Source organism: Anthonomus grandis, chromosome 1 (assembly GCF_022605725.1).
Source record: "Anthonomus grandis grandis chromosome 1, icAntGran1.3, whole genome shotgun sequence".
Classification (NCBI taxonomy): Eukaryota; Metazoa; Arthropoda; class Insecta; order Coleoptera; family Curculionidae; genus Anthonomus; species Anthonomus grandis.
The window spans coordinates 39,304,349-39,532,140 of NC_065546.1; the positions used below are offsets into that span (position 1 = coordinate 39,304,349).

General features: G+C 31.1%; 1 protein-coding gene and 1 long non-coding RNA gene across 4 annotated transcripts; one reads left to right on the forward strand and one right to left on the reverse strand.

Moving 5' to 3' along the window:
* Nucleotides 1-12,063: 12,063 nt before the first annotated feature.
* On the forward strand, nt 12,064-216,519 carry LOC126750254 (angiopoietin-2). Of its 3 annotated transcripts, XM_050459820.1 has the most exons (11): nt 37,649-37,883; nt 38,121-38,285; nt 71,251-71,304; nt 159,117-159,843; nt 159,895-160,156; nt 160,211-160,482; nt 176,819-176,950; nt 185,764-185,951; nt 206,054-206,197; nt 212,423-212,547; nt 215,512-216,519. In XM_050459820.1, the coding sequence occupies exons 4-11, from the start codon at nt 159,214-159,216 to the stop codon at nt 215,601-215,603; spliced, it is 1,845 nt and encodes a 614-aa protein (XP_050315777.1). In that variant the 5' UTR covers nt 37,649-37,883; nt 38,121-38,285; nt 71,251-71,304; nt 159,117-159,213; the 3' UTR covers nt 215,604-216,519. The 3 variants fall into 3 exon arrangements, with proteins under 3 accessions (XP_050315771.1, XP_050315777.1, XP_050315785.1); XM_050459814.1 differs by lacking the exons at nt 37,649-37,883; nt 38,121-38,285 and adding an exon at nt 12,064-12,502; XM_050459828.1 differs by lacking the exon at nt 37,649-37,883 and having other exon boundaries at nt 38,114-38,285.
* On the reverse strand, nt 134,833-136,317 carry LOC126750351 (uncharacterized). Its single transcript, XR_007665693.1, has 2 exons — nt 136,214-136,317; nt 134,833-136,151 (listed from the first exon to the last, which is right to left on the reverse strand). It is a non-coding gene; the product is annotated as an uncharacterized LOC126750351 (long non-coding RNA).
* Nucleotides 216,520-227,792: the final 11,273 nt, after the last annotated feature.

The window sequence follows — 227,792 nt, forward strand, 5'->3', positions numbered from 1 at the left end:
TGCTGATGGTCAGAACGTTACAGTAAACGGTGAGCGATACAGAAATATGATAACCAACTTTTTTGTGCCTCAATTGGAAGCCGTTGCAGGCGTTGTAGAAATGTGGTTTCAGCAGAACGGTGCCACGTGCTTACAGCGCGTCAAACAATTTACTACAAGAGACATTCGAGCAACGAATAATTTCAAGGAATCGACCTGTAAACTGGCCAGCTTGTTCGTGCGACTTGACGCCATTAGATTATTTTCTTTGGGGCTATGTTAAGTCGCATGTCTGCTCTGATAAACCCGAAACACTTGAGCACTTGGAAGCCGACATACGACGCGTGATTGCCGAAATACAGCCTGCAGTACTGGAAAGAGTGTGTGAAAATTGGACCTCTAGATTACGCCACGTACGCGCCAGCCGTGGGGGTCACATGCCTAAAATCATTTTTAAATATTAATGCCAAAAAAAATTCTTTAATATAAAAGCAAATTCGTTCATATCAATAAAATATTTTGTGTTTAATTTCAATTTAAAGTTCTCTGCCTCTAAAAAAACACCCTTTATTATAACTATTTTTATGTGCTTTAAAGCCCTTTGTTAAATTCATCTTAAAATAAAAAATATAAAAGTCAAATTTGCTTTCTTTTTTAATTCAAATTTGTTTTCATACCTGGTGCTAATTTATAATTATTGGTAAGTATCTATGTCCAAATATCTTCAAAATTCAGACTTAAATGTTCTAACTAAGCAATTTCTTAAGAACTAAATTAAAATCAAATATTTTGATTGTCAACAACGTCAATAGAGCTGTCAACAGAATTTCCGTTTGTCCATTAGGCAACACGCATTTCTCTATATTTGTGTTCATGATTTACAACTGCATGCCTAAAAAATTCAAGAAATTCTGCCAGCAGACCATGAACAGCAGAGAAAGGATTCTACCAACGGATCCGTGAGCAAGCTTTGAAAATTATTTTGACAAACAAAATAATTTTCAGTGATAAGGTCCATTTTCACCTCGATAAGCTCATTAATAGGCAAACTGTAGCATTTAGAGGTTAGAAAATGGACGAATGATTTATCAGAAAGCAATGCATCTACAACGTAACTACATGGTGTTCTATGGTAGGAATCTTTGGTGTGACACTCAAATTACGAGCCAGTTTTACCACAAACCAAAACTTTTTATTTTTATTCTCGACACGTGTTTCGCTAACGATGTTAGCATCTTCAGAAGAAGATTAAAACTATTTCTATAAAACAGAGAGTCAGACTGTGTAAAGGAGTTTTAATCTTCTTCCGAAGACGCTAACATTGTTAGCGAAACACGTGTCAAGAGTAAAAATAAAGAGTTTTGGTTCGTGGTAAAATTGTCTCGTAATTTGTATGGTGTCCATTATGATCTGGAGGAATAATTGGACGGTTTTTCTTTGAAAACGGAAAAGGTAAGTCAGTAACGGTGAATCGCGAATATTATCATGCTTTATTGAAATACAATTTTAAAAAATAAGTGCATTAATTCATTCTATCAATAAAATTTTTAAGAAATGGTACAGGGTGCGGCATAATTGTCTCCCTGTTTTTAAAGCTTAATAAAAGAAATGTTATTTGAAATACAAAAATTTATTTTTTTTATTTTAAAAGTACAACTAAAACATTTTTGTCCTATGGGGTTTTGAACAGAATATCTGGCAAGTGCCCTCCAGCATTATCGAAGCACTGGTGCAAGCATTTTTTGGGGTATTCTGCGAATTTCCAGGCGGATTGCATCCTTTAGTTGTCTAATAGTCGTTGGACGATGTTTGAAGATTTCAGCTTTTAGGTAACTCCACAGAAAGAAGTCGCAGGGCGTTAGGTCGGGCGAGCGTGCAGGCCAAGAAATATCGCCTCTCAGGGAGAGCAAACGTCCGGGAAACACTTCTATCAATACTTGCATTGAAGCATGAGATGTGTGAGGTGTTGCCCCATCTTGCTGAAACCAGGCATCTTGCACATTTCAGACCCTATTTCAGACACGGCGCACCAAACTGTCACTTTCTCACTATGTAGAGGCTTCTCTTGTATCTCTCTCGGATTATCAGCGGCCCAATACCGAAAGTTTTGCTTGTTTACCCAGCCAGACAAGTAAAAATGCGCCTCGTCACTAAAAAAAACTGCACGCAGAAGCATAATTTCACATGCAGCACGTCGATTGTTCCAATCACGTTCTGATAATTCCTGTGCCAGAACCATCTTGTATGGATGAAAACGAAGATCCTTGTGAAGAATTCTTCGCACAGTGCGGTCAGATAAACGAAGGGCAGCTGTGTGTCTCCGTGCAGAACGTCTAGGTGACCGTAAAAATGAGCGTCTCACAGTCTCGATGTTTTCGGGTGTCCGAGCTGTCCGTGGCCGTACACCTCCTTTTTTGATAACAGATCCAGTTTCTCTGAAGTTCTTGACCCACAACACAATTGATTTTCGGTCCGGGACTCCTTCATTTCGCGGAATTTGGAACCTTATCCGGAACGCTCGTTGCGCAGCAATAACTGACCGATTTTCGCGGAGGTACACTTCCACGGCGAATGCGCGCTGTGCGTTGGTCCACATGATGCTTCAGACTAAAACATGTTTAAACAAAACTGTTTCCCATACGGCTCTTAGTGGCGGTACCCCCACTATTCTGCGACGCAGCACGGCATTACGAGGGAAGGTTAAAAATAGGGAGACAGTTATGCCGCACCCTGTACTATTTAATCTTCCTTTATATTTACATAAAATAAAACAGTACTATATCCGTTTAGAAGGACAGACATATACATCCATTTTTTAAATTTTAGAAACCTTAGATTGGGTATTTTTACTATAATAAAAAAGATTGGAAATAAAAATTTAAATTATTAAAAAAACAAATAATGTAATTAATCGGTTTTTTAAATGAAAAAAAAATCATAATATTAAAGAAATTATTATTAATTAAACTTGTTTTTAATAAAAGCTTGAAAAAATTCTTATACACAAAATCGAAAAAATTATAAACATTTAATTTTTTAAGAGAATTTAAATCTTCGGCTATCTTGTTAAAAATTATAAATTTTAAAAAGGCTTCAAAATTAATTTTTAATGCGTTTTTAATTTTAACAATTTTTGCATTTCTAAATTCTTTTTCACAAATTCTTATTTAACTTTTCTTGTAATAATTTTAAAATTTTAATACTTAGACTCTTTTTAATTAATACATTTTTTGAAAGTTTTGCGTTTTATGGCTTTATAAATTACTAAAATAAAAAAAATGTATACCGAGTAGTGCGTCGCCGAGCGGAACATAGGAAAACCCATGTAAATTTTAAGGGGGTCAATTATTGGCTTCCCTGTACATTTTATAGAAAAAATGTAAGGTAACTTTTTGAAGAGACCAATCTGGCAAACCCTCGTGCAAAGTTTCAAAAAATTTTAATAAGCGAATCTTGAATTATTCAACTAAATGTAATTGTAAAATGACCAAATTTTCGAATCAGGTAAAACCAAGCGGGCACCAGTAAAATGAAAATTGTCACTGACGTGAGGAAAAGTGTCAATAAATCAGTGACAGTCGATATTTGAAAACAAGTATGAATTATTCAATCGGCGAAAAAATAGATATAGATATTTAATATAACTTCATCGTTATATTAAATAAAAGTTTAGATAAAAAAGTAATGTTAACGTGTCTTACTTTGAATGTATGGTTGATGAGATTGATAAAACGAAAAAAAAAACATTTCTTGTATTTGGCTGTACGTCAGATTTGACAAAGCCTTATAACAAATTGTTTGCTGGTGGCTGGTGTCTGGCTTTACCTGAACCGAAAATTTGGTAATTTTGCAATTACATTTAGTTGAATAATTTAAGATTCGCTTATTAACATTTTTGTTAAGTTATCTTAATTTTTTTCTGTAAAATGTACAGGGAAGCCTATGTTCCGCTCGGCGACGCACCACCTGGTATAAAAAATTAATTCATACTATTATTATAATTTGTAAAAATTACTAATGTTTGTGACTTATACTTATTTTATTCTTAATAAGAATAAAATAGTACTTTATCAGCTTAGGACGATAGCCTTACATTTTTTAAATTTAAAAGAACATAGATGATGTACGCATTATGACAAATTATTGAAAAAAAATATAACTTACCTAATTAATTTTTAAATGAAAAAATATAAAAAAGATATAACCTGTAGAAACCAGATAATATAAAGAGATAAAAGATATAAAAATAAATAAAAAATGGCAAAAACGGATAACATAAAAACGAGTATGAACAGACATTTGATTTAATAGAATTTAAACTAAAGATAAAATTGTAAATATAAAATATAATCACAGGTAATTTATTGAACTAAATTAAGCCTTTACATAATGCTGAATTGCATCTATCTACTGGTACTACGGTGTCTCGTTTCGTAATTATGAACATATCATAAAAAATTACGTTTTACTTGACATATAAACAAATAAACATTATACGTTGACTTATATACATTATCTACTTAGTACATTTAATATAGAATTGACAAGTGTCTAATGATTAGATTCTAATATTAGTCGCATGGCTCTATTTTGAATTATTTTCAGTAGGTAAATTCTGTATTGGGATAGTAGACTATATGAACAATACTGTTAATGAGAAAGTGGTTTTTAAAAAGAAGCAGATTTATTACATTGAGATTTTTTTCCTACTCCTAATATTTATATTTTTTCTCAGTATGAATGTGTTGCAAATGTGAATCAAATTTACAGTAATGACCATATTACGTTTTTTTTATTTAAGGAGTTTTTGATTTCTTAGCGAAAACACAAAATTTTGATTTTTCCGCATTTATGCTTTATAATTAGCTTATTTTTACAAAGTTTATTAATCAAGTTATAAGGTTAATTTGTATTTCTTTTAATAATAAAGTAAAGTAGTAAATTTTTGCTTACTATATAAACCATTGCATCATCTGCGAATAAGACAACTCTAAACTTTTTAAATACTTTCACCATATCATAATTATATTAATAGACTCGAACATACTATCTTTAAACATAACATGCGGGACTATTATCAAAGTACGACGTAAACCAGTTTTAACCATATTTCCAGTTTACTTATTAAAATTTGTCTATCAATAGTTTCAAATACTCTTTTAAAACCTAGGAACATTGCTAAAATAATGTTATCACAGTCAATAGCTTTGAGAAAATCATTACAAATATTAACAATTATAGACTCGCAAGAGTGATTCTCACGAAACCCTGAATGGTTAGGAACTAATATTGCATTTGTGTCATAAGAGTCAAGAAGTTGCTCCTTTACGCAGGACTCAAGGAGCTTCTCATAGATAAGTATCGTGTTAGTTGGTCGGAACTCATTGCACTGTTTGCTGTTTTGCACTTTTAGGAATAATAGTAGACAGTTTCCTCTATTCAGAAGAAATACTATTAGTTAGTGAGGCAATAACAATTTCTAAGAGTCGTTCACCAACAACATAAACGTGAATTTTCTTTCTAACACAGAGAACTTTCTTTGATATGCCGCTTTCACAGGCTGACATGGTACACTACCGCTCAAAAGTATTTGCCCACCATGTATTCTTTTTAATATTTTAAATTAGATACAAAAATCTTATCTTTATACCTATATTTAGATTGTATCTCTTTTGTAAATTGCATATATGCTTAAACAGCATACCTATCAACTATGGTTGGTTGAAAAATACTTTATAAATATAAATACTTTATACTTTCGTATAATGGACATTAAACTGTCAACAAAAATATCGAACCGTTCGTGTAAATTATTATTAATATAATTCTGATACATTATACTAATAGGGAATTTAAACAAAATATTAGTCCTAGCGGGATTTACATAAAATAATCTAAAATGCCTAGAGTTTATTCTTGGTACCCGAAAATTTAATCCAGCCAAAAGGATGGGACGTTATGAATAAGGTTATATAAGAATTTTATGGAATGAATTTCTCTTCTTTTGCTAAGGGTATAATATTAAATTTATTTAAGTATAATTGACTATCCAAACCTCTGGCCGGAAAGACATCTTCCTTTCTAAACCAGAGATACTTAAAACTTGCGCTGAATGCGCTCAATATCATCTATCAGGTTATTAGAGATCCATATTCTATTTTTGAGCGTATGTAAGTGAAAAAAAGTACTTTTAAAGTATTAATATTTTCAAAGTGCCAACAGTTTCGATAAACAAAACCCAACAATTTGGCAGAGTCAGAAACTATTTTTGCTATATGCTTAGCGAAACTTAATTTTGCATCATAAGTAATTCCCAGATTAATCACCTCATTCACTCTGGCCAACACAACATTATTTGCTCTATAGTCAAAATTGATTGGCAACAGTTTTCTAGAAAATGAGAGAATAGAGCATTTATTAACTTTTAAATATAGTCTATTGACAATACACCAATTCTCTACTTTGTTAAGATTTACCTAAAGGAATTCGCAATCGTCTTCAGTATCTATTTTTGTGAACAATTTTATATCATCCGCAAACAGTAAACTCTGACAAGACAGTAAATTGGCAAGATCGTTTATAAATAATAAAAAGAGAAGCGGGCTCAATTTAGATCCTTGCGGAACTCCCGAGCACAGTTCATATATAGAAGACTTAAAGCCTTCATATTCAACAAACTGTTTACGATCTCGTAAGTAAGATTTTATCAAAGCAACTAAATCCATAGAAAAACCAAAAAATGTTAGCTTATGAAGAAGTACAAAGTGGTCAATTTGGTCAAAAGCTTTGCAGAAATCAAGGTATATTACATCAACCTGACCTCTATTATCCAAATGCTGACACAGATACTCATTTAGGTAAGCCAGGTTTACTGTACAGGAGCGATTTTTATTGAAACCAAATTGAATAGGTGCTATGTCTAATTTGACATGGGCATATATTCTATTATAATGAACTATTTCAAAAAGTTTGGAGAAATTACATAAGATTGATATAGCTCTGTAATTTTGAATGTCATTCTTTGGTCCCTTTTTGAGTATCGGGGATATTCTTGCAGTCTTCCATTTATCGGGAAATACCGTTAAAGACAAGATAAGATTAAATATGTGGGCAATAGGCCCTGATAAAGCGCGAATACAATCTTTAACAACAAGACTTTGTACTCCATCGGTACCGGAGGTCAACTTACTTTTTAGTTTATTAGAGGCGGTGACAATTTTATCTTCCGAAAAATTATAAGAGCAATTTAGAGAATTATTAATAGTCTGGCTCGATTTAATACCAACATTAATACTAGATGGGTCCGACTCAATATATACGCTTTGAAAGAAAGTTCCAAATGCATCAACAATTTGCTGTGGATCTTTTATTGTACGATCCTGAAACAGCATTACTCCGGGAAATTCCTTTCTTGTTCTGCACATAGTTCCAAAAATCGGAGGAGTCTACATTAATTTGAGTTTCAGCTGTTCGAGAAAATTCTAAAAAAGCAATCCTAATTTGTTCTTTAATATTGCTTCGAACTATTTTAAATTGACTTTCATAATAATGAGTTCTGTATTTCTTGAGTTTTTTTCGAATTAAATTCTTTAGTTTGATATTTTTTATGATATCAGAATTAAGCCAGACTGGACATTTATATTTTTTAACGATTTTAAGTGGAACTGCTCTATGAAATATTTCATTAAGTGTACTGTAAAAGCTGTCGCAAGATACATTAGGATCAAAAGAGGCAAACACCTCCTGCCAGTCAGCAGCTTCAATTAAGCTATATAACATGGGATAATTAGCACGTCTAAAATTGAAACAATTCTGTACCAGTAAATTGTGAGTAAAATTATTAGTCTGAGGTAATTTAAAAAAATCCCTTAAAATTCATAATTAATGAGGGATGATAAGAATCACATTCAACAAAAGAAAAACTACTCAAATGAACTTCACACTCAGACAAATTGGTTATTACTAAATCCAGAATTCTAACATTGATATTAAAGACGTCGTTACATTGTACGAATTCCATTATAATCATAAAAGCCAAAGTTGATCTCACAATAGAGTCATGCTGGTGATTAAGAAAATTGGGGATATTAAAATCACCCATTATAATTATTTTCTTGTCACACAAATATTGCATTGTTTCAAAGTAATCATACACCATATCATAAACCCATTTGCTACTAGCAGGAGGTATATAGACAATAAATACAAAGCACGTAAAATGGTCAAAGGACAATTGCGCACCTACAATCTCGATAGAATATCAATTTGAAGCAAATCAGATAAATTTAGAAGTAACATTTTAAACTCGCGTTTAACAGCTAACAATACACCTCCACCCTTCGACAATCCAGTTCTGTCTAGACTTCGGTCATATCGGTGTACATCGTAAATGATCGGAAACAGTTTAGAGTTCGCGACATTATTTTGTAAATTCGTCTCTGTCAAGCCGATATTGTCCATTTCCGCTAAGCAAACTTTATTGTAAAACGGAATCACTTTTGAATTTAAACCGCAAACATTTTGATAATAAAAATCTATAGCGTCGGGATGGGAAATCAGGTGTAGCTGTTCAGATGAATCTACGAGTGGTTTCTGGAACCCCTTTAGGCGAAAATTTTTATCTTTTTGTTGAATTGTGTTTGAGAAGCGACGAGATGGATGTTGCATATACCTCCACTTCTTTACATATACTTCCTTAGGCCAATTCTCAGCTTTAGTAATTACGCTGAGATATTCGTTAGGTACAACGATCTTAAAGGAATTCGATGTTCCACTTGTTCTGAGCTTAACAACTGTGATAAAGGCATCTTCTGCCCCAGACATTATATCTTTAAGATGTGCTTTTAAAATATCATCTGATACAGTGTAATTTAGGTTGGATACATGAAGAGCAGTTGTTGGTTTTGCCGCAGTGAGCAAAGAATTAACAATAACAATATTATCAGGCTCAGCACAACCCACAACTATATCCTTGGTGGAGGGTAAAATATTATGTTTATGCCAATGAAAGGATCGTTGAAAACTGTGGGTTGTTTCGGAGGATCTGCAGTAGGAGATTTAATTAGAATAGAGGGAATTCTTCGAAAAGAGGGTTACAAAACAATTTTAAGTGACAATGTACTTCCTTCTGGTACTCAAATAATTGGGGAAAACTTCATCTTTCAACATGACAATGACCCCAAGCACACGTCGAAATTGTGCAAGCAATATTTAGGTCAATTACAAATGCAACATCTTCTGAAAGTTATTGAGGATCATCCAAGAAGAGTGGCACAAGATACCTCAGGAAACTTTGGACAAATTAATTAGAACACTACCGAAACTCTGTGAAGCTGTTATTAAAAATCGAGGCGGACATGTAGATGAATCCAAAATTTGATTTTCTTAAATTTAATTATTTGAAAAATGTATTGTTTATATTCATTTTGTTATAAATAAACCGCTTCATAAGAATAACTGATGGGTTTATTATTTTTAGTTATAACTTTAAAACAGTCATATGTGGGCAAATACTTTTGAGCGGTAGTGTATTTACATTTCTGTGTTGAACAGCAATTTTAACAAAAGACATAATATTATTGCGAATTGGCATTGATGGATTACTCTGTCATTCAAATTGATATCCGACGGTTTGAAGTTTTTAATGAAACCAAGCTGATTGAAGGAGGCAGTTCCAGGAGGGTGTTCATGTCTGAACACTGCAATGAAGCCGTTTTAGTTCGTAAAAATCTCTTAATTATAAAAATTGTCTCAGCAATAATGAAAACGGCTAATTAATTTAGTTTCGCTAGGAAGCGATATTTATCGAATCAAGTGAATCTTGTGATCAGACTAATATATGAATCACATTTTTCTCCCGTAAATAAAATTGGTGTTTTAGCTGTTGTGTTGCATACAGTCCAGACTGAAAACATTATATTCAAATTCAAATTTAAAATAAATTTATTTATCAATAAAATTACAAACATAATTATCAATCTACAATAAATAAACCATTATGATAAATAGGACCATGCCTCGATTATGAAACCGTTAGCACAGGTGCAAACCTGTGTAGCAAGGCCCTTTATTTAAAAAAGAATAATAAATAAAAACAAAGAATAATAATAACTATTAACCTGGCCAATACAAGTACTTTTCTTAATATAAATTCAATTTTTGTTTTTTTCTTTTAGCAGTAAAAGAAATACCAGAAGAAGGTAGGTAGACGCGCAAGGGGTGCAAAGGAAAATGTGGCATGTAACAAATGCTACTTGTAAATAAATTTTAGATGGCGGCGAGGCGGATACCAAAGCCCTATAAAAAAATGTATACAGCTATTTTCATGGATACATTTTAATCGTATTTATTTGAAATTAAATTAAGCATTCCAGTGCTGTTTTTCAAGGAGATAATTTTGAATATATTTTTTAAATACTTCTATTGAAAATTGTTTAACATGCTCAGGCAATTTATTTCAAAGTTGAGAGGCTACAAAAATAAAAGATTTTTGAAAATTTGTGTTTCTATGCTGTGGGACTCTAAATAAATTTATAAATCTAGTGTTATACATATGAAGATGATTTTTAAAATTATTTACTGAATATAGAGGCTCTCCAGTTTTTAAAATGTTATAAATAAAGGTGTACATATGGCATTTTCTAGGATTTTTCATATTTAAAATAAAATTGTTATTTAAATAGGGAGTAATATGATTCCTAAATGGTATTTTCAATGCGAATTGCATAAAGCAGTTTTGGAGTTTTTGTACAGAGTAAGCAGTTATTTCAGTTAAGGAATCAGAATACAAAACATCACAGTAATCGAGCAAGTGAGAACTAGTGAATTACATAAATAATATTTAATATTAGATGTTTTAAGCGTAGATTAGTTTTTTTAGGCGTATATATGCAATTTCAAGTTTATTTTTGATATGAGTTTGAAATGTAATACCACTGTCAAAATACACGCCCAGATTTTTGACCTCATTGACTACTGGTAGCTGAACATTTCGAATCTGTGCATGAAAATTGGAAGAAACCTCAAAAGTAGTTTTGCCACAACCCAATATTATTGTATAAGATTTGAAAGCATTTAATTTTAAGTTGTGATCCTGTGAAAAGTGGTCAATACTTTTTAAATCCTGATTAAACTGAAATTCAGCTATAGGAAGATTTTGACGTCAAAACTAAAGATATAGTTGGGAATTATCCGCATATTGCTATAATGTTGAGTGTTTTACATAAGATATCATGTCAGAAACATATAAAGAAAAGAGCAATGGGCCCAAAATGGAACCTTGCGCGTATCTACACCTGTAGATACAATGTGGTAACTTGATTTTTCAGTGCAAAATTCCTTATGAAGAACTACGCAATGAGCTCTGCAAGCTTCTTCTTTGATTATCTCCAATTTAAAGTTAATTAGCTCAGGTGTATGCTTTTTACTTGGGTTTTTTGATTTTTCCACAATTCTTTAGAATTCTTTTTATTAGAATTTATGAAATCTTTAAAAAGTCTCCTTTTCCACTTTGATTTTATTAAGTTTTCTTTGTATTTGTCGTAGATGTTTTTATATCTACTGATTATAGTTCTTTTTTATTTATATTTTTTGCTGACATATTTCTGTTTTTAAATAATTTTAACTCTTGAGCACATTTCATCTATAATGACTATAATATCCATGATAAAAGTGCTAATATATTTACGTCAGAGATATCATTATTCCAGTTAACTGCGAGCAGTCTTTCATCTAATTTATCACAGTTATAATTTCGACTGGTCTTTTCCGTTATTCGATCCTAGGAGTATCTTATAGTTTATCATCAGTGTCTATATAATTAATTAGTGTTTGACTTCTAGGAACAATTTGTGTTAGTGTTTTAACAATTTGTATAAACTATATTTCTGGGTATAAGTACTACTAAAACTAAAAAACAAAATAAAAGACTTAAAGCTATCTAAGGTACTATAACACAATTCATATCCCAAAAAAAGAAAACATATTTTCGACATGCAATTCTAAGACGTTCACACCGACGTTTTCAGTCCCTCTCTGGTACCACAACATTCGCGAACCACCGAACGTCTGGTCTCGACGATACCGCGGCGAGTACCACAAGAGCCGTTTAGTATCACATTAACGTTCATTCAATTCGGCGGAACCGTCTAAGAATCAAAAGTGACAGGTGCTGTAGTACTACCGTACCGTACCGTATTTACGCATAATTTTTAGCTTTTTTAAATAATTTTTTCCGAAAAAAATTGGATTTGTTTTTTGTTAATGTAATTTTACCTTAACTTTTTTTAAGTACTGAACAACATCGTCTTAAAATAAGAAAAAAGGATTCTTACGTGAGGGTTGGAATCATGAGGTATCATTGGATAGTGCCTCTCGCGTTACTCGTGAGTACCGTGAGTGAGTTAGCGGTGGGCGTGTCATCGCGTTTACCGCGCACGAGTGCTGCGCAACTCGCCGCTCAAAATAAGACTGTGAGGAGTAGTGCTGTAAATAGGACTAATGTGAGGCCCGGCTTTAAGACCAGGTAAGGATTGATCAAAAATGACTATGTGGTGCATTTCTGCATTGCTTTTAATAAAATACATTTATTTAGAATGAGCTATTGCAAATTATTGATAAATATATGGGCCAAACATTAAAATTTTCTATTTTATTATTTTTTAATTGAGTATTTGTAAAAAATTAAGAAAAGCTGAAATTTGCAAAAAATTTATTAAAAAAAAATTCTTTTAAGTTTGTTAAGTAATTTAATAAGGACTTTTAATAACTAAAGATATTTTGTATCCTATTTAATTATGCCGAACTCAATTGCTTTCAGAATAGTTACGTACTGGAAAATTGAGTATTAAATGTTTATTAGTATTATGTTTTACTTTGATAAGTTTAAAAGTAAATTGTGGAAGAAGTGAACTGAATTATGTTAATATAAAAACTAAGGTTTAATTTAAATATATAACAATAATAAAAATAATAAACGATGCGGCTTAAGACCGGGTAAGGATGAAACATTTTGATGTTGGTTCATATATTTCATTTAATAAAAGAAATAAAATATGTGCACGTTCATATTAAATATAAACAAAAAATTCACAGCTGACTGAATTTTATATTTCATTATTTTTTATGAATTTTATATTTATCGTCTGCATTTAATTAAAAAAAAAAAATTTGGTTATTTTAATGCAGAAAGCAAAAAATGAACCAAACATCTTTTCATATTAATTTGTATACTACCTTAACATTTTTTTAAATAAACAATTATAAGTAATTGACAAATACACGAAAATATTAGACCTGAACAAGTATTCATTTTCAAAATATTAATTGGTAAAAGTGAATTGTTTATTTTATTTATTTTTAAAATTTTAGTCTTTATTATAGGCTGTACTAGTTAAGAATTTGTAGATAATGTAGAAAACCCAACTTTAAAACGAGTACGCCGAAACAACCAGTCATTTAAATTATTTTAATAAAAAAAAAGGCAAAAAATTGGGTCAAATACCTTTCAATAATAATTTTATACTGCATTTAAAAAATACTTAATTTTCAATAAACTTCTGATAAATACCACAAAATAATTAAGCTGGCTATATATTAGTTTTAAGAATATTAGTAGGTACAAGCAAATTTCTAATATTATCTTAATTATAAGTGTAAAAGCCAAATTACAAAATAAAAATAGATGATTTAATTTATTTGAATAGATAAAATAAATAATAAAAAGTGTAAAAATGAAAATAAAAATAATAAGAAATATACAATATTCATTTCAGTTATGCCAAAGATGCTTGCGGTGTAACAATGCACTGAAACATTTAATTTCATTTGCGTAATTCTATTCTACTCTTACTATTTTATTATATATATTAATTTTATTTAAGACATAAAATTATAAATACTGCCTACAAAAAGCTAATTAGATAATAAAATATATATTTGAGAAATAACAATAACAGAAACAGATCCCAGTAATTGAGTAAACATATATACAAAAAAAAACATTATTCATAATCTAGACAGTAAAAGAAAAATTTAAAAAGTAATATCGAAAAAGAAAGTAGAAATTGAATTTTCATTGTTATATTGCCATCTCAGTCATAGATATATCAAAAATGATGGCAAAAATATATGTTTTTCTATATTATTGTGTAAATTATACTAGAAAGTCACTATTTTCTGGACCGTAATAGCTAAATACAGAGGTGATACAAAAACAGATTAAAAAGTACAATTTTATTTATATCTTTATATTTCCATTTTAGTTTAAGATATCGTAACGAAGTGCAGTGAAAAAAGTTAAGTTAATTTACTATAAGAATAATAAGGTTATCTAAAAAATTAAATAGTAAATAAGAAAATTGCCGAAAACTTAAAATAATATAAAACATTTTTTTTATTATAGAAGAATATAAATGGAATTTTAATTTTAAATACATTTGTTTCTGTTCTTATCAAAGATTTTTAATTACCTCACTTTATTTTAAAATATTCATTAAAAACGATGTGGATTTAAGGATGACATAGAAGCAGCTTTTTGATATGGTTAGTTAGTTAAATTATTAATAAATATAGGAAAATATTAGAGCTAGCCAAACATTTTAAAATATTAGTTAATACAAGTGAATTTTTCATTTTAGTTATTTTTATAACTTTATTCTTTTGTTTTTATTTTTTTTAGTGTCTGTATTAGTTAAGCCTTAATAAATAATAAAATAAAAGTCAAATAATAAAAGAAAAACACGCCATTTTAATATAAGAATTAGAAAGTAAGAAGAGCAATGAGTGATAAAAAATATTATTAAAATTTTAAACATATATCACATTTACTTTAGTTATACCAAAGATTATTGCTTCTTGTGTATTAATATCATGCATTTAATTTTAATTGTGACAATTTTCTTTTAGTACTACATTTATGACTATGAGACTTTAAATAATTTATCAAAAAGCCATAAAATAACTAAAAAAGAGAAAAACTAAGAAAGATTTTGTATAATGTAGAAAACTATGCAAGAAAATCCCAATTTTTAGGTAAAATTTTTGTTATTGTATTACCACCTCTGTCATATATACCATAAAAATGGGTAATAAAAAGATGTTTTTTTCGATGTTGTTGTGTAAATTATACCAAAATAATCGATATATAAATTGTACCTAAAATATCATAAGGAAATTTAGTGAGAAGCTTAAATTAATTTAACATAAGAATAATAATATATAAAGAAAATTGTGCGATTAACATGAGTTATGATTAATATTATTATCTCAATAAGTAACTAAAATAACATCATTTTTTTAAATATAGAAATTATATTTATTTAAATTGTATTTTTTACTAAGTAATAATTAAAAATTTCTAATAACGAAATTATAAATTTATCTAATTTTGTTAATAGATATTTACTAAAAATTATATTTATTAATATAAAAGTTAATCAAATAAAAATCAAAAAGAAAAATAAAAGTAGATGAATATATCTGATTATTTCATGTCCTTCTATAGAATGAAAAGCATAAACAAAAAAATGCATTTAATTTATCAAAAATAGTTAAATAAAAATTGAATGATCACCAAATAAAAAATAATTATTTCTCGAAATTCACACATTCAGATGATATTATCGTAAAAAATGTTTCCTAGGTTCCATTTCATGTTTCACTTCAATTATGTTTTTTTCTGTAAGACTTTAAAGGATACTGTTTGCGTTCAGTTAATAATAAATTAGTTAAATCGAACCTTACACTCTCTTACCATTCGTGCTCTCTGAAAGAATGGATTTTAATTGAAAAAAAAAATGTAAACGAATTTGTGAATGAATGCCCATTTGAATTATCCTAATTGTGCATAACTTTAATGAATACGATGTACTTTTAATTTGTATTATTGATTAATTGAATCGAACTTTTCACTCTTTCACCACTCCTACTCATCCTAAGGGTAACTTTTATTTGGAAAAACCACGTAAGTAAGTATAATAAATGTTAGAACAAGAACAACTGTATTGACCTTACTAATTCCTCTTGCAAAATTTCCATAACAAATTTGTTCTTTCCAATACATTTCTACTATAATCAAAATAATTAATATTCCATATGCAGAGATTGCGGGACTTCTCGTTCAACCATGTCCATTCTTCGTGTAACTAAAGACTCTTAACCGTGACTGCGTATATTTTATTGGCTTTGGCACATGTTAAAATTCGCACATCATAAGGTCGCGTGTTATGCCTAATTATTTCCTAATAAATCGTGAGGTTTTGGTACATTAATATAACAGATTAGGAAATTATTAAATTGTGGGTGATAAATTGCTGGATTTGTTACGGGAGAGTGAAGGAAAATTGGGATTGTTTTATACATTGTAAGGATTGGCACAATAAAACTATGGTTTTGTATTAGTGATTTATTATATATATTTAAGATTTTTAAATTTGTTTTATGGGAAAAAAAATTCTTGAGATACAAGATCAAGTCTACTTATTAAATATACAGTAACAAATATTTCTATATATCTTTTTTGCACAAATTCTATTTTTAATGCATACATTAGGCTTTTTATGAATAACTTTAATCAATGTGACTATCACGGAATTAGTTATTTAATATTTTTTTCTATTAAGTGTAAATAAAAGATAATAAAAAAGCAATTCTAAAGGTTTACACAGTATTTTAAAACAATATTTTCCAACTATATTTTATCTCTTTTGTATATAACTTTAATGGGTATGACTATTATTTTGTTATTATATAGCCATAAAATGAATGTTTCTTTTCAATATTCATTCACAGAAATTCACTAAATCATCAATAATCACTTCAAATTCCACCTAGTCTATATGTTTGATCGATGAACTAATTATACAATTTAGGTGTGTTTTGCTGCTGTTATACTTTAACAGTTTCGCCATCGTAAATAATTGACGGCCTAAAAAAATAATAAACATAAAACTCACATTTTTTCACAAGTTTCATTTCATAAATTATGTATAACCTCACAATTTCTATAAATAAAAACGTAATACAATTATAAGATTATGCGAATAATTTCTCTTATTTAAATAAATTTGCGGATATTATTAATTAGAGTTACTCGACTGTGGTTAATTACCTCCAGCCCCGCAAAAAATAAATAAAACAAAATAGCACCCGGGTTAAGTCATAATTTCCAAAATACCAATTGAATTGTATAATAATAGCAGTTAATTTAAAATTATTACAGGCTAAAGCATTAAATAAAAAATCGCATTTTAGTCCTTTCACTTATAAACTCAATACTAGAACTTGCCGACACAAATCTATACTAACCGCATTCGAGGAAAATAATGTACAAAGTACGTATATACATTGTATGTAGGTAGAAAAAGATAAAAAAATTAATTAAAATTTGTATAATTTTCCATGCTTTTACTTTAGTTTTTAATTTAGAGAAGAATAAATGAACTCTGGCAATATTTTTATTTAGTTTTGTATAATCAAATAGCTTAAATAAGTAAATAGAACTCATATAATTTAAAAGTATGTACCAGAATGTAATTTTATCCATCACAATATTTTAATTAATTATTTCTTTAAATGTTCTTTCTTTTATCCTGCTCTACTAATAATCTAATAATTTATATATTAAAGAATTATTTTTCATTAAATAATAGTATCATCAAGTAAGTTATGCACATTGATTCTTATTTCTCCATTTAAAGAAAACAAGTTTAAATCATTTGTTAATTACAAATACTTAGAGTACTGTAAAAGTTAGAAAACTAGAAAAATAGAAACCTAGTTGAATGAATTGAATTGAATTGTCGAAACAATGGGCTGCTAAGGCAGTTGTGCATATAGGGCTCCTGATGGACCCGTCATGCCCCACCGGGGTTTACCAGAGCCCAACGGCCTTAGAGAAACCGATATGGCTCTCTGGTCTGAAGGACTTAAAGTCACTCAGTACACTAAAAGTGTTACCCAAGTATTTGAACCTGGCGCGCGTGAGTGCTGGGAACTCCCCGACTACATGGTCAACGGTTTCATCCTCCTCACAGCACCATCGGCATTCCAGGTTGTCCGCAATACCGATAGTGTGGAGATGGCTTCTTAAGTGCCAGTGACCGGTTAAAAGACCTGTCACTAGCCTGTACGCAGTCCTCATTGCCTCGAATTGCACAACGAGGTCCAGAGGCGAAAGGCTCAGCAGAGTCTCAAGTGCTCTAATTGGCGCCGTCCGCATGGAACCCGTTATGCTGAGACATGCAAGACGTTGGACTCTGTCCAGTTGAGCACGAATTTTCGCTTTCTACGTACATGGCCACCAAACGATAGCCCCGTATGTGAGAAGAGGTCTCACAATGCGCGAGTAGATCCAGTGGAGGATCTTAGGAGACAGACCCCAGGTATGGCCGAAAGCCCGCTTGCAGGCACATAACGCGCAGGTGGCCTTCTTCATTCTGGTGTCTGCATGATCGTGCCAGGAGAGTTTGGGATCTAACTTAATTCCCAGAAATCGAACTGTCCTGGATTAATGCAGCTGCACGCCACCTAGAGATATAATAGGGGCGTGCCAAAGTTACGTCTCCTCGTGAATAGTAGGAGCTCTTTTTTTTTGGGGTTAATCCTGAGACCCCCCGAGAGGCACCGTATGTCCACCATACGCAGGACTCTCATCATAGGGCTCCGCATTGAGATGGCGTCTCTCCCTGGGCAAAGGATTACTAGATCATTAGCGTAGGCCTGTGTGTATAGGCCAGCATTGTTTAAAAGATCTATCAGGCTGTCGACCACAAGGCACCACAAGGTAGGAGACAATACTCCTCCCTGCAGGCAGCCCCTAACCGCCAACGTTTCGACAATCTCGTTGTTGAGCTGGGCAGATACATGACGTTTCGAGAGCATGGCCTCTATTAAGCTAACCAAACAGGGTTCTGAGCCGCGGCTCTCGAGTGCTTGGTAGATTAATGCGAAAGTGTTGTTGTCAAACGCTTCTTCAATGTCTAGAAACGCACCCAGACAGGCCTTGCCACTAGCCAGAGCACCCTCCACCTTTCTCACAAGGTGGTGTAGTGCCAGATCCGTGGATTTGCCCGCCTGATATAGAAACCTAGTTGGAATTTCTTTTATAAAAGCTGCTGAGTAAAGTAGAATAAGAAAAGAGAATTTAGTTTTTCAAGAAATATTTAATTTTTATAAAGCATATTTCAAATATCCTTAAAAGGTTTTTAGTACTTACCACCTTAGAATTTTCACCTATTTATCTCATTTTTAGAAAACTAAAAATTAGTACAATAATTCGTAAATTGATAAAAATATCCATTTAAGTATTACACAAATTATGCATTTAAAACAGAATAATATCTAAGTGAATGACGAATAAGTGAACTATTTGGATATCTCAATAGTTATTTATTTGATATTTCTTGAAAGCTGCTAGTAGTCTTTGTAAAACCTACTTTATTTGCTTTCTTTTGGAACTAGCCTATAGGAACCTAAAAAAATTATAAATAAAAATTAGCTTATCCAAATGCAAAAAAATATATATTAAAAATAAAAATTTATTATTTAAAGTATTCTAGATTGGTTTTTAATAATTACAATTATTTTAAGATACCTTCCTTTTATAATGGTGTTTTAAAAAATATCTAAAAAATTATATAGTAAGTACTAATTTCAACATAGCTTATTCTTTAGTAAACGATAGTCGCATCCATTAAATTTATACACAATATGCATAATTTATGCATTTAAACTAGAAATGTGTTAAAAAATTTACGTGTGAATTTTCCTAAAATGTTCCTAAAAATAATTTTCATTAAATTAATTCTTATTTAAAATCATTTAAAGGTATACTAAAAATTAATAAAATAATTGCATACGTGATAGTATTTTTCACTAAAGTTATGCACAATAACTACATATATTAAATGCATTAAATATATTCATTTAGAATATCAAAAATATTCTTAGACTTGTAATATCTGCTAGAAGTGTAACGTAAAAAATTAATATTTCACCTTAACCAGTATGCTCAATAGGTTATTAACAATAATCTCTTTAAATTACCTTTTGTTTAAACTCATTTATAAAAAATACTAAGCATTATTATAATAATTAGCTAAATATTAGTCATAGCCATTAATATTTTGAATAATAAATATAATTTAAGTACTAAAACTTAATTGGCCTTTCTTTTAAACTAGTTTATAATCTAAAAATTTTATAAGCTTACGCAAGAAGTCCAAATATAGTGGGTTAAAATGAAATTTTATAAACGTACATACTCTAAAATGGCTTTAAATGATCATGATTATTTTAACTTATATTCCTTTTATATGGATCTATGAAGTAATAAATTAAGTAACAATTTCTTCATGGTTTATTATTCAGTAAACAACGATAGTCTCTCCAAAAAAATAAGCACTTAAAATACGAATGAACATTTTAAATAATATGCATTAAATAAGTAATAGTATATGCATATTATTTAAAATGTTCAGGTAGTTTAATAATAAAAAACTAATAATTTATTTTGAGAAAACGTATTTTGTGCCATTTGGCTGTTATACTGATTTATTGCATATTTTTAATAAATGAAATATTTCTCTTCCATATAAACAAATCAAAACTAAATCTACTAAAAAAATCAATGATTTAGATGTGGTACACGTTCCACTTTAGAAACGAACTATTTCTTGGCAAGTTTAAGGAATTAAAAAAATATTTTGACTTTTCATATTTAAAATTAATGTAGGGGAGACCGGGGACAATTGAAACAGGGAACGGATGAAACAGTCGCCATTTTTTTTAGACGCCAAGGTAAAAACTCGTGTACGCAGCCTCACAACGTTTGACTAATTCCACATTTCTACTCGACAGTGTGAAACCAGAGACAACCAATTTGGTTGTCTCTGGTGAAACTAGCAGTTGAGCAAATTGGGTGTGTTTGCGCTTGGCTCTCTTATTTTATGTCAACAAAGTAATTTTTATGTTTCATCTAAAAAGTACACCACTTTTTTGTTTTTAATCAATTTTTTTATGTTTTTGCTTAGGTTTAGCAGCCTAAACTTGTTAGTTTTAATTAAAGAGTTTAAAGAAAAATAATATTTTGCCAAGAAAAACCTGAAAAGGACAATTGAAATAAGATGTAAATAATTTTACGGGGACAGTTGAAACATAATTTATAGAAGGCTTTTGGTATTATTTCTGCGTAAACTGATTAACTGATTATAACAAACTCTCTGAGGGCTATTATTTTGTTATAGAGTACCACGTTAAAGGCTCAGGAAAAGAAATAGAGGTACCAAATCCAACTTGGCTTACGAAAATGCGTATAGGGAGGTTATTAAAAATTGGAGCATCCGTAAGGTCTGCGGCAGATTTGTTTGAACTGAAACATGTTACATTAGGCAGATTTATTAAGAAAAAGAAAAAATCTATTGAACAAGGGTCCACTGAAACTATAACAATGGGATATAGGTGCGTACGACAAGTATTTAACGTTGAGCAGGAAAAATCCATTGTTAAATACATAATAAAGGCATCTCAAATTTTATACGGTCTATACGGTAATGAGGCCGTTACCAAAAGCTCTTCCTCGGAAAACTACAGGGAAACGCAAAAGTAGAAAATCCGCCATTTATACGGACACACCAGAAAAAGATACTATTCAACAAGAATATGAAGCAAAAAAAAAAGAAGAAAGTGAAAAAAAATTGGTGATCCAAAAATACCAGTGTCTGTCATAACTGCATGTCAGAATAAATATTCTACTTTGCTAATTTATCTTTATTTCAGCATTAGGATAATTATTACGTTGTTTAAAACTTTTGAATAAAAAATTTGGCTTTATTTAAGTGTAAAAATTATATGTATCAATGTTTTTTTCTTCGTATTTCTAAATTGAATGTTATTTCAGTATTAAAATAAATATTTTGTTTATTCTTAGTGGTGTTTCAACTGTCCCTGGTATGTGTTTAAACTGTCCCCGTCTCCGGGGACGAAACAATATACAATATATATCTTACAGGCATTATATATAATAAGTAGAATAACCTGATTTAAAATATACAAGGAATTAATAAATATCCTTGTACAAATTTTTTAGCTGTAAATATGATTTTCTCTAAGAGGAAAAAATAAATATTTAGAAATTGTTTCAATTGTCCCCGGTCTCCCCTACATGGCACTAGTACAGCTACACCTTAGTATGAGGTAGTACTTTGAAGACTCATGTAAGACCATTGAAAAAAGTCAAAGTCAAAAAGTAGCTGTATTTGTAACTAACAAAATAATGTTATGTAAAAAGCCTTATCTCTTAATCCTTAATTTCTATATTAATTTATAAGTCTATCTATCTTATAAATCTATCTTAATTTATAAGTTAGTCAATACGCAAAGCACGTTTATTATTCTTTTAGTTTTAGGTTGCATATAAAATAATAGAGTGTAAACTTAATTTAAAGTAATATAGGACATACAATGATTTAATCAAATAAAATAAAAAACATTTGAATAAAACTCTAAAAAAAAAGCATCATACATGCATTTAAACCTATTAACTAATTGAGAGAGTCGTTAAAATATTCCTGCAAGGAATAATATGATTTTGTTAATAATAGTTTCTTTAATGTTTTTCGAAATTTCCTCACACAATGTTGTTTTCTTAATGAGAGTTTTTTCCGTTATAAATTATGGACTTTCACTTGCTCAGACCTCGGTATAGATAAAGATAGAAAAAAAATCTGTCTTGTATTATATGGCTGAGTAAAATACAGTTATTCTCTGAATTTTTTGTGAACAAGGCCCACAGACTACACGACTGTCAAATTTTAGCATATCGCAGGTAGTGCCCGTTTTTGTAATAAGAATACTGAGTAAAACAAATATTCTGCACAAGACCTCCAGGATGGAATAATGAAGATGTGATTCCATTAGAGAGAAATATACAAGTTTTTCTAGTTTTAGTAAAGTACTAAGTAAGTTTTCTGTTCAACTGAATTATGTGGTTTTCAAATTTTAACCTCTTAACTTCATATCCCGAATAAAGTTGTCTTAGTGCTATGCGTCAAAATTTAACTATCCCAAGTTAGTTCGTTCGTAAGTTTGTTTTATTTATTTCTTATCCGAATTTGTTCGGGCTACAGAATAAATGTTTAGGCGCTAAACCGAATTATTGCGTGCGCTTGATACCATCATTTCCAAGAATTTTATTATGTCTTTCTATTGGTCCTCGGTGTCACATGATCCTGATTTTATCGTCGTGGTTTACTCGTTTGTTAGATTTTAGTTTAGTATTGGTTTTTTCATAGAACGGGTGTTAAAATGTCGTCGAGCGATTCTTACGTTGAAAATTATAGTTTGGACGAGTCGGGGTCAAGTAAGGAAGAAAAAGTTAATAGTTCGTCTTCTGATGAAGAGTCAAATGTAAGTGATACGCAGCCTCTAATAAATGCTCGCCAGTGGACTGTTCAAAGTATAATAGTCCTGCAGCATGCCCTCCAAGATTTCAATTTACTGGCCAATCGTGTTTGACCTTTTTTCAAGTTGTTTTTTGATAATGAGCTTGTTAGCAGAATTGTTTTGGAAACAAACCGGTATGCCAGTCAGACTCGGAGAATTTTTCGGCTTCTAAGAACCAGAGATGAATGGAAACCAGCAACTTATGATGAAATAAGAGTGTTTTTTACAATAAATATCATGCAGTCTCTCATAAAAAAACCGGATTTATCGCTCTACTGGTCCAAGAAATCTATAATAGCCACTCCCATGTTTGCTAAGGTAACAATTTTTGCATTTTTCTATTATCGAAAACTATGATGCTAATACACATCCGTGTCCATATTGAATAAAATTTGGGATATTTTTACCTACCTAAATGAAAAAATAAGACACTATATTCATTAGAAAGGAACTTTACCATAGACGAGAGCTTATTATTGTATAAAGGCAGATTAGGATAGTTCCAGTATATTCCAAACAAACGAGCCAGATTTGGAATAAAAAATTACATGTTGTGCGAATCTTCTAGTGGTTACATTTGGGACTCACATTTGGGATACACAGGGAAGGGCACAAAATTTGACGAGTCATACGATAATTTACCTAGTTCTACTAAAATTGTAATGACTCTTATAAAGCCTTTACTCATGAAGGGACATTGCCTTACTAGAGATAATTTTTATACTTTAATGAGACGACATCTTGATAGCGTCAAAAACAGATACTTATGGTGTAATAGGAAGGATCTACCACAAGACATGAAAAAAAAACTGAAGAAAAAAAATTAAGCTATAGCATTTCAAAGGGGGACAGTGCTAGTCATAAAATAGAAGGATAAAAGGGAAGTACCTGTTTTATCTACAATTCACAATTGCGCAATGGTCATCAAGAAAAAGCAAGGAAAAGAAGTTCAAAAACCTGTAGCAATAGATGACTATAATGAAAAATGGGTGGAGTTGACAAAGTTGACCAGCATTTAGCCGACCAATTACTCCAAAACGTGGTAAAAAATATTATTACAAAAAAATATTTTTTCACCTCTTTGAACATGCTTTATGGAATAGTTTCGTGTTGTATAAAAAAAGGTGGACTCAAAACGCATCTCCAATTTAGAATGGATTTCATATCTAAAATGTTGGAAAATTACTGTTCAGTTGAAACTCATTGTAAAGGACGTCCCTCAGCACTTTCCAATCCCCTAAGAATCACAGAACGTCATTTTCCTGATTATATACCTGCTACAGATAAAAAGCAAAATCCAACACGAGTGTGTCAAGTATGCAGCCGTAAAAAAGATGCAAATGGCAAAAAAATACGAAAAGAATCAAGATATTGGTGTGCAGATTGTGAAGTTGGCTAATGTGTGGTACTATGCTTCAAACTATATCATACTAAGACAGACTTTTGGAAAAATTGTATTTTATTATTTTTGTAACTAATTTTTCCCAATTTTTTAGTCAACATTATACGCAAATCCTAATAAAGTGTGCCAATGAATGAATTACATGTTTATTTTATTTCAAAAATTACTTTTAGTGAATCGGCATCTTTTTGTATTTTTGTGATTGATTTTGTTTGTAAAAGTAATAAAATACAAATTCAAAAAGTATCAATTTTGTTTTTATTTATCCTAAATTAACTGTGTTATAATTTACTGCCAAATTTGTATTTATATGACACCTCATTTACATTTTTTATTTTTACCCGAAAAAACTCGGGATAATACTAGCACTAAATTTTCTGGTAAAAAAGTGATTAAAAAAAACTGCTTATAAAATTAATCCAAAATTTATTTTAAGCCATAAAAAAAAAGATTTTTTTAACAGGGTTTGTATTTTTAATTTGATTAGTTAAGCGGTTAAGGAATCACCAATGTACAGATCCGGGAACTTCGCAGTACATGAATGTAAAAATGTCTTATTGCTGAAAGATATTTCACCTAAGTGGCACTTAAAGTTCAGAATATTAGTTTTAAAAATATTGAGCACGAGACTATTGGAATTACACCACTGCTTCAGACACTACATATCGCGAACAATTGCACATTTCACTTCTTGAAGATCCCTGTCAGGTCAAAGTATTGTTGTATCATCTGCAAAAAACGTTTAGTCTCCACTAATGTTCAATCGAAGCAAATCGTTAATGTACATTAAGAATAGCACCCAATAGGGACCCAAGACTGATCCCTGTAGGACACCAAAAAGAAATAGCCAATTCAGAGGAAAATCAATTATTAAAGAAAATTATCTGCTTACGATTTGATATGTAAGAGCAAAACCACTTCAGAGCGATTCCTCATAAATTTCCAGGTTACGTAACATGGTTGGATGGTGCACGCAACCGAAAGCTTTCGACAAATCACAGAATATCGAAGCTGCACTGTCACCTGTATTGAGCTTGAGATACAGCTCCCTAAGAATACAAACATTGCATCACCTGTATTTCTAGATTTAAAAAAATCAACATTGATGCGGATCAAGCAGTTGCAGTATGCCTGTTAAGAAAAGAAACGGCTCTTACCTTAATCAGCTTCTCCACTATCTTTCCTAGCACAAGAAGCAATGCTATAAGACGAAAATTGCAAGATTTATTTAGATCACCTTTCTTGTGAATTGGAATAATGTTAGCCCTCTTAAGACAAGGAGAAAATAGGCCATTTGTAAAAAACTCATTCACTACATGAGCTAAACAAACTAACGCCGGTGTAGGTAGAGTTTTAATAACACTTTATGGCAACCTGTACCATCCCGACGAGGTTTTGCCCTTTATTTCTTTGAATATGGATTTAATTTCCCCAGCATCAGTGGGTAAAAAGAAAAAAGTTTTTGGTATGAATTAGAAAATGCTTAGGTGGCACGGTATATGGGAAGTTAGATGCCATGGAGCGATAGTATGCATTTAGATGATCAGCTTCTATGCAGCACCTTGCTGCAGTGAAAACAGCTTAGTAGTAGTTGTTATTTTTAATAGAAAACAAGTATTTTGCTTCCAGTGGCTACTACTACGGTAGTAAAAATACTATAGATTTAATTTAATTTTTAACCTTTATATTTTGTGGGTATTTTGTGTATTACGTTGTCAATTTATTCGCGTAAATTTAATTGCCTACTCAATGGTTGTATTATATATAGAGCATATTGAAATTTTCCTCAAAGGCTCTTGAAAATAATGAAACAATTTTATATTTAAGATCGCTTAAAAATATATCATATATGAACAAAACAAATTAGATAAATAATAATATTATCTTTAAAAGTTATGCCCCCTAAGTATAATTATTTAGTAAATAAGATGATAGAAGATAATAGTAAATTTTATATTGTAACGAAATTCGTGAACTTATTTTTATTGTCAACATCAAAAATACTAACTCACTAACTCACCTTGACTGTCTTAATTATTTCCAAGGTAAAAACTGAATAAACAATTAAAACTGTCACGAAGCGCGTCCTTTTTAAAGCCCGATGGAACAGTTTAGAAATATTTAGAATTATCTTCATTATTTTTGCCGAAAGAGACCAACACTGACAGGCAAGGCAAGCAAGTATACAAATTCTAGAAAATTAAAACTACAGGGATTTACAATAATATAACCTAAATAACATAAATTAAGGCCAAAATGGGGCCCTCAAACAAGATGAACTACTTCAAAAAATAAACTAGACACTATAGATAAAAAAATAATAAACCAAACGTAAGTAGAACCCTAAATAAAATTTCCGACTTCCAAGCAACTTTAACTACAGAATATTAATAAATTAGTATAAAAACTAGGAGAATAATTAACGTATTTACATTTTCATAATAAGTTAAAATATCTGTGGAAAGTGTGGGAAATAAGAAGTAAATTGTGTTTTCAAGAATTGTTTATTTTTAATAGAGGAAATTTAAATCTCTTTAAAAGATGATTTAGAATTACCTTTTATTTAAACTGATTTATAAAAAAACAAAGAAATCTTATTAGTTTTATAAAGTAATGCACCAAAAGAGTAATTTATGCGATAAATTAAGAATATAACTGCCAATAAGTAAAAAAGTGAATGCCATAAATTGTAGAAATTATGATCTTATATAAAAAGTTTGTTTGGGTATTTTAGAGAATAAATTTTATTTTCTCTACGGAGCATATTTAAACATTTTAAAGGCTTTTAATAGTAGGGTAGGGCGGGTCTAGTTGAGTCACGGGCTAGTTGATCCACGCACATATATGACAAAAACCTAACACTTTTTAAGGAATCCAAGTGAACACGAAGCTACCTACGTAGACCCGGACGTATTTGTTTATCTCTTGAATTTAGTTGATCGCCCGCAGTTAAAGCGGAGGTAGAATCTATCGTCAATTTTCTATTTTTGCACGCGAAAGTAAAAAATCGATATTGAATGTGTTTTTGGTCCTACTTCGTTATTTTAAAGTTGTGGACTTCAAAGTAAGTACAATATTTGTTCATAACCGTGTTATTTTAATAATATTTAGTTAAAAAATAACAGTTCTAAATACGTGTGTGGGGTTAGTTGAGCCAAAATTAACGGGGCAAGTTGAGACATGGCTCAACTTACCCCCTTTCATGTATTTGTTTTATTTTATGTATAAAATAATATTTTTGCTATATTCCTGTTTTATTTTGAGATGCGTACTTACAGGAGGACGATCGCACGTGGATAGGCGACAAAAGGGCAGCTATTTAATGCAGCAAAAGCAGTTAAGGGAAAAAGTATTAGAACTGCAGCAACTAAGTTTGGAATTGATCGAACGACACTGGGCCGATGTATAAAAAAATTAGAGTGGAGATGGACCAGACGAAGTAACAATGGGATATGTTGCATCTCGTCAAGTTTTTTCTTTAGAGCAAGAAGAAATTCTTAAAGATTACTTGCTCAAATTGGCATCCATTTTTTATGGTCTATCGCCAATTGATGTTAGACGCCTAGCCTTCGAATGTGCAACAAGATATAACTTAAACGTTCCTTAACATTGGAAGATAAATAAAATGGCAGAAAAGGACTGGTTGACCGCTTATTTAAAGAAAAACCCTCAGCTGTCAATAAGAAAACCAGAACCGACAAGCTTAGATAGAGCAACCTCGTTCAATAAACATAATGTTAATATGTTTTTCGAAAAACTTGCCAACGTTATGGACAAATATAAATTTTTGCCATCAAGAATTTGGAACACAGACGAAACGGGCGTGTCTACAGTAACAATACCTTCAAAAATAGTAGCAGCGAAGGGAAAAATAAACATAGGTGCTGTTACTTCAGGACAGCGTGGAACTAATGTAACCCTAATTACCGCCGTATCAGCAATAGGGAATACAATACCACCCATGTTTGTCTTTCCCAGAAAAAAATTTAAACCCTATTTTATTTCAAACGGTCCTCCAGAATGCATCGGTGCAGGAAATGCAAGTGGTTGGGTGACTGATTTAGAATTTTATGATTTTATGAAGCATTTCGTTAAACATACAAGTCCTACTAAAGAGTCTCCTGTTTTACTTTTACTGGACAATCATTCATCACATTTATCAATTGAGACCGTAGAATATGCAAAGAACAACGAAGTGGTAATGCTTTCATTCCCACCACACTGCACCCACAAACTTCAGCCACTGGACGTTTCAGTCTTCGGGCCTTTCAAGAAGTATTTGGCTTCTGTCCAGGATGCATGGCTTCGTAACAACCCCGGACAGACAATTAGCATATACGAAATACCAAAAATTGTTGCCACAGCTTTGCCATTAGGAGGTACAATTTCCAATATAATAAATGGATTTTCAAAAACGGGTATATATCCCTGTAATCGTGATATATTTTCTGATACAGATTTCGCGCCATCATATGTGACTGATCGTCCAGTTTCCGAATCTATATCTCAGCCGCCGTCGACAGAAAATAACAGCATTTCTGCCAGCACTTCCCAAACCATAGCTCCAGAAACACCTAATGACAACGCCATACCATCTACATCTACTGGAGTTTTTTCACCTGAAAGCTTGCGGCCTTTGCCTAAGGCAGGACCAAGAAAAACACAAAACCAGAGAAAGAAGAGAGCTTGCGCGATTTTGACAGACACGCCAGAAAAAGAAGCACTTGCTGAAGAACAAAGCAAAAGGAAAATGAAAAGTTCTGGTAAAGTAAACAAAAAGAAGAAAGAAGCTGCTAAAAAAACAGATGTGTCCTACTCAGGTAATACACTATTGAAAACTAAAGAACGACGGTCCAATATTACTTCTTCACATTCAGACGATGGAAAGACTCTAGGAGCCGTTGCTCGAGAAAAAGAAAACAAGTTATCCAATAACATAAAACAGCATAAAATAAATTAGAAATCTTTTTCCCCATTACCATCATCTGAGTCTGAAGATGATGAATGTTTATGTCTGATGTGCCTAGCAGCATTTGCAGATAGTGTTCCGGGTGAAGAATGGATACAGTGTTCCAATTGCAAAAAATGGACTCATTTAAGGTGCACTCCGGGTATATATTATATGTGTATAAACTGCGACAGCAATTAGTTTTTAATTTCCAAAATGTTTAATTTAGTTTTGGTAATAAATTTCTTGAGTATTTCTAAAATTAGATTTGTATTTTTCATCAGAAAACTGACAACCAGCCATTATGCTAGTTTAGTTTGTGTGGTTCAACTGGCCCCATGTGTCGGTTCAAGTTGCCCCATATGTGGGGTAAGTTGAGTCAACTGTACCCAGCCATATTGCAGTCATTTTTACCTAAATAAAACAATATTTCGTCAAACTTATTAATTGCTTTTTAAAACAAATATATACATCAATAATCCCTAGAATGTTTAATTATTTATATTAAATAATAACAACATGACCCTTCATTTTTCCAAATCCGGCTCAACTAGCCCCACCCTACCCTACTTTTAAATCTTCTTTAATTTACCTTACTTTTAAACTAGTTTATGAGAAATATAAAAAAATTATATATAATATTTATCACATGCATTAAAGTTATGCATAATAATCATCTATGATGTATTCAAAATATGCATTGTATTTATTGAAAATACTATGAACTCCTATAATAATTAATGGCTGAAAAAAATAAATAAAAACAGCTTATTGCAACATTTTAAATAATTTTTGCATTACGCCCTATAGTATGTTTTTAAGGTTTCCAAATAAATTTCATAAGAAATTTTAGCTTCTTGTCATATAAAAAAAGGCGTGTGACAAATGTTACAGTATTTTCTTTATTACATTGTTCTACTTTAAGTTTCTTTCTGGTAATAAACGACCAAATTACGAAATGTCCAAACTTTTTTCACACTATAATTAGGACATATTTCATCTCGATGTCGCGGTAAGAATAACAGGCGTATACGTACGTGATGACAGATAACTCTTGTGCCGAAAATCTTATGATTTAGTGCGAAATTTTATAACGTGATAAAGTGAAATTTTGTGACAACCGTTAAATTTTTTTTTTGGAAATTTTAGACCGTTTCATAATAGAGATCTTTTATAGGTAATTTATCTACATGACAGGTAATGTATTATATGAAAGTACAAAGGCATGAATATATAACAACCAGATAGAAAATATTACAAGGTTTTTCGATATGTATTTAATTATTACCGAAAAAGTTACAAATTAGTTCAGTCTTTTACCATGTTAACAAGGAAGGTCAACTAATATTTAAGAGAAACATTCTGTTTCATTAAAAACTATTAATGGCCTATTTTTGATTATCCAATTATTTATTAATATTCCATAAAGATATTTTATAATAACAATGGGATTACCAAACATGATAGAATTGCATTATTATAAAACCCCGATTGAAATATAGAGTTATGTTGGTTTTACTAATGAATATTGTCTTGCGCCTTTAATGAAAGAGAATTATGTAACTTATATTGCAATTGTTCGTAAATATTAGTTTAAATTGAATATCTGGCCAATTATTATATTGTTCTGGACAGTAAGCAAATTGTTTGCATTTTTTGCAGCATATTTAATTGGGTAATTTTTTTAATTGTTCTAAAAATTAAAGTTTCCGGTACAGGTACTCTGGAAATCAAGTTTGTCATATAATAAATATACCCTGTTAAATAGATTTTTAAAATTATTTTTATCTTATATTTACTTTTCAAACAATCTATTCCAATTGAATATTTCAATTTCTAATTGATCCGATGGTTTAAAATTTTTGCGAAATAATTTTTTTTTAAGAAGTAGTGCCAAATTAAAAAAATAATGATATTCATAAATCTTAAATTAATTCATATTAAAATTGTATTTTCTGAATAACTTCATAAATTATTTTTAAGTTTTATTTATTTTTTACGAATAACTTTGATTATTACTTTAAAATTAATTTTTTTTTATTTTTAACATATAAATCTTTTTAATATTTTAGTCGATAAAGAAAATACTTAAATTCTTTTATATTAATTTTATTCATAAGATTTTTTTAATTTTTATTAAAACTAATAAGCAGATCTAAAATGAAAATAAATTAAAAATATTTAAAATATATAATAATCTGACTGTGTTTTTTCAAATTAAAATACACACCTTTTAAATTTTGGATTATACTTATGTTTTAAGCCTTATTATTAAGTTTCCTACGAATTTTCTAAATTTTATTTTATCCAATTAAGAAAGTCCTAAAGTCAAAAAAAAATTTAAGTAAGTAAAAATTAAAATACATATTTGTTATAACACATTTATACATTTTATCTGCAAATGCATAATTTGCTTACTATTTTATTACATTTTTTTGTATTAATTTTTTTCTTATAAATATTTAAAAGCTCCAAATTTAAAAGAAAATAAAAAATATTTCAGTCTGAATAATTAAAATATACATTTTGTTCAACACTGATTTATTTATTTTCTAATTTTTTATTCTATTTAAATTTGTTATTAGCTTTATGCACTTGATATATAAAAAATACTATGTATCTGTATTTTTATTGACATTTGGGAAATATCTTGCTTTTGTAAGTAGCTTTTTGGAAAAAATAAAGAAATATATTATTATATAAAAAGTTTTCTCTTATTTTCTTCTTTTTATAAATTTTTTTTTTAAATTTGTTAACATTAATAAACAATTATTATAAGATCAAACGAAAAATAAAAATATTTAAGAAATTGGTAAAAAAAATTACTTAAATTAAAATTTTATTTCTGAGTTCATACTATTTTTTATTTTTATTTAATTCAAATTACTTTTTCTTAAATTTTTGCGCAATTATTAAAAAATTAAAAATTCATCAGAAAATCTTGCTTAATGCTTAAGAATTAAATTAACTAATAAGAAATATGTAACAAAAAGTAATAATTAAAATATTTCAAAATAAAAATCATATTTCTTAAACCATCATCGTAAGTCCGGTGGCGATTATCAACTTATATGTGTATCTGAAACTTGGATTCAGGATGGTGTACGGGATCGGGAACTTTTTGAAAATAACTATTTAGTGTATCGTAAGGACCGAAATCTCGAGGCTCTTGGAGTCAAAAGAGGAGGTGGAGTTCCTGTTGCTGTTAGACATGACTTGGCATCTGTCAGGGTTGATTTGAAGGACTTGGAGGTCATACTACCATCTATGGATATTGTGGGTTGCAGGGTATCTGTAAACAAGACAAGTGTTTATATTTTTGTTATATATATACCACCAAACTCACCTTTAGAAAATTACTTGTCTCTCTTTGATTATCATTCATCATTCCTCTTTTAGGGCAATTCAGAACCAAAATATTTTGTTGTTGGGGGATTTTAATATGAGGTTTATACAGGATAATGTTTATGATTGTAACACTAAACTTGCTGGCCTAAGGGATTTTATGGCGTTTTTGAATCTCTCTCAATTTAACAATGCCCTTAACTGCAACAATAATTTGCTTGATCTAGTTCTCTCCAACTTCCAGTGTTCTGTGGATAGGGACGACCAACTCCTTGTCACTGAGGATGCATATCACCCTGCTATTAATATCTCGTTGAATCTTGTCAAATTCGAGAGTATTACAGATTTCCCCTCCAACAATGAGAGTCCTAAGTATAATTTTCGGAGGGCTAATTTTCCCTATCTTTACCAGCTTATCTCTGATGTGGATTGGACTTTTATATATACCCAGTCAGATGTTAATGAGGCAGTTAAAACCTTTTATGATAAAATCCATGAAATTTTTTGTCTAGCTGTTCCTCGTTTTCGACCCTCTAATAGTAAATACTCATATCCTGTGTGGTACACTCATGAAATTAGGAAATTATTAAAATTAAAGTCTAGGCTACATAGGAGATGGCTTCATACACGGTGCTCTGCTGCTTATGAGGATTTTAAAGCTGCTAGGAGGGTAGTAAAAACAAAAATGAATCTTGCTTATCGCGAGTATATATCCAGGACTGAGTCAGCTATTCGGAGTGATCCAAAGCAATTCTGGAGGTTTATTCACCTTAAACGAAACAACTCTCGCATTCCAGGTTCTATGAGCCATAAAGATACCACTGTTGTGGGTCCTAAAAGTATTGTAAATGCTTTTTCTGATTTTTTCAGGAGTGTTTATGTTGAGTCCTCTATTGCTCAGCCCAAAGAATCTGATACATATGGTTCAGACAACATTTTGGTCCAATCTTTTGTTGAGGCACATGTAAGAAAAGCTTTACAGAAGTTAAAAAACAAAGAAACTGCAGGTCCTGACCAAATACCTTCATTTCTTTTGCGAGACTGTGCATCGGCCCTGGCTGTACCACTCTTACAAATCTTCAACTTATCACTCAAGACCAATACATTTCCGGAAGAGTGGAAAAAGGCTAAAATATGTCCAGTGTTTAAGAGTGGCGACCATGGCAGAATAGAGAACTACAGACCGGTGTCAATTCTCTCTAATTTTTCGAAGGCCTTTGAGATATGTGTGCATGATAAATTGTCTCCTCAAATTAAGCACATAATTACAGAAAAGCAGCATGGTTTCTTTCAAAAAAGATCTACTGTCACTAATATGGCTTGTTTCTTGGAAACAGTATATCTAGCTATAAATCAGAAAAGCCAGTTGGATGTGCTGTACACAGACTTCTCGAAGGTTTTTGATCGGCTGGATCACGGTTTGCTGGCACGGAAGCTGCCTTTGGCTGGATTTCATCCTTGTCGGGTGGAGTTCTTCATCTCATATTTGACTGGCAGGCTTCAGTATGTTGAATTTAATGGTTTTGGGTCTGAGTATTACATGGCTTCAAGTGGTGCGCCCCAAGGCAGTAACCTCGCCCCAATGCTGTTCGATCTATTTATTAAAGATTTACTTGATTGTATGGAGAGTTTTTGTCTTTTATTCGCTGATGATCTGAAGTTGTTTCGTATTATTCGTACTATACTTGACTACCTGAAGCTACAAAAGGACATGAATAGGGTCTTTGAATGGTGTGAAAGAAATACCCCTAAACTGTGACAAATGTAAAAAAATCACAATTTCCATTCTTCATGAAGAGATTTTATTCCCATATATATTGAGTGGTTCTCAGTTGCTAGACTGTTATTCAGTGAAGGATTTGGGCATTGAAGTAGATAAGAAGCTCACATTCAACCAGCATGTAGCACAGGTCACTAGTTCAGCCTTAAAATCCCTCGGATTTATAGTAAGGTCCACTTCTCAATTTAAGAATATATCCAGCTTGACTGTATTGTACAATTCATTAGTAAAGTCTAAATTAATGTATGGATCTATGTTGTGGTTCCCCATCTATGATGTTCATGTTAACAGACTGGAGTATGTACAGCGCAGATTCTTAAAGTATTAGCAGATTCTTTAAGTATACCTGCTGAATAGATTCAACTATTTGTCACTAAAGCAAAATACTATTCTCTCTAGTCAGATATTTTTATATAAACTTTGCAATAATAAAATTAATTGTTCTGAGCTCTTAAAGAGGCTACCTCTATTTGTTCCTCCTGCCAATACAAGGAGGCACCATATATTTTATCCCGCTCTTAACTTAACGAATCTTTTTTCATAATATTTATAAATGATATATTTAAATGTTTTAAACACTCGGAGTTTTTGCTTTATGCAGATGATCTTAAATTCTTTAGACCTATAAAATCACACGAAGACTGCCAGCTCCTGCAGGAGGATATAGAAAGCTTTGTTGAATACTGTCGGATCAATTGCCTTTTTTTAAATATTGAAAAATGTCAGTTTATTTCATTTACTAAAAATAAATTAAAAATTCAATTTAATTATAATATAAATAATGTTGATCTTAAAAGGACCCAAGAGGTGAAGGATTTGGGAATCATTTTTGACGAGAAGTTACTTTTTGATAAACATATTAATACCTTAGTGTTAAGTGCGTATAAAATGTTAGGGTTTATTAATAGGCAGGCTAAAATTTTGAAATCCTCTAGATCCTATATTTTTTTGTATTATGCATTTGTTTATAGCAAGCTTAATTTTGGGTGTGTTGTTTGGAATCCGATTTACTCAATTTATAAAAATAGATTGGAATCTGTGCAGAACAAATTTTTAAAGTGTCTTTATTATAGGGATAATTTAAATATTGTTACTAATGACTTACGTGATATAAGAAAACATTTTGGTATACTTACTCTTGACAACAGAAGAAAAATTTCAGACCTTTTATTTTTGCATAAACTGTTGAATAATAGAGTGGATTGTCCATGTTTGATGCAGGGGTTGAGATTTAATATTCCATCACGGCAATTAAGACTTAGTGATCTTTTTAATTTACCTTTCAGAAATACTAACAGTTGTCAGTCATCTCCACTGTGCAGAATGATGAGATTATCAAATTTTTATAATAACATAGATCTCTTTTTTGAAACCCAAAAAAACCTGAGAGGTATATTAAAGAGAGAGCTACTATAATTCGTATCCCAGACTTTGTGTTTTTTGTGTAAGAATTAGTATTTAAAAATTAGTATTTAAAATTTAATAGTCCTTTTCCGGTTTCGCAATTGTTAAGGGTATTTAACTTTAGTGTCTGCAAGTTTATATTGTTTCTATATTTATAAGTGGATACTGTAGTGGGTTTACCTGTTTGTATCCTTAAGAAAATAAATAAATAAATAAATAAATAAATCTGTCCAGCAAAGCTCCACTGTGCCGTGCTTGTACATGGTATAATCAGATGAATGCTATAGATGTCGACATCTTTAGCAGCACTGAATATGTTTTTTAAAAAAAGATGTTTTCTTCTCTTAATTTGAATGATACCTGATTATTTTTCTGTGATTGTTATCATTTGGTTAGTGTGTCTTATATTCTTACAATTATGCTATTGTTTTAATTTTTAAATTTTGTTATCACTCTATATTGCATCTTGTATTATTTTTTTTGTACTACTTATTTAAGGTGCTTATAACTTGTACTGTTTTAATTTTAATTATTTCGATTGTCTTGTAATTGGACATTTTCCTGTTGGACAATAAACTATTTGAATTTGAATTTGAAAATCGTATTTCTGAATGCATATTTTTCTAAAATATTTATTAATTTTTTTTCTATTATTTATTTATACATATACGTTATGCTATTTAAAATCTTTAATAAAATTATGCACAAGGTATACACAAATTATTGTTATTTTTATATTCGATTTATTTTTATTAATTTTTGAAAAATTTATTGCTTTTTGTAGGTAGCATTTGGTGATAAATAAAAAATAATGCTATTATATTTAAAGCTTAAATTTCCTACTATTTTCTTAACTTTTTTTATTAAAATTGTTACTTTAATTTTTGTTAAAAAGAATAAATATTTTCAAAATCAAAATAAAATTAAAATATTGAAGAAAGTTATTTTAATTATTAATTTATTATATCTGAAATTAAAATTTACTTTTCTTAGACCGTTATCGTTTTTTTTTTGGAATGAATAATTTTTAAAATAAAATTTTTATATATAAAGATAATTCATTAACTTTTATTAAATATTTTTTTTTGCTATTAAATATAAAAACTTTTGAAGTTTAGAACAAAATTAATTTAATTTTTTAAATATCACGTTCACTGCCAAGCAAAATTTGCAATTATTTCACTAGCGCCACAAAAGTAGGGGCCAAGAAAAAAAAAGTTCTCCTGAAGCCACTTTGTCTAGTCAAAGACTTTTAGTTATTATCACGTCACCTGCAGTTAGTTTTTTTGTAGATGTCATTTTTATGTCAAAAGTGACGAAAATGTCACGCGGTCTAATAGACCGAGGCCGCACAGCGATTTTGCGCAATCCTAACAAGTCAGCACGGGGAGTCTGCTGTCTTTCTAATTACATTTCAATTAGTAAACGCTTCAGACGGAATAGGTGGGTTTTGCTGATATTTTTGTTTGTACTTTGCGTTTCTATAATATCCAGGAAACGTGCTTTGACGCAAAAAGAGTTACAAGACGAAATGGATCGAACTATGGAAAACATATCAGATGAATCTTCTCAATCAGAGGATAATGGTAAGAGAAACTTATCGTGTATAGTCGTGCTGCTTTTTTTGTTTTTTTTTTCGTAGTGGGTAGATTAGGTTATTATGATATAGGCATATATTTTATACCTTTATTTTTTGCTTTCTTTACAAATCAATTATGATGTCTAAAACATGTTTTAAATTTAAGCTAGTAAACCTAAACTGAGTTAACTTCTGAAAATAACTGGACTGCGAAGGTGTATAACCTTTTATAGATTTTTTTTAGACGATAGTGTCGCAGATAGTAACTATGAATCCAGTGATGATGACAAATCTGGAAGTTCCGATATAAATTCTACCAGCTCCCCCGTGCCTGCTCAATACACAGATACAAATAACAGTTTAGCTGATAACGTCACCTCAGATAATATGATACGGAGAATTCCAACAGGTAAACAACCAGTTTTATTACCCTTTACAAAACAAACTGGCACTGAACTTCATCTTGATGAGCTTCTGTGCAAAGAACCTCTTGAAATGTTCTTTTTTTCACTGGTTGATGATCCTATTTTCCAATACATTGCTGACCAAACGAATCTTTATGCCACACAAGTTTTTACAAGTGAGGCAGATGTAAGTAGTAAATCTAAGTTACATAACTGGTTATTCACAAATAAAAATGAAATGAAGAAAGTTTTTGGCTTGCTCTCCTATAAATATGGGTATTGTAAAAATGCCTAATATACAAGTCTATTGGAGCCGAGAAGATATGTATAAAAACTCTGTGGCTCCCAAAGTTATGACACGTAATAGATTTGAGCTGTTACTACGTATGTTGCACTTTGCAGCTAATCAGGATAATCCAGAAAATGACGGACTCCATAAGATTCAACCTTTGATTGGCAAAATAGTTACTAATTTTAAATCATCATATGAACCTTCCGAAACTTGCTGCATTGATGAGTCTCTTATTCCATTTAGGGGGAGATTGATAATGCGATAATACATAAAAAACAAACGCCATAAGTATGGCGTAAGTAAAGTATTTAAGTTGTGCAGCAAAGGAGGTTATACCTACAACTTTAAAATTTATGCAGGAAAAAACTTAGACCAAGATCGTACTACTCCTACATCTGTAGTTATGAGTCTTTTTGAATCCATATTAGATTCAAGCCGAACTCTCGTAATAGATAACTAGTATACAAGTGTAGTTTTGGCAAAAAGACTTATGGATAGACAAACATATTTGATAGGGACATTGCAAAAAAACAGACGAGGCCTTCCAAAAGATCTGGTAAACAAAAAACTTAAATCTGGAGAAATAGCCGCTCGCGAAAACCAGGATGGTGTCACAGTAATTTCATGGAATAATAAGCGTAACGTTTTAGTTCCTTCTACAAAACATAGCAACACAACAGTAGACTCGACAAACTGCAGACAAAAAACTGTAAAGAAGCCATTGCAGCATATAATGCAGGAAAGTCATCGGTCAATATATCTGATCAAATGACAATGGTCAATGCATGGATTATGTATAAGGAAAGTGTGGATGCCACAATTCCCTTACTTCAGTTTCGAAAAGCTCTGCAGGATCCTTTAGAGCAACCGGATGCAGAGATTACTCCAAAAAGAAAACGCCAAAATTACGAAATGAGCAAAAGTGACTATAAGAAACGAAGACCTTGTAGCAAATGCTATGAAAAACTAAGAACCGAAAAAGGATGGAAAGAGGCACGAAAACTCACTAGAGTACGTTTTTATTGTAAAGGTTGCGATGGTGAACCGTTTTTCTGCTTGGACTGCTTCAATAAAGTTCATAGATATGAAAATCCATAGATAGGATTTTTTTTATTACGTTTGTTTAAACATTATTATGTAAACTACTGGTTTTTGTTTAAGAATATTTCAAAAATAAACAATATATTATGTAAAATATTCTTATTTCTGTAACCTACCATATCTAGAAATAAAATATGCAAAATAATAAAAATCATCTTCAGAGTTCGGCACATTTTTAAAAAACTAATATGTTCCAACTGTTGTCAGACGCCAACTCGGTCTATTACCAGCCCTAAACCAATGTAAAATAAAACAGTTGGCGAAGGAGGATTGAATATTTAGCTCGGTCCTATAGACCGCATTGGCGAGGGTGGCAAAATTTCTTTTCGGTCTTATAGACTATGGTGGCGAACAAAACTAATTCGTTTTTGGTCTTATAGACCGAGTTGGCAGCGAACGTGATATATGCGAATCTAAAGATATTTCAATTTATTAATTTATATTATTATATTAATTACATTTTGTTCAACTTATTTCTTTTTGGAATTATTCTTAAGCCTTAAGCTTTTTATTATTTTAAAAAATTATATCAAAATAATTTTTTATATCAATTTTATTAACATATTTCAAATTCAATCCAAAATCAAAATATTTAAGTTATGTATTTTTATTTAAAAAATACAAACTAAATTTACATTCTTTTAACTACGACTTTTTTTAATTTAATTTTTTTTTAAATACTGTTTTGATTTGTAAAATTTATATTGATTTTTTTTAAAAGCTGAGATTTTTTATTATTCAGTGTCTGTTTTTGTTTAAACATATTTAAAAGACTTATTAACTAAGTTAAAAAATTTAATATTTTAAACGAATATCAATAAAAAGTCAAAATTTGAACGAAAATTTAGATATTAAAATCAAATTAAAATTTAATTTTTCATTTCGTTCTGAAATTTTATTTGTTTTAAGAAAAATGAACTTTGTTTAAATATTTCAATTTATAATTAATTTCAAAGGCATACCCTTTTTTAAGTTTCTTTAATCTTTTTTCTTTAACAAAATTATTTTAAAATATTAAGAAAGTATATATTTTTTCTAAAATTCCTATAAAAATCTTCATATGCTTTTTTTAAATTCCTTTTTTATACAAAATATTCTTTTAAAAAAAAATGTTAAGAAAAAATTAACTTTCAATTAAATTAAGGAAACCATTTCCTTTGCCAATGCCATGGCAACTTGTCGTACTTACTTTTAAAAAAACGACAAGAATAAAACAAAATTCAGAGCGACCTTGAAAAAATTTTGTAAGGCCGACCACTGCAGGTGGTACCAATATAATACCAGTTATCTCTTACAAAAATCAACTGCTTAAATCTCGATCATAAATTTATAATGAAATTATTGTACTTTTAAATACAAATACAAGCAAATTATTATCTCATCTAGGATATTGACGTGAATAACCTAAAAGCCTTAAGGCGATTGTAAAAAAAAATTATATCATACATGGCAATTACATCGTTTCCATTTAATAATAATTATTAATAATATTGTTACTTAACAGTTGGAAATTGTACCGGGGCATGTGTATGAGCCCACAGTCATTTAACATAACATGCTTACAATCAATTTATGACACTTTGGTATTTTGATCATTTCAGATTCGTAATTAGCGGTATTATATTATTGCATGTTAAATTACACAGTCGCTAGTAAACTAGACATTCACTAATATACAGGCCAGTTTAATGAAAAACTGCTAATCAAGTCAAAAATCTTAGAGCATTTCTGGAATTTTCTAAAGAAGTAAAGTTCTGGTGACCTCAGTTTGTAAGCTAGGCTTATTTTTTTTGTTGGATATAAGTTGGATTAAAAAAAACACTTGAGACGATTGATTTACATGTTTTGATCTATAATTTGACCTTTTTTTAGTTACATACATATATATTTCCCAGTACTAATTTCCATAGTAAATTTCCCACAGTAAGTCCTTTCTAGGTCACACCAGTCCAATATTACCATACAAAATAATAATTATTACAGAGATTAATCAATAATCAATAATAGAAACCCACGAGTGGTGCAATTATTCTAAACTGTAACAGCTGCAATAATAATAATAATAATATTAATAATAATAATAATAACAAAACAACTGTCGAGCGGTTCTCCAGCTGAGATCACTTTTCCTGTCCGCAAAAAGCGGTTTTCGAACGGCCAACCTCGATTTGCATGCGGTACGACCTTGGAAGGAACGCGATTAAATAATGTCTAATTATTCACTTTAATGTGTTTTATAGGTTCTGTCGCTCTATATAAGGTGATCAGTAGGAAATAGGATCATATAATATAAAAATACATAAAAAAGAAGAGCATCATGCTGATGGTGAAGAAAAAGATAACAGAAAACAAAAGGACACAACAAGATAAATAAGACTTTAACTCCATAAAAAACATTAACAACATTAGCAGAAAGAATAAGATATAATAAAAATATTTTTAAAAGAGTTAATGGATAAGTAGTGGGATTCAAATTGATTTACGCAATAAGCAAGACAAAAAGGAAGAAAAAAAAGTAGACTTAATTAGGATCATAAAACATACTAAACAATAAAATGCCAGAGCTAATGAAAACATTTTTATAAAAATAAATAAACAAGTAAACGAATTAATGGAGTGGCAATAAGAAACATATAAAAAGGTTTAATACATTAAAAACAGGAAAACAAAAAAAATTATGTTATACTTATACCATTGACTGAACTATAAATTAATTGATCAATAGCTTTGCTAATATCTACTCTTCTGATTATTGACCTTTAAAATAAAGGATAAAGTGAACCTGCAATTTTACTAATTATCATGATAAACTCCTCCATCCAGTTACGAATAGGCATAATTTCTATAAGACTAAAACTTTATTGGTTTTAGATTCCTAATTTACTATGAATTTGGCTGTTTTAATCCTATTTGGCGTCATCTGCAAACATGTACTTTGACTTATCTGATTTAGACTGAAAATACTGAGTAATGTAATAAATATTGAGTGTAATACTTTTCTTATTCCTAATTATAGATTAGTTAATAATTATGATACTTTTACAAAATATTTTTCATTAAAAGTCAAAAGTAATAAAAACATGTAAAGAAACAATGATAAAGAAAACTGTTAATAAGAAAGACATGAAATAACGATGAAAACAAAATGCTATTATGAAGAGGTCTGATTTTTTTTAATTGCCTATTTAAAACGATTAAGTCAAACTAAAAAATACTTAATGATTTTAACTATGGATAAATAAACTCCTTACTTGAGTTTGATATTGAGGCTTAAAAACTGTGAAAATATTTTCTTTGAACATCTCAATTTTTAACATTATTAGGTACAATGTGATTTTAATAATTAAATTAGGCTGCAAAAATATGTATAACTTATTTGTGATTTTCATAAAACGTTTCAGCTTGAGAAAGAGTACATCCTCTGATCACTTCTTTGAAATCTTCTTTAGTTTCATTTGATTCTTTTAAAAGTAGATTTTGTAAAATGAAAATGATAGAAAATCTTGTAGAGTCGGGCTTTAGGAGGAAGTTCAGAACCACTATAAATCTAGTTAATCTATTCAATGAATGAAGAGTGAATAAAGGCAAAAAGGAAATAACAAGATATTTTAATTCGATACTCTTGACACCGAACTATTATTAGCGAAGCTACATTACTTTGGTTCCGCTTACAACGCAGTAAAATTATTTAGCTCATATCAGAAAGATAACAGAAGGATATAGCAATAGCTCATAACAGAAAGCATCGTGTAGTTATAGATGCAAATTTTAAATCCAAAAAATCAAATTATAATCCTGCTTCTAACGGTTTCTCAAAGTTCTATTTTGGGGACATTACTATTTTCTGTATGTGTTGCATATATAAATTTTTGTATAAATCATTCTACCTTACAACGATACACGGATGATTCACAATTGTATATACTTTATTTTTACGTCAAAATATACATTTCTGAAATAGAAAAGCAATTTAATCATTTAAATCATCGCTGATTTTCTTCCCAATTTCCATTTTATAACATAACATACTTATTCTATCCTTTTTTGAGTACTGTTATGTGTTATGAAATGTAAATGAGGATTATGTCTATTTGATATAAGCGTTTTAGCATTCTTATCTTCGCATGCATTTTTCTTACCAAAGTCCTTTTAGAAATCATGTTTCTCCATATCTAGATTATTATATGATCCTTTATAAGTGTGAAAAATTGCAGAAAGTGTACTTTTATTTAAAAAGCAAAATACTAGATTAGCGAATTTATTTAAGAGTACGACGTCAATTTTTTGGAAATTAAAAACATTGAAATAAACGCTAGAAATAATTAAGAAATTGTCATTTAATGAATTCAACATATTAGTAAACATAAATATATATATATTTTAATATATAAATATTGATGTATATAAAAGAGCCAATTCTCTACATAACCTTTTTCTTATTTATTTAAATTAATCAAGCAAATTTTAGTTTTTTAGTTTTAGTTTCTTAAGAGCTGCGCTACACAAGTAAATTTTTGCCCTCTGCAAACTGTTTTTTTTATGTTTGAAGCATGGTCCTATTTTTCATATACATATTTAGAAACATTTCCTAACTAAATATATTAATTATTGTTACTGAATTATAGTTATATAATACAAAAATTGGTTTAAGTTTGATATGAATTTCTTCCTGGTATTTAAAGCCATTTCTTCCATGCAGATGAAAATAAACATATTTTTGCAGGAAATTTTGATTACCTCTTCCACTTATTAATAACTTTAAAAATATCAATATTTTGTTGTAAAAAAATCGTAAATTTAATTGCCAACTTAAATAACAAACAAAAACAGCTTCGAACATTCTTAACAGCCAATCTGGTCAAACAGGTGGTATCAAACTTATTAAATTTAAATTTAAAAATGTGTTGATGAAGGACTTTTTTAAATTGTCTTTCTGTAATAGAAAAGCAATTTAATTAGGATTTAGATAATATACATTACTTTACCCATTATGCTAATTTAAAAATAAAAACATTTAAATTATCGCTGATTTTCTTTTCTGATATATTCTCGAAACAAGTAGCACAGAATCAAACTTAAATTAGTATGTATAAAATTGTATATTTACAACAATTTTTTACACTCAGTTACACATTGTGAAGTATTTAGCGTCATATTTATACTACCTAATATATTTTAAGTCAACTTAGATTAAGTACCCAATCTTGTATATAAACACTCAGCGCAAGCATGCTATCTACTATTCTGCATTAGGAAAAAGTGCTTTTCTTAAACGGGTGCAATCTTCTAAATATTTGTTGTCATCTATGTCAAATATTTTTGAGAAGGTCATTTATACAAGACTTGTCGATTTTATTAACCAACAAAATATTCTTGCTGAGAAAAATTTGATTGGAGTAAACCAATTCACTCAGCTAGCAATTTTTAAGGTCATTAAGTACATGAAATATAAATAAGAACAAGAAGATAGCAGGTTTTTTTCTTTGATCTGTTGGAAATGCTGAGAGTTATGGCCTTCGGAATCTGTACTCTCTCTCGAAATCATACTCGAAATAAAAATAATTTATTTGGAAACTATTTAACAAATCTTGACCAATTTTTCGAGGACAAAACGAATAAGTAGAAACAAATCAAAACGTAAAAGAATATTTTTAAAACGTTAAACTAAACAAAAAAATATATTACATATAAATGAAATAAAATCTTCCGAAAAAGTGGAATACACTAAATATGTTTATATATGTAATGTAAAAGCAAAAGTAAAATATCAGTAAACGTTGTTAATATTTTTGGCTAAATTTAACCTTTTTTTATAATATTTTTACAATACTTTTTAAAAAAATTATCAAATTATTATCAAGATGGGTAAAACTATGTTTGACCAATAACTCGGCTTCTAATGTTTTTATATCCAGTCTGTTTTTCCATGCCAAACCCATTAAATTAAAAATTCTCTCACCCATAGCATTTGCATGAAGAAGGGAAAAACCTAGTAGCAATTTTTAAAATTCAGTAATAACACTTTGTTTTTTGCCGAAGTTTACGGAAGCGTTATCTGCGTAATAGGCTGTAATGTTTAAAATATTTAAGCCAGCTTCTGTCGACACATAACAATAACTTCCAACTTTTCTGAAATCGCCGAATAAAATTTCAACAATTTATACATACACCAACGTCCTTTTTAAGATATCTCAAGAGATTTAAAATATTTCAAGAGGAAATCTTTTATTTAAGATTATCTTTACTTGACGCACCAGTTGGTATGCAGAGTGGCTAAGTCAAATCTAAATTGGGTAAGTCATTTTATATAAAATGTTCGGATTTCTTAGCCAAAAACCTTTGTAACAAGTTTTGTTGCTTTGGTGCTACCGCAAGAATATTGTTCGGGAATTTTTGAATCTTGAAAAATCGTTTATACTTACCTTATTTTAATCATTTATATTTTTCCCACACAGTCACTTGATAGATAACTATGAGCATATTTCATAAAGTAAAAACCAAAAGCACATTCTGATTGAGCGTTCAAATCTAAGTATAAATTATTAAAAAAAAAAAAATCAATTTTTGTTTCGTGTAAGCCTTCAGTCGAATTTTTCTTGTGTTTTTTTCATTGTCAGGTATTTAATTATAAAAGACAAAAAGTTTAATGACTGTAAAATAGATAATATTTTTTATAATTTTAAAAAAGCTGACCTCAGATTGTTATATGACAGTTTTCTTAGAGTTGATTGGAGTGATTTGGAAGCGGTTAAAAATGTTAATACTGCTATGAGCATTTTCTATCTGAAGATTTATTCTTGTCTTGATATGTATGTTCCGAAAACTGCAAAAAGAGCTCGTACCTACCCGCCCTGGTTTTCTTTTGAAATAGTAAGACACATAAAACAAAAACATAAATTTTGGATAAAATTTAGACGCTTTCATTTTCAACAAGATTTAATAAATTTTCGAGAATTGCGTTCTAGAATAAAAAGAAATGTTGAGCTGTCATACAAACAATACTGTGCGAGACTTGAGAATGATTTAAACTCGCAGCCTAATAACTTTTGGAAGTTAATTCGGAGTTCACAAAAAAATAACTCCCTGCCCCAAAATATGTTTGATCAACAAGGAACTTTGTTATCGGATCCGCAGAGTATTACTGATGCATTTGCAGCTTTCTTTCGGAGCTCATACACGACTTTTGATTCACCTCAAGCCTCTAACTCTAATAATATTCAGACACCGTACCCGTAGTGCATAACCATAACTAGATTTACTGAAAACGAGGTATTAAGTGCTTTAAAAACTATAAAACCCACACCGATAGTTGGACCTGACAAAATACCCGCATTTCTTTTATCAGACTGTAGACATGTTTTTGCAAAACCATTAACAATTCTTTTTAACTTGGCCCTTAAACAAGAATGTTTTCCTGATCTTTGGAAGTCGTCTAAAATTGTTCCCATACATAAAAAGAATGACAAAAACATGGTTGAAAATTACCGGCCTATCACAATAATAAATAACTTCTCCAAATGTTTTGAGCGCGCACTTCATTCTGCTTTATATCCTAAAGTGGGGAGTCTTATAAATACTCGACAACATGGATTCATGAAAGGTAGATCTACCACTACAAATTTGATTTCTCTTACAGAATATATCACCGAATCAATAAATGCAAACTCTTAAGTCGATGTCATTTATACAGACTTTTCAAAAGCATTTGACCGACTAGACCACAACATTCTCATTAATAATTTCGACCTATATTATGGATTTTCTTCTTCTTTGTCAAATCTTTTACAGTCCTATCTTACCGAGCGACCACAACACGTGGAATGTTTTGGTCGTGGTTCGGTGCAGATAGTTGCCACTTCCGGAGTCCCACAGGGCTCAATTCTGGGACCACTTCTTTTCAACTCATTCATTAATACAATATCTGACCAACTTGATGTTAATAGCCTGCTGTACGCAGATGACATAAAACTATATATTAGAATTGACTCTATTTTGGATTGTGAGCAGCTACAAAATAATTTAAGTCTTTTGAATACATGGTGTAAAAATAATAATCTACCCCTTAATGCGGCTAAATGTAATGTTGTCTCATTTGGCTTAAAGAAAAAACTTCATTACTTACAACTATACCATAGATGATGTTATTCTGCCTAGATCAACTGAATTTAGAGATTTAGGGGTGATCTTTGACAGCTCTTTCTCTTTTCAACTGCATATTTTAGATATTGTCAAGCGCAGTTATAGAATGTTGGGATATATCATCAGGAACTCGCAAAATTTTAATAATGTTCTTAGTCTAAAAATCCTGTACTTTTCTTATGTCAGATCAATATTGGAATATGCATCCCAAGTTTGGACACCATATTATACAAATCATATTCATGAACTTGAAAATATTCAACGAAAATTTCTCAAATATCTTTGGTACAAGAGTGACGGAGTGTACCCAGAAATTGGTTTCCCACATCAGCGTTTATTGGAAAGATTTTCGTTTGCTTTGCTGGAGGATCGGAGAAAATCCGCTGATTTGCAATTTTTATTTAAGTTGGTAAATAATATTATTGATTCACCAGATCTATTGCAACAACTAAATTTTCATGTGCCTCGCATATCAGCAAGGAATACATCAACTTTTTACCTATCAAGACCTAGAACCAACATTTGTAAATTTTCTCCTCTGCGCAGAGCATGTAACATACATGACTCTGTTCTGGATCAGTGTGACATCTTTAATTGCAGTTTGTCGGAAGTTAAAAGAGTACACTTTTCCTAGATGTTTTACTTTTAATTTACTTTGTCTATATTTCTTTTAATACCATTTGCTTGTAATTATTGATAATATTGTATTCTTTTTAATTTTCTTAAGATACCTATGTTTTGTAATTTATTGTTGTAATTTTCCCACTCATTAATTGGAATTTATTCTGTGGAGTGGTGTAAATAAATAAATAAATAAATAAATAAATAAATAAATACCGTTTTCTCCGCCGTGATTTATTGTAATATGCAATTTACTAATCGTACATTTAACTTATGAATCACATTTTCCCCTAACAATCCCAGAATAAGTTTGGCTTGACTCATTATTAAACTTTACATTCCATTTAGTTTTTTTTGTTACTGATAAGAATATTATATATAACAGTCGGGATTTCGAAAGGGATTTAGCTGTGTTACCGCTCTTACTGACGTCACCGATGAGGTTGTCGCCAGTTTGGACAATGATTTTAACACTGCTTGATTACTCTAAAGCAATTGATAGGCTAAATCACGAACTTTTGATTAATATTTTACATTATTTTGGTTTTAATACTACAGTTACTAAATTAATTTTATCGTTATCACTTTTTATATTATTGGTCCTTTATTGTACAGCATTTTTACGTCGGCTTTTATGGATAAATTGCAATTCTGTAAATACGACCTTTACGCGAACGACTCACAATTATATTTGTCATTTAATGCTAGTAATGTTGAAAGAACTAATTTTTATTTGAATGCTGACATTGCTCTAGTAAATAGAGTCTCGACGGATCACTCTCTTAAATTAAATCCAAGCAAGAGCGTGGCAATGTTATTTTGTAGTGATAATAGCAGAAGGGCGGTTTTGGATTATGTCCAACTAATTCTTAATGGAGAACTTATCCCTTTGCATGTTTCAACTAAAAATCTAGGCCTACTGATAGACGTTAGTCTAAAGTTCATAGATCACATTAAAAGTTGTCTTAAGAAAGGATTTTCAATGCTAAAAAAACTTTACAAGCATAGATCTTATTTGTCAAAAGAAACAAAAAAAATTTTATGCGACTTATTAATTCTATCCTATTTTAATTATGCAGAAACAGTATATGGACCATTTTTAGACTGCACTGACTCTGCAAAAATTCGAAAATTACAGAACTCGTGCATAAGGTTTATTTGTGGAATTAGATATAGGGAAAGGGTATCACATAAATTAGTTGATCTTAAGTGGCTTAATATGTTAAATCACCGAGAGTTGCATTTCATATGTTTTTTTACAAAATAATGAAATTTAAACGTACTGACGTTTACAATATAAATATTCGCAGACATGACCTTTTGTCTATACCTTTACATAAGAAAGAAATTTGTAAAAATTCATTCTTACAATATTGTGTCCAAAATTAATAAATACAAAATTTGGGATTTTTCCAAATCTACATCGGCTTTTAAAAAATCAATAAAAATGGTTCTTTCATTTAAACAAAATAATATTTAGTGTATTAATTTATGTTATTTCTTGTTAATACTGACATCTCTGGTAAATTTGTAGCCCTGGTTCTGCTCTCTTTTATGTCAGGATTCCTTATTCGTATCTGGCGCGCGTTTGGAAATATAAATTTTTATATGTATTTTTTTCTACTATAAGAGTCTACAACAGAAATATAGTCAATATACCTGTCCCTATCGTTCCCCCTTTCCTGCCTTTTATTAGTAAATATTAAGTAAGGTAGGATAATTTAGATCTTTTTCTTTTTGGTTACTCATGTATGTAGGGTATGCATGCTATTCGTACAGTTTATAATGCGGTTCGCAATTTTTTTTTTAATTATAAGTACAATATCCAAGGTAGTTCCTTATTCTGAGGGTAGCTGAAACATGACCTTTATTTCCTCTTTACAATTACATGCTGAATTAATACACACTGATGGATTATTATTATTATTATTATTATTATTATTATTATTATTATTATTATTATTATTATTATTATTATTATTATTATTAGGTCGAACCTTTTCTTGATTTGAATTATTTGTCTCAAACAGCAGAATTTTTCTTCATCATCTTCGTCAACACGTCACCCCTGTTAGAAAAATCCATATTATCAACCTCAAGAAAATAGTTATGAGCTAATAGAAAGAACGTGGAAAAAATCCCGTATGTATTTTTACTTTCCGAAAAGCGGGAGATTTGTTTAAGGTCGCGGGAATCGGAAGTTCAAGTAAAAAAGCGGAAGCCTCCCGCCTAAATCCGGAGGGTTGGAAACCCTATCTGGCATATTGACAGACTAGTCTATTGTATCAATATGCTGATATTTCCTGCTTGAAATCAGATTATGAGGTTAAGTTAATATCGGATGGGTGTTCTCGGGCGGTGGTAATTATGCAGGTCTGGTGTCAGATAAGCTGCGAAACAACTTATTTTTGTTCTTTATCAGAAAATAAAAACAAATAATGGTTTCTTGGGGTCACTACCGTTTTAACATTTTATTCCAGTTAAGCAAATCAAGACCCTCAGTTAAAAGTTTTTAACAGCTTCTGTGCTTTCTTATGACACATCAGTAAGGTTCTGATTGTAAAATTTTGTAAGTTGATATATTTTTTTTGTCCAGTCAATATAAGTAATCAATTGTTTAGACATTTTTGGGACTCAAGTAAATAAATCATTCAGTCACTGGTATATATATTGGTCAAAAGGGACAATATATATATTTACCTAAAATATGCAATTTTAGTCTAATATCTCAACAACTACAAGAACAATTGGAAATTTTAGCATACCTCATCATAACTCTACCTGTTTTAAAGACGATTAGTGGGTATGTCACAATTTGCCACTTGTTCATATTAGAAATAAAACCACAAAATCAACATTCAGTAAGTACTATTTTATAATTGATTTATTATTTTTATTATGTGATTGGCTGATAAAGGATTAGTATTAATTATTACTGGGCTTCAGTTAGCCTTTTTTAGACCAAATTATTCTAAACGTTGGTAACATCAAATTTTGTTTGATGGTAGTTTCCACAACCAGTGTTGTAAGACTTTTCGTTGTATATATGCTGTATCCAGCCCTACTGCTTTTTGCATACTCAGGGGATTATGTTTTTCAGGGAATTTTACTGGGATGACTTTAGTCTGCACATTCTACATTCCTTGCAATTCAATTTGTAGAACTTTGTATGTAAGCTGTTCTCTGACTTTTTCTGTGTTATATAAATAGAGATGACAAGGTCTATAATAAAACATTGTTTTGCTTTTTCATCTTTCAGTACCAGATCGAATTTGATAACTTTCATTTTTCTGTCTGTATAAATTTTCGCATACCATATAATTGTTAAGGCTGGGCTGTTGACTACATTGTCGTGGATGTGGTTCGCATTTGTACAACTTGTTTTTTACTTTGATGTTATAGTGTTCACCGATGTTCCAATGTAGTTGATTTTCCACTTTGTAAGGTCAGTGAAGGTATATTTTGGCCATTATAGGGCAACCGGATATTAAATAATATGTTGCCACACTGCAAACCCAGCAAAATATACATTTTAGGTCATTGCCAGTTTTCAGGATTTTCACCCATATCCGCTGCTTGAGCTTGGTGTTGAGAAGAATCAGTGATTCAGCTTCTGCTTTAATATTTGATTTTACAAACCACATCCATGTCTAACTCTGATTGACGATTTCTTTGTGTGCTTCCATCGGTATTTGGCCGCATAAAGGTTTGATTTTCTATTTTGTTAATAGTTTTTCCGTTATTCCTTTCTTCATCCTCTGTTTTATGTTTTTGACTCTATTTGTATAAAATTCATTCGTGAGTCTTAAATAAGAGCCAACCTGTTTTTGTCTTTCTCTCTCAGTTTTAGTAATTCGAGCGTACCCCTTTGGCAATGCTATAGATGGTTTCGAGATTTGTCATAACTCTGCCCCCTTCTTGTCCTGGGTCTTACTTAACGTATTCGCAAGGAGTAGTTCGCCATGTAAGGTCTTTTTTATTATGTCGATGCTGTAGTTTAGAGGCGCGACGAGGAAATAAGTAATCTTATATTTTGCGGTCAGTTTTGAATATTGCTCTTATGCGTCTGTAATATTCTTTCTTTAATTTAGCTTTTATTAATCGGTGTTATATTCCTTGATACGTAGATATTTGTACATAACCAGATAGTTCAGTGATCTAATGTTATCTGTCTTATTCAGTTCAATGTGTTCCTTTAATGTGTAGTTTCCTTTCTCGCTCTTTGCGCATTTTGCCAGCGCTTTACGATCTTGAGTAGTTCCCTTAATTTGTAGTTTTTGTAATTTTTAACGTTTGTTTTTGTAATTTTTAGCTGTGATCTTTAGGTCACCACAGTAGAGTAGATGATTCATTGTTATTTTTGCATTTGCATCAAAAGAAGAAAAAAGTACTTGTTTAAATTTCCACGTGTTCTTTAAAGCATATTCCAGATTCTCATACTTCTGTGTCTTTCTTCTTACTCACTCTCAGTCTAGATAATATTATGAGAAAGTGAGATTGCTATATGGATGATCATACCTAGTTTTTCCTTCTTCTTTATATCCATAATATACAGTTTGTTATAGTCAACCATCCTATCTGTCATTATAGGCCTATCCCAATATAGTACGCAATCCGCCAAATCCAGTACTGTTTGTGGCTCATATACACATCAAAATGGTCTAAGGAACACTTAGAAAAATAGTTTTTTTCGCCTTATAAATTTTTATATATTTGTATTTTCATACGGAATAGATACTACCTTTAATATTAAGATACCAACGAAGTAAAATAAATATTTGGGTACAAAAAATCATGCCAGAACCACAGCATAAAGAAACCAGCAGTCGCACTTCAATAAAAATACATTGGCTTGAATAAGCGAATTCGGTGCATGTGTACTAACGCAGGCGAGGCATTTTTGCTTATAGTAGGGATGCCGCTGACACTCGCTACGGTCCACGCGGCTTTTGCCTTGGCTAGAGCCGGACTTAAACATTTTTTTAGATGTTATTATCTTGTAAAATAAAAATACCTACATAGTACAAATATTGATTTTTTAATATAAATAAAGTTCATACATTAACAAAATATTTAAACAAAAATAAACATCGCATTTCTACATCTAACAACGACGATATAGAAGAATACGTGCAGGAAGTTAATTAGGTATGTACCATAAATTTAAGAGACCATTCTTTGAGTAATTTTAAAACAAAAAGTTCATATAAACATATTTCCAGAAATTCTTCGTTCTCAATATACAGGGTGTTAAAATTTAACAACAACTAAAATATATGCCACTGACTTTTGTGCAATTTTTATTATGTTCTGTGGATTATACAAATAAAACTTTTCTGCCTCTTGAATTTTTTTCATATCTTGCTTAGTTAATAATAAATTCCAAATGAAACTTTTCCCCAAATTCCTTGAGTGATCCAGGGATATGCAATTAAGTGGACTTTTTTTTTCTCGAAAAATAAGCGAGATACGAAAAAGTTGTATCTGTATTTGAGTAAATCAAATAACATATTAAAAATGGCATAAAATTGAGGTGCCCCAATTTTTTTGCCACAAATATTTCTTCAGGTCCCGTTCGAGATTACACTGGACCTAATAAATTTAATCATGTTAGGGGTAAATTAGCTCCTTAATGTTATAAATAACACCGCCAGAGAACTTGCGGACCTATGTTCATATGAACTTTTTGTCTTAAAATTACTCAAACAATCGCCTGTTAAATAATTTATGGTACATACTTAATTAACACCCTGTATAGTAACGCTTTTAGATTAACATCTGACTACATAGTAGTTTAAGGATAACTAATTATACAAATAAAGTAATATTTCAAAACAAATAGAAACTCTTAGGCCAATAAATAAAGACAAATAGTTGGCAACAATTCAAAACAATTCTAACATCTGCGAATTTTTGTTATATTATTAAGTACCAACTAAAGTAAAAGTATACAATTTTGCAACTCTTTTAAATATGGCAACACTGTTAAAATGGCAGAAATATAAATAATGTCCTTAAAAATCAAAAAAAATAAATATTACATTGCTGCAACTTTAATTGATGCTTAATTATGTTATTTAAGCCATACAGCCAAATTTGCAGCTATTAAAAACTTTGGCAAAGTCAATTATTTTGGTTCATTAATAATTTTTGACATACCCGTCTTTTAATACAAAAGTTTTTATAAAAAACGCTACGCTTTGTAAAAATGCTATTAAAATAGTCACTAAGTACGGCGCTGAACTAGGCGATACACCTATGAACACAGTTCGATAAACAGTGAGCTCGGCATCCGGAGAACATGGCTGCGGCATGGCTAAGGATGCTATTAGTTCGCTTACATTTTCGAGCGGAGTGAGACTGCTGGTTTCTTTATGCTGTGCCAGAACAGCGTTTTTTGCTACTTGCACATTTTGTCGAAATAACGCAGATTATAATTTTTAAATTCTAACGCAATATCGCATTTTTTGTGGTTCCAACCGAACAATTGTGATTTAGTTTTTATTCAATAAAAATGGAAAGACGACATTTAACTCGAGAGGAAATGCTAAGAGCAGTCGGAATGCTTGAGGCAGGAACAAGTCAAAGAGACGTTGCAAGAGCTTCGGATACATTTCTCAGTGTAATTAACCGTTTGTGGACAAGATATAGAGAAACAAATGATGTTAGAGAACGGCATCAAGGCCCGTCGCGCGTTACCACACCTGCCCAAGACCGTTTTATAACTTTGCAAACTCAAAGAAATCCCACGGTAACAGCCTCTGTTTTGGTTCAGCAGCTCTCACGAGTGCATAACGTCGAGGTTTCAGGTCGAACTATTAGAAACCGTTTGCATGAGAGAGGACTTCATGCCAGAAGATCCTTAAGGGTTCCTCGGTTAACTTTAGGAAATCGAGGTGCAAGATTAACGTGGTGCCAAGAACATGTTAATTGGAATCAAGAAAGATGGGCCACAGTTCTTTTTACGGATGAGTCTCGATTTTCATTTTATCCTGATTCTGGTAGAATTCGTGTCTGGAGAGAGGAAGGAAATGAAAGTCGTTTGCGTCATGCCCGGGAAGTAGTAAGGCAACGTGGTGGATCACTAATGTTTTGGGGTGGCATTAGACTTGACGGAAAAACGAACCTCATTTTTGTGGAAAATACAATGACTGGAATAAGTTATAGGGATAATATACTACTGCTGTAATTGTTCCATATTTACGCGAAATGGGCCTAAATTCATTGTTGCAACAAGATAATGCCCCACCACATCGAGCACGGCTTGTACGAATCGCTATTGAGGAAAATCAAATCAATCTTCTACCCTGGCCCTCTACCTCACCGGACCTTAATCCAATTGATCATGTTTGGGATTGGTTAAAAAGGCAACTTTTTCAACGATTTGACTTTTTTCAAAGCGCTCTGGAGCTTCGTCTTGCTGTGACACATGTTTGGGAGGAGTTGCCCCAAGAATTAATTAATAATTTAATTTTAAGTATGACTAGGCGATGCCAAAGTGTTATTAATAATAGAGGTGGACCATCTGGCTACTAGTTTACTTTGTATTTGGTAAATTTTTATTTTTATAATTTTTTTTTAATAAACGGTAATAAATGGGATTTTGTTCTTTATTTTTATTTGAGCCCTAAATTATGATTAAATTATAATCTACAAAGAAAAGTTAATAATTATATTGTTATTTTATTCGAATAATGTAAAGAAATTGCAATAATTATCTGTTTTCCAATCTTCTCAAAAATATTAACATATTTGTATGTATTCCCTAGACCATTTTGATGTGTGTATATATAATATGGTAAAGTGTCTTTTTTCAGGAGACCCTTCTTGATGGCAAAAGTTGTTGGTGCACTATTTTGGCCAACTGATTATGTCAGTATTATTTATAATTAATAATATTAGTTTTTTTTTTGTTTAATATATTAAACTTTTTATTCTTAAAAATTAATAACAAAAATATAAAAAAAGTGAAAATATGTTATCGCCAAAAATCAGGAAATATAAAAATCATAATAGCACTTTCTTTCATTCATACAATTTTACAATAAAATTGTTTACGATTCAATGGAAAGCAGTTTTACACGATGATTTGTATGCATATGGCATATTGCAATGTGCTTAAATAACTGCTGATAATGTTTAGTTTTTTTATCCCGTTTTTTTTAAGAAATTAGAGAAAGTCCACAATATAAGAAAAACATATTTTTTTCTTAGCAGCAAATAAGAAAAATTGATCACTTTGATACAATAAGACTTTCGAATCAATGTTATTTCCTAGTTTAATTTATGCTGTGGGCATAACCGAATACATAACCGATTTGACCTCCCGTGGTTATTTTCTATTAAGTGTCAATATATCAAAAAACATAACTCACCTCTCACCAGAACGATTAGCGATGTTTTTAGGTATGTAAATAACAATTTTCGATATTAGGAAATTAATTTCGGTAATTGTTAATAAAATGCTGATTTATTTATTAATTGGTAAGATTCTATTTAGAGAAAATATAAATTTAACTCAATTTAAAAAAAAAAATTAACCCGATTTTATCTCACTTGATTATGCCTTAGTCATTAGAATAAAAAAATATCTAAATAAAAAAAATGCATGTTTCGTCCGTACTATACACTGCCATACTAACGGTGATTCAATAAATAAGCCACTTAGAAAAACAATAGACTGATTAATAAATAATTCATCAGATAAAGTTAATAGATTTGTTCGTTTTTTTTATAATCCTCATCTGGCCCGTAAAAATCTGCATACAGAAATGTGAAAAAAATATGTTAAGGTCAACGTTACCGATACATGTTATTAACCGGTTAATTGTTTCGGAGTTTTAAATGTTAAATTTTCTTATTTAAATCGCATAACTGCATTTGCCTAGCCTATAGTTACTATTTTTTTCGTTTAAAAACATTTGATTAAGGGAAATTATTGGTTAAATGTCAGTAATAATAAGAGTAAGACTAGTTGTGTAAATGATTGCCCTAGATTGTAAAAAATGAATTAATATGTGGTTAGAGTGGTTCGTGGTTAATGTAAGATAAGCGAATTGCCGGGTTTGCTAGCCCTGATAATCAGTGAATAACACTTCAGAGAAAAGTTAAGACTTAAATGTTTTTTATGCAGAAATAGCAAATCTTCAAGTTCTGCAAAGATCAGGCTATGGACAACATGCTAAACTCTATAACTTATCTTAATTAGATCTAAAGTTATAAAAATAAACTATAACACAGGAATAGAAAAATCGTAAGCAGATAAAGGTGAAAAGGAGATTTGTGCAACAGTTCCATAAGCAGAAAAACGTATATTTTTTAGTATTGATTTGTTAATTATGAATCAGCTTACTTTGAGATTTAACTAACTTGCGAATTAAAAGAGAAAAAACACAGTTGATTCAAGTTTTTTAGCATTGCGTTAGTAAATCCCTAAATTTTTTAAAGGATGTCATACATGCAAATAAGTAATAATATTTTTGTTTATAACCTAATTTCTATCTTTTTTGCTATTTTATTTAATCCTTCTTGACCCAAGGTTAGTACTTAGTCCTTAAGCTAATCCAAAGTTGCCAGTTGAGTTCTCATTCCTAACCTTACACAATTTTTCACAATTGAAGATTTGAAGGTGGAATTTTAATTTATGCGCGTATATTGCATCTTATTTTTTTATGCTTTTAAATAGACTTTTTTTTGTTTCGAAACAGTCAAAGTATTTTTTATTTTTTCAGGTATTTCAAAAAACTTAAATTTTAAAAATAGAACGTTTTCAATAATTATTGTTGTATTGATTTTTTTATTTATATTTTTCTATCTTATCAAAAAAAAAATTCCAGGTTTTTTATATCATTGTTTTTGGACAATTATTTGTAAGGATAATTTGTTATATTTTTTTATGCATGTGAAGACTTTTTCTTGATCTCAAACAAAGCTACTTTTTTCCTTTTTAATAGTTATTTTTGTATTTTTACCCAATCGCTTAGTTTTTATAGCGCAGGAGGCATAGATAAATAAGACATAAATAAATAATGAATGCACAAACCAGAAAAAAAGACAATTTTTTAGGGTCTCTTAACCGAGAATTAACACTTTGGATTAGCTTACATAATGTCAACTAAAACCATAACCTAATATTTGGAAGAAATTTAGTTCAAGCTTTCTTAATACTTCCGCGTCATTCTTAACCCAGTCAACACGTGGTCGTTCTTTTTCCTGTCCTATTCTTGGGATTCTTTTCCTAAACCCTTTCCTACCCCTTGCCGTTCGATATAACGTGCCTTTAAGAATTAAATTGAGTGAAAGTATCAAGCTCACTTCCGCGTCATCCTTCACTAAGTCAACACGTGGTCGTTCTTTCCTTTTCTATCCTTTGGAACGCTTTCCTAGGCCCTTTCCTGCCCTTTGCTAATGGTCGATGAACCTATTCACGCTAGTAACCAGGCCGGATGCATCGTGGGAGAAGCGTCATCGTGCATTTCGGTATTAATAATTGTGAAAATTTATCGATTCGGGGAACAGGGTACATACCCAACGGTTTTCCCGAATCTCCAAATCGTGCTGGCAAATAGCCTCGTAGCAGAGCCATTAAACTAGCAAGTCCAAGCTTTCTTAACTTTTAGACTTATGATTTGCAGCTAACCAAGGACTTTTCTAAGCTAATTCAACGATTTTAGTTCCATATTATGATCTTTTCTCCTGTAACCGTATTTGATCTTTAACAATTTATTTATTTAATAGTTTGGGCTTCCAATTAGAAAGATCAATAACATTAATACTTATTTTTTTAAGATTTATTTAATACAGCAAACCACAAACCGCGATATTAAGTTACAGGTTTGCTTAACCGCGGACTAAATAAAGTCTTAACTCAAGGCTAAGGTGATTACTATAATTTATGTTTATAATAATCTTTTGTAAAAGTTGGGGTTGATGTAACTCTAGCTCCCAAGTGAGAGTCATTACAGAAAGTATCTTAAAAATAGCTTGATTTTTTAGGATAAATTGGGTTAATTAAGGTGTTATTTTAAATCTAAATTTGGAAACCGTGTAAGCACTTTTTTATTCTAAATAAACATAAACAATTTTAATTCAAAGATTATAAGCCTAACTAATTAACCTTATTGAGAAATTACTCCCCAAAAGCTACTGATGATATTGCAGGAAAAACTAACCTTAAGCCAACTTTAGATAAACTTGTTTATCCCATATCATCTACTGGTATTGTCTACTAGTATATACATTATTAAAAAGATAATTAAAGTACATATAAAAAATCCTATTAGCTTTGCGTCGGCTTTATTACTAGAATTGCTAAATATTTTAAGAAAGACAAGATCAATTAAAGTTCCTCTACTAGACAAATCAACTTAGTATATCCAATAATAACTTATAAGACCCATGGCGAAGGAATCTTAAAATATTTTGATCCAAGTTGTATTACATGCTGCTCAAATGATGTAAGATTAGTTACAGGTTTTCTGTCTTTCAAATGTAAAATCGAAAATTGGATATTTTTGAAACGTAGAGAAGTCTTTGATCTAACCGCTTTTTAAAATGTTCATAATTCACTGCATCCGACTTTAAAACCTGGCTTTAGTTTATTTACCCGTTCAGTCCATTAATATCTAACCGTGATATAATTATGTAGATCAGACAATGTAATCATATATCACAGATGAGGGCTTAGTGTGCTTCAGTGATATTTGTTAATATTTATTTTTGTTTTTATTGGATTGGAATATATTATATTATGTATTTATTTGTATTTATTAATTAATAAAAGTTATTATAATAAGATGAATTATTCTATTCACTTCGATTCGATCTTTGATTGGTACGTATGGACGTAATTCAAAGTAAATTTCGTCTACACCATGATGTAAATGTTAAATATATGGCAAGAATTTTTCTTATCCAATGGTGACAACAATATTCATAGGCCTTTCACGAATATATTTTAAACAACTGTCCTTATTTCCATGATTTTTGGTTTTTCAACTTCGAATTGCAGATATCATATCATAAATATAAATAATGCTTTCTAACATTGAACAGATTGATATCATGTGGATAGAAACCCACATTATTTACATAGAAAAAAAGACGAATCCTACTCAACGACCATCCTAGTTTCATTTATATTTTACATTTTTGGGTATATTTAATCAAATCAAATGTTATGATTTTTGGACCTAATAATGATTTTCTTAAAAATAATTTAAATATCTTATTAAATGATGTTACTATTCCCAAGATGGATTGTGCAAAAAATTTAGGCATTGTCCTGGATACTGAGTTGAGGTTTTCGTGAATATGTTAAATTGTTAATTCAGAAGTCATTTTAATCATTGAATATTTTATATAATAGTCGTCAGGCTCTTAGTTTTCATTTGAAAAAAATGCTCTGGTCCTGTCCAACTTCAACTACTGTGATTTTATTTATGGTTCTTGCTAAGACATTGCAGATAAAAATCGTATTCAGAAAGTTCAAAATGCTTGCTCACGGCTAATATTTGGATTACGAAAATACGATCACATTTCACACACATTTAAAGAGCTTAACTGGTTGAGGATGGAGAGGCGCAGAGAGTTACACTTGAGCAATTTTTTAGTTTTATTAAACCATTCTCTTCCCTCCACTTTACGGAATAAATGTGTTCCTCGTTTAAACGTTCACACAAGGTGATCCGATTTCCGGAGAGGATGACACTTCCTCGTCATTCGACTGCAATGTTTCAACGTTCTTTTACGTATAATGCCATTAAACTCTGCAATAACCTACCAACTGAATTGTCAACTTTAGATCAGAAGTCATTTAAATCAAAGTTTAAGAAATATCTTTTACATTTAACCTTCAACCCGTAATTTAGACTTTTAATTATTTCTTTTATTTTTGGCAATTTTTTATATTTAGCTATTTAATATTTATTCAAATTATATATATATTGTTCTTTATTTGGGTATTTAATTAATACAATTAAATTTATTATTATTATTATTATTATTATTATTATTATTATTTATGATTTCTTTTAAAGTTGGCCATTGCAGACTCCAAGAATAAAAGTGATCTCAGTGATAAAAATCAAGATATTCCTGGGATTATATCTCATATAGTACAAGACATATTTAAAGATGTCTCATTTATATCTAAATAACATACCAATATCCTAAAACCAGTAAAAGATGTCTTTAATCTGTCCAATATGTTATTTCTTTAAGATATCTGCTATAAACATTATAAGATTTAATAAATACATAGTTTCATTCTCGCAATTAAGACAATTCGTAAAAAATCATTATTTTTTAAATTGTTCAGAATAGTTGCTCATCACTGATGTAATTTTTAACCGTTTTTTCATGCTTACTAATTGACAAGTGAAACAGCCACATCCGCCAATAAGATACATACATTCTGATGTTCAAACTTAATCTAACCTAACCTATGTTTTTTTTATTTCTCGCTTTCGCATGCTCTGACTGTTTAGAATCTTGTTTTTGTGACTTATTAAGAATTATTTGACATTTAAGTGTATTATATATTAGTGTATTTTTGTAATTTAACTTTATCCAATTTGAAGTACGATTTTAGTGAATTGTGAACTTCAAAGGTTTAAGTAAAAATGAATGAAGTTATTTGCAGAATTATACCATGCAGGCTAAAAGGGATAAAGGGCAAAATCAAACCAGTAAAGACAATTCTAGCTCTGATTCTGAGGATTGTGCCACCGTCACAATCCTCAGAATACACAAAATATTGATGGAATGAGTGTTAAGCATTTGGGGAAAAGTAGCAACTTTTTAATTCATACTCAAATTTAGTTCCTTTAAATTTTGATGCGAAAATACTACAAATTTTAATAATGTAATAAGTTTCTATATTTTAATCGAGATAACTTTATTTACAGTGACCGCCTAAAGTTCCGCATAAATTCGATAAAAATTAGAGACATGATTTTTTGAGAAAACGCTCGGACCCGTCGATTTTTATTTTAAGTTGCGCATTATTTCACATAAATTTTTGTATACAGGGTGGAACAAAAAAAAAAGATTCATTGACGTCATCGGTCATTTTGTTAAATAGAATGCTATATTTTTAATTGAATTTATGAAATATATATGAAATAAGTTTCGTGAAACACACCTTATCTCAAAATCAACTGTTTCAGGAATATTTACATTTAATCAACAAGTAAGCAAGTAAGTACGTCTATTTACAAATTAGGATAAAATCTTTTTTTTTGTTTCACCCTGTATATAAAAATGTATGTGAAATAATGCACAACGTAAAATAAAAATCGACGGGTCCGAGCGTTTTCTCAAAAAATCATGTCTCTAATTTTTATGGAATTTATGCGGAACTTTAGGCGGTCACTGTATATTATCTATTTTGTAGGTAACTAAATTTTCTTTAGTAGGAGGCTCATAGTTCTATGACTGTATATCAAAAATCGCCAAACTAACAATTACAAATGAGCAAGCTCTTTATAATTCGAAAGTGAGAAAGAAAAATAAGAGGCATTAGAAGCCTTAACATAATATTAGCAAAGACAGATAAAGAATAAGAGATAGCAATTCCATTATGGTTGACAAGAGTATATGATCGGAATAGGTTTAATGCCAAAACAAACAAAAAATATTTTTAGCTATATTTGGCAAAAAAAGTTAAACAGCTATAATATAACGTAAAAAAAAATTAAGAAGTTCCTTATTTAGTTTGTATCTTTATAGCATATAGTTTAATCTGATAATAATGTACTTCCTTTTTACATGGAATAATAAAAAAAATTGTAGTTTATGTAACATCCGTACCCCTTTAAGACGTCTTAAAGTCTTTTTTCCGGAAATACCCGGCGTCTTAAAGATCTCTCACATGTTTTGGATAAGATAACTTTTAGACTTTTTTAAGCTATCTTTATGCTGTAAGAGATTTAAATTAATTTACACGTATACAATAAATTGTAAAATTTGGAGTAAAGTACACTGATAAAGATGATAGCTCCTTCAGTCTAAGTTAACCTTAGGACCTAAACTTCTCAAACCAGGGTTACTCTCATCAACCTCTGATTAATAAAAATATTAAATGAAGCGTCAGTTATATTTCCGTTACAATTACATAACATATTATAGTATGTTTTGCCCATATTAACGAAAATTACTATTATTTAACCATCAATTCTAAACGTTATACAATTCGGCCCGTTTGAATGGCATAGTTAACAACGGGCCGAAATATGTTATAAAAATAATACCATAGAAAAAAAAATTAAATATCACCGTGGTTACGCAAAGTTAAACGCTCGGTGTTGTATGTGATTTTTAACACCTTTCTCTAAATGAGGCCGCAAAGATCGTATCAAAATAGAGTTGAAATACGGTTTCGAGTTGGTAACAATAGATGTTTTTTTTTGAAAATATTGTTCTCGGTTAATTTGTCAGGCTGTTAAATTGTTAAGGTTTCAAGCCGATTAAAGATAACGTCTTAAGTTTGTTGTTTAAGGAATTTGCACTTTCATTGTAAGAGCTTAAGCTTTAAATATTCATATCAATCAGGACTTTGCTAGCCTCCTGGATTTATTTCTCGCGACTCGTACAATATTATTAGTATATTCCAAACACCCTAAAATGCTCTTCAGGTAGCAACCATTGATTCCGATAAAAGTTGCATCAAGACAGTCAACAACAAAAATGCTGCTTTTCGCAAATAGCGCCAAGCACTGTAAGTCGTTATACCTTTGGTATCTTGAGAGTTGCGTGCAAGCACACGATCGATCCTGCAAAGAAAACTTCTTAATTTTTTAGCAAAGATCATTCTAGTCTTTAGTAAATGAAGTTGATAAAAGTTTCTATAAATCCAAGGTTCCACCATTGACTTGGCAAGATGGTTTGATTGCAATGACTGCAATGGAAAAGGCAGAAGGTGAGCCAGATGATCACACTACACTACTATAGTCTTCTGGTACAGAGATCTTGAAAAAGTTCTCGAAGGTTTGAACACTAACATAAGCCCTGATCGAATACCGCCAATAGTATAAAAAAGTGTGCGGTCGTGTTAACATTAACCTTATGCAAACTATTTTCTCTTTTATATAGAAAAGGTACCTTCCCTGGATACTTGAAACTTGCGCGGGTAGAACTGATATTCTAAAAAAGACGGTGTCCCTTAATATTGTATACTCATCTATTCATTATCACTGTCAAAAATGAACTCATCATCTGAGGAATATCATAGTTATACATAATTTCTTATTAATTTTACTTATTTTATTTACTGATTTAACTTTATTCAATTTAAATTTATTCTTAGCCTGTTTCTCTTAATTTCATTTTTTTCTGACGTATCAGTTGTAATCATGCATTTGCCACACTTTCTTGCCTTACCAGATTCTTTTCTTTTACGGCTTTGGAAAAAGAGCGTAGGATTTTGGGGTTAAACAAAAGTGCTTATATTAAAAAACCTCATAAACCAACTGTAGCTTAAAACTGACTACAGTTGGTTTATTAGGTGAGCTAATGTGAAGCTGATGCCTGATTATTCTTCTCAAGACTAGAAATATTTTTCGCCGAACTATTACATGAGCTATCGCTATTGTCCTTCGAAGTAAATATTAGACTAGCATTTTCGTAATGACTAGAAGTTATTGTCACTGGCGTATTCTTTAAATGCCTTGGCAAGTTGAGGGCAAATTATTATCAATTTGTTTTAATTCCACTTGTTCTTTATTTTCTATGTCACCCGTTTCGCTATTGAAGTTATCACCATATGTAACGTAAGCTGATCGAAAGTCATCTTCTTTGAAGATACCTTTATCAAAAGGTACAATACCGGTTTATTTAAATCAGATTTTATATTTTTGTTTGTTGCAACCCAATCCCAACATTCCAAACCAATAACCGGAAGATCGAAAATAGATGGAGTTTGTCCAGGATGCGTAAAAAGTCCCGAATTTATACATTGATTAAATAACCGGAGGACATTAAGTACCGAAAACGGTCCTATCAAGCGGCTGTAATTTATAGGACGTGTAAGGTGGCGAGGTTAGTGTTTGGAAATGTTAATTTTCTTTTATTTTTAATGAATATATATTTGTGTAATAAATTTAACATATTAGGATAAATACGGTTTTGTAAATCAGTCTCTTATTTCTATATTTAAACGCTCAGCGCATTCTGTAAGACACAACATCACGTCGACGATGTACGCGAAGACAGAGAGTACTAAAAGCAATAGCTGCTTGAACATACATATAAAATAGCACTATCGAATGTTGGGATTTTTAACTTATATAATGCAATGCACAAATAAAGTTCAAAATTACACTTAATACAATAAAGTACTATGTACGACTCTACAATTAAAGGTGCTTGTGCTAAATTGACAATATCAGCGACAGGACCTCAGCGACAGGAATGGAAAACCACATGTAAGTGCTTTTTAATTTTTTTTTTCATTGTGCGTTTGATTCCTGTCGTTTTCTAAAATTATATAAATATACAGTCCAGTTTTTTCATCGAATTAAATTCACAATTCAGCGACAGTTAGAATTGCGATTTCATCAGCTCGACAATACTCAATTCCAAGCAACGACAACTGGGAATCTTGATTGTCCATTATTAGCAAAATTTTGTTTATCACTAAACAGTTTCTATTTTTTTGTAAGAGTTTCAGCATCTTTAGAAAATTATTTTCTGTCATCCAGCCGCTAGGATGGACTAATCCTAAAGTTTTAGTGCCCAAAACCTCCTTCATCATCCCTTCTTCATCATAGCGTTGTCTGGGAAAGATCCATACTGGCAGAAAAGCAATTTCTGCAGCAGAAATAATTACAACTTGTAGTATAAGTTTACCTCTGTCTCGAGATGTGACTTGGCCTTGATGTTCACTCTTTCTTCCGATAATTTTAAAAACTTGTTGAACTGTCATTATACCAGTCTGTAATAAAGTTACATTTTCAACTATGACAATTTAAATGTACCTGTAGTAAAACCTTATCTCATCCAAATTAAAAATCTGCATTGGTTCAAATGAGTAACTGCCAAATTATTTTCTATTGGCTATAACTCTTCAAAAAGGCCAAGTTCGGCCAGTTTATCCTGAAAGATCTTCAGATTGGTAGATTTGAAGCTGGTCATTCGTGCCAAAGTTGTCACCTCAGATTTTCTAATCGATAGTTTAAGATTACACTTAAGAAAACATAGAAACAAATTTCTTCCCGTTATTTTTTCTGCTTTTCAAATTTCATGGATACGGATTGAGTTCTGAACGGCATATTCGTAGGCAAATCATCGTGTTGCATTGGGTATTAATCCGTAAACATTGCAGAACACTTTAATAAATAGGGTTCCAAGGCATCCTCCATATTTGATGAAAAGTCTTGATATTTTCGGCAATTTGGGCTAAATTCAACATTATTTATTCCCAATTCTCTGGTTTTTTTTTACATAACCGACAAGGGAAGACTTCGTGATGCCATATTCTTTAGCATTATCTCTATGAAATATATTAATTAAATTATAATATAGACATATTAATTACGCCAATTACTGCCTGTTTCATACAATCTAGGTTAATTTCTCGATTTGTATATTCACGGCATTTTGAATCTAGAAATATAAAAGAATCAAAATTTACTGCAGAGATTTTGAACAGTGTCCAAGGTAAAAAGTGTACATTAAAAAAAATTAAAATTAAATATAAATCCAGTTAATATATTCAAATTCAAATTGAAAAAGTAGCTTTATTGCCTCAAACAGAGTTACTGACAAAGCCTTATTAAATCATTAGTAATTAAAACAGAAAGCAAATACAGGGTGTTTCAGAACTATGGGATCAAACTTCTGGGTGTTGTTCAGTGCAACAGAAAAATCCATTTGAGTATAGGAACCCATGTCGGGAAATGCGTCACTACGCCACTACGGCCTTAAGACGCGTTAAAATTTATAAAAAACATTAGTTACCTAAATAGGATCTGCTGCATTTATTTTTACGTTTTGTACATGATACCATAGCAACAAATGTTAAAAAATTTTATAGTTTACAATTTTTAAACATTTATTGCTAATGGAAAACTTTACCAATCAAGAATTGGCGGATATGCATTTGGCATACGGAGCAAAAAACTGCAATGTACGAGCAGCATCGCGGTTGTATCATGAACGTTATCCCGAATGACAGCATCCTGGATACAAAAAGTTTATTGCGGTTCATCGGCGGTTCGCTGAGACGGGCATGTTTAAGACCAAGATGCATGATACTGGTGTTGCTCGAACCGTAAGAACGGTCGAATTTGAAGAAGAGGTGCTTCAGCGAGTTACCGATGAACCATCAAATAGCACACGTGACGTCGCTAAGAATATGAATTCGAGTAACGCTTCTGTCTGGCGGGTACTACACGAGCAACAACTCCATCCTTACCACTTCCAGAAAGTTCAAGGTATGACTGCAGCCGATTATCATCCTAGAGTTCAATTTTGTCGATGGCTTCTGAATCACATCATTGCACAACCAAATTTTTTACGATATGTTTTATGGACCGATGAAGCCTCTTTCACAAGAGACGGTATTTTTAATAGTAGGAATAGCCAGAAATAGCCAGGTTTGGAACGAAGAAAATCCTTATGCAATTTTTCCAAGAAAATATCAGAATCGTTGGTCTGTCAACGTATGGGCAGGCATTGTTGATGATTATTTAATTGGGCCATACCTTCTACCGGAACGGTTAACAGGACCTATTTATCTGCGTTTCTTGGAGGAAGTTCTCCCAGAGCTCCTTGAAAATGTTCCACTAAACGTTAGACAGCAAATGTGGTTTCAGCATGATGGAGTGCCGGCTCACTTTGCTGTACAAGTACGCGAGTATTTGGCTCAGCGGTTTGGGCACCGTTGGATTGCCAGAGGTGGAGCAGTTTCTTGGCCTCCTAGGTCACCCGATTTAACGTCGCTCGATTTTTTCTTGTAGGGACATGTAAAGTCTTTAGTCTACGAAACTCCAGTACAATCAGAGCTAGACTTAATTGGACGAATAACAGCAGTATTTGAAATCATTCAAAACGAGGATCAAATTTTTAGTGTAGTCCGCCGAAATGATGTGCGGCGTTTAAATCGGTGTATTGAGGTTGGAGGAAGACATTTTGAACAATTGTTGTGATGGTATCATATACAAAAGGTAAAAATAAATGCATCAGATCCTATTTAGGTAATTCATATTTTTTCAATATTTAAACGCGTCTTAGGGCCGTAGTGGCGTAGTGACACATTTCCGGACATGGATTCCTATACTTAAATGGATTCTACTGTTACACTGAACAACCCCTAAAAGTTTGATCCCATAGTTCTGAAACACCCTGTAGAGTTACAATAATTTTTTGTTGAAATCACACATACATCAGTAAAAAACTCGTATAATGTATGATAAGCTTGATAACTAATAATCTAACAATGGTTTTTGAATGTAATATAAGAGTTAAGTTTTCTTATATGAAAAGGAAGGTAATTGGATTTTTTTTTACTTGCTAAATGTGGAATGGGCAACCGAAGGGTCTATGTAAGACGAGGTCCAAATGAACGGCCTCCTATAATTTCGGGCTGGTGCTTTTTGAATACCATAGTTACAACAAAGGGTCAGGATTCTATTTTGCACAAGGAGATGCCGACAAGATACCCGACTTAAACCCTCACTCCCAAAGGGCTCTAATTACTGTTTTTTGCAGAACAAATAGTGTATTAAAGAGAAAGTGGGCTCATGATCTCCAGAAACAAATCCCATAGCGAAGATGTGACTTCACAAGAGCATGATAAACATTTTTTGCAATGTAAACATCTAAGTTCCTAAAAATTATTCCAAGGCCACAGCACCCTGATGACACCCTACTGCACACCATAATTATGTGTTTATGGAATTTGAGTCTGCAATCAATTGTTAGTCCCCAAAACCTGCAACACTGTGGTCTTGAGATCGGCTTCTCATTGATAGTAACAGAATTCATTGAAACAAAGTCGATTTGTATTGCACCATTCCCTAATCTTAAGAAAGTTAGCATTCAAAGAGATTTTCAGTTAGTTAATGTTAAGTTTTGCATGCTAAATGATGATGGTGTCATCTGCAAACATAGTAACCCTACCTTTTATGGGAAGCAAAGTAAGGTCGTTAACATAAAGAAGAAACAATAACGGCTCCAGTACAGAACCCTAAGAAACCCCTGTAGTAGTTTGTAGTTTTTCAGAGCAATGACCACCAAAATTAACTCTTTAAACACGCCCCGATAGATAGGAGGTGCACCAATCTAAAGAAGACCCTCTAAAACCATATCTCTCCATCTTCCACAACATGAATGAACATGAACGAAATTCTATTCATCTAATTAAATCCATGAAACAACGACATAACATCAATAAACAAGGCTTAACTACAATAATAAAATCTAAATACCAGACAATCAAATATACATCATTAAACTTTATAGTTATTCGCAGATTATTAGACGGCAAGTGACAAAATTCGAGAAATCACATTTTTATTTTCTTATTTTTTACAATACAAACAAATCGACGTTTGCTCATTGCCGCTCGACGCGTACTGACGTAGAAAATAAATTCAGTTATTTTTAAGTCGGAAATTTGAACGTGTCAAAAATCTCTCTGTGTCCAGAGTCTCCCCGCCTTCCCCTATTGTCCAAATGATTTAGCCCTAGCATTCTCCAAGGTAGTAGAGATGGTCAATCAAGATCATTAGCGACCGTCAGTATGATTTTCGAAAAGGGCCTGCCTTTGGATCGATCGAATTAACTGACTGGCGATCTGTTGGCCCATGTCAGGCATGTTTAGACCAAGGCTATCGAGAAATATGGCAAACCCCGTGTAATAGCTCTGGATATTTTAATAATGTTGGTTGAATCTGCCATGCAAACCTCTTCTGAAACGTTATATCTTTTTTCATAACTTCTGAATTTTAACATTCTTCAAGCTAACCTCAGGTTAAAAATCTTATTAATAAATCACAAATTCATCTCATAAATTTCAGTTATATAGGATAGCAAAAAGCAGCAGTAAATTTTATAAAGGTTTGAATTATTTAAGCATGTCTCAAAACTATGTTGGAAACGCCTTAAAAATACTTTAATGTAGGTTTTCCTAATTAAGTTGAGTTACTGAAGTTACTTAGACACACGCTTTTGAAGCCATTGTATATATTTATTTGAAATGAGATTACGTTAGTTTAAATTGTGGATACTATTTTGGGTTGTATCCTCTGTATGATCACCAATTAGTAAATTAATAAAATAAAGGTATACAAAAATATACTTAAGAAAATATTTTTAGGTTAGTTTTGCCCTGACTAACGATACTGAAAATGTAATAACACCAGGTGCTACTTATATGGTTCCAAAAAAAATTATTTCAAAATCCCTAAGTAGCTTATAACAATGGGCGGGTTTTTGTTTACATCGCTCCAATCGATTCTATTCTTAATTTTAGCTACCCACACGGCGAATTTTTAATTACGAAAGAAAGTGAAATTAGGAAATGATCTTCCGCTATAGTATTCCATCCACCTTATATTAAAAATATAAGACAAAAAATTGTCATCAAATGTCTTACGCGACCTTGTTTACAGTTACAACTTAATTAATGCGCGTATAATATAATTAGTTTCTCACGTGTATCAATTCATGTAAAAAGCGGTTTAATTAATTTCTAAAAGTAGATCAATGTTTCTATTTTGTTTGATGATCTTGGTTCTGCCGATGGAATTTTGATTTAGCAGCAATTAACGTGATTGCATTTCGATTTATTGTTTGTTTTTTTTTTTATTTTTTAGGGGAACATCAAAAACCATTCTTGCTGATCAACAGACCAATGAAAGTACCAATAGGTAGGTATTAATTAATGTAATTAATATACAAATAATGTCCTGATTTTACAATATAATATATATTTATGAAGCTTCTCATAACGCTAGATTCGTTCGAGGCCAAAGAAGATAAAATATTGTCTCCCAAAACTTTATTTTAGTAAATACTTTAAATTTATGGTTTGTGCAGCTTTTTTAAGTATTATTTTATTTTTTTCAAATATTTACCTTAAAAGTTTAATTTTAACTTGTTTTAATTTTTTAAATTTATTGTCTTATTAGAATTTATATGGGGTTAACAGTACAGTTATTGGCACTTTAAGAGATACTTTATTTTCCGTATAAAATAATAAATAGTTTTATATTGGGTTTTTTAAATATCTATCATAAATAAATATGTATTGGGAATATATTTAATTAAATAAATCGTAAAAGTATGATTAATATAAGATTAGAAAGCAATTTTTATCAAAATATAAATATGTATGTGCAAACATTGTGTTATTGGCACTATAAAAAATATCGTTGGCACCTCAGGACATAGTGATTGGCACTTGATGTACGGTTTGAGATTTCAATGAAAACTAGGTATACATACCTACATGGGTTTACTTTATTTTTATTTAAATTTTAATATTGAAACCGAAAAGTGCAAATTTATAAAATCACAAATTTAATATTATTGTGTTACAGCTAATTATATAATAAATTCCACTTAGACATATAGTTTTGGTATATTACAACAGTCTTATTACAGCTTACTGGTTTTTATTATTACACTCTTTAATACAGCCATTACATATATATTTGTTTACTATCGGGTGCATATTGTTATGTTTTCTTATACAATGAGGGTGAAATTGTCTAACACAAATAGCACATTTTATACCAGCCTTTGCTTCCGTTATATTAAAAGTGCAGATATAACAAAGACCGACAGACACTTTTTTATTCTCAGGAAAATCATTTTTTTCATTTTCAACAAAAACACTTGCATCGTCTTTTTCACTTTGAAATAAGTTCCTCACATGTCCTGGTTTGTTATTTGGGGTATTTAATAGAATATTCGAGATAACATTTATTTTATTTAATACAGGTTTCACAACCTGAGGTTTAAAATTGTCACTCGTTTCTGCTGCATTATTTATGATATTTGACTTGGGTTTTTTTGAAAGGTTTCCTGTTTTATTTTTAGGATTTGTTTTTTTTTTTAATTTTTCTTCTATGTAGCCTTTTCAAGTCTTATTTTTTGTCTGTTTTCTTTAGCTTCTTCTTCCGATTTTTTTTTATTTAATTTTTTAAGTTAAATTTTTTTCCATTCTTCCGAAGTCAGCACAAAAGGTAGTTTTTCAGAGTTTCTCTTTCCCTTTCTTTCAGGTGTTTCCGGCCACATAAAATATTTCTTTATTTTTGGAGTTTCTTTTTCAATCGGTGTGGTAACTTGTTTTCCAACTTCACTTTGTTTTATAGATGCTTGATTGATATCTATATTTATTTCCAACTCATTATCAGTTGTGTTTAGTTCTTGAGAAAAAATCGATTTTTCCATTAAAACGTTAGATGGAGACGCAGAAAATATAATTGGAATATCCTCCAAGCTAAACACCTCGACGTTATCATTATGTTCATTTAAATTACTCGCATGATTTTCATTTATTTCTATAGGACTTGTCATTCTAACTTCTATGCTGTCTTTATTTTCATCTGTCTTCTCTAATTCTCTGTAATCCTGAATTTCATTAGATTCTTCCAGTTGCATTTCTTCGGGAACTTCTCTTGATTCTAGTGATACTGCAGTAATATGATCTGGCATAAACACTTTGTATATATTGTAGAGGGCACATAAATTTTTATCTTCTGGAGGATTATTTAAATTTTGCAAAAAAGCTATTTTTTGATCCCCAATAATTTCTTTGAATTTTAAAAAGGAAAGGTTATTTTTTTCATACATTTTGGGCGATTCTTCTTATGACTTTTTGACTTTCCCAAGCATTTAGAATAATCTATGGCTGAAGGATCCCAGGGATAAATGCTGCAAGCTCGAAACCCTTGAATCACTACTTCTGGCTTTACCTTCAAAATTGCTTCATTTAAAATAGGAGCGATTTTATTTTTAGTAAGAGATATTGAAGGATTTTCGCTTCTCCAAGCTAAAACTCCTTTTCTCCATAGATCTTTCAATGGTTTAAATGCAGAAACATCTGCAGGTTGGAGAATCCTGGTTGAGTTTGGATACAAAGCTACTAAAATAATTTGTAACCTTGTGCAAAGGTCACTAACTTTGTATGTTAGATGAGTAGTATGTCCATCTACAAATAAAATGATAGGGAATTTTAAGTTTTTTTTTACAAGGTTACTGTAGAAAACATTGGCAATATACTCATAAAAGAGCTCAGCTTTCATCCAACCATTGGGAGAGCAGCCTATTCCCCATTCACTTGGAATATTAGTAGTAATGTCAGCTGGCAATCTTTTGTAAGGAAATACCATCATGGGAGTAGTGGTTTCACCTGCAGCCGAAAAAGTGAACAAAACTGTTACCGTTGACTTTGCTTGACCTCGATCTACTTCATAAACTTTTCGTGTACTAATGGGAGCTAAAACGTTTTTTGTTTTCGGACACAATTGAAAATTTGTCTCGTCAGAGTTAAAAACCCTTTAGGGATCGTTCAATAGATCCATCACATTTATTTCTTTAAAATATCTTAGCAAACCAGCCCCTTATATCCTGTTCGCTCACTATAGCACTGGCGGTAGTAACTGGTTCAGGTTGTCTTTCAGTTAAAACTGGATGACGCTTTAAAAAACTTTTGTACCAACCGTCACCTGGATAATTATCCTTACAAGGGTTTGGCCTAGGATTTTTTTCCAAAAATGCTTTGACACTGGCCTGAAGGTCCTCCTTTCGCTGAGGAAAACCTTTTCGAACACTTTCTGTTACCCATTTAACTAGGACATTCTCTTCTTCCTTTGTCAATACTGCAGAAGGGCCATGACCAGTTTTACAAATTTTTTTACTTAACCGGAACTGTAGGGTGGCACGTGGTATACCAAATTTTTTAGCAGCTGTTTTTTTTGGTAACCCATTTTTAATTTCTTCTAGAGCTTTTTGCAGGTTTTCTTCATTATAACTTTTGCTATATTTTAGGTCCTCTCTTACTTTAGGCATTTTCTATAAAAAAAATACCTAAGTAAGTGAATGAGTATCAGAATATTATTATATATAGTGAGTGCCGCAAGTAGACAATTCACTTCTATAACTTTTTTTGTTTTAAAATTAACAAATTATGATATTTGGTTTGTCTCTGAAAATTACTTTAATGTTATTAGTTCCCATTAATAAATAAGGGCCAGTATGCTTTTGCCCATTTTTAAAAAATATTTAAAAAAAAATAGAACCTTACCTGTTAGTTCCGGTTAAATAGTAAGTTATAGAAAAGTACTGAATACCTAGCTACCTATATCTAATTTAGTTATATTTGCCAACCTCGATAGTTATTAGCACCCAAAAATACAATAATTGGCATAGTGCCAACAACTGTATTTGGTTTATTTTACTTTATTATGATTTAAATTAAATGTAAATAATTTAGAAAAATGATCATTAAACACAAAATATATAATAAAGTACAAATCTTAAAAATTTAGTTATTGACACTAGGTGCCAATAACTATCATTTAATCAAATCTTCTATACAGTAATTGGCATCCTAGTAAATAAACGAAAAACGCGGGAAAAATGAGTGCATCATGCATTTTTTAGCACAATAATGTCTGTTTAATTCATATAACTCACATTTACCTTTTTAGTTGTATTACACCTCCTTAAATATCTTATCACAAAGGTGCCAATCACTAAGACTTTAACAATATTTAGCTCAATATCTTAAACACCACAAGACATTCAAAGATGTATTTGAACTGTCAAGCCTGACGTGTGGAAATTACCACTGGGAAATAAACAATGTTGCTAGATTATATTAAGATTTGAAGGATTTAAAGATTTTTATTTATAATCTTAATAAAACACTATTTGTGAAATGGGTGCCAATAACTACCGGAGTGCCAACAACTGTGCCTGTTACCCTGTAACCTTTACTGGAGGATAGTAAAGTGAATTATGAAATTATATGACCATTTATATTGTAACGGACTCAAGGGCACACTTATTCTAGGAATGCACTTTAATGTCCAGAACACATTCTTTTTATCAAATTATATTTAATTTATAATTTTTTTTAGACTCATAAGTTTTTTTTTAATTCATATTTATGCTTTTAAAAAATGGGCTTTAATAAGTGTTTAATACTTTTTTCAAATTTACCTTAAAAATTTCAATTTTACTTATGATTACACGTGATTTGATTCACATTTTATATATTTTTTTATTTCCTAATTTTTTTTATTTATATAATACAATATTTTTTTATGTAGGTACATAAATTTAATTTTTATCAATGTTTAGTTAAGTTTATGTTTTACGTATAATTTTTGACTTTTAAGAAATTTTTGGCATGTTCAACTTTTTTGAAGTTGTCCTTTTTCTTTCAATAATTTTGTCTATTTTCTATTTATCAAAATTTAATATTTTTTTCAGTAAGACGTTTAAAAATAAAAAAAATATATATATAAAATAAAAAACAGAAAATACAAATTATTTAAATTGTAGATTCAAGATGTGATTTTAATTGAAAAAAAAAGAAATAATTACGGGACTATGCAAATTAAAAAAGAATCAAAGTTTTAATAACCACTTTTAGAAAAAAGTTAACAACGATAAAAAGCTTACAAAATTAGCAAACCAAAATTATGAGATGTATTTATAAAAAAATATTTGATTTGAGTCTAAAAAAAAATAAATAAGGCAAGAAAAATAGTCTAATTATCTAGAAATGTACGCTTTATTTATTAATAAAGAAAAACAGTTTGTCCGGACTTTAAGAGAAATACATAATAAAGTTTTATTTTAGTTATAAAATGTAGTTCTCTATTTATTTAATTTTGGGAAAAATCTAAGTAATAAAAATAAAATAAAGTATTTAAAATGACAAAAATTAATAAAACAACTGTTATTCATATATTTTTTTAACAATAAACAAGAACATACAAAAAAAAACGATAACAAAATCGAACAACTTATAGAGAACGTTAAATAAAAAAGTCAAGAAATTATTTAAAAATTTAAAAGAAAAAAAATAAAGGCCTCTAAAGTAAGGAATTTAAAAATGCTTTACTAACTACTTTTACTAATTTCTATTATAAATTACAAGGTTATGATTTAGGATCTTTAGGACTTTTGAATCATATTATTTCTATGGCAGCTGCTACTGTTGAGTGTTTCTTTTACGTGCAATAAAAAGATTTTTTTTAATAATTTCTTTATTTTTCTCTATTTTTCTTTCTCGTATTATTGTCCTATAATTTCATAATAAACAGCATATTTTAATCAAATCCTTAATAATTGTAGTTTAAAGGAGAAATGAGAGGAGTTTAAAAATTAAATATTTTTAGAAATAAGAATAAAATTAATCCAAGTTTCCTAAAAAATGTTGACCAATTAAACAATATTTATAATATATATATAAATATTTTACTGAAATAGGATAAAATAATGATGATTTGCTAAATTTTTATAATAATTTATTACATAACATGACTTTTTAATTTACTTATGTTGAGGAAGAATTAATTATGTTTTAAACATTACACTTCTCTTTTTTTGCTGTTTTTTTATAATACTATGTATAACACACATCATAAGTAGATGTATTGAGAAGTCATACTTTCCAAAAACTGGAAAACCACTAACGTTTTGCCTCTGGCTAATGTTTTAAACCTTACTGAATTAAGTCAACGAAGATCAATATCAATCTTCAGATAACCACTTATGTTTCATATTTTGCCACCTATATTATATATTGTCAACCACTTATAATTTATATTATTTCTTCTAAACAGTCAGGACTCAAAGCCCAATATAGTTGTTTGATGGCAATGTGTAATAAAGAGGACGATTATATTGCTTCTCAAGATTCTGGAAACGCAACTGTCTTGATACTATTATTCTATACATATATTGAAATTATTAATTTATTATTTGATATTATTATTCCAAAGCATATATGATGGATTATAAAATATTTTTTACGATTACGATTTTAAAATACATAGTCTTTAAGGAAGCTTCATTATTTTTAATTAGTTTATTTTTGCTAGACAGAAAACAGCGAGTTTGCCTTGATAAAAAAAAATCAAAATTTCAGACTGTCAAATCGGGAGTATTTCAGGGACTTATAACATATATATCTTTAATATTGTACGTGCGTTAAAATATAGTAAATATCATTTAATGCAGACGATATTCAAATTTATTCGTCATTTATACCTAGCTTCTCAGGAAAGCTTTTTGGCAGATTCCTCTTGATGAGTCCTCTAAGGAAAAAACAGCGTTTGCGGTGATGATATTCTTACTATTAGCAGCGATTTTGAGTCTCATATTAATCTCTTATGTGAAATTAAGCAAAAATTGCACGAGGCTGGACTTACGGTCAATTTAGAAAAATGTGATTTCTTTAAAATTCTTAGGTTATATCGTGGGTTCGAATTCTCTTAGGACTGATCCAGATAAGGTCTCCGCTATGGTTAATTATCCTCGTCCAAAGGCGACTACGAAAATTAAGCTTTTTGTAGGACTTTGCTCCTGGTATCGCCGTTTTATCAAAGATTTTTCTACTTTGATGTCTCCTATTATTGATCTACTTAAAGGACGGAAAAAGGGTCAATCAATTATATGGACTGATGCCTCAGAGGCTTCCTTTATCAAAATAAAGCAGTTGCTAGTTTCGTCACCAATCCTTTCACAACCAGATTTTTCAAAAAGATTTGTTATTCAGAGTGATGCCAGTGATACAGGCTTAGGAGGAGTATTGACTCAGATGATAGATGGGGAAGAAAAGGTTATTGCTTATACAAGCAGGTCTCTCACTAAAACTGAGAGAAATTATTCTGTTGTTAAGCGAGAGTGCTTGGCTGTCCTTTTTAATATTGAAAAGTTTCGTCCGTATATTGAAGGAGTCGAATTTACAGTTATCACCGATCACTATAGCTTGTTGTGGTTAAGTTCGTTAAAGAATCCCAGTGGTAAATTAGCCCGTTGGTCTATCCGTATAAGACAACATACTTTTGATTTGGTTCATAGGAAAGGTTCTCAGAATGTTATCCCAGATGCATTGTCTCGATTACGTAACTCTCAAGAAATAGAGGATGATCATAACTCTTTAAGTAATGAAATGGTGATTGGAGAGGTTGATATAGACAGAATAGATATTTATTTTGATAATTTGCGTCGAAAGATTGTCGCTCAGCCAGAAAATTATCCCCAATGGAAGGTTGAAAAAGACTATGTTTTTAAGTTTATTGCAAATCGACGAAGGTAAACCTTCCTGAATGGAAAATGTTTGTACCAAAACCACAAAGGACTGAGTTAATAAATCCTTGTGATAGTCTCCCTGAATGTAGACACTTTGGTATTTTAAAAACCCTAAATCGAATCCAGGAATACTATTATTGCAAAAATGCGCCAGGATGTTATGAAATTCGTTAAAAATTGTTTGGTTTGTGGTGCTCAAAAGACTAGTAATACTGCTACCATGGGTTTGATGGGTAAGGAGAAAAATGTTTCATATCCATTTCAGGTTATTGCTGTAGATCTTATGGGACCTTTTCCCAGATCTAAGAAAGGGAATAAGTGGATTTTTGTGGTTTCCTGTTGATTTTCAAAATATACTATGATTTTTCCTTTGCGAAGTTCTAAATCACAGTATATTGAACAAATATTGGAAGATAGAGTATTTTCAGTACATGGTTCTCCATCTTTACTAATTTGCGATAATGGCAGTCAGTTTACATCTAAAACTTTTGCAAATCTTAGTAGAATGTATAATTTCAATATCAGATTTAATCCTTTTTATTCACCACAATGTAACTTTGTTGAAAGAACTAATCGTACAATTGGAACTGCTGTACGTACTTATATAGATTTACATGATAATTAGGACAAACATATACCAAGAATCCAACAAGCAATAAATACTTCAAAGCATGAAGTAATTGGCTTTACCCCATTTTTAGTTTATGGGAGGCATATTCCTTTATCAGGAAATTATTATAAAAATGTTAATTTGGATATTCAGATTGATCAGGAAATTCGCCCAGGAGATACTTATACTAGATACAAGAAATACTTATGCTGAAAACCTGAAAGGTTTGAAAGAGATATTTACAGAGGTAAAAAATAAACTTCATACTGCCTATGAGAGAAACTCTAAAGCTTACAACCTGCGTAAGAGAGATGTCTCATTTAATGTAGGTGATCATGTTTGGCGTAAGAATAAAGCGCTGTTGATAAGTTTTATCTAGCGCTGTTGATAAGTTTACTTCTAAACTAGTTCCCAAGTATGTACACAGTATTGTCCGCAAAAAGTTGTCAAATCTGGTTTATATCTTGTCTAATGAAGATGGTTCTAAGACCGGTAAATGGCATATTAAAGACTTAAAGCCTTTTAATAATGGTCTTGATGATGATTCCCAATCTTTGGAGTAGTTGTATTTGGAAATAATATAGAATATTGCTATCTTCACTTAGATTCCTGCTTCTAGTATTGATATCATTCCGAAATTCCTACCATTTGCTATTTTTTTTTGATGTTATAATCTGGTCATTTGGGCCATATTTTATTTTTTGGGTATAACCTGTTAGTGGTTATGTACAGTTTGTCATAAACTTGACATTTTAATTTTTATAGCCAAGGGCTATGTTTTAATGGTTGTTATAAACTGTATATGGTTATACACCATACGTTATTTAGAAGGCCACCAATTGATGGTTGTCATATTCCATAAATGAGTATACACTTTATGTCAGTTTTGACTATTTTTTCTTGGCCATATTTTGTGGGTTGTTATAACCTAGTGGTGGTTATAAACCCATTGTCAACTTTGACTGTTTGAGGTTATATTTTTAGCCTATATACCTTGTTGGGGTCAGTGAACCTGACAGAGGATGAACATTATTGTTCAGTATGTTCATTATTGGATTTTGTCCAATTTTTATTATCACAGGATGCTGTGATGAAAAACCAATAGTAGGTTTGTTTTTTTGTTGGTGTGGTCTCGACCATGGTCGGATTATTAGAGGACTATACGAAGGTATCCTTCCTCACCTCAAATTAATTTGGATATTTATGTGGGTGAGTCAAATGAAAAACAAATCCTATCAAAACTTTAGATTATGACTGTATATGCAGTAAGATATATTCTAGTGCCGTTCAGAAATGGATCAACAGAATCAACATGAATAATAATTTAAGGACATTACTGAAATTATTGGAAAATCATTTATTAAAAATAAATCCTAGCAAATTAAGAGCCATTCTATTCTGCAATACGCAGAACACTATACAACAATATAATAAGAACTCATTTAATAATCTAGGCTTATAAATAATGGATTATAAATTAAAATTCACAAAACATATTACTATTTGTTTAAAAAAGCTATATTTGAAACGGCTGAAACTCATTTATTCACATAGATATTATCTATCGCAAAAAAACTAAAGCTATGCTCTGTGAAACACTCGTTTTATCATTTCGTTTGTCGATCATGTAAATGAGCTTTTTGGATTGCCTGGACATAGGAGTTCAAGGAAAAAATAATATCTCACAAATTGTCCGAAGTAAGGTGGCTGAGTGGATGACGCACTTTTGACAGTATTTTTTTCATTAAATTATTAAATTTAAATGTTTTCCATATCTTCACCCTAAAACTAAATTACTCACCGATATCCATAACATCAATATCCGAAAATTAAACCTTTTAACTATTACCTCATACAACCGAAACTTCTAAGAAGATCCTCTCACTATGCTATATTATTTATATCTGAACTTTCTTATCTTCTGATTTTTTCTTTACTCTGAATTTAAATTAATTTAGAAATAAAATTATAATACAATAATATGCAGTTTTACATAGTATAAAGCGTACTTATTTTTTGGTCCGTGTCTGTCAAATCGATAGGGTTAGTAAAAAAAAAAAATAATTATTTTCTAATATTTACTACCATATTAAATTAATAAAGTGTAATTATCTATCTATTAGACCAATGATTTATAAAAAAAATATAAATTTAAAATAATATTAACGAATAACAAATCGAGAACTTAACACGTAACATATTTTTTTCCTTTGTAAATGACTTTTTTTGTATCTTTCTCCCTTTTTTCAATAAGTTAAAAAAATTATGGAAAATTAAACCTTGTTAAAATAAACCATTTGCTTTTTTTAATTCTTTTGATTTATTATTGCTTTTAGTTTGAATGGTAATTTACTAAAACCTACCTGTCCAGTGTAGTATAATAGCCTGTAATATTTTTGTTGTCTACTCTGCTAGTTATATTAATATTTAGTTGGGCCTAAAATAGGATGCTATGTTTGTGGTTTTAAGTTGAAGATTGTCCTAATAGTGTGTTTGTTTTTTAATTTTATTTATCCAACCTATAAAACAAATATTTTATAGATTGTTTATAAAATATATGTGTATGTCGAAAAAGTTCTGTTAAAGAAAATCGTGGATTTCAATTAAAAATGAGTTTAAAAACTATTCTCTTCTGAGCAATTTCCAGTGAACTTAAGTGCTATTTGAGCAACGATTGTATTAAAGAAAAATAACGATTTTTAAATGTTTAGTAAATAGAATTTTGTTAGATTTCTTAAAAACGTACATTAATGAACTTAATTTTGTAATCAGATGATCTGTATGTACACTCTATTTCAACCGTGAGTCGATCGTGACTCTGAGGTATTTTGCGGTAAAAGAAATTGTTGATTGGTTGGATTACTCAGTAAAATGCAAAAGTGCAAAAAGAACATAAACTGTCTTTTATGGATTTATGGTCAGTAAATTTTCATCCGTCCATGTTGTTAATCCATGTTTGCAGAATTTTCAACTTCTCCCCAGATTTTCTTTTAAACAAATAACTCCGTATCGTTTTATGTATGTATATGATAAATAGGACCGGGTCCAGTACTGTGCCCTGAGGAATTCTCTGCAAACTGTCAATTTTAGCTGTCAAAATTCCCAATTGATTTCGTCCAGTAAACCGTTTTAAATATTTTTGGACAAATTCCAGTTTCAAATATTTAGTTTATTAAGGATATAATAGGCTTTAATATATTGTTTATAGAATGCTTAAAAATGTTTGCTGTTATTTGCTTTATAGCTGTTTACTTATATTGCTCCTGGAGCAGAAATATTTTTAAGAAGTGTAGCTATTTCTTGCTCTGTAACTGGTTGTAAGAAAAGACTGCAAGGATTGTATTTTTCTACAAACTTATAATATGAACGAATTTGTAAATTTTCCTAACGACATAGGATGCTTATGGCTAACGACATAAGCATACTATGTCGTTAGCCATCTTTTTGCCAAGCGTTGTGTAATGCTTATTATATACTTCAGTAATTTTGTCTGGTTCATCCGTGGAATTTGTTGGTCTGCATTAACAGTAATTAAATCTTAAAATTTATTATTAGTGTATTCATTCATCGTTCTATAAATGGTTTTAGAACTGTTTTTGACATCTATAATTTTAATGAGTGTGTTAGTTGTACGCTGTGTTTGATTAATAAATAAAACACACTACTTGTATTCAGCGTATCATAAATTTAAAAATTGCTGCCATAGGCCATCATTAGGGCTTAATACATTATAAAAGATACATAAAAATTAAACAAACATCTCTTGTTATTTTATATTTGTTTTTTTTTCCGTTGTACTTTGTTCAAGAATTTTTTTTTACGTTTTTGTTATATTATTTACTATATAGTTTGCATCATTACACTGGGAATGGATAATGTTGGATAATGATCACCTATTTTAGACTCTCTCTCAATCATCTTCTCTTCAATTTTTCTTGTAATTTTTAAACAAAAAAATGGAGAGAAAATCAAAATCAATAGAATAATTTAAATTAAATTAAAAAAGAAACTGTTAGAGTGCTAAGATTTTTCAATGTATTAAATTTTAGAAATAGTTAATTTTGCCTTAAATGGTTTTTTTTAATTAAATTATTGGCTTAAATTTTTCAAAAAAAAAGAAGGAAATTAAGTAAATGAACTTAATAACATTTTATAAAGCATTTAAAAAACCATAAAAAACAAACAAAAATGTACCTAATAAATTAGTTCCAAAGGAAATGTATATTGTTTTTCTCTAGCCGAATGCATAGATATATAGGGTGTTCTAAATTTAATACAAGGGAAATAAATTCGGTGCTTAAAAAGTGACTTAATTTAAAGTTTAGTTTCAAAAAATTAGAAAGTTCGATTCTTTTCAGAAATACCCGAAAAAAAGAATGACATGGAAGAAGAGCCAATATTGTAATAACTAAGAATTAATATTCAGGTAAAGATTAAAAAACAAAATGTGAAGAAATCGTTATTTATTGACATGATCATCCATCTCATAGTCAAAACTCTTATAAAATTATAATAAACTGGTATATTTTGAGCAACAATAAAAGACATATTAGTATATATATATAGACATAAAAGTATATATGTAGGTATATATACATGTTTGGCATAAGAATAATAAAATAATTTTTTTTATATCTTATTAGTGTTTATTTTATTTTGACGTTAGGTAGATACAGGGTGTATTTTTTAGGAAAAATGTACGATCCAGAAAATGAAAAAGATGCTGCAGTTTTATTGCAATTTTTGGAATCAACCTCCGACATTGAACTTAGTGAGGAGGAATGAAAGTGTAATAATTTATATAAATTTGAAAAATTCAACCCAGTGCGCAAAATATCGTTCGCCTGGGTGCTGACAAAGAAGGGCCCACTACAGTGGAAATACCGGAGTTGCACTGGGATGACGTGGATGACTTGCCCCTGTCAATTTTTTGCTGGTCCCCCTACATCACAACAGTACGAATTGAGCAAAATTTTCACGTCGAAAGAATCTATAAAATGGACTAAAGATGATTTTTTGCCCCCCGACTTTGTATGGAAAGAAGAAACGGATATCAATCAATACGTCTGTTGAGTCTGAGGTTCAAGATCCATTACAATATTTTGGTAAATATATAGACGATGTTCAATTTCAAGAAATGGCTGAATTTACCAACATGTACGCTTTCCAAAATGATAAAACTAGATTCAAAACTACAACTTGAAAATGAAAGAATAAGCTGATGAATAAGCAAGTTTTAAATTTATTAAAATTGAAAAGTCGAAATTCGTCAGGAAGTGAGTTAATCAAGCTGATTGCATTATAAGAAAAAGATCTAGTATAGAGAGCAGTTCGAAATTGTGGCATTGAAAACTTTAACTTATATCTTATATTGACAGAGTGAGCAGAACGTCTTGTTTTAAAAATGGTACGCAAGATATTAAAATTTCGATCTTGATTAGATAAAAGTTTATATGTAAAATTACTTAAGTGATGTTTCCAAATATTATCCATTCTTAACCATTTTAAATCGATTATTTTTTGAGAGATGTGATCGCGTTTTTTAAGATCAAAAATTAGACGAGCGCAAGCATTTTGCATTACTTGAAGCATATTTTTGTGAAGCGAGTCAAGGCATGGAAAATAGATAAAATCACAATAATTAAAATTTGAAAGAACAAGAGATTCGGTTAACATTTTTCTAAGTTTAAAATTTAAAAAGTGTCTATTTGTAAACAGAATCTTTAGCCTCGAGAAAGCCTTACGTCTTAACATCTCCACATGAGAACTAAAACGTAATTGGGAATCAATAATAATACCAAGATTACGGGCTACCTCTACAAAGGGCAGTTTGTTGTTATTTACGCAAATATTCATATTTAATTTGACTATTTCTACCGCGTTCTTGTTACCAAAGACCATAAGGTTTGATTTTTTTGAATTTAAGTTAAGGTTATGTTCAAACGAGATCTTACTTAGCAATTCTAAGTCTTCATTTAAGTGAGCAGATGCAGCGTTAAGCTCATTGGGATGAAAAGAAATGTAAAGCTGCGTGTCATCAGCATAAGCCATTACATGACAGTTTTTTAAGGACAATAAAATATCAGCAGTGTAAATTATGAAAAGCAAGGGTCCCAAAATAGACCCTTGTGGAACACCAGATAAAATATCCAGCTTGCTAGAAGACTCATTATGGTACCGAACTTTTTGATATCTATTGGATAAATATGATTTAATCAGCCACTTATTTTTTTTGTAGTATATCCTCATTACATTCTTTACTAATACGTTTCTAATGCAAGAAAGCTCTTTTAATAAATCAAACTTATATCGGAAACATTTATAGATATATCAATTAAAACCACAAAAAACGATAAGAAATCATTCTGTCTCTAATGAAAGAGTCATATAATAAATGGACATTCATTAAACATGAGAAATAGCCCATTGACAGTATACTAAAAAGCAAGGTTGCGTATACACATTTTATAATTAATAGTTATTTTATTAGGAAGTCATAGTAATTTTTATTATTAGTTGTCTTAATAGTACTATAAGCCGCGTGTAGGAAATCGTATTTACTCACAAACCATTATGTAACCCTTTTATCTTGTAGTACCCAAAACAGGTGCCCAGATGCGAGAAAGGTGAAGTCCAAATTAGTATATCTTCGTTTCTTTTTTCCACGGACCACACAGAAGGACCGCCGACACGCACATACGGCTTTTCTTCTTTTTTCAACGTGTTAATTTGCACTCGGAGAAGACAAGGTTTGCCCGCGAAGAACGTATAAATATTCATTCGGTACTGGAGAAAGATTATATTTTATCAGATGAGTCTTAATATGTAATATGCAGTTTGCCGCAAGATGAAATGTATATATTTAACTCATTTTTTTGTGTTTCTTATACCCTTTTTTTTGCATCGGAATTTGATTAGTTTATATTTTATAATGAGGGTAAAATTATCCATTTTCAATTGTTGTAATATGACAAGAAGTTTGGACTTGATTTTTAATTTATTTTAGTTTCGCTAAGATTTCTTTAATATTCAAGATTTTTTGCTTTTTTTTATTATAAACATATCAAAAATAGTCTAGGAGACAAGAAAAGTAAGCCAATTTATTTTTAGACAAAAAAAAAGTGTTTCCAAGATATTTTTTTTTAAATTTCATCATAATATGACGTTATTCTTGTTGATATTAAATAAATGATTTAACGTGTTCGGGGCGTATTTGATAAACTTAAAAATATATTTAGTACAATAGCCAGTGTGGTAAAAATTTGTTTTAATTTGTGTGTGCAACATTGTCAATAGGCAAAGACAATATTTCGATCCCGAAATACAGTCACGAGCTTTTGGTATGATACAGAAAGGTATGGACATCGGTGATATCGAAGAAGCTGTAATTTGTTCTAGGAGCACAACTGGTGATATGAGAGAAACATATACTGATCCAATTAGAGTAACAGAATCCATACATAATAGGTTTATTTTTCTTTAACCCATTTGACCCTGAAACTTTATTTTTCCGAATTTGTATATTTTTTTCTTAAAAACGGTCAATAGAATGTCCCATAAGTCGAGAAAAAATCATGATTTTTTTTTCAATTTCCAGTTTGGAAAAAACGGCGGTCCTTTTAAAAGGACGGTAGGAATAAAGGGCTACTATTAGAAAAATAAGTAAAGACTTAAAAATATGTTTATATATCTTACAAAATGCTTAGCAAAATACTTAAAACTTAAACTTAAAAACTAATTTGTATGATGTGTTCACTATATGATGTAATCACTGTTTTGTGGACTAAAACAGTTTTTTGGGTGAAGACCAACTTCACATTTTTGGCACACAAAATTTGCTTTTTTGTGGCACACAGCACATTTCCGCTGACTCTCGTGATATGTAACCAAATGATCTAGTCTATCGTAACGTGAGAATTGGAATGCAGTTTTTGGCAATTTCGAAGGTCCTCTCTTAGTTGTTGTCCTGTACGTTTCCAGCAGCTGTGTCCCTAGGTCCCTTCTAAACTGAAGTTGGTCACGAGTACCACCATTATTCCTATGGAGTTGCCATGAGTTTTGTGAGGCCATGTCTACACAGTGGGAAAATAACGGAAAATACTACTTTTTACCTCGTACTGAAACTCTATATTGGCTTATGTTTTGGTCTACACCTCCCATATTTTCGTTGTATGCCTTGATCAATTGAGGCTGATCTATATAAACATGCTTTTTTTCAGCCTGTGAAAATCGTTTGACCTTATTTACTGGCAAAACTGAACATGCATTGGTGGCTAAAGTAACAACGCTGTTGTCATTCCATTTGCATAATGCGATTTCATTATCGGCAACACCCCATTCAAATGTACCTCGTGTCTTTTTCTTCAGAACTGCCGCATTGCTAAATGGAGATTGTGGGATCCGGTTTTCACGTATAGTACCAGTTGCCTTAATGTTCCTCAATTTTAGCTCTTTTAGAAGTGACAAAGATGTGAAAAAATTGTCAAAAAATATGTGAAAAGGCTGGTAAGGCATTTTCTGTAAAACATCTGCATATTGGAGAACCACTGACGCTCCCAAACCCAGATGTTTATATTAGTCCGGAATTGTTGTCGACGCACCTTGGTAGGGATCAAAATAAACAATGTAACCAAGGCGTAGGGTACCTACCCAAAATTTATACCCCCACCTTATAGGCTTGCCTCGAATAAATTGTTTACCGCTATGTCTCCCAAAATATGGTATCATGGTCTCATCAAGGCTGTGATTCTCTTCAACTGGGGCATAATCAAAATTTTTTTTATTTAGGCTCTTGAAAAGAGGACGCAGTTTAGATTACTTGTCTTTTTTATCAAGGGAAGTTTTATCACTGCAGTGAAGATTACTCATTATGAATTGAAATCTATCTCTGGAAATAGCGGCTAATATAAGTTTATTCTGGGTATCGTTGCAATTTTGCCAATACATATGTCGCCTTGGAACAGTTGCATATCCACTGACAAGTAACACCCCTATGAAGCAGTACATCTCTCGTCTGCAGTAACGTTACCGGGGCGTTTTTTTTGCTGTGCATAAATATTGGTAAAATTGACAATTTCTCCTACTATATATAAGTTCTCATCAAAGAACAGCTCGAAAATATTTCCAGGGGAACGATTGCTTTGTGCAGTTTGAACTGATTGCCATTGCATAAACGTAGACTCTAAATCTTTATTGAGAATATAGTCAAACGTCTTTAGTCTTTATGTGTTTAGGTCGCCTTCCAACGAAAGTGGACAGTGGTAGATCGTCATCACTGTCCCAGTCGTCTTCACCTTCTACGTCAAATTCAATTTCCGCCGGGGCCCTTAGTTGCACTCCGGGTAAATTATTTGGTACTACATCGTCTTCAGCCCCAGAATCTTCATCGGTATCGCAGTTTTCGTTGGCATTTTCGGGTGGAAAAATTATAATGCCTGTAGGAATGTCCGACGTAGAGTCATTCTCCAATTCCTCTAAGATTTCTGCCATGGTTAGTGGCTTTTTCCAATACCTGTAAAAAACCACATAGTAGTATATAATCTTACCATCCTTTTAAAAGGACTCGTTAAATTGAACGCTCCTGGATTGATCAAGAAGTGTGAAACATAATCACAAATATATAAAAAGGTCAGTATGTTATGTTATTTGTTAAAAACAATCAAAACAAGAACGAAAAAATAAACGAGTTTTAACATATCTTACCCTGAGTTACTCATTAAAAAATCACTAGAAACACAGCGCGTTTTATTGATCACTATCGATCCAAAAAAACAAAATCCTAACGATCGCAATTGACCTTGTTTAAGATGTTAACTAAATATAATGTGACACTGGCGACATCTTTGTACCGTCAGCTGAATCAGAAAAATACAGGTTTCTTTTTGAAATCCTTTTAAAAGGACGGTAGGCGTAAATGGGGCATTGCAAAGCCCCGGTATTTCTGCAATTCAGCTAGGAAGTAAGCTTCAAAACGGTCATGGCGCTAGTGTCACTGTTCAAACAATAAGGAATAGCTTTTATGAAATCTTGATGTCAGAAGTTGCAAGAGCGTAAATAGACATGCGTTCTGTTTATCAATGAATCAAGAACTGGCTTACGTCCTCAGTTTTTTTTAAAAAGGCTGAGGATGTAGCGAACACCTGGCTATGATTTTGCTTACAAACCATTCCAACCAAATGTTATTGAGATCCAAGGCGTAATTTAATAGTTGGGGCTAGAGTTTTAATAGGTTTTCGGACTCATCTGAAGGGCTTTTATCAGAAAACGAATAGAAAGATCAAATTCTGGAACCCATTGTTCACCTAAATGATGCAGATAAATATGATTTCGTAAAAATGTTAGGTAAAAATTTAAACATCAAAACGCACTTCTACAAGAACCGCTAGAACCTTTTCGGAGCAGCATAATATTAATAGCCACGGCCTGTGAAATCCTTTGACTTTGCAAAAGCAATAGCTATAAATTGAGCAAAACGATATTAATAATTTAATTAGGAGTACACAGCACACGTTGTAATACAAAATTATCGACACATTGATGCTTTATAGTCAGAGTCGGATCATTGAGACGTTGCTTACATCCCAAATTCGATTCAAATTTAAGTCAAGTCCTGGTCTTCAGACGTCAGTTGTGAAGTATTTAACTCTAAATTCGTATATAGAATATATAATTTGAACCTTTCGGTATATAAATCATGCTTCAAGTTCATTTAAGGTTGAACTCGAAAAGTTCATCCATTTTCCCAAATATGCTAGTCATACGTTTTTATAAAAGGTTAAAACACAAAACAGAAAATCTACAGCATCACAAATACATTTAATAAAACGACGAAGGTTACATGTTTCGCCCGATGTAAGATAATGTAACCCGAAGATAGGAAATTTAAGAAAAACTTACCATAACATACACAAAACACCTAACATGTAAATAAACAAAGCTTACAATAAACTTACTATGTACAAAGAACTTAACTAAACAATCAAATAATTGAATACATTCCAGAAATGTTATAATTTGTTTCTAAACCTAACAATCAAACAAATTCTTTTTACTTTTTATAAAAACAAATGACCACCATCTTTGGGAAAATTAATGAATTTTTCGAGTTAAATAATGTTAATCAAGCTTTACTCATACGCCTCTACCAGAAAAACCCTATTTAATAATAATGTTTATTTATTTAGCATATTGCTACATACAAGTACAATAATATATATTATATTTTTTTAAAACATATTTACAATATCTTGATAAAACTAGTAAATATAAAAAGTAAAAATAAAAGTAGGCGAATAAGTAATAAAAGAGTAAAATACAACGTTAAACTACACAAATATTAAAATTAGATATACCCTCCTAACAACCGTTTAAATTCTCTTATATAGCTACATTCCTTAATATTATTTGGTAACTGATTAATTTCGATTAACAATTTATAAATAATAGAATTCATCATTACGCTAGAATAGCATCTATAATAATAATAATAATATGTTTATTTAGCATATTTGTTACATACATGGTAATAAGGCAAGATTCGAGAAACTACAAACTCACAATTAACAATATAAAACCTAAAACTAGTGTGCTAAAAGTGTAAAAAGATTAAATTAATATAAAATTAAAACTATACTTAGAAGTGTAAAAATAAAAATTAAAGGACAAAGCAAGACAATTTAAACATAAAATATATGCACAGTCTTTTCAATGTTTTTCTAAACATAATTAGGGTTTTACAGTTCTTTATATTAATGGGTAGTTCATTAAAATATTCAAGACCTTTGTGTAGAATAGTGTTCGTCATTCTGTTTGAAGTATGTTTACACCCGTCAATACAAAATCCTTATGTTGTCTGGTAGCATAGTTATGCAGATCACTAAAGACTGTAATTTTTTCACAAATATAGTTTGGAAGCAATTAATTTTTTAATTTAAAAATAAACATATAGGTACTAAATAGTATTTTTTGTTTTACTGCTAAGATATTTAGTACATTTAACATATTATCTACCAGTGTATATCTAGAAATTTTGAGGGTTTAGATAAGGCTGCTTTTCATTCCGATCTTAACGCAGTAGATTGGGGTGAGGTGTTTAGTTTGACGGAACTAGATGATAGAAGTACAGTGTTTTACGCATACTCTTACGCAACTTTTTGATAGGCATGCACCTTTCACCATGGTTAGAGTAACAAAGCCGAAAGCACCTTGGCTTACAAACACTTTAAAAGAAATGGAAAAATACAGAAATTTACTGGTTTCAAAATATAAAAAAACTAAACAGGCTGGTGGTTGGAAAGCTTATAAAAATGTTCGTAACATGTTTACATATGCAATGAGAAATGAAAAGAAGGCTTATATTAATTTTTTGCATGGTTTGGACAATCTTAATATTTATAGTAAAGCAAAGAGCAATTCTACTTCAAACCTACCGGACAGCTTAAAAAATCCGGAAGCAATTAACCAGTTTTTTGTCGAATTGGTGCATCAGTTGTCTACACCAGTTACAGGAGAGACCATTTGGGAATATCTGGGTGGCAAAGTCACAGATCAAAGGTTTGATTTAGAACTGGTTGATACTGGTAGCGTATCTGAAGCTATTTCGAAAATAAAATCAAATGCAAGTAGCATTGATAGTTTGTCATTAGAGATGGTTAAGATGTGCTGTCCCAGTATTATACCGGTGTTAACTCACCTTTTTAATACTTGCATCGAGAAAGGTGAATTTTCCTCTTTATGGAAAAAGGTAATAGTGTTACCACTACCTAAGATCTCTAACCCGAATGATTGTTCTGATTTACGACAAATCAGCCTACTGTCTGTATTGTCCAAGATTTTTGAGAAGATTATATACAAGCAGGTGACTAAATACATTGATAAAAATAATTTGCTATCGGAATCGCAATCAGGATTTCGTCGTAGTTTTAGTACTGCCTCGGAGTCTAGGATGATATTATTGATGCTTACGATAAGGGCGAGACAACAACTTTAGTTTTGTTCGATTTCAGCAAAGCCTTCGACACTCTTCATCATAATTTGCTTTTGGCGAAGCTCTTTTCTTATGGTTTCTTACCGAAAGCTGTGCGTTTTTTTAGTAATTAACTGGCGAATAGATCACAGATAACAAGGGTGGGTAACTCATTCTCTGCGCCAGCCGATTTAACAAGAGGTGTTTTCCAAGGATCCATTCTAGGCCCTTTACTTTTTATACTTTATATAAATGACCTAAAAAATTAAATTCGAAGCTGTCGTATGGCTCAATACTACACAATTACACAAATTTATATATGGTTTACCAAGGATAATGTTTTTTAATCCATGGAATCATTGGGTCGGTGCTTGGATGCAGTGCATAATTATTCAAAACAAAATGGTTTAAAATTAAATCCTAAAAAATCGGGTGTCATCTATATTGGCCCCTTGGCATCATGGTGTCGGATGAACTGTGATCTCATGAAAGACGGTGAAAACGTTTTGAATTTAAGAGAACATAAAAACTTAGGTATTGTTTTTGACACAAATTTAAGATTTAAAATATTTAAAACGCAGGTATCTAAAGTAATTCAAAGAGCATATATGTCTCTGAGAAACTTTAAGCTCTCTTAAGTGTTACTCTAAAGAAGCAACTTTGTGATGCTTTCGTCTTATCGCATTGTAATTAGTATAATTTTGTATATGGACCATGTCTTGATGTTTACAGTAGGTACAAACTGCAAAAAATACAAAATTCTTGCTTTCGCTTTGTTTATGGGTTAAGAAGACGGGATCACGTAACTTGTAAGCTGAAAGAATTAAACTGGCTCAATGTGCAAAAATGAGAAAAACTTTATTATTGTTGTTTCTTGTTTAAACTTTTAAAAAACAATTATCCAGTCTACTTACGTAATAAACTTAAACCAGGAATCTCTAGACATAACCGAACAACACGCACGGTTGATATACCCCGTCACAGCACTGCAATTTTTCAAAGGTCTTTTTCTTTCTGTGCATCAAAGCTAATAAATACATATAATATCAGTGACTATGTTAACAAGTCTTTTCAAAGCTTCAAAAATAGATTAAAAACAGTATTGGTTGAAAGTCAATAATAAAATAGAGTACTTAATGACTGTGTTCCACTTAGGAGCAATTTGAATTTTATTTTATCAATTTATTTGTTTATGGATAGTTCTTCTACTTTTATTTTATTTATTGTATTATTGTAGAATGTATAATTTATTTATTTTTAAGTATTTGTATTGTTAAGTCAAGTCGGTCATGCGCTAGGTATGTTTTTTTCCTTTTTTTAAGTCTAAATTTTTGTTCGTTTTTTTGTATATTAAGTTAGTTAAATATTTTCTGTATGTTTTATTTGTTTTTTTAAAAGTAGTTATAATAATAACGTAATTTTATGTGTATTCGGTTAAGTTAACAGCATTCGCTGCCCTTCGCCGAGTATAAAATAAAGGCCTAATTTATTTATTTTATTTACATTTTAGTATTATTCTCATGGCTCTGTTCTGTACGATTTGAAGTCTATTGACCCTATAATCCGGAATACCAAACAAAAGTGTAGAACAAAAATCCAAATGCGGCAAAATAATACTATTATAAATTAGCAATTTTGCGTGTTATTCTGTCAATATTAGAATCAAAATTCAAATGTGGATCTAGAATATTACCCAAATATTTAATTTCATTCTGGTAGGATATTGTTTCATTATTTATCTCTATTTTTATTACATTCAAATTTACTTGGGTTAACCTAATTTTACTCCCAAACAGAGAAAATTTTGTTTTAGCTGCATTAATACTCAAGGTATTATTACACAGCCTTTTGTATATATTATCCAAATCAAAGTTTGGATCTTCTTGCATTTTTTCAATATCCTTTCCCACAACATACAGCATAATATCATCTGCCAATAATGCTGAGTAGTTACTTCTACTAATAATATTGACAATATCATTAATATACATAAGGAACAGAATTGGACCCAACACAGTACCTTGGGGAACACCATGATTAATATCTTCAGCAACAGATAAATTATTTTTTAATTTTACCACTTGTTTCCAGTTATGCAAATACGATTTAAACCAACTTAACTGTACCACCTATCCCCATTTTTTCGATTTTAAGAAGCAAAATATTGCGATTAACCATCTCAAACGCTCTGCTAAAATCCAAGAAAATTGCCAAAACAAAATTACCCTTATCTATTTCTCTATTAAAATTATCACAGATGTTAACTATCACAGTTTCGCAAGAATAATGAGGTCTAAACCCTGACTGATTTGTTGTTAAAATATTATTTTTATCGCAGTAAGTTTGAAGTTGGGTTTTTACAGTTAATTCTAAAAGTTTTTCGTAAACTGGTACAGTATTAATAGGCCTAAACTCACTCGCCAGCTTTGTGCCTGAGAACTTAGGAACCGGTAAGACTGTTGAGACCTTCCAATTTTCGGGGAATTCACCATACTGAAGCGATGTATTAATTATATCTACCCACAACTTCAAACACATCAAGAAGCACTTTTCAAGAGATACCACTTTCTCCTCCTTTAAAATTTTCCATATTTTTTAACAGAGATCTTGTATCACTTATAGTCGTATTTTCAAATTTATCCCATATATTATATCTTAATATATTTTGAACTGTATTATTTAACCCTGAAAATTCGGGTAAAATATCTATAATTTGATCTATACTATTAATAAAATAAAATAAAAGAAATAATAAAATATTTAAATATTTTTCTAAAATAAATTAATAAAATATTTATTAAATTTATCTGCTATATCAAACTCATTAGTAAATATTTGCCCCTCAAATACAACCGCATTTGGTAAAATGAAATTTTTACCCGGTAGAAGTGATTTAAGATTTTTCCAAAGCATAGATGAATTATTTCTATTGTTATCGATAACTTCTCGAAAATATTTATCTTTTTCTATTCTTATTTTATTAACTATTGGGTTTCTATCTCTTTTATAGCTATTCCATAGATCTGGAGTGCCCTCATGAATTGCGCTTACATATAATTTGTCCCTATCTTCCATTAACTGTAAAATATCATAAGTTATCCATTTTTTATTTTTATATTTTAGGCTAACAGATATTTTTAACTTTGGACACATTAAATTTAAACTATTTTTTAGATCTAAAATAAAAGAATTTGCCAATATATTTAAATCTGTTAAATTATTGTTCCATGACCTGTTAGACAAGATATTTTGTAATGTTTGAGAATTATAGTGTTATCTCAGGTTATCTGTTATTAGTATTATCTCAAGGAAGAATTACTGAAGATATGGTTTATTCAACAATGCTTACATTTTCACCTTACTCCAGATTTCGTTTCTTTGCGATGCAGAACAAGGACCAATGCAGGTAGAAAAGCCTTAGAAAGAAGAAATCAAAGACCACTACAGAATGTAAAATTAAAGTTTTTATTTTTCAAACTTAACAATGTATTACATTATGCAGAATTTATTTCTTTGGATTGTAAATTCAGACATAAAGTAATAACTTTTGGCTTTCCTACTCTTAATAGACTACACAAGAAACTTAGTAATCTTAAAAACAAATATATAACTTCACTTAGACTCGATGATATCCACGAATATCTCAGAAGTAATTTCAGTCATGTTTTTCACGCTAGATTTATGAACCTTAGTGGTGTTTATTTTTCCGAAGTTGATTTAAAATTTCTCAACAATAACTTAAAATTTTATCTACTACTAATAATCTACTAGAACCGTCCGACGTGTTAGGGAACATTCTAATCTTTAATAAACTTAAAAAAAGTCTTAGATATGACCATGAACTCTAAAGCACCTCTATTGTATGGGCTGCCAAACGTCCATAAAACTAGCATGCCAATTAGACCTGTAGTTTCCTTTGTTGACTCCCCTTGTTACCAGTTATCATCTTGGCTTAATAACGTTCTTAGAAATGTTTCAAAGTTTAAAGCGCCATATTCTATAACAAATTCGGTGAATTTTGCCAAGAACATTTAGAATGTTCAGATACAGCTCAGCTTATATCGCTAGACATAAAAAAACTTATTTCCAAGCATTCCACCGGCTGATTGTGTGGTCTTAATCAAAAAGCTTCTCAGGGAAACCTTGCCTCACTTAAAGAGTTCAAATAGGGCGACAAAACAGCAAATAAAATCTTTAAACAAAAGAAATAAAACCCACAAATTTTTTATACGAAATATATAACTATTTTAAACAAAATATACGAAACATATATTTAAAATATATCGAACCTTAACGGTGACCTAAAACAAATCAGGAAAAGTAATTTGCCATATCTGTTTCAAAGCCATACGTTACACCCGACCTGACAAAACGGAATAAGGAAAGTGATCTGAACGCGTTCTAGATCGTGCGTGATCGTGACTTTTTTTCGTTCCAGTGACACACCCTTTACCAAGACCATAACTGACGTATAGGCAAAATTATAATTTCATAAAAACCGATAAAATACAGTAGCATAAATGCTGAAACGTAGATCCACTTTCGATTTCAGATGAATCTAGGGCTTCCTAGTTTGATACACTTAGATATAACGTTTATGTAACTGCCCACTCTATCAACATTTGCATGTAGAGAACCGATTTTATTCGTAACAGTCGAATTTTAAGTGTCACTTTACGATTTTTTCCCACATTCTTAAGATAACGTACGAGTAATTTTAGGCCCATTACTATTAAATTAAGTGATTGAATTTAGCTTTAATTGCGCTTTTATAGCAGTAATATTACTTTTCAGACACTTTAATCTATGAATAAGGTTTGTATTGATTACCTTCATGTTGTAATAATGATCATATGTAATTAATTAAAGGGAAAGTTTGAAGAATATGAATCCCGTTATAAACATTATCGTGAACCTAACATGCTTTATTAGGTACTACAATAGAGGATTTTCAAAAACAGTTAGGTTTATGTTTCATCAAAATAATTATTGATAAATTTGGTTTTATCTTTTTTTATATTAATAAGATTTAACTTTCTTTCTATTCCTTAGTGTTGAATGAAGAGAAAATGTAGTAAACTTAAGATGCCTAGTAAAACTCATTTTATTCCAAAAAAAAAAACGTCGCTTTGGTTTTTATTTAGGAAAAACATTGGACGTATGTTGCTTTTTTGAATAGCTCTGAAGATGATCTAAATAAACATTGAAACATCGGCATTTTGTCTGGTTATTTGAGATCCTATAATTATTAAGCTAATTTTTCGAAATGTAGAACTTATAATTTTTGCACTTATTCTTGCCCACTGATTTTTAGCATTTAAAAAACTTACATAACAATTAAATCATATAATTTTTTAATTTGGCATCCTGTATACAACCAACTATATATATATCATTAAATTATTGCATAAATTTCTTTATAAATATGCATTAACAAACTTATGTCAACAACCTGCTTTTAATATACATACGTGAACTGTCCTGCCTATATACCAGTTTGCGCATAAATAATAAAATTAAATTTTTGGCAGGCGTTTCATTGGCCTGAATTGCCGTTAAAAGGGCATAAACAGATTTTTTTATTTATTGTTATACGCTCGTTTGTGAGATGTTTTATGGCGTTTTCAGTGCTACGGTTTATTAAGTTGACTGGTTATTTATGGATTTAACGACTCATAAATAAATATTTTTTCCTAAATATAAAATAGTTGCTTTTTGTTTAAATATTGTGTATCATTTATCTTATATATATGTATATTTTTTTTTAATTTGACTGGCTCTAATATTTTTTATGTTTTTTTAGAATGAATTCTTATATATATTCTATTTTCTTAGTTTGGTGTCGTAGTTTTAAAATCTGTAATTGTTGGATATTGTTTTTTTATTAATATTATTGCAGATTAAAATGTATGTTGAAATTTCGCTTTTCAATCAAATTTTCCAAAATTAAAAAAATCGACTTTAATTTATTCTTCTTATATAATGTTATCCTTTGAATAAGAATTGATTATTTTCCTTTATTATTAATTAAAATGGTATTATCTGTAGCAATTTAAATTCACATTTTAATAATATTCTGTAATTAATTTTTCAAAGCAATTTTCAGAATTAATTCAAATGTTATAATCTCTATTATTTCGAATATTGATTTTTATGTTTGTCCTGGGTTTTATTTCTTTTAATGTAATTTTGATCTTTTTGCCTTTTGTTTTTTTATCACCATTACAGAATAAAATTGATATTCTCCAAGATTTAAATATTCATGTTAATTATTCTTAGAGATTAAAATGTATATTTTTTAAATATTTTATTCATGTTCTTTGATATTTTAATTTCCGCATTATAAACATTATTTTTTCCCACTTATATTAATGTGCTTATTTTTGATTACTACTTAATGAAATTTTTATTTTTTACTAAATATAGACTTGCCACTATACAAACTAAGTTTATTAAAACACAGCCATTTAAATAGACTGACTAGTTCATAATTTAAATGTACTTGCATCGTTTGTAAGTTTTTGCCTATAATATACAATATTTTGTAAACAGAACAATATTTAATTTTTCACCTTCGCCAGATCATTAATATAAAACAATTGTAAAAGCGGCCTTAAAACTGTTCCTTTTTTGTTATTACTTTACTCCATATTTAACACTTACAGACTCAGACGAACCACCCTTAAACGAAACAAACTCTTTCGCTTAAATAAAATTTAAAACATTATGTCCAATCCCCAATTGCTCTAATTTGTTTAATAATATATCGCGATCTACTATTTTAAATGCTTTCCTTAAACATTATATTAGCTGACGGCCCTGAAAAAATCATCATAAATATGCATTTAACAACAGATTCGTAGGAGTATCAGATCAGTTAATAACAACAATAATTATAGTCTGAATAAGCAATATCGACTAATATTTGTTGTAATTTATTTGAATCATAATTTTTAAAGGACCTCTGAAAGCTTATTATTTTATTTTTTGAGGTAGTATAATTGATAGAAGTGAATGGTCACTTATTTTGGATGTAAGGTGGATTTATGTTTGTGTATGTATGATTGAAGATCCTTATTATAAGTTACGTTGTAATCAATTATTGTTTAGTGTCTGGCGACTATTCTTGTAGATGTTTTCACTTATTCATAAAATCCATTTGTATACAGGGTGTCTCATTTTTTATAGGGACAATATTGCTATCTCCTATACTATAAAAGATACGAGGGCGGTTAAATTAGAAAAAAGTTGCGGCATTTTATTCTGATTAAAAAAGTGTATTTAGATTTTTTATGCGACGTTTCGTTTTTTAGATATCATCATCAACTTTTTTTTTTAAATACGGACCTGTATTTTTTATTTTATATTTGAAAAGAATTTTCATTTTCCTTTTCAACAATGTATAACTTAAATGTCTGTCTCGACGTTTCAGTATAAAAATAGCAGTTTTCAAGCTTTTTTCTTTAATACGGACCTGATTAGTATTTACAAAATTAAAATACGGCAGATTTGGGTTGAGTTGGGTTAGCTACTAATATTATTCACTAACATCAATTGCGGCTGATATTTTTTTATGTGGTTAGGAAAAAAATTACGATATGTGATTTGTTCGATATTAATATTCGATAACGAAAATCTATTTTCAAAGCTGCATGGAGAGCCACCTTTAATGAAAATGGAACCGTGCTTGCCGAATGGTTCAAACTTTATAACAATGTCAGATTTATTACGGCTGTGACTTATTTAGGTAGGCCATGAAAACCAAAATATGTCGTAGCTACGACAATAATTATTATTATTAATTACAACAAAATTATTAAAATATTACTTTGATATTTTAACGTTTTGCCGTAAGTTAGTTTCTTAAATTAGTTTAAAAGCTTTGGTTGTTTCCTTAGCAATTTCTTAGTTCAATATTAACAAAATAAATACAAGTTGTAAAATGGTACGGTATAGTGATAGTGAAAAAAAGGACATGTACGATGTTTTAATAAGATGTTATCGAAAGGTTGATGATGCAGTAAGGGAGTATGCTAGATTATATCCAAACAGAACTGCTCCAGCGCGAAAAACTTTTTATTTGGTTTCAAGAAACCTCACCAAATTTGGATGTGTATCAAAAAAACGGGGAAAATACCGTGCCAAGAATACACACAACGATGTTAATGTTTTAGCTCAAATTCATTTTTATCCAGATTCTTCATTTAGAATTATAGGTTCTGAATATGGGATACATCCTTCAGCGGTCGGAAAAATTTTAAAGAAACATAGGTATCATGACTACAAGTTCCAACCGGTTCTGAAACTGCATCCAGGTGATTCAGAACGCAGACTTGTTTTCTGCCGTTGGTATTAAGAGATGTTAAATGCAGACCCGATGTTCTCTACGACCATTTTATGGACCGACGAAAATACATTCACTAATAGTGGCATTTTTAACCGAAAAAATAAGCATTTCTATGCGCAAAATAACCCACATTTAGTAGAAGAAACTAAGCCTCAAAATGGATTTAGTCTTAATATGTGGTGCGGAATCATCGGTAATAGGCTAATAGGTCCCAAAATTATTGATGGAAATTTAAATGGTGAAAGGTACGTTAACCTATTGACGGAAGTTATGGATGAAATTCCATTGGAAACATTAAGAAGTATTCAGTGGTTTACAGGATGGCTGTGCCGCTCACAATTCCGCTGTTGCCCAAGATTTTCTCGACACAAATTTTCCTAATTGCTGGGTAGGAACAAACGGTTCTGTAAGGTGGCCTCCTCGTTCCCCATGCCTTAATCCTCTGGATTACTTCTTATGGGGATTTTAAAAAAATAAAGTCAATTATACATGAAATAAATAATATGGAGGTGTTAACGACGGTTAAAGAACTAAACATGTTTGTAGGAATACATATCATCATGGGTAATCTACATTACCCAAGAATTAAGTTATACTGGGACCATAAATTACAAATTCCACTGATTTCCAATAATTTGACCAGGTTTTATAAATTGCGACAACATATTCACTTCGTGAATATTCACGAAAAACCGGACAACAGTGACAGATTTTGAAAGGTGCGTCCATTACATGATGCAATTAGGAGAAGATGCCTTTCCCTTCCATTGGAATTAAAAGAAACATACCAAATTTTCGATTTTTTTTTCTTACCCACAAGAAAAAGGGCACTGTAGTCTTAAAATTTTATGTTTGATATTGAAGATAAATAGGTAAATATGCATTCAAAAGGTATTTTAATTTTGTAAATACAATCAGGTCCGTATTTAAAAAAAAGTTGATGATGATATCTAAAAAACGAAACGTCGCATAGAAAATCTAAATACACTTTTTTAATCAGAATAAAATGCCGCAACTTTTTTCTGATTTAACCGCCCTCGTATCTTTTATAGTATAGGAGATAGCAATACTGTCCCTATGAAAAAAGAGACACCCTATATATTATGTTGGAAAGTGTTTCCATAAAAAGAATTTCAAAGTGAAAATTCAAATAACTTACTATATTAGTTATACCTTTAAAGTTACTAATTTGACCCAAATAATAATTCAAGAAGTCAATCAATTTACTATCAACTTTTTGAGATGGATGATATAACACAGAACACATATATTTCAAACTAGATAATAAGATTTTAAGAGAAAAGAACCACACATCATTTTCACACTTTTAACGGTTCAAACCATATATTTAATATTACACCTTATTAGGGCGATTACAAGCCATGTTCTGCTATTATTGGATTGGTAGCGCATTGCTCTAACTTATACCCCTCAATATTTATTTCAGATGGTGTATGTGATTTACTCTGAGAACATTGAAATGCTAGAATTAGTAAACGACAACTTTGTTTAAGTTCAACATGTGCACAGGGGCAAGGGAAGGGGTTTTCTTTTACAAACATATTCATCGATTACCTCTTTAAAAAAAAAATTATTAACATTCTTATTCCTAAAACCCCTTCTAAAAAATTTGAAATGGCAATACCGCAGGCAAAAGCTGATGTCACCTTGCGAAATGTCATCTTGACAAACGGGTTTGTGTTTACATTCGGCATTTGTGAAGTTCTGTGTGTTTTCTTTAGTTTTTGGTTGAAAAAGGAAAAAGATTGATTCACTTTAGTGTTCTTGTGAATTGTTACGATAGTACAAACTTGTGCCATTTGTTCCGCACCATGGAAAAAAGGCGACTTAAGCCGATCTTTAAACAAGTAAATACCGATATCAAGCAACAACCGTCGTCATAAACGTAGAATAATAAAACGAATTGAATGAATAATAAATTAAGAAATCTATACTAATTATAAAATATTTAATTGCCATAAAAATACTTTTTATTAGATAAGTACCTTTACCCTAATAAAATACGTTAAAAAAACGCATAAAGAGTTCATAAACGGTAATATTATTTATAATTTAAAGCATAATCTATTAATAACAAATGTTGATAACGTAAATATGTTTTGGCGACGTCACTGGTGGATAAATAACTTGTGTTGGTGGAATCAACAATGCGATTAAGCGGCGTTGCGATGTTGTTGCCTTTTTTTCTAATCTACATTCATTAACTTTGAATTTTGACTTCTTTATAGAGTATCTTATCATATTTTATGAAAAAAAAATTATTCATATTTTATTAAAGAGGAACTTTTTCTGCTGTCAAAACAAGTGACAAATTTTTATGATATTATAAAGCGTGTTTTTTTTTGCCATTTCTATATAAGCATTTGGCATCGTTGCATCAGAGATGTTGCAAGCAAACAAACTGCTCATAGTTCCATGGCAATGCTAATTCTAGCCTTCCAATGTTCTAAGGATTTACTCAAAAATATTATTTTGGGACTCCAGTCATCAATTAATAAAATAATATTTAATCTCTAATTGCTATGTGATGTACATATTTACACCTTTATATTTCCTTAATTCTTTTATAGGATTTCCACTTGTTTAAGTCCCAACTGTTATTATACTTATTCAGGTATCTGTAAGAAATAAAAAAATTCAAATTCTTATTTTCTTTCTAAGCAGTTAACCTGAAAATAATTTAAAAAAAAAAACGAAATTCAACTGCCTGGAAGGAAGAGAGTTTACAGTTTTTTAATTACCTAAAAAAGATCAATGAGCAATTAAAAGTTTCAGTTTTTTAATTACTTGAAACAAATTAAAGAATCTAAACTTCTTCAGCTATCCTAAAGAAAAAAAAATAAAAACATAGTTCTTTAACCGCGTAAAGACAATCAACAAATAGTTTATTGATTACCTTTAAAATATCGAATAGCTTACCCAATAACACAGTAAGAAGTAAGACTGTAGTAAGGGAAATTTGTTGATTCTAATTAATTTAATTAAATTTGATTTTTGATCGTCTTTCTATTGAATTGATTACTAATTTGTCATAGTGTAACTTGCTACTAAAATCTCATCTATTTCTAAACACTTAGCCGTAAGATATATCTACTACAATATTGTAATATATCTTAATTGTATGGGGTGCTATAACCCTTACACTACCCGATGTCACAATTGTGACTTCCTTATTTACTAGTGTTATAAGGATCAAAAAATGTTTAATCTGGGTCGAGAACCGTGCGACATAATTGTGAATAGTGCATTTTATAGGTATGCATGCGCAAATCGTTTATTTTGCCGAGAGTGCATTTTTGTCATAACCTGAAAAGTTTCAGATTATTTTTAACAATGGCTCGTGCAGGTAAGTTATTATTTATTTATAGAATTTAGGGGAAAAAAGAAGTGCTTAATATTAAATAGGTATAATAAACTTCAATTAAGTGTATTGTTTTTAGAGATTGAAAATATCTTTAAAATTGTTGATTCCAAGAATGGTTTTGTTATGAATATTACAATTGTGAGCCACAAGAGTTAACGTGGTTTGGTTTTAATTAAGTTGGATACATTAATTCTTTGTTACAGGAAGAAGTAAGGAAATTATTGATTTGGACCATCTAAGGGATGACGAGGAGGCATTGTTCCAACTTCTAGATGAAGTTGGGTCGGATTTAGAGTCCAAGGATGAAGAAGATAAGTGTGAAATTCACGAAAAGATCCCAATTGTAGCACCCAATGAAGCTGATAGCTCTTCAGATTCAGAAGATGATTTACCCCTCATACATTTCCAAACTCTCCAGTGGAAGCATGGAAACTTTAGAAGCAAGGATTTTCCTGTAAAAGAGGACTATACTCCATCCATCATAAAAACTCCAAACGAATATTTTGCTTTCATTTCACTTCCCAGTATTTCTTGGAACAAAATACAAAAGAAAACAACTTTACCTCTCAAGAAATAAAGAAATTTTTCGGAATGAATGCTTTGATGGGATGTATTCATCTTCCAAGGATACATATGTATTGGAATGGAAAATATAAGTTCCCATTAATTGATGGGGTCATGACCCGACAAAGGCTTTACATGATACGTGTAAATTTACATGTCGTTGACAATCTTAGCGTATCAGAAGAGGAACAAAAAAAGAATAGATTGTGGAGAATACAGCCGGTAATTGGTTTGGTTCGCAATATATTTAAAGCCATTGAAAGAAAAGAAAAGACAGCTTTTTCTATTGACGAACAAATGATTCCTTTTTTGGGAAGATGTCCAGTTCGAAAATTTGTTAAAAATAAACCAAGAGCATTGTGACTGAAGAATTCCATTCTTACGACATCCGACGGACTGGTATTGGATTTTAAAATCTACCAGGGCAATACTACCCTACTAAAAGATAGGGATTTAGGCTTGGGACCCTTAGTAATATTGGGTCTAGCAGAAACATTACTTCAAAATAGTTACCTGTGTTTTGACAGATACTTTTCAACGATTGCTTTGATGAACAAATTGACGAGTTTGAATATAGATGCAACTGCTACAATTATGTCCAATAGAGTGAAAGGGTTTGATTTTATAAAAGACAGTTTAATGAATAGGGGAGAGTCAGAAGAAGTTGTTAGAACCGATAATAAACTTTGCATTACAAAGTGGAAAGATAATAAATCTGTTTTAATGATATCCACAGCTTTTGGAAGACAGCCGGAAACTGAGGTGCAAAGATAGAATAAAAGAGAAAAAAACGTTCAGGCATAGCATGCCCAGCTGTTGTTAAATCATACAACGAAAATATGGGTGGTGTAGATGTTTGCGACCAAATGATGGAATACTATCGATCTTTCTTTCGAACGCGGAAATGGACTCTTAAAGCCATCCTACATTTGTTCGACTTAACAATAGTAAACAGCTGGATGGAGTATCGAAGAGATTGTTATAGTTAAAACCTTCGAAGCAAAGATATTATGGATCTTTTGGAATTTAGAAGCGTGTATTGGAGGAAACAGAATGCCAAGAAAATATAGAGGAACAGACTAGCGTTGAAGAAAATAAAATAAAAAAGAGAAGACTGCCTTCCAGTTTGCCCTGTGCAGACAAACGCTTTGATGGTTTTGAACACTGGCCAAAGAATGAAGAAATGAAGAACCCAGTTAAATGCAGGTTAGAAGGGTGCAAAAGTCGGTCCAGAATGCGTTGCCTAAAATGTAATGTTTTTCTTTGTTTTAACAAAGATAAAAACTGTTTTATTTCATTCCATTCAAAGTATTAAATTTTGTGCCACAATTGTGCTTTCCTAATGTTAGCTCCCTAGACACACAATTGTGTACTCCCTAAATCCCTCCCTTAACCCTTTCGAATATTTTTTAAAATAATTTTCCGTACCTTTTGACCCAACTGTATCGGCGTAAAATAAATATAAACCCCAAACTCCCAATTTTTTTTTATTTCGGTACTGTAAGGGCTATAGTACAATAAAACGTAGTTCTAAAATTCTATACTTACAATTTAAGCTAAAATTATCAAGAAATTAATAGACAAATCAAACATTAGATATAAAGGCATTGCCAAAAATGCGTTGAATTAAACTAAAAACAGATACAATTAAACAAAAGGTATGATAAAATATGACAAAACAGAGTTAGACTAAGCTAGAGAAAAAGAAAAAATGGAAAACTTAGTGTAACAAGACTTACAATTGTCAATTGGATTAAAAAGGTCATACGAGTATAGCATATATCTAAATTAAAACCATGCATATACCTAAATCATATCCATGCATATACCTAAATTAAAATTGATTCGGTTGTTCTCTTGCATAAATTAAAATGTTGTATGTTTTTAATATTGGAGGGCAGTGTTTTATATGTTCTAATTGCCCTAGATATTGGTAAGCTTCCGATTGTTTACTTACGTCTTGTTACTTTTTAATATCTAATTTAAAATGTTTTTTTAACATAAATAAAAGGAATAAACTCATACTTTTAGTCCTGAAAGTGCATAAAACCAAAATTAACCAGGAAAAAAAATTACGAAGAAGAAAAAATGTATTCGATCTCGCGAACTCGGTTCACTTGCTTATGTACAACCTAAAGCCAATTAAGTCGCTTTTTTACGCGGGATTTATTTTTTGTAAAAGTTGTTTTAATAAGAGTTATTAGCGTATAATAAGAGGTTTAAGAAAACCATCGAACGGCGGCTTCTTTTGTCCTTAATAATGACGGTATAAATTTTAAGTTAACTCGAGGTCTACAGCTCACCAGCCAACTGAATAAGTGAGAAAATGCCGCGATGAAAAATTCAAATTTTCGAGCCGGGCCGCGTGAAAACTGCCACATAATTAGTTAAAATATCAGCTGTGCAAATATCCATATAACGTTACATAATTATTTGAAAGGTCATATATAAACATTGAGAAACACCATCAGGGGTAAATGTTCTCTTACTAGATTCCACATTATTGAAATAAATTCATTTTCAATGCTAATTTATTAACTGTTTTCTGTAGTACTTTTTTATCGCCCTCATAATAATATTATATCATGTGGAACTGATCTATGACCGGTGACTGTTATTTAAGTTTTTCTTATGTATGTGGTTTCGACCTTGAAAGAATCGAATGTGTATGGTTGCTATATAAGACATTTTTATTACCTGGTTAGTCAATTATTGTTATAAGATATTAAAGGTTTTCTTAATATTCAAGGCGTTCTAAAAAACTGTAGATCATTCTGAAATAGATATAGAATATATTTACCTTAAAAGCTCAGTTTAGGTGAATAATTTAATACTACAGCAATTCTACTTCCTAGAAGGTAATATTATTTTAATTTCCCGGAATAGTAATATTCATCTATGTTATAGAGTAAACTGATATTTATCTCACAGCAAATGGGCTCTAAGAAGTTAAAAAAACTTGGAAAGAAGATAGATCCATTTGTAATTAAAGAATTTGAACTGACTGGAAAAAATAAGAGAAGAATTATTATTCACGTCAAATTATCCAATGGTTTAAAAAAACTAAATGCCTTTTAAAGAAACTAATAAAAAGAAATTAAGAATGAATACTAATTTTTTTATGTTACTGGAAGAAATTAACAAACAATTCAAAGCTATTTTGCTACCTAAACGTCAAAAAATAAAAGTTAAAGTCGCTTAACTGCCTAAAAAAAATTAAGAAAAAAAAGAAATTAAAGTAGAATTTAAAATTTTTTAACTGCCTGAAAAAAATAGAAGAAAAATTAATACTTCTTTAATTATTTGGAATAGTCAATCACACCCTCCACCTAAAAAATATGAATGAAGAATATGAAGTTCTTCAACTGAACAGTCGACATAAAAAAATGATGCAAAGTGCTTAAAAACTCTTGATCAGGTTGATAATGCGTTTAGGGGCGAAACACATACAGCGTTAACACACACAGCGTTACCAATTAATTATTTATCGTAATATAAGCTCGACACTTTAACCAAACTTTTTTGTAGGACTTCCTTAAAAAAATCAGAAAAAAATTTAACTTGTTTAATTGCCTGGAATAAATCAATAAAGTATTTGAGGCTTTTTAACTGACTGTTGAAATCATAGAAGAATTTAAAGTAATTGACTGTAAGAAATCGAAGAATAATTTAATATTTTTCATCTTACTAGCAAGAAAGCAAAGTAAAATTTAAACTTTTTCATTTGCCTGAAAGAAACAAAGCAAGAATTTAAGAATTATTATTTCTCTAATTGTTTCAAAACAATTACACTCTTTTAACTGCCTGAAATAAATAAAGGGAAAATAAGAAATACCTAGAAAAAATCAGAAAAAAATTAAATTTGTTCAACTGCCTGTTAAAAATCAAAAAAAATTGTAAGTTCTTTAACTGTCTTGAAGACATCAAAATATGTTCACAAATTTTTATTTCCTTAACTGTTTGGAAAAAATTAATTGTTTCTTTAATTGCTTGTAAGAAATAAGCGAAAAATAAAGATTTGCTGAAAAAATTCAGAATTTGTGACTCTTTAATTGACAGTTCAAAAGATAATTTAATGTTCTTCTACTGGCTAGAATAGGTGAAAATAGAATTTACCCTTTTTTATTCGCCTGGTAGAAATCAAAGTCAATTGCCTAAAAGAAATCAATAAAAAATTGAAGACTCTTTAACTGCCAGGTAAATGATATAAATTAGCCATAAACTGCCAGGTAAATTAATCAGGTTTCGCTAATAAAGCATCATCAGACCTACAATAAACAGAAAAACACACGTAACTACAATAAAACTTTACACTAAAACAAAATCAAATATTAAAAATTATTTAAAAGTACCTTATAGCTAGATGACAAATAAAATTTAAATCTGAGAATACCCACATATTTTGTAATAAAAACAATAACACGGCACAAAAATTGAACAAAACATATAAAATCGTTGATCTCGGTGAAACACCAGACCGTTAACCACTCGGCCAGCCCTGCTTATGAATATTAGAGTCAAAGGCATATATGCGTATCGTGAGCAGAAACAAGAGGTTAGATAAGATTATTAAAGATAAGTCCTGGCTCAAAGGTGAAAACATCATTAACGCATGTTAAAATTGGACTCTTTTTGGCTTTGGTGACTTCCATTTTCTCCAAGAGATCCAACTTTCTACCCTTAGGGCACTCGTGAACAATGGAAACATTTTCAGGGACGGAAAAACTATGACCCGTTGATAATAAATGGTTGGCAAATGCTGACTTAGTTTCTGTGGTGTTGGTGTCCCTGAACTTATTAACGAGGCTTAGGTGTTCCTGTACCCTTATGGATACTCTCCTTCCTGATTGTCCCACATAAACAGCAGGGCAATCCTTACAATTAAGACAATATACACCCGATTTAGATAGAGGAAGACTTTTATCCAACGTCTTTATACTAGGTTCTTTCTTAGCGAGTTAGTCGTTTTGAAAGCTATGGAAAGGCTGAAAGGCTTAAAAAAGTTTGCAAGTTGTTGAGGAATGCCGCCGAAATAACTAAGGCATCTAAAATTATTATTGTTGGTGATGTTGTTCGGTGGGTGGACGATGTGATAGGACAGTTTATATTTATTATAAAATTTGTAATATAATTTGTTCAAGCTGTAACGTGAGAAATTATTGTTTACAGCAATTATTTTTTTAAATATTATGTTCTTTTTGAAAAGCGTCTTTGGACAGAGGTAATTTAAATAAACGGTAGAACATTGAATTAAAGGCTGCATATTTGTGTTGATAAGGGGAATTGGAGTTAAATTGGATTATACTATCTATTGCAGAAGGTTTGCGATATACTTCAAAAGAAATACTGTTATTATTTCGGTATAAAAGAAGATCTAAAAAGGGTAATTTTCCGCTTGTCTCTCTTTCCAGCGTAAAAGAGATTGATTATGAAGGGAGTTAATAAATGACAAGAAATCCAATAAATCATTCTCGTCACCAACCCTCAACACGCACACATCGTCCATGTACCTTTTATAAGCTCTCAAAAAGCCCGCAAAACGACTTTTCATGATTTTCTCCTCCAAGTGACTCATGAAGACCTCGCTCAAAAATTGGGAAAGACAAGAACCCATGGCGAGAACAGATTTTTGCCTAAAGAATTGATCATTAAATTTGAAGAAATTTTGTTCCAAAACTAATGATAAAAGGTGGATAAGATTATCTACCACCAGTTTCGGCAAAGTACTATTATTGTTTAGCAGGTTTTCAACCAATGTTAAACAATCTGACGAGGGTATGCTAGGGAACAAGTTCTTTATATCTAAGGAAAGCAAAATAACATTGTTTGGAACATCTATTTGCTTTAGATAATTGGCAAATTCAATTGAGTTTTTATTGAAGAATTCGTTCCGAAAACCAGTTACTTCTCTTAAAGTATTGTTAAGCCAAGACGATAATTTGTAGCAAGAAGAATTTACGACGGAAACTACTGGTCTTATCGGGTTCCCCTCCTTATGAATCTTAGGTAAGCCATAGAGCACAGGAGTACGTGGGTTCATAGGGTATAGATTAGATTTAGTGGTGTTAAAATATTCCAGAGTTATAAGACATCGATCTAGAGAATTCTTAAGTTTTGAGAAAAAACTAATCGTTGGATTCCTAGTAATAGCCATGAAGTCGTCAGTTGATAGAAATTTCGTCACTTTAGCCACATAGTCGAGTCTATTCATGACTACCAAACAAGAGCCTTTGTCTGCTCTGGAAATTAGAAGATCATGCTTTTCAATTTTGTTTTTAACAGAATTAAGATGTTGTTTGTTGTAATTATTAGGGACAGAGTTATGTCTCTCAGAGTTAAGAAAATTATATATTTTTGATCCTAAAATGTTTTTATTAGGAATATTAACAGACTGAATGAGGCTCTCAGCCTCCACTGCTATTGCTCTTACCCAGCTCCCGCTTCTGCTCTATATGGTCAGGACTCTTTGGTCTTTGTGAAATTCTTAAGTTGTACAATTTCTTACTAAGCCTACGGTATATATTGGCACCAAAATCTTCTACATCTTCTCTCAATTTTGAATCCAAGGATAGAAACTCCGCAAAGGACAACGTTAACGTTAATGTAAAATATAAGTACTTGAGTTTAGAGTTGACTCTGTTAAGTGCTTTGTAATCTTGTCTTATTTCCTCCTTAATTCCTATCCGTCTTCTCATGTTTAAAGCTCTCTGTGAAGATGGAATGTGTGAGCCGCATCTGATGTTAACGAACTTCAGCGTTAAACATGATTTTAGGCAACTTTGTAGGAACCAAATTTTCAGTAAATGTGGGTATTCTCAGATTTAAATTTTATTTCTCAGTACTTAGCAGGTCATCTAGCTATAAGGTAATTTTAACTAATTTTTAATATTTGATTTTGTTTTAGTGTAAGGTTTTATTGTAGTTACGTGTGTTTTTCTGTTTATTGTAGGTCTGATGATGCTTTATTAGCGAAACATGTTACCTGATTAATTAAAAAGATATTTTGAGACTGAGACTTAGAGTTTTTATTTTTTCTCTTATACTAGTTACATACAAAAAACTAGTATCAAAAAAGTATATAAAATATACAAACTACAAAATATTGCTACAAGGAGAAAGCATTACAAAAAAACTTAAGAAGCACGAAAAACTAAATATTAAAATGTGATAAAAACTATCCTATAAATGGTAAAGATAAAAAAGTTTAAAATTGTAAATACAATTCCAAGATTAAAATTAAAAGCTAATATAAAATGGTAAAGTTAAAATTATAAATATAAAATAGTAAAGATAGAATTATAAGCTTAAAATGAAAGTTAAAATTTTATGTATACAATGGCTACAAAATATTACAACAACACTGACGAAGACAAGAATGAAATAAATTTCACAATATTTCAACATTTATTCAAAACAAATCCTCTCAGGTATAAAAAAGATAATTGAAAGTTCTTCAACTGACTGTAAGAATAATTTAATATTTATCAATTGCTTTTGCTACAAAGTAGAATTTGAAATTCTTTAATTGCTAGAAAAAAGTTATTATGAAAAAAATCAAAGCCCTCCAACTACTAGAAAGAAAATCAATGAAGAATTCGAAGCTCTTCAACTGCTTGGTAGACATAAAAAAATAATTTAACTAATTGTTAGAAATCGAAGAATAATTAGGGGAAAGGTCCCTATATTGGACCACCTAACAAAATACCTCTGTTTCAGTCTGTTCTGTTCAAATTGTAACAAAAAAAATGTACATAACTTTAGGCCTGTTATAAATGTATAGAGCTTACAAAACAGGCTAAAACCTGTTCCTATAGTTAGCAAAAAAACAAATCAAAATAGAGTCATTGGTCTAATTTAGGATACTGCTTTCCTATTTTAAACCGGGTGTTCCCTAGATGGGACCATGTCTATGTTTTTATATTTTTAATGAAAAAACGTTTATTAAACTATTCAAATACAGTACAAAACTAAATGTAATTCTGAGATTAATTTACTAATATACATATAAGCCTAAAGTATTGGGTATATAAAAGAAAAAAATCAGTCACTGTCAGACTCGCAATTTATACATTCATAGAACTCAGTATTGCGACCAGTGGTGCACTTTAAGTGTGCCCACTTCTTGCACAAAACACAGCGTATCCACTCTTCCCCTGGACCAGATAGCAAAAAGGGAGATAGGCAAACGAGGCCAAGGCACTCTTCGTCTTTCGATTCCGATTCACTTGATGACTTTTGCGGCAAACGGCGTTTTCCCTTATCAGATTTAGATGCAGAGGACTGTCCCTTGAAGGTCGGCTTTGAAGAAGAAAATACCTTTTTAGCGGTTTGAGGAGGTGCCACTTTCTTATGTTGTTTTTCTTCAGGGGCATCCTTGTAGGGTATACTAGTTATTATTGTCGTAGAACTGGAAGCTGCTGTGCGCGATTTTCGCTTTAAAATTGGTAGAGGAGATATTTCAGAAATAGATTTTCTTTTTTGGGGCGATGGCGATGGCTTGGAGCATGCGAGTTCTACCGATATATCTGAGGATGTGGAGGCATGTTGGGAAAGGCTGTTGATGTTAGTAGGACATTTCGTTTACTGAAGAGGTAATGTTGTCTTTTGGCGCATTTATAGGCTCGATGTTCACATTGGAAAGGCAAACGAAATCACTGTCATCAAACACATTTTGATCTAAAGACCGTATGCCGCATTTCGCAAGTCCGCTTATAGCATTTCCCACTGATGCAGCTTTTGCATATGCTCCTCCCAGTAATCTTGATACCTGAAATTGCGTATTATTTTGGGTAGGGTGCGCAAGAAGCCATTTATCTGCTGCTTGATTGCAATATGAACTAAGGGGCTTAAAGAATGAGATGTCACAGGGTTGCAACCTGTGGGTAGTGTGTGCTGGTAGTGACAACATGATGATTCCACTATCTCTTGCTAAAATTATGGCTTCTAAATTGTTTGTATGGGTGGTATGTCCATCCATTATCAAAAGTACTTTCTTATTTTTAGATTTCGCAAAATTAATGAAATGCCTTAGCCATTTTGCGAATAATTCACTCGTTATCCACCCCAATTCTGAGCAAGCAAATTCTGTCATCAGTGGGATGCAGCGTATGTACATACCAGCAGCATTAATGCAGCAAACACATGTCATGTTTACTTCACGTTCTTCGCTTGTAAGAGATCCTATTTGATGCTTACCCTTCTGTCCATAAAACAATAATACCACTTTTTGCCCGCTTGTCCATTTTTAGACCTGTGCGGAATTCCATTCGCTTCGGCGACATCGTATGCGAGTTTCCTTAAATCACTACGAGTGATTCCAATCAGACTTCTCTCAAGCTCTAGAACATGCTTTACTATCTCTTTCTCAATTTCTGGTGGAAGATCTGCGGCTCGTCCAAATTTTTTTTCACTTCCATGAACATGTTTGTTTTTGTCGTCAATTCTGCGTTTTAAAGTTGCCTTCGGTATTTTATACCTTCTAGCTATTTCGTTTCAACCTATACCTCCATTTTGATGGGCAATTAAGGCTTGTTTCATATCTTCCTCGTTCCATTTTCCATATTTTCCATGTTGTGACATATTTACCTTGAAGAAAAAAAAAGTTGCTTAATTTGGACCGATCCAAAATAAGAATTATTAAGTGGTTCAATTTAGATTATTAAGTGGTTCAATTTAGGATACTATAACCTCACTTTAAAATAGTCGTTTTTAAAACGGTTTTGTTGTGAAAAACAGGTAAACTATTAGGCGAAATAATAGGTGACAACATGTTTAAAATGTGTACATAGGCAAATGACAAAGTTACTTACCAGTAAAAAAATAAAGCCCTAAGAAGCTAACAGCAAAATTACATTAGCCAGCACGAAAACATAACACATGTTATTTTCCGAATTATCCGAACTATACAGATCTCTTGTTTCGGGCTGCGGCTAGCAAATATTTAAGCTATATCTAATGGCCAACAAATGGCGCCTGGCACAGTTTTTATTCGAATAAAGGCGATGGTCCAATTTAAGAGCCGGTCCAAAATAGGGACCTTTCCCCTAATTATTTTTCAACTAATTAGCAAAAAATTAAAGTAAAATTTAAACTTTTTCAATTGCCTGGAAGAAATTAAGAAAGATATTAGACTTGTTTAACTGCCATAAAGAAACAAAGCAAGACTTTAAGAAATATTATTTCTTTAATTATTTAAAAGAAATTACACTCTTTTAACTACCTGAAAGAAATAAAGGGAAAATTAGAAATACCAAAGAAAAAATTTAAACTTGTTCAACTTCCTAATAAAAATCAAAGAAAAATTTAGTTCGTTAACTATCTTGAAGAAATCAAGAAAGAATTCAAAGTTGGAATGGACTCCCTAACATATAACCATTTTATTGAGAGAGAAAGAATGAATATTGGGTGGAACCGTTGTGTCGTTTTATTAAACGGTGTTTTAAGTGTTGCCGTTATGGACACATGGCATATTAAGTGTAAAGGCAGTAAAACATGTGCAAAATGTAGTGGTGATCATGACGTTAAGGAGTGTAATGAAAATGTTGTTAAATGTGTTAATTGTGTTATGTCTAATCAAAGATATGGCCTTAATTTGGATGTTGGTCATACTGTATGGAAGTTGAACAAGTGTGAATCGTATAAAAAGGTTGAAGACAAACAAAGGAACAGGTACAACATACAGGGTGTCATTGAAATGGTGTAAAAAAATTCGGGGGGTGATAGTACTCCTAAAAATTTAAAAAAAAGTTCCTATAACTATAGGGTGGAAAATGCATATTAAGGGAGTTAGGGGCACTGAAAGGGTAAATTTAAAAAACGGTTTTTTGAAATTGTAGGCTTAAAAAACGAGATAAAATTTCGAAAAAAAATCCTCTGCCATAAATTTTGACCCAAAATCAAATGGTGATACTGAAAAATAATTTGGAAAATCGGAAAGGGTAGTTTTTGCAAGGGTAGGGGGTTAATTCGTGAATAACTTTTTTTAGGTTATTTTTTTCGCAACGTGGGTTCATTTTTTAAAAACTACATACTTTTTCCTACAAAAAAGGTACTCTTGTTGCACATCGCCCAGAACGATGGTTTTCGAGAAAATTGAAGGCAAAAAGTTTGCTCTGATGGGTTGCTAACTGGTTAAACAACATAAACCTATGAAAGTTATGGGGTTTCAAAAGTAAACACGTAGTTATTAAATAATTAATTGAAAAATCTAAATTTTATGATTTTTAAAACATCTTATTGCTTTAAAAAACGAAATAAACCAATTACCAAAATTCCTTATTAAAATAATGCATTTCTTAATTCATTCATAGTAAATGTTCAAAGTGACCACCATTCATTTCAATGCAGACATCTGCTCTTCTTCTCCATGATCTGCGTACCCTGTGGAATATCCCTGGGGTTGTACGAATTTAATTGGAACAGTCGATAATGCGTTGACGTAGTTGCTCTTCAGTATTAATCGGCACTGAGTAAACCAAAGTTTTCAAGTGGCCCCAGAAGTAGAAATCTAATGGATTAAGATCTGGTGATCTTGCTGGCCAAGCTTGTGGACCACCACGTCCTATCCAACGCCTCTCAAAAACTTGGTTTAAATGATTCCTCACCGCTAGCGGAAAATGAGCTGGTGCACCATCATGCATAAAATACGTGATCTGCCTCTGTGCTATGGGAACTTCCTCCAAAAGTGCTGGTAGATCATGTATTAGAAAATTAAGGTAACTTTGACCATTTAGCCTAAAATGTTTATTATTGCATACCTTCAACAGCTACGTTTACCCCGCGAGTACCAAATATTCAGTACGCGGACTAAAACCTCTACATATTCTCAAACCTATTAAGTCACAATTTGGAATAATTTACGTGTAAACTTGTCAACTCGCGCACGTTGAGTTTGAGAATAGGGGATTGGGTCCGCGTATTGAATATTTGGTACTCGCGGTGTAAACTAGGCTAATGAATCAAATAAGTATGCATTTAATAAGGAATTTTGGTAATTGGTTTATTTCGTTTTTTAAAAGCAATACGATGTTTTAAAAATTATGAAATTTAGATTTTTCAATTAATTATTTAATAACTACTTGTTTACTTTTGAAACCCCATAACTTTCATAAGTTTATGTTGTTTAACCAGTTAGCAACCCATCAGAGCAAACTTTTTGCCTTCAATTTTCTCGAAAACCATCGTTCTGGGCGATGTGCAACAAGAGTACCTTTTTTGTAGGAAAAAGTATGTAGTTTTTAAAAAATGAACCCACGTTGCGAAGAAAATAACCTAAAAAAAGTTATTCACGAATTAACCCCCTACCCTTGCAAAAACTACCCTTTCCGATTTTCCAAATTATTTTTCAGTATCACCATTTGATTTTGGGTCAAAATTTATGGCAGAGGATTTTTTTTCGAAATTTTATCTCGTTTTTTAAACCTACAATTTCAAAAAACCGTTTTTTAAATTTACCCTTTCAGTGCCCCTAACTCCCTTAATATGCATTTTCCACCCTATAGTTATAGGAACTTTTTTTTAAATTTTTAGGAGTACTATCACCCCCCGAATTTTTTTACACCATTTCAATGACACCCTGTATAGCAATTAGATAAAACTATTGTATTTAATGCAAACATGATTTATTTTAACTTTCAAGGGTACACTAACGACAAGGATCACATTAATCTTTTAATTAACGATTGGTAACCAAAGATCATTCTTTTAAGCGGGACTTACGTAACTCCCGATATTGAGTCATGTGAGCTGGTCATAGATCGGTATAAATTAGAGCAATGTACAAGTAATAACAGGAGAACAAGAGGGGTCTTAGCATTAATTAGGCGTGATATTAAATATAGAATTAGAAAAGTTGTATATGTTGAAAGTTATGTCTGGTTACTGTCTTTTGAAATGTCTGTGTCTCGTGATAAGTATTTGTGTTCTGTTTTATATCATCCACCTAATAAAGATGATGCGAAATTTTTGGAATTTTTTGATCAATACCTAGATGAAGTTAGTGACTTTAATGGAACAAATGTAATTGTTGGTGGAATATAGAACTTGTATCATATCAAAGATCATTTAAGAACTATAATTCTGTAAAATTACAAGAAGAACTTCTTGCATTTGAGTGGAATAACAGTATCTCTGATGTAAATAGATTGGCTAATTCTTTTGTGCATGACATAAAGAGTATTTTAGATAAAATGTGTCTGAGGACTAAATGTTTACAAATATTAAAATATAGGGATAAAAAATGGATAACCGAGGAGATAAGAGAACTTATGCATGAAAGAGGTAATTTATATAAGAGGGCGATAATTGAAAAAAGTGAAAATACTTGGAATCAATATATGGCTAAAAGAAATTTTACAGTTAACAAAATCAGAGTAGAGAAGGAAAATTATTTTTTTGAATGTATAGATTTTAATAAAAAGAACCCGAAAGAACTATGGAGGAATTTGAAAACACTGTTGCCGAGTAAAAATAGCACACTACCGGAATAAATTAATTTTAATTTAGAAATACTCCAAGATGAAGAAGTTATATCCCACAGATTTAATAAATATTTTGTTGAGAGTGTGGAGGATATTATAAATAATATACCACAAAGCGGAAACAGATTAAATATTATTGTATGTCCCCCCGTGTTTAACATTTTTTCTAAATTCAAACCTGTCTCTATGTTAAAAATGAAAAATACTCTAAAAAACTTAAAAAATGTCGGTGGTGGTGAATCTGGTATATCAAAACATGTCCTCTGTGATGTCTCTCTTGTGGTTGGTAATAGATTGTTAGATATTATTAATACTTCTTTGTCTAACGGCGTTCGTTTTCCCAGATGATTGGAAACTATCTACTGTTATTCCTGTTCCCAAAGTACAAAACACAAATTTGCATAATGAATTTAGACCCATTAACACGGTACCTGTCTATGAAAAGCTCCTTGAGAGTTGTGTTAAGGAACAACTTGTTGAGTTTTGTGATAAAGGCAAAATAATTGTTCCTGGACAGTCGGGATTTCGTGAGCATCATTCTTGTGAATCCGTTGTCGTTAATAAGTATTTGTGATGATTTTCTCAAAGCTATCGACTGTGATAATCTTGTTTTAGCGGTATTTTTAGATTTTAAGAGAGCCTTTGAAACGACAGATAGACAAAGTTTAATTACCAAACTACAGCAATAAGGAATTAGGGATAATGCTTTGAGTTGGTTTAAGTCGTATGTGTCCAACAGAGTCCAACGTGTAATGTTTAAAAATAGTATATCTCAGTGTGTTTTTGTTAATTATGGTGTGCCTCAAGGAACTGTTTTAGGACCATTGTTATTTCTACTGTACATGATATGGTAAAAGTTTTTGAAAAGTGTAGAGTGGTATTATTTGCAAATGATACAATAGTGTATATTATAGGCAAAAACTTACAGCAAATGCAAATCGATCTAAAAAATGAATTGAATAGTTTATTTGTCTGGCTTTGCACTAACAAATTGTGTTTAAATACAGTTAAATCGAAGTTTTGCATATTTGTCAAAAAGTCACGACTTAATCAAATAGACATGGATAGTGTGAGCATTACTGTAAATGGGAATAGCATTCTTTATGAGAGTGAAATTAAGTATTTGGGTACTATTCTAGATGCCAATTTAAACTTTTGTGCACATACAGACTACGTCATGCGAAAATTTTCCAAAAAAGTTCGATTTATCACGATGGGAAGAAACCTCTCCATGAGCACAAAGTTGGTTTTGTTTAATAGCAGTGGACTTCCGCATTTGTAGTATTGCTCCACGTTGTTGTTTAATCTGCCACAATATAAAATACACTAGTTAAAAATAATACAGAAAAGAGCTATGAAACGGATTTTAAAATGCGATCGATATACACCAATTAAATGTATGTTAAGTGTCCTAAATATGATGTCTGTGACTGAACGTATAAAGTTTAATGTCTATTTGTTTATATTTAAATTGAAACATCGGTTGTTACCAGCTATATCTGTGATAAGTTAAAATCGTTTGAGGATGTACACACATACAATACTAGACATCCTCAAGATTTCGCCATAGTGGATAGGTGTAACACCATTTGTTTTATACCATTTGTGTTGTCCTGGGTTAGGTTTTATTTATACCAATAATTGTTGTGTACGTTTTCTTTTATTCCGCTGATCACCACTCTATTATACCTAATATAGCCCTGTATGTAATGAACTTTTATTGGTTTATTATTATTATTGTAGTTTATTTTCTTTGTAGACTTTAGTACTGTATTATATTAAAATTATAATTATTGTAATGTATGTAGCTATGATGCTAAATAAATTTCTTTATTATTATTATTATTATTATTAATATTATTATTCACAGAAATAAAGATAAAGAAAAAATTCAAACTTGTCAATTGCTTGTTAAAAAATAAAAAAGAATTTAAAGTTTCAAGTTCCTGGAAGAAATCTCTCAATTTTTTTAATAAACTTATACTCCTGTAGCTGCCTGGAAATAATTATAAAAGAAATAAGACTTGCTGGAAAAAATCAAGAAAAAATTCAATTCGATTTTATCTGTCTAGAACAAATCCATTCAGAATTTGAGACTCTTTAATTGGCTGTTCAAAAGATAATTTAGTTATATATTCTACTGGCTAGAATAAGACAAAATGAAATCTACCCTTTTTTATTCACCTGCTAGGAATCAAAGAGTATTTTGAAGTCCTTAAAAAACTAATGGATGAATACAAAGTTCTGCAACTGTCTGAAAAAAAAACATTTTTTCAATTATTTGAAAGAAATTAAATGAATCAATAAGAAATTGAAGACTCTTTAGCTGCCTGGTAAACATAAAAAAATAAGTTCTTTAACTGACGAAAAATCGAAAAATCGAAGAATAATTTAATATTTTTTAACTGCCTAAAAAAATTGGATTTAAAGTTTTTCAATTGCCAGAAAGAAGTTATAGAAAAGATCGAAGCTAGGAAGAAATCAATGAAAAATTCGAAGCTCTTCAACTGCTTGGTAGACATAAAAAATAATTTAAAGTTCTTCAACTAATTGTTAGAAATCGAAGAATAATAAGTAGAATTTAAGCTTTTTGAATTATCTAGTAGAAATTAAAAATGAATTTAAAATTCTTCAACTGCTTGGATGGAATGAAAGAAAAATAAATACTTTTTTAACTGTTTTGAACAAAATCAATGTTCTTGAACTGCCTAAGAGCAATCAAGAAAAATTCAAACTTGTTCAATTGCCTACAAGAAATGAATAAAGAATTTAAGATTCTTCAGCTGAGAGGTAAAAATCAAAATATAATTGATAGTTCTTCAACTAATTGAAAGAATTTATAGAGGGGTTAAGAAATAAAAAGTTCGACAACTATTTGGAAAAAATCAAGCCACTTTTTTGATTTTGCCACAGATTCCATTTATATAGCCACGAAGAAAACAAACAATATAAATTTTTTAATTAATATCTAAATTATCTTAATCAATAAAACCTATTGCAAAATATAACTATAATTAAAAATCGTCCTAAGAAGAAAAAGCTGCAGAGAAGCAAATCAATTTCCATGACAGGCTGTGCCTATTTATCTGTAGTAATTCTATTAACAAAATGTCACATATCAAAAAGATAAAAATAAATAAAAATTAGTTAACATTCATCGATGTTAATGCGGTTGATAATGAAAAATCTACGTCTGCTTAAGTAGACGGGCGATTTAATATGGTTTGTAATCTGACATCGCGATCGACAATTTCGTTTGACAAATGTTGACGGAGCCCCGATATTCTAATAAGATGGTCCATAAATGTGAGATTAGCGAAATAAATTGTAATTTGTTTCGAGATTAAAAGCGTGATTATAGCAGATATGCAAGAAAAAAAAAACAGGTGACTATAGAACTAAATGTTGTCATTTATTTAGATTATTTATTCGGTCCTAGAATAAGTTACGAGAGTACGGTATATTATATGAACCACACCCGGCATAAGAAAAATAAAAACTGTAGCGGCAATTGGAATTATGTAATCGGACCGCTTGTTAAAGTGCAATACTTATTTATATTGCATTAAATAATGTAGACATGTTAACCGTAAGAACGGTTATATTTATGTGTAAGTGCGTTCGGTTCTGGCCTTTTTTTTAATATATCATGATTTGCATAAAATCGAGAGTATTTAATATAAAGATGCAGTTTATTAGATTTTATAGGAAAGAAAAGTGCTGCTAATTGTATTGCTGATTTCCTTATATATGAATAAAAACTATTAAATTATGACTGGCACAGCTTATTTGTATAACCTAATTGTTTATAGTGTACAACCCTTATAAGGAAGGGTTTCCTTCTTAAATTTTATTTTGTGGAGAAAATACTTCCTTTTTAGAAAGTATCTTATATCCTTGAAAATCAGCCCTGTCAGTTTATTAATGAGAAAGGACTTGGTAATTTTAATAAGAGTCTTAACTTTGTACTAGCTTTAAACTACAGAAGCAACCTGGAGGTGATTATTGTAGGTATTGATAATAAAATATTTTTCAAATAAATTTGCTAGAGAAACGATCCGCAACCAAATATCAAGGAATCTTACCAAAATGGAAAAAACTTCAAGTTCTAAAATTATTAAACGACTGAGATAAAAAGATTGTTTCTATTTAAAAAATGACAAAAGAATCACGGTTGCTATTTTAAACTATAAAATAGACTTATAAAATAATATTTTAAACGAGTTGATTACAGTATTGAAAATCGGCCATATAAAAAGATTTTTAAGAACCCTTTATCAAAAATGATCGCGTAGGTTAAGATAGCATTATTTAATGATAATTGCAAAAACCTTGTCTACTCTTAAGATAACTTCAGGTTACAATTTTTGAACCCAACAACTCCAAAATTATATTACTTACCAAAAATCCATAAGCTTGACAATAAAGTGTGACTAATTATCTTTACTATAAGATCTTCAACTAACAACATTTCATAGTATTTGGTAAACCAATTTGAGACATTAAGATTACCTCATGAATATTTTTAAGTCAACTACACTCAACAGTTTACTATTTTAAAAGTCAATAATTTAGTTTTAAGTAAAGATGATGAAAAGCAAAGGCTATTATAAGCTTCTTCTAGAATTAAATAAAATTACCGTACGGAGAATACTGATAAAAATAAAAAGTCTTTTAAATCAAGAAATGTGTTTTGTTACGCCAAAGGCGTGTGTAAATTTCATATAAATATTTTAAATCATAAAAAAGTGATGATTCAAAAACATGTTTACTTAAAACTTTAACACCCTATATTTCGAAACGATTTCCTGTATGTATAGTAGAGCCGCATAGGGCATTTCGCGTGCCAAACTGTGATGAAAGCAAACAACCTATATAGGTTAGATGGTATTAAGTTACTGATTACGAAAATCGATGTTGCCCCCCCCTACCCCGCGTCAGTCACCGCCAACCCCTCTTGAAAGGGTAAAATTTTTAAATCGCTGTATCTCGAAAACTAATAATGCTAGCGGTCCACTTTTTTTACTGTTATATTCACAAGTACTTGTAGAAAGAAAAAGGTCATTAGAAATATTTTCATATCTCAAAAACTAGAGGAGCTATATTCAAATTTGTATGTTTTTTTGTTGGAAATATTAGTTTTTTTCAAAAATTTTTTTAATATTTCATCCTACAAAAAAAACTTTCAACTATTTTATTATGCAAATTTATAGGATTACGTTAACCCTTCCCCTCAAAAAAAAAATAAAATCAATCATAAAACTAAAAAAAATATATTCACACACTAGATTTAACAAAATACTTAGTATAATGTACCGACCTTTTTATAGAAATTTCGTTTATTTATGATTTAGGATAGTAAAAATATAATAATTAATACATATTTTCCCCTCCATCCAGGTTTGAGTCACTTCCACTCCCTCCTAAGGGGTAAACTTTTTAAATCTCGTAAACTATTGATGTTAGCGATTTAATTTTTTTGTGGTTGAATTAGAAACCAAGAAACCTAACTCCCCTTTAATCCAAACTAATACCACCTCCCTCCGACTCTTTTTTTTTAATAAAAAAAACACATTTATTTATTACTTTAATAAGTACAGATTGGTATAATAAATTGCACATAAAAAACTAAAAATTACTTTACAGGTAAAAAAAAATTATTCATCATCAGAACTCTCATTTTTAAAAGAGTAGTTCTCACAGAGTTCGTCCACACACATAAAACTCTCCGTGCATTGATGTTTATTTTGAATACACTTGCACTGTTTTGTGGTGCATCTATTTTTTTTGCAGGCACATGAGATAAAATTTAAAATTTCATTTGGCGCAACATTTGGTAGATCAGAGAGAACTGTAGAAACACATTCTCTTCTTTTCGCCAGCCATACTCGGTTGGTTCTAATTCTACATGAGTTTTTTTATGGGCATTTATCCAAATATATGCCTGTAATCGGGCTCTTCGTAAAGCTGGTAATAGTGAACTTTGGGTTGGAGGGAGCTGCTCACTTTCCAGCTGCTGTTTGTGCTGCTGATGTGAAAAATGTAATGTGTTTAGGGAAAATGAAACTACTATGAGTTATTTGTACGGTGCCTAGATTTTCTAATAATTATTTTTCTTTGATCATATTTTTATTATGAAATTAAAAATAGAGACCTGCTCGTATTCGCGAAATACGAGCTTTTTTCTTTGTTCTTACTTGCAAAAAAAATTCAAGTTGGGGCTGGGAGTTGGGGGTTGGAGCGAGGGGTGGGGTTAAAAAAGGTTTTTAATTTGTTAGCCATTATATAATTAGGCAGGTATAATATATTGTTTGTGCCACCTTTATGTAACACCCCTTTTACCGACCAACAGCGCAAATTTATATTTTTAAAATTTTTAGGGGAGGAAGTGATTTGACCCCCATTAATATACATTTCTAAAAAGCTTATGAAATTTGCAAAAACTTTTATTTTAACCTTATTTCCGAAAAGGTCACTTGTTTTCAAAATATTTACAAAAGAAAAATGTAATAAATAATCATACACTATATTTTTATATATCTCATTTAGTTTTCGTGATATTGATTTAGTCAATATAACATTTGTTATGCCCCTTGTACTTGTGAAAATAACAGAGAATTTTTTTTAATTCTATCTCTATTGATATCCGAGATATTAACAATTAAAAAAAATACATTTTAGGGGTTGGGGGATGAGAGACGCGGGGGTAGGGGAGGGCAACATTATTTTTTGTAATCAGTAACTTAATACTAACTAATGTTGTTTGCTTTCATCACCGTTTGGCACGCGAACCACTTTTTTTCGCCCTATGCGGCTCTACTAGTAGTCATTGTGTTGACTAACACTGCGTTCAAGTGCTTTCAAGCTCGATATCGTTGTCTTTTTGCTCTTCTTTTGCATGATCATGGTCATATTACCAATGGTTGGGTCAATGTTTGAACTTGTTTCTTTTCCTGCTGCAATATTGTCGATTCCAACATAACTCTTAAGATTATTTTGGGCTATGTTCATTTCACTGGTATACTATTCGTTTTGAAATATTGTAGATAAAGGAAGAAATCATGTGGATCCTATTTGAATAATATACCAAACAATTTTGTATGATTGCTGTTGAGGCTTTATTTCAGGCAGTTTTAATGTTTCAAAGTGCTTCTAAAATATTTATCGAATTCGTTAACTCTGAAGCGGATTTTACTTCATCTATTTTTTATTTATATTGTCTTATGTCATCCCATGCTTTTTTGTTAAACTTTCAGATTGCCAGTAAGTCTCTCTTTGTAAAATTTTGAAAAGCCCTAGAAAGAGTCGCTTTTTTGATCACCAACAATTGTTCTTTTTGCTTCGATATACTAGCACAAAACAGAATGGTAAGCCTGTACGAGCAGCTATATCCAAAAGTGTAATATTAGAAATGTGCGCCATAAATTTATTTTATTTATTATACTTATACCTGTAGCGCCATCTTAGATTTCATAAACGTACTTCATAAGCGCCCCACTCCGTCCGAGTGAGATCAGAGGGCTTTAGACTAAAAAGCAGAACGTTTCATTTTTGTATTTTCTCCTTTAATTTCACGATTTGTGTATTACAATTTAAGAGAAGTTTATTAAAGTGTACCTCAAGAGTTGTGCCTTATTTTTATCAGCGCATCCCGTACATTTTGGTCCTTTTCGAGCCACATGGCAAGAGAAATAAGGTAAATTATCTTGAAGGCAAATTCGACCGCGTCCATTTTTTTTGGGCAAGGCGAGCGGCTCCGCCCGACGACGACGGAGTTCGAAGCGATCGAGCGGCGTTCGACGCAACGTTGCCGGCTTGTGACGACGATCACATATTTTCCTGATATCTAGGAATTTCTATAAGCTCACTTCCAGGCCGGAAAACTGTGAGTAGGAATATTTGATTTGCTGTACAGACTTTTTGACAGACTTATCTGACACGATTCGTCTTCTTCGATTTCTTCATTTTACTTTGTTACTTATTTACATTTATTTTTAGTATTTTTTATACCTTTTAAATCAAAATGTCAGAAGAATTAGCTAAATTAAAAGTAAAAAGAGGCCAAATAAAGGCTACATTAACTAGGTTTCGAAACTATCTTGAAACTATTGACTCTGAAAATCTCACTGAGGAAAAATCCACAGAAGTTGGTGCCAGGTTGGATAAAGTTCAACCCATTTATGATCAATTTTTAGCGTGTCATGATGAGATTAAAATGCTTGTCCCACTTAGTGATAAGTCAGAGACCGAAAAAGAACAGTTAAATTTGTTTGAAAATGAGTATTTTAATGCCATCTCGCGAGCCACAGTACTTGTTTCAAAGTTTAGTGCCGGTAGAAATGGTACCAATAGTCACGTTTCTGGTGACAGTAATGTTTCTAGAAATAGTACTCGGGAATGTAAAATTTCGGTAAAACTCCCTGAGTTAAAATTACCAAAGTTCTCTGGTTCCTACGACAAATGGTTGGAATTTAGAGATGCGTTTTATTCAATAATTGACAAGAACGAATCACTGGACAGTGTTCAAAAATTTTATTATTTGCGTGCGCATATAACAGGTGAAGCAGCACAGTTAATCGAATCCATACAAGTTACTGAGCAAAATTATGATGTAGCGTTTTCGTTGCTCAAACAGAGATACGAAAATAATAAATTGATAATTTTTAATTATGTTAAAGCACTTTTCGATGCACCGTCTCTTAATAGGGAATCTTACACTGACTTGCGCAATTTGTTTGATACGTTTACGAAAAATTTGCGTAGTTTAAATTCTTTAGGGCAAAATACTGACGAATGGTCAATTTTGCTAGTTTATTTGTTAACCAGTAAGTTTGATAGTCGTACTAGGCGCGACTGGGAAGCATATAAATATAGCGAAGCACTTCCCACAATGTCAAACGTCAATGATTTTTTGAAAGAGAAATGTGAACTCTTAGAAAAATTACAAGTTGTAAAGGGTGATAATAATCGGCAGTCGTTTAAATACGATTATAAGAAAAATAAACCCGTTGTCAATTCTTTTGTAGCGACAGATAATAAAAGGTTTATGTGTTTTTATTGTAGAGGGTCCCATTCCATTTTTAAGTGTATTACATTCAGTAAATTTGACATTGCGAAAAGAAATTCGGAAGTAAAACGATTAAAATTATGCGTGAATTGTCTAAATCCCAATCATACAGTGGAAGAATGTCAAAAATCTCCATGTAGAAATTGTTCGAAACATATTAATTCGATTTTACATTCTGATCCGCGTCCTACCTTGGTCGTTAGTCAACATAGTAGGCCCGATCGAGATATTTTGCAGAGTAGTAGCGACAACACCGATTCCGACGCGAAGATGACCGGTGAAACAGAGGAACAGCTGATTTTAACCTCGACGCAAGCAACGACCGACGATTTAACTTCGTGCGACGTTCACGATCAACAATTTTTGGCTGACCACGATGTAGAGCCAATTCAAAGATTGTCATTGTTAGGCCAACAATCTAATAAATATGCTTTATTATCCACAGCAGAAGTGTTAATTCTAAATAAAAACAACCACTGTGTCAAGGCAAGAGTTTTATTGGATCCCGGTTCACAATCGAATTTTGTAACCGAATCATTTTTTAATAAACTGGTTTTAAATAAACAAAAAACTAATGTATCTATTACCGGGGTGGGTAATAGCGAAACGGTTTTTTCAAATTATAAAACAAGTTTAATTTTACGTTCAAACTTGGGTGATTTTTCGCAGGAAATTTCGTGTTTAATATTACCTAAAATTACACGACCTATGCCTATAATGAGTTTTGATTATAGTTTTTTAAATATTCCTTCAGATATAAAGCTCGCAGACCCTGAGTTTAATATAAAAAAGGAAATAGATATTTTATGTGGGGTTAGTTTATTTTATCAAATCTTACAATCAGGCCAGATTAAGTTATGCAAAAATTTAACTTTACAATCTACTAAATTAGGCTGGATTTTGGGTGGTGAGTTAAATTTTTCTTTGATTTGTGATAAAAGCGTTTCTTTATTTTCGACAGTAGAGGAAGAAATACATAAAAATTTGACGCGATTTTGGGAAATTGAACAGTGTGAGAATACTTGTAAAAATAATGATATTTGTGATTTACATTTTAAAGAAAATTTTTCTCGAAATTGTGAGGGTCGTTTTGTAGTTAAAATTCCGTTTAGGGAAAATAAGGAACAGCTTGGCGATTCCAAGCAAAATGCGATTAGAGCTTTTCATTGTTTAGAGAGACGTTTATCAAGAGATAATAATCTTAAAAACCAGTATATTGACTTTATGAGAGAGTATGAAATGCTGGGACATATGTCTTTAATTTCAAAAAATATTGATAAGTGCGAAAATGTTGGTTATTTTTTGAACCATCATGAGGTAATAAAAACGACTAGTTTAACCACTCGTTTACGAGTAGTTTTTAATGGATCAGCTTGTACTAGTAGCGGATTGTCTTTAAACGATATTCAACATGTAGGACCTACAGTACAAAATGATTTGTTAACCATTATTTTAAATTTTAGGAGACACGCTTACGTTCTTAACGCTGATATATCGAAAATGTATCGACAAGTAATTATTGATAAGGCTGATCGGCAATATCAGAAAATTTTCTGGAGAGAACAACCAACCGATGTTCTAAAATGTTATGAATTAAATGTTATTACTTACGGTTTAGCGTCATCTCCATATTTAGCGACTCGTTGTTTAGAACAACTTGCTATTGAAAATGAGAAAAAATATCCCGTGGCATCTAATATTATTAAAAATTGTTTTTACATTGATGATTTGCTTTACGGAGCTGATTCAGAATCTGAATTACTTGCGATTCAAAGAGATGTTAGTAAAATTTTAGAAAGTGCAGGATTTCAGTTACGCAAGTACTTGTCAAATAAAATAGAATTGTTGGATCAATTAAACATAGATTCTTCTTTAGATGTTAGCATTCTGCATCTAGGTGAGGGTGAAAACAATAAAACCTTGGGTATTTATTGGAATTCGCATTCCGACACCATCGAATATCAAGTTTCACATTTTCCTGATTTTTCGAGTATCACGAAAAGAATAATCTTATCAACAATAGGTCAAATATTTGATATCTTAGGACTTTTAGGTCCAATAATAATTCGTGCAAAATTAATAATGCAGATGCTTTGGAAATCTAAATTTTCTTGGGATGAACAAGTTTCAGACCCTATTCGTGATAAGTGGATTGTGTTTTGCAAAGATCTTCAGTTTCTCAACAAAATAAAAATCCCGAGACATGTTTTTAATGTTCATTCTATTTCCATAGAGCTTCATATTTTTTCTGATGCGTCTGAAAGTTCATATGGCGCATGCGCATACATCCGTTGTGAATCCGTAAATCAATGTACGAGTAAGTTATTGACAGCTAAAAGTAAAGTGGCCCCAGTAAAACCAGTTACGTTACCTAGATTAAAATTAGCTGGTGCAGTTATAGGGTGTAAGCTAGGTGAAAAAATAAAGGAATCTTTAAAAATTGATTTTCATAAAGTTTTTTATTGGAGCGATTCAACTATAACTTTATGTTGGATTAAAGGCTCCACCGATCGATGGAAAAAGTTTGTGGCAAATAGGGTGAGTTTTATCCAAGAAAAAACAAATCCCGACGACTGGTTCCATGTTAGGTCCTTTGATAACCCGGCAGATTTGATTTCCCGTGGTGTCTCTGCGGAATCATTAATTAACAATGATTTTTGGTTTGAAGGTCCTTCTTGGCTAAAATTAAAAAAATCTGCGTGGCCACAGAATTGTTTATCCGTGGATGAAGACATTCCTGAACAAAAGACTTTAGTCCATTTTAATGTGTCAAAAAATAATTGGGACATTTTTGATAAATTTTCGAGCTTAACAAAACTGCAACGTGTTATAGCATATTGCAAACGATTTATTTTTAATTCAAGAAATAAAGGGAGTAATCGTGTAACCGGTGAATTACAATGTAAAGAATTAGGTGAAGCTATGAATACATTAATAAAAATTTCCCAATTACAGTCATTTCGGACAGAATTAAATGATTTAAAAAATAAGGGCTCTATCAGTAATTCTAGTAAAATACTTTCTTTGTCGCCAATATTAGACAATGATATTTTGCGTGTTGGAGGCAGACTGCAACAATCTGACGTATTGTTTTCTAAAAAACACCCGATCCTTCTTCATAACAAGCATAAATTATCCGAGTTAATTTTAGTAAATGAACATAATCGTCTTTTTCATTGCGGTCCCCAACAACTTTTATACGCAGTTAGGGAAAATTTCTGGCCCATTGCAGGTAGAAATTTAGCCAGACGAATTGTACATAGATGTATTATATGTTTTAAGACTAAACCTAAACCATACGCTTATTTAATGGGTAATTTACCTCCTGAGCGCCTTAAACAATGTTCTCCTTTTTTAAATACTGGCTGTGACTATGCTGGTTATTTTCTATTAAGGGACAGAAAAACGCGGAATTATAAGCCTATTAAAGCTTACGTATGTGTCTTTGTTTGTATGGCAACGAAGGCGATACATTTAGAGCTGATAACTAGCCTGTCCAGTGATGCGTTTTTGGCGTGTTTACGACGATTTGTCTCTAGAAGAGGTAAACCATTGAACATTTTTTCGGACAATGGTACCAATTTTACAGGTGCTAATTCGGAATTAAAAAGATTTTTTAAAGATCAATCGACATCTATTCAAACAAGTTTGGCTAATGACGGTATAAATTGGAAATTTATTCCACCGCGTGCACCAAATTTTGGTGGCTTGTGGGAGGCCGGAGTCAAGAGTTTTAAGACGCATTTGAAACGCGTGATCGGTGACACAATACTAGACTACGAAGACTTTACTACTGTACTTCAGCAAATTGAAGCGATCCTTAACTCAAGGCCGATTAGTCCAATGTCATCCAGTCCTGATGATGTATTGCCATTAACACCAGGCCATTTTTTGATTGGAAGACCTCTGGTATCCGTTCCCGATCCTGATGTCATTGAAGTGAAACAGAATCGTCTGACCCATTTTAGAAGAATCCAGCAGATTACTCAGCATTTTTGGAAACGCTGGTATTTTGAATATTTGTCCGAGCTCCAGAACCGACAAAAATGGTGTCAAAATGCTGCTAGAGTTGTGTCTACTGGTGATCTAGTTATTGTGAAAGATGATAATATGCCACCTCTTCAATGGAAGATGGCTAGAGTGACTGAATTATATCCCGGACGTGACGAAATAGTAAGAGTGGTTTCGGTGCGGTTTGGTGACGGAACTTGTTCCAAGCGCCCGCTAACTAAGATTTGTCCTCTTCCCGATTGTGACAATTTACAGGAAACCAATGGACATAAACTTAGTTTGTAAGTTCTTTTGATTTATGTCCGTGTTAGATGTTTGTGTTAGATTTAGTCTATTTTAATTCGTTTTAAGCTTAAATTTAATTTTTTTTGGAATTTGAGATTTGAAATTTGTGTTAACTTTTTGAAAATTAAGTATTTGTTAGATTTAAGGTTAAAACAACTTTATGTTTCAAGGTCGGCGGTATGTACGAGCAGCTATATCCAAAAGTGTAATATTAGAAATGTGCGCCATAAATTTATTTTATTTATTATACTTATACCTGTAGCGCCATCTTAGATTTCATAAACGTACTTCATAAGCGCCCCACTCCGTCCGAGTGAGATCAGACGGCTTTAGACTAAAAAGCAGAACGTTTCATTTTTGTATTTTCTCCTTTAATTTCACGATTTGTGTATTACAATTTAAGAGAAGTTTATTAAAGTGTACCTCAAGAGTTGTGCCTTATTTTTATCAGCGCATCCCGTACAAAGCCTTTCCTTGAAAAGCGAAACTAAGCGACTTCATTAATTTTAAAGCGGATTTTACTTCATCCATTTTTGATAAAATATAGTTTAATATTAACTCTTAATAATAAAATTTAAAGAGAGGCTAAAAAACGGGTTAGAAAAAAACACTAGTTTACAGAGAATTTTTGACGGTGAAAACTTTTTTGGAAATATATTATTTTTATACATTTATAATAATTGTGAAAAAATTAGCGTTGAGTATATTTTGTTAATTATTTTTGGTTAATATGTGACAATCAGGATGCGCAGAATTATATAACCTACTTATATGGTTAATATGGAAAAAAAGAAGTTTCTTAATACGAGCTATAAATCGTGCATGGCCTTTCAGCAACAAATAGCACTACTAAAAAGTTATTTGAAATAAATAATATGCCCTGTAAAAAATTATATATTTTTAAATAATTATTACCCATGATGTACAAACGACAGCTTAACTTTGATACGTCGTTATGCAACTTTATTTAAATCCTAATGATTTTTTACAATTTTTCTCATTAATAAAATTTTATGTAAACAAATGACTTTTTTATTTCCTCCTGAAAAATAATAGCTCTTCAAATAAAGGCTAAATAAAAGTCGTATTTCTCGATGAGAGTGACCTGAGACTAAGCTCACAGAAGTGGTAAAGAATCCTTAATTGTTTACCTTTTCTAGGCGCGAAAGAAAATACTTCCTGTTTTCCGAAAATAACGAAAAATCAAAGAGGTATTACGTGAACTGCAATCAATGCCTTAAGCTGTATAGAATTCAAACAACTATTGCCACCTGTATCGAATCTACAGCACAAAAACTGAATTTACAATTTCTCAGCGTCTTTCTCCTAAAAAAAAGTAAGATACAACATAACATATTTAAATAAACAAAAGTAAAAAAATTCCAAATCAGGGTTTCATTAAACATATGTATACCGGGTGACACAGAAAAGAGTAAACACTCAAAAGTGGTTGTTCCCAATAATGCGCTATTTAAAAAGAAATAAGTAAATGCCAAAATTAGTGGTTTAGACATTTTAAATAGGCGTGTGAAAGATTTAAGTCATAAAATGTAACGAAAACTATTTTTCCGTGATTACTTGAAAAAAAATTAAAACTTTTAACGCATTCCTGGCACCCTATTTTAAAATTTAAAAAAGTGATTATTTCTATGAGTATAAAACAGAAAGTGGAAAATATAGTATTATTGTTTTTAGAATATTATTTTTTATCGATATACGTAAAAATATACCAAGTGTCCCATTTAAAATAAGAAAGTTAGTATTACTTCCTGTTAAACCGGAAATGATTGAAAATAATAGAATATTTCAAAAGATGCTCTTATAACTATTCTATCGCTGTACCAAATTTCAATTGTTTATCTTGAAAAGTAAAAAAGTATTCCCTCTTGTCTCTGTCACCCGGTATATAATTTTTTAAAAAGCTACACGTGTTTCGCTCCTATCGGAGCATCATCAGGACTGAAAGTAAATAAAAAAAATAGTACAAAAAGAACGCTTATAAAATATGCTAAAAAACTTAAAGAAAAATTTAACACTACAAATACAACAACAAATTTGCCACTTTTAATTATCTTTTTCTATCGCCTTTTTAACTTCCCCCTTTTTAAAGGAGCTTTTCTTTGCTGAGTTAAACTTAATCAAACATATCGCTTTTAATAATGGTTTTCCGCTTGACATTATTAATCGCCTTTATTATAAATTTTATAATAAATATAAACTCACCTACAGCTTAATTCATCTCAATAATAATAGCCACTTTTATAGATCAATATTCTTTTTTGGTAACATTTGTTATCAGCTTGCAAAGTGTTTTAAGTCTTCAAATTTTCAAAACTCTCTCTTGTGTTCAAAACAACGAACAATTTAAAAAGACATTTAGTTAGTGTGATAGATAAGGCTGATTCAAAATTAGGGGTATATCTTTTAAATGTAATGACTGTAATGCCATTTACATAGGACAATCGGGGCGTAAAATTTCCACCAGAATTAAAGAACACCCGGCGTTGGTGGACAAGTACAGAGATACTGACATTATCGAAACTAAATCGACGTTTGCAAATCATTTATTGGCCTCCTCACATGGTTTTTCTTTAACACAGGGAGCAGATTTACACGAATGCTCAAAAGGCAATAACTGTTAGAAACAATGGAAATTACTAAAGCTAAGAAAAGCTCCATCACCTCATCTATAACAACCTCTCTGTTTAAATTTAAGTATTTTTCTTAAAATTTTTTTTGTTGAAATAAAATATTATAAACATTAAAGATATAGTTAGAATTATTTTCATGGTGTGTCGTGTGACTTGGTGGCCTATGAGTTAAACGCGCCCCTTCGAATCTTAAGGTTGCGGGATCATTCCCCATTTGTGACATTTTACGTTTTTATTTGTTTATTTCTATCTAAGGTGAGTATTGTTAACGTAACCCAGCTTTAGATTTGTTGTTAGTTGTAATGTGATCTGTGTAGGTGTATGTCTAGGTAAAAAGTTTTTTAGCATATTTTATAAGCGTTCTTTTTGTACTATTTTTATTTACTTTTAGGCCTAATGATGCTCCGATAGGAGCGAAAGACGTGTAGCTTTTTAAAGAATTATATGTACATATGTTTAATGACTTGGAGTTTTTTACTTCTGTTTTATTTTTTTTTTGAGTGGTCTCTTGGAGAAAGAATGGCTGATATAGTCGAAATTATACCCAGTTGTAGTAACGTCATCCAGGTGAGAAAAAACGTATGGCGTAGATATTTTTGCCAATCAATATTAGGTTAGAAACTTTACCATCGCCTTCAGAAATTAATAGTCTTCTATGTATTTTTATACGTTCAGAAATGTACACATGATTTATTTTAGCAGCATATTATTATATTTTTATATTCGTGTATATACTTTCATTCCCAAAAAATGTTAAAAAATCTTGTAGTATTTATTGTATTATTAACAAACTTAACAATTAACAAATATTATTATAATTAATCATAAATAATGGGACATAAACAACAAGTCCGAAACGGAATTGCACTTCAAATTGAGAATGTGATAGAGCGAGCCGCAGATGCAACAAAATTGAGCACAACAACGATCGCAAATATAAAGAAGAATGGGATAAAATCAGATCAGGATTACGCTGCTTATATATTTTCCAAGCAAAAAACCGCAAAAACCAAATCTACAACATATTTGAAAAGTAGAATTCAGCACGAGCAGTAGACGTAACAAAACCGAGCTTACAAAAATTATGAATATTGGTATAAAATTATTTTAACTTACTGGGAAAAATTTAAATACTAACAATTTAATTTACTTGTTCATGAAAAAATGCTGCTTGAAGGAATATGTTAACACATGAAAATGAAAATACCATTCCAAAAAATAAAACATACAAGCCCAAAAAAAACACGCCATATTTCATTACTAAGTTAATGAAATTTCAACGATATGATTGAATACTTAAACGACGATCATAAAATAAAATTTGCTAGAACAAAAAAAGCTTAATCAATCTCGTCAGTATTGTCAGTGTCAGAACTGAAATCAGAGATATTGTCTTCGTCATCGTCGTCTTCGTCAGTCGTAATCACAAGTGGCAAAATGTCATAGGCATCACACACTTGTATTGCCTCCCAAGCCTTTTCAATTACGTTTTCTGTATGAAAAACATATTTTTACCAATGATCTATAGAAATTTCGTTTATTACCCTTTCTCATGTAGTCAGAACTTCTGAAGGTGACCCCTTAAAATTGGAAATATATTGATCATATTTTCGTTTACATTCCGACCATACCATTTCAATTGCATTAAACCGACAATGATATGGTGGCAGTCGCAAAATTTTGTGTCCTAAAGGTTTAACATATTCATCAAGTACTTTTTTTCACTAGGGCAGTTTCTGCGTGCAATACTTCATATTTTATCTTTCATGGCTTTTTCTAGAAAGCCAATATTCTTTTTCTTCAACCATTCAGTCAGTCTCTGCTTTGTCCAAGATTTTCTCGCGATTTCTTCTAATAAACCAGAATGGTAACTTGCATTGTCCATGATTATAAATGACTTTGGGGGAAGATTTGGAACTAGCTGAGTTTTAAACCAGTTTTTGAAGATTTTCCTATTCATATTGTCATGATAATCTCCAGTCTTTAATCCACTCTTGAATATTAAATTTGCACCCTTGATGAAGCCATCTTTGGTTCCGGCGTGGACCACGATATCTTATTATGAAGTTAAAGGGCCCTTATAAGGGCAATAGTTTTTATTAAAAAAAAAATCTAAAAAGATAACCAGATAATTTTTACCTTTACTGTTTTTCCTTAAATCCGTGTGCTTGGTGTCATCTTGCCAGCTACGAAATGATCCCTTGCTAAAAATCCACATCTCGTCAATGAAAACTGGAGTGAAACCTTACATTTCTATTTTTGATATACTCCCTTAAAAAATTGATTCTTTTATGAACAATATTTGGCAAGTCCATCAAATATTTTCTGTTATTTGATTTTTTCCACTTGAAGCCTATACCTATTATTATTATACCTATTATATCTTTTTTTTAAGCATTATCTAACACTTTTTGAAATAACTTTCAAGAACAAGTTGACAAACCAATATTTTTGATTGACAGTGACTGATATTTCACATAACCTAGTATATAAAAGATGAACAATCATCAGACACCAATTTTTTTCAAAAGTTTGTTGTCGCCACTGTTTGGAATATGCTAAACAAAGATAAACAAAAATGACGTCATTACAAATGGGTATAATTTCGACTTTATGTTTCAACATTTAAATTATCAAAAGCAAATATTTTATTAGTTACCATTGCAGCGCATATTGTCAATTTAATTTCTAAAACAAGTGTGGTTCTCAATTTATTAAAACAATCCCAAATTGTTTCCGTTGACAAGCTAAACACAGTCAAGAAATATTATTTTAACTTAAATTATTAGTAATATTATTTTTGCAGAACTTCGAGAAAAATATTTAAAAGCTATATTAGTTTATTTTTATAAGGCCCTTAAAATCGTAAACAGTTTGGGTTTATTGAGAATGCAGTAGAACTAATGACGTAGACAGACCAATCTTTAATTAATTATGAATTATTAACACCTTTAATAAACACAGAAAATGCCTGACCATTTTCCTCGACTTCTCAGAGGCATTTGATACTATTTCTTACGACCAATTGCTTAACTCTTTAAGATAATATGGTGTAAGAGTTCTAGCCCTGAAAGTTTTTAAGAGTTATGTTAAGGTCATTCCACAGTTCGTTATTAGGATTAGGTATTTCACGGGAGAAGGACAGAAATAAGGCAATAAATAGTATAAATATGGTAAAAAATTATTACATTATTTAATTAAAACACTAAATTTTGGAATTAGTTTTGTTTAATTAAACGTTAAAAAGTTGCATTTAAAATCAACAAATCAGTAAGTATTGTCAAAATGCGTAAATAAATAAATTAATAATATAACGTAAATGTATGTATTTATTATGTACATGATGACACACACAAATTTAATAATAGTTGTTACTAATAATATTGATAAACATATTCTTTATCAATATAAAAAGAAAAACATATAAATTATATATTTTTATATACAGTAGCGGCCAAATGTAGAGAAACTTTTAATTTTTTAAAAAATTAATTAATAGGTTAAATAAAAAGTTTTAATTTCATCACTAAATCATTGGGTACCTTAAGTTACTTATAATGATATAAAAATAAACACATTCTTTAACACATGACGAAAATACCAAAATATTTTTCATTTTTTTGCGGCCATAAGTAGAGAAACTTTTTTTCCGATCATTCCTAAACAAACAGTTTTTGAATAAAGAGAATAATATTTTAGTCGTGTGTTAGTATTAGTCGAGTAAGATGCCACGAGGTATTCATTTGTCAGTTCAGTTAAAAGAACTAATTATAAAAAAATATCAAGATGGATTGAAACAAAATCAAATTGCAATTGATTTAAAGCTTAATAAAAGTGTTATATCTAAACAAATCAAGATGTACAAAGAACGTGGAGGTTCTTTAATTAAACCTAAGACCGGAAGGCCGCGAAAGACTACTCCTTCAGATGATAAAGTAATAAGAAGATGTTCCCAAAAAAATCCTTTCTTTACTGCCGTGGATATTAAGAAAGGAAACCCTTCCATTTCACTATCCATCCGTTCCATAAGAAGACGCTTAGGCGAAGGAAACCTCCAAGCCAGACGACCGGCAAAGAAACCATTCATTTCCAAGAAAAATCGGCATGCTCGTTTAAAATTTGCTAGAGAACATTCCACTTGGACTTATAACCAATGGAAAAACATACTTTGGTCCGATGAAAGTAAATTTAATTTATTTGGGTCCCCCACATCAAAGATTCAATCCTAAATACACTAGGCCAACCATAAAACATGGTGGAGGTAATGTCATGGTATGGGGTTCTTTTTCTGGGCATGGACTAGGTCCGCTAATAAAAGTTGAGGGTATTATGGACAGATATCAATATATACAGATCCTCAAGAATCATATGATACCTTACGCCGAAGAAAACCTTCCACTAATTTGGAAATTTCAACAGGATAATGATCCTAAACATACAGCTAAAATTGTTAAAGATTTTTTTGCGGAGGAACAGCTCAACGTTTTAGCCTGGCCTCCACAAAGCCCCGACTTAAATCCCATTGAAAACCTATGGGAACAATTGGAGTTAGATGTTAGGCGTAAATATCCCGAAAAATTTAAAAACAAAGAAGAACTGTTTTGCGCATTATCGCAGGCCTGGCAGGAAATACCAGAAGAAAAAATTGTAAAATTGTTGGAGTCGATGCCCAGAAGATGTGCAGAAGTTATTAAAAACAAAGGTTTTGCTACCAAATATTAGGTTTATTTTAAGTATTTGTAATATTTTGCTTAAGTTTCTCTACTTTTGACCGCTTAAAAAATAAAAAAAAAATTTTTTGTGGGTTTATAAATAATTTTCTTATACACTAGTTATTTATTTTTTATGTTGTATTTGTGTTCCACCTAAAACAATAAAATATATTTTTAAAAAGTAATCTATCAATATTTTTTTAAAAATAATCAAAAGTTTCTCTACTTTTGGCCGCTACTGTATATGCCTCTACCCCAATCAAAGTATCAATAACCTATCACAAACATATAATATGTTATAAACATTTTAGATAGTGACAGATGTTTTAAAAAGCTACTGATTTTACTCCCTCCAGGTATAATTTGAATATTAGTTAATATAAGCATATAAAGTACTTCTATCCATCTTATTTGCTAATTAGTAATACCTACATCTCTTTTTTGGATTTTTTTTTCATCTTGAGGATGCTAACTTGTTCTGTCTCTTTTAATTTATTTCTTTTCCTTATAATATAATATTTCATTTGTATAGAAATGTACTTGGTAAAAAATAGATTAAGACATAGTTGCTAAGCATCTCTATTAAATAATGTTTTAAGGCGCCTCACATTTAAAACGGAATATACGATGAAAGCCGTTGATTGATTCCCTCATTAAAAAAAACGTATTCAAACTCTTCTGACGCACACATCGGAGTTTTTAAAATTAATTACCGATTATCGAAGGCGATCAATAGTCTATAGACATAATGGACTCGAACTATTTCCGACTCGTTTTATTAAATTGCCATAGGTTAAAAGAGAGAAATGCGGTTTTGTCTATTAAGCAAAGTACGTATTTATTATTGTGAATTGTCGTTTACCAGGATCAATTAATATTCCATTGAATTACAAAAATGTTGTCATTTTATTTGTGTTGGCCCAGATAAAACTGGGTAAAAAGTTTCAGGTAAAAAAGATCGCAGACGTGACCAGAGGCCTAGCATGAATAAAACTAATTTCTGCGATTAAACTTTTTTAAACTTAAATTAACTATCTCGGTTTAAGATGAAAAATGTTTAGCTAGAGGAATTCAACAAATGAAAATGTTTCATATTTAAAAGTATCATAATTTCTGCATTGAGCAACTTGAGAAATATTTAAGTAGCCACGCACAAAGCGTTTTTATTACAATATTTTTTAAGTACAAAATCCAATAGAAACCAAATTTTTTTAAAAAGAATAAACGCTTTTTAAAAGCTCGTATCTTTTTCGTTGCAAACTCTAAAAATGACGCAAGCAATGCACAGAATTCAACCTCGATGCTGCAATAAAAAATCACCCAATATGGCAGTCATAAACGTGAATAAAAGTAAATTCTTGCTGATGGTAAACAAATGAAATATTAGTTTTGTTTACCATTTGGACAAAAAATAACCTAGTTAAATCCTATTTTCTTAATCGTTACCAAAAAGTCTTTTCTGTTCGAATGCAGTGAATCTTAAGTCAGGTGTTCCACAGGGGTCTAGTCTTCAACTATTGTATTTTTTAATATTTTTATATTGTAGTTAAAGTCCTATGCTTAAAACCTCTGGTGTGGCACTGAAATTACGAGGCAGTTTTACCACTTACCAAAACTCTTTATTTTTACTCTCGATACGTGTTTCGATAACAATGTTAGTATCTTCGGGAAAAGATTAAAATGAGTTTAAATATTAACTTCCTTTAAGGATCCAGAAAGAATTAATAACTTTGTTTATAAGCTCAATCAACACAGGGACATCTGCACCTCCCTATAAAATTACATACTCATGTCAGTATACTCAAATCAGCTATACATGAAAATTTAAGGCCTGTTACATATAAATTGTAATTTTCTCTTATAAATAAAACTATAATAATCGATTTAGTGAATAAAATAAAACCAAATGCAGTAGAGGGAGATAAGATTTCAATACAAGATTAAGGATTATGCTTGTCCTATCGTATTGATCCTCTGACAAACATTGGTGCATCCTTAAGGGGTCTTTTCTCGATATTTGGAAAAAGGCTGTTATCAAGCCCATCTTAGGTCAATAACTATTCTGCCAATATTAGCACAAATAATAGAGCGGTTTTTTACAACCAAATAGCTATACAGATCGTATTATCGTGAGCTACGCATTACCCAAAATAATTGCAACACCGCTTGGTGATTTGTTTTCAGTGACATTTGAGAATAGACCGATTCCTTGTGCAAAAACGGTTTTAAATGTGGTTACAAATTTTGTCTTCAAGATTGTAAAAAATGCCACACAAAACGTCAAGAACCACCTGTTGAAGTGGTCCAGCATATAGAACGATGGGAAGAAATGGTTTGCAGTACCCTAGAACTTAATTCGACACGGTCCACTAGAAGTGTTGGAGAGGAACTGGGAATGAGCAATAAAACTGTTGCTCGTATCTGGAAAAAATATGGGTACAAATGTTTCAAGTATTCAAAAACTCAGGAAATATTTTTTGAAGACCAGTGGCGAAGAATGGAATTTTGTGAAACCATGATGGAAAAGGCAAATGAAAACAAATATTTTTTAAGAAATATTTTGTTTTCTGATGAATCTTCGTTTCCATTACATGGCAAACACAATCCTTCCATTGTTCGTTATTGGTCTCAGAAAAACGAGCACAGAAGTTTTCAGTTTCGTACCCAGTATCCTCAGAAATTGAATGTTTGGGCAGGTATTTTGGGCGACAATGTTATAGGGCTATTTTTTATTGATGGCACTTAAAACGCCCAAAATTACCTTGAGTTGCTGCAAAACCAAGTTCTGCCTGCCATTCAAATCCTACCTGATGTAGACCTGGGATCGGTTTATTTTCAACGAGATGGCTGTCCTGCTCATAACGCGGCTAGGGTAAAAGAATTTTTAACAAATACTTTTCCTAACCGCCTTATTAGTGGGACTGACGATAATAAATGGCCTCCTAGATCTCCAGATTTGTCTCCAAATGACTTTTATCTGTGGGGTTACCTTAAGCAGACCATTTACAAGCATGAATTTAGTAGGCCAACAAATTTAGAGGAGTTGCGAAATAAAATTGTCGAAGGTGCAAATTCCATTTTACCTGAAACTCTTTTGGAGGTGGGAAATAGCTTTTACGATAGGTTAAGTTTTTGTTTAGCGAAAGAAGGCGGTTTATTTGAGCCTTTTATTAAAAAAATGATATGTTGTTAAGTTTGTTTATTAGAGTTTTATTTCTGATTTTTTATTAGAATAACGCTTTAATTTTCATTATGCAAAACACAGCATATTAAACATTTTAAGATTACAATTCTATGCGGGTTTAATACATTGTCATGTCTGTAAAACCCGCATTAGAATAAATATTTTAAAAATGCCTGGATTTTCGCGTAATATTTTGGGACATTTTGTCGCCAAACGACGCAGCTCCCACGAAAGTCAGATGTTTATTAATCCCGTCCTCGTCCTCGGGCCGGCCGATGCGGTGCTCTGTCGCAGGCACTCGTACACGCGCGACGTTGCAAAATTTCGCCTCTATGCGGTTTCCTATAAGTAACGAACGAAAACACGATCTGTATATACCGATAAGTTCCAAATTTCTGATAGTCATTCTAGTTTTAGGAAAAAATTTAGCACCTCTGCATGTCTTATCAAAATTTCCAATAACATTAGACTTACCGATCAAAAAAAGGAAAGGAATATTTATTGCTTTCCAAATTACATTTGGCTTTTCGAGAAATACCATTAAATTATTTTGAAGTCACCTTTCCGACCGATCAACAAAATTGGTCAACAGTGTCGTTATTAAAAATAATATTTAGTAGAGTATTTTAAAACTAAAGTTTAATAAAATAGAAAATGGCATTCCTGAGGGTCCAATTCTATCACTATTACTTTTTTCAGTTTATTTTACTGACAATGACTTGACTGACAAACACTCTTAAATTTTCAGTATGCCTGACAATTAGGAATTAATTGAAGATTGGTTAAAAAAGAAAGTTAATTGATTAGACATATTTTTTCTAACGTTTTTGAAACTGCGGTTAAGATCCTAATTGGTCTTTAAATCTCTTACATAAATACGTTTTCTAAGATTAATTATTTTTAAAACGTTTTCAATTATTAATTAGGTTTAAAAAAGATTTTTTCGAAAATAGAAAACGCACTTTGCTCGCATTAAAATTTTATTTTAATTTTATAGAATTTGCAATTTTTAACAGCCTTATTTCGTCTTATAATGATGTAAAAAGGTAATTTGTCACTTTGTCATATCTATTTTTCCTACAAAATTTAATTTTATTATGAGAAGAGATATCAGCTCCATTGCTACAACTCGAGAAGCACTTGTTTATTTTAAATATCATCTTAATATACATCCACCAGTGAAAAGGATCTATGAAGGAACAGAAAGATGGTATGAGGCCTCTGGCCATGCATAAAGCTTTTTTATAAAGTTCTTATATTATTTTTTTACTAGTTTTCACCCAATTTTATATTAAAATTGTACTAATTAGAATTCAGAAAATGATATCAAATGTGACATTGTTATTGATATCAGCACCCAAAAACTTATTTTATTTTAAATTTCCAAAATTTTTTCAACATTATTAATTTTATGATGTTTTTTGTAGTTAATGTTCGATTAAAAAAATATTTGAATTATATCTCCAGAGAAACTCCAGAAAACTTAATTAAAAAACTATCGCAGAAAATAACAGAGTACGATTTTGTAAATCGTATCATTGAAGTTAGAAGTGCGAGAATATGAAAAATTCTGTAGATTGAGCGCTTAGTTTTTCCACAGTGGTTTTTCAAGAATTGAAGATTTTTGAGAACAGTTTTTTTTTATTATCTTATAATTATACCAGCAGCCTCGTATCCGTCTATAAATTGCAAAAATTTCGGACTATAAGGGTATTTGAATAATACCTTATGAATTATTGCACATTGAAAATTTCAGAAAATGCCATTTTTGAAATTTATACTCAACCAATCTTCAATCACTCAAAATTCTCTTATTTACCTAAAATTACTTATGATCTCAAAAATTTATAAAGGTACGATCTTGAAATATGACGAGTAGCGAAGAATTTTTCTTACTACGAAAATAATATAGGAAACTTCAGCATTTTTCACTTTACTTCATAAGGCATCTGACAATGAGATGAAATTAGTTTAAGTAGGAACATCTATTTATAATATTTTTTTCATTTTCCCTAGCTATACAAACCCTAAAAAATAATATTACCCTTAAAAGTAACCCTTTTCATTTTTTCCTTGTATCTAAAAAATAAAAGAAGATAGCTTTTGCTTATTAAATTAAAAGATAGATGAAAAATTTTCAAAAATTAATGAAAAACCTTCAGATTCTATATTTAATAATAAGGAAGATACTGCGCAATTGTAACCAAATCGGCGTACATCGACATTTAAAATAATAAAAATATCCCCACTAGAATAATAACATTCAAAAGACCAGGAAGTGAAGATGCGCCACATCAAAAGCGTACAGCATCGTGTTACAAGAACCTTTTGCAATAGCACAATCAACAGGCCATTCATTATAATCAGAAATTGACATTTACCGTCAAAATTATCATACTAATCGTATGTTTGCTATCAATTAGTGGCCGTATGACTAAAAAATAACTAAATCATAAAATCCTATGAAGATGAAATTTGTTATTATTTAATAGTACACTATCCTGCGCTAAACAGAGCGTAACGTAGTTTTTATGCAGCCGGTGCAATTAAATTCACTTCTATGTTACATTCTAAATAAAATTGCGAGGTTTATAGGCATCGCTTCTGGATGTAAACATGTGCCGCCATTTATTCCTGATACATCATTAATTAAAATATTAGAAATACAAATCACCAGATGCAAAATGTCAAATCATTTTTCTTACGAAACCGTAACTGCTAATTTAAATAGTTTAACGCTAGGGTACCACGCGCTTTATGACGCCCCCGAGCGTGACGTGATCTTTGAGACTTTATGTGCGAAATTATATCAATTTGATCATGGATATTGGATTGTAAATAAAGGTTTTATTCGATGACTTAATGATTTTTTTTTCTTTTTGGAATTTGCTTAAGAAAAGCTTATCTTAAAACTCAAAGATAAAATCGTAATAATTTATGAATGTACACGAATATACATTTTCCATTTTAAATAATGGCGACAAGTGGGAAAAAAACATCGGCTCTTGTATCAATGAAATATTTATTGGTCCTGGTAAACGACAAGTATACTCAACACGACAAGTATAATCTATACAAGAAAGTAAAAGAAATAATTGGAGTATATAGGCAATAGACTAGAAACATACAAAGTTAACATTAACAGCGACAATTGGTACAAGATAATGCACAGAGAAAAGCTAGTTAGGACCAATGTATTAGCAATCTCTTTGCAGATAATAGTACTCAGTTAAAAGAAAATCTGGAAGGTGACTTGCAATAGACAAGATTGCTAGAGCAATAAGAAGTTATGCAGATAAGACAACGATTTAATAGACTTAATGCCTGATGAACTACTAGATAACGAAAGTATTAGAAGGCTACAAACGCTTTTCAGCCCTTTATAAACTTGGTTAAGACAGGAAAATTCCCAACCAAATGGCTTGCATCTCTTTTTATCCCACTTCCAAAAAAATAACAACGCCATAAGAAGATGACAGATTGATTAGCTTATTGAGTAATACTATGAAAGTGTTTCTGAAGGTCTTTCTCTACAAAATTTCCACAAAATACGAATGCGCTGTTGGATTCTCGCAATTTCAATTTAGAAGAGCATTCGGTACAAGAGAAACACTAATACAAGTGTTAGTTTAAATCTGTTACCATCAGAGTAAAGATGCATTTGATAGAACACTATCATAAACTCGTTCAAATACTGATATCAAAAAGATATACGCTATATTAAAAATTTAAACTGGAGCCAAGACTACTGGACATAGTTGGAATGCACGACTCCATTACAGAAATTAACATCTACGTAAAAAAGATAAATTTTATAGTAATAATCCGGGAATTAGATAAATTCTAGAATACGAAACTCGCATACGATAGTGAAAACACGTAGAAATGAAATCCCGGTTATAAAAAGCAAGAAATTTATTCAGGAGATTTAAGAATGGCTTTGCTAATCCAGACTTTGACATTAACTTCAAAATAAGATTGACAAAATGTTACGTATCATATGTACTGTATCGTATGGAAGGATCAACATTGGCAGTTAGTACAATAAATAGGCTGGAAGCATTTGAAATATGAATCTATCAAAAAATCTGGTATCAAGAATAGCAAGAAATACCAATGAGAACATTTTAAGGACAATAAGAAGAGAAGACAAACAGCATACCTGGCACTTGAGTTACGCAACAAAACTATTTACTATTAATAAAAAGAAAAAATAGAGTTAAGAAGGGGCTTTGGTAGACAGAGGATGTTGTGGTTCGAAAATACCAAATATTTGAAAGAAACAGGAACCACAAAATAATTAATACACATTACCAAAGATAAGGAAAAATGTTCAGAAGTGATTGCAAATATCTATTAATGGATAGCAGCAGAAGAAGAAAAAGATGATCGATGACATATAAAATTCAATCTAAAATGTAGGTACATTTTCTATTTTATTTTCAATTCATTTAAAAAAAATCGAAAAGATCTTTCAAATGATAAATCATGAATAAAATTAAGAAAATTTGGGGACTTATGTACATACACGATAAATTGATTCTAATAATGGATTTTAATAGTAGATGGCAAATTAAAATTTAACCCAACAAATCCAAGTCTCTTGAATTAATTGAAAATGTATTGATACCGACAAATGATAATTTATAATAATGAATAAAATTGGTCAAAAACCATACACTATAAATTGGTACTATTAATGGATATGAATCACAACTGTATACGTGGAAAAGCTCTTTTAAATCGTCCTGAAAGGGGAAAGTGGAGAAATTAAGAATAACGGAATTATGACGAGATGATACACGGTAATTCTAGCACCAATTAAGAGGATCTCCAAGAAATTATGCAAATTAAGCAAACATTCTTAAAATTTAAAGTCTATCTCTTTAGCTCGCAGTCATCCGCTAACACACGGGTAGTAAAGTGTTGGCTCATCTTAATTATAAGGCTCTCATAATTTTCGATTCAGAAACGTGGTTTTTGAAAGTTATAACCCTGAACTACATCCAGGTATTTAAAATTGGACCCTCCGAAGACCGTTGCTTGTGCCATGGACCGTACATGCCACCAATGAAGGATTTTTAAGAACTGCAGACTACCAACGAGAATTACTAACGAGGCAAATATTGCATTCTCAAACTAATGCTACAAGGAAAAATAGAGACGTCGAGGCCCAGGAAGAAAGCAATGCTCATAAAGCATTTACCATCAAAAAAATAATAGGTTTATCGGGATAGTCCGTAAGACGGGAAGCAGAACAAGTAAAGATTAAAGGCACCTGCTGACACTGCTGTATTTCTTCTTTTTGACTTCTCCAGAGTAGGGCAATCAGACAACCAAAGGACAAATAAAGAAAAAAATCTTAGTGGGGTGCTGTATTTTTCTCCAAAACAGTAGTTACTAGAGCTAATTACATAAATTGGTTGTTTGCTCCTATTCATAATCGCTTGTTTTTTTTTGTTCACTTTTGGTTTGGAAGAAGGCAAAAAGTAAAACTACGTGTCGTACCGTCTTTAATTGTTCTGCTTCCCGTTTTATGACGCATCCAGATAAACCAATTTGATTATTTTCAAAGAATAAAAGCTAGCATGGAGACTTAAATGAAAAAAAAAAAGATTTATCTGGATACTCCGTAAAACGAGGAGCAGAAAATTCCAAAGTACTGGTTTGGTTACTAATGTAAAATGTACGATACGAACTTGTAGAGATCGTTTAGAACAAAACATCATGGCAGTTTGCAAAAGTGTGATCGAGAGGTCAGAGACGTCAATTATTCATCGGGCACAAGAATTGAACATCTCAACAGGCTCTTCAGCAAATTCCTACTAAAGATTTACAGTTGCATGCCTATTAATGCATGACCATTAACAGCAAAGATAATTCGATCCTTGACCAACCTGGTGAATTTGCAGACAGAATCATTTTCAGTAATGAGGCCCATTTTCACCTCGATGGCTTTGTTTGTAGACAAAACTGTAGCATTTGGGGCTTAGAAAATCCACGAATGCTTCATCAGAAACCTGTTTGGTATGACCGCTTTCCTTCGAAAATGAAGAAGCTAATGCTTTAACGATGAATGGCGAATGTTATAGTGATGTGATAACACAGTTTCTTGTATCTTATTTGGATGCTATTGATCTTGACGACACGTGATTTCAGCAGGACGGTGCCACTTAATATACCGCCGTAAAACATTGACGATCTTTCGCGAATTTGCTCCTGGTCATGTCATCTCCCGATTATGTGACCAGAATTGGCCAACACCCTTTTGCGATTTAATGCATTTAGACTTCTGGCTGTGAAGATATCTGGAGTTATTGGTTTACGCTAATCATTCTGCAACCATCGAAGCATTCAAAGCAGAAATTAGATGATATATTAATAAAATATCATCACAGGCATATAATAACGTTATTTAAAATTTCGTGGAGGGGTACGCATGTGTCAGCGAAGCCGTAGCGGCCATTTACAAGATATTTTATTTAAGAAATAAAATGTATTTTATCTAAATCAATAAATATTTCAATACTTTGCTACAGAAAACTTACGCTCTTATTGAAACAACTTTTAGATGATAAATAAATTTCATTCCAAAAATTACATTTTTCAGTTTAACTTAAATTAATTAAAAAAAAATGGATAAAGTCTTTGTATTTATGGATATTTACTACTAAATCATAGTTTAAGATGATTTGTTAAATTGGAAATAAAACAGTGATTTTAGTCCAGTTATTATGACCAATTAATAGTATGATCCTGATAAAGGATTTTGACGATGTTAAAAAATAGATGACGAGTATAATTAAACCAAAAAGCACATTTTATATTATTATAACTTAAGGTAATTAAAAAAAAATTAAAAAGTCTTTATAAGTTGGTCCTGATAAACGATAATTCATGATGATGAATCAACTTGGTAAAAGTTAATTAGGTCGAACGTACGTCCTTGCAATAATTTCTTCCTAATAATGTATTTTAAGAATATTATTGGATGATAAATGAAATTCAAACCCAAAAACCACATATTTCATTATAACGCTAGATAATTAAAAAAAACAAGTGTTTTGTGAATTCTTGGTTTGTCCCGATGATTGGTAGTTTATGATTAAAAATAAAATTGGAAAGAATCCAGTGAATTATGTCTACTATAATTTGCTCTTGATTATGGATACTACTGGAACTATACATTGGTCCTGATAATGGGATTTGAATAAGAGTCAATTTAAAAAATCGTTTGTTTATAGAATATAGATTTCTCCTGGTATTAGATAATTTGTAATCATGAATGAACCTATAGCGATATTCGATAATTTTCATCGATCCTACGTTTTAAATTTGTTATTTAAAACATGTTTAATAGAACATTCTCAAACTTACTCAGCATACATTCATGGAATATTAGCTATTTTCCTTTGATTATCTTATGATAATCAATTGATAAATTGAAATTTCTATACACATAAGAGGATTTCTTTATGGATTTAATGTAAACATGTAAAATTTGTGTTAGCGAACAAAACAAAAGTATAGGATGTCTCACCATTCTCAAGAGAAAATTTGGACCTTGGTAAATTAATTTATACCATTTTCTAACTCACGTCTTTGACCGATAAATTTTCTAATAAAACCAATAGATAATTATCTTAATAACCTCTAAATAAATCAGCATGAATCCTGCAATAGTAAAACTTAATGATTCATTAAAAAATATGGTTAATAAGATCCCATCGCCCAATCGGAAACAATACGAAATATAAATTGCAATATTACCGTAGCCTATAATTTTCTTTTTATAAGCGGTTGTGCAAGAAGTGCATCATTCGCTGATCTAAACCCCATTGTTTGAAAACAGATGAAGGATCTTTGGATCTGTTACCTCTTATTACTATAGAAGATTCAATTTTGAATTAATATAAAAAATATTTAAATATATGACATTTTTTAATTCATCAAAAGCATTCAATGCAAATTTTCCATTTTGAATATACCCATCATAAACTTAACTTAACAACAAGATCATACTACGTCCCATTGTCTGATGTGTTTTCACTTCTGTTACGTTAAAGAAAAAAAAATGCAAATTAGCTATTGACGTTGAATCGATATATCACTCCTCTTACACACATCAACTGGACAGGTGCTCGTTAGCTAATATGGCCAATAAAAATTTACATTGGGCGAGACAAAATAACAGAACAATTTTACGTGCTAAAATCAAGAAAACTTTACTGTTATCAAGTTTTTTTAAGAAAATTTTTATTCAAGTAGCGAACATTTATTAAGCAAGAGTCTTATAACATCATCACGATTTTACACTATTCGTCATCATTTATTCACGATATCGTGGCTTAGCAATCAATTGCGTTTTACAAAGATGCAATAAATCTTAAAAGAAGATCATAATTAAGGTACTCTTTAAAACTCCTTCAGAAAGAGTATGGGTTATACTGTAAACCAGAGTATTCAAATGTAGACAATTTTATAAAATCCGGACCACATAACGAGTCCTATTACAAAGAGCCATCATGGCTAACTCCCAATATCAAGGTTTTAAAATTAACTGCTTACTGCCTGAATTTAAGCTTAAAACAAGCTAAACAAATCTTACAAATCGTTCTTAAAAGAAAAAGCAAAATTTCAAAGAATGATTAAGGATGCGGATATAAAGCATGCGTAATAGAGGTGCCGCCGCGGACCCCGGTACCCCAATTATGAAGTGAAATTAAAGCAAATGCCTTAAAAAGCTGTACCGTATTAATTTGGGTGGTTTCTCCTTTTCTGAGAATAAAAAATCACTCGGTCGAGCCGTTTAAAGTTCCCGAGATGTTTGAGACAAAGATACCGCCATATAGACGGTCGTACCATGTGTTTTAATGGGAAACTGTGGCAGTATCACTTTGTCAGCGGCATAAACAGGTTACATATTATCATTACAATCAGAGGTTATTAAACTAAAACATTATTTAAAAATGTGAAAAAAAAACTAATTTTGTATCTAAATAAAGTTGAAAAAATATTGTTTTTGTGACTTTATAGTTATTATTATTATGATCATAGTTATTATTATTATGATTTTCAGCCAAAATGGCTCGCATTTCCTCAGAGGGGAACATTCACTTATCCCAGATACTCAAGTATCAAAGGGAATGATCCTTAAATGTTCAAAATCTCTTTTCTTTAATTGCTGGACGATCTGTAATTTGTAGGGATGAAATTTTAGGTCCTTATGCAAAATGCTTTTAACTGATTCCGGATTAATATTTAGCTCAATTTCATGTTTTCTGGCAGACGTGTAGGGATTCCGATAATCGCTTCTTTTACTTGCTCTATGTTTTCAGCAGTTCTTATCATTCTTTTTGGACCTTGTTGCTTTTTTTTATGACACTGCCTGTTGCTCTCAAATTTTCTATCCATCTTAAGATTTTGTTGCGAGATGGAACCCCTCTCAATATTAAAGTAAGTGCAAAAAAACCGCTTCGTAGTGATCACTAAGTCTTCCGATAAACGTATCGTATACAAATATGCGTTATTCTATCATCCACTGCTCCATCTTTACTGAAGTGGCACATCACTATATAGGTAGGAACTTTGCACTCACTATAATCGCCCCACGCTTCGTAGTAAAAATATCCGACTCTCAATTGTCACCCTGTAAATTGTTCTAAAATAAAATATTTCTTTTAAACTATAATGGCCAAGTGAAAAATACAAATTATTATTGTCAAAAATGACACAAGAATCGAAGATACAAAATACCAATAAAGAAAGAAATATACCAAAGTGAAACCTATAGTGCACTGTAGTTTTATCTAAATATCTAATATAAATAAAAATCTCGAAGGAATTGAATCGAACCGGGTACGGCTATACAATTTAAACAGAATATAATTCATTGAAGCTAGTTTATTTCCTTAACATGAATGACATATGCATCATATAATAACCAACATGAAAATAAACTGACCTTACCAAACCTAAGACCTAAATTTTTCACTTATTGAGTATTAATTTGACAAAAAAATAATATGTGACCTATAGTAAATAGGTAGTACTCAAATTGTACATTAAAAATGATTTGGGTCATAAAAAACTTAAAAATTGGGCTGACTACGCGTACGCGATCTTGCAATATCAAAGTTCACAGGATGCCTTAGTGCCGCCATTATTATCAAACAGTAATATGATTTAACAGGATTGTTTAACTTACCTCTGAATGCTTTAGTAATATTTTCATCCATGCCCCAAGTTTTCAACAGATCATCCATTGCTAAATTATTTTAAAAAACCCAAAATGAAATATACAAAAGAACCTTTTTCCTTGTTTTAAGGAATTATTTTTATGTGTGTACGAAAAATTTTAAGATATATATGATCTAAAGTCTGATAGAAAATAAAAGATAATAATTTTTGTAGAGTTTTTGTCAAATTTGTAGTTATATATACTTGGGAATGTCGGTACTTATTGAAGATATAGCTTAGGTTGACTTAGGAATAAATTGTAGTCTTCGAAGCATATTTTTATCAATCATGCCGTTGAAAAACAATTCAATTTTTTTTCTTTATTCCTCTTCTCTAAAACAAGCTTATAGAAAGAAAGAAAGAAAGAAAGAAAATGTGCTATATTACGTAAGAATAATCTTGTGTACAAGCATCCTACAAGCTAAAAAAACAAAACACAAATACAATTTCAAAAATTGACAAAACAATGAACAAAATTAAACACAAGAAGACAAAACTTTTTGAACATACTTGAATTAAAGATAACTAAATAAAACAATCAATTACTAAATAAAGGTAAACTTGTTGACAAAACTAGAGAAGAAAAAAGGAAAAAAAGAAAATTTTCCAGCATGTCCAAGGTTAAAACCTATCATTAAAAAAGTCATCCAGGTTATAATATGCCTTAGCCAATAAAAGCGACTTTAATTCTCTTTTAAATTTCTTAACATCCGATATATGTCTAACACACAGAGGAACATGATTGTAAATTTTTTTACTTATGTAAATTAATGAGTTTTTGGTAAGGGAAGACGTAGGAATAGGTAGGGGAACATAATTTACACGACGAGTCAAATGGCCAGTGTCAGAGGGTAGTTTGTGAATTTTGTGAATAAGAGCAGCTGTTTCTAAGATAAAGAGTGAAAAAAGAGTTAGGATTTTTTCAGAAATGAAGAGGGGTTTGCAAGAATCTCTTAACTTAGCAGAACACAGGTATCTAACTGCTTTTTTTTGAATAACAAAGATAATGTTAAGTAGTCCCTTATTGGTTAAACCCCAAAAAGGCAAGCCCCACCGAATATGAGATTCAATAAGTGAAAAGTACACTGAACGTGCAACCACCCCTCCCAGCTCTTGTTTTGCCATTCTTACTGCAAAACATCCAGAAGATAATTTCCCAGCTAAATGTAAAATATGATCTTCAAACCGAAGGCGACCATCAATGGTAATTCCTAGGAACTTGCAGCACTCTTTATTCTGCAAGAGGGAATTTTCGTCAAACATCAGACCCTGAACATCGCACTTAAACCCCATAATAGATGTCTTTCTTACATTAAACACGAGCCTGTTGGAAGCACACCACCCTGATAAAATCTGAAGGTCTTCAAGGATACAAGTCTTAATATAATCAGAATTTTTATGGCTCCATAGTATGGTGGTATCATCAGCAAACTGAACCACCTTGCCCTGCAGTTTCAATGAACTCAAGTCATCCACATACAGTAAAAATAACAGTGGTCCCAACACTGAACCCTGGGGAACGCCGCATTTTAGGGATCTAGAAGCAGACAAACGCCCAGACACTGTAACCTTCTGAGTACGATTTGATAGATAGGACTCAAGCCATTGCAACGCTACGCCTCTAAAACCATATTTATCGAGCTTAGATAACAGTATTCCATGATCCACACAGTCAAATGCCTTGGATAGATCACAAAACACTGCCGCCGATGACTCTCCAGAATTCAAGGACACATAGACGCTCTCCAAAAAGCTAAAAACAGCATCATTAATAGCTTTTAATTTTTTTCAGAAGTATTAAGTGGTCTATAGTATCAAAAGCCTTTGAAAGATCTAAGGACTGTTCCCTTGCAATGCTTCTTTACTTTAATGTCCATAGTCTAGAAAATGATAAATATCAGTTTGATTTATATATAAATAATAAATTTAAAAAAGTGAAGTTTATTCTTTTTAAGTTTAGGTAATTAAAAAAAATCCTACTTGTTCTATAGCTGTGTAAAGTCATGCCTATTAGTCTTTGGTTTGGTCAAGAATGATGACTTCATAAGTATAGGAATGAAAGTCTTTCTTTATTTAGCAAAGAGTGCTACATACAAAAAAAAAATATACAAAAATGTTTGATTAATAATTAATAACTAAAAAAATCAATCTACGTATGTACAAATGTCGAATCGAAAAGGAGGCCTAGCTAACGGGGACACAGATCAAAATAAAAATAAATGTTATACGATAAAGGTGCATTGTATAAACAGTAGATAAACCTTAGACCCAAACTTAAATAAATTAAAAATTGTAAAAATAAAACCTAAAAAATTAAATAAAATATCCTTAATATTAAACATAAAAATAAGATAAAAACTTAATTCTAAAATAAAATTTTAATAAAAATCAGAAAAAAACAGTCATATCAATAAATAAAATGTAAAAAATAACAATTACCATGATAAAAATCATAAAACCTAAACCTAAAAAATAAAGCTAAATTTAAAAAATTATTAAAATTGTAAAAATAAATAAAACCAACAATAAGAATAACAATAACAATCACCGCATGATACAGAACATAAAACTTAAACCTAAAAAATAAAGCTAAAAAAAATATACAGTTAACAGTTAACGGTTATTTTGAACATATTCCCTCAAGAGCCGTTTGAACTGGTTTAAGTTATCACAGTTTTTAATATTTACTGATAACTTGTTAAATTCAATAATACCCTTATGTAACACTGAATTATACATTTGCGCTGTCTGGCATCTGTCGAGTAATATAAAATCATTATGATTTTTGGTGTTATATGTGTGGACATCACTAAAAACTTTATCACAGATATATTTTGGGTGCATGTTATGTTTCGATTTAAATACAAATATATGAACATTATACGCGACTCTTTGCTTAACTGACAACACATTTAGGATAGTTAACATGGTTTCTATAGGGGTATTACGATTACAACGCAAAATTACTCTTAAGGCTCTTTTTCACGAAAACAATCTGATTCGGGACAATAACATTATTACTAACACAGAACTCAAGTAGCTGTTCTTTTACACAAATTTTTAATAGCTTTTCATAAACCGGCACTGTATTTATTGGTCTAAATTCATTGTGAAGATTAGTATTGTGGACTTTTGGAACAGGAATTACAGTAGACAATTTCCACGAATACACCTGATCCAAGTGATGTATTGATTATATCCAATAGTCGATATCCAATGGCAGAAGTAACGTCACAAAGAACCTGTTTAGAAATACCACTGTCTCCACCTTCAACATTTTTTAAACTTTTAAGAAATTATTTCATTCGACTCATTGATATTTATTCAAATTTGGATAGTGTATTATTAGTCACTGTGGTTCCATTGTTAAAGTTCGGTATATTGGCGGGCTGTGGTATATTTAGGATTATATGTTCAATACTATTAACAAAATACTTATGTGGCAGTAATTGCTTTTTTCCTGGTAGTAGAGTTTTAAGGTTTTTCCACAGTTCTTTTGGATTTTTTCTATATAAATCAATAGTTTCAGCGTAATATTTTTCTTTCTCAACCCGAATTTTATTTACAATGAAATTTCTTTTAGCTTTATACTCACCCCAGGTTTTTTCACTCTTATCGATAACTGCCCTTTCGTATACCTCTATCCTGCATTAGTTCCCTAATCTCAACACTGATCCCTTTTTTATCTAAATATTTCTATTTTTGGACAAATTTAATTTTAGGATACATGCGATTTATAATATTATTTATTTCAGTGACAAAAGAATCAGTCAAAACATTTACATCAGATATATCCCTGTTCCACTCAATGCTTAAGAGGTCTTGCTGTAACTCATCATTTTTATAATTTTTAAAAGACCTTTGATAATATATTATATCTGCATCTTGCTCTTTTTCTTTATTTAAATCTATGGATAAAGTGATCGCTAGTTTTGGATGTTAAATGGACTCTGTGTGGGAGCTGTTTATGATTGGTTATTATATAATCTATAAGAGTTTGGCTATTAGGGGCAATTCTGGTAGCTGTTTTAACAATCTGGTGAAACCCACCCGTGTAAATAATATTACCCATTTTATTGCCGTAAAATGTATCTTTTAAAAGTTCAAAATTAAAATCTCCCATTATAATATTAATGCCGATAAAATCACTTACAAGATCAAGATACTCATTAAAGTATTCTAAGAATTTACCATCCTGTTTTTGGGAACGGTGATATAAAACAGTACACAAATATTTAACATCAGACGAAGACATTTCAAGAGACAATAACCAAACATAATTATCAACACACTGAACGGTTTTAATCTTATATCTAATATCACACCTAACCAGAGCCATAACACCTCCTGTTCTGTTGTTGTTAGTGGTACATTTCTCTAATTTGTACCCATCTACATGCAATTCACATAATTCATTTCTGGACTAACATGTATCTCGCTTAAAAATACTATTCTAGGCCTCCAATCATCCCAAGAAACATGGCTCACATCCAGATTAAGACCATATCTCTTATTGGACACAGCACAGCTTGCACATTTAACAAAATCAACGCTACACTCTTTGAAATCGTGATTTCCACTACACTTTGCACATACCTTGTCCTCCTTGCACTCATTCACAACATGGCCATATAGGCAACACCTAAAACACCTCCTTATTCCATAGTCGTTGAACACTAGACAGCGATTCCAGCCAATGTTCATCCTCTTGCTTTCCATTAGTTTTCCGTATGTGGTAGCATCCAACCTCCAGCACCAAAGTAAACTTACGATTTACCACTTTCGTTCTACGTAGAATTTTAATTTTCTTTTCTGGGGCATTTGAAACGCTATTTTGACTCACAATTTTTGAAACAACATCATTATCACTTGAAGTATATTCCGTCTCACTAACTCCTACTACTTTGACTCGATGTTCTAACAGTTTCGGGACATCCACACTATATGAGTCACCCATTTTCTTTAGTATTTGTGCCTGAATGTTGGATAGATCCTTCTCATTGCCATATTTTACAATTATACCTCCATTCTTAGTGGGTTTACCCAAAGATAAACCAGCACCTATAACAGTAGGGTTTACGTTTTTGCGCAGGTCTTCCTTAACTTGTTGGACATCTTTTTGTGGGCACTTTTGTTTAACTACTAACACTTTGTTGTCATTTTTCTTCTGGACCATTGAAGCATAAGTAACAACACCACCCCTAGGTTCCACTGCTGTCGGATGTTTCGGTTCCTTTAAGCTGGCGATTTCAGCTTTAAGGCTGCTGTTTTCTACCAATACTTTCTGAGTTAATTCTTTGATTTTCTCTACTAAAAATAATAATGTAGCACCAACATCTATCTCCTGATCTACGACATCATCTATACGGCTTCTTTTTCGCAGGCGTGGTTCTTGCACTAAATTTTAACCACTAGTAGATGTTGTATCGCAAGTCTCACGTTTCCAAATCGATTTCTTCATATGAGAACCACGCATATCCACATTGCAATATTTTCCATGGAAATACCGATTACACACAGTACACTGGATAATGGACCTTACATCATCAAACACCACCTTACACAGAACAGCTACTTGCAGGATCTCCATCGAAAGTTTTGCTACTGCCTGCCATATTATTTTACTAACAGGATATTGGAACGCAGTCGCCTAAATACCTCCCGATATTGTTGATAACAGAATTGGCGGTAAGGAATATACTATGGTATTTTTCACGTTTTATTCCTTAATAATGCGATTTAAGATTCACAAGCAACACTGATGATCCATTGTAACTGTCACAACACCATACATAGAAAAAAATGATTTAAAAGCTATAAAAAGTGCAAAACTTAGACAAGAAAGGCAGACGTATATGATAACAATACCGACAACGGCTACGTTCCCTATATTGGTTAACAACTGTTAAGACATTTAATCTTTTTATTAAGATGATAAACATAGAAAAAAATGATAAACATAGGGTGCATTTTTTATTTCGACGCATATCAAAAAATAAACTTGATGATGGATTTTTGGAGAACGAAACGACACTTTTTCAGCGGCTTGTAAATACGTTATAAAATCGCATAGAGCAACACGTTTTTTGTAATTAAATCTAAGCTTTATCTCCAACAGGTACCGTGATCTTCATCTTTAAGATCATCCTGAATACCCTGTACCTATATGTCACTGAAAACTGCAAAAGTCAGAAACGGAATACTTATTACAGTCATTTAACTACTTTTGGGTAAAATTTATATGCCAACCCCAACCTTATGCTATTTTATTTTAACTTATATAGTTTTAACCTTAATAATATATGTATGTCACTAATAACTGTAAGTCAAAAATACTATGCTTACCCAAGTAAAACTTAGATAAAGAAATAGTTTTTGCCATATTAGTAAGCCTTTAAAGTCATTGCTGAAATAAATATTCTATTATTGTTTAGCCAATAAGCAAAAATGGTATTCATGAATGAGATTTGAGATAAGTTTTCAAAAATCATCAAATTTCCAAGACACAAAGAAAAAAAATATTTTCAAGAACTTATTTAATTAATTTTCTTTATTTAATTTATTTTTGCTATATTCTTATAACCCAAGAAACATTGATTTTTTTTTAAATTTTCATTGAGTTTAAAGAAAAAAGAAAAAAAAGTCGTAAAGTCAAAAAAAAAAAGATTTAGTTCATTAAATATTTGACAGTACCAAAACTTTTCATAAATTAAAAATAAACTCATATCTTACTAAAGATTTTTAAAATTCTTTGAATGACAATTCTGGCAATTTACACTTTCCACCTAAGTAATATATATATACCCTCTAGTTCTATCACTCTCTCATCTTCGCAATTGTGTTCATAATTAATCAAGATCTCTTACATAAACTCCCCATATACTCACCTTACCGTTTTCACTTTCAGAGAGCAACACCTTTTCGGAGTCTTCGAATCAATCATATCCACATTAGAAACCAAACTCCAAAGAATTGAGAACCTCGACAAAGCGGTAGAACATCTAATGAGAAGAGTGGAAACCCTTGACTCACGTGTGAACAACAATATCGACAAAACCGACTCGGTTATCTTAAAGCTACGAAACCTGGACACAAAACTATTTGAAACAGCTGCTGGCGTGGATAGAAAACTAATCTTTGATGACTCAGTAACTTTAAATAAAAAACTGGTGTCCTTGGATCAAAAGGTGAGTGATATTGATTCAAAACTCAACGGTTTAAAAAACCAACTGGATAACAATTACTTACAAAATGAAGATATTAATGTGGAAGCAAGTGAGAAACGACCAGTTAGCATGAACGTGGTTGAAATATCTAAGGCATTAAACACAGAAGTTCTGAATCATATTACTAAGGAGCTTGGGCAAGTGAGAGAGACCACCAGTACTATGGACAAGAAGTTACAATACCACATTAACTACGCAACAGAAAACATGGGAAAGATCATCAATATGATCTCAGATATTCATCAAGCGATTGTAGAAGAAACAAAAGGTTATCACGAAGAAAGGTTTCAGAGAAATGGCAGCACTACCACCACCACCAGTAAACCAGAAGTCACTAGGTCTAGTAAAATTGATAGTCTGGTGCAACAGATGAAACCTATGATATCTGTTTCTGAAAAAATGGATGAGGTAAGAGTGTTTTTTTTTCAATATTTCTCTATGTAATGTAAGTATTCTTAGGTGTGGAATGTAGTAGTGGGTACCAAAAGCTCCGTAGATGACTTGGTACCTAAGTCGGATGAGCTCCTAACCCAAACGCAACGTCAAGAACGGGCCATAGGAGAAATCCATAATGATTTACGATCAAAAACTAACAAAATCATCGCAAACTTGGATAAAGTTGAAATGCGACTAAAAAAACAAGAAGATGATGTTGCCACGTTGGCCCAACGACCTGTGCCAGCCGATATTCTTTTGTCAGAACCAAGTCTCGACATCCCTGGTACGTTTTATAACTAATATAATGTTTTCAATAAAATCTTATTTGTGATTTTAGACTACGATCAACCTCGATTCGACGAAGAAGATTTCACCGTAAATGCCCAGTATACGACCTTACCACCGCCATCTACCAGTAACCAATCATCGTATGTCGTTCAGAGTGGTAACTTTAGTAACGTGTCAAATAATAGTAACGTTGCCAGTACGACGGAAAAAAGGGCGGAAAAGAGGAAAGGCGGTGTGATTTTTCCGAGTGTGAAAAATAAGCCGCTATTGAATAATTCCACTTTTGTGACCGATGCGGTTACTAGTGTGAGGGATATTAGGGTAAGATATTTTTTTTATTTATTAGAAACAAAATAGGGTTGTCAGATTGTATGTGTATTTAGGATATTTTGGGGAAATTATGAGAAATCTGAAAAACTGCTTCATAAGTTTAACTGTTTTTAAAATAAGTGTTTCATGTATGTTGTACTTATATTTTTTCCTAATTTTATTACTCCATAATACACTATTTAGATATCCTATAATTTTTTTGACTTGTGTTATTGCACAAGTAAACAAACTAAGTACAATTTAACACCTATCGTCTTTTCCAGATGAGTCAAACTCCACACTAAGATACGAGTTATTTCAAAAGTTACAGTAGTTACTTTATCTATACCTAATTGGTATTAAGATATCTCTGCTGCTATGGGGAGGTATTTTGTTTCCTGTGTATTGATTTCCCGCCTTCGGTTATTATACTCTTTCTGCAAGTTTCGCGCTATATATTGTAAGTCGTCTTTAGCGTTCGCTATGATAACTTAATCGTCAGCAAATTGTAGATAAGTGATGCACAGCAGCCTTCTCATAAACTTTGATTTACCGGAGATACCTTTGACAAGTTATTACCGGTTTTTACTTTTGACGATGTTTCATCGGACAGGTTTTAAAAGCTTCTATAATAGAGTGAATGAGATGGTTTCCTGTAAAACTTTCTACGACTTTTTCCTGGAGATGTATGAATATAAATTGGATTTCTTGGTTGATGGCCTATTTTCTTTTCTATAACTTGTTTTAAGCAGAAGGTGTTATCAGTACACGTTCTTCCAGCTCGAAATCCTGATTGTTCTTTTTCTTTTTTATTTACATATTCCTGTTTAGTGTAATTGTCCTATACAGACGACTCATGGTACTGGTTACATATATACTTCTTTAGATGCAACATTCAAGTTTATTCCCTTTCTTATGGATTGACGATATTATAGAGTGCTTTTCTTTGAAGTCCCCCCTCCATTTATTTTTTGAACGGGCCAAAAAAAATTTTTGAAACTTGTCATAAGTAAATTGGTCTATAGATACTATTTTTCACTGTAAACTAGGTAGTTGTAAATTCCAAGATGGCGGCTAGGCGACATCTTGAGAAAAAATTTTAAATAGAAAGGGGGGTCATGTGGTACCTCATTTTAAAGGTCTCAATGAGTACTTTATAACCCTGAAATATTAGACCCATATCTTAACTCGTTTCAAAATAGCGGCCTAATAAAAAAGTATTTTTTTTTATTTTTTACGTTTTACATTTTTATGATTTTTGAATAGGTAAAAATCAGTGTACGAAAATAAATGCGTCACTATTTTATTTTGACATAAAAACGACAGTTCTAAATGTCAAAATAACACATAAGCGCCATCTTGAATAAATGCATTAAATAGAAATCTTGTGTTACCTCATTTAAAAGGTTTTATTGAGTACTTTTAATATTTATTACATGGACTCGATGGACTCCGTTTTGACCTGTCTAAAAGTAACAGCCAAAAAAATACACTGTTGCGATTTTATTAATGTTTTTAATAATAATATACAAATAATTTATAATTTTTGAATTTTGGATTTAAAGATTAACTTTTGGGTTTCTAAAGACTTACTGAACCGCCCTCGTATGTCACATTTCACGTTAAAGATTATTGAACATTATTTAGACATTCCAAAAACCAAATAGCTATTAAAAAAACTCGAAAAAAAAATTTAAGATATTTTTCCTTAACCGGTAAATTACTCTTGTATCGGTCATTGTTAGATATTGTTTAGTGTGTTTGGCAGTTTGAATTTATTGTTTTTTTCAAAATGGTTAATTCTCGTCCATTGGAGGAAAAAGTAGAAGCAATTTTTATTTATGGAGCAACGCGTAATTTTCATGAGACTGAAAGGGTTTTCAACGAACGTTTTCCTAATCGTCCTATTTGCCGTAAATATTTAAGGGAACTTGTAAATAAATTTACAACTACTGGTACTGTCCAGGATAAAAAACGCCCAGGCCTATTTCAGAAAAAAAGCAAGTTCAAATAATTGGCGAAATAATAGAAAATCTCCAACATTCTACTCCAACTGTTGCTGATATCTGTGAAGTTTTAACTTCGACGGCATGGAGAGTTTTAAAAAAAAATAAGTTTCACCCATACAAGATCCAAATGGTCCATCAACTGACTGAAGATGATCCTGACCGAAGAGTGCAATTCTGTGAAATTATGGCAGAGAGAGTAAAAAGGCAACCCACGTACGTGTGCAACATTTGTTTTAGCGACGAATGTACTTTTTTTTTAAATGGTAATGTCCACAGACAAAATTGTCGATATTGGAGTGATACCAATCCACACATTTTTCGTGAAACCCGATCTCAGTATCCGCAAAAAATCAATGTATGGGCAGGAATATTAGGGAATCATATCGTAGGGCCGCTGTTTTTAGAAGAAAATTTAACAGGTGAATTGTACTTAAATATGCTGGAAAATGCTATCGATCCTCTCATAACAGAAATTGTTGAGGCTAATGTACATGAATTTGACATGGAAATTACATTTTAACAAGATGGTGCTCCTCCGCATTTTGCCAGGAATGTGAGAAATTATTTAAATGATAATTATTTTGGTCGTTAGATAGGTCGTCGGGGCCCTATTGAATGGCCAGCTCGGTCACCATATTTAACGCCGCTAGACTTTTTTTTGTGGGGATACCTAAAGCAAAAGGTATACGAAACAGAACCTGCCTCAATTTTTGAGCTACGACAAAGAATCACTAACATTTGTCAAAATATTGGGGCAGATGTATTTGAAAATGTTCGACGTGAATTTTCAGATAGGTTATTTATGTGTCAAGAGGTACAAGGAAATCATTTCCAGCATCTTTTAAATTAAATATTGTTTTTCTTTTGATAAATTGTTTATTTGCTAATTGTAAATTAGTATTTCATTATATTCTATTAAAAACGTTAATAAAATCGCAACAGTGTATTTTTTTGGCTGTTACTTTTAGACAGGTCAAAACGGAGTCCACCGAGTCCATGTAATAAATATTAAAAGTACTCAATAAAACCTTTTAAATGACGTAACACAAGATTTCTATTTAATCCATTTATTCAAGATGGCGCTTATGTGTTATTTTGACATTTAGAACTGTCGTTTTTATGTCAAAACAAAATAGTGACGCATTTATTTTCGTACACTGATTTTTACCTATTCAAAAATCATAAAAATGTAAAACGTTAAAATAAAAAAAAATACTTTTTTATTAGGCCGCCATTTTGAAACGAGTTAAGATATGGGTCTAATATTTCAGGGTTATAAAGTACTCATTGAGACCTTTAAAATGAGGTACTACACGACCCCCCTTTCTATTTAAATTTTTTTCTCAAGATGTCGTCCAGCCGCCATCTTGGAATTTACAACTACCTAGTTTACAGTGAAAAATAGTATCTGTAGACTAATTTACTTATACCAAGTTTCAAAAATTTTTTTTGACCCGTTCAAAAAATAAATGGGGGGGGTGACTTCAAAGAAAAGCACTGTATATGCCTCTTTTATTCTGCAGGGACAGGATCTCCATTTAGGTATTGGTTGATGCATCACGTGAGCTGTTAAAATAGTTTTTCTAGTTTTCCCACTTTTGATTAGTTTAGCATGAATTGAACCTGCAGCCTGACCAATATTGTTTTATTGTACCATGCTCTACTATCCCATTCTTAGGTGAATTCAATAAATATTATGTTTTTAGTCAATAGCTTTTAACAGTGATCAGTCTTTTTGTTTGTTGGTTTTATTTAGACATGTTTTATTTTTTGAGTCGACTTTTCGGATGTTTTTCATGGATTTTCAGAAAAACCTTCTTAAGTTTAACTGCTTTTAAAATAAATATTTCATGTATGTTGTACTTATTTTGTTTACTAATTTTATTACTCTATAGTACACCATTTAGATATCCTATAATTCTTTTGACTTGTGTTATTGCAAAAGTAAACAAACTAAACCCAATTTAACACTTTTCTTTATTTCTCTCTCGTCTTTTCCAGACGAGTCAAACTCCACACTAAGATACGAGTTTCTTCAAACGTTACAGTAGTTACTTCGTCTATACCTAATTGGATATAAGATATCTCTGCTGCTATGGGGAGGTATTTTGTTTCCTGTGTATTGATTTTCAGCCTTCGGTTATTATACTCTTTCTGCAAGTTTCGCGCTATATATTGTAAGTCGTCTTTAGCGTTCGCTATGTCGTCAGCAAATTGTAGAGTATAAAAGCAAGTGTCTCTGATGTCGATGCCCATCCTGTCATACTTTTTCTTTCATTGGTGGAAGTCATGCTACATAGATCTTAAGCAATTAAAGTGATAAACAGCAGCCTTCGCATAAACTTTTATCTACCGGAGATACCTTTGACAAGTTATTACCAGTTTTTACTTTTGACGATATTTCATTGGACAGGTTTTAAAAGCTTTTATAATAGAGTGACTGAGATGGGTTCCTGTAAAACTTTCTACGTCTTTTTCCTGGAGATCTATGAACATAAATTGGATTTCTTGGTTGATAACCTTTTTTCTTTTCTATATCTTGTTTTAACCTTCGTCTTCCCATGTTAGAAAAGTTACGTAAAAGTTCCAAGTGGGGTACATTTGTACCCCATCATGCAAATGATACTACTGATACATTTACATGTTTTTAATTTATACAAATACATAAAATAAACTTGTAACTAATCAAATTATAAAAAAAACATAGTTAATTTTCTTTGCACTTAACACACTTCACTTTTTTTACATGGTGTTCCGCGCATACGAAATTTTGACACTCCTTGCAAAGTTGTCTAGATTTGCTAGCTCTATTTCGATCACAGAGATAACAACGTCCAAGTCTTTCATTTTGGTTTTCAACTGGAGGAGACGCCAAGTCTGGAACAACATCTGTCTTAGCGTCTTGCTCAAGCGTCCTGAGTTATTATATCTTCGTACAATATATTCTTTTACCAAAGATTCTTCTAACTGAAGCAAAAAATATCGTCGGTTGTTCTTAGATTTTTGGATACTTGATATCCCATAAAATAAAAGAGTTTAGTGCCGCAATATCTAATAATTGGCTAAAAATTGCCATTGGCCACCGATTGCAAATTCTGCGAGCAGAGTATTGCTTTACCATTTTATCTGTGGTGTCTACAGCACCTTTGTATCATTATAATGAAGTATAATATAAGGTTTATTCTTATATTTTTCATCTGTAACAGTATTATCATGATGTTCCGTAGACAGTAAAATAATTGATTTGCCTTTGCTAGGTGTATACGACACAATAGTAGGTATGTTCTTTTGTGAATGCAAACATACTAGAAAATTCAGGCATAAATAATTTGGGTTGCAACTCGTTTGGAATGTATGACTTATTTTTTCTGAGGGTTCCACACAGGGTAAGTTTTTTTCAGCAAGCTTATCTGCCAGTGGTAGACTTGTAAAAAAATTATCAGTGGTTACTCCATATCCAGTGCCAAGGGGTTCAACAAGATCCAGAACCACTCTCTCACCCTGATTTTTTTCTGGTTTGTTATTTATTTTACCAAGATAAACCTGTACATTTATACTGTACGAATTTTTACTATCGGCCATTGCCCAAATTTTAAGGCCATATTTATCGGGCTTACTTTTCATGTAAACTGGAAAAGGACATCTCCCTCTGAAGGAAACAAGTTGCTCATCTATAGTAACATGTGACCCAGGTGAATAGGTCATTATACAATTCTGAACAAACAAATCAAAAACTTCTCTAATTGGCGCCAATTTATAGTTTATCTTACGCTGAGGTCTAGTAGAATAGTCGTCAAATCGAATAAATGCTGTAAGCAACTGAAATCGATTACGTGACATACTTGCCGGAATAATAGGCCTGGCATATTTCTTATCTGTACACCAAAACATTTTTTTGGGGCTCCTTGGTTGCTTGAAGCGCTCCTTGGATCAGCAGGATTCCTAGGTACGCCTTGATTTCCGTAGAATCGGTAAGCTGCCAAGTTCGTTGCAATTTGTGTGGATATTTTTCATTCCATTGTCTTATTACCTATAACAAAATAATTCTTAATAAGTAACAGTAAAATAAAGAAAACTAATAATACTAATAAATAATATCAAATAAAATTTTAAATAAGGTCAATGAAAAAGGAAACTTACCTCTTCAGCTTTTCTATTCGTTTGAACTACTAATGTATTCAATATATTGTCTGACATGAACAGTAAAAAAGCTTCAATTTCAGTGGTAAAATTTGAACTATACGGAGTAAGACCTTGTTTATTCTTTATTATATCTTTAGCTCCTCTGCGTGTCTGAGGATAGGGAACTTTTGACTACTGGGTACCATCTTTAGATTTATAAAGATAATTTATAAGATTTCCACCGTCCATAGACTCTTGCTGTTCCTGCTCCACAGATGTGCCTTGACTGTCACTATCGCATTTAATAAGATCCGACTCCTCGTCATTTATTTCCGGTTCCCCGTCACTTTCCTCATCGTCAGACAAAATTACGTCAAATTCCCCTATTTCATCATCGGAGTCTGCATATAATAGCCGTTCTAATTCGGCATCACTAGGGCCTTTCGACATTTTTGATTAAATTTTAAAAAAGCCGAAAATACCATAAAACTCGCAAAACTAACTGCTAAAACAAAACACTTCAATGGCTTTGAAATAAATAAAACAGTAAATAAGTCTGCGCATACTGCAACGACTACTCTAATCAACTAATGGTCTATTTTAAGAAGCAGCGCGCGCCGGATCGAAGTACAAAGCACCGCCAAGCCAGTAGGCGTGCATTCCCACGTGGGGTATAAATGTACCCCAGGCTATTCAAACAACTTTATTTTTGAAAAACCGAGAAAAAATGTGGTTTAAAAGGGAGTAAATATTTACAAAGCTTTTATTAACAGAAAATAAAATTCTTCACAAAAAAATAAGCTTTTTTTGGGCAAATATGCAAGAAAAGAGATGTATGGGGTGGGTACATTTGTACCCCACCCGGGAAGACGAAGGTTAAGCAGAAGATGTTAGCAGTACACGTTCTTCTAGCTCGAAATCCTGATTGTTCTTTTTCTTTTTTATTTACATATTTCTATTTAATGAAATTGTCCCATACAGACGACTCATGGTACTGGTTACAGATATACTTCTTTAGATGCAACATTCAAGTATTCAAGTTTATTCCCTTTCTTATGGATTGACGATATTATATATGCCTCTTTCTATTCTGCAAGGACAGGGTCTCCATTTAGGTATTGGTTGTTGCATCACGTAACCTGTTAAAATAGTTTTTCTGACCCACATTTGATTAGTTTAGCATGAATTGTGAACCTGCAGCCTGATCAATATTGTTTTATTGTACCATGCTCTACTATCCCATTCTTAGGTGAATTCAATAAATATTCTGTTTTTAGTCAATAGCTTTTAACAGTGATCAGTCTTTTTGTTTGTTGGTTTTATTTAGACATGTTTAATTTTTTGAGTCGACTTTTCAGAAGTTTTTCATGGATTTTCAGAAAAACCTTCTTAAGTCTTCTTTAAATCAATCAAAAGACTTTAAATCAATGTTATCAAATTGCTTAAGTATTTGACAAATTTTGGCAAAAAAAATAGAGAAATCTGAAAGATTTCTTGAATTTTCAATTAATTAAAAGAGATATTTTTTGTTTGAAAGCAGTTTTCTCAACCTAATTAAATATATGGATAACATTAAGAGAAATGATAACAACCTGAGAAAAATCTAAGAAATGTCTTATATAAGGTAAAGAACTTTCAAATTTAAAGCGAGTTGAGCTTACGTTGTTTTTTTAAATTATTCGGATATTTTAAGAAAAAATCGTAAAGTTTTAAATTTTTCCATAAATTAATTAGATCAGACATAGTAGATATAATAATAGTAATGTAGGCTAAGCAGCAAAAACTGAAAATAATTACCTTAAGGTATTACCTAACACCAAAGATAATAATACTACTAGTATTTTATCTTTGCTAAAATTCAAATTTAAAAATTAATGACAAAAAACTAAATATTAGTTCCTTCAATATGTCCTCCATTAATTCTTCTATATTTTTCTATGCGTCTTCTGTTGTTTACTACCACCCTTCTTAACTGTACCCTGCTTATTTCATTACACTCTTGTCTAATGCGCTCACAAAGATCATGTAGAGTTTGCGGTCTTGATTTGTACACTTTGTTTTTAAGGGTTCCCCAAAGAAAAAAATCTAAGAGAGAAAGGTCGGAGGAACGTACTGGCCACTGAATTAATGGACTGTTTCAATGTTGTTCTCAAGACGCGTGCCAATTAGTCAAAAATTTTAAAAATATTCGTATTAGATTAAGAATGTTATTGAGCCTTTTAAAAATTTGACTCCAATTTATTTCAACACCCTGTATACTATCATAACCAAATTTGGTACACTTATGTTTTAAGTGGTCCTGAACAATAAACTAGTACCATTTTTCAAAAATAAATATCGCTAACACTACTTCTCGATTTTTCGCACTTTAAACTTGAATACAGTAGGCCTACATGACCTGCTTTCTCTAAATGTCGAACTTGGCTCATAAGTGCCATTTTTGACCATCTATCCAACAAAAAAAAGTTTTTGAAAATTGGTCAAGAAACAAAAATTTTAGAGGGGTGGCTAACCCTTAAGTGGGACACACTGTATATATTGAAAAAATAATGATATTCCTTTTTGTGTTATCGGCCTACATACAACCTTAAAATTTTTGCTGGAGGAACAAAAAAATTGAGAAATCTCAGATTTTTTGTCAGTTTTTTAAATATTTATGACACTTTAAAAAAGGAGATAAAAAAACTGGAGAATTTTTTAAAACTAATTAAGTAAGAAATTTTAAAGTTGTCGAGTTATTTAAATATTTAAAATGTCTTGTGTAAAAAAAATATGACGGAAAATCTGAAAATTTTTTAAAATATTTTTTAAATTAAAAATTGTCAATTTTCTCTAAATTAAATAAAAAATATATTTTGAAACAAGGTTGTCGAATTTTTTTAACTATTTTGCCAATATATTTTTCGAAAACAATAAGCACAGAATTAGGTAAAATGTTCTTATTAATTGATTCCAAAAGCAGGGTTATTAAATTATTTACAATACAGTAAAAGTGAATGTCTTGTGGATAAAGCAACTATTTGTTCCTGGCCAATGTTTCAAATTTTATTTGATTAATTTTCAAAACTCTAAGACTATTAAAAGTATTTTATAGTTTTTCCTTCCCCCTTTTTAAAACTCTTACATGCATATTATCATTTACATACGTAAATATGAACTTTGCACAGCCTTTCTTTCAATCTATTGTAGAGCCCTAAAAATAAATTAAATATAATTCGAAACGTTGGCTAACGACAAATGATTCTGAAAAAAACTTGAATATTTTTCTATAAAACACCACTTGTAATTTACAATCTTCGGTTGCCAATTCTCAATAATAAGAGCTTTTCTCTTTCAAAAGAGGTGCTGAAAGTGAAATATTTTATCCAAAATATGCCAAAAATGTATATTTTCTACTAGCTGTACTGACCATTTTACCGTTACAGTATTTAACATTTATAAAATTCTATTTTCTACACTACTGTTAACACCATATCTGATTCCATTCATTGTTTTAACCCAGAAAGTAATACTTTCCGCCATTGTGCTAAGATATATTTTTTTTAAGAATATTTGCCTTTAGATAAATGCTAAGTAGAAGTTTTTATCTACAATTATTATAGATAACAAGGTTTTATAAAACATTAAATTTATTTTATTATTTTTCATTTACTTATTTTTTTTAAGAATATTTGCCTTTAGATAAATGCTAAGTAGAAGTTTTTATCTACAATTATTATAGATAACAAGGTTTTATAAAACATTAAATTTCTAATTAATGAACTGTCGGGTAACAGCTTAAAAAAACTCTTGTACGCCACTGGTCTTGATATGCATCATAACGAAATATTAAAGCAAGAAAATAAAAATTTATAGCCTAGAATTTCGTGACTGTCAACGCGGCTAATTTCGCCAATATTATTACTTTTATAGTGTATTTCCAATATATTTTTTCTTAATCGGCTCTTGAGCCCAACTTTTTTACGACCGAAACGTGAGATTGATTTTTCGAGATTGTTTACAGACATTTCTCTTGTTTGGTAAGATTTTTTTAGCATAAATTTGGTTTTTAAGAGCATTATATCAAGGATATACAGTGTACGGGAAAAACATTGAATTTTATGGAAAAAGTCACATAAGAAATACACACGAAACGAACCGCCTTTTCAAGTAAAAACATAAATAAAAGAACAATTTAAAAAATTGAACGTTTTTTAGCGATCGGCGTTGTGACTTTCACGTCAAATATGGCAAACCCCAGAATTTATATGTGTTCAATTTTGCGAATTGCGTACGGATTGCGTAATTTTAGTTGCAAGATAGTACTGGGTACCCGGAACATAATGTTTGATTTAATTTTTTTAGAAATTTATCTTTTAGTTATAATAAACCAGATGTTATATAGGCATGTTTCATGTTCATTATCAGATCGTTATACTGTATGTAAGTATCAAATTTCTAATAAGTAATTTCAGTAGGAAACTTTTAACAGTAGGGGGTAATTAAGTAATTCAAACTTAGACTTGGATTGTCTACTCCACACCTATCTTTTTCTTTTTGTACCGTCTTCAATGAAGGTTGGCGATCACATTGGTAAATGTGTGTCTTTTTAATTGTGTCGTTTTAAACACTTTCTCATTCAGGCTGGTCCAGTATCTGATGTTTCACATGCAGGACAGTCGCTTTCTTCCCAAATCCTTTTTTCCTTCTAACTTTCCCTCATTTATTATCTGGGGAAAAATCGTGCATTGCCTGAGTAGGTATTCGAAGTAAGCTGTTTTTCTTACTTTTATGATACATAGTAGCTCTCGTTCACCACCTAATCTCTGAAGTACTTCATAATTCGTAATTATCTTCGTCCAAGGAATTCTTAGCATTCGTCTGTAGCATTAGAGTTCAAACGGTTCCAGTCCATTCATCATACCCACTTACAACTACATTAAAGATTCCTCATTAATGGGATATCCCTTTTATAGATTGCCACGTTGGCAATTTTAAAAGCCCTGTATGTGGAACTCTGTCGAATGCCTTTTCGACGTCAGCAAAACACATGTATAGGTTTTTTTGGTCTATCCATTTCTCAGCCAGAATTTGTAGACTAAACAAACCTTCACGATTGCCTCTCTTGAATCCAAACTGTTCTCTCGAGATCACCTGTTCGCATCTCTCCCAAATTCGATTGTGGATAGTTCTAAGAAGGATGTTTAGGGCGTTCCTCTTCAGACTAATCAACTTAAAGTTATAAAAGCAACTATTCTCTGAAGTACTTTATAATTCGCAATTGTCTTCGTCCAAGGAATCCTCAGCATTCGTCTGTAGCACTAGAGTTCAAACGCTTCCAGTCCATTCATCATGCCGACAATGACATTAAAGATTCCTCATTAATTGGATATCTCTTTTATAGATTGCCACGTTGGCAGGTTTAAAAGCCCTGTATGTGGAACTCTGTCGAATGCGTTTTCGACGTCAGCAAAGCACATGTATATGTTTTTTTAGTCTATGCATTTCTGAGCCAGAATTTGTAGGCTAAACACTCCTTCACGAGTGCCTCTCTTGAATACAAACTGTTTTCTCGAGATCACCTGTTTGCATCTCTCCTAAATTCGATTGTGGATAGTTTTAAGAAGGATGTTTAGGGCGTTCCTCTTCCGACTAATCAACTTAAAGTTATAAAAGCAGCTATTCTCTGAAGTACATCATAATTCGTAATTGTCTTCGTCCAAGGAATCCTCAGCATACGTCTGTAGCACTAGAGTTCAAACGCTTCCAGTCCATTCATCATGCCGACTTACAATGACATTAAAGATTCCTCATTAATTGGATATCCCTTTTATAGATTGCCACGTTGGCAGGTTTAAAAGCCCTGTATGTGGAACTCTGTCGAATGCCTTTTGGACGTCAGCAAAGCACATGTATATGTTTTTTTGGTCTATGCATTTCTGAGCCAGAATTTGTAGACTAAAAAGTACTTCACAAGTGTCTCTCGTGTTCAGGGCATTCCTCATTAGACTAATCAACTTAAAGTTATTGCATTGACGAGGATTCGGATTTTGGAATGGAAACGAATATAAACTCTAACGATTCTGTTGGAATGTGACCAGAATAATATATTTGGAGTAACAGCTTTAGGAAGCGATCCAAATTTTCTTCATCAATGAATATAATAATTTACTTATTTAATGTTTTGTCTTCGTGACCCAGTTCAAGTGTGTTAACTTTTATGGATTAAGTTGAATGTGGAATCAATTAAAATCTAAATGGTTCAATTTTTTTTTTCTTTTAATACCAACTTTTCGGCCTATATAAGGCTTTCTTTAGAGCGAACAGAAAAATTAAAGCTTTTCATTAGACTGTAAAAAGTGAAACATAGCAATATTTTTTTGGTGGTGCCATTTGGTTTATTAGATTTCGAGGATATCAAACTGCTGGTGTGTAAGCAACAAAAATAAGGATTATTTTTGTTGCTTACACAATAAAAAGTTAATTTAATCTTCTAGGATTAAGGTCCTGGGTTCTTATTATTCTTCATGTTTAAGTTCAAATTTAATTATGGTAGGATCTTCGTTATTATTGCCCGTAGATGGCACTTCTCGTAAGTCGGCAAATTTAGTCTCGGTTGTAATTTTCCTATATAACTATTTCATTGGAGATGTATTTTGCTTGTTGGTGGTTATTATTAAATATTCTACATAATACTTGTCGCTTAATTTCTACAGATATTTCCTTTATTATTTTATGCAGATCGAAACCATCATGTTTTCGCTGTAAGTCTTTAAATTCCTTATACCTTTTCCTCATTCAGTCCTCTTTCACTTCTATATTTTTTCGCTGACCAATTTTATAGCTGCATCTAAATTTTGTTGGGTTTTTATTTATCCATTCTTGGCATTTGTGCATTCACTTGAGAATTTCTCTGTTCATCCATTGTTTCTTCTTCTTAATTTCTGATTTAAGGTATTTATTTGTGACTTCCTTTAGGATGTTAGATATTTCGTTTTTGAATTAGCTGCAGAATCTCTGATTTGCCATGATACAGTAAATTTGGTTTTACACTGTGCTGTCATTATTGTTGTCGCGGGTGTTGGTTTATCCAAGTATAATTTATTTTCCTGACAGAACTTTATCAGCCTGCCTCTCTGTCAGTTTATTTGGGCCGATCTTTCCGACCTTTGCATTTAGGCAACCAAGAACAAAAGTAACTTAAGGAACAAGTTACCTGGTATACCTTAGCAACTCCTTGAGGTCACTACATCATTCCTCAAGCTCACCCAGTGGTTTATCGCCGGTCGGAGCATATACCTGAATTAAGTTAATATTTACCTACTTTCCAGATAGTTGCATAGGCATTCATCGATCAGATAATGGTATAAAACCTATAATTGAGGTCGCCATGTTGGAATTCAGTGGGAGTCCTTCCCCTATTAACCATCTCGGGTTTTAACATAATTTTAAAATGAAAAAAAATTATTATAAGAAAATTCTGTTAATAATAACTTCATACAATTATGTTGGCATTTGATACAATTTAGTAGAAATATGACAATAGTTTTTTTATAAATATACCGAGACATAATTCACCGCAAAACCAAAATCACAGACCGCTATTCTCACGGTATGAAGGAAAAAATGTCAAATCGAAAGTGGTTCTTTATAGTAATAAACAATAAAGTAAAAAATGGTAAGTACTTGGTAATAGTAGTACATCAAAGCAAACAGCACGACCGCAATAATGTCGAAAAAAAAACAAAGAGCGAAATAATGGCAGTAAAATGTACTAAAAAAGGAAATACTACTTTTTGCTACTTTTATCTAGTGTTTTACGATACTGGTGGTATCCTTCATGGGAGTTTAGGATGACAGATGATAGCTGCTGATGTCCTTATGTGAATTTGAAACAAGTAGGAAATTCATCCTGTAAACTAAGGGGCTTTGCAGCAAGTTAAAATAAATAATTACAACAATTAAATCACATATTAAATAGTCAAAAATATTTCAGTTATACAAATTTATAAATAAATTCTCCAGTAACTTAAGTAACTTATAAATAAATGTTATAATATATAGGGTGTTATTATTTTAAATAGATTTTCTTGAAATCCGAATAAATTTTCTGGAGAAAAGAAAGAAATAGAAATAAATAAAAAAAGATATTTTATGCCTTTTGAAAATAGTGGTTGTAACTAATAACAAAATCTTCATAACTTAAATAAATTTGACTGCATTAATTTTATTGCAATCTCTTAAAAAAAAATTCAAAATTTTTTACTATATATAAATTTATTGTATTGTATTATATATTTTATTGTAAATAAATTTTAAATATCACAAAAATGGCAACAAAAATTATTATGTAATTAATATGTAATTAATAGGCAGATAATGAATAAATTTTGGAAAAAAAAAAGATTCTGCAAAAGGATTATCCATCCATCCATAAGAAAATTTGGAAACCTAAAATTGTAACAACTAAAAGAATAAATTTCCTGAAAAAGGTAAACATTATTATTGCTAGATTTAAAACTTTTAGTTAATAATTAAAAAATAATGACCAACACAAGTTTTCTCAAAAAAAAAGAACTGAATTACTCATTATATTAATGGATGAATTCAATAAAAGAATACATTAAATATTAAACTTTAAATTAACAAAACCATAAATTATTGGATAATTATTACATTTGCAAGGCTTATAACAATATCGAAAAAAAAATTATTTTTATAAAATATATCCGGAATTAGACTACACATGTATTTATTGAATAGTCCTAAATAATAAAACTAGATAAAAGATAAAATTTAGAAAAACTTAAATGCTTAAATGGATAACAAATATCATAAAAATATATTATTTTAACGAATAAATTTGCTTATGAAATAAAATGAGAAATAATTATTAAAAAAGTAATCTTATGAGAAGGAGGATTTTAAGGAATAAATACTGGCACCTACCAAGAACATGAAATTATATGTTAAATTCTACCACCACTCCTTTTGCATGATTTTATAATATATTCGTAGAAGAAGTATTTTACATCGGTAATGCAATTTGCGGACATCATAAAAAATAGGAAATTGAATTTAAAATCTAAAAATGCTTATTTTTTAGATTATTTCATTATTTAAGACTTTCAAAATTTTTTTTGATTAAAATTTTCTTAATAATATGTAAAAGGAATTAATGAACATAAAGGTAAGAAAACTGTCTGACTTAATGAACAAAATTAACATATTTTCATTAATTATTGTACATGTTGTTTACTAACCGAAAATACTATAATATTTAGTTATATTGTCTTAATATTACTTAAAATATATGAATAAACTGTATTTAAAAGGGAAAAATTAAAAAAACATGAATAATTAAGTAAGTCAAAAGACTAACTCATTTAATTAAGAAAACATATGGTTCAACTGCAATTTGACGTTTTAAAGACTTCAAGATATCTTGTAAATATTAGATCAACTTTAATTGCCTATAATTTACTATTCATACAGAAACGTTTTATTGCAGGAAGTAATAACAGTTAACCAAAAGCTAAATAGTAATCATGTTACGTAAAGATTAAAATAAATCATTGCAGGTGCAAGTCAGAAGAAATACTGGATAAATGAGTTTTGAAAATATAAAATTAAAAAAAACAACTATTAAGAAACTCATAAAAAAACAGAAATTTTAATAAATAAATGTAAAATGACACAAACAGTTAAGTAAGACAGTAAACTTCCATGAATTATTTTTTTACACTTAAACTGCAATTTAATGTGAAACAATTATGAAACGCCCTGCAAATATAAGATCAGCTTCAATTACATATAATTTACTTTACTGCTTGTATACTAACGTTTTATTACAGATGTAATAATAGCCCAAAAGCGAAATGGTAATCAAGTTATGTAAAAGTAAAAATGAATCTCTGCAGGTGCACCACCTATTAAAGAACCCAACCTATGCAAAATTTATACAAATAAAATGGTTTCTCGATCAACAATGTAACACCATACGGTCACAAATGTCATAATATATTATCTGCCGAGGAAGTAGAGATCGCGAGCTTTCTACACGCACGTTTCTAATAATCTAATTTTTCCCGTTAAATTATGAATTATTGCACTTAATACATGTCTTTTGTTATTTATCGAACGTTTTCTAGTAAGTGTATTATCGGTTACAGATTTCACCGTAATCGCTCAGAGTTAAACGATTGAGATACCGAGTTTAAAGATTTTTCTTTTCGTAGGGCTACTCTTGTGCTGACCTCCTTACGGCCGGTATGAGAACTTCTGGGGTGTATCATCTGCAAATTAGAGGAACGACTTTTTGGTTTTTGAAGGTTTATTGCGAACAGGAAGTTGCTGACGGAGGATGGACAGTAAGTAAAGAATTATTCATTAAAATTAATTTTTCGTAACGCATATATGGCACGCGCGACCTACTAAGCCAATGTATGAAAATGTGTTCATGTTGCATTTTTTGCAACCATTGTAAGGTTTTGTTTTTGTCACCAAACCATGCATTCTACTCTGCTGTAAGATGATATAGTTGCTGTGACGCAGGAATGGTACATAGTCTTAAAACCGAAATTCAATTTAAAAAATTCTCTGCGATATATACACTCATACCTCACGCTTTAGAAATATAATCTGTATTGGCGATAATTTAATCCTATACATAGTCTAAATGAATATGATTTATTTTTTGCTATAAATAAGTTTATAAAGCCACTTCAAAATTTATTATTGAATCTTTGAAAAAGATTCAAAAAATTTAAATTTTCGATAATTCAAAACGAATGAATAAAATATAATTTTAGCAATGAACGAGATATATTACATTTTTTAAAAAGATTAACGCGGTTATTAATTTCAAATTATAATTCATGGTTAACATTGTTGTTATCTAATACCTTATTTGCAAAAAAATTAACCATTGCAAGCGATTTTAAGATCTTTTCAATTTAACGAATAAATGGAAATAAAAATTATACCTTTTATGCATTATACATTTTCAAAATTTAATGAATAAATTGTCTATTAATAAGATAAAATTGTGTTCATTAAAAAAAATATGAATATATTTTTATGAATTTGTTTATGTAAACTTAACGAAAATATTATCGAAAAAATTACCTAAAATTGAGAAGAAAAATTTTATAAAAATAATATTGATAAATTTCTTGTCAAGGAACTTATTTCACATTATTTTCAGAATATACATTTAATATAAAGAACTTTTTTTTATATATCTAAGAAAATTATAGAAAATAATATATAAGGTAATCTGTGTGATAAAAAAAATCAATATTTTTTTATAACTCGATATTCAACATTTAAGAATATTTTTTTTTTTTGAAAATTGTACAATATTAAAATGGCTAGTTTTTAAATAATAATTTTAAATAGGAAAAACTTTTAAAAAAGTAATTATTACAAGAAACTTTTAGATTTTTCCAAGAATCTAGTTTTAATTATAAATTTAATGAATATTAATAAGAATAAATCTTAATTACAAATAAACTGAATTAATAATTTCCACAAATATGAAAAGTAATTTTTAAAAATGAAAGCCTTATAGGATTTGGAAACTTTTTTAGTCAATAATTTAATCATCAAAATTAATTATATAATAAAATTAATTACTCATCGAAATGTATAACTCTTAAAACAAGATTGTGGACATTTATTTTGTGGGAAAAATTACTTTTTAAGAAAACATCTCTCATTGTTATTCCTCTCGAATATGTCTCGAAAAAATTGAAAAATATATTTATTTATTTATTTCTAAAGATTTGATTATATTAAGTTGATGGATAAATTTTCTATAGTTCAAAAAATTATATTCATTTATAAATTAGCCGAAAATTCATTATTCCTTAATTTTCAATATTTTGACCTTCTTAATTTAACGAATAATTGACTGCATAACATCACCAATATTAATGAATAAATTTGCTATGAATTAAAAACAGATAAATAAGATGAAAATAAAAATACAAACACAATTTTGACTATATGAATTTAATCCTAAGAAATTATGGTTGAATATTCAACGATCTTTATGATTTGAATAATTTAGAAAAAAATATAATTTACAAAAATTTAATGAATTCTTTATAATTAAATGAAAATAAAATCAATAAGTAAATAAATTTTGTGAATAAAAAACCAATAAATTAAATAATTACAAACCTATGGTAGTATACATTTAATTTTAAAAAAAATTATTAATAAAAAAATAATTAGTTTTTGCAATTTGGTAGTTTAAAAGCAAGAAGCTTTTTTTAATTTGGTCTAAGTAGAGTACTTTACCAAAAGAAAATAATAATAATAATATAAAAGAAAGTTAAAATAATTGCAAGAAACTCTAAGACTTCATGAAGAATCTAGTTTCAATTATACTTTTATAAATAAAACACCTAAAAAAATTAAATTTGGATTTAGTATTTAATAAATAAACACTAAATGTGAAGACAAAATTCCTCAAAATAAAAGTCGAAATGTAAGTCGGCAAAGTATAAAATTTTACTTATGGATTAGTATTAACAATTTCCAGATATTGAAAAATATTTTATTTTTACAATTTGGTAATATGACGGTAATGAATAAATTCCTTTAAAAATTTCGATCAAATTTATAATTGATCTAATTTACAAAAAACTCATACATAACTTGAATTAACTCTTGATTTTTACGAAGAATTTAGTCCTTATTAAATTACTTATAAAAATAAATTTTAATGGAGACCTAAATTCGACAAACGAATTTCCAAAAATAATAAAAGTAATACATAAACATATTAATCTACCCATATCGAGGAGTATAATTATACGTCATAGTAAAATGAACGAATAAATACAAAATTTCAAAAAAATTCTTCAAAATTTGATTTAAATATAAATTTAATAAATAAATCCTGCAAAAAATCTTCAGCTTCCAACTAAAAAACTGACTAATGTAAAGAAACTTGTAAAAGTAAAGTAAGTTAATAAGAAAGTATAACGAATGAATATCTGGAATAACAAATTAGAAAATTAAGTACTGTAAAAAAATTGAATAATATTTCCAAAAATTCTTTGTTTTTATAAAGAATCTATTTTTAGTTACACTTTTAATAAATGAAATTCTCAATAAAAATAATGTTTAATTGAAAAGAAATTTATGGAATAAATGTTAAAATAATAAAAGTTATACTTAAATATTTCAATCTATGAAGGTCACCGACCATGGCGGAGACCGGAGGTGCATCACGCGAGTGTCACCGTTCTACGTGTTACAAGTGTAAACAAGGTTTTGATGATATTAAGGGAATTATCGAGTGTACGGAGTGTAACGAGTTTTTCCATGAAAAGTGTGAAAATGTTGATCTAAGAGGATTCCACTTAAAGAAAACAAGTTGGAAATGTAAAACATGTACTGACAGTAGTAACAGAGCCGAGAGATCGAGGAAAAGAAGCCGAGTTGTATGCATCGACCAAAACTTGATAGATTATATGAATTGTACCTTAGACCTATTAGTCAGTAAAACTAATGCACTTAATGAAAAAGTTGATATACTGTTGGCTGAAAACATCAGCCTTAAAGAAGAAATTGCATATTTAAAAAGTATGCAATTAAAAAATAATATTGTTGAAAAACGGGTGTCTGAGAAAGCATCATATGCAACGGTCACTCAAAGTAAGGTCTTAGTTGTTAATCAGAAAGGCGCGATTCCAAAGGATATTAAAAAAATAACGGAAGATTTAAAAACAAAAGTAAATCCGACAGACATCGGAATCGGAGTAACACTGGGGAGAGCGACAAAGAAAGGTGGATTAATCTTAAACTATGGCACGGAAAAAGAAATTACCAACATCCAATCGGAAATTCAAAGTAAACTTGGTGAAAGCTATAGTGTTGATAGACCTAAAATGTTACAAAGACGTATTAAAGTGGTAGGTGTAAATGAAAATGAAAATGTGAATAGTGACAGTCATATAATAACAAAGGTAATTAAGCAAAATGATTTAAATAATAGTTCAAACAATTTTAATATGAGGGTAATACGGCGAACAAATATTGTTAGAAATAGATTTAATTTAATATTTGAGGTGGATGAAAATACATACAGTTTGATTATAGGAAAAGAAAGAATGAATATAGGATGGAATCGCTGTCCTGTGTTCGATGAATGTGGCATTATTATGTGTTACAAGTGTTGTTAATATGGTCATGTTAGTAAAGACTACACACAAAGCAGTTTTGCAAGCAAGTTTGTCCAAAATGTAGTGAAAATCATGACAGTAAAGAATGTAGTAGTATTCTTGTTAAATGTTCAAATTGTATGTTGTCGAATAAAAATATGGCTTCTCTTAATATTAATCATGTGGTTTGGGATAGAACTAATTGTGAAACTCTTAAAAGAATCGAAAATATTCAAAAGGGTAAATTTATTAAATAGCAATTAGATTCTGAAATCTTAGGTTCAAGTGTGCCAGGGATCCTTAAATAATAAAGATAATATTAATGTATTTGTAAGCGATTGACAGCCTCAGCTTTTGCTTTTATCCGAAACTCATGTTGGTGCAGATATTGATTTGTGTGGGTTGAATGTCGATGGTTACCATATTGAACAGTGCTTGACAGATAATAAAAGAACTGGAGGAGTCATGGCATTAATAAGAAGTGATCTCAAATATAAATTAAAATATGTACAGTATGTTCAAAATTATGTATCGTGTCTATCGCTAGGATTTTCAATATCAAGAGTCAAATATCTTTGTTCTGTTTTATAACATCCATCAAACTGAAAATGCAAAGTATGTGGAGTTTTTTAATGAGTATCTTGATCAGGTTAGTGCGTTTGAGGGTGTCAACATTATTGTAGGAGACTTTAATTTTGATTTACTTAAACCTTCGTTTTATGGTTTTTTTTCAAATTGTCGACTCCCCTACTCGTATCACAGATAAAAGGCAGACATTAATTGATTATATTGTGACCAATAATGCGAATTTGTCATTTAAGGTTCATTTAACACCCAAGATAAGTGATCATTGTATTCTGGCTGTACATCCTGCTCTGAAAATAAATGAAAACCGTGATGTGATTGTTAATCGTAGGTGTATGAAGAGCTACAATGTTAACCAATTCCATGATTATCTTTATGATACTGAATCGCCAAATAATAATGCGGATGTGAATATTTTGGCAAATATTTTTGTTGATAGTATCACAAATATATTAAATTCTATGTGCCCAAATAAAACCATTGTTCTTAAACAGAAATATTTGCAAAAAGATTGGATTACGTTTGATATCCATGAGAGAATGAATGTAAGAGATAAGTTATATGTTAGGTCTGTTGTAGAAAAAGATGATGGGTCATACAAAAGAGTTTCCAAACTTAATTGCTAATCAAATTAAAAATGAAAAAGATAAATATTTTAGAGAAGTTATTGATGAAAATAAAAAAAATCCGCGAGAAATGTGGAAAAACCTCAAAAAGTTACTTCCTAGAAAAAATACTTTATTACCAAACGAAATTAAATTTGATGACCAAATGATTTCAAATGAATTACAAATTGCAACAAAGTTGAATAAATATTTTATAAATAGTATTATTGATATTATCAATAATATTCCAAACTATTCTCTCTCCTATGACACCTTTGTCAATCCCCCTAATATTTAATATCCGGAGTACTCAAATTTTAAAGAAATATCCCTAACTGAATTAAAGAAAATTCTGAAAAACAAGAGGAATGTCGGAGGCGGAGAAAATGGAATTTCAAAAAAGGTTTTGTGTGATGTATGTAGTGTGGCTGGAAATCGACTTTTAAATATAGTAAATACATCACTCTCGAGCGGAGTATTTCCAGAGGCTTGGCAAGTGTCAACAATAATCCCTGTACCAAGAGTACTAAATACTATTTCCCACAATGAGTTTAGACCAATAAATACCGTGGAGGTTAATGAGAAAGTGTTAGAAATTGCTGTGAAAGAACAACTACAAGAATACTGTGATTCTAACGATATTTTCGTGATAAATCAATCAGGTTTTCGTGAGCGTCACTCATGTGAATCTGCTGTAATTAATATATGCGATACCTTCTTGAAAGAACTGGATAAGGGCAAATTTGTTCTGGCTGTATTTCTCGATTTTAAGAGAGCATTCGAGATGGTAAATAGAGCTAATCTGTTAAAAAAATTGGCAAAGATGGGTATTAAACATAAAGTTTTAATGTGGTTTAAATCTTACTTACAAAACAGGTCGCAAAAAGTCAAGTTTAAAAACAGTGTGTCAGAATTACTAATAAACGAATATGAAGTACCTCAGGGAACTGTTTTAGGTCCCCTGTTATTTCTGTTATATATTAATGATATCGTCAATGTTATAAGTGGTTGTAAAATAGAGCTTTTTGCTGATGATACTATGATTTATTTAATCAGGAGGGATCTAAATGAAATGCAAATAATTCTTAATAATGATTTATCTAATTTATTTAAATGGCTTTGCAGTAATAGTCTTTGTTTAAATACATCAAAATCGAAATTTTGTTTATTTGGGAAAAAGAGCAAATTAATGCACATCGATGTGAAAGATATTAACATTGTGGTAAATAATGAAAAGATAGAATATGAGAGTCAAATTAAATACTTGGGAGTAATATTTGATTGTAACTTAAATTTTTATGCACACGCTGATTACATAACTAAAAAATTTTCCAAAAAAATTGGTTTCATTGCAAGAGTAGGAAAACAATTATCAATGGCTACAAAACTATTACTGTATAATAGCATTGCAGCTCCGCATCTTGAATTTTGCTCAACAATTTTATACAATTTATCAAACTTTAAAATTGAACAGTTGCAGCTTGTACAGAACAGAGCAATGAGAACTATTTTGAAATGCAATAGATATACACCAATCGTAATGATGCATAACGTCCTGAATATGATGTCTGTTAAGCAAAAAATTATGTTTAGCATCTATGTTTTTTGGTATAAAGTTAAAAGTAATATGTTACCATCATATATTTGTAAGAAGGTGAAGTTTTTTTAGAGATGTTCATCATTATCAAACTCGAAACTGTAACAATTTCATACTGATCGATAGGTGTAACTCTAACCAGATGTTAAATTCTGTCCTACAGAGAGGCTTACAAGATTTTAATAGATTACCAACAAGCATAAGAGACTGTGATTCGGTAAATAATTTTAAAAGGCTGGTTAGGGCACATATATTGTCCTAGGATTTTTGTTACCTTTGCCTAATTGTTTTTTTTTTATTTCATTTGGTTTTTTTTTATAGTATGTTGTTTAGGATCACTATTTTAGTTTAACACTTATTTTAAGTTTAATTTTAGTATGTGGCTTGAATTATTATAGTTAATATATGTGCAGATAAATATTGTAGTGAAGTGAGAACAATGATGAGGTGTTTGTGGGTGGCAGAAGAGCTGTGTTTGCTATCCATGGAACAACCGTGATACTGAAAAAGTATTCATGAATTAACCGGAATTTGACATGGTCTCTCCAAAAAAACCAGGACACCCTGTATTCGATCTATTTCACCAGCCCATAGGTAAATTAATCTCATGACCGAGATTCACCTATTGGCGTAACATTTTATGGTTATTTGCGAGCACTGCAAACACAATAAGCGTATATTAATTAATTTATAAGGGTATATTAATTAATTAATAATATTATTGTAAAATTAGTAAGAGGGTTATGTATGTGATAATTTTTAATAACTTCTGAACCAGTTTTGGTGGCGGGGTGCTTAGGTCGCCGACATGACAATGTTTAGTCGGACCGGAATAATGCGGTATTCTTTGGATAACCGGTATGCTGCTGTTCCTGGTAAAACCGGGGCGTTGCAAATGTCGGGGATCGCGATACCCAGCATTTGATATTTATTCCTTACATTTATGGTACTCTTACTGACTAAATATGTTGTTGAATTAGGTTTATGAACATTAATATTAATATTATATGTATTTTTATTTTAATTATTATTAGTTTTTGGGAAATTTGTTGTTTTTGTATGTAGCTATTTATGCTAAATAAAGATTATTATTATTATTATTATTATTATTAATATTATAAAATTATGTATTATGGTAAAAGTAACAATTAAAATATAACACTGTAACAATTTAAATGTGAATTTAATAAATAAATCCCGAAAAAAATCTTCAGCTTCCAACTGTAAAACTGACTTATGTAAGAAAAAGTGTAAAACTAGAATAAGTTGCTTTAAAAAATATAATGAATAAATAAGAGAAATTTAAAAAGTAAATTTCCTAAAATCTCGAGATCAAAAATTAATAAAATTAATATAGAAGTGTGTAAGGAGTAACAATTCCCCAATATTAAATATTATTTTATTTTTACAATTTTTATCTTATGAATAACTAATATTATTCATAAAAAAACTCTTAGCTTTTGTGAAAAATTTATTGCACTTCTGTAATATCAATAAAAATTAATTTTAATTTCAAACAACATTAACGGATAAATTTCTCACAAAAAAAAACTTCATCTAAGCATGTTTAGGAATATAATTATGGCTCGTGCTTATAAACATAGTATATCATGGTAAAATTAATGAATAAATACTAAGTTTAAGAAAAAAATATCTGAAAATTTAATTTAAAGAAAACCGAAAATGCGTCAGTTTTTAACAGTAAAATTGAATAACATAAAGGAACGTGTGAAAGTGTAATTATTAAGTATTGACGAAACATTGTAACAGTTATAATATAGAAAATTTTTAAAGTGTCTTATCGAGTTTAATATGAAAATTTATTGGCACTAATTTAACTATTTTAAATGCTTTCATGTCAATTAACGATAAAAAATGCACGCATTCAAATTAAGAAACCGCAAACCGCGATAAATTAGTTAACAGTCGTAATATTATTTCGCCAATATATCCACGTCGGTTAAGCTGTCATACGAATGGGAAAAAAATGTAACACAAGAGTAATTTATCGATTTCAGACCGAGAATCAGAACATGTTTTTACCATATTTACCACATTTTTAGTATTTTCACGCTTTAGACCAGTTAGCGTTTACTATAACGTAATAGTGCCAGTTCCACTTCTGGTTGTCGTTTGTTTTTTTGTAAGAAATGTATGGGACTTTATTACCAAAATGGATTACAGTTCGTTATTTTATACACCTATTTATTTATCCCAAGGTTATTCAAAGGAGAAACGACTTTGGAATACCACGGGAAAACTTTAATAGAGACTGGAACGATTACAAAAACGGATTTGGAGATCCCGCAAAGGAGTTTTGGCTGGGAAATGAGAATATTTACATGCTGACTAATAACGAGGAATATTCTTTGAGAGTTGAGCTTGAGGACTTTGAGGGAAATAAACGGTAAGTGTCGTCTCGTATTTAACATTAAAATATATTTGTATCAACGTTTCATAAATAAAATAATAACAACTATTGTTCTGAGCATTTCAAAATCAATTTGTACATCTTTAACTAAAATACTGACCCTGAAGAAATCATAATTATGCCGAAACGTTAACTACAAAAACACTTTTGTTTAGAATATTAAATCACGGCACCACTGAGAGAAAAAGGTACATTTAGCTTAAGTAAACAAACGCTTTAAAGTGGGTGGCATTTTGTACAAATGAAGTAATAGCGAGTAAAAGTACCGTCCATTACCAGCTTAAGAGCCGCGGTCTAGTTTGCAGAAAAATTAAAAATAATTATATTATGACAGGAAGTGGATATACTCGAAAAAGAGAGGTGAGGTAATACCGCGAGAAATGGTTTCACGGAATTCGAAAATTGGAATTATGCATTAAAGTGCATATTGCCGTTACGTTACTTCAAACTTATTATTTTTTTAAGTATAAAATGTAATTATTACTTAGGCTAATTAAAAATATGTGTATCTTCAATTTATATCTGACATGCTTCGTTATATAACAAAATGAATTAGTACGCAAAATATTGGATATAGTAAGTGTATAATCATTTTGCTTATTTAAGTCGAGAAATTTAAGATTTGTAAGATTTTTTACGTCTAAGTAGAGGACGTTTTAAGTCAAAATTTCAATCAAAACATAAATTATCTTTCTTAAGTAGAATGTTTTAATAAATGAAATCCTATTGTAGAAAAAATATGAGATTACAGAAATCATTACAGAATTAATTTTGAGTTAAATCATGAAAATATGTTGTTTTTATCAACATGAGTAATACAAAAATAAGTTTTCATAATAATTAGAGGAAAGCACTATTAAAATATCAATAATGCTAAGATATGATCATAGAAAAAAATATTGTCAAAATTGATTGAAGAAATGCGGATTACACGCACAAAATACCCCATAGGTAAATATCTCATAGACTGCTTTTTTAATTGTTGATAGGTAGCTTATTTCCCTGAACATTCATCTTATTGGCATTGCAAATCATTCATTTTTATCAGTATTTTATATTTAAAAAAAAATATATTAAATTTAAGTGCGACACCTATAATATTAAATATTTATTTATTTGTTTATTGCTCCATAGGCAAATTTTTCCTTTAACTAGAAGTTAAAAAAAAGCTATTTACATTTTTTTTCAGTACTATATAATGTATTATAATCGGCTTACCAAATATGTCAAATAAAATAAGTTTTGCACACTTGCATTTTTGTCATTTTAAAAGTTGCATTCTCTCAAGAAAACTCGACAAAACCCTAACGAGCAGGCTTACGTTGAGGGGTAAAATTTATTTCGTTGGGATAGGGGTATGAATGGTGGTGTCTACGTTATAAAATCCATACCCTGTTTGGTGCTGCAAACGGCTAAGGATATTAAGAAGTTGTGGATAAAAATTAGTTTTTTTTTAACAAGGAATATATTTTTTAACATGGAATTATTAAGGCATGAATATTTGGAGTTTCTTAAAGACTTAAAAAACTTGGAGTTTCTTAAAGATTACAATGTAGATCTTCTTAAGCATAACTCAAAGTTTGTCTTCAATTTTTTTGAGGGGCTCGGACTTTATCAATTAGTTAACCAACCAACTAGAATAACGAAAGACTTTGGATTAGTTTGTCACAAACATTCATCATCTAGTCTTAAAATTTGAGGTGCTGCATGAGGGTCGGAGTGACCATCAGTTAATTTTAAATATTCAAACATTAAAAGAGAAAAAAATAAATTTTATTTTAAAACTGTGAGAAATTTTAAATTGTTCAATTATAATTTTTCGGCTGAACTGAGGTCAATATCTTGGAATAATATACAGGGTGTTTCAGAATTATAGAATCAAACTTCTAGGGGTTGTTCAGTGCAACAGTAGAATCCATTTGAGTATGGGAACCCATGTCCGGAAATGTGTCACTACGCCACTACGGCCCTAAGACGCGATTAAATTTAGAAAAAATATTAATTACCTAAATAGGATCTGATGCATTTATTTTTAACCGAATGCATTTATTTTTAACCATAACAACAATTGTTCAAAATGTCTTCCTCCAACCTCAATACACCGATTTAAACTCCAAATATGATTTCGGCGGACTACACTAAAAATTTGATCCTCGTTTTGAATGATTTCAAATGCTGCTGTTATTCGTCCAATTAAGTCTAGCTCTGATTCTACTGGAGTTTTGTAGACTACATTTAGAAGACTTTACATGTCTCCACAAGAAAAAATCGAGCGACGTTAAATCGGGTGACCTAGGAGGCCAAGAAACTACTCCACCTCTGGCATTCCAACGGTGCCCAAACTGCTGAGCCAAATACTCGCGTACTTGTACAGCAAAGTGAGCCGGCGCTCCATCATGCTGAAACCACATTTGCTGTCTAACGTTTAGTGGAACATTTTCAAGGAGTTCTGGGAGAACTTCCTCCAAGAAACGCAGATAAATAGGTCCTGTTAACCGTTCCGGTAGAAGGTATGGCCCAATTAAATAATCATCAACAATGCCTGCCCATACGTTGACAGACCAACGATTCTGATGTTTTCTTGGAAAAATTGCATAAGGATTTTCTTCGTCCCAAACATGGCTATTCCTACTATTAAAAATATCATCTCTTGTGAAAGAGGCTTCATTGGTCCACAAAACATATCGTAAAAAATTTGGTTGTGCAATGATGTGATCCAGAAGCCATCGACAAAATTGAACTCTAGAATGATAATCGGCTGCAGACATGCCTTGAACTTTCTGAAAGTGGTAAGGATGGAGTTGTTGCTCGTGTAGTACCCGCCAGACAGAAGCGTTACTCGTATTCATATTTTTAGCGACGTCACGTGTGCTATTTGATGGTTCATCGGCAACTCGCTGAAGCACCTCTTCTTCAAATTCGACCGTTCTTACGGTTCGAGCAACACCAGTATCATGCATCTTGGTCTTAAGCATGCCTGTCTTAGCGAGCCGCCGATGAACCGCAATAAACTTTTTGTATCCAGGATGCTGTCGTTCGGGTTAAAATTCATGATACAACCGCGAAGCTGCTCGTGCATTGCAGTTTGTTGCTCCGTATGCCAAATGCATATCCGCCAATTCTTGATTGGTAAATATTTCCATTAGCAATAAATGTTTAAAAATTGTACGCTATAAAATTTTTAAACATGACATTGAGAATTGACATTGATAAGCGTTGATTTTAAACAATTGTTGTTATGGTATCATGTACAAAAGGAAAAAAGAAATGCAGCAGATCCTATTTAGGTAATTAATGTTTTTTTATAAATTTTAACGCGTCTTAGGGCCGTAGTGGCGTAGTGACGCATTTCCGGACATGGGTTCCTATACGCAAATGGATTCTTCTGTTGCACTAAACAGGCCCCAGAAGTTTGATCCCATAGTTCTGAAACACCCTGTATTTTCTATTAACAATATTGATGGAACAATTCTACTCACCATGGCTTACCGACACCTCACAGAAAATATCCTGATCAAGCAAACTGAAATAATTATAAATGTCTTAGAAATGTGGTCACAGTGGCAATAAGACAAGAAAAAATAGCATATTTTTTCCTTAAATTATAATAAAAACTCTAAAGACCTTTGGGCTAAATTAAAACTCTTAAATGTTGGTAATACGAAAAAATGCGCCTCAAATCTTGCAGATTCTTTGAATGATGTTAGCTAAATAAATAACAATTTAATCAAATCAATTCTCGACCTACAACCCGATCAAGAATAAATGAACTTTTATCCAAATAACAGATTCAATTCAAGAATACTTCAATTTTAGCTTTGCTTGTATTAATGAAACGGATATTGGTAAACGCTATAAAAAGTGTAAAAATTAAAGCCACGGGAATCGATGGGATAAATATCCGTACCATCAACTTATGTATGCCATTTTTACTGCCATGTCTTGTGCAATCTTATTACGATTACGATCACGGAATTTATTTCTGAATCTCTAAATGATAATTCTCAAGTTGATGTAGTCTATACAGATTTCTCTAAAGCTTTTGACCGTTTTGACCATTCCACTTTTATATCAAATCTTTCTGACCAATTTGGGTTTTCATCTCGTTTAACTTCTGTGATCTCTTCTTATCTCACTAAACGTCCTCAACATGTTGAATGCTTTGGACACAGCTCACCTGAAATAGTCGCTCCCTCAGGCGTACCACAAGGTTCCATATTGGGACCTCTACTTTTCAACTCATTTATTAATACCATTTCTAAGGACCTAGAAGTAAACAGCTTATTATACTGTGATTATAATTAATTATACTGTAGAATTGATACTATTAAGGACTGCATTAATCTCCAAGCAGCCATTAACGCAGTGAATGAATGGTGCAAGAATAACAACTTGCCTCTAAATGCTGTGTAGTCTCCTACTCCTTAAAAAAGAACTGTGTTACTTACCAGTACAAAATTGATAAAGTGATACTACCAAGATCAACCCACTTCAAAGACTTGGGAGTCATTTTTGATAGCTCACTTTCATTTAGTTTTTATATCGAAGATATCATAAAAAGATGTTATAAAATGCTGGGTTTTGTTATCAGGAACTCTCCATTCTTTGAGAATATCTCTAGCATTAAACTCCTGTACTTTACCTATGTTCGTTCAATTTTGGAATATTCTTCCCAACTCTGGTCGCCACATTATCAAAACCATATTCAAGAGCTTGAAAATATACAGCGAAAATTTCTTAAATTCCTTTGGTTTAAATGCGAAAGAGTGTACCCGGAAATCGGCTTCTCACATGATCGTTTACTTGAAAGATTTCAGGTAAAATCTTTACAGGAAAAAAGGGATTCGGCAGATTTACAGTTCTTACATAAATTAATTAATGGCGTAACTGACTCGCAAGAGATCAAGTTCTAAATTTACACACTCCTCGGCTATCAGCTCGCAGTTCTCAAACTTTTTACCTTTCAATACCTCGAACCAATATTACAAAATTTTCGCCTATACGTAGGGCTTGCAATACATATAACTCTATACAGAATCAATGCGATATATTTAACTGTAGCCTAGCCGAAATTAAAAGAATTCGCTTAGTTTAGATAATCTTGTTTTCTTCTTTTTATATATTTAATAATAATTTATCATATCTGTAATATTAATTTTATTTTAATAAGATGATTTCATGTTTATATACATCGTTTCCACTCTATTATTGGAGTTTCTCTGTTGAGTGATGTAAGTAAATAAATAAATAAATAAACAAATATTATGAACCACTGCATTAAAAATTCAGTATTCCCAAGTATGTGGAAAAAAGCAAAAATTATTCCTTTGCCTAAGAACTCCAATCCATTCTCTTTAAATGACATCAGACCAATTAGAATACTCCCCACCCTTTCGAAAATATTTGAAAAAATTTTAGATAAACAGCTCCAATTCTTTTCTTGATGCGACAAAGATTTTGCCCCAGAATCAGTCGGGTTTTAGGAGTTGTAACACTGCATTGTTGAGCATTACAGATGACATAATAAAATCAACTGATAAAGGGTTAATAACTGCTCCCTTTTTACTGGATTATTCGAGGGCATTTGATACCTTGAATCATGATTTAATGTTATCTATATTAAGTTACATAGGATTATGACAGGGGTCGTAAGAATTACTTAGCAATTATCTTACTGGCAGGGATCAAGCGATGGAAAATGCGGGCGTTATGTCATTTTTTTTAAAAATAACAAAAGGCGTGGCTCAAGGTTCTGTTTTGGCATCGAAATTATTTTTAATTTACACCTTTAAGTTTTCGTCTGCACTAACATCATGCTCAAATCACAGCTTCGCTAATGATATACAAGGGTACTTATCATTTAGTTGTGGGGAAAGCGAGCAGGCCGTTGCAGCTATTAATTATGACCTTAGCAAAATCGCCGATTTCTCAAATAAATTGTTTAAAACTAAATAATAAAACAGTAGTTCATAATATTTGGGAGTAAAGCAAATAGAAAAAAAATTGAAACCTATTATTCTCACTTAATATCCATTAATAATGATCGTGTTGAATTTAAGGCTGAAGTAAAAAATCCTGGGCTGATATATAGATCAAGATCTGAAATTCGTTTTATATATAATACATCTTACAGATCTCATAGATGTATTGACAGAACCCCTTAATTTGTTTCTTTTATACTATCCCTGATGATGGACATGTTATATGTCTGAAACATGTAGGATTAATATTAATATAATATGATAACTATATATAATAACTGTAACATATAATAACTGTAATAATTTAAGTAAAAATATGTCAAATGCTAAAAATGTGGTTTTATATAAAGTCATGCTATGAATTGGCATACAATAAACAGGTGTATTTTTAAATTATTACAGAAAAAAAAATTAAAATAGTGATGATGCATAAAAACTTCAGTTTTTAATGAATAAATAGAAAAATGTCAAATCATGATCAAATTTATGAAAAAATAATTTAAAAAAATAATTCATAAAAATTTAATTGTTTTGTAATAAGCATTGACCAAAGTTATAATTATTGTAGAGATATAAAGATCTAGCGGGTGATTCAAAATTGAGTGCAAAGATTTCAAGGGCGTATTTACCAGCCAAAAATAGGAACTTTTTTTCATATTAGGACGCAAGTTAGGACATGCGTTTATATGAAAAAAAAGTTCTTATTTTTGGCTGGTAAATACGCCCTTGAAAGCTTTGCACTCAATTTTGAATCACCCTGTATGCAGTGCGAATCTGTAACTTGGAATAAATTCGATAATAAATAAATAGGGGTGTGTTCGGAAAAACGCTCGGACACGCCAATTGAGATTGTAAGTTGTGCATTTTTTACAATAAAAACTTTTTATATAGGATGTGCCATGTATTTTTGGATTCCCCACAAAATTCCAAACATTTTGATGTATCATATGCCATACCTTTATTCGATTTTTTTTAAGATACAGAGCGTTAAAGAAAACGTATTTCATAAACTTAAAGAGGGTTCTTTTAAATCTTTTTCTTTAATATGTGTTCAAAATGTAAGCCATTTACTATTTGGCAATGCCCTAAACGTACTACAAATTCATTTTGAATGTGTCTTATGCCTTCTGGAGAAATGTTTCGACACTCTTGCCTTATTCTAGTGTTCAACTCCTCAATATTGGCCGGCTTGGTCACATAAACTTTGGATTTCGAATATCCCCATAGGAAAAAAAATCCAGCGGGGTCAAATCGGGTGATCTTGGTGGCCATTCAAAAGGTCCTCTCCTGCCAATCCATCTGCCTGGAAAAATAGTATCCAGATAGTTTCGAACAGGTCTTGCAAAATGGGGAGGCGCATCATCTTGCTGAAACCAGATGTTTCTATTTGGCATATCACCTTCTATTGGATCAGGGAATAGAACAGCTAGATTTGGAATTAGTTCTTCTTGTAAGTACCTTGTTCCATTTAAATTTTCTTCGAAGAAAATTGGGCCTATAACTTGATGACGTAGAATTACTGTCCAAACATTTATTTTTTCTGAGTGTGGCCTTGCCTCATCCAAAATGGACTTGTTCCCAATAACGGCAATTTTGACGATTTACTTCTTCGTTCAGCATAAATGTCGACTCATCAGAAAAGAGAATGTTTTCTGTAATAAGATTATTTTTCTGCATTAATTCCATAAATTGTTCACAAAATTCAATTCTTTTAACTGCATCCTTTATTCCAAGTTACAGATTCGCACTGTATAATAATAATTATAAGAATTAAGTTTCTTATTAAGCCAAATAATTGAAATGCGATTTCTATTCAAAATTACTGAGCAAAATTATTATTATTTAAAAGATACATGTAAACACAAAATGTATTTTTATATTAATTCCAATGATTATTATGAAACTTCTTAACGCTAGATTTTAAGAATGTAATTTTTTAATGAATTACATAATTTATATTTAAAAACAAGTTCACAAAAAAACAAAACTTTCAACGATCAAACGATGATATGTAGAAAAAAAATATTTTAATATGTAAAAATAATAAAATCATGAACTATTTTAAATCATGTTTATATAATATAGTTATAGGAAAAAGAAAAAAATGATTTTACAAATCGATAACATTTTCAAATACACCATTTTGTGAGTAAAAATAGCCGAATCTGGATTATAGGAAAAACATAAACAAATTATCAATAATATCATCATCTTATTGATCGTTATAAATTTCCGATCTAAGACCTTTCATGTAAACCAAGCTAATAGTGTCGCATTAAATAAACAGTTTAAATTTTAAAAATCATATAATCAATATTAATTAAAAAATTATAATACACGGTATGTCAAATTCCTCGCAAAAGGTTGTTTATTTTTCAAATCTCTATAATACCCATTCTGTTAACATAAATTTACATTCCCATAAACATGATAATGGAAAAAGTTTAATTTGAGTTTACCTTGAATCTTCGCCTATTTTTGGACATAAAATCTTAACGTATTTCATAACACGTCAATTGATCAAACCATTTAGTCAAGTTTTTCTACTTTTACTCGCGGCTTTATTGCGTATTTTCCGCTTAAAATGAAAAACATATAATATGTCATATACGATTACTGTTATTATCGTCGATATTGTTTAGAGATTTTATCGATTATAGGATCTAATAATATGGCATTTACATATATTTCTTTAGGCAGACGTGTGTATTGTTAAGATTTCTATGTCAGATTGCGATGATATGTTAATTAAAATGGGCACCTTTTACTTTTTGAAAGCAAATAAATCAAGCAATTGCCAAGAAATTGATTTTTATTTGTAAGTTAACCACGTAAGAAAAGTCACTAACCCAGGAGAGTTTAATACTGTTTTTTTGGCACGACTGAGAAAAAGCTTAATTAAATTTATCTTTTAAATTAAACATATCTGAAAGTATATATTAGTGAGTTGGTGTTTATCCAACTAAAGTTGAAGCAATTAATTTTCTTTTATATCCACATCTCAATGGGCTGGAAAAAGACATGTATGCAAAGATATGTCTTTATTACTCTACTATAACTCATTTACCTTTAAATGTATTCTATTGCTCCTCGATACCATCTCTTGTAATAAGATGAGAAATACTTTCCCCTCGTCTCGTATGATATAATCAGTGTTCATCAAATCATAAAAAAATCAAAGTTGAAAAAAATTGCCAAAACAAATATCGACCTTTCCAAAATGACAGAAATCACAGCACAATATCAATTGACCTATCGATCGGCGATTGCGAAACGGTGTCGTCGCATTATATTTGTCATCGCATTTGTTTATATTTAATGATCAGTTTGCGCTTATTGCTGGAAAGTGGTACTACTGTTCGTTCTATTTGGGGATACCATAATGTGATCTGTCGCGGCACGAGCACATCGAAGATGAGCCGTTTACCTTGGAAATATGTGCGAAGATTTTTTTTTTTGGTCAACGACTTGCTAAAGGATGACCCAAGGCATATATAAAGTGAAGAACTTTTTTTATATATTAAGAAATTGACTGTTACGTGGTCGAAATGGTCAAAAACTGTCTTACCAGAAAGCAAAAGGTTAATGGTTTTAATAAGTAAAGAAATTATAAAAATGGTGACAGAATATTTAAGTGTATATAATAAAATTGCGTACATATTCTGGTATATTAAGTTAAACAAATACATATAATAAAAATAACACTGATGAATACTTTAATTTATGGTATTTAGAAAAATATTTGTATACATCTAGAACCAAGATTGTTCTAGTGAATCACCAAAAATGTATACATTTTTTAAAATAATTTTATACGTTTCAGAAAAACAAATAGACTGCTTTATAATTACAGAAAATTCCAAGGAGTAGTTCACCTGGAATGGTGCACTTCCACAAAAATTCTTGTGTTCAGAAAAATAATAAGAATAATTATTTTTTTTAACTGCAATTAACTTACAAACTACTTTTATTTTGATTTTATTAATTTTAAGTTGCACAAACAAACCGTCTTGTAAGTTATATAATATTATTTAACAAATTAACAAACATCTAATTTCTTTATTAATTCGAAGATTTTTAAATTCTCTGATATAATGAAAACTTCTTTAAAAAAAAAACAGTTTTATGCATATAGGAGGTGCTAAGATATTTTTTTCTTTTTATGTTAATATTATGCATATCTGTTCGAAATGATTACCTATTAAAGAGGGTGGTCCATTTAACTTGAGACATCGCAATATCTCGAAAACTAAACGTGTATCCAGAAAATGTTTCATGTGAAGTTTGAATCGTTTCCAGGGGGCCATAAAATGACGCCATTGGTTTGACCTTGAGTGGACGTCTACAAGTTCAAATGAAGGTCAACTTCACTTTTTTGCATAGAAACCTCTATTTTTCAAGATATTAATTCTTGATTCTTTTACGATTTTTTCCTTGACAATGACATTTGCCCTTGTAGGTAGTATTTGACGATCTATCAAAAGGAGTGAAAGTATCTTATGATAGAATTTCATTATCAAAACAGAATCGAAAACTTGAAAATAAAACGTACAAAGTTCAAATAAAAGAAATTGAAACAAAAAAAGTCAGAAAATTATTTCAATAAATATTCAAAGTGTTGACCTTCCACTTCTATACATTTTTCGACTCGCTTTCTAAATGATCGATGAACAGAGTGCAGCATCTGTGGAGTTATCTGCCCGCAAACCTCCGTAATTCGCAGCTTCATCATATTTTCGGGTATCGTTGGTGGATCGCGATATACGATCTCCTTCAAATAACCCCATAGAAAAATATCTAAGGGCGTCAAATCACGTGACCGTGGCGGCCAGTGGACTGCTCCACCGCGACCTATCCAACGTCCATTGAAGTCACGATCCAACACTTGACGCGCAACGCGTAAATAATGTGCAGGACAACCATCATGCTGGTACCGCATATTTAGTCTCACTTTAAAACACACATCTTCTAAAAATACTGGTAGAATCTCCAGCAAAAAATTACGGTATTTTTGGCCTGTAAGGACACAATCATTAAAATAAGGTCCTATGACTTTATCATTGATGATGCCACACCAGACATTCACAGACAATGGCCGCTGATGTTCTATCGCTCGAAACCACCTGGGATTTTCAATTGCCCAGTAATGCATGCTATGACGATTAACTACACTATAATTTGTAAATTAAGCTTCATCGGTGAATGAGACGCGCAGAAAGAAATTGTTATTTTCATGCAACTGATTTTGGGCCCATTCACAAAACAACACTCGATTTTGGAAATCATTCCCGTGAAGCTCTTGATGTAACGACAAGTGATACGGATGAAACTTGTGGGGTTTCAAAATTCTCAGGACCCTTGTTTTGGAGATTCCAGAAGCAGAAAAAATTGATCGTGAGCTGTCTCCAGGATTATGGGCAACTGCAGCTAATACGGCAATTTCATTATTTTGACTGATAATGCTTCTCTTTCGTGATCGGTTTATCGTTCTTACACTCCATCTTCTATAAAGTGGTTCACTACACGATAAAATGATGCTTGCGATGGAAGTCGCCGTTGAGGATGTCGCATGGTATACAGTTCAATGGCTCTATTAATATTCCGTTCAGATTCACCATAGATAAGGACCATTTCACCTTTTTTATTTATTGTTAGGCATTCCATAGTCACTCAACAAAATAGTCAAATACTTGATAACTGAACGAATACTGTGAACCAAAATAATCTCTCATTTACTTTATTCATCACTATTTGTTTACAATTGCCTGAAATACCTGGGATAAACGTGAGATATGTTCACTATAGAAAATTTTCGCATCATAACAACTTGCATTGATCATTGATCATCAACAATGCCTTGTCACAACAATATTGAAGAATTGCTGAACCAAAGCTATTCCTGTTTCTAATGTCATTGTCAAAGAAAAATTGTTTTTAGGCATTGGTGTGACTTGTTTGAGCATGTTTCCAAATTTTTGGAAATTGTGATGAAAACAAAATAGTGTTGATAACAGTTCCGAGATGAGGAAGTATATAGGGACATTACCTTTTAATGAGTGAGATACTTAAGTCATCAGAACCAGGGGATGTATTTCTTATCTTTACAAGGGTTTCTTGTACCGTTTTCTCTGATATTAGCCTAAAGCGAAATTCATTTTAGCATATATTATTGTGGTAGTAAATATTATTTGAACAGTTTTTTTTGGTATATTATCAATATAAAAATTATTTATAGCATTTGGGATTTGAAAACAAGAAGAAATATTATTTAATTTATTCAGTTTTCAATTCTTTCCATAAGTCCTTACTGCTTTTGTTTCTAGAAATAAAATTTAAAAACTTTCTTTTATGTTAGGTGGTCGTATGGTTGGTACTGTTCCTTAAGCTTTTAAACTGTTCACAATTCTCTGGAGTTTGATATTTTTTAAATTTCGTTTTAGCTTTTTCTGTTAATTTCATAAGTTATAAATTTCTTGAGTCAACCAATCAGCTTTCTTCTTGGTTATTCTTGCAGTTTTTAGTGGTGCGAAGAGACTAATTATGAAATTGTTAAACATTTTTATTTTATCGTCAATTTGGTATTCATAAAAAAATTGATTAATATTAGAATGAAAAAGAACACTGTAAAATTTGTAGCGTTTAATTTTTTTAAATTTCTCTTTGTATGTAGGCTTGGCTCAAATTTGGGCTTGTCACCCTTAATTTTACACAGTCAAGGTATGAAAAGTTGGAGTTAGTAATAGAAGTAGATTCAATGATATCTTTGTTGTTACTTTATAAAATATTAATTAGAAAGATTGAGAATATTGTGTAGCAATAGCAATTAATTGCTCCATTTCAACCAAGTAAAGCATAAAATCAACATAATTTAAAGTATTAATTTGAGTTGTGTTTGCATCAAGAAAGTTAATATTAACATCTCCCATATATAACACATTTGACCTATGTGACGTTTCTAACCGGTCTACAAAGATTTGATAGTTAAGACAAGCGGCCTTATAAACGATACCAAATACAGAAAAAAACTTGTTACATATTATTTTTGCAAATAAATTTTCGATATCATCACCTGCATATATTATTTCAAATTTAAAATGCTTTTTGATATATAATAACATTTTTATTGTGGTTTTATTTATATATTTTATTGTATTGAAATCTACGATTTCACCTTTTACTTTAAATTATTACGTAAACTCTAAAATTGTATACTTTCCTTAATAATCAAATAGCCTTCTATGAAAAATTTAAAAAATACGTTTGTCTCGTTGTTATTATTATATGCTTTTTTACATAAAATGTATATCAGATACCATTGCAAAAGAGAAAAGCCTACTATATGTAAAAATCTAAAAATGTTAAAAATCTACTGTGTCGATGACTTGAAGCTAATAGCCAAAGATGACACTAAGCTGCAAACTCAACTTGTATAGTAAAAGAATTCGTCAATGACATATATATGGAGTTTAGAAGTGAAAAATGTGCTAAAATAACAATTAAAAATATTAAGACAATAAAAACGACAAATATAAAAATTGAGGAAAGAACAGTCATCAAATCTCTCAACAAAACCGAAATATATAAATATCAGGAAATGGAAGATCGTGAGAATATTAATCACAAGCAAACGAAAAATAAACTTAACCAGGGACATTTGACAAGGAAAATGGAAGGATTCCTCAAGCTTGAGCTCATGGCCAAAATTAGCCATCACAACACTAGCAGTTCATGCGTTGCAATATACACACAACCGCAATGTCTAGGGATATTTTGAATAAATTTGTATATATATTTTTTAATATGATCTTTTTTTTTAAATTTATTTGCAAGTTTAAGAGTAGTTTATAAGGTAATAAAAAAACCCAAAAAATTTTAAATAATTTATATTTTTTCTAAAAAAATGCAAAAAAATTAAAGTTGTTGAGAAACTAGGTTTTACAAAAATTTAATTCTTAATTTTAAATTAACAAAAAATAAACAAAAACAATATTCAATAACTTGTATGACCTCCACGACTGTTCACAACTGCTTGACATCGTCTGGGCATGCTTAGAATTAAATGATCAATATCATCTTGGGGTATCTCATTCCAGGCTTCTTGAAGTGTCAGAAACAAAGTTCTTCTATTGTCTCTTGGTCTTTCCATACGAAGAACTCTTCTTTGAAGCATATCCCACATGTGTTCAATGGGGTTTAGGTCCGGGGATTGAGGTGGCCATGGTAAGACATCGATATTATTCATTTCTAGAAACTCTCTAGCAACCCTTGAAGTGTGTGGTCTGGCATTGTCGTGCATGTAAACAAAGGTTTGACCAATTGCTGCTGCATACGGAATAACAACAGGTGCCAGTATCTGATCCACGTATAATCTGCCAGTTAAAAAGTTTTCTAATAAAATGAGGTCTGTTCTTCCTCCAATACTAATGCCTCCCCAAACCATGATGGTTCCGCCACGAAAAGAATGCACTTCCTGGACATTGCACAGGCGGTTTGCGTTTCCAGGCTCTCTCCACATGCGAACTCTTCTTGAGTCGGGGTAAATTCCAAACCGAGACTCATCAGTGAACAGCACATTTGCCCAACTTTCATTTTGACACAACAAATGTTCTTCCGCCCACAAAAGTCGTACTCCTCGATTACCCCAGGACAACGGTTGCACCCTTAAATGCCGACGACTACGTAGGTTGTTTTCATGCAAACGTCGGCGTACAGTATCGGCTGAAACCTCAACGTTATGCACTTGCTGTAGCATGATTTGCAATTCTGGTGCTGTTACAGTGGGGCGTCTTCGAGCATTTAAGTGTAAAAAGCGGTCCTGTAGAGGGGTTGTAATACGTAAGCGACCTCTATGCCTTTCCGCCACATCGCCTTCTTCTCGATACCGTGCATATAAGCGTGAAATTACGCTTTGAGTAGTGCCCATGTTCACTGCAACCTGTGCTTGCGTCATACCACCATCTAAAAGGCCCACCGCTCGTATCATTTCTTCTCTCGTTAAATGTCTGCGCTGCATGGTTAGCAAGAACTATACTGAGCTCTATGAACAAACTTTTTTCCAAAAAAACGCAAACACTTTTTTTTGGTAAAAGAATTCAAGACAATAAATAACGATATGTGTATTTGTTTATTTATTTGAGATAAATAAATTAAGTAGAAAAATGTACAGTGTGGTTTAAGCAGTCTAAAATAAGGATAAAGTCTAGATATTTTTATATTTATAGCAAGTAAATAAAAATTTAACAAATTAAAAAAAAAATTAAGAAAATTCTAAATTATCCCTAGACATTGCGGTTGTGTGTAGTTTTATATATTATTATAGACTAACGGAAATATCAATATTAATATTTCCCTGATGGCACTTGTAAAGGCACAATTAAGTTCTAGCGGAGACCACAGTGAATTCGGAAACAACCAAGGTTTATATGTTGTATCCTGGATACGACCTCCACAAGCGACTCAGGTACATCTTCATTAGAAGCGATATATCTTGGCAGCGGGAGGAAGCTCTAGATCTTCTAGGTTTCGATGTTATATGGTTTAAAATAAGAAACAAAAGATTCACAAAGTATTTCTGCTGTCTCTACAGACAACGGCTTTTTACTAACCTTGCTGATAAAATCGACGGCCTGCAAGCAAATCATCCAAGTGTAGAATTGTTATTGCGAGAGACTCTAACGTCCACAATATCAACGAGGCGACGTATTCTAACAGGATTGCTGAGGACAAGCAGAAGATTTTGCAATTAGTGACAGACAGGGAAATTTTGCTTGCCTTCCCTATCTTTTTTTGCAATAGACCCTGACTTGTATAATATTACCTTACATGCGCCAGTAGAAACAAAATAGAAATGAAAGCTCAGGATCCATTTATGAATTTGTACGCGTAAAGTTTAGTAGATCAGCCAACTGGAAACATTTAAAACAGTTCCTCTCTTGATTTTCTTGGATTGATGTCTGTTTCAGCCTCAGCGTGTGCGAGCGAGGTTTCAGAGGTGATTTTGGCAGGTATGGAGTTTTTTATTCCGAACACTTGGCTCTTTAGTGAGTAAACCGTGTTTCGATAAACCTTGCACCAAAGCAGTCAATGACAAAATACTGTCTATCGCAATTGGTTCCCAGCTCTACAAATCGTGTCAATTTGTTCCCTTGAGAAATCCGTGGAAGCAGAAAATTGATACCTACGAAGAAAAATATAATGAGAGAGCGATGAACAAACTTTACAATTGCCTTAATGGATTAAGATCGTTCCGGACTGTAGAAAAAGCAGTTGACCAAAGTTTCTATAGATCAAAAATGTCACCATTGACTAGGGAAAATGGTTCAATCGCGGTAACGACAATAGAAAAGGCAGAGTCAGTCTTGCTGAGTCAGATGTTTGCATCAAATTCTAGCGCAGACTCACAAAATAAAGCACCATCAACTTTGCTAAAAAATACTTCTTTGATGTCAGAGATAGTATTTTGTCACAGCGATTTTGAAGAAAAAGCTACTCAATGGATTGAATACTAGTAAGGCCACCAGCCATGTTGGAAAACCGCCAGTATTATTGAAAATGTGTGGGGTGTGCTGACACTACCGTGGTGCAAATTCTTTTCTGTTCCATACAAAAGAAGTCTCTTAGCTGAAGACTGGAATTTACTCGAATTTAGCCGAAGCCTAAAAAAGAAAAAAGTTGGTCCCGGCAATCATCAAGGTAATATAGAAACATTAATAACCAGCAACTTTTAAAATACCTTGAGTTCATCAACATCATTAGTGATTATCAGTATAGTTTTCGAGAACACAGGTCTATGGTGATCTGCTAGACTATATCACGCATGTTGTGAATCTCATGACATGAAAACCTCTTAAACAAATTGTATTATTATGGTTCCCCATCAACTCTCATTGTTTAACTTGGAAACTTACTTAAGAACCGATCCATCCAGGTTGTCGTTGATGGACACACCTCGCAGAGATTTCAAATTAACGCTAGTATCTGTCAAGGATGCATCTTGTACTTGTGCTTTCTTCTTGATAAGACTTCCAATACGATTTAAATCTGTTGATGACAGTAATTAATGACTTTAGCCGACAGCCATAGGCATTGCTAAGTAACAACTATTAATTCCGACCTTAACATCATTTTTGAATGAGGTGAGTCCAATCTTATTGAGTTTAAGCAGGTAAGACTTAGGCTGCTGTATTTACAAATAAGGGTGCCTTTGCCTCCCCCCACCCCAAACCTTAATATGTCTGGACTAACTTTGCCGCTGTCTTCATCAGTTCGCTTCTTAGGTTTGGATGTTAAAAGCAATATGAATAACTAATGCAGATTTTCAAAAATAAAGCGCTATATCGCTATAGCCGCTATATCGGCAATTCTTTTTATAGAGAAATTCTGTAAAATCAACTCCCAAAGTACGTCTTTCCTTTAAAGAACTTCTAGAAAAAAATATCCTCACTTTCATATCACTGATGCTACTCGTAGTACTCGAGTACCATAGGCTTTGCTCTTTTATGCCAGGGTATTCCGTAGAAAAAGCCATAGACAGGAAAATACGAAAGCACCTGAATATCCATAGCTCGCTACACCCAAGATCCGATGCAGACAGACTCTATGTCCTAAGAAGAAATCCAGAGAGAAAAATCAATAATAAGGAAGTCAGACACGACCCTGCAATTCATAGTACGACATCTAGAACTTCATTCATAGTACGATATCTAGAACTCAAGCAACATGAGAAATATTTCGTTTACAGGCGTAAAGCGAGAAAATAACGTGAACATGCTATATCAAGAGTACCATCAAGAACTACAAATACGGCTAAAACAAAAAAAGTGAAAAAGATGAGACCTGAAATTGATTATGTCAAGACAAAAATCGTAAAAACTATTATAGCATTACAGCGACAAGGGCAGACAACAGGCAGAAATAGAAGAACCTAGAGATAGAAGTAGAGAAGATGTTATTATTTTCTTATTTCACAGTTCACACACTAAACTATCAAAGAAAACCCGACAAAAAAGCACCATCTATTAAGTCTACAAAAAAGTGTCCTAATGAAAACCGCTCAAATCGTTCGAAAAATATTGAAGTAAAGTCAATTAACGGAAATTTTACCACAGGAGCACGGTATCCACCCGGTAAACTTCAAACCCAACCAGTCATAAAAAAACGTATGTGAAAATCCAATAATATTAACAGATAAGAGTAAAACAGATCAATTAAAAAATTAATCTTTTGATCTGATCTTTTCATTTTATTTCGTATATAATAAGCGCTGTCCTTATTTTCCTTCATCGTTCGCCTAACTCAATCTGGAGGTTACGGGGTCAAACAGCACGTATCTCTCTGTTGCAATCCGTTTTTTGCTCGTACTAATTGAAGATTTGTTAATTATGTTTATGTACTTTTAAGTCTTGTGATGCGCTGTTATGCATTTTAAATCACTTTGGCACAGTTGTTATAAGGTGATATTCTTTAAATATTTTATTTAATTATTCTATATTAAACTAATAAGTCATACATAATCCGGCTAAGTTTTTTATGCATGACTGAAAAGTTTCGCTTTCTTTTTTCATTAGCTCATAATATTTACAATGCATTTTTTCACATCTTCAGTACAGATTTTCAGTATATGAAGCCATTCTATTTTATTGCCATTAATCATCGGAAATATATCCTGGATTTTATTCAAATTGGATTGAGTTATATTATATTTAAGATATCGCACTTCTGCTCAATGATCGTGCTATTTCGTGTTTGGTCCAATTCTAAGGCATTACAAGGCATTTTATTCAGCTGTTCTTATTTCTGAATCCATTCGACAAGGCGTTCTTGTTTATTGTGGCATTTATTTAAGTCAATACAAGCAGAAAAGTTTTTTTTTAATGATTTTGCACAAGAAATCAGTCTACCCTCAAATGCGACTTCCTAAAATAAATCTCTACTCTCTAAAACCAAAATGCAACAGTAATACCACTGGATTATTTGAACTTTTCTGCTAGGAGTATAAACAGTGATGACAAATTAAAATAACGCTTTTTGTTTCAATAGTAGTGCAAAGTTAGGGAATAATTTATATTTTTAGCCTGTTTTTGAGAAAAATTAACAACAAAATCGTCATGTCCATTAAGATTATGCATTCTTAATTAAAAATGCACTTTTATCTATATCATACACCTAAATAAATATGCTTTCTCAGCTGCAGGTAACGCATTTTACAGTGCGTTGCAGTTAGAGGAGATGAAGGTTTGTTTATATATAGGCATTTAGTTGTGAATGGCCTGTAAGGCAAAAATTCTTAATTTATTTTAAGGTAGCTAGCTAACGTCGGCCAATTTAAATATATCTGGAGTTCTAACACTAACTATTCCTCTAAGAAACAATAAGCCTTTCCTTAAGTTATTCCTTGGCTTTTCTCCCACACTGCTGCTGCCCTAACCTTAAGAGGAGATAAAGAGGTTATAGATATTTTAGTCATTAAAGCTAATAGATATTTTTGTCTGATTGAAATTTAAGATGAGGCCAGGCAGCATAAAAGTTTGTATTTATATATGCAATTAATATATGCTAGTGAAAACAACTTGTAGCCCAACACACAGACCTAATTCCCCTTTTTTTTGTAATATAAATACGAAGAAGACTCGAAGAAGCTTAGGTTGGTAGCGCTCATTCTTAAAGCATAACACTCAAAAGGCAACTATTTAGTTTATTTTTTAATGTGCCACATAGTTCTTTTTTAAAAAAATTGCATACCTGAGATAAAGAACTTTCTTTCAGATATCACTTTACCAACAATTTAGACTTAAAAATTTTAAAGGTAAGACTGGTTGAATTACACCATACACCGAATTTAAGTTCTTCATATACTGAATATGTGATTATATTATTATTCATTATATACATGATTTTTTTACATGTCTCTCAGTGTATGGGCTTAAAGTATGGTTTTAACACCAGTAAACATATAATTTTTAAATATACTCCGTTTGCTTATGATTGTGGCTGAAAATTGTAATATGATGAAAAATTCCTATTTTTTTTGCATAAATTTAATGTTGTTTTTTCTATATATTTTTTTTTATTTTTCTATTTTTAATTTTTTTTGTTTAGTTATGCTCAATACTCTCACTTCAAAATCTACTCAGAAGCTGAATACTATAAGTTGGAGATTGATGGCTACGAAGGAAACGCTGGGGATTCCCTCAATGATCCTTGGTATGGAAGTAATAATAGTCCGTTCTCCACATACAACAGGTAATTTCCTTCTTACTAATTGAAAATAGAATTATCTTTTTTCCCAATTGCCTATATTGCTCTTTTATTTCATTATATACACTATCGGACAAAAGTAGAGGAACAAAGTTAAATTTTATTCATGTTTGAATAAAAAAAAATATTGGGTTGTGATTTTTCGCTAAGCTTAATGTCACACTATCCTTACACTGAAAGTAATATTTCAGTACATTTTGGTGTACTTTTAATCATTTTAAGAACGGTAAATATTAATGATTATAAAAATTCATAAGAATGGGGGCGACAAAAGTAGAGCAACAAATTGTATTTAACAGTATTTTATTTTACTTTAGTTCAACATGAAATATTTAACACATTTAACAACAAAAACAATTGAAAGTAATACATTAGTGATTGATAGAATATCCATTATTATTAATTACTTGCTGACAACGGCGCGGCATTGAAGCAATCAACTTCTGAATGACATTTTCGGGAAGACTTGTCCAAACTTCACTAATTTTATTTATTAAAGATTGTTTATTTGGAAACATTTGGGTATGAATACGACGTTCTACTTCTTCTCAGAGATTCTCAATGAGGTTAAGATCTGGGGATTGTGCTGGCCACTGTAAAACACGAACATTATTTTCCCGAAACCACTATTGAACAACTTGTGAAGAATATTTTGGATCGTTGCCCTGTTGAAAAATAAAACGCAATGTCATTTCCCATTCTGCATAAGGAAGCATAACATTCTGCAAGATATCCCTATAAACAAATCGGTCCATCGTATCATTTAATAAAGCGCATAGGGCCTACCCCATTCCATGAAAAACAACCCCATAAAAATACACTACCTTTACCATGCTTAATTGTAGGTGTTACGTATTTAGGATTAAACCTTGTATTGATTGGTCGCCTCACTGAATAGAACTGAACCACAGATTTACAGAATACAGATGCAAAACTGATCGAAAATACGCGTGCGAGCGCCAGACTTCAGACACGCCTCCTGGGTGATGGATATCCATCACCCGCCTAGTACGGTGGCAAGGGGTTTAATTAGCTGCAAGCCTCCGCGCCGCGTGCTTCTGATTTTCTTTGCATAGTACGCGTGTTTATGATTAATAATTAAATTGAAATAATATATTTGTATTTTTTTTTAAATATTTTATAAGCACTTACTCTATATTTTTTGAGTCCAAAAAGTTATAGATTTTTAGAAAAAGTTTTTATTTTAACATCTAAACGTACTTTGGAGTTAATGACTAAACAATTTATTTGTAGGCCTGGATTGGAAAATAATCACATATTCATTCTTTAAAACTGAAAGTAAAAGCAATGTCTGAATTGGATAAATATTGTAATATTTGTATTGATGAGACATTAAATCCAATTTATGCTTTGATATTAGTAGGGATAAAATTATTGGATTAGAAGATACAGGAAGCGATGCAAATGACTCCCATGTAGCTCAAAATGTCGCTGTCACTATGGCTAGAGGTTTGTTTTTTAAATGGAAACAACCAATAGCTTATTTTTTTATAAATACGCGACTTAAGGCTCCGGATATTAAAATAATTCTAAATAAATGCGTACATAAACTATCGGAAATTGGATTATATGTGAATGGACTTGTTACAGATATGGGCTCAAATTTTATCCAGCTTGCTAATTTACTAAATGTTACACCAGAAAATCCAAACTTTACCTCAGGTGATTTTAATATTATATATTTTTTTGATACTCCTCATTTACAAAAAGCAACAAGAAATAATTTAATGCAAAATACATTTTGTTTTGAAAACAAATGAACATCCTGGGACCATATTGAAAAATTCTATATAGAAGATAAAAAGCAATCCTACAGATATGGGCCCAAGCTTAGTGATGCTCATATTTTTCCATCCAATTTTCAAAAAATGAAGGTCAAGCTAGCGGCTCAAGTGCTTAGTCGAACGGTAGCTTTTGGCATGCAAACTCAGATGACTTTGGGCATTTTGCCAGCTGAAGCTGTCATTGAAGTATTGGAAAAATTCGATAAATTATTTGATTTATTAAATTCAGTCAATGTTACTCATCCCAACCAGTACAAAATTGCATTTAAAGGATTAGATTTTCAAATACGATATTTAAATGTTATGTGGATATTTTTAGAAAACTTGAAAATGTTTAACAAAAAAAAACAAGATGTAACTTTAAAATGTAAATTTCGTACTTGCTATATGATAACAATAAAGGCTGTACTAGCCCTTTGCCAGCAACTTTCTAGTTTGGGCTTTAGCTATATTAAATTGAGAAGAATCAACCAAGATTGTTTAGAAATTTTTTGACAGTACTAGACAACAATAAGGCAATTCCATTAATCCAACTCCAATAGAATTTGAAAGGGCTTTCAGAAAACTTTTTTGTCAAACTTTTTTGCATTCAAATCACATGAATTGTGCTGACGACTTAGGAATTCTCTTGGAGCATTTGAATAATACTATGGTCTACATTAAAACTGCTTTTCTGTTGCTTTGTGAGATCAAAACTGGAGTTTGGCTGCATTATATGGAACCCGCTCTATCAGATGCATGTTGGTCTCCTTGAATCTGTTCAGCGTAGATTTGCTAAGTTTTTGGCCTTCAGGCAGGATGGCATATATCCGGTAAGAGGGTTTGATCATCGGCAACTATTGGAACGCTTCAATCTACATCCATTACATCTCAGAAGAATGATCTTCTCTGTAAAATTCCTGCATGGGTTACTGAATGGATTCATTGATAGTCCTGTACTTCTTTCTGGTGTACGTTTCATGGTGCCTAGGCTTAATGCTAGACATGCCCTAACATTCTTTCTGCCAAGGCCTCATGCTAACATCCTGTTGAAATCGCCACTATATACAATATGCGCTATATTTAATCGGATCTGTCACATGTGCGATATAAATTTCTCTCCGGTTCATGTGATTATCGATATCTTGGTGGATCATTACTCTTGGGATTAGGGCCCATGTGTTTAAGTTATAGTTAGTAGGTGTATTGCAGTTAATTTAATTTAATTTTGTTGAATATGTGATTATCTTGTTAAACTTTTATAATTGGGTTTTTATATCATATTAATAGTTATTTGTTCTAATTTTTTGGATAAATTTTGAGAATGTGACTTTACTTTACTCTTTTCCTTTTCTTTTCATTCTTTTAGGTTTGTTTGTGTGTGTTTTTTTTTAACTATATTTTTCATTGTTTTGCAACTGTTTCCTGTTATTGGGCAAGTTGCCTGTTGGAAATAAAGGCTTATTATATATTATATTATAATACAAAACGTGCGACTTTGCAAAAAAAAATTATTCCAGAGCAAAAAATTAAAGCAATTACAATAAGAAAAACTTGCCAACGCAAAATGCATTTATTTACGTCTGTGGGTACTTAATTAATAAAACTCTAAAAATTCATAAATGTGATATTTGTTTAAAATTTGCCAGCGATGCTAATGTTTTAGACAACAACTTATTTACTAGACTTAAACAGTACCATAATGACAGTGACAGTGTTATCGAAAACATTGATAGGGGTCTGAAGTCGCCAAATGAACAATTTATATGCCTAATATATAAATTGGAAAATGTTTTTGTTAAATTATTTGAAACAAATTGCAATACAGAAGGAATTTCACAAAAATATTTCGAGATAATGAAAAGCATTAATTTTACTCACCCATATGATAACTTTCCTTTCCAGTATTTAATAAAATTATTTATACGACTAAAATATTTTATACTTTAAAATTCGCCAACAGAGATTTATCATCTGCCAAAAAAGCCGATAAAACTAAAGAAAATTAAAAATTTTGTTTCCTCTTTAATGTTTTATTAAATAGGATCCTTAAATCTGTTAAATGAAATAAAAATGTACTCAAGAACCCTTACATTCTGTTTTATTTAAGCCTATTTCTATGTTGACATTATAAATGCATTATAATATCCCAGCGAAATTATAGTGCAGAACATCTATCCCTACAAAAAAAAACTTAAAAATGCATTGGTGCGGCCAGTCCAAACCATCCTTTTCAAGGGCATCGAATATCGGAAGCTTATATATCCGCGATCTTTCGCATCTGGTATTCTGTAAATCTGTGACTAAACAGTGTTTCATCACTGAATAGAACTTTTTTCCAGTCATTGACGGTCCAGTTTAAATGCCGGCGTGCAAATGCCAACCTTGCTGCTCTATTTCTTATTGAAACTAACGGCTTTTTAGCTGGACGTCTACTAAATAACTTTGCGTCTACTAACCTTCTTTGTACTGTTGGTATACCAACCGTAATTTCTGGAATTTCGGCAATAATTCGAGGTGCGGACTTCCAAGGATCATTTTGGGAAATCCTTTTGATGCGTCTGTCAGTCATGACTGATGTTTTCCTTGGCCTTCCCGATTTTGGCAACTTCTCTAAATGTCCCCTCTCATTATAGGATGATATTATTTTGGACACAGTGTACCGGGGTAACTCAAACTGAAATATCGGCTTGTTTGTTACCTTCCATGAATCCATTCACAACTCTTTGCTTCAAGTCTTTTGAAATTGGAATTTCTCTCGGCATGATTAATCTTACACAGAAATGTTCAAAAAAACATGAAAATCACCTTACACAATTATTTTATCCCTCTACTTATGCTAAAACCCTTCTTTTGAATAAATTATTTGAATGTTGCTTTACTTTTGACGCGTTACTATGAAGCATTTAAACTTAAACGTCAAAATAAAATCATTTGTTTTGATTGCGAAATTTTTTGTTGACATTGATAATCATAGCCTACGTTGTAGTTTTAAAAATTAGTGGATTTGTATACATTATCATGCATTTATAATTTTAAAATCGGTATTTGCAAATATTTCTGAAAGTGTTACTCTACTTTTGTCTGATAGTGTATATTTCAAAAAATGTATATATTTTTTTTGGAAGACAATATAATAAAATCACTATGCAAATTTTCCAACATCTGTGTTCCTTAAATTTTACAAAAATATATTTTAAATAATAAATTATCATTTGATTGTAATAAATTTTGTATAAGTAATTTAAAAATATATCCAATCTATAAACAGGTTAATAAAAAAGCTATTAAGCATATGCCTGAAATACTATATAAAATTTGAAAATTGGTTTCTATTTATTATTTAAGAGAAAAGGTCCTCCATTAAAAGATATGTATTCAATAATTTGATGTATAATATCTATAGTTTAATATTTCTGGATTGAACTAAATTTAAAGAAATTTACAAAAGAATTAAATAAAACTAAAAACTAATGTTGAAAAATAAAATAAACGAAAAGCAGATATTGCTCAAAAAACACTAAAAACAAAGACAATGTTAAAATTAAAAAATTTTGTGGAAAAACAAATTATGTAATTTTGTTTTGTTAAAATTAATAGTTTTTAATTCAAATATAATTCTTTCACATTTTTGCAAATTTTCTCATTTCAATTTTTTGTTATTGTCTTTTTCAATGTTCTATATCATTTTAATTGTATTTGTTTTGAAATTCACTAAATTTATTATTCATAAAATTTTAAGCTGTAAAAATGATAACTGGTCAACAAAAATAAGATCAATAAAAACTATATATGAAAACTTATTTTGTTCGACATAGCAATACTGAAATACAATCAGATCTTCAGAAAAATTTCCATACCCTGTAAAATAATTTTACTAAAAAAGTAAATAAAATGAGATATGTCAAATGTACCAACAACGAATGTAATTATAATAGCAAAATAAACAAAAAGCCTTAATAATGAATAATGAACATAATAAAAAATATTCCTAAAATATAATTAGCATTACAAATGTACCAGAAGACCTTTAACTGATGACATCCAAAACCACGAATCTTTATATGTTAATACTGAAACTATTAGCATGAAATTAACAAAAAAGAGATCCTTGAGGATCACTGGATTTGCTAAAATATACGTTCAAATTATAAAAGCTGTTAAAAATGAATTATTGATATTTTTTTAAAAGTCTAGTCAATAATATAAGAAAAAGGTGAATTTAGAGGCCGTGGTTTTTTCAGAAGCAACAAAATATGATATCCTGAAAAACAAAGCGATTTTATATGTGAAGAATAGATTTCTAAAAAAAGGTGAAAATAGCTTATAATAAATTTTTCTGAACACTAAAAATATAAACACCAAATCTTAATTTTATTAGATGCTCAAAAAAACGAAGGAAATATAAATAATTAATTTTTTCCAGAGATAATGATAGATCCAGCTTAAATTGTGCCTCAATGTTAAAAGGCGGTTGGTGGTGGAAATCTTGTGGAAGGGGATTGAACGGACTATATTTAAATGACCCACAAGATCTTACAGCACGACAAGGTAATTATAATAATCAATTTATTATTTCATATTAAACATATTTTGTTAATGGTTCTTCGGTCATTAGGCTTATATAACCGTAACCAGAAACAACACAATTTATACATAATTATTGATAAAAGGAAAAGTTTTGACATGACTGCCTCGGCTAATTACAATAATTTTTCGGTACTCGTATATAAGACTGTGGGATGGGCTTGTTAGTAAAATAAACATTACCGGAACCAAGTACCTACTTTCTATTGTTTTAAGGATGAACACATTATGTACATGTGTATGTAGTACTTTTTTTTTCTTGGGTAACTCACACTTTATGAATATTTTATATTAATTGGTATTTCATATTTAAAGGGAGGTAGGAAAACTCGTAATACAGAGTCATTCCCTTCTCGCCAAAAGGACTTCTAAGGCATTTTTATATATTTTTAACACCACAGAAGGCTCTAAATAAAATGGAAAAAACGCTATGGTAAACCAAGGAGCAGGTAAAATACATATTAGTTTTCTTAATTTATTTATGGGTGTTTTAAATTGATAATTTTGCATCTGTATAAAATTTGTGAATTTCAGTAAATATTGATTTATCATTAAGTGCCAGTAGAAATTGTGAAATGTTATACAATGAAGCCGGAATATTTTTGCTATGAAGGAATTTAAATAGATTGTTTGTGCGCAGAACGTTGACAGAGTACTGAATAAGATTGTGATTAATATGAACATATTTCCCGCAAGAATACTTTGGGATATCTAAAATTTTTATTTTATGCAAATAGGATGGGAACCTCCTGTGATTAAACATTATTGTACTAATCTGTTATATATTTTCTCTATTTATATTACCTATCCATATATTTTCTCTATTTATATTACCTCTCTATTTATATAGTTTTGTGAATTTATTAATACTGGGTATGTGAGAGGGGTATCCAAATCCGCATCAAAGCTTTCTGCGTTCTTTGCAGCTTATTACCTGCCGCACATACAACGCATTTTCTGTACCAGTACCTTAAATCTGCCTACCGAGCAAAATTTTTTTCTCACTTGTCACAGAGCTTAAAACAAGCTCTGTGAAAAGTGAGGATATCCTCCATGTGCAGATGTTCCCCCGACATTAGGGGAATACTTGACAACCTCATTCCAAATTCGCTTCTTCCCTTTCTTTATTTAGGTTGGGACTATACATCATGATCTTCTTTATGATCTCTTATAATCTTTAACATCCTCAATTTGCCAAATATTATTGACGATGGTTGTTTTTAACAACTGATCATCTTTCTCCTCTGCCCGCTGATAATGCTAGTCCTACGGACAGAGTGTAATTACCAAGTCTGGTTGAATACGGGTCGACGATCGCCTCTTCACATCGACATACCTTAGTTTTACGGGAGTGAAGCTATCACCTGTGACGTGCTTTTGTCGCATTTCCAATTCCAAAATTTCAATTTCCGACCCCTTAAATCCCTTGCCGTATAACCCAATTTTCGTGTTTTTGGCAGCTTCAAAGTCAAGGGCTCGTGTTAATGTATTTACTAGTTTAGGTGGATATGCTAAGTAATAAGTGCTGCCTCATTTTACCATCGCAAAGTTCGTTTATCCGTCATCCGTTCAGGAATGCTTAAACTGCCAAACGTTCCATGATCCTTGATGATCCATGATGATGCATCCATGATACGTTATGCCCGTCCAGGTGTAACGGGCATAACGCATCTCCAAATGCCTGACTTTATTTCGCCCTGTACACTTCATGTTCTTCAAGGGACATTCTTTACACGATAGCAGCACCATCTCCTCTTAAGGCCAATGTAAGGGCAGTGGCATTCTCCCTGGATAGTCAACTATTTCTTTTGCAACCACGTCAAACTGATACTGATAAATATTCTACCATGTAGTACCATCAAATTGAGGCATTTTGAGGCGTATTATCCCGACAGATTTCGTATTGTCACAAACTTCGTTCTTGTGGTCCACTGCTGAAGGTCTATAGGGTAGCTCTTCGAAAGAGTTAATGACCAATGCTGCGATTCTGTTTGGAACTTCCTAGATCTTGTCCTCCACCAATAAAAGACTCTATTTTTTTACTGAAGATTTTTTTCTCTTTTAATTCTAGTAGTAGAATTCTCTCCTAGTTTTTTCGCAAGCCCACTTTTTAAATTAACATTGATATATTATCTCTATTAGTAAGGCAGAATTTTTTGCTAGTCGTGCAGAATTTTCCAACAATTTAGCTGCCAGGTTGGCGGCATTTTCTTTCATCGTTGCAGATTTTTCCATGAATTTTATGTCCACACTATTTATTTCCTACTATTTACCTCGATTCAAAAACCACGCCAATATTCCGACTTGAACTTGCCTCCCGGCGGCGTGGGTTCCTTATATATTTAACAGACCATGGTTCCGAAAGATTCGCTAACCTTCAACGCGTCTCCAGAGATGTCGTATGGTGTACCCGCTTGATGAAGAACAGCTGATATTCGCGGCGTTGCCAACGTCATTCCAATAAATAAGTCTTATGAAAGAAAAATATATTTTTAAATAAATGTGAACTTTAATTTAAATTATAAATCTATTAATGTATTTAATAATTTTAGCTAATTAGGAAAATAAAAAAGAAGTGAAGTATTTCCAACAAAATTAATTAATAACGCATATGTACATATGCGTACATATATTTTGATTTCACGAGAATCCCAGAGTACCCTAAAGCAGTATTAAAGATCACCATATAAGAACTTCCATATAAAATATTCCAGAAATATCTATATTAACTGAATGATATTAGGGTTTCCTAAGATATGTTAGCATTTAGAAGTTGCTTAGATCCTGCTTGATTGATATGTTGAGATGACATGTTTTTATGTTATTACCTATAAAACCTTTCCCAGGAATCTTTTACACCCATACACATTTATAAAAAAAACTTTGAAAAATTGTTAAATAATTTTTTTGATATAATTTTTTTTTCAGGAATCGTGTGGTTCCGTTGGAGAGGCTGGGACTACACCCTAAAAAAATCAGTGATGATGATAAAACCCAAAAACTACCTCAGCAACACTTAAGACGCGAGAGGTGCCCAAACCATATTTTTTTAAGTAAACTTGTACAAATTGTATATGTTTTTATTTTGGAAAATATTTTATATAGCGCCAGTTTACAATTATAGATAAGTTTTTGTATATCTGGGGAGTTAGTGCTCCTAAAGAGGCTTTCCATGTTCCTTTTCCAAAAGAAATGGAGAGTTTTTTTGTAACGAACGCACTGTATATTTTCATCATTTATCACCATATTTTGAAAGTTTATAATAAAAAGAAAATTAGCTACACAAGTTAATAAAATAATCAGCTATTACAAGAAGTAAATCTGGGTCAGTATGTAAATGAACCGACTGCTTGCTGTTCGAGTTTCGAACGTTGTAGCCTTCTTAAGTCAATCGCTTACGTAACGTATTAGGATTACGTAAGGTACCGCCGGCCCTTTAAATAGCATTAAATTTATTTTACCAGGGAGGTTTAATAGTTTTTTTTTTAATTACTTTCATCATCTGTTTATCATTTTTTTTATTTATACATTCATATTCACCATTTAGCAGTATTATATACTAGTAAAAATACACTGTTTAGAATAGTTTTGCTTAATATATCATGCTTTTGCACCTCGTCTAAAATTGTAAGCTGGCTTGACACTTTATAAAAATAATTATTTATCGCATATAACACATCAGAATCTATAAAGTATAACGTTGTCTCTTTTTATTTTGTTGTAAAAATAAGAGAAGAAAACTTAAGACTGTGACAAGGTGAATTTAGAAGAGTTATTGTGTAAGGAGAGTATCGTGAATTTTACAGATAAAATTTTCTTAATTTTAAGAAATCAGTTAATAAGCTTATTATATAATTATGTTGGTGTTAATTGTAAATAATATTTTATATCGCAATTTTAAATATAAAATATATAATTATTTATAAGTTATAATAATGTTTTTTTTATTGGGAGGGACCCATACAGGATAAAATGAAGGAATTTAAATAAAATACAAAATAATGTAATTGTCAGAAAAGTGGACCAATAAGGAGCCTAAAACAAAGTTATGCTATAGTATTCTTCTTGTTGTGAATGTACATTTCTGATCCTAAAGTAATAATTGTTATATATTATGTATAAAGGAAAAACATAATGGACTACACTCTTTTATTATATAATCTTAAAAAAAATAAAACAACTTATCATACTTACCTTAACCAACGAAAGCACACTTCTTTTTATGTTAAATAAGTAAAATGATAAAAAAATAAAACTGAATTCTTATTAATTAAAATGAAATATATTTATTTGAGAGAAAGCAGGTGCATTATTGCATTGCCTTTCTAGGGACATTAGGTAAATTACTGTATTTTCACCTGATTCTGTCTTTCTAAATAAATAAATTTATTAAAGCCTGCTATTATGTCTTAATTAGTATCGTTATTTGAGAACCAAAAGTAAATATGTACCTGAAACAATAAATATATAAGGTCTTGCGTTTAGAAAAATAAATTTTGATACTAAAGTAGGATATATAATATATAAATAATTTTTTTCTTGACAGGTGACATAAAAAATACAGATAAAATTATGAAATTGTAAAATACTTACTGAGTTACTTAACAGTTAACACATACACAAATTCTAAACAATAACAAACAATACTTGAATGGTACATTGCACGACATCTAGTGAACAGTTAAAATTATAACAAAATTGAACAATATGAGATTAGCAGATTTCTATTGACTACTGGGAGCGAGTGAGAGAGAACCATCGGACTGTAGTGTTATAGGGTGTGAACTGTTCACTGGTTCCACGGAGGACTTACTGGAATTTCAGGCATTTCTAAGCTCTATCAATCCTTCTGTTCATTTCACTCTCGAACAGGAACAATCAGGCAATCTACCTTTTTTTGACCTCTTAATTAAAAGAACAAACAACATTAAACTCGAATTTGAAATTTATAGAAAATCAACTGCTACGGATAACGTTATACCCTTTTTTTTCAAACCATCCAGTTAATCAAAAGCTTTCCAAAAAGGCCCTTAAACTAGTTAGAAGAAAATGGGTACAACACGAGATAAGGAATAACAGCAACTTAAATGTCACTAGCCAGAAACTAAAATTTATTTATTTTTTACTGACCTATATTGAAGACTTTGTAAACCGAGAGAGCGAGAAACATCGTACTGTATCAAGCAATTATACTTAAAATTAAAACAAAAACCTTTAGACGACAGTGGCTACTCTGTTACATCTGATAGAACTTCTCTACATCAATTTCATCCCCGTTTTATAAATTTAAGTAACATACAGCTTTCCAAAAACGACGAAGAAATATTAAATTTAGGACTTAAGTTCAACTTTGACCATTCTGATAGACCAGCGGTGTCTGAGCAAACTCTGGTAGACTGCGAAAGAGTGTTGAAGTCCACCAACTTACCTAATCCAGATCTAGTTAGAGCTGACATCTTTTTGAAGGTTAACAAATTTCTAAATTGAAAAGGAATAAATGAAAATCGTAAAAACTTCCCAGGTCAACTCATAAACAAACTCAATGATCTTAAAGTTAAAATCAACGAAAATGACCTTATTCTAACAAAAGCCGATAAGGGTAACTGCATCGTACTTATGCCCAGAACTGGATATTACTGTTGTATCGCGCCCTAGTAAGCTATCCGCTTAAAAGGCTACGTCGGTTCGTTCGCAAATAAGTTGATTTGCAAGAAGGGAAAATAAAACAGTTATTTTTCCGGACTACAAGAAAACCGTTTAATGAACTGAAATAAAGCTTAGAAAATTTCGACACTTGAATCTATACCGTACTCAAATTACAAATTACAAAAATCACGTTCACGTTTAAGGTTAAAAAACTGACCGAATACAGTGGTTATCCCGGGGAACTCTTATTTTACTCTAATCTTAATTATTCCTGGCGGCGGTCGACGATCAACCGTAACCCAAAGCTAAACAAAAAATATAAACGCCGGTATAACAGGGCGACGATTGTATTACTGTCATTACTGATAGGCACTAAAGACACAACAATATCAAATATCAAAAGGAGATAAACTTAATAATTGATATATATAATGCTGGGTTGTCCCATATTTTAAGCAATAATACCTACATAATTACGGGAATTCCTAACAATTACAAAAAAGTCAGTGACTTTCTTAACAGTGATGATTTTAAGATTTTGCCTTACAATCCTACTTCTAGATTTATTCTTCACCTCAAACAATTATTTAAAAGCTGTACAGCTACCTTCGATCATTTTTCTATTTCACCGTACAAACTCCTCCCAATGAATCCAGTTACTCCACTTCTTTATTGTCTACCTAAAATACATAAACAAAAGTATCCTGTGAGACCCGTAGTTTCCTATATCGATTCTCTCGCCTCAAAACTTTCCTCCTGGTTAACGTCTATCCTCCCTCAACTCACCAATTTCTAACCCACTCTCAATAAAAAACTCATATGAACTTTCCAAAAATTTAATGAAAACAGAAATACCCCCTAACTGATTTCTTGTTTTCTTCGATGTCTCTAACCTATTTCCAAGCATGCCACCAGAAGATTGTTTATTATACACCCAAGAACTTCTCTTTTCACAAAGCAATCTATCTACTCATATCATATTAGAAATTTGTTCTCTTATCGACAGTGTACTGAAGCAAAACTTCGTTCAAGTTGATAATAAATTATATTGTCAAAAGTCTGGTCTTGCAATAGATTCCAACTTGTCACCTTTTCTGGCAGAAGTATTTATGTTTTTTCTTTAAAGAGAAATCTCAAATTGCGAGATTTTTAAAAAACATATAAGATGTTGGTATAGGTACGTCGATGACATATTTACAGTTTTCACTGGTTCCACGGAGGACTTACTGGAATTTCAGGCATTTCTAAACTCTATCAATCCTTCTGTTCATTTCACTCTCGAACAGGAACAATCAGGCAATCTACCTTTTTTTAGACCTCTTAATTATTAAAAGAACAAACAACATAAAACTCGAATTTGTAATTTATAGAAAACCAACTGCTACGAATAACGTTATACACTTTTTTTCAAACCATCCAGTTAATCAAAAGCTTTCCGCATTTAACTCACTTCTCCACCGTCTTTTTAATATCCCTCTTTCTGAAAAACATTTTAAAAAGGAATTCAATATAATTTTTCAAATTGTTCGGAACAATGGTTATCCTGACAAGATTATAAATTCTCTTTATTTTAAACTAAAGATGTTTGCAAACATTTGAATAAGCCACATATATACAAAACCGATGGCGTGTACAGAAGCATATCATATTTTGGAAACATATCCCATTAGGTTGCCAAGAGTTTGTCGAGGGACTCCGATGAGCGGTTGTGTGTTTGTTTCAGAACTTCGAATAATTTGTCTAAATCTCTAGTCAACACCAAAGATAAAATTCCCGTCACACACAGATCTGGTGTTTACAGACTAAAATGTTCTCATTCTGACTGCAATGTGTGCTACATCGGACAAAGCGGAAGGAGAATCGAAACGAGAGTCAAAAAACATAATAAACTCATTGAAAAGAATAGAAACCGATTTATAACCAGTTCAACCTCTTCTCCTTTCGCCAATCATATTATTGAGACCGGACATGGGTTCGAGCCTGGGGCGGATACCGAGGTGCTGCATGTTTGTCAGAAGGGGTTGAGGTTGGATCTTTTGGAAATCCTGGAAATAAATAAAGCCATCAAATCACCGGTTTACACTTGTATTAATGAGCAAACTCAATTTCAGAGCAACACTTTCTTTAATTCCTTGGGTCCTAACAGTAACACTGACATTTGATTTGATCTGAGTTATTAACACACATTTATTTGTTCACACCCTATAACACTACAGTCCGATGGGTGTCTCTCACTCGCTCCCAGTACTCAGTAGAAATCTGCTAATCTCATATTGTTCAATTTTGTTATCATTTTAACTGTTCACTAGATGTCGTGCAATATACCATTCAAGTATTGTTAGTTATTGTTTAGAATTTGTGTATGTGTTAAGTAACTCAGTAAGTATTTTACAATTTCATAATTTTATCTGTATTTTTTATGTCACCTGTCAAGAAAAAAATATTCGTATATGTTTTTTTGAACTGTTTGTAATATATTTTAGAGTCTGATGATGGCAAGAACACTTGCCGAAATGCATCACTCCTCAAATTAGAGGATTAGCAATGAAAATTCTTATGGAAAATCTTGTAAATGTATCTATTACATTATTAATTTATATAGGTAATTTTTGGCGAAAAAAAAATGGATTTAAACAAAATTTTATGAGACGCAATTTTAAATACTTGGAACAAAAGAAAAATTATTTAAATTGCCCAAAAAAACTTACAATTTGTTCCAATAGAGTCATTTCCAATTCCTGGCCTAAAAATTACGTCAGATCAAATTGAGGTATATTATGTGTTTATTTAATCGGCTTTCTCTTTCTTGGTCTCATGCATTCTTTGAAACAAATATGTCTATATTATACAGGGTTACTGGTAATTCGATACATTCCTTTGGAGATGTGATAGGGGAGGGGGTAAGAAGTAAATTGAACCCTAATATGTATTATGCAAAAGTTGATAGTTTTCGACATATTTAATTTTTTCTGTTTTTCTTCAAAATGTAGACCTTAGTGGTTTAAAAGGCAGTTTCCAGAAAATCCGCTGTATATTTTTTAAATTTTTTAGGCAAAATACATGCTCAACACAATAGTGTTACGTTTGTAATGGCAAAAGTCCCGCAAATAGTTGTAACCATAGGTAAATTCTCGATGCAAAGTGTAATTTTTTTTTCTTAAATAAAATACTACACTTTCTAAAGGATATTTTTTGAAAAAAAATTATGCTACATTCTTCAAAACTTACGTAAAACTTTCTTATTATCTAAGCTAACTCATAGGCTATAAATGCTACCAAAAATTTTAACAGAATTTTGTATTTTTATTATTAATAGTAAGAACGCACTTAAAAAATGCCAAGTGGTATTTACTTCTATGGTATTTAAGTACTATAGCAACAATTTGTTTTTTTAATTTTATTGTTAAAAATTTGATGTGTAGATAGTCTGACAGCAATAATTGTTGTGGAAAGTAGTTAAATTACGAGTTTCGAGTTTATTTTTCTCGTGTTTTCAAAGAAGGTATTCTATTAGTTTCTGCGCTATGGCCACGTTTACTAACGCTGAATATGCAGATATTATGTTTGTTTATGGGTTTTGCAATGGTAATGCCGCGGAGTCTCGCCGAGAATACCAACGTCGCTTTCCGAACCGCCGCATTCCAAATGTCCGTGTTTTTGCTTCGACCTACCGAGCTATCGCTGAAACTGGATCCGTAAAACCAAGAAGAGGTGACGCTGGCGCTCCTCGCGTATATCGAGCAGAAGATGAGGAGGAAATATTAAGACATTTTGAAGACGATCCAACCACATCCACTAATGCCGTAGCGCAGCAAACAGGATCATCGCAATGGAAAGTTTGCTCCACGATTCGGCAAATGGGAAGCCATCCTTACCATTATACGCCTGTATAAGGATTGAAAGAAGGGGACCCGATAAGAAGGGTAGAATTCTGCAGATTTATTATAAATTCTGATGCAGACAATAGAACTTTTTTAACCGACATTTTGTGGACGGACGAGTCAAAGTTTAGTCATGAGGGCATTACAAATTTTCATAACCTTCATTTTTGGGCCGAAGAAAATCCCCGTTTAACAAGAAAAACCAGTTTTCAAAGAAAGTTTTCTGTAAATGTGTGGATGGGACTTATTGGCCGGGATGTAATAGGACCACATTTTTTCCCAGACCATTTAAACGGGGATATTTATGAAAATTTTTTACGACATGACCTACAAGATCTTTTTGACGATATTCCTCTCGCCGTTAGAGGACGAATGATATTTCAACATGACGGCTGTCCAGCTCATTTTCGGCGGTCAGTTCGGCAGTTCCTGGATGAACGTTTCCCGAATCGTTGGATTGGTAGGTCAGGTCCAAAAGCTTGGCCAGCACGAAGCCCTGACTTAACCCCGCTTGATTATAGCATATGGGGTCAAATGAAAGCACTGGTTTATGCAACCCCAATAATTACCCGGGAAGATCTTATCCAAAGAATAACCAACGCTGCCCAGCAGATCAGGAATACCATAACAACTAGAACAACAAAGACTGAAATGAGAAGGCGCTGCCGAGCCTGTATTCGCAATAGAGGCTCTCATTTTGAACAAGATTTGTGAAGGTAAATACTGATAAATGCGTTACTTTACAATTTATAATAAAAATACAAAACCATGTCACCTAACTTTTAAGCATTTGTATCCTGTGAGCTAGCTTAGGTAATAAGGAAGTTTTAAGGAAATTTTGAAGAATGTAGCATAATTTTTTTTCAAAAAATATCCACTAGAAAGTGTATTTTATTTAAGAAAAAAAAATTACACTTTGCATCGAGAATTTACCTATGGTTACAACTATTTGCGGGACTTTTGCCATTACAAACGTAACACTATTGTGTTGAGCATGTATTTTGCCTGAAAAGTTAAAAAAATATACAGCGGATTTTCTGGAAACTGCCTTTTAAACCACTAAGGTCTACATTTTGAAGAAAAACAGAAAAAATTAAATATGTCGCAAACTATCAACTTTTGCATAATACATATTAGGGTTCAATTTACTTCTTACCCCCTCCCCTATCACATCTCCAAAGGAATGTATCGAATTACCAGTAACCCTGTATATTGTAACGAAATTCAGGAACAATACCCTTACACCACCGAACATAAACTAGAATAGAAGGATCACTCTAAGGTTTTTGGTGGTTAGTTATACAGGGGCGTCTTCAATATTAGAACTATAATAGCGCTGTGCGGAAATTTTGGACTTTAAAAATCCCGGCGATATGTTGCGTAGATGGCTGTAGGAGTAAAAGGGGATATACATTTTTTTTTAAATAAAAATGGATAAGTATTTTACTATATACTATATATACTATTTTCGTTTTATTTTAATTTTAGTGGTTTGTTCTTTCATCTCCTATTTTAAAAGGAAATAATTAGGCATTTAATAAGATTTTTTTTTTCCATATGCTGAGTGTTGTTATCACATTAATATGTAAATTTTATTAAATATTTAAAAAATGGGTATATTAACGAAGTTGTTATTAATTAAGTGTATGTAATATTAGGTAGGTAGTTTTTTGGTCAGTTGAGAAAAGAGCGTGAAAGGAACGTAAGGCTAAGATTCGGTTGTGTACATTCTAATAAACTTAATTTTAAAGCTATCTACCAAGTGTTTTTTTTTACAGTTATTTGCTCAAAAGAGATACTTAATAATATTCTTTCAATTTCATTTTAACAATAATACAAAGTGCCTTTAATTTCAAAAAAATCCATATATTACACGCCGCCCGCCGCGATGTACGAAAATATTCCTTATTAAAAATGTTTTAAACACCCCCCGTATCGATTTATTCCAGCCACATTTCTATCCTCATAGTGAAGCGCCCATGTTTAACCCTCGTATCGTAAAGGATTGCCGCCGAAACTAAATAATGATTTACGACCGCGTAAAAAAAGTCGGCACTGTTTAGAAGTCCCTACTTCAAACGGCCGCAAGAGAGTGAACCTACTGTCTTGTTCTTTATACTGTGCCTTGGGTCTTAGGCATAACTTTCTAGTTTTAGTGGAACACAAAATATTCACAAAAAAATCCCAAATCACACAGATAAGAGCTAAACACAAAAATCTTAAAAGTGATATGTAAAATAAACTTGAAAATCGATAAATAGCACAATGACCCACTTAAGTAGCCGACCGACTGCACATGTTCCTGTTTAGAAACAAGGTGTTTATCTTTATAACCATTTATCAATTTTTTTATAGTATATAACACACCGACCCAGGCTGGGAGATGTTACTAAGACTTAGTAAGTTCTTAATAATAACTACATTCACTTTCCTTTCCGAAATTTCACTTAAAAACTCAAATTTTAAAAAGGAATTCAAACGATCAAATTGAATTCAAAAGTCCCATAAAAACTGATCTAAAAGCGATGTTGCCGATGTTATCATTTCGCGACTTGAGTAAAGTCGGCTGTGAGAAAGTGATCTACTAATCCCCCGGAAAAACCGGGAGGAAAAAAGTAGAGAAAGACAGCAGAATGCTGGATGATATTAGGGAGGTCGCCGGTTTAAACTGGGCACAAGCTCCAGATCTACAGGAATCGGCGACTCGGGGAAGCCTACTTTCCACCAGGCTGATGAATAGAGTAATAAATATATAAATATGTTTTTTTTTTGTACTTCATATGGTTCCACATACGACCTGTGATTATATTCTCGTAAATAAAATAAACCAAGAAAGCATTTATCAAATTAAATGCATGATTCATAACTAAACCAAACTAAAATAAACACTTAATACTAGATATCGACTGTTTTTTTAACACTTTAACTGCCATGTGTATCCCATAGTATACACAATAGATTGTCCCATATCGCCACGTGTATATTCTGGTATACACATACATTCAACAAATTTTTGCCACGTATATCCTCGAGTAGCACGCTTTACGTGCATTTCTTATGGGATACCGTTTACCGTGGCGTGGGGCAATGACAAAATGATCTTAGCTTCGAGTTTGATTTTTTTTTTTTTTGATTATTGTATTATATATTTTTTTATTGCTTTGAAATAAAAAACAGTTTTTAGTTTTGACAGCGGAACTTTATTTGAAACATTACATAAAAAACAAGAAAAAAAAAACACAGAAAAACGTAAGTACACTACTTTGAGCCTAATTATTTATTTTAGGCAAAATATTGTGCCTGTTAAAAAAACATTCTAAACACAGAAAATTTTCAATGCATGACTGATATTTAGTTGTATTTTGTTTGGTTTTAGTTATAGCATATTTTCTGTCATGACTATTTTTATTTTTTTGATAGCATATAACACCATGGCTTTTTTTTCTACCTGAATTAGTTTGTGTACTGGTGCAGATGGCTGATTAGGTGAAGCAATAGCTTTTTCCATGGATAACATCTTTAGGCACAATTTCTCCTTGAAATCGATCATACCTCCTTTTTTTTGAGGATTGTTTTTTTTTGAATAAATAATGCGCGTTTACCACACTAGCTCCAGTAAGTAATTCAAAAGCTACTTTTTTATACCACTTGATGCTGCGCCAAACCGAGGTTGAATATGACGATAACTGGTCTGAGACATCAATAAAACTTTTTGCATTATTATAGTCACCTACGGCTTCTGGTTTTGTTTCACCTTCGACTCTTCCAGGAACCTCTACCAGATTTGCTTCATGCTTGGCAGGAAGCATAAGCACTTCGCCTTTATCCATTCATTTAAAAATAACTATGCCATCCTTCTCCTTATGATTTCCCCCCTTTTTATTTTAGTAGTCAATAGTTCTTTGGGAATACCTCTTCGATTTTTACGACGCGTTCCTACAAGATGTGTTTCTATCCAAAAGCTTTTCTGCTAACTCTATGCTTGTGTACCATTTGTCAGTATATAAAGTTGCCCCTTTATCCAGACAATCCCCCAACAATTCAAAAACAACTTTTGTTGCCACTGCCATCTCTTTAGTTTTATCTTCACCACAATAAATTTTGCAGTGATAGGTATATCCTCCAGACAGACAGAGCTTGAAAAGTTTTATACCAAATTTATGCCGTTTCCCTTTTACATATTGGCGAAATTTGAATCATTGTCAGCGAAATGCAACATTCGTAGTAAAATTTCAAACCTATTTCTAGACATATATCCAGATTCTTTTGACCAATTTAAATCGCTGTTTCTCCAATAATCAGCCAGTTTAGGTTTTTTGTCCAAACCGATCCATATCAAAATTCCCAAAAAACCCTTCCATTTATTTAGGCGTGAAGAGTGACCGATTGTTTCCTCAGTAATACCTTTCACAATAATCTGATCCGCGTATTTATTAGTTTGTTTGACAATTATCTGCATAATTTCGTGATCCACAAAAAGTCGAAAATAAACGAATTCATCTTCATTTTTCAAGTTTATAACTTCTGGTGTTAGGCCTACACCTTGTTCAAAACCAAAATTTCGCATATTGCCAACCACTATTCCCCAACCATCTGTATGGTCTTCATTGTCATCATCTAAAAAAATTTAAATCATCTAAAAAAGTATATGAAAAATACACATTCTACGAGAAAGGTACGATATGGCAACGCCGCGCTCTTGCCGCCTAACTAAAAACAAAATATTTGAGGAATTTACGTCGGTTGGCGGGAGCGAGACGTGAGAGCATCGCTGCCGGCGTTTATTATTTTTATTAATTTTTTTAAATTTATATTTCACTGGGTAAAAAAGTATTATTATAACTAAGTCATATTCTGCGCAGGCTCAGGTAAACCATTGTTATGGTTCTCATCATCAGAGGCACCTTCTATATCACTCTGAGACATATTATCTAAATTCAAATTCAAATTCAAATTCAAATTTATTAATCATTTTGGTTATATTATAACAATTTTTAACTTAATTATATTCAATAATAATAGTTAACAGTCATTGTTTTTAACATACACCTAGATGTTGTAACATCTGTTTGTGTATGCTGAGAAATCACAAAATTTTAGTAATAATATAAAATATAACTAACCATAATCTACAACTAAACAAAAATTCTCCAATAAAATTTCCCTTCCCAAAACTATTTAAAAAAATTAAATTTATCTATATTTGAATAAATAAATTTTCTACAGACCTTAAACTACTAACTAAAGTTTTTAATATTATTTATATTTTTTAAGCTGTTTGGTAAGATGTTATAAAATTTCGGGGACAAGTATCCTAAAAATCGTTGCCCTATAGTTTTTTTTATGTTTGGTATTTTTAGGTGTCTGTTTATATTATTTCGGGTTGTGTAGGAATGACTAACATAATTCTTGATTTTTTCTGATTTATGTGTATAAATGCATGTTGACAATATGTAAATTGAGCGTATATTAAAAATTTCTTCAGAATATAATTGTTGTGTAGGAAATCTTTTTTGTTTTTTGTATATAACTTTTAAAATAAAGTTTTGTACTACATTAAGTTGTTTTAAACAATTCTTGTATAGACCTCCCCAGACAATCACCCCATACCTTAACAAGGACTCAACCAAGGATTTATAAATTAAAATTAGTAGTTTTTCATTTAAGATATTTCTCAAAATA

What these genes read in the sequence shown, in the direction of transcription:
- LOC126750254 (XM_050459814.1), top strand. Translation starts at nt 12,327, where the DNA reads ATGAGGTATCATTGGATAGTGCCTCTCGCGTTACTCGTGAGTACCGTG. An exon ending in TTTCTGAAAAAATGGATGAG is followed by an intron (nt 159,844 to 159,894) that starts GTAAGAGTGTTT and finishes AAGTATTCTTAG; the next exon opens with GTGTGGAATGTAGTAGTGGG. An exon ending in AGATCTTACAGCACGACAAG is followed by an intron (nt 212,548 to 215,511) that starts GTAATTATAATA and finishes TTTTTTTTTCAG; the next exon opens with GAATCGTGTGGTTCCGTTGG.